The sequence below is a fragment of the Anser anser genome (assembly GCF_964211835.1).
Source record: "Anser anser genome assembly, chromosome: 38".
NCBI classification, from domain to species: Eukaryota; Metazoa; Chordata; class Aves; order Anseriformes; family Anatidae; genus Anser; species Anser anser.
In genome coordinates, this window is record NC_139759.1 from 1 (window position 1) to 205,000 (window position 205,000).

The following is a 205,000-nucleotide window of genomic DNA, read 5'->3' on the forward strand; positions in this document are numbered from 1 at the left end:
CCCCGCCAGATCGGCCCAGGCCCCCCCCCGCGGGTGAGTGCTGGGATTGGGGGGGGGGGGGAAGGTTTTTTTGGGGGGGGGTGTTTAGCCCCCCCCATTAACGCTGCCCCCCCCCCCCCAGACCCTGCCGTGCCCCCCGGGGCCGTGGCCGCCGTCTCCTTCGGTGCCTTCGTGGTGGGGGCGGCGCTGGCGGGGGGGCTCTGGGTCGTCCACGGGCGCACAGGTGAGGCCCCCCCCCCCCCAAAAATCCGCCCCCTCCCCAACCCCTCCCCCCCAAGTCCGCCCCCGCCCCGTATTGCTGAGCCCCCCCCCCCCCCCCCCATTTCTGCCCTCAGCTGCCCCCCGGCCCCCCCCGGCCCCCCCCGGCTCCAGCACGGCCCCCCAGCGTGGGGGGGGGCAGGTACGGGGGGCACTGGGAGGGAACTGGGAACACTGGGGAGGAGCTGGGGGCACACTGGGAGGGTAACTGGTAATACTGGGGACACTGGGAGCACTGGGGGGCTAACTGGTAATACTGAGAGTGTTGGGGGGGGCACTGGGAGGGAACTGGGAACATTGGGGAGGAGCTGGGGGGCACACTGGGAGGGTAACTGGTAATACTGGGGACACTGGGAGCACTGGGGGTACACTGGGAGGGAACTGGGAGCACTGGGCAGGGGCTAGGGGGTACACTGGGGTGGTAACTGGTGATACTGGGGACACTGGGAGCACTGGGGGGGCTAACTGGTAATACTGAGAGTGTTGGGGGGGGCACTGGGAAGGAACTGGGAGCACTGGGGGGGGGTTGACTGGCAATACTGGGCACTGGAAACATTGGGGGGGGCACGGCGTACTGGGAGTACTGGAAGAGACTGGGGGGGACAGAAACAGTAAATGGGGGCACTGGGAGCACACTGGGGGGCACTGTGGGGGGCACTGGGAGCATACTGGGGGGCACTGGGAGCACACTGGTGTCCCCCCCCCCCCCAGCTCAGGACCACCTACCCGAAGCTGCCTCCAGCTGGGGCCCCCCCAGGAGCCCCCTGAACCCGGGAACCCCCCCAAAATGCCCCCTCCCCTCGCAACCCCCCCCCAAATAAAGGCGCTGCCCCCCCCCCATGTGTGGTTCCTTGGGGGGGCATAAACATTTTGGGGAGAAACTCGAGGGTTTTGGGACCCAAGACCTTTTTTTTTTGGGGGGGGTGGGGGCACCTCAAGGGGTTTGGAGTCCTGGGGGGGGCATTTTGGGGGGAAATCAGAGCTTTTGGGGGGGCCCAAACCATTTTTTTTGTGGGGGGATCAGAATCCGGGGGGGGGGGGGGTGGGCATTTTGGGGGAAATCTCTGGGTTTTTGGGGTTCCACATTTTGAGGGGAGGGGGATTTAATGTCCTGGGGGGGGGGGGGGTGTCATTTTGGGGCAAATCTCAGCGCTTTTGGGATCCAAGAACACTCCAGGAGCAACCCAAAATGTGTGTTTTTTTCTTTTTTTTTTTTTGGGGGGGGGGCACAACATTTTGGGGCGACTCCGCAGGGTTTTGGGGCCCCCAGCACCTCTCATTTTTTTCCACGGAGTACAAACGGGGGGGGGGGGGGGGAGGGGACACGACAAGGGAGCAGGACTGGGGCCACACCTGGGGGTCCCCGGGTGTCCCCTGGGTGCCACAGGGCCCATGGGCGTCCCCTGGGTGCCGCCGATGTCCCCCAGTGTCCCCCCACGTCCCCTGGGTGCCGTAGGGCCCCCGGGTGTCCCCTGGGTGCCGTGGGTCCCCCGGGTGTCCCCCCACGTCCCCTGGGTGCCCCCGGGTGTCCCCCGGGTGCCGCGGGGCTGGCAGGTCCCCCCTCGCCCCCTCGTCCCCAAGGGTCGGGGTGCCCGCGGGGTCCCCGAGGTGCGGCGCCGCTGCTGTCCCCAAAGCCCCCCCCCCCCCCCCCAACCCCGCGTCCCCGCGGGCGGCGGTGCCACCGGCGTCCCCCGCGGGTCACGGCGCCGTGGGGGCCCCCTCGGTGTCGCTGTCGCTGCTGTCGCCCATGTCGCCGAGGTCCCTGAGGTCCCCGCGGGGCAGCGCGAAGGGCGGCGGCAGCTCCTCGTCCGAGGAGCCCAGCGAGTCCTCGTCCCCCAGCCGCGGCCCCAGCCCCACCGCCCCGAAGGCCAGCGGGCCCCGCAGCAGCCGGATCTGCGGGGACAGGGACGGGGACGGGGGGACAAGGGCGTGGGGACACGGGGATGGGGACGTGGGGACGCGGGGACAAGGGGACAGGCGGACAAAGGGATGAGGACATGGGGAAAAGGGGACAGGGGGACAGGGACCAGGGGATGGGGACAAGGGAACAAGGGGACATGGGGATATGGGGACAGGGACACGCAGACAGGGGGACACGGGGACAAGGAAACAAGGGGCAAGGGGATGGGGACATGGGGACAGGGGGACAGGGATGAAGGAGATGGGACAGGGTACAAGGGGATGGACAAGGGGATGGGATATGGGACGAGGGGACGGGGACAGTGGGACAAGGGGACAAGAAGACAAGGGGACAGGGACAAGGGGATGGGGACAGGGGGACAAGGGGACAAGAAGACAAGGGGACAGGGACAAGGGGACAGGGACAAGGGGACAAGGACAAGAGGACAAGGGACAAGGGAGGGGACAGCAGAGAAGGGGGGAGGGGCGACACAAGGGGGGCCATTGTCACCAGCTGTCCCTGCGGCACCGTGGGGACGTCGCCGACGGCACCACCCCAATGGCACCACCCGCACGGGCACCGGGAGCGTCCGGGGGGGGGCCCCGCTGCACCGGGGGCAGGAGGGGGTCCCCGAGGCACCCGAGGGCGACAGCCCCAGGACGTGGGGCCCACAGCACCCGTGGGTGCTCCCGGGTCCGCAGGTCTCCCAGCACCCAAGGGCGCAGCACGCACGCCCCCGGGTGCACGGCGTGGTTCTCCTAGCACCCAAGGGCGCAGCCTCCACCTCTCCCAGCACCCCCGGGCGCGGGTGACGGGTCTCCCGGCACCCCTGGGTGCAGGATGGCGGCGCCGCAGCACCCACGGGTGCCTTACCTCGGCCTTGAGCTCGTCGATGTGGTCCTTGAGCTGCCGGATGTACTGGGCGGCGTCCGAGTGGTTGAGCTGCCCCTGGAGCATCCCCTCCTCCCTCTGCGGGTGCGCGCGGGTCAGCGGGTGCCCCCCTGTCCCCCGTGCCCCCCCCAGCCCCCGTGTCCCCACGGCGTCCCCACGGTGTCCCCGCGTCCCCCGGTGCCACCCACCTGGATCTCCAGCTCGGCAACGCGCTGCCGCATCTCGGCCAGGGCGGCCATGCTGTCGGCCTCGCGCAGCCGCACCGCCATCACCTCCTCCTTGCTCTGGGGACACGCGTGGCACCGTGTCACCGCGGCGCCGTGACACTGCGGCACCATGTCACCCTGTCCACTGCGGCACCATGTCACCCTGTCACCGTGTCATCATGTCACCCTGTCACCGCGGCACCGCATCACCATGTCACTGTGTCACTGCATCATCGTGTCACCCCCGTCATCGTGTCACCGCAGCACCGTGTCACCCCATGGGTGACGGAGATGGGACCCCGGGGAGGGGACGGTGTGACAACAGGGGACATTGGGACCCTGTGGGTGATGGGGATGGGACCTCCAGGGGAGGGGACACTGGGGAAGGACAGCGGGACCTTGTGGCAGGGGCTGCGGGTGTCCCCAGGGAGGGGACAGGAGTGTCCCCGGCGAGCGTCCCCAGGACGGGGCTGGCGAGGACCCGTGGGGAGAGCGGGGAGGGTCCCATGGGTGCCCCCAAGTGTCCCCACGTGTCCCCGAGTGTCCCACCTTGCACTGGGCCTCGGCGTGCTTGCGGTGGCTCTCGCTGAGCTGCGCCTGCAGCCCCTTGCTCTGCGCCGCCGCCAGCCGCAGCTGCTCCCGCAGCCCCGCGCACGTCTGCTCGGCGCGGCCCAGCACTGTGCGCTGGATCTGGCCCTGCCGCGGGGCGGGGGGGGACAGGCCTGTCACCTCCCCTCCCGGACCACCGCCACCACGGGCACGGCACCCCGGGTGGCCCAGCGCCGTGGCCCCAGGGTGCGGGGGTCACCCACTGCCCCAGCTCCCAGTAACACCAGCTCAGCACCCATAGCCCCAGTATCTCCAGGTCAGCAGCCATGGCCCCAGCACCCACGGCCCCAGCAACCCCAGTACCCCCTGTTCAGCACCCACAGCCCCAGCACCCATGGCCCCAGCAACCCCAGTTCAGCTCCCACAGCCCCAGTATCCCCAGTTCAGCACCCACAACCCCAGCACCCATGGCCCCAACAGCCCCAGCACCTCCAGTTCAGCACCTATGGCTTCAGCACCCCCAGTATCCCCGGTTCAGCACCCGCACTTCCAACACCCATGACCCCAGTCTCCCCAGTACCCCCAGTTCAACACCCATGGCCCCCTCACGCCCAGTTCAGCACCAACGGCCCCAGTTCAGCACCCACAGCCCCAGCACCCCTGGACCCATCACACCCAGATCAGCACCCACTGCCCCAGCACCCAGGGCCCAGCACCCAGGGCCCAGCACCCAGCGCCCAGCACCCAGGGCCCAGCACCCACCTGTGTCTCCAGCTGCAGCACCCGCTGCCGCAGCGCCCGCAGCTCGGCCTGGGCCTGGGCCTCGCGCAGCCGCGCCGCCACCACGGCCTCCTGCAGCGCGTTGGCGTTGCTGCGCCGCGGGGACTCCTTCCAGCGCCCGCCCGCGCGGCCCGCCTGCGCCCGGAGGGGACACGGTGCTGGGACAGGGGGTCCGGGTGGTGGGACGAGGGGATTTGGGTGGCCGGGAGGGGACCCGGGTGGCCAGGAGGGACAAGGTGCTGGGACAAGGGACCCAGGCACTGGGACAAGGGCCCCAGGTGGCCAGGAGGGGCCCCAGGTGTCAGGACAAGGGACTCGAGTGGCCCAGAGTGAACCAGGCATCAGGATGAGGGCCCCAGGTGGCCGGGAGGAGCCCCAGGTGGCCACGAAGGGGCCACGGGTGGCCAGGAGGGCCCCCAGGCACTGCAACAAGGGACTTGGGTGGCCGGGAGGGGACTGAGGTGGCCTCACCTGCCAGCTGTCACTGAGGTCCTTCACCTGCTGCTGCAGCTCCGTCAGGGACTTGACGGCCTCGGCCTCACGCAGCGCCAGCGCCTGCAGCTCCTCCTGCAGCCTCACCACGTTGTCCTCGTCCGGCAGGAGGCTGCTCCTCTGCGGGGACACGGGGACATCGGCGGGGACGCCCCGGGGTCGGGGGCACCCCGGGGTCGGGGGCACTGGGGGGCTCATTCCCCTCCGCTGGGGGGAGGTGGGGACGGACGCTCGCGGGGCGTTGGTGGGAGCTGACGGTGGGGACAGGGGACATGGGGCACAAGGGACACCTGGGGACACTTGTGTGGCACTGGGGACCTGGGGACAGCAGGTCCAGGACCCCCCACGGCCGCTCGTGTCTTTGTCCCTGTCCCCAAGACCACTTGTGTGACAATCCCTGTCCCCAGAGCCACCGGTGTGACACTCCTCGTCCTCAAGGCCACTCAGGGGATTGTCCCCAGCCCAGGGACAGTCCCCAAGGTCCTTCACATGGCTGTCCCCAACCCCAAGCTCCTTCCTGTGTTCGTCCCCAACCCCGAGGCCACCCCCGCGACCGTCCCCATCCCCAGAGCCCGTGCTGCCACCCCTGTCACCTTCTCCATGTCGAGCACTTTGTCCTGCATCTCCTTGAGGGCGCCGAGCGTCTCGCTCTCCCGCAGCCGCGACTGCTCCAGCTCCGTCTCCAGGTGGGTGACAAACTCCTCGCTGAACCGCGGGTTCCCCTGCCGCCGGCCCCGAGGTGTCACCCACAGGGTCCCCCCGCCCGGTGACGCCGCGAGCAGGGGGCTGGGAAGGAAGGAGGGCGGCGCGGGGATGCTTGGGGATGCCTGGGGACACCGACCTGCTGGTTCTGCAGCTGGCGGATGGTGCTCTGGGCACGCTGGAGGTTCTCGGTGGCCGAGGTGCAGCGCTGCTTCACCACCGCCAGCTCCCGCTTGATGATGTAGTTCTCCTCCGCCTCCTGCGCCCGCGTCACCTGGCCCTTGGGGACAGCGGGGGGACGGGTCACCTCCCGGGGGCGGGGGGGGGGCACCGAGCCCTGTCCTTGTCCCCCGTTGGGTCAGCGCCACCGGTGGGGGTGAGATGGGGGGGTGGGGGGGACAAGAGGGGACACCGGGGAGAGAGGGGACGGCAGTCCTGAGGTTGGGGACAAGGGCATGGCGTGGGGGACAAGGTGACACCCCAATCTGGGGACGCCAGCCCCATTACGGGGACGCCAGCCCCGTTCTGGGGACGCCAGCCCCAAAACGGGTGGCACTGGGGACGAGAGGGTGACGTTAGTCCCGTGCTGGGTGATGCTGGGGACAAGGGGGTGACGCCGGCCCTGCGGGGTGACACCGAGGACAAAGGGGTGACGCCGGCCCCGGTGGGTGATGCCAGCCCTACAGCAGGGGGCACTGGGGACAAGGAGGTGACGCTGAGGTGACAACAGCCCCACGAGGACCTCCGGGGTCATCCTGACCCTTTCCACCTGCACCCAGCACCGACCTTTCACCCCAGACCCACCTATTTTCTTCAAACTCACCAAAACGGCGTCTTTTTACCCAAAACCCCCTCCCCGAGCACCACTGCGCTGCCCCCCGCTTTATGTCGAGCCCCCAAACGGGCCCAAATCCCCAAATTTGCCCACCCCAAACCCCACCGATCCTCCGTTCCCCCCCCTCCAAAGCGGGGAAGGTGCGCGGGAGCCTCCGGAAAAGCAGGCAAACCTCCCCGACCGAGCGAGCCGGAGGCTGGGAAGCAAAAAGGCGGGGAGAAAAGGGTTAAAACGCAGCGGAAAAGAGAAAAAATAGCCATTTTTGGGGACGCTACCTGGATGAGCCTGTCGGCGAGAGCCGCGCTCTCCTGCGGCCGCCGGCGGAGGAAGAGAGAAAGGAGACACGTAACGAGATAAACGGAGCAGACAGAGGCAGCGAGAGAAGCCGTGCAGCAGAGTCACCCGGCACCTTCCCGTTTTGGGGCGCTTTCCAAGGATTTTAGCTCTTTCGGGTGCGGGGTGTGGGGGGGAAAATACGGCAACCGCTGGGTTTTGCCATAAACGGAGCGTTTTCCACCTCCTGGAGGGAGAACCCGCTTGGAAAAACGAGGAGGAAGCCGCATGCTGGATGTGCTTTTCCTTTTTTTTTCTTTTTTCCCCACCAAAACAATGCTGAGAGGGGAGATTTGGGCGGGCGCAGCCTTGTAAGGGCGTGCTGGAGGTCGTGGGGTTGCACCCAAGGGTGCTGGGTACCTGGATGGCAGCATAGGTGCAGGTTTTGGGTGCTCCAGGGTGTTTTGGGGGTGTTCCAGGTTGGTATTGGGTACCCCCAGGACGTTCTGGGTGCCCCCAGGAGGTTTTGGGTGCCCCTAGGAGGTTCTGGGTGCCTCCAGGAGATTTTGGGTGCCCCCAGGAGATTTTGGGTGCCGCCAGGAGGTTTTGGGGTGCCAGCCGTGGGGCTCACCTTCTCCAGGGTTTCAATGCGCTGCTTCAGCAGGCGGTTCTCGGTGCGGAGGCGCTGGGGAAGAAATCGGGGAAGAAATCGGGGAAGAATCAGTCCTGGGGGGGTGCTGATGTCCCCAGGGGGGTGACTGAGCTGGGGGACAGCCTGGGGATGGGGGGGATGTGAGGGGACAAGTGGCCCTGGGCTGGGTCGAAGTGGCCCCAGGGATCATTAAGGCTGCCCCCGGATGGCTGCGATGGCCCTGGGGACATGCTAAGTGGCCTCGGGGACGGCTCCAACAGCCCTAGGATGGGTCAGAGCGGCCCCAGGGATGGATTAAATAGCCCCAGGGAGAGGGTAAATGGCCCCGATGGCTCAAAGTGGTTCCACAGATGAGTAAAACGGCCCTGGAATGGGCTAAGCTGTGCCAGAAGGGCTCAGGTGGCCCTGGGGATGGGTCAAGTGGCCCCGGGAATGGCCCAAAGAGCCCCAGGGACACCCCAAGTGTGGCCCGGGATGGGCCGAGTGTCCCCGGGGACAGCTCACGCAGCCCCAGGCCGCCGCTGCACGACCCCGTCTCACCTTGATCTCGATCTGCTCCTCCATCTCCTTGTTCTTGATGGCGGTGTACTCCTTCTCCAGCCTGCAGGGCACAGGGGGACGAGCTGGGACCCGGGGCCGGGGCCAGGCACCCACCCGTGCGTCCCGGGGGGATCCCGCCCGGCGGCAGGAGCCCGTCTCACCTCTTCATCTTCTTGGGGTTGTACTTGACCTGGAAGGCCCTGAGGATGAGCTTGTCGGGGCAGCTGTCGAACTGGTGCGGGATCACCTTCTGGAAGTACTGCGGGCACAGCGCCCACCGCCGGGGGTGAAGCCACGGCCCCCGCGGCAGCCCGGCCCCGAAACGCAGCCCGGTTTCATCGACCGGCCCGAAACACGGCCCCAAAAGCAGCCCGGCACATCAAGTGGTCCCAAAACACAGCCCCTAACCACGTCCCGCCAAGTAAGCCCACCAAATCTGCCCCAAAACATGTCCTGTCGGGCAGGAATTTGCTTCGAAACGCAGCCCATCGTGTAAATCAACCCTGAAATGTGGCCTCCTGCGTGAACTGACCCCAAAATATGGCCTGATGTGGAAACTGGCCCCAAAATACGACCTGTTGCGTAAATCCACTCCAAAACGCCCCCAAACATGTCGTGTTTCATAAACCTGCCCCAAAACATGTTACCCATTGACTAAATCCACCCCAAACCATGTTTCTTTGGTCAAATTTGCCCCCAGACCATCTCCCATTTCCTGTATCAGCCCCAAAACACATCCTGCTGGACAAATCTGCCCCCTAAATAAGTCTCGTTGCTTAAAACTACGCCAAAAAAATGCCCCATTGGACAAATCCTCCCCCCCCAGACATGCCCTGTTGGACAAATCTGCCCCAAAACACAGCCTGTGGGGTAAATCTGCCCCCCAAACACGTCCCACGGCCTAAATCGGCCCCAAAAGGCAGCAGCACGTACCTGGGACATGCCCTCCATGTCCAGCTGGACGAGCTCGGCCTGGTTGAACTGCAGCAGAGCCATCCCCACGCGGAAGACGATCTCCAGCCCCTGCGGGGAGTGCCGTCACCTCTCCCACCCGCCACCGCCCCCGAGGGGTTTGGGGTTTCTCCCCGAGATGCCAGGCAGGAAGAGCATTTCCCCACCCAAGCTGCGGTCCCCTTGCGCTCCAGGCGCTCGCCGCGGCCCCGTTACCTCGTACATGAAGATGTCGAAGACTCGCGTGGCCACGGGCAGGGGGAAGGTGGTGAGGAAGAGGGTGAGGAACCAGGACGAGGCGTACATGGAGGTGAGGAAGCTCTGCGACCGAAAGTGGATGTTCAGCTCCGGCAGCTGCTCCTGCATGGGAGAAACGGGGGAAACGGGAAAGAAACGGGGCATGGGGGCTGATTTTAGGGGTCATTCGTGGCTTTTTGTTGTGGACGGGCCCTCGTGGAGGTCCCCGGGGTGCCGGATGGGAGGTCCCCAGGGTCCTCATGGATGTTTCCCCCTGAGGAATCGCGGAGGGTCCGTGGGGTGTCTCACGGATGTCCCCGGGATCTCCGTGTGGCCGGCCACGAGCTCCACGGGAGGATTTAATTTCTCCAGCATCTCCCAAGTGCTGCCACCTCTCACCCACCTCTCCTGGTCCTCGCCCCCCCGATTTACCCTCAGGCTCCCACCACCCCGAGCGTTCTGGGGGCTGTGCTTACCTGCAGCATGTACTCGAACTGGTAGATGCAGAGTCCCAGCTCGGCCATGCTGGGTTTGAAGAGCTCCCGTAAGCGGTACTCCTGCATCAGCCTCACGAACACGCAGAAGGCCTCCTCCTCGGGCATCTGGAGACCCGGCGGGACACAAATCCCCCTTAAACATCTGCCAGCAGCTCCAGAACGGAGCCTCTTGCCATCAGGTGATGGGACAGGATGTGTTGGGGAGCCATCCCCAGCTGAATGGGAACGTGAACGGGGGATTTTAAACCCAGGTGGAGCAGGGGGGGTAGGGGGAACAAGCCCGTTTTGCTCCTGAAGACGAAGAAAAAGGCTCCCGTTTCTCACCCCCCTTCTGCCACCCCCCAAAGGGCGTTAAAAACCCACCAGCAGCTGCTCCTCGCCCAGGGGCCGGCACAAACCTGCATGAGCAGCAGTCCCACGATGAAGGCGCTGCCTTGGCAGTATCCAACCTCCCGGTCCACCAGCGAATAAGCCTGGAAAGATCCCAAAATCAACAGAAACAAACGTGTGAGCTGGGGGACGGGCTGGGGCACCATCCCTGCTCACTGCAGGCGGGCAGCGGTGGACAGAAGGCTTGACCACGGCGTAGAAAACAGCTTTTTTTTCAGCTTGCGTGCAAGACATCGCTGCAAAGTTCAGTTTAGACCCCAAAAGACTCAGCTATCCGTTTCTTCATTCATTAACTACAGGAGTAAGGGGGCCCGGGATGGTCAGGGGATGAAGAGCTGGTTATGCCGCGAGAAGCAGTGGTCCCAGGAGCTTTTGGTGGGAACCAAAGCCCTCGAAAATTCACACCCAACAAAACCAGCTTCAAAACCCGTGGTGGTGCCGGAGGAGGGACGTTACCTTCATGACGTTGAAGAGCACCTCCTGGCCCAGGCTGTCCTGGCCCTTGAAGAACTCGTGCTCGGGGTAGGTGCGGGCGATGTCGCGGCGGATGAGCTTCTCGCAGGGCGAGGACATCTTGAGCAGCTCCGAGTACTGGTTTTTGACAGGCATGTCGGTGGCACTGCAGAGCAGCTGCCAGACGATGGCGCGGAAGTGGTGGGGGATCCCTTTGCGGATGAGCTCCTGGGGAAAAAAGGGGTAAAACCCTGAGAAAACGGGTTTCCGCCTGCTGCAGGTAAAGTAAAACCAACGCGCCATCCCCACCTTGAGCAGCTTCTCCTTCTTTTTCCGCCATTCATCCCACTCGTTGACGATGCGGCCCCAGAGGATCCAGGTGTCCTCCTCGAGGTGGCTGAGGTTGGAGGAGGCCGAGGAACTGGAGACCAAGGAGGAGCCGCTGTTCCTTCGCGAGCCGTTCATGGAGCGCATCGACTTGGAGTCGGCCTCCAGCAGCCTGCCAGAGACTGAGTTAGCCCCAAAAAAGCCCAAAAGGAGGAGAGAGCCCCCAAAGAGGAGATATTCCTCCAAAGCCACCCTAAAGGAGGAGATATTCCCCCCCTAAATACCCTAAAAGAGGACATATTTCCCCAAAAACACCCCAAAAGAGGAAATATTCCCCCAAAAACACCTTAAAGGAGGAGATATTCCCGCCCTAAATACCCCAGAAGAGGACATATTCCCCCCCAAAACCACTCTAAAGGTGGAGCTGTTCCCCCACAATACCCCAAAAGAGGAGATATTCCCCTGAAACTGTCCCGGGGAAGAGACATTCCCCCAAACCCCTTCAAAACGGCACCCAAACGGGCAATTTTTCCCAGCCAGATGCCGACTGCTGTCCGGGGATGGCTTCTTTAATGACTTTGCTCAATAATGGGATTGCAGCGGGGTTTTTCATGGGAAATGTTGCCTAGAAATGGCTTTGCAAGGGAATTTGCCTTTCAGAGCTGGAGTTTTGGGGCATAACACTGCTTTAGTGCCAGGGACAGAGCTTTTTGCCTGGTCCTTCAGCTAAGGGAGCCTCAGGGCTTGCTTCCCATCAAGCGGGTAAAAAAATGAACAAAGTGGGTGGGTTTATTGTTTATTAGTCCCATACAGCCACCTCCTGCCCGGGGATCCTACTGACCCACCTGAGCAATCAAACCCTGCTGCTTTCAAAGAAAAACCATAACCTGGACCAAAAAAACCCCAACAATTGGAGCATTTTCACCTTGGTTTGACTGAAGCTTGGGAGAAGCGTGTCATCGTGGTCCACCCCGTTTGATTTTAGGGGAAATCCTTGCCAAAAAAAGGACATTTTAAAGACCCAGTGGGGCAGACACCCGCCGGGGCTCACCGGTTCTGCTCCTCCAGCTTGGCCAGCAGCTCCAGCTCGTCGGGGCTGAGGTTCTCCGAGTCGGAGGTGGGCGAGCACGCCGGGGCCGAGTTGACGGAGGAGAGGGCTTCGTGCGACGACGAGTCCGGGCTGACGGCCGGCGACGCCATCGCGGCGGGGCCGGCGGTGCTCCGAGCCCGCGGGGGTTTTGGGGTCTCACCTGGAAGCCGAATGACAACGTCAGCAGGACGGGACCCCCCTGCTCCGCTCCCTGCGACCTTTTCTTATTCAAACCTCCGGGTGCTGCTGCAAATCTCTTCAAAAAAGCCCGGTTTTAGCTAAGCCGTGGCGTGAGCATCGCTCGATTTGCAGCCCGATGAGATATTCGCTTAATTCCCTACAAAAGAACCGTGGTTAAGCCCAGTTTTCACGTCAAGCCAGGTCCAAGCGCATCGTCTCGTGTTTGCGGTAAATTAGCTGAATTAAAGTGGGCTAAAAACTGGAATTCAGCCCACTGTACCCTCATTTTGGGCCAATGTACCCTCATTTTGGGCCAGTGTGAGAAGAGAGGATTTACAGAGCACTGCCCCCGCTGGGGATTTGCTTTGGGTGTTGACGCTGCCTGGTTTGCCCATTCCGGCAGCGTTTCAGGGAAAAAAATCCCCTGGAGAGGAAAAAGTCCCAGCTTGGGAATTGCAGGGACTGGTGGAAATGGGGTGGGAAATGGCAGGTTGGCGGGTGCTGCAAAAAGAGGGCTTCCAGCATCGCCCCCAGCTGGGATTTATTGGAGGATTGGTAGCAACTGGGAACCCTCAAGGAAGCTCCATCTCTTTTTTGGGGCTGAAAACATGCTTTTTCATGAAAAATGCTATTGAAGATCAGCAGAGTGAACCTACGTTTGAAGGGGATCAAGAAAGCAGGGAAAAAGAGGAAGCGCCATGAATAGGAAATGCACGGTTTACCTGATTTGGGCTCAATTTGCTCTGTGCAGCTCAAGTTATAAAATCATGGGGGTTTTAACCAAAAAGCTGTGTTTCCTTCCCATTTTTTGGGGGAAAAAATTGGCTGGAGGAGCAAAAGGAGCTTGGAGGAGAACAGCGTGGAGGCGCAGCCGTACCGCGACCGAGGGAAATCCTGCGCCGTTTGGTTAATGGTTTTTGAAAAGCAGCAAAATTTAACAGAGCCGCTTCGGGGCGAGAACCGGGTCAATCGTTAACGGGATCGGGCAGATTTGCTCAATAAGCAGGAAATTTTCTCATTTTTTTAAGGGTTGGGGGGAGGAAAAAGCCTCAATCATGCCTAATTCAGCTGCACGTGGCGGGCAGGGCTCATCCAGCAGCGCGTCTGGCCCCGTTAATTCGTTTTGGGTAATTAATATTTCCGAGGTCTGGCCTGCAGAATTCCAAGTTAACGATCAAACCAGGGTCTGACGGGCTGCGAAAACGTTCTGAAATGGCTTTTTAGGAAAAAAATAACTCCACTCTGATGAGGGGATTAAAAAAATAAAGAAGGAAACACGCAAAATGCACGAATTCAGTTCAAAAGCGAGGCACGAGGATGGCAACGTTGTTTATTCGACCAAAGCAGGTGGAAAAAGAGGAGCACGCATTTTTCAACCTTATTTTTTTTGGGTGAAATCCTGGTGGTTTCGGGTGGTTTTGTGGTGAGGAGGGAAGGAGCTGGCAGCCCCCATCCTTTGCGGTGTTCCCGGGTTCCTGTTGCAGCGGGAGCAGCCTGCGGGACGATGAATGGCTTGTTCTGGGACGACGGGTACCCAAATTTGCTGAAAATGCTTGAATTTGGAGAAAAAAAGGAACACCACTTGGCGGACGGAGGTGCCGCAGAGCGGCTTTTCGAAGCATCCACCCCAAATTCCCCCCGGGCTGGGGGACGAGGCCCTCAGCAGGGATCTGGCCAAGGGGTTACTGAAGGCCCTAAGAAAATTGGGGGGGAAACAGTGAAAACAGCCCCACAAACACCAAGGGGCCAGCCAGGCACTAATTTGAGGAAATCAGCCCCAAAAGGGGCTTGGATGACCCCAATACCGGCCCGTTTGTGGCAGCGGGTTAATTTTAATAACTTTCCCGGCACCCTGAGGTGTTTGGGAGTCCCCAAAGTCCCCAGATTCCACGGGTGGTGGTGTCGCTTCTGCTCGTTTCCCCCCAAAACACCACCGCTCCATCGAAACGCTGTAAAAAATGCCCATTTTCAGCAGGACGTCGAGGCACTGACCTTGAGCCTGGGCCATTTCCGGAGGAAAACGTTAAAATTTCCACCTTTTCACTTAAAATCTGTCAGATTTGCAGCTTTTTGGGGCCATTTTCGCAGCTTTTCTCTGCAGCTTTGTACCTTTTCTGCGCCGTTTTGTGCCTTTTCCGCCCCGTTTTGGGCCTCTTCCATGCTGTTTCTGTGTCTTTTCCACCTGTTTTTATTTGTAGCATCTCTCGGTGCCGATTTGCACCTTTTTCACCCCATTTTCGCCGTGTTTCTGCAGCGTCTCCCAGTGCCGCTTTGCACATTTTTTTTTGTGCCGTTTTCGCCGCGTCTCCAACGTTCTTTTCGGCTCCAAAGTTCACCAAAGCGGCGGTTTTGTCACAGCCGAACACAAAACTATCAAAAATTCGCTCGTTTGCCAGAAAAACCAATTGTTAACGCATAAAAGGAGCCGGGTGAGGAAAAAGAATCGATTCCACCCCAAATATTTCAGCGGGACATTTGCAAGCATCACTAGCAGCCGCGGGTGGAGGGAAGAGGAGGAAAATGGGCAAAATGGGTTCAAAAACCACGTTTTTTGCCGCTGGCACGGATCAAACAGGTGCAATTTTTAAGCTGAAATCCCCCCAAAACGCACCAATGTCAAAAACGACCCAAACCCACCCAAAATCAGGTGAAAATTGAGTCGAACACCAAATGAGAGCAACCCCCCCCCGCAGTCTCCCAGGGCATTTTGGGGGAAAAACCACGCAAAACACTACTTGGGTGGTGATTTTTGTGCTTTTTGCTGTTCCAAATCGGCTGAAACGAGCCCAAAACTGCGAGGGTTCGGTGTCTTTTGGGGATTTTTCACCAAAATCGTTTTTTTCCCCCCCCCATGGTGGCAGCAGATATTAAACGTTGCCGGCGAAGCCCCCGACCGAGTGAAAAGCAGTGAAAAAAGGGGGGAAAAAAAAAAAAAAAAAAAAAGAGAGGTGGGATTTTGGGGCAAAACCCTGCGATTTGGAGCCCGAGCCGCCCCGATGTGGCTAAAATCGCTCGGTTTGAACCCAAAAGGAGAGGCGGGGACGGCACAAAGCCGCCGCTGCTCCATCTTCGTCGCCGGGAGGGGGAGGGATGGTGGTGGTGGCGGGGGGGGGGGCACAGGGACCCCCACCCATGGGTGCCACTGGGTGCTGGTAGGGGGGGGGTAGGAACCAGCTGGGGGGGGTGACAAAAGCCCCCCTCCTCTCCCCCCCCCCCCCAAACGCCATCTGGGGCTCACAACAATGCCTGGGGGGGGGGGGGGGGCACCGCTTGCTGCGCCCCCCCCCCCCCTTCTTTTTATTGTTCTATTTCTTTTATTGTTCTATTTTTAACCAATTTTTCCTGATTTTTTACCAATTTCACCTGATTTACGGGGAAGGCCAACACCCACAGCAGTGGGGGGGGGGGCAGTTTGGATGCACCCCCCCCCCCCCCCAAATCAAACAGGGGGAGCCCTGGGGGGGGGGGGGGGGCAGCCCCCAATAACCAATTAACCCCCAAATTACCAATTAACCCCCAAATTAACCCCAAATTAACCCCCAAAGGTGGGAGGCGACCCCAATCACCCCCCCACACCCGGGGGGGGGGCCTTTTATGCCCCCCCCGTAACCTTGAGGGGCCTTTAGGCCCAACCCCCCCCCAAGGGGGTGCTCACTGACCCCCCCCCCCCCCAGCCCCTGACGGGGGCGCCCCCCCCCGAGGGGGAGCCCCTCCCCCCGAGAAAGGGGCAGGGCTTCCCCGTGGCCACGCCTACCTGCGCCGCGCTGCCATGGCGACCGCCGGCTGCCTCCGAGGGGGGGGCCCGCGGCGCCCCCCCACCGCCGCCGCCGCTGCCGCCGCCGCCTGGAGCCGAGCGGGAGCCGCGGCCGCCGCGGGCCCCGCCGCTGCCATGGGGGAGCCGCCGCTGCCGCCGCCGCCCTGACACCGAGTGACAGGCGGCCCCGCCCCGCAGCCAATCACCGCGCCGCCTTCGCGCCTATGCCCGCCCACTCCTGGCCCGGCAGCCAATCGCTGAGGGCGGTCCGGGAATGAGCCTCGGAGGGGGGGGGGCTAGGCTAAGAAGCCCCGCCTGCTTGCCGCTGAGCCAATAGGAAGGCCGGAGGGGTGTTGATGGACGGGTGTTTCGCCAATGAGGTTCAAGGAGATGGTCCTCCCCCCCCGTGGGCCTTTCTGGGAGACGAATGGCAGGCACAAATGGGGGTGATGGATGGGCGGAATGACCAATGGAATGCAACGTCTCGTTTGGAGTGGCACCCCGGTTGACAGGAGAAGACAATAAGCCCCGCCCCTTTAGCTGAAGCCAATAGCGATGGCTCTGATTTGATTGATCGGAGGTGAGGCAGCCAATGGGGAGCACGGACACCGGGCGGTGTTCCCTCCCCTCAGCACAGGTGGTTGATCCACCCTCAGCGGGTGGATCGGCCACTTTGATTGGCTGAAGAGGGTTATGGACAGAAGCTCCCACCAATGAGGCGTCGAGTAGCGAGTGGCAGATCTGAGGAGAAGGGTTCCGCCCCCTTCCGTTAACTGAGGGGCCCTGGGGTGCCCGCGTAGGGGCACCGGGGGCGGGGGGGGGCTCAGAGCAATGGGGGCCCGGGGGCGTCGGTGTGACCAGAGCCCCCGTCCTGTAGGGATCCAAGGGTAGGGACGTTGGGGGTGCTGAAATCCGCAGGGATGGGGACAAAATGGCTGCCCCAAAATGGGGGTGCCGGGGTTGGGGGGGGGTCCCGCATTTCCCAGGCCTGAAGTCGTGGTGTGCGGGGTCCCAGTGTCCCCAGGGACGGGGCTGTGGGGACACCGAGGGTCCTGATACCCCCAGGGACTGGGCTGTAGGGAGACCGGGCCCCCTGGGTGATCCATGTCCCTCAGGAGACAGTTGTCCTCAGACAATGACAATTTAATTTTTGGGTAGTCGTGTGTGGAGCCAGGATCTGGACTCGGTGATCCGCGCAGGTCCCTTCCAACTCAGGATTTTTTATGATCCGATAATATGGGGATGCTGAGGGTCCTACTAAGTGGTTGAAAATCCGTTTAGGGTAAAAATCCTGAAGATATCCCTTTAAAGATAAAAACTCTAAAAAGGGTTAAAGAGTTAAGGATTGTTGAGGGCTTAGGTGTGGGAGCTGTTTTTTTTTGGTCCACTCTTCTAACACTGTTTTTGATTCTTTCTGATTCTTTCTGTTTTCGATTCTTTCTTCTTAGAAAGTGCTGTCCTGGATTTTTTTTTTCTTTTATAATTTTCTCCCACGTCACTGGAACAAATCACATGTTTGGATGGGGGGGGGGGGGGGAATATATCCACCCTGAGAACGTGTGAGCCAAATTCACAGCATTTGGGCCCGAAACCAATCCTGTCGCTTCTCATGAAGTGTTGGGGCCCTGCGGGTAATGAGTGGCCACCCTGGGGGGAAGTTCAGCCTCGACTTCCCCTAAATTCGGGATGAAAAAAGGGGAAATCGGACAAAAGGAGGAAGCTGTTTGCCCTGAGCAAGAGAGCCAGGGTGAAGGCCATTCACTTTTTGGCTGTGTTTGCTCTTCCCCAGTGCCTCAGTCCTCTGTGAAATTTGGCCAAAATCAGTCAACAGTGAAGTTACTCATAAATTCAAACTTTCATTTTCTGCAATCGCCCCGGGGACGCCTGGCTCAAAGCCCTGCAGGCAATGAAAGAATTTTCGGGAGGAGGAACGAGGGAGTCACTGTCAAAACAGAACGAGGATTTTTACAGCGCCAGGTTAAAAACATTTGAAAGTCCCACAAAAGCACCGCACAAAATCCTAAATGCGACTTCCCACCAAAAACCAAACCAAAGCAAAGATGGATTTGGGCACGCACCACATCATTTTGGCACAAAACCTTCAAAACCCACCACCTCGGAGGGGTATTGGCTTCACTTGAGCAGCGTGATGGTGAACTTGTAAAAAAACAGCGGGGAAGTGGCGTGTGGCGAGAGGCTGCACAAGCGCCGCAGCCACTCCAAAAGCTCCTGAGCGTGCACATTTAATTTTTTTCTTGGAAATCTGAATTATGAAATATGAACATTCACTTCCCCCGGAAGAGCTGACGCATCTTCACGACCGCATAAAATTGGGGTGATATCAAAGGGAAGAAGGACCAGAGATGGCACGGAACGATGGCGCTGAGAGCACCGTTGAGAAGTGGGAGCTCACCAGGGACATGCTGTTGGAGGAAGAAGAACAGAGGAAAGCACCCAAAGGAGGTAGCAGGGCCACACCAGGGTTGAGGGAATGGCTCTGGAGTTAAAACACAAGAAAACGGAGGCTTTCAGCTCTGGACATGGGTCTTTTGCCAAAATTATAGCTAAATTCTGCTTCATAATTCTTCCGTTGCGATCAGAAAGAAAAAGAGGTTTGGGTGTGGAGAAGGGAGCGGTGGAGCTTCTCAGGAGAGAGCCTGGGGGAATCTCTCCTCTTTGTGCTCTTCTCCAAAAGGTTTGCAGGGGAGGGAGGTCTTTGGGGCTGCCTCACCCTTTTTTTTGCCCCCAGCAGTGCTGTCCCTCCTGCCCTCGTCCCCGCAGAGAGCCGTTGTGCTGCTGTACGCGCTGCTGGCCCTTGGCTTCGTGATCTTCATGGCTCTCACCATCATAAACACCCACAGAGGTGAGACCAGCACGCACAACCGGATCGCCCCCGCCAAGCGCGAGGCAGGCACAATTTTGGGGGAAAAGACCAGCAAACGGAACAAAACCTCTGGCTCCTTTCTCCAGTGTCGGCGGTGTGGGAGGCGCTGGCCCAAGCCCGGCTGCAGGGCGAGAGGAGCCACACGACAGCCTGGCACAACCTCTCGGAGGTCCAGCATGCCCTCGGTACGAAACCTGCTGCTTCTGGGGGTGGCTTTTCCCTTAAACCCAACCAAAATCATCCCTTCTGGCGGGATGGAGGTGGCCATGGGCTTGTTTTGAGGTTTCTCCTCTTGTTTTCCTCTTAGATAAGCAGCTCTCAGGCGAGCTCCAGGTGATTCAGAGCCAACTTCTAAATGGTACGCCAAGGACAAGGTGGTCTGGGGGGAAATTCAGGCAGAATCCCAGCGTTTAACACCGGGTGAGGGCAGCGGGGTCAAAAAGCAAAGTTTTTCCTCCCTCCAGTGTCCCGAGAAATGGAGAACATGCAGTGGAAGATGGCACAGTGCAAAACGGAGTGCGGGAAGGAGCTGTCGGATCGCATCCGCGTCCTGGGTGAGAGCCTGATTTTGATGAAAAATCGTTAAATTCAGTCCTTCTATCCCAAAGCACTGGGCAGACGGTCTAAAGATTCCTAAGATGTGCTGGTAGCACTGGGAGCTCACGGAGCCGATCTCAAGGAGTTTGAAGTACCGCGTATACCAAGTATAATGCTAATGGAAGGAAGTCTTTCTCAGCCTGTTGATAAACACACACACAAAAAACCCCCAACGTTCAGTGAAAGGGCTTTGAGGTTTCCATGCGTGAAGCTGAGAGAACACCAGCTCAGGCCGGGAAAAATACCCAGCGAAAGCCACAGCATAAATCAGGGCGGAAAGGAAATGGGGAAGGGCCGTAAACATGGTTTCTTTGGGTTTCTTCTGGCGAAACCTGAATTACCTTTCTCTCTCGTTTTCCGCCCCGGCAGAGGGAAGGGAGGCGCCGGAGCAGGCGCTGGAGCAGCTGGCGGAGCTGCGGCAGGAGCAGAGCCGCGCGGCGACGCTCCTCAGCACGGCGCTGGAGGGGCTGCGAAACCTCTCAGGTGAGGGGGAGAGGCTGAGCTGAGCCCGCAGGCGTCCCCCTCGCGCTCACCCACCTCAGCTTTTTTTTTCTTTTCCCCGTTTTCTCTCAGAAATTCTCTGCACAAGGTGTCCCGCCGGCTGGCTGCAGTTCGCCAAAACCTGCTATTTTTTCTCCACCGATCCTAAACCCTGGATGGACGCTAAAACCTCCTGCGCCGAGCTCGGCGGTCAGCTGGCCATCGTCAACAGCGAGCTGGAAAACGTAAGCCGAGGATTTCCACAAAAAAAGCACTAAAAAAACAAAAAAAACCCCGCACATTTAATGCATTTAGAAGAAAATTAGGCTTATACAAAGCAAATGGAAAGCAGGAGGTTAAGCACGGGCTATTTGAGCCTTCACAGCTGGGAAAAAGGATCCGAGTCCCCCAGCCTTGAGGTTCCCCTGTGGTTCTGAAGTGGCTTGGCCAAATCTGTTGAGTTTGTCCCCAAAACGACTGGCGTGATTTAAGCATCCCTTGGGAAATGTCTGTGGGGAGCGGCCGCCCCCGTCGCCTGCGTGACCCCGAGGGGGATCATGGGGTGTGAGAGAGGCGCTCGCCTCCATCGGGGTGTGCTCCACGTGCGATCCCTCCTTGTGATCACGTGGGAAAGAGAAAACTATTTTGAAATCATAGAAATTACAGAATTAATTGGAGCGATCCACCCCAAATTGGGCACAGATGGGTGTTTCCACCCCAGTTTAGACAATGCCTACCTCACGTTCACAAGACCGCTTCTACGAGCCTGGCTTTTAAAGCATATTTGGTCTGAAAAGAACTTCTCCCTCCAGCTGTTAGAAACCTCAGCACTTTTATTCGCATTTTCGACGGGAAATGTCCCCTTTTGTGCCACGCTGGTGGCACCTTGCACTCGTCCCCCGCAAGGGACGGGCTCCCCAGCGTCACCGACTGCTGTCGACGACCTCGGTGCTGCCGAAAGCCAAACGGCAGCTCCACGTTGGTGCCCCCTTCCCATCCAGAAGCCTCTTTTTCCCCCCCATTTACAGAAATTTCTGGCAAATCACATCATGGAGACGCGGGTGTTCTGGCTGGGCCTGAGCGACATGCACAAGGAAGGCGACTGGCAGTGGTTGGACGGCCGCTCCCTTTCTCTTGCGTAAGTTTTCCAGCAGCATCGGAGGGCAAATAGCCCCCCTAACCCGGCTTTTTAATGCTTTTTTTGCCCCAAAAAAGCCGAGGGCTGCACCCTTACTGACCCACCCGCATGCTCTGCTCTGGTGGAGCGTGAAAATGGCACAGGAAAAGGTTTTATGGTACCTGAAAGCGTGGGGTGGAGGGAAAGGTAAGAGGAACGGCTGCAGGCTAGATTTTGGTGTTTTCCCCCCAAATCGCTTTGGTTTTGGGGCTGAGAACTGAGGTGGGAACGCACAAGGAGCCGCAGCACCCATTCAGTGCATTCCCAGCTGAGTGTCCTCACCCCGAGGCCCAGGGATTATTTCTGACAGCTCTCCTCATCCTCAGGATTTGGGGGAAAAGCACCGAAATTGAAATGGAGCTGTTTGATGCTAAACGGGGGAGAAAAGGGAAAACTACTGAAATGGAAGTAGAGCTTCTTCGAGGCGTTAAAAGGAGAGGAGTGGACGCGGTGGGGTGGGTGTGCTCTCCGCCTGGCTGCTCCCTCCGTAGAACCTTTAAAAAAAAAACATAAAAACCAACCGGTTTCCAAATGTAGCGCTTCCTACCCAAACCGGCACGTCCCCCCGCAGGTTTTGGAAGAGCGGCGAACCCAACAACGTGGGCCAGCACGGCGAGGACTGTGCCACCGTCTCCTCCAGGGGCCTCTGGAACGACGTCACCTGCAGCAGTGCCGAGGCCTGGATCTGCGAGCGTGGCTGCTAGGGGGCTTAAAAACGGGGGAAAACCACAAAAAGACGGCAAAAGCAAGTGCGGGATGAAAACTCGGCGCTGCGGGGCGAAGGACGACTTGCTGCTGCGTAATTACTGGCCGCAGAGGAAGTGCGACAGTAGGCAATGGAAAAAATGCTTAAAAGATGAGAAAAAAAACCAACAAAACCAAGGGGTTGTGGGGTCAGGAGGCATCACCGTGCGCAGGGGGTGAGCGCACCGTGTGTTTTTGCTGCAGATTCTCCTCCTTCCTCCTCCTCAGGCTCTGGGTGAATCCACACGGCGTGCAGACCTAAAAACATCAGCCCGATTTAGCAGGAGACGGGATTCGCTCTGGAAAAGGAAGGAGCTGGCGTGGAAAGAGGCGTCCGAAAAAGGGAGCATCCTCCCGGGGTCCAGCGCCGCGATGGGGTTAGACCTGGAGGAGGGTTTGGACATTTTTGGGGTGTTTGTTAACATTCTGTGAGCTGCTTCCCTGCCGCGCGCTCAACGTATCGCTTGCCGCTTAATCAGGAAAAAAAAATAAAGTCTTTTGATTGCAACTTGAAACAAAACCAACGGGAGCAGAGCAGCGCCGAGGCGGGTCGCGGCACACCTTATTCCCAGGGTTTAGGTGAAAAAAACCCAAAAAACAGAAGAGAGACCAGCAAAGCCGAGGTGTGAACATGTTTTCGGGGTGCGTATGCAAATACCCAGCTCGTGGGCTTCGAAGCGCGACGGTTGTTTTGCCGAAAAGCCTCGCTGCTGGATTCCCCTTCCCAGGGCGAGCACAGGCCCTGCTGGAAGATTTGGGATTTCACCCGCACGGCGTGCAACGCCCCCAAACACCACCGCGTTGTGTGCGGGGTGGTTTTATTCACAACCCCCTAAAAACCACAGCTTTTTAGGAGCCTCTTTCAAATCCCCACGGGTGACAGAGCTCCAGCAGTGTCACTGTTTCGGTACAGCCCCGTCGCCCCCTAAAATACCGATCCCATTACCACCCCCCCCCCCCCCCCCCCCCAAAAAAAAAAACCCTTTTACTTGTGGTGGGAAGAGCGCAGCCTTGTCCCCCATTTGCATGCCACCGTCGTCCCGGCGCGGAGAGGAACCGAAACCTTGGGGCCGAACCGCTGGCCAAAATGGGGTGCCGGAGGCGGTGAGGGGTGTGCCGGGCTGCGTGCCGGGGGGTTTAGCTCCCCGCCGGGCGCCTGCGCGGCCGCTCGCCCCGGCCAAGCATGGCCCAGCAAGAGACCTACGGCAACTGGCTGGGCCCCCCGCCGCTCCCTGCCAAGCGGCTGGTGAGACAAGCAGGTAAAAAGCGGGGTGAAAACACCTTTTCTGGGCGTTTCTGGGGGTGGCGGGGGTCCCGGTGAGGTGGGGAGGCATCGGATCGCACGGGAGGGCAGCGTCGTGGTACGGAGCGGGGCAAAAAGCGTTGGGATGCGCAGGGTCACACGGGTTCCGCTCTTAGCTGAAAAATCCCCTAAATCTCCAGGTTTTCACCTAATTTTACACACACAAACTCCGCGCCGGACGTTCAAAAAGCATCAGCGGCACCCTCGCCAGTGGTGATGGCGTTACAAGAGTTTTTGAGTATCCTGCTGTTATCCTGAACACTCTTTTCCTTCCCTTTTTTTGGCAGGAATTTACTCCGTTGCTGGGAAGATGACACCCCTGGGTGACTTCAGGCCGGGTAAGTCAGCATATTCACCTTTTCAGGTTTTTTTTTGTAGCACGGGTGGAAAGCAGAACTCCCTGAGGTGCCTCCCCAAGGCTGAACCGGGCTTTATTTTCAGCTTGCTCGGTCAAATACGCCTCTATACGCGGTGTTTCTCTCTGAATTTGGCTCCTTCCATGAGATGAGACCAAATTGCCTAAAAAAAACAAAACTTGAAAATCTTCCCTGGAGAAAGTGAGAGGGAATTTATCGTTCCACCCGCTTGAAGCAAGGGTTTGCAAGTTCGCAGCTGAAATTTGTCCCCTCCTGGCATGGAGGAGTTCAGACTTCAGCAGAATCGCTTAGATTTGCGACCAGGGGGAGGACCCAGCTCCGGAAGAGTGCAGCGACATTATAAAACTCCATAAAAATGATTAAATTATACCTAGTGAGAAAAATCTTGCTGGAGCTCCTGCGGATTTACCAAAACTGCAGCTAACTCTGCAAGGGGAATTGCATTTTTGATGCTTCCCGAAGGATCGAGCTGATTGTTAACAGCTGGGATTCCTGCCCAGAAGAAAACCCAAATTTCACCCATTTTTCTTTCCCGTAGCGTCCCCAGACAGCTTCGCCGACGAGGATGATTACGACGACGTGTCCGTGTCGGAGTCGGATCGCAAACCACCACCATCTGACGAAGATCTGCGGAGCCAGAGGAGCAAAGGAGGCACAGGTAGCACCCACCTCCTCTCTCTGCATTCCCCATGCGGTCGAGGACCTCAGCGGGGCAGGATTTGACCCTAAAATGCCTTAAAAAAGCCCTCCAGTGATGCTTTCCTTCCTCTCCACAGGGGTTTACATCTTGGCGGGGAAACCGGCGTCTCCAAATCCTTCCCGAACAGGTCAGTCGCTTCATTTTGTCTCACCTAGGCTGACACCAGAGGGCTCGAGTGGGTTTTTCTCCTGATTCCTCCCTGATTTCCCCGCACTGCTCTCCGCAGACGACCCGGAGTCCGGACGGGGCCCCAGGCAGACGTCGGTGGCCGTCCTCTACGTCTTGCTGGCGCTGAGCTTCGTCGCGTGGGTGCTGCTCCTCGCGCTGGTCTTGGTGAAACGTAAGTGGCCCCACAAGCGGCCCCGCTGGGCTGGGAGGCAGCTGGTTTGGTGAAACACCCTAAAAAAAGCTTTCTCACCGTGAAAAATAACGTGCGTCTCTTGATGCTTTAAGCACGCATCCTTGCTGATATTGTAGCTAAAGCCCATCGGTCACCACAAATACTTAAATTTCCACTCCATTACATGAGTTTTAGGGTCTCCAAATTGCCCTCGGGGTGCTACATCTGCCTCCTTCCCCCCACGCCATCGGTGCTCCATCTTTGGTCCAGGGTGTAAATTCACAATAAATCTCTCACTCAGCCCAAAAAATCTTAAACTGGGTAAATTTAGAGGTCACTGCACATTCCTTGATGTGATCCAGCCACGTTTTTTTCCATCATTTCCATTCCAGAAGTGCAAATCACGGCGGAGTTGGAGCTCTTGAAGTCGAACCAGTCAGAGACCCAAGTTAACAGTAGGTCCTTGGATGCGCAGCCCCACGGTGATGTGCTCCCAGCTTAGTGGGAGCTGGGAGGCCCTGATTTTGGGGTGTTTGTGTCCTTTCCGGCACCACGTTTCATTACTTGGTGTAAATTGAATAAAAAATGACTTTTTTGGGGGAGGGTGGCTCCTGGTTCTGCTCCATCTCTTAGTGGAACATCACCAGCTTCGGTTTGGTTCCAATTTCCACTGATCCACGGGGAACTGCTGTGGGGTAACAGCATAAATTGGGCACTGGCCAAGCTCTGGCCTCAATCCCAATGGAATTAGCCCCAAAAGGGTGCAAACAGGAGCAAATCAGCCCTCTAGGTGTCATGGGAGTTACCCTGGCTGTGGATTAGGAGCTCACCGGGGGGGAAATCCACCCTGTTACCTCTGTTACAGGACAGGAAGGGTGTAAATCCTATTGAAAATTCTGCAAAAGTCAAATATAATTGGCCAACTCCTTAACTGCTGCCAAATGAGTGATTAATTAAATGTTATTATGAGTGATATTGCAGCAAAATGTCACCCAAAAAGAAAACCGTGCAGCAAAACAGGCAGCTGGTGATGCAGGAGCTTTTACAGCCCATTTCTGCATGCGGAAATGAACTAAATCTCGGGAGAAAAAGCCGAAGATTTGGGAAACCCAAAGGGGGGAGCGGGAAAAAGGGTGGGTGGGTAGAGGGGGCTCACCCTGCTGTGCTCCCCAGTGCTGCAGGAGATGTCGGAGTCGCGGCAGGAGCAGACGAGGGTGCGGAGCGGGATGCGCAGGTACTACAAAGAGCTGCAGGACATCGCAGGTAAAGCTACGGGAGTATCGCTGTCGTGACGGTGCCCCATCACCTGGTCACGCACCAGGAGAAAAACCTGGGTTTGGCCCCAAAATGCTGGAAAACTGGGGTGACCTGTGCTGATTTTGAGACGTTTTGGGGGTTTCTTGTCCTTCCAGCGCTGATCTGCCAAACTCTCCCGGACAACAAGTGCTTGGCTGGCTGGAAGATCTTCGAGAGGAGCTGCTACTACTTCTCGACGGAGACGATGAGCTGGTCGGATGCGAAGGAGACCTGCATTGACCAAGACGCTCACCTGGTCATTGTCGAATCGGAGCTGGAGCAGGTCAGCCAGACACTTTCAAGTGAAAAACTGCCATTTTTTCAGCTTGCACAGTGCCCAAACCCCCTATTTTTAGCAGAATTCCTACTCTGGCAAACAGGGGACCTCCAAAACCTCCTTTTTTTTTTCTTGGCTTAAATTGGCCATCTGCTCAGTTATTTGAAGTAGAGACAAGTGCTTGGTGGCTAAGCCAAGTTTGGTAAAGTAAAACTTCTTTTTAGGAGTAAGTGCTAAAAATGAGTCAAAAAGGGTTAAAATATCCTTTCCAGAGCACTGTGTTTGCATTTTGCTTTAAGGCACCAAATCTATTCACTTTTTACCAAAAAATGCTGCTCAGCTGTGGTGATGATATCACCAATTACCAAAAGCTTAGAGATTCTCCATATTACTTACGGGGTCCCCAGAACTGTTGTGTTTTTTTGTTGGGGTTGCTTTACCCAATTCTGCCTTTTTAGACGTTCCTGAAGGACAACATGAACAACAGCAACATGTACTGGATGGGAGTGACGTATAAGCCGGAGGGAGGTGACTGGCTCTGGACAAATGGCAAACCTTTAAGTGTGAGGTAAAAAATCCATACAGGGATTCCCTAAAATTGGAAAATCACCCCAAGAGGAGAAAAAGGTGAATTTGAGCCACTGAAATAGGGTTGTTTAGGTAATTTTACACAAACCAAAGGGCTTACATTAGAAAAATGCTGTTATTGGAGCATTTTTTCTTGCTGGTGGCAAAACAACACAAAACAAAAACAACCTTCTGGGGTTCAGGATGGAGCTTTTTAGCAGACTCCTTCCCTTGAAATAAAAATTTCCCCTGTTCTTGGGAGAGCTCTGCCACTGTGGCGCTCTTTTTATTTTTTCTCCTTCTCCCTTTCCCTTTCCCTTTGCCTCTCTTTGTTCTTTTTTCTTCCCTTTCTTCTTTTTTCCTCTCTCCAGCTACTGGAACACGTGGAGCAAGAACAGCAACAGGGACAAGAACAGCTGTGGCACCATGGGGTCCAACGGCATCTGGTTTGACGAGCACTGCTCCCACTCCAACCATTGGATTTGTGAAAAGTCCTGGAATTGCTGACTTCAGCCATGTTTTTTTTTCCTGTTTTCAGACAATTTCCAATGCGCAAGTAGAAAAACACATTTTAAACTTCCCTCTCAGGAGCTGGACAAAGTCACAAAGCTCTGGGGAGATCTGGCTCACCCTGATGGCTCCATGCTCCTGTTTCTTGCCTGCACAAATCCCTAAATCCAGTGAAATCCTTGCAACCACGAGCCTTGCAAGCCTGGCCCACCAAACACCAAAAAGAAAAGGGTGGGTTTGGTTAAAAAAAAAAAAGCCACTGTGGAAAGGTAAAAACCCACTCACCGGCACAAAACCAGTCCCGTTTCTCCACATTGCTGAATTTCTCCTTTTTCCCCCTAGCTCCAGTACTGCACTCTGGTTTCTGCCTAACTCTCAGAAATTTCTGGAAAAATCCTTTTTTTTTTTCTTTCCACTTTTGAATCCTTTTTCTTGTATTTATCCTTCCCTTCCTGCAGCCACCAGCCCCCACCTTCTGCCCTGCTGTAGCCCCACATCCAACCCACCCCAACCCGAATTCTTCTGAAAACCCTAATTTCACTCACTTGCACATTTCTTAATTCAGCACATTATCACATTATCATCCAATAAATATTTTTTTCTTTTTTTCTTTTTTTTTTCCTTTTTCCTTTTTTTTTTTTTAAAGAAACAGCACCATTCAGTCTTTTACCCCCCTAAACAAATAAAGCGGCTGCATCAGACCACCCCGGTGGCCGAAAGTTTCAGGTTAAATCCAAGGAAACACATTCAAAGCGTGGTTTGATTTTAATGATAGTTTTTAAAAGATTGTAAGCTAAAACTTGAGGGAGAGGATGATTTATATGTTATCGATCAGTCGAAACACAACGATTCATTACAGGTAACAAAATTCCTTCTCTGGGTTGAAAATTAACCTTGGGATCTCCCTCTTCCCCTGTGAAAATTAGGAAATTTGAGCCAGGCTTGAGAAATTTGCTGGAAAAATCAATAAGAAGGGGACCTGTGGCTGAAAATGAAACTGTTTTTTAGCCATTTCAGACTGTTTTCAGAGAAAAGTCCACCAGTGGTAGCACTGGCACAAAGATATGCTTCTGCTTTCAATAAAAACTTGTTAATTTAACAAGAAAGAAAATGGTAAAAATGGGAGAGAAAATGGTAAAAATGGCTTGTTTCTTGGGAGAAAATACTAGAAAAGGGGGAAAAATGCTAAAAATGATTTGTTTCTTGGGGCAAGTGCTAAAAATGGGAGAGAAAAAGCTAAAAATGGCTTGTTTCTTGGGGAAAGTGCTGAAAATTGGTTGGATTTGTGGGGGGGGAACTCCAAAAACACTGTTCAGAGGGAAAAAAAAAAACACACTGGAAATGGGTGAGATGATCAGGAATCTGGTAAAAATGGGCCGAATGTGCTGAAAAACGGTGGTTGCGAGCCGGTCCGGTGCGTCCCCACCGTCACTTCTCCCACGCGCAGCCCTCGGCGCTGTGGCTCTGTGATCTTTCCCCTTCCTGGGGGAGAAAGGGCCCAAGTTGGGGTGAAATGAGGCAGAAACAGGTCCGAAAGGTTGCAGGGACCCCGTTAGTTTCTCGCCAGCCCCCCGAACACCCTGAGGAAGGGGGTGCGAGGGGGCCTGGGCACCCTTACCGTGACGTAGGTGATCCGCATCTCGGTGGTGGGCGCCTCCTGGGGCTTCGGCGACCGCCCCAGCACCCGAAACCAGCGCCGGTAGTGCTCCGTCACCTGCGGACAGCACGTGTGGCCGTGTCCTCAGTGTCCCCTGTCCCCCCCAGATCGCCACCTGCCCGCCCCCTCCCCCCCCCCCGCCCCGGTACCTGCCGGTTGAGGACACAGTGCACGAGGAAGATGAAGGTTCCTTGGAGGCTGTTGATGATGGTGAAGACAAAGTCCACCACATCCCTCCCCGGCGCCTGCAGCAAGCCCACACCCCACGTACAGCCCAGGATGCAGACGTGCACCAGCGCCTTGAACGTCATCAGCCTGCTGGGACACCCATTTTCCTCGTTTTTCTCCCCAAAACCATCCCAAATGCTCTTCCTCCAAATTAAAAAAAGAAAAAAACAAACAAACAACGCTTTCCATCAGCGCAAAAACCCACCGGGTGTTTTTTATGGCCGTGACGTCGGCGTTGAGGGAGGAGAGTCGTTTCTGCAGCGTCCAGAGGGTGATGAGAAAAAACGTCAGATTAATCTGTGCAGAAAGCAAAAAAATATATTTAAATTTCTCAAGATAGGCCTGGAAATTTGGGGTGGAAAAGGGTCAACTGTAAGGAAAAAATAAAAAAGCACCAATGCTACATGGTGTGACCTCCACCGAGCACACGCAGCCCGCGGGACATAATGTCACCCTTAAATACATGTGTGAGCTTGCTCTTTTTAGGCAAATCTCAAAAGTTGCTCAGTTTAGGGTCTGTGGGGGAGGAACCATGAGCACGATCATGAATTTGGATTGGAAAAGGGGCCGATGATACAAAACCCCATCATTAACACACCACAGTGCCACCTCCACCAGGTGCACCTGGTTCATTGGACATTGGCTTAACACTGTCCTTAAAGATGTCTAAATTTTTCTCTATCCCCTCAATTTTTCCCCTTTTCTGCCGCAAAACACCCACCAGGATGATGACGCAGACGGGGCCGACGAAACTCCAAATGAAGCCTCCCTCTGTGTTCAGCCAGCAGCTAAATGGGCAGAAAAAGGCAAAAAACACCCCGACCGCCCCGGGGCGGTTTCAGTGGCGTTGAAAACACCCACGCCCAGACGCCGTGGCGTCCTTTTTGGGGGAGATTCCAGCAAAATGCACGGTGTTCTCTGCCGATCCCACCCCTTTGGTTGACCCCAAGCCTAGGTGGGACTCACTGCTGCTTGGTGCCGTAGCCTTTGGGGTGGATGGCGGCGGAGGTGGCCACCACGATGGCTGGTAGGCCGTAGCCCACGGGGTAGATGTATCTGCGCTTGAAGCGGTTGGCATTGATGTAGTTGAGGACGCGCAGGTTCCTGACGGTGAGGAAGAGGTGCAAACCCTCCAGGAACATCCAGGCGAACGAGGCGAGGAAGAAGTAGTGGAGGAAGCCGGCTATTATCTTGCACGCCAGCTGAGTGGGGGGACACCGAGGCTGTGGTTGGCTCTTGGAGGACCTTTGGTGTCACCACGGGAGGTGATGGCATCTCCAGCCCTCGGAGATGTTCCAAACGCCCCATTGTGGCCTTGAACCGCGAGGGCTTTGAGTTCAGGGTGGACCAGAGACTTCCAAAGGTCTTCTCCATCCTAAGCTCGGCTGTGATTCAAGCGGCTGCACCCTCCCAGAGGAAGAAGGGACCCAACAGCCTCAAGGAACCCCAACTGGGTGGACCTGCTTTGAGTTCAGGGGTGATCTGGAGGCTTCCAAACATCCTGTTCAGCCTCAGTTATCCTAATTCAGGTGCTCTCACCCACCCACAGCAAGAATGGGACCAAGGACCGAGAAGAACCTCAACTGGTGGGACCTGCTTTGAGATGGGGTTGGACCGCAGGTCTCCAAACCTTCTTCAAACCTTTCTTACACCATAACTCAAGATGCTCAAGGAGATCCTGGGGAGACCCCAAGATGCTCAAGGAGACCTCAAGGAACCCTTGAATGCCCCGAGATGCTCAAGGAGACCCTGAGATGCTCAAGGAGACCCCGAGATGCTCAAGGAGACCCCGAGGAGACCCCAGGGAGCCCTTACCTCCTTGGTGGTGAGGTGCTCGGCCACGAGGAGGAGGAAGTCAGCGATGAAGAGGCAGATGCTGAGCTGCAGGTGGAGGGAGATACTGATGCTCCAGAGCGAGCGGCACAGGATGAAGGTGACAATGGTGAGGAAGAGGCAGAGCAGCGACACCGACAGCCCCACGTAGGTCACCACGTCCAGCGCATAGTTCTCATGCATCTACAGTAACATCACGCATGACATCACGCCTGTCCCATCCAAGCTCAACTGTTGGGCAAGGAGAGAATGTGAAATGGTGTGGGCACACGTGAAATACGCAGGGCCTCACCTCGTTTTTTCTGTTCATTAACACGGCAAAGGTGGAGAAGTGTTTGCAGGCGCAGATGGAGTTCGAGTTGTCCCCACCTAAGCGTAGGCAGCCCTCCGGAGTCCACTGCCCCTTGGAGCCGTTCAGCTTCCAGGACACGCAGAGCAGCTCCTCACCCTCCCGCGGTATCTGCGGAGCATGACGCCGCTCGAGGTTTCAGCCCCGCATAGGGTTGGTGTCGCCCCTTCCCACCTTTGGGTGCCAACGGGGATAGGGATGCACCGAGCCTTGGCTTGGGGATGCGCCAACCCTGAATTTTCACGAGATCTGAATTTGGGAGATGCGCCGAGCCCAGATTTGCTCTGGGGTGAGGATGCACAAATCTGAATTCGCACCGGGATGCGCCGAATGCAATGTTTGCACCAGGAGGATGCACCAGCCCAAATCTGCATGGAATCCTGGTTTGTACCACGATGGGATGCACCAGCCCCAGATCTGCGTGGGATCCTAATTGGCACTGGGACAGGGATGTACCGACCCCAGATTCGAACCAGGATGGGGATGCACCAGGTCCGAATTTGCACCAGGATGGGGATGCACCAAGTCTGAATGTATACCGGGACAGGGCCGAACCAAATCAGGATTTGCACCACATGCAGATTTGCACCAGGAAAGAGACACACCAAATCCAAATTAGCACCAGGGCAGGAATGCACCGGTCCGGAATTTGCGCTGGATCTGGGTTTGCACCAGGGCGGTGTTTACTGAAGTGAGTTTGCAAGAAATACAGATTTGCATCAGGGTGGGGATGCACAGACCCAAAGTGGCAGAGGATCCAGATTTGCATAGGGATGGACATGCTCTGAGTCTGAATTTGCACCAGGAGGGGCATGCACCAACCCAAAATTTGCACCAGGATGGGGATGCATTGACCCAAATTTGCACGGAGTCCAGATTTGCAGCAGAATGGGGATGCACCGAGTCTGGATTTGTGCTGGATCCAGGTTTGCATTGTGACAGGGATGCACACAGTCCAAATTCACACCGGGCTGGGGATTTACACCAACCCTGAATTTACGCTGGATCTGAATTTGCACCAGGATGGGGCTGCACCAACCCTGAATTCACACCAAACCGCACCAAAGCCACGCTCCAAACTTGCACCATTGCAACGCCCCTGCTGCAACAGGTCCTGCCGTGCAATACTTGTAAAAATCCCCACCCAGCGCCTGCCCAGCAGCACCCCAGGGCCCCCCAGCACCCACCTTTTGGTGCTTCAGGGTGATATCGAAGGTGACGGGGAAGGTGATGTTGACTTTCCCCACGGTGCCGCCGACTACGTGGGAGTTGAGCACCCACTGGGGCAGCTCTGTGATGTTATTCAGCAAGTTCTCCAACCCCTTGTAGACGATGAAGGCCACTGCTTCCGTGTCTGCCCGGAGAGATGGGTCAAAACCACCCCCAAATAGCAAATTTAGGCTTCTTGGTCTCCTCCCGCACCCCCACGTGCAATGGCCATACTTGTTGGCAACATGCTGCAGTTGATGTTCAGCTTCTCCTCGTTCACATTCAGCTCCAGTTCCCGCCCCAAAGTTCTGCACGTATCATTCACCAGCTCTGTCTTGGCCTCTGATTTGGGGCAACAAAAAAAAGGCATTTGGGGTCTTTTGCCTGCCCTGAGCACCACTGTGCTCTTGCAGACTCCAGGGAATGGGTACGAGCAAAACGCCAAGCTGGCTCTCAGGGCACTGCAATGCCCCAAAAGCTTTTGGGGTGCTGCAGGGGTTTGGGGAGCATCGGGGGCACCCATGGGTGCTGGGGACGGGGGGCATACGTATGGTGGTGGTGTTCAGCTCCAGAATGCCTCCGCGGCCTGCCTGCAGCACGATGGCCTCCATGTTCTCCATCAGCTGCGTGGTGGCGATGGCTCCGCGCTGGTTGCACTGCTCCTTCATCACCATGTTCTGCAGCTGGCTCAGCACAGCCTGGGGGACACGGGGGGGGCACGCAGGGATGAGCGCGTGGAGGGGATGGAGGTGCGGAGGAGGACGGACATGGGGATAGATGTGTGTAGGGGGCTGGAGGCGGGGCTGGAGGCATGTAGGGGATGAACACGTGTAGAGGATGGACGTGGGGATGAATGCCCGTTGGGGATGGATGTGTGTAGGAGGACAGACATGGGGATGGACATGTGTAGGGGATGGAGGCATGTAGGGGATGGACATGTGTAGGGGACAGACACCAGGACGGGAGGGACATGGGGACAGACACCGGAACAGGAGGAACACTGGGACAGGCCTGCTGTCCCCCGTGTCACCTGAAGCCCTTCTTTTGTGGTGTCACAGGTTTCCTTCAGGTCCTCGGTGGTGTTCAACAGCTGGGAGCACAACGGGGAGCTCTGGGGGGGGACACACAGGGGGGACAGTGACATTGACCTGCACCCCACGGACATCTGTCCTTCTGTCTGTCCTTCCCTGCCTCACCACCCACCCTGGAACCCCAGAATCTTCCATCTGTCTGTCCATCCATCCCTCCCTCCCTTCATCCATGCCCCCCTTCTTTTGCCCCAAACCTCTATTTTTCCACCCAAACCCCACCTTCTTCTCCTTGCAGAGTTCCCTGATAATCTCCTGGGTGGTGACGTTGCAGGCCTCTGTAGGGCAAGGGGGTCACAGTTTGGGGAAAATGGGGGAAAAAAAAGAGGTTATGGGGCGGGGAAAGGGTGAAAAAAGGGGAAACGGAATATAAAAAAGGGGGGGAATGGTGAAAGCGTTTGCCCTGTTACCTTGGCAGACGACGGCGGAGTTTTGGACGGTGTGGACCATGCCGTGGGGGCACCTGCAGACCCAGCGTCCCCCCCCCTGCTGCCTACTACTCGTCCTAGGGAGCCCCAGGCAGCAGCTGCTGGCGGAGCAGGACTGGGTGTCACACTGCACTGCAGGGGACATCGGGGGGAGGGGGAATGAGGGTGGGTCCCAAGCTCCCCCCCTCCCCAAAAGGATGGGGAGAGGACCCGGGTCTGAGCCCCCCCATCCCCCCCTGTAACTCACAGGTGGACGCTGTGCCGGCAGCGGCATGGAGGAGGCTCAGGAGGCAGCACAGTGCTGGAAGGGGGGGAAATTATGGGGGGTGTCAGTGCTCTGTGACACCCCCATAGGGCTCTCAACTCATCTGGGGGGCTCAAAATCCCCTTTGGGTAGCTCCAAATCCCCCTTTTCTAAGCATGCCCCCCCTCCCCACTTTTGGGGCTCAGCCCCCCTTCACTAGAGCTCAAAATTCCCTTTTGAGGCTCAAACCTTTCTTTTTGCCCCCCCCCCTCCTCTTTTTTTGGGGGAGCTAAATAACCCCCTTCTGGGGGCTAAATACCCCCTCAAGTCTCAACCCCCCTTTTGGGATTTCAAACCCTTCTTTTTGTGTCTCAACCCCCCCATTTAGGGAGTCCAAACACCTCATCAGGGCTCAAACCCTGCATTTTGGGACTCATCCCCCCCTCCTCAGAAATGAAAACCTCCTTTTCGGAGCTCAAAGATTTCCTATCGTGACTTAAAACCTCCTTTTTGGGGCTCAAACCCCCCTTTTTGGGGCTCAACACTTCCTATCACAAACCAAAATCTCCTTTTTGGGGCTCAGCGCCTCCTTTCGTGACTCAAAACCTCCTTTTTGGGGCTGAACACTCCCCTTTTGGGGCTCAACCCTTCCCATATGAGCTCTGCCCTACCATTTTGGGGCTAAACATCCCCTTTTCTGGGCTCACATTCTCCCCCGCCCATCTCACCCCCCTCTTTTGGGTCTCAAACTCTTCTTTTGGGGGTGTCGATCCCTACTTTTGGGACCAAACACCCCCTCTCTGGGCCCAAATGCCCCCCCATCATGGCTCAAAACCCCCTTGTGAGCCTCATTCTTCCCCATCCCAACTCAGCCCTTACCTTTGGGGTTAAGAACACCCTTCCTGCCCCCCCCCCCCCCAGTCAGGTCTCAAAATCCCCTTTTGGGTCTCAAACCTTTCTTTTGGGGGATGTAAACCTCCTTCTGGGGCTCATCTCTCCCCACCAGAGCTCCAACCCACCCACTGGGGCTAAAAACCTTACTTTTTAAGGTCATCCCACCCGCATCAGAGCTCACCGCCCCCTTTTTCAGGGCTCAAAACCCCACGTTAGGGTTCAACCATGTCCGTTCCCAGGTTCAAAGCCACCGTTTTGGGGGCAAACCCCTCCATTTGGTATCTGACACCCCTCCAGCCTCCTCACAGGATTCAAAAAAAACTATTTTGCTGCAATTTCAATTTGGACCATTCCCTGCTACAGCCCTGACCTGCTTCCCCCTTCCTCAGTTTCCCCTTTTCCTATTCCCCTCCGTTTCAACCCAAATCCACACCGGGGTTGGGGAGGGGGTGGATATGACTCACCCCAGAGGCAGGCGGCGAGGTGGGGGTACCCCATGACAAGTGACGGGGACGCGGTGGCACCACGGCACTGGTGGCAGAGCGGAAGCAGCACTGGACGGCCCCAAAACCACCGTTCGGCCCCAAAACCGCTTCCCTCCCCCTTCCATTCCCCCGCCTCGCTGCGGGCTGAGGCCCGAGGCCACTCGTGGCACCTCAGGGCAGTGACGAGGCTCCCCCCCCTGGACACTTGGGGTCCTGGTGGCCTCGTCCCTGGTGGGACACTTGGGTCCCCTCCCAGGGACAGTGACCCCATAACCTTGTCCTTGTCTGGATGCCCGAGTCTCTTCCTGATGACAGTGACTCCATAACCACATCCTCCTGACCCCATAACCACATCCTTGTCCCCTACCCGGATGCCTGGGTCCCTTCCTAGTGACAACGACCCCGTAACTTCATCCTTGCCATAATACCTGGGTCCCTCCCTAGTGACAGCGACCCCATAAGCACATCCTCGTGACCCCATAACCACATCCTTGTACCCTACCCAGATGCCTGGGTCCCTCCCTAGTGACAGCGACCCCATAAGCACATCCTTGTGACCCCACAACCACATCCTCATCGTCATCCTCGTTTATTGCCCCTCCTGGGCAGGAAGAGGCATAAATTAAATGGGGAGGGGGGGGGGCAGGGGGGGATGCAGTGACCTCCGGGGGTGGGGGGGAGGGGGGAGGGGACACGACAGGACACAGGGGACTGGGGTGGGGGACATGAGGTTGGGGACAGGACTGGGGGATCCTGTGGTCAGCAGTACTCCGAGTAATCCTCCTCCACGTAGTTTGCGGGGAACCAGCCGACCTGGGGGAGGAAGGACACAAGGAGGGGGGTGAGGACCTCGGAGGGGTCCCTGAGGGGGGGTCCCGGAGGGGGTCCCGGGAGTGGGGGGGGGGAAGGGGCCGTACCCGCCCATAGATCTCGCCTTTCCACCAGCCTGGGTGGCCTTTCTTGCTGAGGACGCGGATTACATCGCCCTCGCGCAACGTCAGCTCCGTCCGGTCCCGGGCGCAGAAGTCGTAGCGGGCCTTGGCCGAGCCGAAGCTGCGCACGGCCCCTGGGGGGGACGGGGACGATGGTGAGAACCCCCCGGCCACCCCCTGGCCAAGTCCCCGCCACCACCTGGCTCTCCTGGTCATTTGTCCCCCCTTGGCTGTCCCATGGCCGTTCTCTCAAGCCAACCCTTGGCCATCACCCTTGAGGTGTCCTCATGACACAACTGTCCCCGTGACACAACTGCCCCCTTCAGCGTGCCCCTGTGACCTCACCCATAGCCCCCCACCAAGACCCAATAACTTGTCTCTCTTTGGCCATTCCTCCCCATCGACCTGAGGACGTTGGTACGGGAAAGAAGCCACCACGTCCATCCCACCACCACCACCACCACCCCCACGTCCATCCCACCACGTCCATTCCAGCACCATGGGGGACCTGACCATGTCCATCCCACCACCACGAGCCCACCACCTCCATCCCACTGCCACCACCTCCGCCCCAACCCACACCCCAGGTCCTACCGGGTGGCCAGGGGCCAGCCCGGCTCTCAGGTTCCTTGAAGGGCACCAGCAGGGCCGTGTCGAGCGCCTTGAAGCAATCTTTGAGTGAATTGCGCTGGTAGAACTCCACCAGTTCCTGCAGACGACACAGTCAAGGGGTCACCACAAGCCCCCAGCCCCAACGGGGGTCCCCCAGGCACCGGAGTTGGGGTGCGGGGGGCTCCAACACCCACCACCAGCCCCTTGAAGGCCTTCTTCTCGGTGAGGCGGTAGAGCCCCTCCGCCGTCATCACCTTGATGTGCTTCACCTCTGTGCGGTACCTGGATGTAGAGACATGGGGGGGCTGAGCTGGCGATCCTCCTGTCTCCCCCCCAACCCCAGGGGTGGTCCCCGGGGGTGTCCCCAGCCCCTACTTGATACTGATGGCAAATTCACCGGCGTCCTTCACCCGCTGCCGCACCAGGAAGGCGCCATCCGAGCGGGGTGTCAGGATCTGCTCGGCTTCCCCCCGCTCCATGGGGCCCGCGTACCTGGGGTGGGACAGGATGGGGGTCCTGAGCCCCCAAACCAGCACCCTCCCCACCTTCCTGGGGTGATCTGGGGGCTATGGGACAACCCTGAGGAAGGATTTGGGGGCTTTCATAAAGGATGGAGGCATCAAGGGGGGGTTTGGGGGAGACAGGATGACCCAGGGGGGTGGCTGCAGGAGGGATGAAGGACCCCAAGAAGGGATCTGGCGGGGGGGTAGAGGCTATAGGGTGACCCCAGGAAGGATGGGGTGCCCCTGGGGAAGATTCATGGGGTGCCAGGGGCTGTGGGGTGTTCCTTGGTGAGGATTTGGGGTGGGGGAGTCTGGGGCCTATGGAGGTCCCAGGGGAGGATTTGGGGTGGTCTGGGGGATTTATGGGGCCTCCAGAGGAGGATTTAGGGGACCCTGACACCGACCAGAGGTAGACTGAGAGATCCGGCAGCGGCGTCTGTGGGAAAGAGGCAGAGATGGGGGTCAAAGAGGGGGACAGAGGGTGACTCCCCCGAGCCCCCCCCCCCATATCCCATATCTCCCTCCCCTTCCGAATACCAAGACACCCCCAAAATTTTGGGGGTATCCTCACAGTGCCCAACCCCTGGGGCTCCTTGGAGCCATTTTGGGGTATCTCAGGGGGCTTTGGTGTCCCTGTACTCACGCAGATGAAGGGTCTGACAGCGGCACAGGGGAACCAGCCCACGTCACCGTTGACCACGTTCCTGCCCTGGGGACAAAGGACCATGGTGCTGGGGTGGGGGCCATGGGGGTCCCCTGGCCCCATAACAGGGTCTGTCCCCGTTGTGGGGGTCTGGGATGGCTGTGGGAGCCTGGGTTATCTCCATCGCAGGGGTCCACCCTGGCCATGAAGGTCCAACCCCATGGTGGGGGGTTCAGCACAGCTGTGGGTGTCCAGAGCCATGGTGGGGGGTCATCCTAGTGGTGCGGGGTCGTGCCCAACCCCATAAGCATCCAGTCCAAACACAGCTCCCCAGCTCATCATTGGGATCTAGTCTGGCTCACGGTGGATGCAGGAGGCTCTGACTTCACCACGTGGATCCAGCATGGATTTGGGGGGCTGCCCCAGCCCCTCCTAGAGGTCCCTCCCCACTATGGCCATGGTGGGGTCTGTCCCCACCTTTGGGGTCCTTCCTGCCATGGTCATTGGGGTCCATCTTCACCATGGCCATGGGGGATCTGTCCCCATAGCAGAGGTCCATCCCCACTGTGACCATCGGGGTCTGTCCCCACCGTGGTGGCCCTGTCCCCAGAGGCTTCCCACCTGCCACCAGAGCTGCTCGGCCTCGGCCACGGTGACCTCCACGATGTCCCCAGGGCTGAGCCGCAGGGCAGGACCCATGGCCCCCGGTGGTGGGGGCACCCCGCCATAGTGCTGGTTCGCCTCCATCTTGGGCAGCCCTGGGGGAAGGACGGCACATGATGACGTGGGGGGGGGGGGGAAGGACACCCCCCTCGACCCCCAAACATGAAGACCCAGATGTCCAAGACACCCCCAAGGTTGGACTCACCCAGGTCTCCCCGTTTCTTCTCAGGACCCGGTCGCTGTGACTTGTTCTGGGGACCAGTGAGATCCTGATGAGCTCCAGAGGGTGACGGCACCACCAGGACCTCCCCACTCCCAAATCTGGGGCATTTCAGCCCATTTTCCCCCATTTTACTGTTACCTTCCTAGTGCCAGAGCTCGAATCTGGGACAGAGAAGAGGAATTGCTCGTTAGTGGGGGGTAGTTAACTCCTGCCCTGGTTAATGCTCGGTGCTAATTAGGTTCCTGGGGGTGGTGGTCCTCATTAGGGTACTCCACAATGCCTAGCTCCACCTGGGCTCCCATAAGGCCCTCCTCCACCCCAGGTCATCTGTTTATCCCGCAATGTCCTGCTCCACCTTGGCCATGTTGTATCCCACAGTGCCCCCCTCCCCATCCTGTGATGTCTGGCTCCCTCACCCCACAGCATTCTGCATCCCCCATCCCACAGCATCCTGCATCCCCCATCCCACAGCATCCCGCTCCCCTGTCCTATAACATCCCGCTCCCCCATCCCATAACGCCCCGCTCCCCCGTCCCATAACGCCCCGCTCCCCCATCCCATAACGCCCCGCTCCCCCATCCCATAACGCCCCGCTCCCCCATCCCATAACGCCCCGCTCCCCCATCCCATAACGCCCCGCTCCCCCATCCCATAACGCCCCGCTCCCCCATCCCATGAATCCCCCACTATCCCATAATGCTTCTCACCAGTGCCGCCCCTGCCGCAGGTCCCCAGCCGCCCCAGACACTCCTTGTGCGCGGGGGCCCGGCACCGGCTGCAGCGGTACCCCTGGTAGAACGTGCCCCTGGGGGGCCACCGGGACACGGGGGGACACAGGGACACAGTCAGCTCATGGGGACACCCCTTGGCCCCACCAACCTCACCCACCCGGGCTTGGCCCAGTCCTGGACCCACCTTGGCCTTGGAGGCAGCCAATCCTTGACCCACCAGGTCCTTGGCCAACATTGGCGTTGACCCAACCAGAAGCAACCCACCGTGGTCTTCACCCACCGTGGCTTCGGCTCAACCAGGCTTGAACCACCCAAGGCTTGACCTTGGCCTTGGCCCACCCAGGGCTAGACCCACCCAGGCCTTGACTCACCTTGGGCTTGACCCACCTGGGCCTTGACCCATGAAGACCTCACCCCACTTCCAACCGCCTCCCCGGGGCCTTCCCTTTCCTCAGAGCCCCCCACCCCCACCGTTTCCCACACCAGCCTGTCCATGGAGGGATCCGAGGACATGATTCTGGTCTCCCACCTCAGCAACATCTGGCAGGCCTTGCAGGATGTGGTGTCCTCGAAGGAGAACATCTGGAAGTCATGCCCATCAGCCAGCGCGTGCTCAGGGAAGATGTTGGAGCTGGCGAGAAATGGGGGGGACTTGGGTCTAGTGGGGCAAATCTGTGCCCCTCGAGGCCACCAGACCCCCTGGTGGTGCAGGTTCCCCCATCCCAAGGTGTGGGGGCACCTACAGGGCCATCTCGAACTGCTCCAGCCACTTCTTCTTCAGCTCACGTGTCTTGAAGAAGAGCTCGTAGCCCTGCAGCCCGGCCGTGTCGATGAGCAGGAAGGTGTGGGTCCACTGTGGGCATGGGTGGAGGCCATCGGTGCCCGGCTTCACTGACCCCAGGTGCCTGGGGTCACCAGACCAGGGCACTTGGGGCCACCAAGGTCTGGGCACTTGGGGCCACCAGACCGGGGTGCTTGGGTTCTCTGGGAGGACACTGAGGTTCCTTCCTTGGGGACTTGGGCCCACCAAGGACCTGAACTCTTGGTCCCCCAGACACGGACACTCGGGTCCTGTAGGGTCCCAGATTTTGGGGTTCAACAGACCCAGACACCTTGGCAAGAAGACATCTGGGGCCACCAAGGACCAGACACCTGGGGCCACTGGGCTCCAACAGATCCACTGAGGACCTGGACACTTGAGTCCAGCAGACGTGGATGCGTGGGGCCACCAAGGACCCGGACACCCGAGTTTGGGACACCTGGGTCTCATGGTACCTTCTTGCCGTCACGGGGACCAAGGCCACCATCCCGCAGTTGGTGGCTCTGCAGGTCCACAACTTCTTTGGCCTCGTAGGAGTCCCCCCGGCGCTTGCAGATGATCAGGGCCTTGTCCAGGAGGAAGCCATACCTGGGGACGGGGACAGGGGTGGCACGGGGTCCCCCAGAGCCCCTCATGCCCCAGGATGTCCCCCCCCTGCTGCGCAGTGGCTCCTGTTCTGTCCCCTGCTCTGGGCACAAGGGTGACCCCAGGGTGTCCTCGTTAGTGTCCCTGTTTTCTGATGTTCCCATTGTGTCCCTGTGCTGTCCTGATGTCCCCATGGTGTCCCCATGATGTTCCTGTGATGTCCTAGTGGTGTCCCTGCAGTGACCTCACAGAGTCCCCATATCCTCATGGGTGTCCCCAAGGTGTCCTGGTGGTGTCCCCATGTCCCTGTGGTGTTCCCATGACATCCCTGTTGGTGTCCCCATGGTGTCCCTACGATGCTCCTATAGGTGTCCCCGTGCCCCGTCCTACCTGTCCACCTTGGAGCGCCGCTCGGTGCTGGACACCTTCAGCTCCCCATCGATCTTGGGGCGCCCGAACTGCGCCAGGGACTGCGGCTGGGGGGGACACCGGAGGGGACATCACTGGGGGCAAGGGGGGGGCCCAGGGGTGCCAGAAGGGTCTGGGATCCCGGTGGGAGGCCCCACCACATCGTGGAGGCAAAACTGAACGCGCAGAGGGACCAGGAGGGTCTGGGGTACAAGGGGGGGGGGCACCAGGAGAATTTGGGGGTGCCATAGGGGGGTCAGGGGGTGCTGGGAGGGGGGTCGGGGGGGCCAGGGGGGGTCCCCACCATGTTGTGGAGGCAGAGCTGGACGCTGGTGAGCTGCTTCAGGGTCTCGTTGTCCCGTTTGACCTCGTTCACGCACTGCGCCAGGTCCTGGGGGGGCACAAGTCAGATACTCCCAGACCCCCAGGGACCTCCAAGACCCCCCTCCAAGATCCCCGATATTCCCCCAGGAGCCCCTCGCACCCCAAGACCCCCCCCAGAACCTCTCCAAGAGCCCCCAGAACCCCCTTGAGACCCCTCCCCAGGACCTCCCAGGATTGCCCAGACCCCCCAGGACCCCCCCAGACCCCCCAGGATCCCTCAATACCCCCCCTTCACCCTCCCAGGACCCCCGCAGTGGCCCCCGGCCCCCACCCTCATGGCATCCAGGGCCGCCCGCAGCCTCTCCCTCTCGGCCGGCTCCGGCGTCAGCTTCACCAGCTCCTAAAGGGACGGGGTGGGGGGGGGACAGGGCTGGGTCACAGGTGTCCCACCCACCCCAAGGGACTCGGCTGTGCCCCCAGGGGACCCAGGTGTCCCCCTGGATGGGACCCAGGTGTACCCGCCCCCCCCAAGTGATCCAGATGTACCCCAAGGGACCCAGGTGTCCCCCACCCCAAGGGACCCTTCGATCCCCAAGGGACCCAGGTGTCCCCTGAAGGACCTGGGTGTCCCTTGGGTCCCCAGGTGTCCCCCACCCCAAGAGACACTTCCATCCCCAAGAGACCCAGGTGTCCCCCGAAGGACCCAGGTGTCCCTTGGGGCCCCGGGGGTGTCCTCAACGAGCAGACCTGCAGCAGGAGGTGGTACTTGAGCACCCGCTGCATCGGCACCATCAGCAGGTCCCGCAGGGAGAAGCGCCCGTTGTTGGCTCGCTGTGAGCACTCCTGGGGGGGGGGCACGGGGGTGTCACGGGGTCGTGAGGGGTCACAGAGGGTCTGGGGGTGGCCATGGGGTGGCCAGGGAGCCATGGGGGGGGGGGTCACAGGGGTTGATGGGGGAACATAGGGAGGTCTGGGGGGTCAAGGGGGGGGGGGTTAGAGGTTGGGGGGGGCTCAAAGGGGGTCGTGGGGGTCCCAGGGAACTGCGTTATGGTGTGTCAGGGGTTCAAGGGGGGGTAGTGTGTGGGGGGGGAAGGGGTCAAGAGGGGCTGGGGGGGGTGTCACATGGGGTTATTGGGGGTCACAAGGGATGGGGGACACGGGGGTCATGGGGGGCCTGGGGGAGTCCGAGGGGTAATGGGGGGAGATGGGGGGGCTCAGAGGGATGGGAGGGGGGCTCAGAGGGGACTGGAGGGGGGGAGTCACAGGGGTCTTGAGGGATTGGGGGGGTCCCAAGAGGAGGGGATCCTGGTGCCGTGGGGGGACACAGGGCTGTATGGAGATAGACGGGGTTCTGGGGTGGGGTGGGGGGGTCAGCCAGGTCCTGGGAGGGGTCAGGAGTGAGGGGTGGGGGGGTCGGGGGCAGCATTCACACCCACCTGCAGCTTCATGCGGAGGTCGGTGCCGGCTGCCAGCTGGTCCAGGCGCCGGGCGGCCGCCTCCACCTGGCTGCAGTAGCGGCCGTAGAGCAGGAACCTGTCGGTCCCAAAAGTGGCCAAATTCACCCCAAAACCCACCCAAAATGTAGCCAGAACCCGGCTGACACCTGACCCTGAGTCGGAAACGAAATGGATGGAGTTGGACCCAAAATGGGGGAGATTGGACCCAAAGGGGAACCATGATGAAGCCGAAATCGGGCTCGAAATCAGACCCCAAATGAGCAGAACTGGGCCAAAAATGGACCTGAAATTGGACCCTAAATGGGTGGAATTAGACCCAAAATGGGCCTGATGCTGGACCTGAAATCAGACCCAAAACAGGCGGGAATGAACCCGAAGTGAGTGGGATTGGACCCAAGGTGGGCTCCCTATTCCCCAAGGACCCCCCAATGCCCCCAGGACCCCCCCAATGCCCCCCAGACCCCCCATTTTCCCCCAGAACCTCCCCCCGGACCCCCCAATGCCCTCAGAACCCCCCATTACCCCCCAGGACCCTCCCAGGACCCCCCAATGCACCCCAGGCCCCCCATTGCCCCCCAGGACCCTCCCCCAGGACCCCCCCCAATGCTCTCAGGACCCCCCATTGACCCCCAGGACCCCCCCCCCCCGGACTCCCCAATGCCCTCTGAACCCCCCATTACTCCCCCAGGACCCTCTCAGACACCCCAAAACCCCCAGGAGCCCCCTCCCCCCAGCCCCTCACCTCTCCTTGTAGGCGAGGAAGAGGGGGGGCAGCCCGCGGCCCCCTCCGGGCCCCCCCACTGCCCCCCGCAGCTCCCCCAGGAAGAGCCGGTGCAGCTGCAGCAGCTCCTGCGCAGATGGGGGGGTCAGTGCCAAAATGGCCCCCCCCCCCCCCTTTGGGACCCCCCAGCTGTGGTTACTGGGGGGAGGGGGAGTTACTGGGAGCACTGGGAGGGGTAACTGGGAGTACTAGAAGGGGTAATTGGGAGAACTGGGCTGTTAGTGGGAGCACTGGGAGGGGCTGCTGGGGGTTACTGCACCTAATGGGAGCACTGGGTGGGGTTACTGGGAGTACTGGGAGTGGGAAATGGGGGTTAATGCAGTTACTTGGAGCATGGGGAGGGGTAACTGAGAAGACTGGGAAGGGCTACTGAGGGTCACTGCAATTTCTGGGAGCACTGGAGGGTCACTGGGAGGACTGGGAAGGGTTACTGGGGTCACCTCGATGTTGATGAAGATGCTCTCGAGGTCTTGGGGCTGCAGGAAGTGCCGCAGCGGCCGCAGGAAGTGCTGTGGGCACTGGGGTTACTGGGAGCACTGGGAGGGGGGACTGGGGGCGCTGGGGAAACCTGTCCTAGCGCCCCCTTGTTCCCGTCCCCGTGTCCCATCCCCTGTGTAACCGTCTGCTTCCGTGTCCCCCATGTGTCCTGCCGTGTCCCCTTGTGTCCCCAAGTGGTCCATACCCCCCCGTTTCCCAGTGTCTCCCCCAAATGTCCCCGTGTCCCTCCCCAAATGTCCCCATGTTCCCCTAATTTCCACCCCCATCCCCACATTCCCCCATGTCCCCCCCAAATGTCCCCATGTCCCCCCCATGTCCCCATATTCCCCCATCCTTTTATGTCCCCATGTCCCCATATTCCCCCGTGCCCCCCCCATGTCCTCCATACTCCCTGCGTCCTCCTGTATGTCCCCATACCCCCATGCCCCTCCATGTCCCCCACGCCCCCCCCATGCACCCCCCCTCCCCCACACCCCCCCCATGTCCCCCTCCCACCTGGCAGATGGACTCCAGGGTCTCCGTGTACCTCTCCTCCGTCTGCCGCAGCTCCTGGAGGCAGCACAGCCTCCGGTCCACCTCCACCTTCTGCAGGGGACAGCGGGACGTGGGGGGGGGCACGATGACACCCAGACACCTGGCAGCAAGCCCGGGGGGGGCGGTCCCAGGCACCCGGGGGGGGGGACACTCACGGTGGCCGGGGGGGCCTCCACCCGCATCAGGTCCTCATAGATCTCGTCGCCGTCGTCCTTTTCGGCCTCCACGCAGTCGTAGAGGTCGTCGTCCTCCTCCGCCGTGTCACTGCGTGGGGACAGCCCGGTACCTCCCGCGCCCCAAATACCCCCAAATATCTGCCGGGACCCCCCACCCACATAACCCTGGAAACCACCCCAAATACCTCTGGGTACGCATGGGTTACCCCGAGAGTACCCCCAGACCCTATCCAAGTACCCTGGAGCCCCCAAAGTACCCCCCCAAGGTACCCCCCCAAGGTACCCCAGGAATCTCTGGGTCTCAATCAAGAACCCCCAGATATTCTGGAGGCCCCCAAACCACCCCTAAATTGCCCCAATAATTCCCGAAGGACCCCAAAGCACGCCCTGAGCCCCCAAGGACACACCAATACCCCCCCAAACGCACCTTGAATACACCCCAAAGCCCCCACGACCTCCCAGCCCCCCTTAATACCCCCCTGGAGCCCCTAAAAGCCCCTAAGACCCCTTAACATTCCCCACCCTCCCTTAATACCCCCCTAATGACCCCCGATACCCCCCTAATGACCCCCAAAGGCCCCCCAATCCCCCCCCAACCTGCCCCACTCACTCAATGAGGTCTGAGAGGCCGCTGTAGATGTCGTCGTCCCCAACGCAGTCCTCGGTGGGGAAGGGCCTGGGGAGGGGGGGGACACACAATATGAGTCCCATGGGGACTGCCCCCCCCCAGGGTTGGGGGTCCTGGGCGGAGGGTCTCCTGCACTCACGTGAAGCCTTTGCTCTGGGCAATGGGGGTCCAGGACAGTGTGGAGAGGGTGTCGATCACCTGGGGACAAGGATGAGTCACCGGGGAGGTGGTGGTGGCCGGGTCACAAGGGGGGGGAGACGGCTGGGCACCTGGGGGTCCCCAGGCGTGTCCCCAATGCCCCCACCTTGCCGAAGTCCTGGACGTCGAAGAGGTCGAAGGCGCCGAAGAGGCGATGCTTGGGGAGCCCGAACTTGTCGGCGCAGGCAGTCAGGAAGGTGCGGATGTTCCTCAGGCACAGAAACTGCGGGGTCACACATCACCGTCACCCCCATTGTCACCGCCACCCCCACGGTCACCCCCATCCTCGCCATTGCCCCCCAGAACATTTTCGGCAGCATTTTGTCACTGCTACGCCATTATCGCCATCATCGTTACGGTCACCAGCATTGTCACTGTCACCCTCATTGGTGCCATGGCCATGGCCACGGCCAGCAACCTCATTGTTGTGGCCATGGTCATTCTCACCCCGATGGTCACTGTCACCATCAACATCACCCTCGTTGTCCACATCACCTCCACCGTCATCATCACCCCCATTGTCACCATCACCCCCACTGTCACCATCACTCCCATTGTCATAGTTACCTCCAGTCACCATCATCCCCATTGTCACCACCACCCCCATTGTCATAGTCGCCTCCACTGTCCCCATCACCCCTATTGTCCCCATCACCCCTATTGTCCCCATCAACCCCATTGTCACCATCAACCCCATTGTCACCATCAACCCCACTGTCAATATCATCCTCATTGTCACCATCACCCCCACCACCACCATCACCGTCACTTCCGTTCACACCAGCCCTATCGTTGTCACTGTCCCCATCATCCCCATTGGCCCCAGCACCCCAATACCCCCACCCTGGGGCAATCACCCCCCAACCGCCCCTCCCTAGGGCAATTCTGTCCCCACTCCCTATTTCCCACCCTCCCGGTGGTTTCTTGCCCCTGGTCCCACCTGTGACATCTGAGGGCGGGGGCAGATGTCCCGGGGGGGCACGGCGCGGGGCAGGAGAGCGTTGAGGAGGTGGCAGAGCAGCACCCCATCCCGCAGGGCCTGCGCCAGGTCCCACACTTGTCCCCCGGGGCTGCTGGCCCGGTGGCCCGCGGGGAGCACCCGCGCCGCCACCAGCCAGCGGGCGCACTGCCGCCACGCTTCCATGGTGCTGGAGGGGGCCAGCGAGGGGGGGTCCTGGTGGGACCACGTCTGCGGTGGACGAGATGGAGGTGGGTCCTGGTGGGGTCACGTCTGGGGTGGAGGTGGGTCCTGATGGGGTCACGTCTGGGAGGAACCGATGGAGGTGGGTCCTGGTGGGGTCACGTCTGGGAGGAACCGATGGAGGTGGGTCCTGGTGGGGTCACGTCTGGGGTGGAGGTGGGTCCTGGGGTGGTCTGGGGTGGAGGCAATGGAGGTGGGTCCTGGTGGGACCAATTCTGGGGAGGAGCCGATGGAGGTAGATCCAGGTGGGGTCACGTCTGGGGAGGAGCTACTACAGTTGAGGTCCAGGTGTGATCACTTCTAGGGAGGAGCTGATGGAGATGGGATCCTGGTGGGACCAATTCTGGGGAGGAGGCGATGAAGATGAGGTCCTGGTGGGACCTCTTTTGGGCAGGAGCAGCAGCAAAGATGAGGTTCTGGGGTGCAACCCCTTCTGGAGAGGAGCCGATGGCGATGGGATCCGGGTGGGACCAATTCTGGAGAGGAGCCCACGGCAGTGGGGGGTCCTTGCCCCCCCAGGACGCCCACGCCTGGGGAGGAGATGATGGCGCCGGGGCCCCGCGGTGCGGCCGTGGGGAGGAGCAGGCGGCAACCTTCGTCTTCCTACCGCTGCCACCACGTCCGGGAGGGGACGCGTTCCTTCCCCCTCCGCTCCCGCGTCTCGGGGTGGTGGTGGTGGGTGGGGGTCCGGTGGCCTCGGGGACCCCCCGCCTGGGGGAAGAGAGGTGGCGGGGCCCGACCGAGGCCTTGGGATTGCGGGGGGCCGGAAGCCGTCGGAGCGGGGTGCTGCGCCTGCGCCCCGGGGGGCCGCGGGGGATGGTGGGAGCAGGCGCCCGGATGTCGGGCTGGGGAGGAACTAGCACCCTTGGGTCCCCGGGGGGCCCCACCGGCACGCCTGGAGATTGAGGGGGCCCGGGGGGCCCAGCTGGATGGGGCAGTGGCCTGGTCCTGGTCCATGGGGACCCAGGTGTTGGACATGGTGACCTGTCCTGTTCCATGAGGGCCCCAAGGGACCCAGGTGGCCAGGGACAGTGACCCAGGACCCCCAGGTGGCCGGGGACGGTGACCCAGGACCCCCAGGACCCCCAGGTGCCTGGGGACTGTGACCCAGGACCCCCAGGGCTCCAGGTGCTTGGGGATGATGACCCAGGTGTCCCAGGGACCCAGGTGCCCAGGGACAGTGACCCAAGACCCCCAGGGCCCCAGGTGTCCTGGGACGGTGACCCAGGACCCCCCACTCCCCGTTGTGCCCCGTGTCCTCCCTGTTCCCCCCCCCCCGTCCCTCCCCTTAGCAGTGTCGCAAGGGCCGTGGCCCCCCGCCAGCCGCCTTCCCCGAAATGAGGAAGGAGCCGGGCCTCCCGGCAGCCCCTCCCTTTTTGGGGGGGGGGGGCACACACATGGGTGACCGGGTGTCCTTCCCTACCCTTATGTCCCCCACGGGGGTGACTCCCACATCTCAGCCTCCCCCCCAGCTCCAGCCCCCCACCCAGGTGGACCCCCCCCCCCCCCGCTGTGCGTGGGGTGACCCCCCCACTGTCCGTGGGGTGCTGGCGTGAGTGACACCGGGGTGGTGACGTGGGTGGCCCCGGGCATGTGGGTGTGGGTTACCCATTAACCAGTGGCGCGGACATAAAGGGACCCCCCCTGCCCCGTGTCCCCGTCACTGACCCCCCTGCAGCCATGGGGCCTCGGGTGCTGCCCCTCATCCTCCTGCTGCTGCACGCGGCCCCCGCCCCCGCACAGATGTGAGTCACCCCCTCCCCACCCATGGGACCCCCCCCACAATCCCTCCCCCTCCAGGATTCCCCCTGCACCCATGGGACACCCCCTCCCATTAGGAACCCATTTTCTGGGGACCCCACCACCCATGGGACATGCCCACCCATGGGACCCCCACCCTGGGAACCTGCAAGACTGCCTCTCCCCCCCCCCCCAGGGACCCCAATATCTGTCAGCCCCCCTGACGTAGATCCCCCCCACCCCAGATGGTACCCCTATAGTGGAGACCCCCATGGCAGAGACCCCCCAACCCACAGATCGGCCCCCCAGTGACCAGAACCCCCCTATCCCAAATGACACCCCCACGTACAGGATCCCCAGACCCACGACCCCCACCTCAAGTTGTAGGACCCCCCCTCTTCAGGACCCCCACCCCACATGGACCCCCACACACCTTTTTGGGACTCCCATGGGAGTGGATGCTGGAGGGCAATGGGGGGATTTGGGGGGTGCGAGGGGGGAATTTGGGTGTGTAATGGGGGATATAGGGGTACAATGGGAGGATATAGGGGTGTGATGGGGGATTTGGGGGTGTAATGGGGGACTTGGGGGTGCCCCAGGCCCATGGGGCAGATCGGGGGGTCCCCAAGGTGCTAAGGGGGCACCGGTCAGGATCTCCCCAGGGAACTGGGTGCCATGGGGTCCCCAGGGTGGTTTCGGGGACGGAGCGGGGATGCTGTGCTGGGGCAGACTGGGAGAAGCTGGGGCTGTGCTGCAGCCCACCCCCCGTGACGGGTGATGTCCCCAAGGGTAACGATGGTGACACCGGCGGTGCTGCGGCTGGAGACAGACGAGCAGGTGGTGCTGGAGGCGCCGGGGCTGTCGGCGCCCACCGAGGCCACCATCCTGGTCCAGGACTTTCCCCAGAAGCGCCAGGTGCTCCACCAGGTCCGCAGGCAGCTAAACGCCACCCACGGCATGATGACCACTGCCACCATCAAGGTCTGTCACCGCTTGCGTGTCACTTCCCTGCCGGTCACGACCCCTCCTTGCTCAACCCTATACGAGACAGCAGAGAATCTCCGCAGGGCTGGTGGGGCCTGGGGGAGGATGGCTACCAAAGGGACCACAGGGACTATCACCCTGGGGTCCTTGGGGACGGTCACCTCAGGGTGCTTGAGGACTGCCATCTGGTGTCCCCATCCCCTGGGTGCCACCCGGTGTCCCCTGTCCCTGCAGGTGCTGGCCAAGCTGCTGCCGTCGGTGGTGGGGAAGCAGTACGTGACGGTGACGGCACGCGTGGGCCAGGTGACCGTGGAGAAGGTGCTGCTGGTGTCACTGCAGAGCGGCCACATCTTCCTGCAGACCGACAAGCCCATCTACACCCCTGGCTCCACCGGTCCGTCCCGGGGTGCTGGGTCCCATCATGGGGTCCTTAGGCAGCTGGGTACCCTACATGGCACCTTGGGGCGCTGGTGGGACCTCAGGGTGCTGGGCTTCAGCACCCATTTGGGGCCATTCTCTTTATGGCCCCTGTTGGGGTACAGGACCCATGTGGGGACCTCCCCATGATGTCCTTGCTGGGGTCCAGCATCCACGCGGGGACATTTCCAGAGGGCCCCAGCACCCATTCTGGGCCATCCCCAACACCCATTCATGGATGTCCCCACGATGTCCCCCTCACCCTGTCCCCTGTATCCTCCCCCAGTGCTCTGCCGTCTCTTTGCCCTGAACCACTTCATGGAGCCAGTGCTCAAGACGGTGATTGTGGAGATCAAGGTGGGTGGCTGCCGGTGACACGGGGACATGATGACACGGGGACATGATGACACGGGGACATGATGACACGGGGACACGGCCGCCCATCTCGCCATTCCCAACCACCGCATGTCCCCGCAGACGCCCGACAACGTCATCATCAAGCAAGTGCCGGTGTCCTCCCCCATGAAGAACGGGATCTTCTCCCTCAACCACAACCTGCCCGAGGTTGTCAGGTGTGTGCCCCTCTCCCGGAACGGCCCAGGCACATCCCTGGCCCTGTCCTTGTCCCCTCACCCTGTCCCAACCTCTTCCAGCCTGGGGACGTGGACCATCATGGCCAAATTCGAGGACTCACAGGAACAGGTCTTCAGCACCCAATTCGAAGTCAAGGAGTACGGTACGGTGGGGTAGGGGGGCTCCAGATGTGGGGCTCCATTGGGTGTCACCCCCCATCCCAATCCCCTCGGTCCCTCGTGCCCCAGTGGACACCGGGTGTCCCTTCCGCAGTGCTGCCGAGCTTTGAGGTGACCCTGGAGCCCGAGGAGAAGTTCCTCTACATCGACAGGAAGGAGAATTTCCGGGTGTCCATCACAGCCAAGTGTGTGTGTGGGGGGGACACCCCAAAACGATGTGGAGACATCGGGTGGCAGTGATGAGGACGGATGGTGACGGGGATGTGGGGTGATGGTGACAGAGGTGACTTTTCCCCAGATACCTGTATGGGAAGCGCCTGACGGGGACAGCCTTCGTCCTCTTTGGCGTTATGGTGGATGACGAGAAGAAGAGCATCCCCCAGTCCCTGCAGCGCATCCAGGTGGCCCTGTCCCCATCCCTGCCCCCTGTCACCATTCCAGTCCCCTGCTGAGCTGCGTGTCCCTCATCCTTGTCCCCTGTTGAGCTCTGCCACCCCCTGTCCCCAATCCCTGTCCCTGTCCCCATCCTTGTCCCCACAAAGGCATGCTGTCATTGTCCCCAACCCTGTCCCTGTCCCCTCTACCCACTGAGCCCCTCTCCCTGTTCCTGTCGCTGTGCTGTCTCCCTGTCCCTACCCCTGCTGTCCCCATCCCTGTGCCGCATCCCCATCCCTGTCTCTGCTGAACCCCCTGTCCCCATCCCACCCCGTCCCGATCCCCGTGGCTGTCCCCTGTCTCCAAGTCCATCCATGTCCCCATCCTGGTCCCCGTGGCTGTCCCCTGTCCCACTGACCCCATGCTGCAGGTGATTGATGGGGACGGGGAGGCTTCGCTCTCCATGGACATGCTGCGGCAGCGATTCGTCAACATCCAGGAGCTGGTGGGACACTCGCTCTACGTCACTGTCACTGTCCTCACCGAGTCGGGTATGCAGGGGGGACGTGTGGGGACAGCTGGCACATGTCGGGCTACATCCTGGATGTGTCTGTCACTGTCCTCAGTGACTTGGATAGGTCTGGGGACATGTGGGGACCTATGAGGACATGGGGGGTCATAGGTGGATGGGGCCAGTAGGGACATGGTGTTGGGGACAGAAAGGACAAGGATGCGTGGGGACAGGAGCACGTGGGGCTGGGGACAGCGAGGATGGGGACACATGGGGTTGGGGACAGCAGGGATGAGGACAGGCAGAGATGGGGACAGTGCGGATGGGAACAACCAGGGCTATCCGACGTCGGACAGGGCTGTCCCCTGTGGGACGAGGAGCCCTGGCCTGGCACCAGGTGACATTGCCATCCCCATGGCCACCGCAGGCAGTGACATGGTGGAGGCGCAGCGCACTGGTATCCACATCGTGACGTCCCCGTACACCATCCACTTCACACACACACCCAAGTACTTCAAGCCGGGGATGCCCTTCGACCTGACGGTAATGGCACCTGGGGACAGGGACAGGGACGATGGTGGTGTCAGCCCAGGACCCCAGTGGCACCAGGGTCTTCTGCATGGGGATGGGGAAAGGGGAAGCCCAGGGGTCTGTGAGTGAGGGGACCTGGGTCTGTCCCTATGTCATGTCCCTGCACCATCTGGATGGCACCTGGGGGTTGGGGGTCTGTCCCTGTGCCATACTGTGTCCCCGTGTCACTTCCCTGTGCTGCGCCCCCCCACTGAGTTGTGTCCCTGTGCCATGTCCCCTTTGTGTCCCCGTGCTGTGTCCCATGCCATACTGCATCCTCCACAGGTCTATGTCACCAATCCTGACAACTCCCCAGCTCCGCGTGTCCGTGTCAAGGCCCAAAACTTCCAGGGCCTCGTCTCCACCCAGCGTGATGGCACCGCCAAGCTGGTCCTCAACATGCCAGCCAACAAGGACTCTGTCACCATCACCGTGAGTGGGGACGGGGACAAGGACCTTGGGGCTGGGATGGCTGGGTACACGATTGGGGACTGGGTTCACTGAGACAACTGAGGTGGCCAAGATGTCCAGGGTGACAAAGGACCGTGAGCAGCATGGTCACCATTGACCAGGGTCCAGGACAGTAGTGTTGGGGGACCAGGATGGAGTAGACATCCATGGTGGGGCCACGCGTCAGAACTACTCCAGGTACCATTGACAAAGGACCAAGATTGCCATAGTTGGGGGGACATGCATGGCAGAGATGACTACGGTGGTCAAAATGTCCAGAACGACTGAAGACCAGGGAATGGTGTTCTTGGTCACCACTGACCAAGGAACAGGATGGCTGGTGTCAGGGGGACTGTGATGGCTGGGGCAATTGGGTTGACCAAGTCCTCCAGGGTGACCCAGGGCCAGAATGGTCAGAGACCAGCATGGCAAAGCCACCCAAGGGGACCAAAAAACAAGATAGCCAGCATCAAGGGAATCAGGGTGTCCGAAACATCCGGGGTGGCTGAGATGACCAGGAAAGCCAAGGACCAGAGCAGTGAGGTCAAGGGGAACAGAATGGCCAAGACCTCCATGGTGGCCGAGTCATCCATGGAGGCCAAGACCTCCGTGATGGCCAAGTCGTCTGTGGCGGCCAAGATTTCTATGGTGGTTGAGACCTCCATGGTGACCCCTGCCCAGGTTCCTGCCTCTCCCTGTTGACCAAGTGCTGCCGTGTCCTCCATGCTGCAGGTCACTACAGACCAGACAGACCTGCTGCCTGACCGCCAGGCCTCGCGGGAGATGACTGCCAAGGCATACAAGAGCCAAGGTGGCTCCGGCAACTTCCTCCACCTAGCTGTAGGGTCCAGCGAGGTGCAGCCTGGTGACAACCTCCCCGTGAATTTCCACCTCAAGAGCAACAGTGATGCCGTCCGCAAATCCGTTTCCTACTTCACCTACCTGGTGAGCACAGCTGGCTTCTGCCACCCATCCGACCCCATCCCAGGGCTCTGGGTGTCTGGGCATCCACCCACACTGCCTTTTCTTGCCCACCACAGATCCTGAACAAGGGGCACATTGTCCACGTGGGGAGGCAGCCACGTGAAGGTGACCAAAGCCTGGTCACCATGTCACTGCCGGTGACGGCCAACCTCATCCCTTCCTTCCGCATTGTGGCCTACTACTTCGTGATGCCAAACGAGATCGTTGCTGACTCCGTCTGGGTTGACGTCAAGGACACCTGCATGGGCAGTGTGAGCATGTCTCCATCACCCCAGGGGTCGGGGGGGTTATGGGGGCACTGGTTGGCCTTTGGAAGGGGTTTAGGTGGCCCTTGAGAGGACTGGGTGGCCCATGATGGTTTTGGGTGGCATTAGGTGATTTGGATAGTCCATGGGGGGATCAGGTGGCCCATGAGGGTGTTGGCTGTTCTAGGGGGGCTTGAACGTCCTTGGGAATCTTGAGTGTCCTGTAAGGGCCTTGAACATCCCGTGGATGCCTTGGGCATCCCACGAATGCTTTAGGTGGTGGATGGGTGGCCTAGGTAGACCATTGGTGGTCCAGATGTCTCATGGCATGAGACACAGCCATCAACACCTTCTGGAGGACTCCAGCATCTTGTGGGGGCACCCATGGGGCAGCTCTTGGGGGTGTTGAAGGCTTTTTGGGTGCCCCATGACCTCAAACCTGCTGTGTCCCCCATAGCTGGTAGTGAAGGGAGCGACAGAAGCTGACAGCCGGGTGCACGAGCCTGGGACACCCATGCGGCTGCGCATCGAGGGTGACCATAAGGCCCATGTGGGGCTGGTGGCTGTGGACAAGGCCGTCTTCGTCCTCAGCAAGAAGAACAAGTTCACTCAGACCAAGGTGGGCGCTCTGGTTCCCCTCCCTACTGTCCCCACCATCCCCGGGTGACACCAGTCGCTGTTACGCTCGTCCCTTGTCGGCTACAGGTTTGGGACACGGTGGAGAAGAGTGACATTGGCTGCACCGCCGGCAGCGGGAGGGATCACATTGGTGTCTTCGCGGATGCTGGCCTCAGCCTGGCCTCCAACATAAATATCAACACGCCACAGAGATCTAGTAAGGGACACGCTGGGAATGGGGACAGCCTGGGGTGACACTCTGGGGATGGGGCACCCCAAGGTTGGGGGTATAACATCCTTAGCATTGGGTTGTGTCACCCTGGGGCTGGGGGAGGTGACAACTTGGGGATGGGGATGTAGCCCCTGGGGTTTGGGGCTGTGGCACCCTGGGGCCCTGACCCAAGTCACCTCTGTCCCCAGATGTCCAGTGTGAAAAGCCTGCGAAACGGAAGCGCCGCAGCCTGCAGCTCGTCGAGTACAAAGGCCAAAAGGGTAGGTGGCCCTGGGGACACCAGCTTGTCCCGTGTCCCTGGGGACACCAGACTGTCCCCTCACTGGGGATGCTGGAGTGTCCCATGTCCTGAGGGTGCCATCTGGGTGCTGGCAGCGGCCGAGTACACCGACAAGAATCTGCGCAAGTGCTGTGAGGATGGCATGAAGGAGAACCTCATGGGCTACAGCTGCGAGAAACGGGCCACCTACATCCTGGATGGCAACGCCTGTACCCAGGCCTTCCTCAACTGCTGCACCTACATCAAGGGCATCCGTGACCAGAAGCAGCGCGAGTCCTATCTTGAGCTGGCTCGAAGCAAGTGCTGGGCAATGGTGGGGTGGTGGCAAGGCACGATGGTTGGGCAAAGCTGGAGAAATGCTGGGGTGAAGACTGGGGTCTTCAGGCATCACTGAAACTTGGGCAAGGGTTGGGCAGAGGTTGGGCAGAGTTTGGGCGATGCTTGGGCAAGGGTTGGGCGATACAAGGATGGTGCTTGAATGATGCTGGGGGTGATGCCACCCCAACCCAGGGCTGGGACCCCACAGCCATGGTTGAGAGGGCTGCTGCTATCCCCAGGCGAGATGGACGGTGGCTTCCTGGACGATGAAGACATCACCTCACGGAGCCTCTTCCCAGAGAGCTGGCTGTGGCAGGTGGAGGAGCTGACAGAGCCGCCCAATGAACTGGGGTGAGCCCCACTACCTCGCCCCAGTACTGTTGCCACCCCGGCCTGGCTTGGGGCCATCACCACCCCGTGTCTCAACCTGGTGATTCATTACCTCCGCTCCATTTACCTCTGAACCCCCATTTGCCCAGCTTTGGGACCAGATGTGACCCCCTCATTCTAGACTGGGGCCCCATATGCCCCCCTCCCACTGCTTTGGGACCAACTATGACCCCTCGATCCAGCTCATAGTCCACCTGCACCCCACCCATCCAGCTCAGTAGTCACCTACAACCCCCTGGTCCAGCTTGGTGGCTTCTTACACTCCTCTGGCCCGGCTTGGGGCTAGCTATGACCCCCCCTTGGTGGTTTACATCCCCTCCAGCATCTCCACGAAAACACTGCCTGTATACCTAAAGGACTCCATCACCACCTGGGAGGTCCTGGCTGTCAGCCTCTCTAAGAAAAAGGGTACGTGGAGGGATTTCAGAGGACCCAAGGGGTTCCCCAAACCTTGGGGGTGGTCTCTGGGACTTGAGGAGTCCCCAAAACCTGGAGGGGTTACTTGGGCTTTACGGGGGATGGGGGGGCGGGCGGGGTGTCCTCCAAAGTCATGGAGGGATGTGTAACTCTGGAGAGAGTTCCAAACTCTGGGGAGATCCATGAGACTTGAGGGGTCCCTCACACCTGAAGGGAACTCTATGAGACTTGAGAGATGTCCCAAAGCCGTGGGGATGTCCCTGGGACACAAAGGGCCAAGCGAGCTCATGAGCTTGAACCCCACATCCCCGGGGACCGCTGTGCAGGGCTGTGCGTTGCTGACCCCTATGAGATCACGGTGATGAAGGAGTTCTTCATCGACCTGCGCCTACCCTACTCGGTGGTAAGGAATGAGCAGGTGGAGATCCGTGCCATACTCTACAACTACTGGAAGAACAAGATCAAGGTTGGTGGGTGGCCCACCCCTGGGCTTTTGGGGGGGGTCTGTGGCCACCAGAACCTCATGGACAACATCCTTCTGTGCCCGCAGGTGCGCGTGGAGCTAATGTACAACCCAGCCCTGTGCAGCGCCTCCACCTCCAAAGCTCGCTACCAGCAGATCTTTGAGCTGGAAGCCCAGTCGTCGCGTGCTGTGCCCTTCGTCATTGTGCCCTTGCATCTGGGACAGCACGAAGTCGAGGTGAAGGCAGCTGTCTGGGGCAGTTTTGTGTCTGATGGTGTCAAGAAGAAGCTCAAAGTCGTGGTGAGTGGGTCATTGCTACTCATGCTACCTCTACCGTGAGGTGCCACCTTGGTCTGTGAGAGGTCCCCAGGTCTTTCTGGCCCTCTTGATATCCCCGTGGCATCCCCATCTACACTTCATCCTGGTGTTGGTACCCAGGGATGAAGGATTCCCCATTGAGGATGCCCAAGGGTGGTCTCCTGGGGTCTCTCCCAGTTTGTCCCATGACCTTTATGTGCCGGTTTACACTGGAACACCTTTCCTCACCAACCTGGGGAGGCTGGGAATGGGTAGCTCAAAATCAGCACAGCCTTGAGCATTGGCCTCTCACCTCTGCAGCCTGAAGGGATGAGGCTGGAGAAGACAGTGCAGATAGTTGAGCTGGACCCAAAGACGAGAGGACACAGTGAGTGGCCCCTGGCCGGTCTTGGGGACGTCTAATCCCCATTGGGACACTGAGTGGGGGACAAGGGAAACTGGGAAATCCCGCTGTGTGTTTGGGGCATGATGGATGTACCACCAAGAGCAGGACTTGAGCATCTTGGGGGACAAGGAACATTCTGCTATGGAGCCGGGGAATCCTGGGGGACAAGGGATGCCCCACTATTGGGCTGGGCTATCCTAGGGGACCAGGGACATCCAACTGTGGAGCAGAGGCATCTCGAGGGAGGAAGGACGCCCTGGTACGGATCTGGAGCAGGGCCGGGTCACCTCAGGGAAGGGGGAGATGAAGGGTTTGGTGCCACCCACCTCCATCCTGGCCTCCCTGCCCTGCAGATGGTGTCCAAGAAGTGAAGGTGACGGCAGCAAATCTCTCCGACATCGTCCCCAACACTGAGTCAGAGACAAAAGTCAGCATCCAAGGTGACAGCAGGGGAGAGGGAATGCATAGGGGTGGGCTGGGAGGGGACAGGACGCTCCTGGCCTGACACCTTTCCTTGCCCTGGTCCAGGCAACCCCGTGTCCATCATGGTGGAGAAAGCCATTGACGGGGAGAAGCTGAAGCACCTCATTGTGACACCGTCGGGCTGCGGGGAACAGAACATGATTGGGATGACTCCCACCGTCATTGCTGTCCACTACCTGGACATCACGAACCAGTGGGAGAGCTTTGGCGTTGACCGCCGCGCCGAGTCCATCGCCTTGATTAGAAAGGGTAGGAGCATCCCCAAGGGGATAAGAGCATTCCGTCAGTCTCCTCCTTTGGGGTGCAAAATGTCACCATCACCCAAGGCGATAAAGCAACTTGCATCTTTGGAGAGGGCATGGCTTGAGTGCTACCAGTTTGGGGATTTCTAGAGCTACTGGTTTGCACTGGGATGTGCACCAGAGGGGAGGCTGGTGGTCTGAAGCCACCCCCAGGTGTTCCTTGCATTGGCCAACTGCCATCTCCTCACCAGGTTACACCCAACAACTCGCTTTCCGGAAACAAGACAGCTCCTATGCTGCCTTCAACAACCGCCCATCCAGCACCTGGTGAGGGTCCCATTTCCAGCTCATCCCTGGGGGGTCCAGGTGACGGGGCTGGACGTGACACTGAGGTCCCCCTGTCCCCAGGTTGACAGCCTATGTGGCCAAGGTCTTTGCCATGGCCATCAAGATAGTGGACATCGAGCCAGAGGTGGTTTGTGGGGCTGTCAAATGGCTCATCCTGGAGAAGCAGAAGCCGGATGGGATCTTCCAAGAAGATGCTCCTGTCATCCATAAGGAGATGGTGGTATGGTGGGACCCAAGGCCTACTCATGGCCAAACCCTTTGGCTCGAGGATGGGCTTTTGGGATGAGCTGTGGGGGGAAAAAACTGCACCGGGCAACAGGAACGAGAGTTGTGAGGACATAGATCTGAGGAATTTTCCCACATATCATGACGCAGGGAGGCTACGAGGGTGCCGAGCCGGAGGTGTCACTGACAGCATTTGTTCTCATCGCGCTGCAGGAAGCCCGGCAGATCTGCAAGGACCACGTCAAAGTGAGTAGCCCAGTGTGGGGAGAGGGGAGACAGCAGGCACCCGTCACACAGAAGGGCAGTGCTTCGAGGCGAGGTGCCCAATCCTTATAGCAGCCACCTGAGAATCAAAACTGCCATCCTTTCTGCTCAGAGCTTGGACGGGAGCATCAACAAAGCCTCCGAATACCTTGCCCGGAGGTACCAATCGCTGGCCCGACCCTACACGGTGGCCCTGACCTCCTACGCCCTAGCCCTGACAGGGAAACTCAACAACGAGAAAGTTCTCATGAAGTGCTCCAAAGGTGATGTCCCACCGGGAGACACACCCAGGGTGGGTGGGGGGAGTTATGGGTCACCCGCTGGGTGCTGGGGTGGGATGGGGACGACAAGTTGCCACCAAGGGTGGGTTTTGAGGGCTCGGTGTCGCCCCAGGCGGCATCCGCTGGGCGGAACGCAACGCCCACACCTACAACATCGAGGGGACGTCCTATGCCCTGCTGGCCCTGCTGTACATGGAGAAGACGGAGCTGACAGGACCGGTGGTCCAGTGGCTGTCCCAGCAGAACTACTTTGGTGGTGGCTACGGATCCACGCAGGTGGGCTACGGACATCCCCGGCACTCTTGGGTGCTGCTCTGGCCCCCACAGCCATGGGGGAGTGGAGGTTGGTGGGGGGAAGAGGAGGGGTTGATGGCTTTATTGGGGAGCTGGGGAGTCACTGGGGACCCCCAGGAACATGGGGTTCCCCTGGGGACCCCTCTGGACCCTGGGGGTCTCCCGGGGACATGTCCTGTCTCTCAGGGTCCACCTCTGGTCTTTAGGACCCTCCGAGAGTCTTCAAGTGACACGAGGTGGCTCCAGAACTTGGGGTGACCTCGGGTTCGAGGCCATCCAGGTGGCTCTGGGGATGCCCCAGCCGGTGTCCCCAAGCCATGGTGACACGGGTGGTGTTCCCGCAGGCCACCATCATGGTGTTCCAGGCGCTGGCCCAGTACCAGGTGTCGATGCCACGGCAGCTTAAGCTCAACCTCGACGTGTCGGTGCTGCTGCCGCGCCGCGCCAACGCTATCACCTACCGCATTGAGAACAGCAACGCCCTGGTGGCACGCTCTGCCGAGGTACCAGCACCCTGTTCACCCGTGTCACTGGTGGCTGCCACCAGGACAGCGGGGGGGTGGCACTTTGTGGTGCCTCGGTGACACCGCGTGCCCTGCCGGTGCTGTCCCCTTTGTGTCCTGGGATGTCCCCATCCCCTTCAGGTCCCTCCGTGTCCTCTGACTTCCTTGTCCCCTCTGAGTCCTTCTGTGTCCTGGAATGTCCCCGTACCCTCCAGGGATGTCCCTATGACCTTCGTGTCTTGCAGTAGCCCTGTCCCATGCATGCCCCTCCATGTCCTGGGATGCTCTTGTCCCCTCCATGTCCCGGTGTCCGTCCATAGTCCAGGATGCCACATCCCCTCCACATCCCTCCCAGAGTATGTCGCTGTCCCTCCCCAACGTCCTCTGTCCCTCTCCAATGTCCCCTGTCCCCCCTCACTGTCCCCTGTCCCCACAGACCAAGCTGAATGAGGACTTCACGGTGAAAGCTGAGGGCACGGGCAAGGGGACGATGACGGTGGTGACTGTCTACAACGCCAAGGTCCCCGAGAAGGACAACAAGTGTGACAACTTTGACCTGCGGGTGGACGTGGAGGACGTGAAGATGGGTGAGTCCCCAAGTGTCCCCCATGTGTCCTCTTCTTGTTCCCACCATGTCCCACTGGGTGCTTCCCACGTCTCCTCCATGTCCCATGTCCCTCCACGTCCCCTTCCATGTCTCTCATGTCAACCGTATTTCCATGTCCCCCTTCTATCCCTCTCCACATACCCCTGTCCCTCCAGACCCCCATGTCCCCTCCAGGTCCCCCTGGCTCCCTTCACCCCCTCCTTCCCCCCAGTCCCTCATTGATCCCTGTGCTCCCCCTGGCTTCCTCCCATGTTCCCCAAGCGTGGCAGCAGTGTCCTCGTGTCCCCTCACAGGCAAGGAGCCGGAGGGCATCATCCGCTCTGTCAAGATCACCATCTGCACCAGGTGGGACACGATGGAGACATCAGAGACATTGGGGACATCAGAGATGTTGGGGACAGTAGGGACATCAGAGACAGGGAGGGGAATGGGGCTGCTGGGAACAGGGACACCAGGAATGAGGATGGGGACACTGGGATGGGGACACTGAGGACAAACAGGGCTAAGCCCCTCCTTGTCCCACAGGGATCCCTGGGAATGGGGACACTGGGGGGTGGGGGGTGGGGGGGAATGAGGGAACTGAGCATATTGGGGACAGGGAGGTGGTCTCATCCCGGTCCCCTGCAGGTACCTGGACAATGTGGATGCCACCATGTCCATCATTGATGTCTCCATGCTCACGGGCTTCTCCCCGGACATCCAGGACCTGAACAGAGTGAGTGCAAGGACATGGGGACACGTGTGGGGACACTCGGGGGACACGGGGCCTTGCATCTTCATGTCCTCATGTCCCAGTGTGTGCCCCTGTGTCCCCCATGTCCTTGTGTTCCCACATCCCTGTGTGTGACCGTCTCCCGAAATCCCCTTGCATCCCTGCAAGTCCCCTGCATCCTGGCATAGCCAGGTCCCACCATGTGTCACCGCATCCCCATGTCCCTCTGTGCCCATGAGTCCTTCTGTGTCATGGTGTGGCTGCGTGTTCTCACGTGTCCCTTCATGTCCTGCGTGCCTGCTGTCACCGTGTCCCCGTCCCCAGCTCTCGGAGAGTGTGGAAAGGTACATTTCCAAGTTCGAGATCAACCAAGTACTGTCGGACCGCAGCAACCTCGTCATCTACCTCGACAAGGTGGGGACATGGGGGGACATGGGGATGGGGACAAGATGAAGATGAGAATGGGGACAGGATGAGGATGGGGATGTGATAGGGCAGGGGTGGCACAGGATGGGGATGAGGATGAGGTGGGACGATATGGGGATGGGGACAGGGACGAGGATGGGATAGCATGGAGATGGGGACAGTGGAGGGACGGGGACAAGGAAGGGCACAGGTTGGAGTTGGGGACACGGGCAGGGACAGGAAGGGGACAGGAATGGGGATGAAGCTGGGGACACAGATGGGGACAGGACACAGGTAGGGGCAGGAACAGGGACGGGTCTCACAGTGACAAGACAGGGACCTGGATGGACATGGGGACGGGGACAGGGCCAGGCTGGGGTCTGGGGTGCTGCCTCCCCGCCTGGCTGACTGCTGTCCCTGTCCTCGTGCCCCCCCAGGTGTCCCACCAGGCCGAGGAGTGCATTGCCTTCAGGGCCCACCAGCAGTTCCAGGTGGGCCTGATCCAGCCCGCGTCCGTCACAGTCTACAGCTACTACAAGATCGGTGCGCCCCCGTGTCCCCTTGTGTCACCTTGTGTCCCCTTATGTCATCACTGGGTCCCCTCTGGCTCCATACTCCCCTCTGTGACCCCACTACCACCCACAAGGCCCCCTGTGTGTCCCCTCTCCTCCACATCCCCTCTGTCCCCTCCCGTCCATTTGTCCCATCACGTCCCTGCTGATTGTCCCCCATGCACGTGTCCCCAGGTCCCCCTATGTTCCCGCTGACCCTCTCCCTCCATGTCCCCATGTCTGCCCTGACCCTTTTCCCTTGTGTTCTCCTTCCGTGTCCCCTCATGTCCCCACAGATGACCGCTGCACCCGTTTCTACCACCCGGACAAGGATGGTGGGCAACTGAAGAAGATCTGCTATGGGGACGTGTGCCGCTGCGCTGAAGGTGACACAGGGACATGGGGGCAGAGACTGGGTCACACCCCCACCATGATGGGGGCACGGCATTGCTGCGATGGGATGTGCCATCGCTGCAGTGGGACACGTCATGGCCGTGATGGGACATGTCATGGCCATGAAGGGACACATCACTGCCCTGTCCCCATGTCCCTGCAGAAAACTGCTTTGTGCGGCAGCAGCAGGACAGCCCCATCACGGTCAACCAGCGCATTGAGCGTGCCTGCGAGCCGGGGGTTGACTACGGTGAGACACGAGGGACCTGGGGACGGGGGGACGTGGGGCACATGGGGTGAAACTGGGGAATTGTGGGGCACAAGCGGGGAACATAAGGGACATTGCGGGTATAGGAAGGGGGACTTGGGGTGACACGGAGAGTGCAGAGAGACAGGAGGGGATGGAGGGGACATGGAGGAACACAGGAGGAAAAAGAGGGGACACCAGAGTGAGACACAGAGGGACAGGAGGGGATGTGGAGGGACTTGGGGAGGAGAAGAGGGGACGGAGGGGCCTGCTGCCAGGGGGAGGGTGACGTGGTGGTGTCCCTGTCCCCAGTGTACAAGGTGAAGCTGGTGGAAATGGAGCAGACATCATCTCACGACAACTACATCATGACCATCCTCTCCGTCATCAAGATGGGTACGAGCACCCCAGGGCCCAGGGGACAAGGCCACCCTAAGGGACATGGCAGGGGACACCCAAGTGGCTGGGGCACAGCGGTGCTCATGTAGGGTGGTGTCACCCAAGGGTTCTTGGGGACACCTGTGAGGGTTGGTGGCACTCATGTGGGGTGGGGACACCCAAGGGTGCTGGAGACAGCTGGGGACACCCATGGCTGGTCACTGGGTTGGGGCCACCCACAGCTGATGAACTGGGTGATGCCACCTGGGGGCGGTGACAACAGTGGGGTGATGCCACCAAGGATGCCAATAGCCCCCTGTGGAAGGGAATTCCCCAATGGGGGACACATCAGAGCGGGTGTCCCTGGCGGGTCGGGGTGGGAGTGACATGTCACCTGCGTGTCACCCCTCCCTGGGACAGGCACTGATGAAGATCCGAGTGGAAGCAACCGGACCTTCGTGAGCCACCAGCAGTGCCGGGACGCTCTGAAGCTCCAGCCTGACCAGGACTATTTGGTCTGGGGGCTGGCCTCCGACCTGTGGGTCACCGGCACTCGGTAGGGACATGGGGACACGCGTGGGGACGGGGAACATGCATGGAGACAAGGGACATGGGGGTGAGCCCAGCCAGGACTGCAAGCTCTTGGTAGCCACCGAAGTGTGTGCTGCCAGTCCTGGGACACGCCTGGGGACATGGGGACACGTATGGGGACATGCAGGGGGAAACACACATGGGGACATGGGAACATAGGGCCATGGGGATGTGGGGACACAGGGACAGGGGGACAATGACACCCAGGCACCCCCTGCTGCACCCCGAGCTTCTCTGGTGTCTCATATGGGGTCGTGTACCCTATCGCACCCCTTCTACCTCATGATCCCTCTTGTCCTCCCGCTGTCCCCAGCTTTTCCTACCTCATCGGCAAGGACACGTGGCTGGAGACGTGGCCGTCGGAGGTGGCCTGCCAGGACCCCGAGCTGCAGCCTCTCTGCCAGGACTTCATTGAATTCTCCGAGGCCATGACCATATTCGGGTGCCCCTCCTGAGTGGGTGCTCCCCACCCATGGGTGCCCCCACCCTCCTGTCCCCTGTTACTCTCTTTTTTTTGAGGGGGGGAGTTAAAAATGTCCTTTCTCACAGCCCGGCTCTGGCGGTGTCATGGGGGACGTGGGAACGGCGTAAGGGACAATGGGAATGCCACAGAGGACAATGGGGTTGTGCGGATTTCATGGGTGTCATGGGGACATCACAGGGGACAGTGGGGTTGGGATGATTCCAGAGGGGATGACGGAGTCGTGGGGACACTGTGGGGTACATGGGGGTTCTCTAGAGCACAACAGGGTCACGGGGCCACCACAGGGAACATCCCAAAGGGGATGGCAGAGTCATGGGGCCATCATAGAGGACAGGGGGACTCCGTAGGGGATGGCACGCTCATGCAGACCCTGTAGGGGACGTGGGGAGCCCTTAGGGGTCATAGGAGCCACAGAGGGGTCTGGGAGAGGCCCTTGGGGATCAGCTCATGGCATTCAGTGCGCAGTGCTGCCCTGTCCTCAGCGCGCAGTGCTGCACGGTGCTCGGTGCACGGCCCTCGGTGCATGGTGCTGCACAGCACCGCACGGTGCTCAGCCCGTGCTGCACAGCCCCCAGTGCTGCACACCTCTCGGTGCACATCTTTGCATGCTGCTCAGTTCCTGGCGTTGCGTGGCGTCGCTGCACGCCTCTCACTGCCTGGCCTCAGCACCCAGCCGGGACACAGGTTGCTGCAGCCGCATGCTGGCGGTTTCCTGCTTTCCCAGCAAGGCCCCGCGCCGGCAGCACTTTCCGGTGGCTTTATCGGCGCCCGCAGCTGCTGCTGGAGCACACCCGTGCACACGCGTGGGGCGTGCATGTGGGTGCGTGCACAGGCAGGGTGCAATGCGTCGATGGCACGTATGCAAGCGTGGGTGCAACACATCCCTGTGGCTGCAAACAGGCGTGGGTGCGTGCACATAGGTAGGTGCATGCACGAGTGTGTGCAGGCGTGGTGCAAGCATGCACCAGTGTGTGCATGTTGCAGCTGGGCATTACCACAAGTTTATGCACTGGCACAAGCACGTGCGTGGGGCTCATGGTGCAAGCATGTACCGTGAGCATGTGACCACGTGTGCCATGGGGGCATGCATGGGGAAACACACATGGGGACATGGGAACATAGGGACATGGGATATGGGGACATGGGGGGACAACAGGGGATGGGGGACATGGGACTCCCCCCACCCTGGGGACACCCATGCCACTACACTACAGGGGGCACCAGCCTGGGGATGTGGGTGCCACCACCTGGGGGACGTGGGTGCCTGGGTGGCCCTATAGGTATGGGGGTGCTGGAAGGTTTGGGGGGTGTCAGCACCCAGGTGTATGGGTGCTGAAGGGGGGGGGGGGGGGGGGGGGGGGGGTGGTGGATTCTCTGGTGGCTTGTATAGGGTTGTGCATGGGGTGTTGATGACCTGGACCCTTCAGACCCGGACCCTCACCCTCTTGGCTGCCTGGATCCATTTTTGAAAGCCTGCTGGGACCCCATTTATCACTTCTGACAGCCCTGGCACTCAGGACAGGAATAAAGTGTGGATTCTCAGGTGTCTCCTATAGGGTTGTGCACGCAGTGCTGATGCTCTGGGTGCACCCCAACCTGAGGGACCCCTTCAGGACCCCCCCCCCCCCCCGACCCCTCCACCCTGATCCTAAAATAAAAGTGAGAAAAAAAATGTTGGGTGCCAGAATTCAATGGGGTGGAGAGGCAAACGTGGGGGTACAGGGGCAAACTGGGGAGGGGGGGGGTCTGGGGGGAATTCTGGAGCTATTTGCGCACTTGCACATGTGCATTTCCATTTGCACGCATGTGCACATGTGTCTGCATGGCTATTTGCACTTGCATTTGTGCACGGGGATGCATGTGCACTTGCAAACAGGCTCGCCTTGTACGTGCATGTGCATTTGCACACCTACTTGTGTGAGCACACGCGCAAAACTGCACATGCACGTAGGAGTCCAGGAATCTGCTCCCCCTCTAGGGGGGACTTCAGGGAATCTCCCTTTTTAGGGGGAAATTAAGCCACTTTGGAGCACCAGGAACCATAAATAAATTTACTTAATTAATAAATAAAGTGGCTTCGAGTACCAGACAATAACTTAAGGGGGGAGGCCCCCCCCCAGGCCAGCTGGGGGGGGGAGGGGGAGGCAGCAGGGACCCCCCATGCCTCTGGGCATTGGGGGGGGATCCACAGTCCCTGCTGTCCCCAAAATGGGAGTCTGTGAGGTCCCTCGATGTCCCCAAATGTCCAGCATGAGGGTCGGGCCTCCAAGGTTCCTTGATGTCCCCAAGGAGGGGGCTTCAGTACCCCAAATCTCCAGGCAGGGGGGCCTGCAAGGTCCCTTGGTGTCCCCCATGTCCAGGCACGAAGGTCTGCAAAGTCACTTGATGTCCCCAGATCTCCAAGCTGGGGATCTCCAGCACCAAATATTCAATGGGGGGGGGTCTGCAATGTCCCTTAATGTTCCAAATCTTCAAGGGTGGAGGTCTCCGATGTCCCCTGATGTCCCCCACCTCTGAGCAGGGGTGTCACCAGCCCCAAATCTCCAGGCATGGGGGTCAGCAATGTCCCTTGATGTCCCCAGATCTCCAGGCATGGAGGTCAGCAATGTCCCTCGACGTCCCCAAACCTTCAACCGGGGGGGTGACCGCCCCCAAACCCCTCCGGGCCCCCTTTCCGTGCCAGCAGGGGCCGCGTCCCAGCCGTCACCCCCCGGCGATGCGCAGCAGCCCCACGAAATTGCCCTCCCGCTGGTCCTGCGCCATCTGCCACTCGTCCCCGTTGATGTCCCCGACCAGCGCCACGTCGAGGACGTCGCCGGGCTGCAGCTGTCCCACGGCCTGAGCCAAACCCGAGCGGGCCGGGCCGGGTTCAGTGCCGCTGGGCAACGCCAGCGGCACGGAGAGCAGCGGGGGCGCTGAGCCGGCGCGGCGGAGCTGGAGGGTGACGTTGCCGGGGGGGCAATTTTCCGCCGTGCAGGCAAGGGCGAACTGGCCGTAGAGGAGATAGAGCCCCCCCGCCGCCACCCGCAGCCCCGCGGCCGTCGCCTCCACGTCGCTGCTGAGGAAGACTCCGCTGATGCCTTCCTCGTAGCGCCACATGGGTCTGGAGGACACCGCCAGCGAGCCTGGGGGGGACACAAAGGGGGGGGACGGGGGTTAATGGGGGGGGCCCGTGGGTGTTCATAGTAGGGAATGGGTGCCCCCGGTGGGAAATGGGGTGGCCTCAATGGGAAAACGGTGGCCCCGAGGAGAAACGGGGTTTGCCCGTTGGGACATGGGGTTGCCTGCTGGGAATGGGTTGCCCCCAGTGAGAGCTGGGCGGCCACGATGGGTGCTACAGCCCCTCCCTGGGTACCAGAAGTCGGGTGAGGGGGCTGCGGGGAGGTGGGACTGGATGGGGATTGGGGTGGCCCCTCGGGGATTGGGGTGGCCCCTCGGGGCAATGGAGCCCTGCAGGCACCCCCGGGGGATGACACCACGGAGACCACAGGGACAGAGGATGCTCCGTGACACCTTGGGGACAGGCTGTGACACCACGGGGACCACAGGGACGGAGGCTGCTCCGTGACGCCCTGGGCACCGCGGGGACAAGGGACGCTCCGTGACGCCCTGGCGCCCCACAAGGAGGGAAGATGCTCCGTGATGCCCCAGGGACCATGGAGACGGAGGGTGCTCCGTGACACCCTGGGGACACTCCATGACGCCCCAGGGACCGCGGCCGCCCCATGCCACCCCCAGATGCTCCAGGCCCGGGACACCGTTTCCTTTCTGAGGTCGGAAGGGGGAACCCGCGCGGTGCTTTCGAGATGACGGGGCGAGCTGCCTGGGGAGGGGACCGCTGCGTCCCCGTGTCCCCCTGTCCCCCCCGTGTCCCCAGAGCACCCCACAGCCCCTCACCGTGGCCTCGGGACTTACCGGTGCTCAGCAGCAGGTGGGCGGCCGTTGCAACCTGCGTGGGAGGGGAAAGGGGGTGTCAGTGGGACCCAGATGTCCCCGGCCCGCGTCCCCCCCCCCGTACACAAGCACCCCCCCACCGGTGAAGGGGAAGTTGGGATTTGGGGACTTTCCAGCACCCGAGGGTATTTGGGGTGGGGGGTGGGGGGTCCCAGGGGAGGGGACGACCCCCGGGTCGGGGGGAGATTGGTCCTTTTGGGATGGGGAAACTGAGGCGGGGGGATGGGGTTGAGGCCTGATGTCCGTCCGTCCGTCCGTCCATCCCCATCTTGCGGACGTGGACACCCCCTGGATCTCAGGGACACGCAGACAGACAGATGGACGGATGGACACCCGGAAGGAGGGGGGATGGATGGACAACCGGACAGACAGACGGATGGACAGACACCAGGAAGGAGGGGGGATGGATGGACAGACAGACATACGGATGGACACACACAAGGGACAGGCCCCAGGCAGACAGACGGATGCCCGGGATGCACGGCAGGACAGACGGACACCTGGGCCCCCAGAGGGACGGGCAGAGGGACAGCTGGGCAGGCGGGGGGACGGACAGACGGAAGACCGGGCGGGCACCTGGACAGACGGCTGGACAGACATCCAGACAGACAGACACCTGGGCGGATGGACAGGCAACCGGACATTTGGATGGATGGACACACGGACAGACGGATACCTCGGTGGATGGACAGGCAAGCAGACACCTGGACGGACAGACACACGGACAGACACACAGACAGATAGGCAACCGGACACCTGGACGAATGGACACACGGACAGACAGACACCTGGGTGGATGGACAGGCAACTGGGCACCCAGACAGACAGACACCCGGACAGATGGACACCCCATCGCCCAGCCAGATGGAAAACGGGACGGACAGACGGACGGACAAGCAGGCACTCGGATGGGCGGCCGGACAACCGGACACACCTGGCCAGGCTGACAAGAGACGGACGCCTGGACCGGGGGGGGGGAGCGGCCGGCCGGACACACGGACAGCCGGCCAAGGGGACGGACACACGGACGGGCAAGGGGACAGACGGACAGACGCCCCCCTCCCGGTGCCCACCTGCGGGGGGGGGGGGCTCTCCCCCCGGAGCATCCCCAGCAGAGCGGCGGCGGCGGCGGCGGCCCCGAGAGCGGCGGCTCCGAGGGCGGCGAGGACCGGGAGGAGGCGGCGGCAGCACCGGCGGCGGCGGCGGCCCCGGGAGCACGGAGCCGCCCGGTCCCGGCAGCGGCAGCAGCGGGGGGGGGCCGCCGGCGGCGGGGGGGGGCTCTCGGGGTCGGCGGGCGGCGGCATCACGGCGGGGAGCCGGCTCCGGAGCCTCGCTTATAGCGGGACCGGGCTGGGGGGGTGGGGGGACGGACCGGAGAGTGCCCCCCCCCCGCCCCGCCGCCCCCGGGGGTGGGGACAGACCGGCACCGGGGAGCCCCCGGGGGTGGGGAGAGACCGGGGAGGAACCGGAGGCATCGGGGGCGGGGGGAGCCCGGGAGCACCGTGGATGTAAAGGGGGGGGGGGGGGTAAGGGGGGGCGGCACTTCCTCCGAGGGTGTGTCCCGTCCGTCCCCCCCCCGGGGATTTCCTGCCCCCCCCCCCCCCCCCCGCCGTGACGGAGCACCGGAGTTTCCTACGGGGTCGGAATTTCTGCCCCCCGCCCTCCAAAAGCCTCTCCCGGCACTCCGAGGGGAACGGGAAGGGGAGGGGGGGGGGCAGATTCCCGGCTGCCCGGGAGGGGCACACGCATCCTCCCCCCCCCCCCGCATATGAGACCCTACGTGAGACCCCCCCCTATGTAAGCCCCCCTATGAGACCCCCCCCATATGAGACCCCGTGGGAGACTTCTATATGAGCCCCCCCCCCCCATGAGCCTCCCTATATGAGATCCCATAGGAGACCACCCTATGCGAGACCCCCCCCATGGGCCCCCCCCTCCATATGAGACCCTATGGGACCCCCCCCATGTAAGGCCACCCGTATGAAACCCCATGGGAGACACCCCTCTGTGAGCCCCCTCCCCCCACGTACGACCCCGTATGAGACCCCCCCCATGATAACTCCCCCTGGAATAACCCTATATGAGACCACCCCCCATAGAATAACCCCCATATAAGACCCCCCCCCATAAGAGACCCCCATGGGAGACCCCCCCCATGAGACCCCCCATGGGAGACCCCCCTCCCATATAAGACCCCATAGAAGACCCCATGAGAGGAGACCCCGCCCAGGTGATCCCCCCCCAATGACCCCCCCCCAGTGACCTCCCCCCAGTGACAACCCCCAGGTGACCCCCCCCCAATGACCACCCTCACGTGACCCCCCCAGTGACCCCCCCCCCCCATGGGAGGAGACTCCCTGGGAACCCCCACTGCCAAGCCCCGCCCCTTCCCTGGCCCCGCCCCTTCCCGCCTGGCCCCGCCCCACCCCCGCCCCTCCCCTCCCGGGCCCGCCCACACTCCTCGAGCAGCCAATCAGCAGCCCAAACCCCCACGTGACCCCCCCGGGGCGGGCGCGGGAGGAGCGAGCGGCGTCGGGAGGTCACGTGGTTCGGGCGGATCCGCGCGGGGTCCGCGGGGAAGGGTGAGGGGGCGGGGCCACGCGGGGGCGGGGGGCGGGGCCTGCAGGTGTGGGCGGGGCCTCGTCGGGGGGCGGCGCTTCCGGAGCGGGCAGGTGGCGGCGGGGCTCCGGGGGGGGCCGGGGCGGGGGGGGGGATTACGGGGCGGGGGGGGGGTATGGGGGGGGTAATGGGACGCGGGGGACGCGGGGGACGCGGGGGGGGCGACTTGGGACTGGGGGGGGCATGGGGGAGTGACATGGGACTGGGGGGGGGGACATGGGACTGGGGGGGGCATGGGGGGCATGGGGCGGGGGGGTGACTTGGGACTGGGGGGGTGACATGGGGGGGACATGGGACTGGGGGGAACATGGGGGGGTGACTTGGGACTGGGGGGGGGACATGGGACTGGGGGGGGACATGGGGGGGTGACTTGGGACTGGGGGGGGTGACATGGGGGGGACATGGGACTGGGGGGGTGACATGGGGGGGACATGGGACTGGGGGGGTGACATGGGGGGGACATGGGACTGGGGGGAACATGGGGGGGTGACTTGGGACTGGGGGGGGACATGGGACTGGGGGGGGACATGGGGGGGTGACTTGGGACTGGGGGGGTGACATGGGGGGGACATGGGACTGGGGGGGTGACATGGGGGGGACATGGGACTGGGGGGAACATGGGGGGTGACTTGGGACTGGGGGGGGTGACGGGGGGACACATGGGACTGGGGGGCCATGACATGGGGGGCTGACATGGGACAGGGGGTGACATGGGGCTGGGGGGGGTGACATGGGAGAGGGGTGACGTGGCACGGGGGGGACATAGGACCGGGGAGTGGCATGGGACTGGGGAGGGGTGGTGCCCCCAGCATGGAGGGGGGACAGCATGGGGACAGGGGGGGCTCTGGGGACACGGGGACAGGGGACAGGACAGGGTGGCTTCTGGGGGGGGGGGGACAGTAAGGACAGGGTGGCCACGGGCCCAGGGTGACCGCAGGGACAGGAGTGACCAAGAAGACAGGTGGCCGCAAGGACGGGGGTGGCCGTGGGGACAGGGGACAGCGGGGACACGGAGGCACTTGTCCCTGTCCCCATTCCGCGGCGAACTAGGGCGCAAAAACCCAGGGCTGAGCTCGTCTCCGTCCCCGCAGGGACCCGTCTGCACCTCCGGTCACCTCCTTGTCACCCAGCAGGTACGGTGCCCGGAGGCGGGGGGGGGGGGGACACCGACCCGAAAAGCTCGCCGGGTTGGCTGCACCCACATATTTCCGCACCCCAAAATTATAACGCCCGGCCCCTCGGGGGGGGACGCTCCAATTCCCTACGGGATGCGGAGCCCCCCCCCCCCCAGGGATTGTCACCGGCGTTTTGTCCCAGCCAGCGATGGTTTTGCTGCTGTTTTGCCTGATTTGAGTGTTTTTTTCCCCCCCTGTTTCGCCTTTGTGGCAATGCTTACCCGCCTTTTTATGGTGAAAATGGGGGAAATTGGGGTTTAGGGGGAAAATCTGGCATCCGACCTGCTTCCGGGTGCTAAAATGGTTTGTGTTTTCGGGGAAATTGGGCCGGGTTTGGTGCTCGCCAGCTCTGCCTCTTCCCTGGGGGTCTTTACACGGTCATGGCATAAGTAACCGGAATGTCTTCGTTAGGCTGCAATTATGCAAATGAGCAGACTTTGGGCTCAGGCTAGGGTGCCTGTGGGAATGGGATGGGTTCAATTAACCGGCTTTAATTAACCATCGCCATCCCGGAGCCAGTGCCGAATTTCCTCTCTGTCCCTGGCGCCGGGGAGTTCCCGTTTGGTGCCACCCCGCCTGGTGGTGCCGGGGCTTCTCATCGGGGACAATTTGGGGGCGTCGTTGTCACCTCGTGTCCCTTCCCCAGCGTCCCCATGGGTCTGCTCACCCTCATCGGCTGCATCTGCGCCGGGCTGCTGGCGGCGACGGCAGTGGCGCTGCTCATGGTGGCGTATCGCTTGGGGCTCCTCTACCGGCTCCTCCACAAGGTAGGGGCGAAATGGGGGTGAAACCACCCCGTTTTGGTTAAATCCACCTGGTTTTCTAAGCGGGCGTCCTCCTCGCCTCGCAGGCGGATCCCCGAAGCCCCCGGTACGGGGGCGAGCTGGTGGCAGAGGTGCTGAAGGCTCACGGCGTCCGCTTCGTCTTTGCGCTGGCCGGTGGCCACATCTCGCCCATCCTAGTGGCCAGCGAGAAGCTGGGGATCCGCGTGGTGGACACCCGGCATGAGGCCACCGCCGTCTTCGCCGCCGACGCCGTCTCCAGGCTCTCAGGTACCGGACGGGGCGATGGAGGCGGACCTCCTGGTCAACACCTTCCTCTTCCTCAAAGGGTGGAAGATTTTGGGGTGTCCCTGCTTGGTGGGGTCCCTGTTGAGTTGAGAAGGCTTCCAACGCTCTTTGGGTCTTCGGGGACGGTCCGTGGGGTGTTCTCCCCCTTTATTCCCCCCAAAATTAATTTGGGAGCTGTGGTGTTGATGGGATGAGGAGAGATTGGCCTCATGATCAACACCTTTCTCTTCCTCAAAGGGTGGAGGGTTTTGGGGTGTCCCATCTTGCTGGGGTCCTGGTTGAGTGGAGAAGGCTTCAAACTCTCTTTGGGTCTCTCCACAGTGGGTTCTCTCCCCATTTATCTCCCCCCACAACCAATTCAACCACAAACAAGGACCGCGCAGCCAGCCCCCTGTGCCCCAAACCCCAAAACTGGGGTGCCCAGGGGGCCACCTCCCACCCCCCCATCTCCCCCCGCAGGCCGCATCGGTGTCGCCGCTGTCACCGCCGGCCCCGGCGTCACCAACGCGGTGACAGCCATCAAGAACGCCCAGATGGCCGAGTCGCCGCTGCTGCTCATCGGTGGGGCGGCCGCCTCGCTGCAGAAGGTCTGGTGGGCTTGCAGAGGGGGGATTTAAGGGACCAAAACCACCTCCCCACCCCTTTTTTGGGGGAGATTTCCCCCATTTTGGGGTTTTCACCACAGGGACGAGGAGCACTGCAGGACATCGACCAGCTCTCGCTCTTCAAGACGCTCTGCAAGGCGTGCATCTCGGTGCGCACCGTCCGTGACATTGTCCCCGCGCTCCGCAAAGCCATCAGCACCGCGCAGTCAGGGACCCCCGGTAAAGGGTGGGGACACCCCAGCACCTCCCTTGGGGAAGATTTGGGGTGATTTCATCCCCCATAGGTCTCACTGGGGGCGCTGCTTTTGGCGGCGGTGTTTTGGCATGGTGCTTTTGGTGGTGCTGATGTCACCTCCCTGAAATGTGTTTTTTGGGGGTGACGTGGGGGTCCCTTCACCCCCATCCCACAGGTCCCGTGTTCGTGGAGCTCCCCATCGATGTCCTCTACCCCTTCCACGTGGTGGAGAAGGAGGTCGGCGGTGCCAAGAGTGCCCGGGGGATCCGGGGAAAGCTGGTGCAGTGGTGAGCAGCCATCCCACCAGCACCAATGGGTGCTGTCAGCACCCCAAGGGGCTGCAGCACCCCAAAACAACCCCTTCTTGACAGGTACCTCCAAAACTACGTCCATAACCTCTTTGCGGGTGCCTGGGTGCCCCGGGATGTCACCCCACTGCCTGTGAAGGTGCCGCTGGCCACCGAGGACGAGGTTGGCTTTGTCCCCCAACCCGCTTTGGGGTTTTGGGGACACCCGGGTGGTGGCACCATGGGGGTGGAGGGGTTGGGTGGTGAGATGGGTTTGGGATTGGCCAAGATGTTTTTTGGGGCTCGGCTGAGTGATTTTGGGGGTCCAACCAAGCCACATTTGGAATCCAACAGAACTGAGTTTTGGGGCCCGAGGGAGCCGTTTTGGGGCCTGAGGGAGCCGTTTTGGGGCCCGAGGGAGCTGTTTTGGGGTCTGACGGAGCCGTTTTTGGGATGGCAGGTACAGCGCTGTGCTGAACTGGTGAGCCGGGCCACGAAGCCGCTGGTGCTGGTGGGCAGTCAGGCTCTGCTGCCACCCACACCGGCTGAGGAGCTCCGGTGAGCGGGCCTGGGGACAGAGGGTATGGTTTGGGGACAGCTGAGCGTGTCCGGGGACAAGCGAGCTGGTTTGGGGATGGATCAACTGGTTTGGGGACAACTGAGCCTCTTTGGGGATGGATCATCCAGGGGTTGGATGAGTGGGCTTGGGGATGGCTGAGCCACTCTGGGGACAGCCAAGCCGCTTTGGGGACGGCTGAGCTTATTTGGAGACAACAAGATGGTTTAGGGAAAGATGAGCAGGTTTGGGGCTGGATCGGCCACTTTGGGGACTGCTGATTGAGCTTTAGGGTTCAGCTGAGCTGGTTTTGGGTCCAACCAAACCAGTTTTGGGGCCCCCAACTGAGCCCATTCTGAGGCCCGACCGAGCCATTTTTGAGGCCGATCGAGCCGCTTTTGGGGCATGCAGGGAAGCGCTGGAGGCCTTGGGCATCCCCTGCTACCTGGGGGGGGCGGCACGGGGGCTGCTGCCCCCTGAGAGCCCCCTGCTCCTGCGCCAGAACCGCCGCGACGCCCTCCGCGAGGCTGACCTGGTGCTGCTGGCAGGTGGGTCCCAGGGCTGGGGAAGGAATGGGGATACCCCGCGGTGGCCCCTGTCCCCAAATTCTCCCCCCACCTCCCCTCCAAAGGTGCCGTCTGTGATTTCCGTCTCTCCTACGGGCGCCTTTTCGGCCGCCAAACCGTCGTGGTGGCTGTCAACCGGGACCGGGCGCAGCTCCTCCGCAACGCCGACGTCTTCTGGCGGCCGCGGCTCGCCGTGCAAGGTGACAGCCCTGTCCCCTCCGCCGTCCCCCCGGCCCGAGGAGGGTGGTGGCACCGTGGAGGGGTTGGGAGATGGGGTCGGTGTCGGATGAGGTGGTTTTGGGGGACAATGGTGATTTGGGGGACAGCTAAGCTCTGTTTGGGGCCCAAAAGAGATGGGGTTTGGGGCCAATTCAGCCATGTTTGGGGCTCGGCTGAGCTAGATTTTGGGGTCCAACCAAGCCAGGTTTGGTGTCCAGCAGACCTGGGTTTTAGGGATAATTCAGCCAGGTTTGGGGTCCAACTGAATGTGTTTTGGGGCTCAGCTGAGCCAGATTTGGGGGATCTTTAAGGTCCCTCCCAGTCCAAACCATTCTTACGATAACTGAGCTGGTTTTGGGGCTCAGCTGAGCCAGTTTTGGGGTATGACCGAGCCAGCTGTGGGGTCCAACAGAGCTGGGTTTTGCGGCCAATTCGGAAAGGTTTAGGGTCTGACATAGATGGGTGGAGTTTTTTTTTGGAGTGGGTGTGATGAGCTGGGCGTTCTCTGCAGGCGACGCCGCCTCCTTTGTGGTGGGGCTGGCGCGGCGGCTGCGGGGCTACTCCTGCCCCGCGGACTGGCTGGGGGGGCTGCGCGAGGCCGAGCAGCGCAAGGAGAAGGCGAACCGGTGAGCACCCAGCGCACGGGGACGGGGACAGGGATGGCAGCTTCCATAGCCGGGGGGGTCCTGTGTCCGTTTTGGGGGGTGAGGACCCCATTTTGGGTACAGGGTGTGGGGGGGGGCTTGGTTGATTTTGGGGTGAGAAATTCCAGCCCCTTACGACCTCTTTGGGGTTCCCATCCCATTTGCAAGGGGTGGGAAACCCATGCCCGTTTTGGGGAGACCCCGGCCAACCTCTTTTTTTTTGGGGGGGGGGTCCTCTCTAACAGGGAGAAGGCAGCGACCCCCACCCCGCAGCACCTGAACCCCCTGGACCTGCTGTACCGCCTGGACGCGCTGCTGCCCCCCGAGAGCCTTTTGGTGGCCGACGGGGGGGACTTCGTGGGCACCGCCGCCTACATTGTGCGCCCCCGCCGGCCCCTCTCCTGGCTGGACCCCGGTGAGGACCCCCCAGCCCGGGGTGCGCTGCCACCGTTGGGGACACACGCGGGTGACACCGGCTGTTGTCTTCGCAGGAGCCTTTGGCACGCTGGGAGTTGGCGGCGGGTTCGCACTCGGCGCCAAGCTCTGCCGCCCCGAGGCCGAGGTATGGACGGGGGGGGACATGTGGTGGCCCACGCGGACAGCGGTGCCACCTGCTTGGCCTCGTGTCACTTGTCCCTTCCCCTGTGCCGCCTGCCAGGTTTGGGTCCTTTACGGTGACGGCTCGCTGGGCTACAGCCTCATAGAATTTGACACTTTTGTGCGGCACAAGGTGAGACAGCGCCGAAACGGGGTCGGGGGGGTGGAATTGGGCTCTTGTCCCCACTCTGGGTTGTCACCGGGGCGCGGTGGCCCCGTGCTTTGTCCCCTGCAGACGCCCATCATCGCACTGGTCGGCAACGATGCGTGCTGGAGCCAGATCTCCCGGGAGCAGGTGGCCATGCTGGGCAGCAACGTGGCATGTGGCCTCGAGTACCTGGGTGAGCGCTGTCCCCGACACACGGGAGCTGCTGGGGGGGATTGAGTCCCTTGGTCTGGGGCCACTTGGTGGCCCTGCGTCACCCTGGAGTGGATTGAGCTGTGCCCGGTGGCACCGTGTCACCCCGACTGTGCTGCGCTCGGTGGCCATGACGCACTGGGGAGGATTGGGCCGTTGCCGGTGGCCCCGCGTCACCCTGCTGTCACGCAGGTGACAGAGTCACGTCCCTGTCCCCTCCCCGCAGATTACCACGCGGTGGCTGAAGCGCTCGGGGGCAAAGGCTTCGTGGTGGGACGCCCGGAGAGCGAGCGGCTGGACGCCGTCCTCCGCGCCGCGCAGGATGCGTGCCGCCAGGGCCACCCCGTCCTCGTCAACGCCCTCATCGGCAAGACCGATTTCCGCGAGGGCTCCATCTCTGTCTAGGGACTGTCCCCTCTGCTCCCCCGATGTCCCTCTGTGCCCGGCAGCAGGGATGAAGGGGCTGGAGGATGCACTGGCTGGGTGCCACCGAGGTGCCACCACCCTGTCCCCAACCGGGGATGGGGGAAAAGAGGTGTTAGGGGTGTTAGGTGCTGGTGCTGTGCCCCCTAACTTGGGGCTGGGGGGGGGGGGACAGTGGTGTCCCCTGGCAATAAAGCAGCGCCATGTGCCCCCGCCTGCCATCCTGTGCCATCGATTCGGGTGCCATGGGGCGACAAGTGACACTTCGGGGACTGCCATCCCCCCGACGGGACACCAACACACGCACACAGCCCGGTGGCGAGTGCAGCTTGTGTCCTTTATTGCTGGTGACAGTGACAAGGCGGTGGGCAGGGCAGGGTGGGCGTCAGGCCATCGGGGGGGGGGACTGGGGACAGCTTTGTCACCAAGCCCCCCGCTAGCCTGGTGGCACCCCCTGCCCCGGGTGATTTAACACTGCTGGCTCAGCCCGGCCGGGCCGGTGCTTTCACATTCAGCTGGTTCCTGTAAGGCTAATACTGAGCAAGGCTGTTTTTGTTTTTTTGGGGGGGGGGGGGGGAGGAATTCATTTGGCTCCCTCCCTCCCCCCCGTAACACTGGTGCTGGGTTCATTTTGGGGGTGAAAAGGGCTTTTTCTGCAGGCTGCGGTGAAGGCAACCGCCGTACGCCGTCCATCCACGCGCATGCACGCACGCACACGAAGCTCGAGTAATAAATAAAAGCTCAGCGCTCCCGTACCGGCAGCACCCCCCTGGGGGGGGGCAGAAAAAAAGGGAGGGCTCGGGGGGGGCCCTTGCTGCCACCCGTGAGGGCGGGAGGGAGTGCCGTCACCCTCCTCAGGGTGCCGGCAACAGGGAGGGGATTTTGGGGAGCCCTCGTGAGCAGGGGGGGGAGTGGGGGGCAGATGGGGAGGGGGAGAGGGTGCCCCCCACGTAGCCTGAGCGATGGAGGTCATGGACCCTTGTCAATACTGATTTTTGGAGGGGGGGGGGGCGCAGCACCCTTGGGGGGGGGGTTGGAAGGGCAAAGGGGTGAACAGGCACTTGAGGGCAAAATTTGGCCATAGAAAGCCGAGCAAGAGGCACTGAGCCTCCAACATCCCCCCCCCCCCCCAAAACGGCGCGTGGATGTGTGTGGGGGGCTGTGTGCAGCCAGTTTTTTTTTTTTTGGGGGGGGGGGGCTGCTCAGGTGTCCCCCGATGGGGCCGTGGCCCCCCCCCCCCCCCAAAGACGGCATCACCTTCTCCGTCGGCGTCCCTCCTGCTCGGCGCTGTGCAAATCGAAGGCAACAAGAGGCAAGTGCTGCTTTTTGGTCGCTCTCCCGGTGGCGCCAGGACCGGCACCGGCGTCGCCGTCACAGGCAGACGTTGATCTGCTTGGCGAGCTCCCGCTCCAGGTCGAGGATGAGCGCGTCGAAGTCCTTGAGGTTGAGCCGGGGGCCAAAGGGCGCCTCGGGCTCGTCACCAAGGCCGAAATTGGCCACGAAGAGGGTCCGCCGGTGCGCGGCCCGGCTCTCGCCATCGCCGGCCGCCACCTCGTCGTAGCCACCGAACTGGTGGCCGCAGACGCTCCAGTCGCCGGCGTAGCGGTTGCTGGGGGGGCTCTCCGGTCCCCGGGGGCGATGGCGGGCCACCACCGCCGTGTCCAGCAGGTCCAAGCGCAGCGGTGGCTGCCGCGGGCGGCCGGGCGGCGCCTCCTCCCAGATTTGGGGGGCTGGGGATGAGCGGGGGGCTGCGGAGAGAGCGTGTGGGGGGGGGGTCAGGATAAGAGGGGGAAGCCATGGGGTGGTTTGGTGGCACTGGAGCGGGGAGGAGATGTTGGGGGGGAGTTTGGCTGGGGGGGCACGGGCCCCTGGAGCAGCTGCTGGGGACAGTGGCCCATGGAACAGCCCCAGGGTGTCACAGACCCCCCCCAGGGGGTGGCCCGGGTGGTGGCCAAGCACAGATTTCCCCCAGGGTGGGGGCCACGGGTGTCCGTCCCCGCCCCCCCCACCCCCCCAGAAGCCTGCTCACCCGGCCAGGCCTGCAGCAGGTAGTGCAGCACCTCGATGTGCCGCTTGAAATCGACGGCGCTGGCGATGTCCTCGCTGTGGGCGTAGCTGCGGGTGCCTGTGCCGCCGCGCCGAGGCTCCTGGCTCTGGGTGAGCAGGACGGGCCCGAAGCAGACGGCGATGTTCTGCGAGTTCATGCGGTTGAAGTCGTGGAAGGAGGCCACCAGGCTGAGGTGGTCCAGGAGCCGCGTCAGCGTGGCCTGGGGGACAGGGTGGCGTCAGCGGGGACACCCTCTCAGGTGACATTCCCCTGCCCCTGGGCCACTGAGGGGAAATGTTTCGGCCACAGGCAGTCCCCGATGTCACCGGGGCTGAATCCCACAGCTAATAACGAGGACGTGGAAAAAAATGCTTGGCTGCTGGGGATGTAGAGACCCCCAAAAATGCTCAGGGGGGTGGTGACACCAGGACACGCCACATCGCCGGTGCCACTCATCCAGAAATAAGGATACCACAGTGGTGACGTGCAATGGAGGAGAGCCCCGGACCGAGAGGCAGCGGGGTGCCCCGGCAATCCCACAGCCGAGCAGCCCCAGTTTTAGGGCTGGCCACCCACCTTCTCGACGTCAGGCAGGCAGTCGAGCAGGGTGACGGCGTCCCGCTCGCCCGGCGGGGTCCGGGGAGGCCGCTTGGCCATGGCCTCCAGCACGACGTGGTAGAGCGTGGGGGTGATGAGCGGTGTGGGCAGCTCCCGCAGGTAGTCTTTGAGGATCCCTGCGGGCGAGAAGCCGGGGTGGGGACATCAGCGTGGCCCCCCCCAAGGGTGCTGGGGGGGCCTGTGGGGTGAGCACTGACCCGTGATGACATTGATGTCAGGGTAGAGCTGCTCTGACAGCGTCACGGCCGCACTGTCCCTCTCGAAGGCGTCGCGCAGCTCCTTCTTGACGGCGGCTGAGCCGCAGAGCCGGTACAGCCCGACCACCTGGAATCGGGGACACGGTGACAGCGGTGACAGGGGGCCCGGCTGGGCCATCACCCGCTGGATGTCACCGCGAGGCCCCCTGCTCACCTTCAGCCCCCGTTTCTCTATCTCGGCCACGCACTTCTGGATGAGCAGGGGCACCTTGGTGGCCGTCTTCTCCCTCTCCACCAGCTGGCCCAGCTCCACGCCAAAGACGCGGGGCTCGCGCTCGCCGGGGCTGTCCCACTGCTCCACCAGGGTGAATTTGGAGAAGAGGACGCCGCGAGGCTGCAGCCGCACCGCCAGCTGCTGGGCCCGGCAGCCTGGGGAACAGAGGGGTGCTGTCAGCGGGGTGCTGTGCTGTGAAACACCCCCCCCCCCCCCCCCCCCCAAAAAAAACCCGTGCCCTCCCATCCCCACCGCGCACCTCTGAAGATGTGGGGCAGGACGACGGTGCCGTGGCAGCAGAGGCGGTTGCGGCAGGAGGAAGGGTCCCAGGAGAAGACGATCACCTTGAGGAGCTGGGCGCTCTCCAGCTCCAGGTTGAAGGTGTGGTTGAGGCCAAGGAAAGCCGCCTTGCAGGGCAGCAGAGCCGTGCGAGCCCGGTTGGCCGCGTCCACCTGCAGCACGCAGAAAACCTCCCGGGCTTCAGCTCGCGGCAGCTTCAGGTCCCGCACGCCGTAGAGGTGGACGCTGACCAGCCCGGAGATGTGCTGCCCGCCTCGGGGCAGCTCCCCGCAGCTGTAGGGCCGGAAAGCGGCCACGTCCAGCCCGCCCTCTCCATCCTCTGGCTCAGCGTGCGCCCCGGTTTTGGCCAGCAGCTCCGGGGAGTCGCCGTCACTCAAGTAGCCGCCCTTGTTGGCCGCTTTGGCACGGGGCAGTGAGGCCACGCTGGTGTCGAGGTGGTAGCGGCTGATGACGTTGCTGGACTCCTTGCGGGCGTCGGAGGGCGAGGTGCCACCCTCCTGGCCCCGCGGCCGGGGGCTGCGCAGGCTCAGCTTCCTCCGCAGCTCTGGCAGCTTCTTCATCTTCATGGAGAGGCGGCGCACGGTCCCCGGGGACTTCACTTTGCTGAGGGAGCGGCCTTTCTTGGTGGCACTGGGGCTGGCGGGGGGGGACGGGGGGGCGAGCCCCGTCCCCAGGCTCACGCAGGGGATGGGCATCTTTCCTGGGGGGAGAGAAAGGGTGAGCGGGTACCTGGGGGATACCGGGAGCCTGGCTGGGATTGGGGTGGCGCCCTGGAAACTGTTGTGGGGAGGGGACTGTCGGGTTCTGGGGACACTGTCCTGAGCGTGGGGACGGTGGGGTTTGGGGGACAATGTCCTGTTTTGGGGGATGGGGAAAGGGTGGGGACTATGGGATGTGTCTGGGGGAAGGTGAAGATGACGGGGATCATGGGGTCCAGATGTCCCTGAGGACAGGGTGGGGATAGGGACTGTGAGGTCTGAAGGACATCATCCCGGGGGGTGGGCAGAAAGGGACAGGGATTGTGGAGGCGGGGGGGATGTTGGCCTGGGGGGCAAGGAAGGGACAGGGACCACGGGGTCCAGGAGACACTGGGGACAAGGGACCACTGGCTCTGAGGACCTCGGTGTCCAGGAAGCCTCACAGGTGCCAGAGAAAGGACAAAGACCATAAGGTGCTGCAGATGGAGACTGTGGGGTCCAGGGGACACTCCTGCGTGGTGACAAGGGCTGTGGGGAACCAGGGGCCACCACTGTCCCCCCTCTTCCCGACCCCTAGCTCTGCGCTGCCCCTCACCACAGGCCTGCGCCCTGCCAGCTGCCGGCTCCTCTGCGCTGCGGGGTCCGGGGCTCTCTGCCGTCCCTCTGCCCCCCCAGGGGACGTCCTCCCCGCTCGCCTTCGGAGGGTCTTCGTCCTCGGGGATGGGGTTGTACCAGATCTCGCCCTCGCTGCTGGCCGCACCAGCCTCAGCCTCGGCCCCGCCGCCAGCCTCGTCCAGCCCCGGTGCCTTCGCCGAGGACAGCACCCAGTGCCGGCTGCTCCGCTCCAGGCTCTGCAGGTAAGCGCCGTGCCCTGGGCTCCTACCGGGGCCGCCGAGCTCCACGGAGCCGTTCGCTGCTTCGGCCTCCTCCGCCGGCTCCAGGGGCTCCTCGCCGGGTGGCTCCACGCCAGGCCAGGGGCTGCTGGTGGCCGGATCCAGCTCGCTGGCCTCCACCACCTCCGGGGAAGCTTTGGGAGCCGGCATCCGCCTCCCGCTGGGCTCATCGCGGCCGCCGCAGGAGAAACGGGCCCAGTTCTGCTTGCGGGGCGCTGCCGGGGCCGGTTCCGACGATGCCGGGGCTGCCTCAGGGTCCACCGGCGAGTCGGGGCTTGGTGGAGGATGCTCTGCAGGAGGGAGAATGGACGGGGCTCGGCGTGGGTCCCTGCCACGCCAGCCGCGAGCCCTCCCTCTCGCCCCCGCCAGCGTCCCGCGGGGCCACCCACCCTCCTCGCCCCGAATCCACTGCCGCCCCACGGGGCCGGCGGAGGCAGCTGCACGCAGCCCCTTGCCAAGCGGGATTTCCGGTTGTTTACGGCCGGACAGCCCCGCCGCCACGCTCCCACCATCCTGGGGGGGCTCGCTGGAGGATGGGGGGGGCTCAGCCGGGCCCTGCTGCACCCCATCGGGGACACGGCCGCATCCCGATGGGGGCAGCTCTGCGTCCGTCCCCATGGCCTGCACCCCCCGGTCGCGTGCACCCCAATTCTCTGCGCTCCTCCAGGCGCATTTGTGCACCCCGGATTGTCTGCACCCCTTGTGCACCCCTCCCACATGCACCCCAAAACAAGCCCCACTCGTGTCACACCAGCACCCGCGCCCGGTCCCGGTCCCCGTCCCGCCGGAGCACCCTCACCCCCGCGGGACCAATTCCTCCCAGATGCTGTCACAGCCGCACCCCCCGCTCCATCCGGATGAGAACAGGGGGTGCTGCGAGCCCCCCCCGCCCCCCCCGCACCCCAATTGTGGCTTTAGCGCCCACATGGGATGTTCTGCCCACCCCAGACCTCAGCTCAGGTACCCCAAATGAGCGCCAGCATCGGTGGAGGCCCCACAGCATGGTCCCCCCCATCCATCACCCCGTAGCCCCCCGGGATCTCCCCCCAGGTGATGCCGAGCCCACGGCTTGGCGTAGGGCACCCCGAGAAATGTGGGGCAGGAGGCACCCCGGGGTGGGGGGGGTACCCCAACTCCTGCAGGGCACAGAGAGAGACACGGGGTGATAGGGAACCTTCCTTGGGGCCAAAAGGGGTGGTGGGGAGCTTTGGGGGGACAGGAGGGAGCCCGGTGTGACACTGGGGTCCTTTCCTCGGGGGGCAGGAGGGAGCCGGGTCCACAACGAGGGGTCCTCTCCTTGGGGGACTGGATCCCAAGGGTCCCATTCACGGGGGACTGGACCCCAAGGGTCCCTTTTTTGGGGGGGGGGGACAGAAGGGGCCTGGGGTGATGTGGAGCCCTCTGGGGCTGCACCAGGGACCCTGGGGTGGGGACCACGAAGGACCCCAAAGGGACTGAGGTGGGGTCTCCATCCCGGGGGGGGGTGCCCCGGCCCCCCCCGCAGCTCCGTACCTCGCTCCTTGGCGTCCGATTTCTTCCTGCGCGGGCGGTCCCGGCCCCGCAGCCGGGAGAAGGTCCTCCGCAGCAGCGGCTCCGCCATCGGCCCGGCCCGGAGCCCCCCGGCGGGGTCCCCTCAGCGCCCCCGGGACCCCTCAGCCCGGCGGGGGTCTCCTCAGCCGGGTCCGGTCCCGTTCAGCCCGGGTCCGGTCCCCTCAGCCCGGTCCTCCCCCCTCGGCCCGGTCCGGCCCGTGCCGCCCCCCCCCCCCCCAGCCCGGTTCGGGGGGGGTCTCCCCTTCCTCCCGCCGGCCCGGCCCGGCCCGGGGCGCCCCCTCAGCGCGGCGGGGCCTGGAGCAGCGGCGGCGGCGCCGCCATCCCGCGGTGCGAATTCCTGGGATGCCGCCGGGAGCGCTGCCGGGAGCTGTAGTCCGGAACCCCCCCGGGCCGGACCCCCCCTTCCCCCCCCAGCTCCCGGTAGCTGCAGGCCAGGACCCCCCCGCCCCGGTTCTAACACCCCCCCCCCCCCCCCCGCGACCACCGTCTGGGGGAGCCCTGGGGGGGGGGGCGGGGGGGTATTTAGGGGAGCCCTGGGGGCTCTATGGAGGTGCTGGGGGGGGGTGGAGGGGATTTGGGGGAGCCTGAGGGGGGATTTAGGGAGGCTGAGGCAGGTATTTGGGGGGCTGGAAGGTGTTTGGGGAGCCTAGGGGGGTATTTGGGGTGGCTGGGGGGGGTATTTGGGGGGTCTGGAGGGTGTTTGGGGAGCCTAGGGGGGTATTTGGGGAGGCGGGGGGGGGTATTTAGGGGGTCTGGAGGGTGTTTGGGGAGCCTGGGGGGGTATTTGGGGGGTCTGGAGGGTGTTTGGGGAGCCTGGGGGGGTATTTGGGGGACTGGGAGTGATTTGAGGAGGCTGGGGGGGTATTTGGGGAGGCTGGGGGGGGATTTAAGGAGGCTGGGGGGTTTTGGGGGGCTGGAGGGTGTTTGGGGAGCCTGGGGGGGGATTTGAGGAGGCTAAGGGGGGTATTTGGGGGGGGGGTCTGGAGGGTATTTGGGGAGCCTGAGGGATATTTGGGTGCCTGGGGATGATTTGGGGAACCTGGGGGGCGGGGGGGGGGGGCAAGACTCCCCCATCCCATGTCTGCAGAGGGCTCCAGTGTAGCTTCACCCATGAAACCACCGCTGCTCCCCCGGCGGACACCGAAACCCAGAGCCACCCCGCACCCATCCACCCCACGCCGTTGGGGTCCCCATCCGATCGGGGGCCTCACTCTGCGCACCCGTTTATTGTCCCACAGGGCCCCCCGGTGCGCCCCCAACGCCGAATCCCGCCCGGAGCCTCCTTCTGGGACCCGGGGTGGAGGTGCTGGAGGCCGAAGCTGCGTGCTGCAGTGCTGCAGGTCAGACGTGGCAAGCGGAGACGGGCTTTGGGGAGCCCGGAGCAGGGGGAGTGACGGGGACTGGGGGACCCTCGAGGTGCCCCCCGCAGGCTCAGGGCTGCCCCTCGCACACCCAGGGGAGCTGGCTCGTGCAGGGGTAGTCGAACCACGTGCCGTCCTTGCGGACCACCGCGCAATTCTCCTGCTGCCCGCCGTTGGGCTCGTTCCTGTGCCACGAGCTGCGATGAGGGAAGTGACACAGCTTAGGGGTGGCCCCCTCCGCGTCCCCAAGCCCCCGTCACCCTGTCCCCGGCGCCCATTGGGCTGTACCTTTGTTCCCTGGGCAGGATGGTCCCGTCTGCCCGCTTCCAGGTGCCCTCGACCTCTTTATCCGTGATGCCCAGCCAGGAGGAGTCTCGCAGAATGGTCTGGATGTAAGTCTGGGGGCAGAGGCGTTGTCACCCAGGTGCAGAGCCCCCCCCTCAAGACCCCTGCACATCCTTGGGGACAGCTGGGGACAGCAGGTCTCGGTGCCAGGTAGGTCCCAATGCTGCTCCCGCACCTCCCCACGCTGCTCTGGCCACCACCAGCACAACCTCTGCCCAGGAGTGAGGAGACGTGGGGGAAATTTGGTGGGTTTTTTTGAGCTGGGGGACAGTTAGAGGATGTATGGGGTCAGGGATGGCAGGATTAGGGCCTCGGAACACCGGAGCAAATTTAGGGTTAAAAAGGACAGAATTTGGGTAAAAAGTAGAGTATCTGAGTATTTAGAGAATAAAAGTAAGAGCTAGATGCACAGCAGCATCCTCCCATGGGAAAAGGTGGTGTGGGGTGACCTCAGAGCAGGCCCTAAAGTTCAGGACAGGGGTTTGGGGGTCCACGAGAGGCTTCCAGCTGCCCCCCCTCACGGGGGCCGGGATCTGTCCCCCTTACCCGCTCCTTGGGGCTGTCCACCTCCAGGAGCCGCGTGCCCAGGGCCAAGCAGAAGCGCTGCGCCGACTCCCAGGTGCTCGTCGTCGCAGAGTGGAAATAGCACGAGTCCTCGAAATAGGTCCAGCCTCTGGAGCAAGGGGGGCAACCTGGGGAGGGGAAGCAGAAAGGGGGTCACCCCCCAGATAGGGCTGCGGTAGCTGCCAGGGTCCCCTCTGGGTTAGGGGTAGGGTTAGAACCCTGATGGGTTTGGGGTTAAATCCTATATATTTAGGGTTAGGTCTGGGTTGAGCCCCATTGGGGTTTAGGCTAGGTTAGGATTAGGTTAAATCCTATATATTTAGAGATGTAACTGGGTTCGGGTGCCATTAGGGTTTGGGTTTAGCTTGAGTCCTCTATATTTAGGTTTACAACTGGGTTGGGGTTAGCTGGGCTAGGACTTCACTAGGGTTTGGACTCCTTTAGGGTTAGCTTAAATCAAATAATTTAGGATTAGGCCTGAGCTAGGGCCTCGTTGCAGTTTGGGCTTCTCTTAAGCCACATCCCTTCCAGGCTGGGGCTGTGTTTCAGCCTGTTAAGGGTCGGGCAAGGCCCTAAATATCCACGGTCAGGAACTGACTGGAGCGTGAGCAGATGTTGTCCTTGCTCCCGTGGGCGACCCAGCGGCTCCACTCGCGGTCCCCAATGAAGAGCATCACGGTGTGCTTCTGGTTGTTGCCGTAATTGAAATAGAGATCGTGGCCGGCCAGCGCCAGCAGCGCGCCGTCGCGGCACTCCCAGCGCTGCAGCCTGCCGTCCTCCCGGCACGGCTGCAGCCACACCGTGGACAGGTTTTGCCCCCTGGCCGCCGTCACGCACGAGCGGGACCCCGCCGTGCTTCGCAGCCGGTCCCCAGGGAGCCACTGGAAGCGTTGCGCCGCCGCCTCGGGCCGGCACGTCGCCGCCGTCAGCTGCTGCCCGCGCGCTTCCACGCACTTGTTGTGCGCTTCGTTGTACAGCAGGAAGGGCGCGGAGGCTGTGGAGAGGGGGACGGTGATGGGGGGGGGAGGGTGCGTGGGGCCCTGGGACAGTGACACCGTGGAAATGGGGAGGGGGGGGACGCGGCACGGCCACGCACCCACGTTCGGCGGCTGCTTCGCCATCTCCGCTTCGTCCAGGGCCACCGTCAGGGCTGCGACTGGGGGAGGCAAAGGGTCACCGTGCTGCGGGGGTCCTATTGCAGCCCCCCAGCCCCCCAATTACCTTAACTCTGCCCCCAGCAGCCCCAGCATCATCTCCCGGGGTGGGGGAGCTGCCGTGCCCCCCCCGGTACTCACTGCGCCGTGAGCCAATGGCGAGGAGGAGCACGTTGAGCAGCACCGAGACCCCCAGGGCCGCGGCACCCACCAGCACCAGCCTCTCCTGGGAGCAGCACGGGCGCGCTGGGGAGGGTGAGTGGGTGACGATCGGTCCCGACGGGGCTGCAGGGCCCCGATTCGGGCTGCACAGCCTCGTCCCAACAGGGATGGGCTCACCTGGGGGGTCAGGAAGGTGCTTGCGGCTTGGCACGGCGATGGGGGGGTCGAGGGGCTCGTATGGGTTCTCCTCCATAGGGCACGGGTCACTGCAGGCTGGAGAAGGGGCAGCAGGGATGGTGTTCGTGGGGGATCCCCCCCCTCTTGTGCCACCACCAGCCCTGGGGACCCTTGTCAAGCACCACGATGAGGGCTTCCCCCCCATGTCACCACCCTGGGGACTCCCCCATTGGGTACCAGAGGTGGGAGATGAGCCCCAGGGCTCCCCTGTGGGCAGCGGGGATGGAAATGGGGATCCCCTTTGGTGCCACCATCTGCCCTGGGGACCCCTCCTCAGATCCCAAAAGGGACAGGCTCGGGGCATGAACTGGGGACTGCTGGGCTCACCCCCACCCCAGCCAGCACCCCAGGGTGTTCCTTACCTTCCTTGCCGCCAGGCCCCAGCACCCATTTTTGCCCTTCCCTGGGCTGGCTGGGCTCGATGTTGCCGTACATCATCCCCGCAGCACCGCTGAGCTCTCCCCACGGGTGTCCCCACTGATAAGGCATGAGGAAGGGGGGGGCCCGGATGCACCCCTGCCTTGGGATGGGCCTCAGAGGGGCCCGCGAGCACCCACAGCTTCCTCCCCACATCCCGGGGCTTGGCCGGAGGTGACACCGCCTGTGATGGTCCCCAGTGATGTCCCTGCGGGGTCTTGGCACAAGGAAGGGTCATGGAGCCTGCAGGCTGCACCCATGGGTGGCACAGCGGGGACCTGGGAGCACCCATGACAGTATCCAGCGTGTCCCCATGCCTAGGGTGCACCATGGGGTGTCCCCAAGCCTGCTGTGTGCCCATGCCCAGGGTGTCCCCATGCCCAGCACGTCTCTGGTGTCCACCCACACCCAGCTGCACCCACACCCGTCCCAGCACCCGTGGGAGATCTGGGTGACCCCAAGAGGACAGAAGGAGCACTTCGGGGGGGGGGGGGGGGGAGGACAGGAAGGGGGGGGACGGACACCCAGCCCCATGTCATCTCCGGGGGTGCAGGAAGAGCTGGGTGCTATCAGCACCCACCAGCCTCGGCCACAGCTCCCCAGCCATGACCAGCACCCAGCTTATCGCGCCCAGTGGGAGTGGGCACCCGCTGTGGTGGTGACGGGTGAGCCGTGGTGGCTCCCACGGTGGAGCCAGATGTGCCGTGGCAACATTGGGTATTCCATGGTGGTGGAGGGTGCCCCATGGTGGTTCCGAGTGTCCCATGGTGGTTCTGGGTCACTCGTAGTGGTGCCAGGTGTCCCATGGTGGTTCTGGGTGTCCTGTGGGGGTTCCAGGTGTCCCATGGCAGTGCCAGGTGTCCTGTGGTGGTTCTGGGTGTCCCATAGTGGTGCCAGGTGTCCCATGGTGGTGCTAGGTGTCCCGTGGTGGTTCTGGGCGTCCCGTGGTGGTTCTGGGTGTCTCATGGTGGTTCTGGGTGTCCCATGGTAGTGCCAGGTGTCACATGGTGGTTCTGGGCATCCCACGGTGGTGTCGGGTGTCCCATGGTGGTGTCGGGCGCCCCGTGGTGGTGCCAGGTGTCCCATGATGATGGCTGTCCTGTGGGCTACCCCATCGCAGTGACGAGTGTGCCGTGGCAGTGCCGGGCGTCCCCACGCCTGTCCGTGTCCCCCTGCCCGTCCCCGTCCTCCCCCCGCGATGCACGTCCCCACAAGGACCCCCCAGGCCCCCTCTCCCCTCCCCAGGAGGGATCCCCACGCCCACGCGTGTCCGCGGCCCCCCGGGGCTCTGCAGCGCGTCCCGCAGCCCCCAGGCGGCGCCGCAACGGCGGGAGCGGAGCCGCCGAGAGGCGGAGCCGAGCGCAGCCGGGACCGGCACCGGCACCGGCACCGGGGGGAGCCGGGGTGGGGGGACCCCAGCCCCGGGGCGCGGCGCTCGGGACCGGGGCACACGGGACCGGGAGGAGCCGGGACCGGGGAGCAAAGGGAGCGGGCAGCGGGAAGCGAGCGCTGCAGGTAAGGGGGGGGGGGGACCGGTACCGGGGAGGAAGGGGCGGTGGGGGGGGGGGGTGCTGGGCCCCGGTTACCGGGGGATGTAACGGGGAATGGGACCGGGCTGTGCCCAGTACTGGTGGCCCCGTTGGCAGCTGGGCCCGGTCCCTGTCACCCCGTCACGGTACCGGGTGGCTGGCGGCCACCCAGGGTGCCCCCGTTGAAGGCGGACGTTGGATCCACCGCAGCCCCAGGGTGACACCGTAGGGTGCTGCCTGCTCACCGCCCCCCCCCCACCTTGTGCCGCAGATGGGCCCGGGAAGCCACCGGGAGCACCGAAGCCACACCGGGGTGCCATGAGGGCATGGACAGCGGCAGCACCGGTTTGGGGTCACTGTGCCAGCACCGAGCGTTTGGCAGCAGCGCCGAACTGACACCCAGCAGGCAGGACCAGGCCGACACCAGCAGTGCCGAAACGATGCTGCGGTGTTGGGCCGGGGCTGATTTGGGGACACAAGGCCAGGACCAGGCGGACACCAGCAGCGCCAAAGTGGGGACGCGACGCCGCGACCCTGCTGACAGTGGCAGCACCGATTTGGGGACGCGAGGCAGGGAGCGGGCGGACACCGACATCACCGAACCGATGCTGGGGTGCCGGGACCGTGACGATGCTGGCAGCTCCAACCCCGTGCCGGAGCACCGGGATGTGGCAACCACCAGCAACACCAATTGGGGGCCACGGTGCCAGGACATGGCTGATGCCGGCAGCACCAAACTGGACCCATGGCCCCAACGCGAGGATGCCAGGGCAGAGCTGAGACAGGGTGATGGCAAGGACCCTGCCACCGTGGCTCGTCCCTTCTGCTGCAGGGCGTGCGGGAAGCGCTTCGGTGCGAGCACCACGCTGATGCGGCACCAGGCACTGCACGGGGCCGAGCGCCCTTTCTCCTGCACCGAGTGCGGCCACGGCTTCTGCGACCGGGCAGCGCTGGCCACGCACCAGCGTGGCCACACGGGTGAGCGACCCTTCGCTTGCACCGAGTGTGGCAAAGCCTTCGCCGGTAGCGCGGGGCTGCTGGTGCATCAGCGGGCGCACACGGGCGAGCGTCCCTTCGCCTGCGCCGAGTGCGGGCAGCGTTTCCGGCAGAGCGCCCACCTGGCCCAGCACCAGCAGGGCGCCCACAGTGCGGGACGCCCACACCGCTGCCTACAGTGCGGCAAAGCCTTCGCCCTGCGCTCCACGCTGGCCCGGCACACGCAGACCCACACGGGCGAGCGGCCCCACGCCTGTGGCGAGTGCGGGCAGCGTTTCCGGCAGCGGGCGCACCTTGCCCGGCACCGGCTGGCGCACACAGGCGAGCGGCCCTTCCCCTGTGGCCAGTGCGGCAAAGCCTTCGCCCTCCGTGCCACGCTGCTGCGGCACCAGCTGGTGCACACCGGCGAGCGCCCGCACCGGTGCCCCGACTGTCCCCGCGCCTACACCCAAAGCGCCTACCTGGCCCAGCACCGCCGCAGCGCCCACACCGGCCAGCGGCCCCACGCCTGCCCCGAGTGCCCGCGTGCCTTCGCAGACCGTGCCAACCTCCTGCGGCACCGCCGGGGCCATGCCGGTGGGCGGCCCTTCGCCTGCGGGCAGTGCGGGCAGCGCTTCACCCAGCGGGCCAGCTTGCTGGAGCACGGCCGGCGGCACACGGGGGAGCGGCCGCACCGCTGTCCCCAGTGCCACCGTGGCTTCCGGCACCGCTCAGCACTGCTGCGGCACCGGCGGGCGCATGCTGGTGAACGACCCTTTCCCTGCACCCACTGCGGTCGCCGCTACAGCCGCAGCTCCAACCTCCTGCTGCACCAGCGCGTCCACACGCCCGACTGATGCCGGAGAAGCACCCATGGGTGACACTGGTGCGGCTGTGGGGATTATTCCTCCCTGCTGGTTTCATACAGCGTCTGTCTTGCACTTTGCTGCGGCCACGGGCACCACAGGGGCATTTGATGGTGTCATCTGGTGGTTGTTGTCTGCTGGCCACCGCCAGCCCCCAGCCTTGAAGCTTTATTCCAGCAGGAGAAACAGTACCAGGTTTGTTTTAAATAATAATAATTAAAAAAAAAAAAAAAAGAAAATATACAGCAGTCACTTCTCCCCCCACCACGAGGTCGGTCCTGCGGCAAAGCAGGGCATGGCCAGGCCACGGAGGGGGGATTTGGGCCAGTGCAACAGTGCAGGATGGTGGAAAAGGAGGGGAGGGGTCCCTGGAGCCCCCGTTGTCACCCCAGCTTGGGGACAGTAGTGGGGACAAGCCTGGGGCGGGTGGGAAAGTGCCACGGGGCTGAGCCCTGGCCAGGGAAGCGGCCATGGAAGAGGAGGTCGGGGGGGCCCCGGGGTGCGGAGGTAGTGCCAGGGCAACACCCGGGGGTACTCTTGGGCTCCTTCGGTGCCATCTGGGCTCACGTGTGGGACATGGAGGAGGCTCGGGCTGGGCTTGGGCGGTGCCGCAGGCTCTTCTCGTCCTCCTGGGGAGAGAGGGGATACGTGGGGGACAGCAGGATGGGGACACGGCGCAACACCCGTCGGCTCCCAGCTGGGCAGCTCTGCCCCATGTAACCCCCTCCATGCACACCTTTGGGGGCCTCCATTTTGGGGGTTCCCCGCAACTGGGGCCAGGATCTGCCCCATGTTACCCCCTCCATGCATGGGGTTGTGGCACCCTTGGGAGCCCCCAAGCTCTGAGAGGCCTCATTTTGGAGGGTCCCTGTGGTTGGGGAGTACTCACAGCCTCCAAAGTGCCAGCTCCGGGCCACTCAGTCGGGGCAAATGCTTCCTCCTCACCCCGCATGAGCTCCGGCCCCTCATCCTCGTACTCAGTGAGATAGTCGGACTCCTCTGGGAAGGGAAAGGGGGGGGACTCAGGGTCAGGCCCCGAGCCCAGATCAGGCCCCCAGCCCTGCACCCTGGCCCCTGCTCACCGTCCGCATAGCCGTCCGATGGGTAGGGCTTGGCGGGCTCGATGCGGGAGATGATCTCTGCCAGGTCCGTGAAGCCAGCGCTGGGGCATGTGAGCACCTACGGGGCAGGGGGGAAATAGAGGGGAAGGTGTGTGAGATGTGCCCCCAACCATGAGAGGGGAGAGGATGGGGGACGTGAGATGGGTAAGGCAGTGGAAGGGTACTGGGGGGGGCAGTATGGGCAAAGAAGGACAAAAGCTGCTCAAGAGGTGTGAGGGCTTGGGTGGCCCATGCCAGGATGCCCTGGGGCAGGTCCCATGCAGCCACTGCCACCTGCAGACCCCGGTGCCACCCCTGCTCACGTCCATGCGTTTGCTCTCATAGAAGTCGGCCGAGCGCCTGTCCTTCACCATCTTCTCGATGATGTCGCCCCGGCTCCAACCGTCGAAGACCACCTTGCCGTGCTGGTACCCCACGTCCTGTGGGGAGAGCGACCGCAGCCCGTTGGTGGCCTGGGCACCCCAAAGGATGGCCCAGGATTCCAGCTGATGGCCAGGACATCCCATCCGATGGCATGGGACACCCAATTGATGGCTGGGGCACCCAACCGATGGTCAGGGCACTCCCAAATGGTAGCCAGGAAACCCTAAACAATGACCTAGGGACCCTGAATGATGACCCTGGTACCTCAAATGATGGCCAGGACACTGCAGTTGATGGCCTGGGCACCCTGAATGATAGCTTGGGCAACCCGAGATGATGATCCAGTCACCCCATTAATGGCCAGGGCACCCAAATGATGGCTTGGACATGCAACTGAAGGCAAAGACATCCCAACCAGTTGCTGGGGAACCCTAGAAATAGCCAAGATGTCTCAAATGATGGCCTGAGGTATGCTGTTAATGGCTAGGAGACCCAATCAATGACCAGGGTACCCCAACTGATGGGCCAAAGCACTCCTAAATGGTGGCTGGGTCACCCAGTTCATTGCTGGTTGACCCTACCTGATGACCAGGACACGCTGCTAATGGTCTGGATGCTCAACAGATGCTCAAGGTACCCCAATCGTTGTCAGAGGTACCCCATTAGTGGCTGGGGCATCCCAATCAACACCCAGAACACCCCAGATGATGGCTGAAAAACCCCAACCAATGACTTGAGACACCCTATTGATAGTCCAGGCCACCCCCTCAGCCTCTCCATCCCTGACTCACGTAGATCTCGTCGAACTTGCCGAAATCCATGGTCTTGAAGCGGTCAATGGGGGGGCGGATGTACTCGCAGTAGGAGCTGGACTTCACCACCTCCAGCTGCCGCACGCATGACACGTACGCCAACCGCGACTGGATCTCTGCCATGTCGGGCACCTGTGAAGACAGAGAGCTCAGCACCCTGCCTGCACTGTCCCCACTGGTGTCCCCACATCCCGCTGCTCCTCACCTTGACTTTCTCAGCCCAGGGGTTGAGGCGTTTCCAGAGCAGCCACCAGCCTGACAGGCTGTCCCCGTAGTTGCACAGGTCCGTCTCGTCCTGGCTGCCCACATCGATGGCGATCACTGTCTTGGCACCCATGTTGCGGGCGATGTCGGCTGCAGGGTGGGAAAAGAGGAAGCTGGGTCGGCAGCACTCTGGTTTTCCCCAGTCCGAGCCCACCACAAGAGGCGGTGGCACAAGTGGAGCAGGGCGAGGGATTGTTCCTGACCATGGGCTGGATGGCAAAGCCATGCTGAGGGCTCATGGGGGGACGAGGAATGTCCCGTGGGTGCTGGACTTGGGGGCAGGAGCCCAGTGGCATGATGTGCCAGTGGGGAGCAGAGCGGCATTGCAACCTGCTGCATGTGCAGAGGTGACAGGAGGGTGCAGGCAAGTTGCGGCATCCACGGTGGGATAAGAAGTGTGGAAGGACCCCCATGAGGGCACCCAGTGCCAAGGACACCAGGATATGATGCAGGGCAGATGGAGACGGCTTGAATGTGGAGGAAGATGGAGATGTCCCAGGAGGACACCTGGTACTGAGGACATCAAGAAATGATGTTCCAACAGGGAGGAAGGTGACTTGCATGTCAAGGATGGAGATGCTCCAGGAGGGCAAAAGACATCAAGAAACGATGACTCAGGGTGGCTGAAGTTGGTTTGTGCATGAAGGAGCACAAAGATGTCCCAGGAGGGCAGCCAGTACCAAAGACACCAAAAGGTGTAGGATGGAGGGAGGTGGCTTGCAGAGTATATTGATGTCCTGGGAGGGCACCTGGTGTCAAAGACACCAAGAGATGGTAACAGATAGATGGAGCTGTCTTGCATGGGAAGGAGGACAGAGATGCCCAGGGAGGGCATCTAGTGCTGAGAACACAAGGATGAGAGGATGATGCAAGATGGATGAAGGTGGTTGGCATGTGAAGGAGCATGCAGATGCTCTGGGAGGGCACCAAGTGTCAAGGATGCCAAGAGATGATGCAAGATGAATGGAGACAGCTTGCATGTGAAGAAGGATGAAGATGCCCTGGGAAGGCACATGGTACTGAGGACATCAGGAGAGGATGATGCAGGTTGGATGAAAGGGGTTGGCAGAGGAAGGAGCATGAAGATGCTCTAGGAGGGCACCCTGTGCTGAGAACACCCAGAGGTGATGCAAGACAGAGGAACATTTTTTGTACATGAAGAGCGAAGATGATCTGGGATCATCTTGGTGCTGAGAACACCAAGAGCTGACAACACTGTGCGAGTTTTGTACATGAAGGAGGATGAAGATGCCCCAAGAGGACACCCAACACCAAAGTATGATGCAAGACAAAGGGCCACGTCTTGTATATGAATAAACATGAAGATGCCCTTGGAAGCCGCCTGGTGCTGAGGACACCAAGAGACGACACAAGACAGATGGACGTATTTTGCACGGGAAGTAGGATGAAGATGCCGAGAGGGCACCCAATGCCAAAGACACCAAGAATCAATGCAAAACCATGCGAAACAGCCCAAATCCAGCCTCAATGGTGGATTGAAGACCACTGAAGACCCATCCCTTGGTGGGCACATGGCTCCCACTCAACCGCCCACCACTGGGGCCGGACCTGGAGCAGCATCGGCTGTGGCAGGCGGTGGCGGTGATGCTGGTGGGGCGCTACTTGCCTGGCAGGTTGTTGATGTAACCACCGTCCATCAGCAAGTTGCCGTCCTTGGGGTCGCAGAGTGGCGGTAGGTACCCAGAAAGGGTCATGCTGGCTCGCACGTACCGCCAGAGCGAGCCTGCGCCGGCGGGGAACAAACGCAGTGAGCACGGCCCACCCCACGCCTGCCTGAGCCCCCCAGGGGGCTGCCCCTCACCCCTGCCCTTGCCTGGGGACATCTGCACCCCATGGGAATCCGGTGGGCACTCATGGGTGGCAGAGGCACCCACCGGGGCAGCACGCACCCTGACTGGCCATTTACAAAGCCTAGATGGCTCCACCTGAGATGGGATGTGGGGTTGTTTTGTGTGTTGCTTTTTATTTTTGGGTGGGGAAAGGGGTTGTTTTTGGGGGGCCGGTAGCCCCGGAGAGGGAGATGCTGACCTGGGACATTGTTAACATAGCAGCCGTCCACGAGCCAGTGGCTGTCCTTAGGGTCGCAGAGCGGAGGCAGGTAGGGGGTATAAGATGCACTAGCTCGGACGTAGCGCCAAACACTGCCTGCCGGAGGGAGAGGACACCGTCATGGTCCTGGGGGGACGGGACATGCGCGAGCCCCCGGCAACAGGTGACCGAGGCTGCTGGCACTGGTGGGGTGTTTTTAGTCCCAAGAGCGAGCCACTCTGGGGAAAACACCTTGGCCACACTGGGATGGGGAATGACAGAGGGTTAGGGATGGTGAGTGGGAGTTAGTTGGCATTAGAGGCCAGAGGAGCAGGTGGAGCAAGAGCCAGGCTGTCTACAAGCCACCGCGTGCGCCCCATGGACGGCTCAATGTCCCAGGTGAGCTCCAGCACCAGGCAAGGATGAGGGGCAGCCACCACGTTATCCCCACCACTGCCACCGCGTGGTCCCCATCACCACCACTGCATTGTCCCTATCACAATGTCCCCATCACCACCACCACGTTGACCCCACCACCAGGTTGTCCTCACCATCACATTGTGCCCACCACCATCACATTGTCCCCGCCATCATCACATTGTCCCAACCACCACCACCACGTTGTCCCCAGCAGGACAGCCCCACACCCCCATGCTGTGAGTGAGGGTTACTGGGGTTAGTGGTGAGCAGATATGTTAGAGGGGACGTGCACACTCGGGGGGGGAGCTCCGCACCCCAGTTCTGTTGCCAACCCCATCAAGGACGTGGGGCATAGCTCAAGGGAGCTGAGCTTTGCTGGTTACCAGCATTGCGTGGCCTTGGGACACCACCAATGCCTGGGCTCCAAGCCCTTTGCTTGCCAGGATGTGTCCTCCCCCAGCCAGGTGACAGTGGCACCGTTTTTGGGGTGCCGGTAAGGAGGGTCCCCACACAGGGAGACACGGTGGTGCCAGAGAGCATCCCCAGTTCCCTGGGGAGCTCTTACCGTCCGTGTGCACCCGCATGGCCGAGGCCGTGATGTCGGTCGTGACGTTGAAGTAGGGAAGCCAAAGGTCCTGTGGGGACAAGAGGAGGTGGGTGACATCGTGGGGACGGTGGCAGTAGGGTGGGGAGCCAGTTGGAACCCCCTGTGGGTGGGTGCAGCCCTGGGAAGGGCTGTGCGGCGCACCTCGATCTGCTTGTCCTGGAAAACCTTGTTGATGCTGGCATTGAAGGCTGAGCCCGAAAACATGGAGGTGATGGGGTAGGTGAGATCCAGGACAGTCTCGAACACCGAATTCATGCACTGGAGGAGGAGGTAGGGGAGGAAGGAGGAGGAGAAGGAGAAAGAGGAGGAAAAGAAAGAAGGAGAAAAAAGGAAAGGAGAAAGAAAAAAGAGGAGACGAAGGAAGAGAGAAGGAGAAAGAAAAGAAGGGAGAAAATATAAGGAGGGAGAAAAAGAGGAAGAAGAAAAGGAAGAGGAACAGGAAGAAGAGAGGAAGGTGCTTTAGAAACACCCTGGCCATGGCTGGCCCCAGGCAGGCAGGGCACTGTGCTGGTGTCCACCCAAAACGGCGATGGTGAGGGCCTGGTGCGCGCCCCTGCCCAGCTTCGCCAGGCACCCACCTTGGCCCACTCGCGTGCTCGCTGCTTGGTGCGCACGGCGCTGCGCTCCTCGGCATACAGCGCCCCGATGAAGGAGCCGATGGAGGTGCCACCAACCATGTCAATGGGGATCCCCGCCTCCTCCATCGACTTGATCACCCCGATGTGTGAGCAGCCCCTGGCCGGGGGGAAGCAGATGGAGGAGACGAGGTGGGGAAAAATAAAGAAGAAAGTGGTCACTGGATAATAATGACAGCGGTCACGGGAGCGGGACACCCATCCCGCTGGGTCGCATCCTGCCCCAGCACAGCACCCACCTGGCTCCGCCGCCCCCCAGGACAAGGGCAATGGTGTTACCGGTGAGCACCCGCGCCAGGCGGGAGAAGTCGCTGTGCCGATCAGCACTCTTCTCAAAGACCTTCTCGTACATCTCCCGCTGGGGGACAAGGAACAACGGGTGACGATGGCAGCAGAGTGCAGGGGACACCCGGGCTGGGGACGTGCGGCAGTGGCACCTACCAGCTTGGCGGGGCTGCGACGGGAGAAGACACGTCGGGGACACTTGATGTGCAGGTGGCCCGAGCACCAGCTCCGCATGTTGAGCCACTCAACGGTGCGGGACGGGCTGGGGCCATCCTCGCGGTGCAGGAGGACCAGCTGCTTCAGCGCACGCACTGCCGTGTTCTCCAGCATCTGCTCCAGCTGCAGAGGACATCAGCGGCATGGCGCTGCGTTGTCCCCGCCACGCGCACCCCGCCACGCGCCCCTCACCTCTCCCAGCGCCGGCTCCTGGTCGCCCAAGCCTACGATGAGGATGCAGTCAGCCTGACGGATGCAGCGCACGGTCCACGGCGTCAGGGTGCAGTCGGTTTGGTAGAGCACGATGCGGTGGATGTCTTCTTGCTGTGCCAGCCAGCCCGACAGGCGATACTCCTGGATGCTGCCAGGATGGAGGGGTCAGATGCGGCATGGCGTTGGGTCACCAGCAATGTCCCTCCTGCCGGGAGTTACCTGTCAAGCGCCGAGGAGCCAAGTCGAGCGCGAATGATGTCGCTGGTGAGGAGCAGTGTGGGACCTGGGAGAGGTAGGACCGTGGTCACAGGGATGTCATGTGGCCATGGTCATCACCAAGCCATGGTCACCACCATGCCATGGGGACCCAATCACCACCAAGCCACAGTCACCACCACACCATGGGGTTCCAGCACCCTTCCATGGCCATTGGCATGCCATGGAGCTGTGGTTACCACTGTGTCATGGTCACTGTTACACCATGGGGCTGCTGTCAATGTCATATCATGGCCTGGGGGACCATCACACCACGGTCACCTCCGTGCCATGGCCACCACTGTGCCGCAGTTGCTGCTGCCATGCCAGCACTCACCAATGGCGTTAAGTGCGTGCTTGAGCTCCAACGTGAAGGCGGCTGTGGGCACATCGTCACACACCGGCAGCACCGCCACTGTTGACAGGTTGCTGGTAGGGTTGGTGGGCTCCGAGCTGGAGGCCATGCCCAAACCAGAGCCTGCATGAAGAGAAGATGCGGTGGCAGCAGGAGGACAGCATGACAGGGCAGGGGACACTTTCTGGACTCTGCTCCGATGACAGCCACCAGCTCCAGGAAGGATTCCTTGGCACCCCTTGTCACCTTGTCCCCACTGTCCTTCATCCCTTTGGGACCCACCTGCAAAGGGGCCGCGGAGCTGCTGGAGGTTTCCCAAGATCTTCTGGCTCAGGAGGTGGATGAGACGGGTGACAACCTGTGGGACAAGGACGGGGACAATCATCAGAGCTGGCGGGGCTCCCTGAGCCAGAGACATATTAACTCCCCGGAGCAAGACCAGAACCAGCATTCCATGTGCTTTTTTGGGTGCCACCACCACTAACACCCATCCCTGGGGACCTCAGCGAAGAACATCCCTTTAGGACACCAGCCTTTTTCCCCTGCCAGCTCTCATCACTGCCTTAATTATTTAATTTAAGATGATTTTAATGGGTGTCAGAACCACCAGTTGGGATACTGGGACATGCTCCTTCCCCTGGAAGGACCAGCAGACCCTGGCATAGGGATCTCCAACATTGGAGGTCTCCAGACTTCAGCAGGACCAAGCCATGGACACCAGCACCAGCATCTCTCCAGCCTCTCATATCTCACAAAATGTTGAGGTTGGTGAAGTTTCAAGACTTCCCCTGAGGCACGCCTCTGCCATGCTCGGGTTGATCCCTTCTCCATTTTGGGTTTTGACAGAGAGGATCCATCCCACGTGATCCATCTTCCCATGGCGGTACGGTTGGGACCCCCCAGCACAACCCATTTTGCTCCCACGGCAGGGCAGGATTTTGGGGATACCTGGGGGTATCGACGCTTGATGTTGTTCAAGGTGCCCTCAGGCAGCTTAGCCAGCTCTGTGTCTCGGACCGCGTGGACCGTGGTGGCACGGGGCTGCCGGGTGAGGGCTTCCACCTGGAGAAGATGACGTATAGCTGAGACATATAGCCAAGATGTATCGCACGCCCCAGCACCAGCACGGGTCTCACCACGCCGATGAGGTCCCCGCGGCCGTACTCCCCAATAAGCTCCTTCTTGCCGCTGCCCTTCTGGATGACGGAGCGGAGGCGCCCGTTGAGCGCGATGTAGGTGCAGTCTGACTTGTCGCCCTGCCTGGGGACGCCACCAAAGAGATGTCACCCCTGTGCTAAGGGGGTCCCCACCGAGCCGAGGTGGGGGGCACCCACCTGTAGAGCGCCCGGCCGGCCTCCACTGCCATCCAGTCGATGGCGAAGTCCATCTGGCGCACGAAGGGTGACATGCGGGCAGCCACGGTGTGGGCGACACTCAGCACCACGCTGGGCTGCTCCCGCATGATCCTATGGACCGACAGCAGCTGGGGGACAAGGTGGTGGCCCCAAGAGATGCCACCACCATAGATGCTGAGCTGTGTTCAGCCCAGAACCCCCCTCCAGCACCAAAACCCCTTCGTTGGTGCTTGGGACTCACTCGTAGAAGTCCGATTTGGAGATCTTGAGGAAGGTGCAGTCACGGTTGGCCTTGATGGTGAAGATGAGGGGCTCGCCAGTGAGCACAGCCAGCTGCCCCACCATCTCGCCAGGCTGCGTCAGGAAGAGGCAGACGTCCTCCGCCTTGTCGATCATCCTCTGGTACACGTGCAGGCAGCCCCACAGCACGAAGTGGAGGCTCACGTCCTGCCAAAACGGCGCCCTGTCACCAGGACCCTGCCTCGATCACCCCCCGGGGGCAAGGGGTCCCCACCAGCAACGCTTGGGGTTTCTTCTGCTCCTCTTCACTTGGGGTTTTGCACTCTCAGCAGCTCCAGGGATGGTCCCTGTCCCCCACCACCCATACGGCAGGCATAGGAGGTGCAGCACCCCATGGAAATATGGGGTAGGGAGAGCAAGATGTCACAGCAGCCCCGCAAAACCCAGACCCACCTGGTCCCCTTGACGGGCAATGACCGTGCCAGCTTTCGCATGATGGAGCAAAACGCGATTGTTGAGCAGAGAAGGGTCCTGGGTGGAAGAAGGATTTCACGTGAGGTGATAGGGACCACCAGGAAGCCAAAGGAAACTACCACAAAGTGATTGGGACCACCACGAGACCACAGGGGCCTGCCACGAGGTGATGGGGACCCACCATGTTGTGATGGGGACCTACCATGAGGTGACGAGGATACCACAAGGCCACAGGGGCCCAACATGAGGTGATGGGGACACCATAAGGAAACAGAACCCTCCAAGAGGCCATGGGGGACCACCATGAGACAATGGGACCCACCAGGAGGCAACGGGGAGCACCATGAGGCGATGGGGACCCACCATGAGGTGATGGGAGCCTACCACAAGGGGACGGGGACCCACCACAAAGCCACGCAGGCCCAGAACAAGCTGACAGGGAGCACCACGAGGCAATGGGGAACCACCACGAGGCCAAGATCTCCCCTCGCCAGCTCCGTTTGCGGTCTCACCTCCACCTTCATCAGCTTGACCAGCTCCCGCTTGGCAGCCTCAAAGATGGCACTGGTCTGGCGGCCCTGGTAGGGCCCAAAGGGCCAGTCCCCGCTCGCTGAGTCGTCCTCGCAGTAGTTGTAGCGGTAGACACCCGATGGCTGCTCCTCCACCGTCACCGACTTGCGCTCCTTGGGCTCGTGTGAGACGGACTGAGGGGACAAGGGACAGGTCCAGCACCGGTCTGCGTCGAGGCGGATGCGGATTTGGGAGGATGTAATTGGCCACGGCCTTACCCGGGAGAAGGCGGCCATGGCGCCGGTGCTGTCCTCCTGCAGCGACACCGAGATGCGGCCGCGCTCGTAGGCCATGTCAAAGTCGGAGCGGGGACCCTTCTGGATACCTGCGCCCCGCCAGGGAGGGGACAGGATGGTCACTGGTGGGGCACCGGGACCCCAAGCTGGGCGCAGGGAGGGATTGCGAGGCCGGAGTGGGGCATGCATGAGGCTGGGAAGGGGGGATGATACATGGCCAGGGGGGCTGCAACAACACTGGGGGGGCTGCATGAGCCCAGAGTGGGACATACGACCCTTAGGGGGGCTGCATGACCCTTGGGGGGCTGCATGAATCCAGAGTGAGAAGAATGACACTTGGGGGGGCTTCATGACCCTTGCGGGAGGTGCATAATCCTCGGGGGGGCTGCATGAGCCTTGGGGGGGCTGCATGACCCTTGGGGTGGTTGCACGAGCCCAAAGTGGGACGCACAACCCTCAGGAGGTGACGCACGAACCCAAGGGCCCCCCCTTCTTTCCTCCAGCCCCCGACCCACCAGAGATATCCACTGGCATGGAGATGCAGCGGCTCAGCAGCGGCGGCGCAGGGGCATCCAGGGCTCCGGCTTTCAGCGGCTCAACTGCGGGACGAGACGGGCATGAGAGGCCTCCTGCTGTAGGGTGGGGGTTCGGGAGGGTAAGGGGGGGTCTGGTCACCCCACCCCGGACCCTACCCAGCTCCATTTGCCTTTCCCTGCCCTCTTCGGCGGCGCTGAGCCCCCGCTTGCTGTGGCGGACGGGGCTGGTGCGGGTGGCGTGGCCGGGCTGCGGGAAGAGCCGCAGCGGCTGCATCTCCTACAAAGGGGACGCGTCACCAGCACAATGACAAGGGGTGTCCCCCTTTTTGGGGGGACCCAGACAAGAACCCCATTTTCAGGAGGCTCCCCCCCATGCTCACGTGGCTGAAAAGCTCGTTGGTCAATCCCAAGTAATTGTGCAGCGCCAGGAAGGTGACGCGCTGCAAGCGCACCATGATGATCTGCAGGGACCAGAAGGCATCAGCGTCCCTTGTCCACCCCTGGGGACACCCCCCCCCCGCCCCGTGTCCCCTCCCCGGTGCCAGGCTCACCTGTACCACCCGCACCAAGCTTTCGGGGTATTTCTCGAAGACGGCTGAGAAGGCTTCAACTGGCAGCCGCAGCACGGTGGAGTCCTCCGCCGCCCGCGCGCACACCGTCCGGTACGGCCGCTGGTGGCCCTAGGGGACAGCCAGCGGTGGCAGTGTCACTGCCAGGATGGCGAGACACCCCCCTCCCTGGCTTGGAGGGGGTATGAAGGGACAGCTGCAGCCACGGTTGGTGTGGTGGGGTTTGGGGATGGCCACGCTTGCTCCGGGAGAGGTTTGGGGACAGCCCTGGTTGGGCTTGGGGACAGCCACGGTCGGTTTTACTGAGTTTGGGGACAGCCATGATCAGGTTGAGGGGACCCCCAGTTGCCTGGGGGAAGGTCTGGGGACAGCTGCAGGGCCAGTACCGTGATGACATCGAGGATGCTGAGCAGGCTGTGCACGCTGTCTCCGGGGAACACCTCTTTCATCACCGTCTCCTTTCCGTCCTACACAGCACAAACCGCCCTGCTCTTACAGCCCTGTCCCCGCAGCGTCCCCCTCCTGTCCCCAGCCCTGTCCCCGCACCGGCTCGGTCAGGAGCAGCTCCAGCTTGCCATCCTGCAGCACGTAGATGCTGGTGTCGGGCTGACCGGGTCGGAAGACGTAATCCCCTTGCTGACACTGCTGGAAAACCATGTGCTTGCAGAGCTCCAGGAACAGCGGCTTCTCAAAGTGTCCCAGCACCCTGTGAGGATGGGGACAGCAGGTGACACCAAGCCTGACGGGCACCACATCAAAAAGTCACTCCAGCATCCCATCAGCTCAGCACCAGGGGATGCAGAGAGGAGAGCATCTTCCGAACGCCCGTAGGTCCATCGCCCCATAAAATGGCTTCGGGGTGGGGATGGTGGGGCCAGATCCTGAACCCAGGGCTGGATCCTGAACCTCACCGGACGTTTTTGAGCATGTAGAGCACCTCGGAGGGGAGGTGGGAATTGGCCACGTCAAATTCAGTCAGGTCGGCTTCCAGCACGGAGGGCGGGGGCTCCTTCAGCTGCAGCGTGGGCAGCTCCTTCTGGATGCGCAGGAACCTGAGGGGACAGCGAGGTGACAGTGAGGTGACACCGGGTTCTGCCACCGCCCGCCACCCGCCTGCCAGCGGTGGCACCTCACTTTTTGGCAATGTTGAGCATCTTGAGCTTCTTCTTCATGCGGGGCCGCGAGGTGCTGGAGATGGTGGTGTCCACCAGGGAGGAGGTGGACTGGGAGACCTGGCGGGGACCGAGAGGGGATGTCACCCACCAGTGACACCAGGGAGATGCCACCCCCACTGCCACCCCAGGCATCACCTTGCGCATGATCTTGCGTCCGTAGAAAAGCACCTTGTCCCTCTTTCGGAAGCGGTATTTGGGTGTCCCCTGCGCCGGGACCTCTGGATAGCAGGAAGGGGACAGGTTAACGGGGCACGGCCCTGTCACCCCGCCACTGTCACCTACCGGAGGCCACCCACCCCGTGTCACCACCCTGTGCCCCCCTGCCTTGTGCCACCTCCCCGCATGCCCATTCCTCTGTGCTTCGTGGAGGAAACTGAGGCATGGGTGGCGCCGGGGGCATCACTCTGTGCCATTCCCCAGGGCCACCATGGTGTTGTCACTCACTCTTAAGGCGCAGCCGCCGGACCAGCACCACGATGGCAGTGGCGACGAGGACCGCGAAGAGGCTGAGGCTGAGCATCACCCCCAGTACCTACGGAGGGAGACGGGATCCCCATGAGGCCCCTGGACCCCCCTGTTGCATGGGGACAAACGTGTGGGGTGACCGATGGCACTGCCACCCTGGTGACGCTCATGGAGGAGAGGTGCTTGACGGTGTTGGGGACCAGGATGGTGTGCCTTGGGGTGTGGGGACAAGAACTTGTCCTCAAAGGGGCTAAGCAGCATCGGGAACCAGGACAGTGTCCCTAAAGGCATGGGGACAAGTTTGTGTCCCCTTGGGGGTGCTCAACAGCATCAGGACCAGGACACTGTCCCTTGTGACATGGGGACAAGCTTGTGTCCCTTCAGATGGGCTCAACAGTTCTGGGTATGAGGATGTTGTTCCTGGGGCATATGGGGACAAGTTCCTCTCCCTTGGGGCACGGGGACAAGTTTGTGCCCCCCGGGGGTGCTCAGCAGCACCAGGGACCAGGACACCACCCCCAAGGGAGCAGGAACCACTCGGTGTCCCCCGGGGCACGGTGACAACCTCGCAAGCCCTTAGGGGCGCTCAACAGCAGCCGGTCCAGGACCGCGTCCCCAAGGGCACGGGGACAGGTTTGTCACCTTCATTTCCCTTAATGGCATCAGGCACCAGAACGCTGTCCCTTGGGGCACAGGGACACACTCGCGTCCCCTTGGACTGGGATGTCGGGGACTGGGACGCTGGGGGTCAGGATTTTGGGACCAGGACGTTGTCCCCGAGGGCGTGGGGACGAGTTGGTGGTACTCACCGCCCCGGTGGAGAGCTGCTCGTCAGCAAACAGCCTGGGCAGCACGGCCGTCAGGGACGCGTCCTGCGGGGACAGGTGGCTGAGCCCCAGGGCGGGGGACACCGCGGGGTGGGGACCGTCACCCCATCCAGCGGCAGTGGCGTTTCCTACCTCCGCCTCCTCCTGCGGCTCCGACTCGCCCTGCCCCATGGCTGCCGCGGGGCTCTGCCCATGCAGGAAGCTGCCGAAAAAGGGGGAAAACGGGACAAAATAATTCGGGGTTCGCCGTACGGGGACGCGCAAGCAGAGCAGTGACGGTAGGACGACGTCCCCAAATGGGGCGATTCCGCCCCGATTAAATGCACGGGGGTCACAGCAGGGAGGGTCTGGGGTGTCCCCAGGGTGTCCCCGTGGCGCTGGGTGGCACGGAGGGACTGGGTGAGGACTTCTGTGTCCCTCTGGGGACTTTTGTGTCCCCTCTCCCAGCGGGGAGAGGAAGTGGTGGCAGGAACCATCGGGCGTTGCGACAGCCGTCAACGCCATGCTGAGGCCACCGCTGGTCCCCGGTGTCACGCGTCACCCCGGGTGCCCCCCCCGCTGCTCGCCCCACTGGCACCCGAAGGGGACGGTGCCACCCCCGGCGTCCCCCGTCCTTCCCAAGGACGCCCGGGGAGGTGGCGGTGGCATCGGCAGGCACCGGCGCGGGGACGTCACCGGCACATGTCACCCCCTGCCACCGCCGCCACGGGTGGGGACAGCGTGAGCCAGGGCCCCCCCTGGGGGTGACAACTGCCCCCCCCATGGCTTCTACCCCCCCCCCCCCAGGCCAGTATTGCCCCCACGGCTGGTTCTGCCCCCTACCTAAGACAAACCGCTCCCAGCATTGACACCCCCCCCCAAGGCCAGCATTGCCCCGCATCCCCCCCCGGCCTGTTATTACCCCCCCGACCCTTTAATACCCCCCCCCAAGGTAAAAATCTCCCCCCCCAGCTAATAATACTCTCCTCCCACCCCCCATACAGACAATATTGCCCCCCCAAACCCATACTCCCCCCCCCCAAGGGCTAACGTTGCCTCACCCCCACCCCCCAGGCGTTATTGCCCCCTCCCCAGGCTAATATCGCCCCCCCCCGGGGTATTGCCCCCTCCCAACATGCCCCCCCCCCCCGACTGGCACTACCTCCTTCCCTCCCCCTCCCAGGCGGTAAATCCCCCCGGCCGGGCCGCTGGAGCGCCCTCCATCCCCCCCCCGCCTCCGTTACCGCCCCCCCGGGGGCTCCGCGCTCACCAACCGCCGGTCGCCGCCTCCCGCCCCGGCCTCGGCGGCGGCCCCCGCGGGGTCATGGCTCCTTTAAGGCCGCCCGCCCTCCCCCGCTGACGTCACGGGGGAGGAGGGCGTCCAGGCGGCGCCGCCATCTTGGGAAGGTCCGCCGGCAGACTGAGGGGAGGCCATTGGGGAGCGCGGGCGCCATCTTGGGCGTGGAACGAGGGGGGGGCGATGTTATCGCAGGGCGGCGGGGAGGGCGTTTGGGCCCCGGCGCCATCTTGGGAGTGGCAGGGGGAGGCCTAACCCCCACCCCGGGCACCCTCAGGGTCCTGGGGGAGACAGAGGGCACCCCGGGGGGGGCGGGGGGGGGGAGGCACCCCGGGACTGACCTCGTCCCCATGGGCATCCCAGGGTGGGCGCACCCCAGCACCAGCCCTGTCCCCAGGGGTGCCAGCACCGCCCCCGAGGTGACAGCCACCCCCCCACCGCCCCCACGCCCTCCCCATGGCGCAGGGCACCCATGGGTGCCGGGGCAGGGCCCCACAGAGCACAGAGGCGCTGCTCTCCCTGGGTGCTTTTATTCTCCCGCTGTGGCGCCCCGAAGCCAGCCACAACTCGGGGCACGAACGCGAGCGGCGTTAGGACCAGCATCGCCCGCTGCCATCGCCACCAGGCCGCGATTTGGGATGAATTTGGCCTTTTTCAAGCCGTGCCTGGAGCCAGCAGCCCCTGGCCCCGCTCCAGTGGGGAGCAGCTGCTCGACCGCTTACAAAACCTGCCCTTGACCCGTCCGGCGCTGCGTAAACAAGCTCCGAGTGCCAAAACCCCAGCCCGAGGGAAACAAGGCAGCCGTCAGCTGGGGCACAGGGACACCGTGCAGCTCTTGTCCCACCCGTTGGAGTGGGGCAGAGGTGCAAGGGGGGACTCCTGGGGCCCTCCGGGCCTGAACAGGGCCCCAGAATGGTTAAGGGATGGTAGGACTGGAGGTGAGGAAAGGGATAAGTCCCTAAGGGGGACAAAGTGATGCTGGGCTCCATGATGCAGCCCCAAACAAGAGGCTGATGTTGCTGAGGGTCTGCAGGCCTCAGGACTAAGAACATGGACACATCCCCAGTGTCACCAAGGGGCTGCAGGGCTCAGTGACAAATGCCTCGCTGTGGGGCTTGGGGACAAACCCCCAGAGATGTCCCTTACGCAGGCAAAGGGAAGCTGGGCTCTAGGATGAGGACCAAGTCCCCCAGCGCAGCCAAAGGGCTGTGGGGTTCTGGGACAAAGCCCAAGGCTTGTCCCAGACGTGGCCAAGGGGCAGCTGGGCTTGGTGCCGAGAGGGGGGAGAAGTCCACAACACAGCCCAGGGGCTGCAGGGCTTCAGGACGAAGCCTCAGGCAAGTTCTTGATGCAGCCCAAGAGGCTGCAGGGCTCCGGGCTGAGCCCCTGAATTACAGCTGAGGGGCTACAACCGAGCCCGAGTCGCTGCCGGGCTCTAGTTCGGGATTGGGAGCACAGAGGCACGGTGTCTGCCAAAAATAAAACGGGATGAGCATCCATCTGGTCTCCTTGTCACCTGTAGGGTGTCCGTGTCAGTGCAGGGCACACGGGTGCCGTTGATCCCTGCTCCTCTGGGGCTGGTGTCGAACCCCGAGTCGGTAAAAGCAGACGGTAAAATAAATAAAAGGGCTCGTGGCCGGTAGGAGCACAAAGTGCTGCGAGTCCCTGGGATCCTCCCTCAGTTCACCAGCATCGTGTTGTCCTGCAGAGGAGCCCTGCGGGTTAATGGGGGTAAAATCGGATTAATTTGGAGAAGAAAGCTTCAAATAGAGACAGCTGCAGCAAAAGGGATGCCCTGACACCCTATAAAGAAGTGGCAAACAGAGCCACGAGGTTAATGATGGGCACTGGGGAAGGAACACTGGCCATAAACCCATTGAGGGGTCCCCTAAGGACATTTTGGGGCACCGAGACACAGCTCGGGGCAGCCCAACGAGGCTGGAAATCACAACCCTTGTGACACCGGCCACGGAACCAGCAGAAAGCAAGCTCTAAAATCCTCCTCTCCCAGCACGTCGGAGGGCTTGGGGCAGGGCAGGAGCTGCAGAGCCCCCCGTGCTCACCGTTCACAGCAGCAGAAGACAGAGCAGGACGAGGCGCTGTCGCGGCGGTACTTGCCCGACTTGGGGCTGTCCTTGCATTCAGCGATGTAGGCGTGGAGCTGGGACACGGGCGTTTCGCCCTCGCACTGGTGCTGCAGGGATGGGACAGTGGAGATGAACCCCTCCGGCCTCAGTGTTGGCTCCCTGCCCCATCACAGCCACCCAAAAAAAAAGCCTGGAAGCTTTGCTCCAGCAGCTGGGTTCGGTCTCACCTTTATGGTCTCGTAGGAGCCGGTGATGAGGGCGATGAAGAGGCTGAGGACCATGTAGATGAAGAGGCTGATGAAGGTGTACAGGTAGATCTGGCTGAAGAGCCACACCAGGTAGCTGTTCTGCTGCATCTCGGCGAAGGTGACAAACATGTCGTCCCCGTTGATGAGGGAGAAGAGGCACTCGGACACCATGGAGAGGGAGCGGAACTGGGGCAGGAAGGGACAAAGAGCTGCCAGACACGTCAAGCCACCTCGTCACCCTGTCCCCTCCACTATCAGCCTGAAATCTCCCCAGAAAAACACAGCCACAGGTGCTCAACGCCCCACGAGCCACCCCAACGCTGCTGCTCCATCGGGTGCCTCGTTTAACCCAGCCCCGTGCTAATCTCCCCCTAAATCAGGGCAGGGACTCGCCCCAGGGTGGGAGCAGCCCCCAGAGGCAGATGAAGCCCACCCAAGCCCATCTCGGAGGAGCCCGGAGCAGCACCTTGACGTGGTACGGTCCCAGCACGATCCACCCGCAGAAGCAGTAGCCCAGGTAGATGACGGCCACGCAGCAGCAGAAGCGGATGACGTTCGGGAGGGCCACCCGCAGCGTCACGATGAGAATCTGGGGGTGGAAAACGCACAGGGACTAAACTCTGCCCTCTCTGGAGGACGTCAGAAGTCTGACAGGAGGGGAAGGGGACACCCATGAGTTGGGCTAGCGGGGACAATTCCCACAAGGGTAGCAGCGAGGACTGGGGTTCAAGCACTCTGCGATTCCGAGGCGTCCAGCAGAGCAAAAAAAGGAGCCCGGGGACACACGCAGCAGCCACAGGATGGGCCCCAGCCCCACCGAGTGCCTCTGTGCTCAGGGTCAGCCCTGAAAATTGTCCCCTCGGGTCACAGGCCATCTCCCCAGAGCCACTCACGTTGTACTTCTGGAAGAAGGTGAGGTAGCGAATGACTCCGACCCAGACCAGCAGCGTGGAGGTGCCCAGGAGGATGCTGCAGACGTCGTAGCTGGCAAAGTTCTGCAGGGACGGAGGTGGCACGGGCCTGAGCCGTGACCTGTGCCCTTCCCGCGGTCCTAACAGCCCCCAGCGCCGGCCACAAGTTGGGACAGCAGCAAGAAAGGACCCTGCCTGTCCCTTTGTTACCATCTTCACCCCCCGGTGTCCCCCTACCTTGGACTCGATGCCGATCTTCATGATGGTTCCCAGCACGGTGAGGACGTCGCTGATGACGAGCAGGATGTACCAGCCGTTGAGGAACTCCATGCGGTCCGACAGGCACACGCTCTGGTTGTAGCGGCGCCGGAAGAACCAGCTGAATTCCTGCGTGGGGAGGAGAAACTGGATCCTCAAGGCGCCGCGCCGTGGTTTGCCCACTTCTCAGCACCCAGGCGGGAGCTGTGGCTTTGTTTGAACATTCCCGCGCAAGCAGGGTGTCTTTAAGACACCCTGTTTTTGAAAAAACATCCTTTTTTTTGTTGAGAAAACATCTTGGTGGCAGCTCCAGCCACCCCTACGGCTTACACAGGGGACGGCAGCTACGGTTAGCGCTGCTTCCTGCTGTCCCATCACTCACGTGCTGCAGCATCAGGCCCCGGATGATGGAGCGAGCGCAGAGGATGAAGGAGAGCGAGCAGACGAGGATCACGATGACGTCGAAGAAGAGCCGAAAGGAGTTGTCACCTGCAGGACACGCGGCGGCTCTCGTCAGCGAGGGGGGCACCGGGATGGCGGCGTGCCGGGGACCGACGCCACCTCTGTCCCGGCCAACGCAGCTCCTACCCCTGCCGAAGATGCTGGGATCTTTGCACTCCTTGATGTCAGCCCGGTTGTCGAGGCGGATTTTCACCCGGCCGCTGTGCGCCTTGTTGTCAAACGTGATCTGGGAGAGGGGGGGGGGACCGCTCGTGGAACCGGCAGCTCCTCGCACCGTGGCCTGCACCCACCCCTCCGTGCCCGCCACCAGCCCCGGTCGCCGTGCCGAGCACTCACGGTGATGGTGAAGGTGTAGCAGTCCGGGATCTCGTTGTTGATGATGGTCTGGATGTTGATGGCCTTCAGCTTGAACTGGATGGTGACATTGATGAGCCTAAGGGAGGGGACGGGCGTTAGTGTCCCTCCTGGGGCTTGTCCTGGAGGGCACAGAGCCCCATGCCAAGCCCAAAACCCAGCACTGAGGCAAAGAGCCGTCCCACTGGGGGAATAACTTCTTCAGGAGCATAAAGAAGGCATTTCCAGCTTTGGAGGACCAAAGCACAGCCGCAGCATCGGTGAATTTTACTTCCAGGGTGAGCTGCGCCACATCTCTCAGCACCAGCCCTGGTGTCCCTCCGCCTGGCACCAACCCTGGCACAAAACGGGGAAGCGGGGCCAGGGCAAGGACTTGGTGGTGTTGAAAACCTGCCTCCGGGCCACCAAAACAGCTCCAAAGGCTGGGGGAGTTTCTGGGAGGGAAACCAACCCTCGCTGCCGGTGTTGCGGGACTGAAGAGGTGCCTCGGGGCCAGCTCCGCAGCCAACGGAGCCAGAAAGCAGCTGCCTCTTGTGCAACCACCCCAGTTTCACATCTCCCTCAGCTCAAGGGTGAATTTCTTTCTGTCTCGTGACCGTTTTTAAAACAACCGGGTGCTTTTCCATCCCGGCAGCGAGCCTGGAACCCATGAAGCACGAGGAATTCCCTGCACCGGGGATGTCCCCGGCACTCAAACACCGCGGGGAAGGTAACGGCGATTACTTGTGGAATTTGAGGGTGAAGTTCTTGTAGCTGCGGTCCAGCTCTGGGGGCAGAGGATGCGTGTCCTCAGGGTCCACTCCCAGGCAGTCTGCAGGGAGGGAGAAGCACCTTCAGGGAAGCCCGAAGACCCCAGAAGACCCCTCGGTCCCTCTCAAATCCAGCGCATGGAGCAAAAAACCACCCCAGCAGCCCCCAAGCCCCCCTGGGACCCAGCGGGGGCTGCGGGACGGCTGAGCTGGGCCTCGCCATCCCCACCACCCACCGGTGACAATCTTGGGGTCGATGTTGAAGGTGTCATTGGCGGGGTCGATGCGCCCTTTGCGGTAGTACTGCTGGCACAGCATGAGGGCCGACTGGTTCCCTCTGCTCTCCCCTCGCACGTAGGCGTAGCGGCCGATGGTCTCGTTGGGAATGGCCAGGTACTGGCGAAGGAGACGCCCTCAGGGGATGGACACGTCCCCGAGCACCTCTGTGCCCCCCCCGCGCCCCCAGCCCCATCCAGGCGCGGCTCTCACCTTCTCCACGGTGTAAAACACGTGGTCGTAGAGGTCGCGCTGGGTGTAGACGGCGTAGGAGTCGTCGGCGCCGTCCACGTAGTCCTTCAAGAAGAGGTGCTTGAAGGCGACGGTGTTCTCCTCCTTGAACGTCACCACCATCTGGTTGCTGAGCCCGAAGAGGATGAGCTGACGGACACAGGGGACCGGGATCAAACCCCTGCCCCGGCAGCTCCATAAAACGGATCTGAAACACAGCCACTCCACCCCAGCGCGCTCACAGGAAGGAAAATGCCATCACCCTACGCTTGGGGTCCGCAAGGGGACAAGGGCCAGCTCCCTGTCCCACATCTCCACCTGATTTCCCCAAAACCAGTGCTCTACAGGTACCCACACGTGCCAAAAACCCTAAAAAACACGGTGGCAGAGGGGAAAGAGATCTTCCATCGGCATTTTCCCTGCCTGCGCGCCCCAAACCTTCCCCCACCCTGGTAATTACCTTGTGTTCATCAAGAAAAGCTAATTACAACCGTGTTTATCAACACGAGAGGCCGCTCGGTGGCACGAGGAGCAGGGGAAGGCCTCGGGTGGCTCTGGGTGACGCCGCGACCCCGCAAAAGGAGCGGGTCACACGGCGGCTGCTTCCTCCAAGCCTTGTGACCGCAGCTTGGCAGCGTTGGCCTTTTTTTTTTTATCCGTCCAAAGAGTCCGCGCCACTGCACCTTCCTCTCTGTTCCTCTTTTGTGGGGAACCCTGGGTGTCCCCAAACAAGTCACCCCCCCCTTCCAACCTCCAAGCTCCTCCAGGGGTATCCAGCCCCCCAAAAGCCCCGGAACCCCCTACAATGTCCCCATGCCTCCCCGGGTGTCTCCTCCTATGTCCCCACGCCCACCGCCCACCTTTTGGGGTCCCCTCCATGCCCAGAGCCCCCCCCGTGTCCCCTCGCCCAACGCTTGGGGCTGTGCTCATCTCCGAAGCACCCCCTTCCCTGCGTCCCCACGGTGCCACCGTGTCCCCTACAGCCCCCTCCTCGGTGTCCCCGTGGCCCAGAGCCCCCCAGCCCCCTGCTGCTGGTCCCAACCCTCCCGTCCCCAGTGTCCCCTTCCTGCCATCCCCAGCCCCCCTCCCCGTCCCCACATCCCCCCCCCACTGTCCCCATACCCACCGCCCCCCAGGGTCCCTCCCCCGGTGTCCCCAAGCCCCGGTGCTGCCCCTCCCCGGTGTCCCCGCGCCCCCCCTCCCGGTGTCCACCCCCGGTGCCCCCTCACCTGGACCGTGACCAGCAGGATCTTGGCCAGCTGCAGCCCCAGCTTCACGGGCCGCCTGCCCCGGGCCCGGTACTTGTCGCACGGGCTCATGAAGAAGTACTTGAGGCGGCGCCGCAGCTCCTCCTCCTCCTCCTCCTCCCCCGCCGCCGCCACCGGGGCCTCCGTCGCGCCGTAACCGGGCCCGCGGCTCAGCAGCCGCTCGGTCTCTGCGGGGAAGGGGCCGGTAACGGGCCGGGGCCGCGGCCGGGAGCGGGGGGGCCCCGCCAGCATCACCGCTCCCAGCTCCCACCCCCCGGCCCCGCTCCCCGCTCACCAGACGGGGCCGCCATGGCGCCGCCGCACCGCGGCTTCAGCCGCCCCGCCTCACGTGACCGGAAGTCGGCGGCCCCGACCTGCCGCCGCTGTGCTCGCCGCGGCCCCGCCCACCCGTCGCTAAGGGCGCCGCGGCCCCGCCCACCCGTTGCTAAGCGCACATTGGCCCCGCCCACCCGTTGCTACGCGCCCCGTGGCCCCGCCCACCCGTCGCTAAGCGCGCCGCAGCCGGCCCGCCGTTGCTATGGGCGCCGTAGCCCCGCCCACCCGTTGCTACGCTCGCCGGTGGCGCGGGGCATTGTGGGAAGGAAGGGCTGCCTCTGCTCCGCCCCCTGACCCTTGCCCGCTGGGTGACCCCTAAGGTGACCTCTGACCTGGCCTTGACCCCTGCACCCTGCGCATATCCACGCTGGGGACACGTCGGGGACAGGCTGGGGACGGGGCACGTGGCACCAGGATGTGTCCCTGCCAGGGGGCACGGCCCTGCCAGGAGGTGACAGAAGGCTCTGGGGACGCGTCCCTGCCAGGACAGGAACTTGTGGCACTGGGGGACTTGTCGGTGCCAGGAGGTGACACGTGGCACTGGGGACATGTCCCTGCCAGGACAGGAGCATGTGGCCCAAGGGGACACGTCCGTGCCACGAAGTGACACCTGGCACAGGGGGACGTGCCCACGGAGGACGGCGTCCCGTGCCCCAGGGGACATCCCTGTGACCCACACAACACGTCCCTCACCCCAACCCCACGTCACCACCACGCCACCGTCCCCGCCGTGCCACCGTTTATTCGCTGCTCAGGCCGGACGGCCACCACCTGGGTTGTCCCCGTGTCCCCACCTCCCCGTTCCTCAGGCCTCCTCCGGCAGAGGCTCCAGCCGCAGCCAGAGGCCGTCCTCGGCGCGGAGGATGAGCTCGGTCTTGCGGCGCACCGGCCTCCCCTCGTCCGGCCTCACGGCGAAGCGCGCCAGCGTCAGCGCTGCCACCACGCGCAGCTCGGCCATGGCGAAGCTCTGCCCGATGCAGTTCCTGCCACCGTGTCCCCCGGGGTCACCGTGGGCTGGGCACCCAGGTGGCGGGTGGCACACGGGGACAGCCGCGTCCCCACCGTGGCTTACCTGGGCCCGGCGGAGAAGGGGATGAAGGCCAGCGGGGACCGTCCCTGGCTGTTCTCTGGGCTGAACCGCAGCGGGTTGTAGACCTGGGGTGACAAGGACGCTGGCATGCCGTGGGGACACTGGTGACGGGGACGTCCCGCTGTCCCACAGACGTGCCAGCGGTGGCTGTACCTGGGGCTCGGGCCAGATGTCGGGGTTGTGGTGGGTCCCGTAGATGCTCATCAGGCAGATGACCCCTGGTGGAATGGACACGGGGCCGCCTTACGGACCAGGGACCGGAGGGATGGGGATGCTGGGGACGCTGGGGACACCTCATGGCCTACCCTTGGGGATGACGCGCCCGTCACGCAGGGTGATGTCCTCGGTGCAGCGCCGGGACACGGCAGTGACCGGGGGGTGCAGGCGGAGGCTCTCCTTGATGCACATGGTGGTGAAGGGCAGGCAGGACAGGTCCTCCCTGGGGGGTGAAGGACAGTGGCACCGGGGTCCCTGAGCCGGGTGGCCAAGGGGACGATGACAGCGGGGGGGTCTCTCACCACTCGACCTCCACCACGTCCCTGCCCTTGAGGAGCTCGCAGGCCTCCTGGCGGCACCGCTCCTGGTAGTCGGGGTGGTGGGCCAGGTTGTAGAGCAGCCATGCCAGGCCGCTGGCCGTCGTGTCGTGCCCTGTTGGGGATGAGGAGGGGGTGAGGGGACATGAGAGTGTCCCCGTGTCCCCTCTCCGATGGCAACCTGCGGCCTCCCTCACCCTCGAACATGAAGGTGTCAGCCTCGGCCGAGATGTCCTCGTCCGACAGGGTGTTGCCGTCCTCGTCCTGCAAGGGTGAGCGTGGAGCCTGAGGGTCTCCCTGTGGCCACCGGGCCTGCCAGCCCTCCCCTTTGCCCCCATGGCCACCGGTGTCACCCCATGGCCACAAGAATATGGCCAGTCCTTCACATGGCCACCACTGTCCTCGTGGTCACCACAGTCCTCATGCCAACAGTCTGTGGCTGTCACTGGCCCCTTGGCCACTGCCATCCCATGGGCCACTGCCACCACCCTGTGGCCAACCTTTCGCATGGCCACCACCGTCCCCCTATAGCTGCCAACCCTTCCCAGGGCCACCACGATCCCCTTGGCCACCGCTGTCCTGCTGTGGCTACCACCACATGGCCAATCTTCCCCATGGCTACCACCATCCTACTGGTCACCACCAGCTCCTTGGCCACCGCCATTCTCTTGGCCTCCACCATCTCCCTGTGGCCACCATCCTACCACCAACCCTCCCCATGGCCTCCACCACTCTCTTGGCCACCACCTCTTGGTCGCAACCATTCCCCTGTGGACACCACGCTACGCCCAACCCTCCCCATGACCCCACCGTCCCCATTCCCATCCCAAACCTTTGTGAGCAGCAGGAGGTCGATGAAGTCCATGCTCCTTCCCTGGTGGCTCTCCAGCCAGGCCTGGTGGCCAAGGCGGTTGAGGGCTTGGCGCCGGCGCTGCACCACGTTGGCGGTGAAGTTGTGCACGGTGGCGCAGGCGCGGGCGAAGCGGCGCCCGTCGGCCGAGAGGCGGTAGAGCCACGACGGGTGATGGAGCAGCCGGTGATGGCGCCGCACCACCAAGGTGCTGAGCTCCAGGATGGCTTTGATGTACTCGCTGGGCTGCCTGTGTGACAACAGGGGACCGCTGGGGACAGCCACCACTGTTTTTGGGGGAACACCAAAGGGACAGTGCCAGGGTGGTGGCACCCAGCTGGGGACAGAGCTGGAGCAAGGGGCGGCCCTGATGGGTGTCCAGGGAGGGATGTGATGGGGACACGGGGGCCCTTGGCGTGGGGACGGGGCCACACTCACTCCTGGCAGCGGCTGTCGTGGCTGAAGATGCACTTCTGGAGGCTGTCGAGGGTAAGGAGGCTGAGATGCTCCAGCACGTTCAGCTCTACCGCGCCCCCCGCCGCCTCCGCCGCCGCCCGCCACTTGGCCTGCGGGCAGTGGGTGACGGTCAGGGGTGGGGGTGCGGGTGTGGGATGGGGTCAGGAGCCAGGGGCCGGGTGAGGTGAAGGGTCAGGAACCGGGATCTGGGTGAGGATCTGGGTGAGGAACCAGGGTCTGGGTGCAGATTTGGGTCAGGAACCAGGGTCTGGGTGAGGATCCAGGTCAGGAACGGGGGTGTGGGTGCAGGTCAGGGTGCCGGGGGTCCGTGCTCACGTGCATGATGTGGGTGCTGCTGTTGAAGATGCTCACGTAGGACTTGAGGATGTCGAAGTGGAAGGCGGGTGTCAGCAGGCGCCGGTGCCGGGCCCATTTGTCCCCGTGGCTCAGCAGCAGCCCGTCCCCTGCGCGAGGCACCCTGTTCCATCTGTGGGGCACCCATGGGTGCTGCCCCCCTGTCCCAGGGCCCCTACTCACCCAGCCAGGGCTTGAGGAAGCCGTAGAAGAGTTTGTCCTTGGGAGCAATGAAGGCTGCAAGAGAGGGGAACGTGGGACGTCCAGTGGTGAGGGGTGGCATGGGGGGGTGGCACCAGGTCCCATGGGGGCTTGCAAGGGTCTTGGAATTCCTAAGGAGCGGGGATCCCCCCCTCTTGTGCACCCCCAGGGTGGGTGTAGCCACCACAGGATGGGTATTTGGGCACAACCAGGCCAACAGGCTGGCCACGGTGACAATTTTGAATGGGGACCCTTGGGGACAAGTTGGTGGCCACCACGGGTGCCTGGGCATAGCTGGGTCACCGAATCAGCCATGGGTGACACTTTTGGGTGGCTCTGGGGACCCTCGAGGACAGGTTGGTGGCCACCAGGGGACGGCACAGCCGGGCCACCTGCAGGTAACACCTCTGGGTGGCCCTGGGGACCCTCAGGGACAGGTCGGTGACCCCCGCTCCCCCCCCCCCCCCCCCCAGTGTCCCCCATTGTGGGCTACCTGAGGCCAGGAGCACAGGGCGGAGGGTGTCGGGGTGGAAGAGGCGGAGGACGGGCAGCCATGGTGACACCCACCAGAGGCAGCCATGGCGGTAACGTGCCACCAGCTGGTCCACGTCCTGCAGTCCTTCCTCCGTGTTCTTCCCCTGCGCCACGGGGCACCGCGGGGCTCACGGACAGCTATCTCCCTGCTATCACCCCCAAAAGCCACTGTCCTGTCCCTGCTGTCCCCCTACTGGTGTCACCACCCTGTACTTGCTGTCACCCCCAGGTGCAACCTCTCTGTCCCTCCTGTCCCTGCAATCACCCCAAGTGCCACAACCCCGTCCCTGCCATCACCCCAAGTGCCACCACCCTGTCCCTGCTTCCACCCCAAAAGCCACCACCCTGTCCCCACTGTCCCTGTTAAGTCCCGCTGCACTCTCCCTGCTGTCACCACTGGGTGCCACCACCTTCTTCCTGCTACCCCCCCCAAGTGCCACCGTCCTGTCCCTGCAACCCCTCCTGGGTGCCACCACCCTGCCGTAGCTGTCCCCCCGCCGGTGCCACTGCCCCGTCCCCGTGTCCCCTCACCATGCCGGTGTGACCCAGCAGCCAGTTGCGCCAGGGTGGCCGGGGGAAGTGGTGCAGGTGGTGACAAGCAGCCCGGAAGCGGGTGACAGCAGCCACCGCGCCCTGCAGCCACCCCAGCAGCAGGGCGAGGAGCAGGGCACCCAGGGGACCCAGCACCCAGGCGGCCACCATGGTCCCCACTCGTTGGGGACGCACTTTGGCACCCGGAACGGGGACGGGGCGAAGGTTGGGCTGGGGGTGGGGACAGAGCGCGGCATTGTCACGTGTCCCTGCAGCTGGGTGTCACCGCGCGCGTCCCAGTGTCATCATCGTGGCTTGGTGTTTCCTGGTGGCATTGTCCCCTGATGTGTCCTGATGCCACTGTGCCACCGTGTGTGTGCGGGTGGCATTGTCCCCTGACACGTCCGGGTGGCATTGTCCCCGCCACGCATGTCCTGGTGGCTTCATGCCGTGACGTGCCCTGGTGGCATTGTCCCCCACATGTGTCCTGGTGGCATTGTGCCCCCCGTGCACGTCCTGGTGGCGTCATGCCCCGGCACGTCCCGGTGGCACCGTCATGCCCTGACAGGCCTGCTGGCAGCGTGTCCTGGGTGCTGGGCCACCCATAGCATGCTGCAACCCTGCCACCGCACCCATGGGTGCTCCGGCCACCCACAGCATGGCGCAACGCTCCCACCGCACCCATGGGCGCTGGGGCACCCTCAGCGTGGCACCCATGGGTACTGGGGCTGCTGGGCACGGGGAGGGGGGCACCCAAGGCTCCTACCTGGAGGGTTTTAGCCCCACCCCCTGGCGGGGACCCAGTTTAACCAGTAGTGCAGGAGGTGGGGGAACTGGGAGGGGGAATGGGGCTGTGGAGTTGGTGCACACACATGCACACATAAGTGCGCACACACATGCACACACATGCAATCACGTGTGCAAACACGTACACCTCTGCGCACGCATACATGTGTACACGTTATGCGTGCACTCTCCATGTGCACTCACACGTGAGCATGCATATGTGCGTGCACACACGTGTACACACACCCCGTGGACACACCCATGCACACACACGCACGTGTGCACACGCATCGCATGCACACATGCGCAGACCCCCTGCCGAGGCTCCACCCCATGCACGTGCACGCCGCCTTGCACACACACACGCGTTGCACACGTGAGCTGCCCACACAACACACACATGCCACACGCGGGTGCCACCCCCCGGAGCCCGTGTTCCATCCCCCCCCCCCCCCCCCCCCCCAGCGGCCACTGTGCCCTGGTGTGGGGACAAAGTCCGTGCGATGCATTGACCGGGGGCCGCATCCTGCCCTGCGCCATGCTCCCGTGGCTCGTCATGGCGCTCAGCGTCTGCGCCCGGCTGGGCACAGGTAGGGGGACACCCCGTGACAGCATGTCACGACAGGCCACAACACGTCCCAACACGCCGGGACACGCCGCAACATGCCATGGCTCCGCCGCACGCGTGTCGTGGCTGCTCACGCGACCGCAAGCCCCTTTTCTGGCCAAAACGGCTCCAGTCACGCTTCTTTTTTCCCTAATTAGTGAGATTTTAGCCCTAAATCAAGGCAGGTTGAGCGTCCGGGGGGGAGGGTGTGTGTGTGTTTGGGGGGTGCCCCCAGTTTTGAGTGCATTTTGCTTCAGTCGGGCTCTGGGTGCTCATACTGGGTGCTGTCACCTTGTTTTGGGGTGCTTTTGCCCTTTTCTGGGTGCTTTTCCCCTTTTCTGCGTGCCTTGGCCCTACTCCAGGTACTTTCACGTTGCTCTCTGGTTGCATTTGCCCTATTTTGGGTGCATTTGCCCTATTTAGGGTGCATTTGCCCTCTTTGGGGTGCATTTACCCTGCTCTGGCTGCTTTTGCCCACCTCTGGGTACATTTGCTTGGATTTGGGGGCTTTTCCCAATTTTTTGGGTGCTTTTGCTCTTTTCTGGGTGCCTTTGCCCTGTTCTGGCTGCATTCACCTTTCTCCGGGTGCATTCACCCTTTTTTGGGTGCATTTTTCTGGGTGCTTTCCGACTGTTCTGGGTGCTTTCCCTCTGGTTTGGGTGCTTTCCCTCTGGTTTGGGTGCATGCATCCTGCTCATTTCTGGGTGCGTTTGTCCCATTTTGGGTCCATTTGCTCTTCTCTGGCTCCTTTCACCCACCTCCTCGTGCCTTCACCCCACATGGGTGCCTTTTCTCTTTCCTGGGTGCTTTCACCCCATTTCACACACAGTGTGGGTGCAACTGCCTCATTTTGGGTGCATTTCCTCCGTTCCGGGGGCTTTCCCTTCCCAATTTTGGGTGCGCCTCCCCCCACCTGCCTCCATCCCCCCCTTCCAGCTCTCCCCCCGCGCCACATGGACACGGTGGTGCAGATCGTGGAAGCCCTGGAGGCCGCCGAGGACCTCAGCCTGCTGGAGCTGGCTCGGGCACTGGGGAGCTGCAGCACCCCTGGGTGCCGCGCCGTGCTGGGGGACCCCCCCGCCGCCCCCCCCGCCGTGCCGGCGCTCAGCCCCGAGCAGTGGGCGCTGCTCACCCAGCTCCTGCACCCCGACCCCACGGCGCCCGAGCGCGGCGTGGTGCTGGCACCCGACGGCTCCACCGTGGCCCTCGCGCCGCTGCTCACAGGCGTGGAAGTGGGGCTGAGGCGGGCGGCGGGGTGGTCCAGCCCCATGCCCGAGCCCCCCGCTGCCCTCGATGCCCTCTACGCTGTCACCATCACCGAGGCGTTGGGGACGGCTTTCCTCTTGGCTCGTGCCCACAACCACAGCGGGGCCACCCTGGGACCCGACGGGTGCTGGGACGACGTGGAAAACCCCCAAAGCTTCACCCTGCTGGGTCCCCCTTCGCCCGTCCCTGAGGCCATTGCCAATGGGGCACTGGATGGGGTGCTGCTGGGTGCCCGCTTGGCCGAGGCACCCGTCCCGCTCGCCCTCCTGCTCCGGAGCTATTACGGGACAGACAACGGCACCGCGAGCGGACGGCCCCTCAGCAGCTACCGGCGCCGGGATTTTGGGGCGCTGACGGGGCTGAAGAAGCTAGAGGAGGAGGTGGTGGCGATGCTGCGCCTGCTCCGGGTGCTGCCACCCACCCGAGGGCTCTTGGAGGACGTGGATGAAGAGGAGGAGGTGGCCATCGCTCGCCAGGCAGCGCGGGACTTCATGGAGACCTATGTCGGTAGGGAGGTGGCACCCCCCAGAAAGAAAAGTTGGGTGGGATGGAGGGTGCTGGGTGCCAGGATGGGTACTGGGCATGGGTGGGGCTTGGGGCACCCGGTGTCACCCCAGTGGAGGTGTCATTGTCAAGGTCTGAGGGCCAAGTGGTGACACAGGGACTGGCGTGGCTGGACACCACTGTGTTCCCAGGAGGGACGCTGGTGTGTCCCCAGATGGCGGATCCCCAGCTGGCCACCACCATGTCCCCTTGAATGGCCACCACCATGTCCCCTTGGATGGACACCACCGTGTTCCCTGGAGCGGGTCCCCTGGGACAAAGCCACGTCCCCAGCCAAGGGCAGATGCTCCACGTCCCCAGGACCACGCGCGTCCCCTGCTGCCCGTGGGACGGGGCAAGTCCCCGCTGCCACCACCTGCCTTCCCTCGCAGAGTGCCCGGCCATCGTCCCCCGGTGCATGTGGGGCGCCCGTCCCTACCGGGGCACCCCCAGACCCCTGTCCCTACCCCTGGGCTCTGTCTACATCCACCACACCTTCGTGCCCAGCACCCCGTGCCGCACCTTCGCCGCCTGCACCCACGCCATGCGCTCCATGCAGCGCTTCCACCAGGACACCCGTGGCTGGGATGACATCGGCTACAGGTGAGACCAATGGTACCATCACCCTGCTGCCATCCCCGTCACCCCACCGCGGTCCTCGTCACCCTGCCACGGTTCCCGTCACCCCACCATGGTCCCCATCACCCCACCGTGGTCCCTGTCACCCCACCGTGGTCCCCATCACCCTGCCACAGTCCCTGTCACCCCACCGTGGTCCCCATCACTCTGCTGCGGTCCCTATCACACCGTCATGGTCCCCGTCACCCCACCATGGTCCCCGTCGCCCTGCCACAGTCCCTGTCACCCCATTGCAGTCCCCACCACCCAACTCCATGCACCTTGTGCTAACCGCCCTTGGGTGCCCGCAGCTTCGTGGTGGGCTCGGATGGGTACCTGTACCAAGGTCGGGGGTGGCACTGGGTGGGTGCCCACACCAGAGGCCACAACACCAGAGGCTACGGCGTGGGCTACGTGGGCAACTTCTCGGCCACCCTGCCCGATCCCGACGCCATCGCCTTGGTGCGCGACGGCCTCCTGCCCTGCGCCGTCAGGGCCGGCCGGCTCCGCCACGACTACACCCTGCGCGGCCACCGGCAGGTGGTGAACACCAGCTGCCCCGGTGACTCCCTCTTCCAGGAGATCAGGACCTGGCGTGGCTTTGAGGTGGGCACCGGCTTCCGCGGCATCTCCTGGGGGTGGGGGTTTAGGTGGTCTGAGCCCCCCAAGGCCGGAGGTGGAAGCAGATTCGGTGTTGGGACTGCCCGTGGGTTCTGCTCTCCTTCGCAGTGAGGACTGGCCTCCGAGGGTGCTGCTCTGGGTGGGTGCTCTGGTCTGGATGGGTGCTGGTCTGGATGGGTGCTGCTAAGGTCGGATCCTGGTCTGGACGGATGGTGGTGGACACCGCTTTGGATGGATGCCGGACAACGGACACCAGCTGGACCCCGGTCCAGACAGACAGATGGACGCCAGCCCGGATGGACACCGGTCCGGGTGGGCACCCAGGGGATGCCAGCCCAGAAGGACCCTGCCCCAGAATGTCCACGGCCCCGAAGGACACCGGCCCGCACGGGTCCTGCCGTGGTCCCACTGGCCCAGCGGACCATGCCCTAGCCACAAGCACCCCCCTAATAAAGTCAGTGCCAGGACAGCAGCTCAGCCCCTGGGGAGAAAGGGGAAACTGAGGCATGGGGTGGTGGGCGGCTGTGGGGTCCCGCACCCCTGCGTGGGTGTGCACGTGCACACGCGTGACCTGTGCCCATCAGGACAGCCCAAGCTTAGCCCACCTTGGAGACCCCCAGGCCCCCACCCTGGCCCCAGCTGGGGTCGCCCACCCTCCCCACCCAGCCCCCAGAGGTGTCCACGCACCACCCCACGCTGTGGTGCTCCAGTGCTACCGGCTCTGCCACCTGTTCACTCTGAAACCTAATGATGGCCTTTAAGCTGGACGTACATGACTGGCCTCCGGCGTTTCCCGAGTGCCTGACGGAGGGCCTGGCGTGGCTCTCCCGGCTCGGTGCCCCCTGGGGCCGTGGCCGAGCGTGATCTGGCCGGGCTGGGTGCACCGATAACATCAGCGGGGCAGAGGCGGAGGTGAGGGTGTGACTGAAACTCCTGCCTGGTCACATGGGGAAGCCACGGCAGGAACCGGGGCGGCCAAGCCCGGGTGCTGAGGAGGCAGCAAGCGGCCGAGGTACGGCGGGGCTGGGGGGGTCCACAGGGAGGTGGCACCCTGGGGTGATGCTCCAGCCTCGGGAGCAGCCGGGGCTGGGGGGGGAGCCAAAGGGGGGGGGGGGTGCCAGCATGGTGTGAAGCAGCTCTCTGCTGAGCAAAGGGTGCTCCATGGGTGCTGGGGGTGCTGGAGGGTGCTGCTAGCTGGGGAGAGAGGAGTGAACCCCAAAAGCACCGGCACTACCCCAAGCTCTGGGGCACCCTCCCCAGCTCGGCACTGGGGTGCGGGCATCCCAAATTGGCGGGCGCCTGCAGCTCACTTCCACCCTGCGGGTGCCCCCCCAAGGAAGCTGTGGGGTGCAACCAGCACCACGGTAGCACCCCCCCCCGCCTTGGCCTGCACCCACCCTGGGGTGCTGGGTGGGGGTGTGGGGGGGTCACCCATCCCCGGAGCCCCTCCCCGGCAGGCGTGGGGCGCGCGCAGGGTGCAGGTGCCGGGAGGAAATGCCGCGGCGGCACGGCCGCGATGGCGACGGAAACATCTCCGGCACCCGCCTGCGCCTGGGGCCGGGGTGGCTGCAGGGCCACCCACCCGGCTGTCACCCTAACCCGGTGTCACCGCACCCCAGTGGCACCATATCCTGCTGCCACTGCGCCCCAGCACGGAGGGGTGCGGGGGGTGGCGTGGGTGCGGGGTCTGTGGCACCGCGTCAGCCACCCCGTGAGCGCGGGCACCCATGGAGATGGGGAGCCCCTTGTCACGTGGGGCCACCCCACAGCCACCAGCACCCATCCTGAGCTGTCATCCCACCCTGGAGGGTTTCACACCCAGGTGTCTCCATCCAGGCAGCCCAAGCTGGGCGCCCCACTTTGGGCACCCCCAGCCAAGCACCCCCTATTTGGGTCCCGTTATCCAGGGCACCCCAGGGTGCTGGATTGGGGTGTCCCGGTGTGGGTCCTTGGACAAATAGGGGTGCCTGGAGGAGGGTGCCAAGAAATGGCTGCCTGGATGGGCGTGATGGATGGGGGGGGGGGCCAGGCAGGGGCACCCAGGTGAGCTGTCTGGATACAGGCACCCAAATTGGGGTGTGCAAATGGGGTAGCAATATAGGGGTGCCCCAATAGGGCGACATGGTAGGGGGTGTCCAGATAGAGCCCCACTAGATGAGGGCACCCAGATAACAGTGCCCAGATGGGGGTGCCCCAGTAGGGATGCTTGGAGAAGCGGGGTACCCAAATAGGGGTGCCCACATAAGGGTGCCCCAGTAGGGTTGTGTGGACAGGGGCACCCAAACAGGGATTCCTGGATGGGTGCACCTCATTGGGGGTGCCAGCCAAGGGTGCCCTCCCCACCACCACCACCCCAGGTCCCCACCCCAGCCCGTGGGCGCTCCGGTGGCCGTGGCTCATGGGGCTCTCCCCATCCTGCAGATGGAAGTAGAGAAACCCCCAGTGGCAGCCGAGACGCCGACGCTGCTGAAGACCTACAAATGGCGAACGGCAGCACCCGTGGGTGATCGGGAACCTGAGCGGGCCACGGGTTCCCCGGGCAGCCGGCGCTGGACCCGGCTGCAGGGCTGGAAGCGTTCCTACAGCCAACCCGAATCCGATGGCCCCGATGATGCAGCTGGAAAGGGAGCACCCAAAGCCAGCACCCGCCGGTCCCTCTTCCAGCGGGCTTTCTCGGCCCCCTCCAAGGTGGCCAAGGAGCCACGGAGCCCCGAAGGTGGCAAGGCCACCCTGCAGAAGTATTTGCGCTCCATGTCCAAGAGAAAGGGCCATGGGGAGAGCGGTGCCAGGGCTGAGCGGGCGCACCGTGATGCGCTGCCAAGTACGGGGGTGCTGGGGGGTTAGGGTGCGGGTGACGGGTGCTGGGGAGGGGGTGATGGTGGTGGGCGATGGGTGGGGAAGGGGGGGTTGAGGGTGATGGGTGGCGGGCAATGGATGTGGGAGATGGTCTGGGAGGAGGTGGGTGGTGGGTTGGGGGCAAGGGGTGGCAAGTGGGTTATGGGTGATGGGGTGGGGGCGATGGGTAGTGAGGGGTGGTGGAGACCACCGCGGTCTGGGGGGCGACGGGTGATGGGTGATGGGTGGGTGATGGCGAGGGGCACGGGGGCTGTGAGCTGGGCCGTGATGTGGGGGCAGGATGTGGCCAGGCTTTGCTGGTGCTGGGTGGGGGGCACCCATGGGGGCAGGATGGCTGGGTCCCTGCGTGTGACCTGTACAGGGTTTGGTAGTGGCCACGTGTGACCCAGCATTGCCACACTGATGGTGGCATGGCCACAGCTGCGTGTCCCCTGGCATTGCCACCCTTGTGGTGGCACCTCCACAGCCACATGTCCTCCAGCATCACCGCACCCCTGGTGGCACAGCCATGGCCACATGGCTCCTGGCATCACAGCACCCACGGTGGCACAGCAGTGGCCCCGTGGCCCCTAGCAACATCACCCCAACCACACTGTGGCCCCATGTGCCCTGACTTTGTCACACCTATAGTGGCACAGTCACAGCCATGTCCCCTGGTGCCACCATGCTGACCATATGAGTGCCCTTTGGGTAGTCCTGACACCCTGCTCTGCACCCCCAGCCCCAGAGAGCACCCACGGCACACCAACAATCCCGCTGGCTCCGGCACCCGATGCGCCAGTGTGGGACGTCTCCAACTTCTCACTGGTGGATGGACAGCTGATCCACGTGGGCAGGGACGAGGAGGTGAGGACATGGGGACCCCAGGGCACCCTGGGGTGCACGGGGTGCTGGAGGTGGTGGTGCCTGAACCAGCTGTGCCGTCAGGCTTCGTGCAGGAGCAGGAACCGGACCGGGAGCTCCGAGAGCACCAGCCTGCACCCAGGGGGTGGCAGGAGGGACACCGGTGAGCTGATGACATGGGGCATTGGCAGGTGCTGGTGCAAGCTCTGGCACAGCTCCTGTGCATGGAGCCTTTGGGCCATGCGCCGTGCACCGTGCACCTTGCCTTGCACCACGCACCATGCACCACATACCACACACCACGCCATGCATCGTGGCCACGCGCTGTGCGACGCCTTGTGCCATGTTCCGTGTTATCCAGCATGCCACGCACCACCCCGTGCCCTGTGCTGTGCACCGTGCCATGCACCCCACGCTGCACCATGCCCCGCGCTGTGCTCCGTGCTGTGTACCACACCGTGCTCCACACCGTGCCCTGTGCCGCGTGTCATGCATTGTGCACCGTGCCCCACGCCCCGTGCCCCACGCCGTGCCCTGTGCCATGCCCCCTCACCTTGCACCACATGCCGTGCACAACACCGAGCGGGGGGCCTGGAGGAAGTCCTCCGTGCAAGGATGCCGGGTGCCGTCACTGCTTCCTCCACACTGCTGCGTGTGCTGATCCGGCCGATAAGCACTTTCGGCTTCCTCCCCACACCCCCATCAGCACGGGCAGGCGCCACCGCTGCCAGCCATGGGCCCCCGCCGCTGGCTGCTCTGCACCGCGCAGGGAGGTGAGTTCCCCCTCCCCGCTCCCCCCCAGCCCCTCTGCACCCTTCTGCCTCACGCCCACGAGCAGGCTGCACCCAAGGCTTGGCTGAATTTTGGGGCTACAGGTGGGCATGATTTGGCACCCAGAGCCTCCGGGGGCAGGAGGACTCCTTCCTACCTCCTGCTTCGGTTGATGTTTCCCAGGGCGGTGGGGGGGGGGGATTGGGCCATATCCTGCCCCCTGCACCCTCCCATGGTGTTGAGGGGCTGGGGGTGCACATAAGGGGGGAGCTGATGTGGGTGGCTCCAGCAGACCCGGCCGCGGAGGAGAGAAACACACGGGCAGCAGGGAAAGGTGCTGACAGCGATGCTTCGGCCACCTCCCAGTTCAGCAATGTCAAGGTGGGCGTCCCGGTCCCGGTGCCACGTTGGGTGCCCTGCTGCACACAGGAGGTCGCATGGCATCCATCCCCTTGTCCCTAAACCAGGGCCTGCTGTGGAAGCGGCTCCGGGATCGGAAAGGGCGCGCAGTGCCCAAAACCGAGATGATGGCAGTGGCTGATGGCGAGAGGTACGGCCCCATGGAGGGTGGCGGGGACAATGGTGGGGACACCAGGGAGAGCCCCTGGTGGCACCCATGTCCCCTCAGAACCCCGAGCCATAGCGGTTCGCGTGAGTCCCTGCTGCCAGCACCGAGTGCTGCCGAGCTGGACCTCACCGGGGACAACGTCATCATCCGGCCCGTGCACGGCAGCATCGTGGGCGAGAAGTTCTGCTTCCAGGTAATGGTCTGGCCACACACCTGGGGTACCCTTGGGAGGTGGCCAGGGCACCCAGGGCACCCTGGAGGGGGAGCCAGAGCATCCAGGATGTCCTGCACGGGAATCCCAGACATCCTGGAGAGACACCCAGGGCACCCAGGGCACCCAGAAATCATGGCCATGCACCCAGGACACCCTGGAGGAGCACCCAGAGCACCCCAAGCACCCCAACATAATTCCTTGTCTGGCTCCTGGGGCACCCAGGACACCAAGGGCACCCTGCCCAAGCCCCCAGGGGATCCCCACTGGGCACCCGGAGCACCCTAGCACAGCCATAAGCACCCAGACGACCCTGACACAGGTCCCAAGCCAGGACCATCCCTTGGGCACCCCAGGGTGCCTTCCTGACACCTTCCCTGCACCCAGATCATCACTGGTGAGGGCAGCCGGTCCTTCGGCTGCACGTCCTTGGCCGAGCGTGACCGCTGGATCGAGAACCTGCGCCGGACCGTGCAGCCCAACAAGGTGGGACTGCGGGGATGGGCACCCATAGGACACCCCCGCCACACCCAGGGACACCCCCCTAGAATACTGAGTGTGGGTCCTGTCCCCAACCATGCTCCCTTTTGTCCTGAGGGTTTGGCTGTCCCCCATGTCCTGCTTCTGTCCCCTGTGTTCCACCCTGTCCCTGTCCCTCCACAGAATTCCCTGTCCCCTCCTGTCCCCATATCCCCTCCAGTCCTCAGTGTCCCATCTTGTCCCCATGACCCCTCCAGTCCCTTGTCCCCTCCTGCCCCAGTGACCCCTCCCATCCCTCCATGTCCCCTCCTGTCCCCATGTCCACTCACAAAACCCCCATGCCGTGTCCCCCCAACACCCCCACTGACTTTATGTACCCTCTTACCCATGACCCCACGATTCCCCCCCTGCCCCCCTAGGACAACTGCGAGCGGCTGGAGCTGGCGCTGAGCCTGTGGGTGTACGAGGCGCGGGACCTGCCACCCCGGCGCCGCCTCCGCTGTCACCTCCACCTGGATGGCGCGCTCTTTGCCCGCACCACCGCTAAGGTGGCCGGTCCCGATGGCGAGCTCTTCTGGGGCGAGCTCTTCCAGCTGGCCGCCCTGCCGCCTGCTCGTGCCCTCACCCTCGCCCTCTGCCGCGATGACCAGGGCCACCCCTGCCAGACGGTGGCATCTGTCACCGTCCCCTTGGCAGAGCTGGCAGCCGCCCGGCAGCCCCTGGAGCGCTGGTACCCACTGAGCGGCCATGGCAGCGGTGAACGGGTGCCGTCGGTGCGGGTACGCGGGCGCTACCGGGAGGTGCGAGTGCTGCCCATCGTACGCTACAAGGAGTTGGCCGAATTCATCACCTTCCACTACCGGGAGCTGTGTGCCCACCTGGAGCCCACCATCGCCGTGCGGCACAAGGAAGAGCTGGCCGGCGCCTTGGTCCATGTCTTGCAGAGCACTGGGAAAGCCAAGGTACAGCAAGTGATGACCGAGGTGTGGTGGACGCGGTGGTTGGCGTGGGATGGGGATGAGATGGGTGTTGCCTGGGGTGTCATGGATGTAGCAAGTTGGCATAGGAAAGGGGACAAGATGGGTGTTGTTGGAGGTCCCATGGGCATGGAGGGTTGGCCATGAGACAGGCGTTGCCCATAGTGGCATGGGCATGGAAGGCCAAGACAAGAGAGGAGTTGAGGTAGGCATGGTGAGTTGGGGTGAGATGGGTGCTGCCTAGTGTGGCATGGGCATGGTGGGCTGAGGGTGCCAGGAGACCTGGGCATTGTCCAGGCAATGATGCTTTCAGATAGGTGGGATGGCATGGAAGGGGTTGGTTTGGGATGGGTTGAGTTGGACTGTGTTGGAAAGGGGTGGGATGGATGGGATAGGATGGGTGGAATGGGGTGGATGGGTTCGATTGGGTCGGGTCGGGTTGGGTTGGGTTCGGTGGGGCTGGGTTGGGTTGGACTGGGTTGGGATGGCATGGCATGGTACTGTGAGTGGGATGGAATGGGATAGGATGGGAAATACAGTTTGAGGGGATTCCAGGGGATCCAGGCACTGCCCGGGCTGGGGTTGCAAAGTCACGTTGGGCCCATGGGTTGAGCCCCTCGACATGGCCACCCCACAGGCGTTCCTCATTGACCTTGGCGTGGCCGAGCTGGACCGCTTTGATGATCGGGAGGCGCTGATCTTCCGCGAGAACACGCTGGCCACCAAGGCCATTGATGAATACATGAAACTCGTGGGGGGCAAGTACCTCCAGGACACGCTGGGTATGGCTGGGCATTAAAGGGCTTTGGGGGCATTACGGGGTGCAGAGCATGGGCAGGATGTTATGGGGCATTTTGGGCTGCAGGACACCCCCAGGACATCCCTGGGGGCTTGTCACAGCCATGCACGTGGTGGTGGCCAGCCGGTCCCTCACCGCATGTCCCCTGGTGCCCAGGTGAGGCCTTGGCCCAACTCTGCACCTCAGACGATAGCTGTGAGGTCGATCCCAGCAAATGCGCTGGCCCCGACCTCTCCGACAACCAGAACAACCTGCGGCAGGTCTGCGAGGAGACCTTCCAGCGCATCGCCACATCCTGCGAGTGAGGGACAGCCCTTGGGTGGGCACGGGGCTGGCCACGGGGTGGGCACCTGCATAGGCGTGGGCTTGGGGACAGGAAAGGTGTTGGGCAATGGCACAGGCAATGGGACGGGCATGGAAGAGGGCATGGGGACAGTCACCATCAGGAAGACCCGGGGATGGGCTTGGGGATGGGCATGGGAATGGGCCCTGGCACTGGGATGGACATCGGGAAGGACATGGGGACAATTCTGGGGACAGACATGGGGGACAGGAATGGAGAAAGGCACCATGCTTGGGATGGACACGGCAATGGGCATCGGGAGGGACGTGGGGACAAGTCTGGGACAGACACAGGAGACCAGCACAGGGACGAGCTCAGGCATGGCGGGCACCACGTCCCACAGCACATCCCAGTGGCACGTGGGGGGACTTCAGGGCCACCCACCCACCCCGTCTCTCCCTGCAGAGCCTTCCCAGCAGAGCTGGGCGAGATCTTCGCGGCATGGCAGGAGGAGTGTGCAGCGCGGGGCAAGGTGGCCATCGGGCAGCGCCTGGTCTCGGCCTCCCTTTTCCTGCGGTTCCTCTGCCCCGCCATCATGTCCCCTAGTCTCTTTGGCCTCGTCCAGGAGTACCCGAGTGAGGCCACCGCCCGCACCCTCACCCTTGTGGCCAAGGTCATCCAGAACCTGGCCAACTTCACCACGTACGTCGCGGCACACCACCGGTACTGGTGGGGAGGGAGGTCCCCATGGGGCGGCGTTGATGTTCCCTACAGCCTGTGTGGCACATGCCATAGAACAGCTGTGGAGCAGTAGGGATGTTCCCAACATACCGTGAGGCCACATGAGATGGGGCAGCTAGAACCTCTCCTCCGTGCCATGGGGCAGCAGAGACGGATCCTACATCCTACAGGGCACCAGGGATGTCCCCTGCATGCCACGGGGACATGGCAGTGCCTTCACCCGTGTCCTGCCCCATGGACAGGGTGGTGACTCGTTTTGGGGACATGGCAGTGACTCAGTCCATGATCCCAGAGGTGGCCTGGCCCATGATTCAGGTGGAGGCCCAGTCCATCAGCCGGCCCACCAGTGACACGCCATCACGCTCTCCAGGTTTGGCGAGAAGGAGGCCTACATGGGCTTCATGAACGAGTTCCTGGAGCACAACTGGAGCACCATGACGGCCTTCCTGCAGAGCGTGGCCAACCCCGAGAGCAGCGTCCACATGGCCACCTATGATGGCTATGTGGACCTGGCCCTGGAGCTCGCCACCCTCCACCTCCTGCTCTGTGACATCTTCTCCAGCCTGGACCAGGTGCCACTACCCATGCGTGTCCCCAACGGTGGCTGGTGACACCGGCCACCTTCTTCTCCCCAGGCGCAGAGCTGGGTTCTCGCTGCCACGTGTGTCACCTGCCCTAGGGCCACCCAACGTCCCCATAACATCCCCGTTTTGTCCTGGCAGGCCACTCAGGAGGAGCTGGAGCCCCTGCCCACCATCCTCAATGCCATCAGGGAGGGCACCCCTGTCCCCGTCTCCGTCCGGCTCAGCTCCACCACGGAGCGAAGGTACCAGGGGGTGGACAGGAGACACACACATGGCCAAGGTGGACGTGTGGGGCCAGAAGGGTGACACTGGGAGCCATTTGGGGTGGTTCTGTTCCTGGTTGGGTCCAGGGTGACTCTGGGTTTGAGGTGACTGATCCCAGCTGGGTCCCTGGTCAGGATGACTCTGGTCCAAGCTGGCTTCCAGGGTTGGTTCAAGGATTTAAGTTTCTGCTATCAGCTGGGTTTGGGGGAGACTTCTGGTCCAGGCTGGGTCCAGGGGATGTTTCTGGCCCCAGGTGGGTTTAGGGGCTGTTTCTGCTCTTGGGTGGGTCCCCCAAATGGTTGCAGATAGCTTTAGGACAGCTCTGGTCCTGGTGGGACTTGGGGTGGTGCTGGTCCCTCCTGGGTCCAACACCTCCCCGGTGCCCACCCGTGCCACCACCCCATCTCCTTGCCCAGCATGGCGGAGAGCCACAAGCCGGGCTTCGTGCCGCCGCGGGACCTGAGCAAGCACAGCCCCCTTATCAAGAGCCAGTCGCTCATCAGCATCCGCCGCGTCCGCAGCCGCGAGGACGGGACTGAAGCGGAGCCAGCACGGGCGCCGTCCCCGCGTCCCAGCCGGGAGCGGAGGAACGTGCAGCGCACCCAGAGCGTGCCAGCGCAGAACAAAGCTGGCCGCCGCATGCGCAAGCAGAGCAGTGCCGAGCACGTGGCGGAGCCGCAAGGCGAGGACACCCCGAGGCCCTCTGGCCCTCACGATGCCACGGTGAGCCAGCTCCTGGGGGTGCTGCAGCACCGGTGGCACCGTGGGTGGCACCCCGTGGGCTGTGGGGACGCCTTGAGGGTGGCAGCGCCATGGGGACCTTTTGGAGAGGGATCACGGGGAACCTTGGGGGATGATGGGGCCAGGGGATCTCTCAGGACAGGACCGTGGGGTCACTTTGGGGATGGCAGGGACAATGGAGCCATGGGGTTCCTTTGGGGACGGCAAGGCCATGGGGAACGTTTGCGGTAGTATCATGGGGACCCTTTGGGGACACGGGACCATGGAGACCCCTTGGGGATCACAGGGTCTTGGGGACCCCTCAAGAGAAGACCGTGGAGACCCTTTGGGGGCGACAGGCCCCCTTTGCGCAGCACCCACCCTGCTGCGCACCCAAGGGTGCCCACACTGACGGGTGCCACCGGTGCCACAGGGACGCTCGAAGCTGCGCTCGTCAGTGTCACTGCCACGTAAATCCACGGTGCCGTGGCAGCGCTATGCCGAGGAGGCGGCGGCGGCCCAGGGCGAGCTCTACGCCATCCGTCCCCTGGAAAAGGTAGCCCTGGGGAGGGTGGCACCCACCCTGGCCCGCATGGGACTTCCTCCTGACATCTGCCCTCTTGTCCCCCCTCCCCCCAGCACGGGCGGCTGATCGAGGCACTGGGGAAGGAGGTGGCGGAGAGCCGGGAGAAGCTGCGGCTGGCAGAGGTGCGGGCAGGCGAGCTGGAGGCTCAGCACCGCGGGCTGCGGCAGGAGCAGGGCCAGCACCGCGAGCAGCTCGAGCGGCTCCACCAGCAGCTGGAGGAGGCCAACGCGCGCTTGGCCAACCTGGGCGCCAGGTGGGTGTCCCCAAAGCCTGGGTGGCCTCAAAGCCTGGGTGTCCTCAAAGCCTGGGTGGCCCCAAAGTGGAGCCCAGCACCTGGCTCTCCAGACCCCAAACCTCTGTCAGCTCCTGGTGGGGGTCCGGGCTCATCCCCGGCTCTAAATTTTAGATTGACGGCGGCTGAAGGCACGCGGAAGAAGGACCTGGAGAGGCTGAAGGCCAGCGAGGAGAAGGGCAGAGCGCTGGTAAGAGCTCCAGGAGCCCCGGAGCTTGGGACGGGGACGTGTGGCGGGCACTGACGCTGTCCTCTTGCAGGAGAGCCGGCTGTTGGCGCTGGAGCGGGAGAACGCCGAGCTGCGGGGTGCCATCGCCCAGGTCCTGGGCCACCCGGGCAGGACGGGATGCCGGCCCCTGGGGACACAGAGCTGGGATGAAGGCGGTGAAGACGCCCAAGCCACCAGCGTGTAAATGGCGCCTGGGGCCACCGTTTCCAAAGGCTGTTTGATCCAGATCTCAGCGGGTTTCCTGTCCCCAGAGAATAAACAGCGTTGGCATTGCCGTGACAAGGCGCTTGTAGTGTCACCTGTCACCATTCTGGGTCCTGTCCCCAGTCCCACACTGTCCCCAGCACCGTGAGGGCCCTCATCCATCCCAGGTCCCCAACCTTTAGGGCCAGGGCCATGGGACTCTTTGGGGGGCGACAGGACCACGGGGACCTTTTAGGGCAGGACCATGGGGGCCCTTTGGGGGTTGTCAAGTCCATGGGGCCTTTTGGGGCAGGGTCATGGGGACCTCTGGGGGCAACAGGATCATTTGGGCCCTCTGGGGACAGGACCATGGTACCCTTTAGGGACAGGGCCATGGGGACCTTTTGGGACAGGGCCATGGCAGCCCTTTGGGGACAGGACCATGGTAACCTTTAGGGGCAGGGCCATGGAACCCTTTTGGGGGTGTCAAGTTCAAGTCCATGAGAACTTTTAGGGCCAGGGCCATGGGGACTTTTGGGGCCAGGGCCATGGGGACTCTTTGGGGGTAACAAGACCATGGGGACTTTTGGGGACAGGACCATGGATGGTAACCTTTTGGGGCAGGCCTATGGGACCCTTTGGGGGTGACAGGACCATGGGGACCTTTGGGAACAGGACGATGGGGACCTTTTGGGGCAGGGCCATGGGACCCTCTGGGGGCGTCAAGTCCACGGGGACCTTTTGGGAGAGGGCCACGGGGACTCTTTGGGGGTGACATTGCCATGGGGACTTTTTAGGGCAGGACCAAGGGCGCCCTTTGGGGCTGACAGGACCACGGGGGCCCTGGGGGTCTCCTGAGGCCAGGAGCGGGCAGCTCGGGGCCACCCCCTCCCATCCCAGCGACCTTCCCCCCGCGCCCTCCCCAAGATGGCGGCGCGGCGCTGCCGTCGCGCCGCGATGACGCACGAGCCGCGCCGCCGCTCCCCCTCCCCTTTGGAAGGTCGCCGCGTCGTTCGCCCCCCCCCACCCCGTCCGCCGCCACTCCCAACATGGCGTCGCCGCCGGGCCGTCGACGTCATCACGGCGCGCCGCGCGGGCCAAGGGGCGGAGGGCGGCGGCGCGCGGCGGCCGCTCCGGCGGGGCGGGCGCGGGCGGGGGCGGGGGCGGCGCGGCCCAAGATGGCGGCGGCGGCGGCGGCGGAGGCGGCGCTGGGACCCCGCTCGCCGCCTCCAAGATGTCGGCGGCGGCCTGGTCGCGCTCGGCGTGACGTAGTCAGGCCCCGCCGCCGGGAGGGGGGCGGGGGAGCGGCCGGAGCGGCGCAGGCGGCGGCGGCGGCGGGACCGGGACCGGGACCGGGACCGGGAGCGGCGGGGCCCCCGGGGGGGGATTTAAAGGGACCATGGCCCCGGCCCGGCGGCTGCTGCGGGGACCGGAGCCGGGCAGGCGGCCCCGGGGGCGGCGGCTGCAGCGGCGGCGGCGCTGAGGAGCCTGGCGGGCCCGGCCCCGGGGGGCCGCCGGCGTGAGTACCGGGGGGGGGCCCGGCCCGGGGGGGGGGGAAAGCGGGGTCGTGTCCTACCCCCCCGGTACCGGCAACCGGCCCGGGGAGGGGGTGGAAGGGGCGAGAAGCCCCCGCCGGCGGCCCCGTCCGGGGTGCTGAAACGCAGCCGGGAACCGGGGGGGGACCGGGGGGAGCTGGGCCCTGGACCGGGGGGGGCCGGGGGAGGGGGCAGGGAGGGAGGTGACACCGGGGGGGTGGATGTGGGGGGGGGGGGGAGGCGGCCGGGGGGGTGGCAAGGGGGGGGGGCAGGTGGCAAGGGGGGGGTGAAAAGGGGGAGGGGGGGGTGGCTTGGGGGGGGGCTGGGGGGGGACTGGGGCTGTGTGGGGACACAGGTGGCTTTGGGGGGGCACCCTGGTGGCGTGGGGGGTGGTGGCAGTGTGGGGGCACAGGTGGCTTTGGGGGGGGGCACGGGGGGGTTGTGTGGAGGGGGGGATGTTTTGGGGGGGGCACCTGTGATAGTGGTGGGGACCAAGGTGGGGGGACACGGGGGGGGTGTGCCTGGGGGAGGGGGGCAGGCATTATGGGGGGGCTGTGGCTGCTTGGGGGGGGACATGGGGGGGTTGGTCGTGCTGGGGGGGGGACGGGCACCTGGGCGGGGGGACAAGGGTACAACGGTGTGGCCCCAGGGCCACGTCAGGATGGCCCCCCCCCCCCCCCCCGACACCCCCCTGGGACAGGATGACCTGGGTGACACAGGACGGGGGCAGAAGGCTGCCGTGATACGCAGGGGGGGGACGCGGTGACATCTGGGGGGGAGTTTGGACCCGTGCTCCCCCCCCCACCCTGTGGCTGATTCAATGCCGCTGTGGCATCAGTGGGTGTCGGTGCCGAGCCCCCTTGGGGGGGGGCCACCCCGACCGGCCTTCGTGGAGCTCATTAACGAGCTTTGCTTCAACGAGGCTCTGGTAACGAGCGGGCAGGAGCCCCCCCATGACCCCCCCCCCGCTGACTCCAGGAGACTGAGAGCCGGCAGAGAGCAGGTGGGGACGGCGGTGATGGTGGGCACGGGGGGGGCTTCGGTGCCGCCGAAGCTCGGAGAGCGGCTCCGGAGCCCACCCGGGCGGCGAGGAGAAGGTGGGAGCGGCGCTGGCGTCGCCGCCGGTCCTTTTCGGAGCGGCTTTCATCCCAGCATGGCTTGACGTCGGCTGGGGGCTTTCCGTGGAGGTCCGTCTGTCTGCGCTTCGCTCGACACCGAAATTTTCGGCCCCCCCACATCGATTCACCTGGCGGCGACGCGGAGGGTCCTGGAGCTGAATTCACCGAGCGGCCCGGCACCCGGATGACCCAAAATATCGAGCAAAGCCCGCCGAACCGAACCCTCGGCGCTGGATTTGCCGGCGATCGTGGAAGCAGAAGAGAAGGAAGAGCACCCTGGGGGACGCGCCCCTCGCTTGTTCCAGCTCTGGGAGGGAAGCGAGCCCCTCTTCGGCTAAACGCTCTCAGAAATGTGGCTTCAGAGAGAGCTTCCTGCTGTTCGGGCGCTTGGGAGGAATGTCGCTGATCATTTGAAGTTTCTCCGAGGAAGGAAATCGGCCGGGATCCCGGCTCAAGCCCGATTTTTGGCTCCCAGAGCAGCGTCGCTGTTGCTGGGAAGGAGCTTGTGGGAGCTTCCTGGGTCCTCCCCGAATTCCTCTTGGATCGAATTCCAGAGCAATCGTTCCCCTTTGGTGGTTCTGCCTGAGAAGAAGTTTCCACCCAAGAAGAAATCCTCAAAACCGCGCGGGGCCGAGCCCAGCTTTTCCTCCCCGCCACGCTCGCTCGGGGTTGGCAAAAGGACCCTTCGGGGTGGCGGGGCTTGGGGTGGGGGGAGAGGCTCCCAACGCCACCAGGAGCCGTTTGGCCTCGTGCGGTCACCCTTGGCGTGGTGGTGGTGGCCCAGATCCCCCTGCGCTTGGCTCCCAGGGAAGGAAGCAATTGTCCCCACTTAAGCGTTTTAGCATTTAAATTGTCCCAATCCCGCTCCGCCTTTGCATGGCTCTGGGGCGATGGGCTGGGGGAAGGGATGCTGCAGTCTGGCTTTGGCCCTTGCCACGAGCGGGTGCCGGGGAGCTCGGTAAGAGCACTTTTAAACTCTGTGTCCTCTCGGGGGGCTGGGGGGGGGGGGCCTTGGGGATTTTTGCCTTTTTTTTTTTTTAAAAGTCCCCCAAAAAAGCAGCGAGTGGGTCACGCCTCGCTCTCCCGGCGGAGTCAGCCCCTGCTTTTTTTGTGGGGGGGTTCCGCGAGCTGTGGAGGTGGGTGCTGGCGTGGAGAGGAGGGGGAAGAGAGGGGAAAATCTCAAATCTTCTTCAGTGAGCTTGAAAACACCCAACCAGGTGTTTGGGGAGGAAGAAGGAACGGCGGCCAGTTTCTATGGAGAGCTGCTGGCGCGGCAGATTGGGGGGGGGGGGGGGAGATGCAGCCGTGTCTCGCGAAGGAGAAAAAGGGAAAAAAGCCCCTTCCTGGAGGCTGGGTGGCTGCAGGTCTTCCAAAAAGTAATTTAAAATTAATATATTTGGAGGGCGATGTGGTATCGGCACCCCCCCGGCAACGGTGCCGCGCTGGCCCCTGCGCTCGACGTGTTTTAACCAAAATCCTCGTTTCTTGGCCATGTTGGGATCTGTGCTGGCGGCTTCGGGATGCTGTGGGGATGCAGGGCTGGCAGAGCTGAACCGGGCCGCTGCTTTCTGTTTAAAGGAGGAAAAAAAAACCCAAACCCCCAGTTACTTAGCCCAGTTTTGATGGGTCCCTTCGCAGGAAGGGCGACGCGCCTTTCCACCGCGTGCCCACGTTGTCGTGCCGTGTTTAGTCGTGTCGGTTGTTGTTTTTTTTTTTTTTTTTTTCCAGGAGCGGGGTGATGTGTTTTGGGGTGATTTCTCTCCGTTTGGCTGATTGCCTGGCTTTTGCAGCTTGCCAGGAAGGTTGGGACGAGCCTCCCCGGTGCCAGCCCTGTGGCTGGCGGAGGGATGCGCCGATGGCGGCAGGGGCCCGTCCTGCTCGATTTTGGGGGGTCCCCTCTCCCCGTGTCCCCTCTTCCCATGTCCCCCCCTCTCCCCGCTGGCTTTCCCGGGGACGTGGCAGCAGGATCGGCTTGGTGGCTGTCCCCGCGCGCGGGCAGGCACGGAGCAGGTGGCCCGTGGGATGTGCTAGCGACAGCAGCGCCGCCGGGCTCGCTCCTCCGCCGCTTTCTGCTCGCAGGCGCCCGATGCTTGGCAAAGAGGCACCGGGCAAATCTATGGGCCATTGTTTTCCCTGGTCAGCCCTTGGCTCCCGAGACGAAATTTAAGCCCGCTCTTGAAATAGGGGTGGGTTTCTTTTTTTTTTTTATTATTATTTTTGGTTTCCTCTGACTTGGTGCTGAGGTTTGAGGAACCTCCAGGCAGCCGAGCCCCTCCGGATGCTGCCGGTGCTGCTGCCTCCCGGAACGATGCGATGGGAGATACAGGGAGGAACGGGGAGAGGATGTGCTCTGCCCTGCTGCCCTCTTTGCGTACTCGTCCTGGCTTTCAGCAGAGCTGGGGAGAAGCAGAAGCTTTCCCCGGGGTCTGGCTTTATCCTGGCTGGGCACCCTCTGCCCCAGCCCTTGGGCACCAGCAGCTTGCGGGAGCAGCTCTGGGACGACGACGTGGGAAACTCCCGAACGGCGACAGGGGAGGCGCAGAAGGGATTTGGGACGCTTCGAGTTTGCAGCTCCAAAACCCCAGGTGGAAAAGCCCTCGTCGAGCGGCATCCCCGGCTCGCTGGAAGCCGCGTGCGAGCGTTGGGCGCTGCCGGAGGAAGCGGCGCGCAAATGGAAGCCAGCTGCAGGAGCTGACCCCTGCTGATTTGGAAGAAAGGCGACTGTGCCACGGTTTTGGTTTCTTTTTATTTTTAGGTCTTAGTGCTATTTTTTAAAAAATCGCTGGGAAGAAACTAGCCCAAGCAAGAGCCAGTTGGGTGCGTGCAGCTGGGGACTCGCCCGGCCCCGTAGAGGAAGGCGGCAAAGTGGCTTTTTGGGGGACAGGAGAGGGTTTCGGGGTCACCGTGGTGCCGCACGCCGGGCTCGGCTCTGCTGCTCTCCTCCCGTGGCCCCGGGCTACGGTGGATGGTAATAGCATCTTGCGAGAGCGCGAATAATTCCCTCTCTTCATTTGCATTGTTACCTTGAAGGTATTTATAGTCTCCCTGCCTTCTCCTTCCCCGGCTGGGTAAATTTAGCTCCTTCGCTCTCCCTGTGTGCCTTTATCCTCCAGCTAGCTGATAAGCCGGGCTTTTTAGCGCCTCTTTCCTCCTTTCCCCCCCCCCCCTGCCCCCGATCAGGATTCGGCCCCTCAGTCAAAGCAGGGGCGTTGGGAGATCTCCCTCCTTCCTCCAGGTGACTTTTTTTTAAGGCGGTGGAAAGGGTTTGGGGGAGACGAGTTATTTTTTTGGGGGGGGACAAACACAACTGGCTTGCCCCCAGGAGCACCCAAACCCTTGGAGGATCCCTGGGTGCTGTTTTTGGTGAGGACGTTGCTTTGACCCAGCCAGTTGAACTCATCCGAAAGGACGTGGGGTCGCAAGGATAGAGGATTTCTTGGCTTTGGGGCAATTTTGGCGTCAGCGGCGGGGTCGGTGCAAGGCTGAGGCGTTTCTCCTGCTTCAACCCCACTTGGTGTCGGCAGCGGACCAAACGCCTGTGTCTTTGGGGAGCCAGGAGGCTTCGGGGATACAAACGCTTCCGGCAGCTGCGTCGTGATTAATTTTGGGGGGAAATAACGTGCTCGAGGGTGATGGTTTTCTCTGGCTGGCAGGGAGCGTAGCAGGGGATGGATGCCACCAAAGCAAGGAGGCATCCCCACCCCAGCCGCCATCCCTCTTCGCAAATAACGGGCTGGGGGAAGAGCTTCGTGCTGGGGAGATCTGGGATGTTTTGGGGTGCGTCACCTCCGGGACGGACCCGGCACCGTGTCAGCTACCAGCAGCGTTGGTGCTCCCAAGGGGGTGAGCGGTGGGACGCGACGTCTTGCCCCAGAGCCTGGCTGGGCTCGGGGAGCAGCAAAAACAGGACGAGCAGAGGGCACCGAGACGTTCTGGGAATGCCAGCGTTGGGAATAGCAGCGAGGCCCCGCGCTGGGAAGCTTCAGGGTTTTTAGAAGCTGCTTGCCGCTCTCGCAGCCTCCTCCGCCTGGGAGAAATCCAGGCTCCTCTCTCATCTTCCCCTCTCTTATCTCTGTTTCTCGTAGATTTTTCCGGCAGTCCCTGGCCGCCAACCCTCCCGAGTCCCAGTGCGGTGTTTTTTTGCAAGTGACACAGCACAATCGGCGAGGGATGGAGAAAGCTGTCCCTACTTTATCAGAGCAACAGCGAGAGCGCCAGGGAGAGGGAGGCAGAGCCCTGTTAATGACACTGGAGCCAAACAAAGAGAATTTTGCTGCCCTTGAGTGCCCCCAAGGTGAAGAGAGAAGAGCTGCTTTTGTTAAAGATGCGAAAGCGCCTCTGGAGAGCCCGGCTCTATCTGGGACATCGGTGGAAGCAGGGACGGAGCTCAAGGAAGCCACCTTCTACACCGCAGACAACCTGGCAATGATGAGCAGGGACGGAAAGGGACCCTCCGGCACCGAGCTCTGTCCCCTGCAAGAGGACCCCAACTTCTTCTCGCCTCTGTCCCGCCAGGAGCCCGACATCGCCCTGGAAGCCCGCGATGTGGCCGGTAAGTCCCCGTGAAGTCCCTGTTGGGTTCCTCCTGCGGGCTGGTGGCAGCTCCCGGTGCTTTGGTTGGTTTGGGTTGAGCCGGTTCGGATGTCGTGCCCGCGTCCTGCCGGCGGTGCCCCCGCTCTGGTTTGTGTTTGCTTTCTTGGTTTGGGGACGTTTTGCTGCGAGATGCCGAGAATCCGGGCAAAGGGAGCCTCGGCGTGGTGAAAACGGGTGGGTTTGGGGCTCAGGGTCGTGACAAAATGAGCAAGTTCGTGCCTGGATTCAGCACCAGAGACAGGGATGCAGTGGCTCAAGCTGGTGGCTTTTTGGAGGCCACTTGTCCCTTGCAGGGACCCCGAATGGGACGCGTGCCACCATCCCCAGCGGCAGGGCGCGAGGTGGCCGGGCTGCACCACGGGGACCAGCTTGAGGAGCCACGGGGACCTGCCGGGGGGTCGCATCCCTGTTGTTGAGGCCCAGATGTGTCCCACGGGATGGGTCAGCCCCCAAAACTGGGCTCTCGGAGAGCTTCCGGCCACCCTGCCCTGCGCCTCGGAGCAGGGCTGGCGTTGGGGGTCTGCCCCACGTTCCAAAAACGCTTACGAGCAGCAAGCCAGGGTTGGGACTGCTCATGCCGTGAGCCTCCCCGAGCTCAGGGTGCACCTGGGGAAGGCAGAGCCCCCCTCGCTGCAGCCAACTCCTCGCGTTCCCCGCGGCTGAGAGCTTTCAGGCACGCTTTGCGAGTCAAATCTTCTGGCCGTGGGTGCTTTTTTGGTGCCGCTGGGGCCACGGGAGCGAAAGCACGCCACCTGCACCTCGCCGAACTCCCCTCGGCGCTTCCTTTTCTCGAAGGGGCTCCGCCGAGCATGGTTGCGTGGGTAAAACCTCGTCCTCTGAGCTGTGTCCTCTGAGCTGCGTGCAGGCGACGGGACGGGCAGGGACCCGTTTGCCACCAGTGCCAGTGTGGAGCTGTGCTGGGATGCCGTTAGCATCGTGATAACTATCGCTCTTCCGTTACAGGATGAGCATTTTGTTACCCGTGGGAGTTACTCCCCTGGAAAAATCCCTCCTCTGAGGGCTCTGAGCGATGCTGCCGCGCTCTGGGGATGTTTCCCCAGCTCTCCTCTCGCAGGGGAACCCTACACAGCTGCTGCATGTGCTCTGCTCCTCCCCAAACCCCCGATTTCCCAGCATCTGTCCCCTGCTTGCTCGGAGGATTGGCCCTCTCCCGTGCCAGCCCCGCGTCCTCCAAAACTTTGGCACCGTTGGGGCGCCGAGGGCTGCGGGTTGGCCCGGTGCCCGCTTCCACCCTGCACATTCGCAGCCCTCCTCTCCTTCTCCGTTTCCTCGAGGCATCCCGGCGGGTGATTTGCCTTGTTAATTAGCCTCCCCCTGGGTGGAAGGTGGCTTCTTGAGCAGCTGGAAGCAGAAGCAGCTGCGGAGCTGCTGGCTGCTGATTGCGGGCGCTTCTTCAAAGCCGCTTTCCTGGGACGAGCTTGCCCGTAACTCCGCGCTCGAGTTAAAACCTCACCCGCTCGCACGGGTGATCCGCTTGCTGCGTACGAGCTGGTCCCGCTGGGATTTGGGTGGCACCGCGTCCTCGAAGCTCCGGGCTCCTCCGCTGTGGTCAACGGGTGGAAAATTAACCTGAGGAGGGAAGGAGAATTCAAAGACTGAGCTCGGCAGCCCGGCGCGGGGCAGTCAGGCGTGAGGTTTAGCGCAGGGTGTTTTTGCTGGAGGGCAAATCCTGCTTGGTGCTGAGCAGGATCAAGTTTGTTTTTTTTTTTTTTTCTTCCCCCTCTAGAAATCCCGTGTGCGAGGCGGGTTTGCCAGAGCACAACAGGCTAATGCCGTGCAGCGTGGCAAAATAGGGAGAAAGGGGGGGAGGTGGCGTCCCAAAAATGAAAAGGATGCACCTGGAGATGGAGAATATCCCCGTGCGGGTGGCCTGCAGGGTTCAGCTGGGGTCTTAGGGTAGTTCGGGTGGCCCCAGCCCTGCCGAAGGGGCTGCAGTTGTGCGAGTCTCTTTGGCTGCTTCCCAGCACACGGTGAAACAGCCCCCGAAAGCACCCCAAACGTGGGATTTAAGGCTGGTATGTGGGATTGAAGGATCTACAGAATGGTGAAAACCACCCCAAATGCTCAGCGCTGCTCCTCCCCAGCCCTGGGGGCTGTTTTGGTACCGACGAGGCTGCAGGAGGCATGGAGCAAGGTGTGATGCTGCGTCCGCGTGCTGGCAACATCCCAAATTCCCCGAAGGGCTCGTTGGAGGGGAACCGGGCTTGGAAAAGCCTTGTGCTCTGTCGCAGCCGATTTTTTTTTTTTTTTTTTCCCCCCTCGGGTCTGGGGTTTCCGGGCGAGCAGCGTGCCCAAGACACGCGGCTGCCCGCGGAAAACGTTGCCTGCGGCTGCGTGGAGCACGGCGGAGGGCACGGAGCCAGCTTTGGCAGCGGCTTTTTGGAACAAGGCAAAGTCCACACTGCCGCGGCGGGGAGGTCAGTGAGCAGCCACCGAGGGAGGATTTTTTGGGGCTTCCAAGCTGGAGCGGCGAGAATTCGGCTTCGGAGGACGGCACCGGCAGTTTTTTGGCACCCAGACGCTGCTCCTGGTTTATTTGCATCGAGCTCCCCCGCAGGGAAAGGGTTTCTGCATGCGGAAACCTTCGGGGCACACAGAGGATTGTGGCGTGGGAAGGATGGAAGAAACCCTGCTTCGGTGCCGTGTCCGATGGAAACCCTTCCCATGCCTTCTTGGCAGCCTCGTTTCCCCTCCTTCTTCCTTGGGAGGTTGTTTTGGGCTCTGCCTGTGCTGGGAAGGGGCTCTCGTAAAAGCAATTCGGGTAATTAACTGTTGCAAGCCAGCTTTTCCTGTGCTTGGCTGGAAATTCCGGGGATGGCGAGGTCCCTGTCCTCCTTTTGGGGCCGAGCAAGCAGCATGCCCTCGGGTCCGAATCCCAAAGCCTTTATCTCTGGGCTGCATTTTTAACAGGCTGCAGCTCCTCTCACCGCTGGGGCCGTTATCAGCCCAAACCCGGGGGGTTTCCTGCCCCTATCAGCTCGAATTTGGGCAGGGCAGTTGGAGCTGTGGTCGCGGAGAGTTTTTGCGGGGCTCGCTGCATCGCGGCAGCTCGTCCCCGCCGCGTCCCCTCCGGCGACCGACTGCTCTTTCCCCGCAGGTGAGCGATGTGGTCAGCGCAGGGAAAGGGTTCGGATGGGGGATTTGGGGCTAGCAGAGGGCTGGGGGCCACGTGGGGTCATGCTTTCAGCATTTCGGCAGCTGTGGGGGCTTGGCAGCATTGTGCGGTGCTGCAGCCGCCTCCTCGTGCCCGGGGCTGGTGACACGAGGTCCCCGACGTGGGGACGTCCCGCTTCGGGATTGCTGTGGCAGAGCGGGGTGCCACGAGGTCCCCCACACAGGGACGTCCCACTCTGGGGGATGCCACCAAGACCCCAACGGCAGTGTCCCCGCCACGGGCTCGTTGTGCTCTGCAGCTTGGCAACGTCCCCAAACGGGGATGGTCCCCAAAGGGGGCAGCGCGGTGGCACAGAGCCCTGCTGCACCAACCCAGCGCCGCGTCGCTCCTTCGGCTGAATTCTTCCCTGTGGCCGCGAGCCGAAAGCGGGCTGAGGGTTTATTTATCCGAGTTAATCGAAGGGAACGTGCATCGATTTAATACCAGCAAGTCAGAGAGGAAATGACACTTCCTATCCTCCGCGGCTGCGTCCTGCTTTGGCCGACTTGTCTCTTTTACACCTTTTAATGCGTTTAATCGCTGGCACAGGAGCCAGCCGAGCTCCTGAGGGGACAGCACCGGGCTCTTCTGCTCCCAGCTGCATCTCCGGTGTGATTTGATTTCATCTCGGTGTCGTAATGTCCCTGGTTTTAGCACGGGACAGGGCTTTTTATCCATCGGGGCACCTCATATCGCTCCAGAAAGTCCGAGGTTTGATTTCCAACCAGCATCTTATGCCAAACTGGTTCAACTGGGAAGGGTGAAGTATAGGCAGCCACCTGGCATAAGTAGCTCAGCGGGCTAAAAAGGGGCATTTTCATCCCAAATCCTCAGTCCTCTGAAATTGGGAGGAATAACCCAAGATTTGAGGTGACTTGAGTAAATCCGCTGTGCCTTTTTGGGAGGCGGTACAAAAAGGGTGGTGGAAAATCAGAGCCAATGGGCTCACCACGGGGGGCATCCGGATCGGACGCCTGGAACCCACTGCGTGGGGTGATCGACCCTTGGAGCTCTCCCGGGGACGCTTGGGATCCCTCGAGGCTGCTCGGGAAGCCGGAGCAAGCTGCCATCGCCCCTGGGAGAGGCCGATCCCTCCCTGTTCGGGCACCTGAGGTGATGTTTTTACTAATTATTTATTTTACGTTTTTTTTCCCCCCCCGTGCTGGAATGAAACTCAAGAGCCCACTTGAGCCCAGCGTCGCGCCCGAGAGCCTCGGGGAGGATTCTCGGGGCCGTGTTTGCCTCCGCTCTCGTGGCCACTCGACCGAGGTGGTCGGGAATTTCGAGGGGCAGGAGGTGGGCTCGGGGTCCCAGGGGGCCGCCGGACGTTGGTGCTCATTTGCCACAAAGTCCTGAAGGACCAGAAAGAAGCCGCGGGCCGTGACGGTCAGCGGCGGGTTGGGAAAATGTCCACACCCCTGGGGACAGCCTGGTTTGGGGACAGCTTAAATTGGGTTGGGGTTTAATTGCTGCTGGGGAGTAGCAGCGTGTGCCTGTCCAGCCGCATCCCTATCCACCTTCCTCGGGGGGCCCGATTTTGGGCTGATACCTGCCTTAAATCTCCTTAAAAGAGGACAAAGGGCCGTTCACACACTGCGAGGCTCCATCCGTGACTCGGTTTCCCCTTGCGATCCAGTGCTTCTGGGCCAAATCCTGCTGTGCGCTTCGCCCGCCCCCCGCAAACTGGGGAGAAACCTGATGGGATTGGGGACGGTGGCGGCCCCATGGGGTCGGTTATTGCGTGCTTGTGGAGCGTGGGGTCCGTCCTCGGTTCCCTCCAAGGCACTTTAGGGTTTTCCCTTGAAGTCTCGCTAAACGGGAGCTTTCCTCCAACTTTACCATCAGATGCCCCGGGGCTTTAGCAGGTCCAAGGAGTCATTGGGATGAAATTTCCCCAATTCGGGTCATTTGCGGGGGGGGAACGGTGGCACCAAACCTTTTGGAGGGGATTTTAGTGGGGAGATGAGAGGGCAAAGGTGTTTTTTCCGCTCAGAAGAGCAAAGCTGGTGCTTAAATAACCATGGAGCAGATGAAGATAAGGAGGAAACGGCTGGAAAAGTGTCAGTGCTGAGCGCGGCTGGTGCTGGGCTGCGATGGCAGCTCACCTGTACAGTAAAAAAAAAAAAATCAATCAATGGGATTTTTTTGGAGAAATTTGAGACTTCCAGACGTCTCTCTTGCTCGTGCTGGATTGGGTCCGTCGGGTGTCAGGTGCAAAGCAACTGGTTTTGGGTGGAAAAGCTGGTTCCTAGTTGGTTTGGGTGAAGGGGCGATAAATAAGATTATTTATTGTTGCATTAACCCTGACAGCGCTGAGTCCATCTTTTTGTATTGGAGTGAATTTTAGGGGGAAAATGTGGCCTTCTTGCAAGGTGGGTCCCCATACGAAGTGCTCCAATGTAGGAAACGTTTCGGGGTCAGCTTTGGGGTTTGCAGAGAGCTCCAGTGGCCTTCAAACCCTTTCCTGAGCGCAGCAGCTTACGCCCAAGGTGCGTCCCAAGGTGTGTTTGCCGACTGCTGGGCCAATTTCTTTTACGTTTTTATTTATTTTTTTCCTTTATGGCCCGCCTTTGAACTCCGTCCAGAAAAGATAGGCAAGTCACAAGATGGGACACCTGAACGAGGTGCAGCTCTTTCCAATCCCTTGCCGTACCTATTCAGGACAGCCGCTGCCGTGCGCCCACCGGTGACCAACCCCTTCTTTTTGGCTTTTTTTTTTGGGGGGGGATGTTTCTTGTGTGGATGAGGGATGGCGCCGGGCCCCCGACGTGGCAAATTCCCATCGCATTCCCCACGCTCATGGGCGTTGGGCTGAGTTAAGCCGTTGGCTTTCCAACCTCTCTTCACCGAGGAGGTTGAGCTCGCGGTCCCAGTAACCTTCCTCGCTAATTACCGCTCCGTCAGCCTTGGAGCCTGCGAGTGGTGCCAGGAAAGATGTCATGTTGTTGCCTAGCAAATAAATAATTGAATACTTGAGTCCAAGACAACAGACAGAGCTTGGCTGGAGCTGGGACACGGAGTACACTTGGTAACCCTAAGGTTGCATGGAAAAAAACCCTGTGCTACGTGTCCCCTAACGCAGGGGTAGCGAGCCTCGAGGAGCTGAAACTCTTCCCAAAGAGTTTTGGGGTTAGGGGCTATCGCACCATGCACCAAAATAAGGATTTTTGGGCAAGGCAATGGCTGGGTTGAGTGGTTGCTTGCAAGCCCCGTGACATCCCCAGGGGGCAGAACGGTTGGGGCTGGGTCCTCAAGCCGTGGTCCTCAAGCGTGTCACCAAGAGGATGGGATGAGCGTCGTGGGAGCCGTTTTTGTGCCATGTGTGGCCTCGGGTGACCCGAAACTGGAGCCGTGAAGGCGCGAGGAGGGGCGGGCTGTGCTCCCGTCCTGCCTCCCGCTTCTCCTCCTCCTCCTCGGGGTTGCCTGAGGCGCGGAGCAGCTGCTGTGCCACTCTTTGGGCGTCTATAAATAACGTCCCGAAGCAGCCCGCGGCACCTTCCCTGTGCCGCTGCTCGTGCTAACCGGGCCACGGTTTAAAAATAAGCCGGGGGCACGGCCGTGGGTTCTCCCGCTGCCATCCCAAGTAGGACACGGCCCCCATCCGTCCCCTCCGTGTTTTTTTAGGGCCGGGCTGGGTTTTTGCTGTGCAAAGCCAGGCTCTTGGTTAGGGCAAGCTTGCAACAGGGGTGCAAATGTGTGGGTTTTCCTGGGGAGTGCTTGCTTTTGTCCCACAGCCCAGGCTGTTCTCCAGGCTGCTGGATGTACAGAAAACCCCAGCAAGTGGCCCAAATCTCTCTTCTCTTTTTTTTTCCCCCACAATATGAGGGGATAAAGTCCATCCAGGAGAGCCTAAAGGAGAAGCGGCTGCAGCAATGAGCCCTTTTCGAAGACTTACCGCCTGCTGGGTCAAGCTGGGGATGGAGATGCTGTTACCTCGTCCCAGCCCCAGCAGAAATGAGCTCATGCTCCGGCACAGGGCCACGTTAATCCTCCTCCAGCGCTCGCTGCCGCGGAGAAAACGAAATTCCTGCTCGCGCCGTGCCTCCCACAGCACCACGTCCTCGTGTCATCGGGATCTGGTGGAGCTTATCCCGTGTGGGGATGTGGAGCTGAGCAGCTGCTTCCCTTCCTCCGCCGCTGCCCCAGCCTCTGGCTCGTCCCCCTCGTAACTGCATTAATCCGATGCGTTGTTACAGCTTTGGGCTATTCCCGCGGTCAAAATCTTCCTTTTTTTTTTTTTTTTTTGCTGGCTCCCAGAAAGCGCGGCTCTGTGCGTCTTCTGGGAGTTTGGCCTTCAAGGATTCCCAGATGTAGAGGGGAGAAGAAAAAAAAAAAAAGACTAATTTAAGACCCGAGGATCTGGGAAAGCACCTCTGCCTGGTTTGTACCTGATGGACCCTGTAGAGACCTCGCAAACAAAGCCCTGACCCTGAGCCCTGTGTAGCGGCTGCAAATATCCTCAATATATCTTAATTTTCCACCTAGTATCTCCAGTGGCCGGTCCCTTCTTGCTCTGCCTGGAGTCAGTCCCATTTTTTCCTCCCTGAGGCATTTGGGGTCCATCTCCCCATCGGATGCTCAGGTGGAAGAAGAATCTCGGCAGCTTTTGGGTCCCATCTCGGTTCATCCTCCACGTTGCCGGAGCCTGGGGCGAGGTGGTGCCAGGAGAAGCAGCGCAGGGATTTTCACCACGATTACCCCATGTTGGGCATCTCCAGAAAGCCCAGAAGCCACCTGAGGAGCGGATCCGGCCGCATTTGGCACGGCTCACCCGTTGGCTCACAGTTCTCCTCGGTGGGTTTCTGTAATCAGAGAGGACAGCTTGTTAACGGCAGCAACCAGCGAGATGATCCTGATGGAGTTTGTCCCATATAGCATCCCAAAAACCCTTCGGGGACCATCTCACCAGCTAACATTTGCAGGTAGAAGAGCGCAAGCATCACGCTGGCTTCCCAGGGCTCCTCAGATGTTTTCTAAGGTGATTCAAACCCCGTTTTAGCGACAGTGAAGCCAACCTGTGCTGGCAGACAGAGGAGCGAGCGACCGGGGTGAAAAGATGCAGGCTTGGAGGGAAAGGGGGTGGCGACGTGAATCGCCTGCATTCATCGCCGGTAAAACACTGCCACTTTTATGGGAGCAGCCCGTGTGCCGAGATCTGCTGGAAACTTTTTAAGAGGGATGGATCCAAACAAGATGAGCTTGCAACAGAGCCTGGATGGCTTTCAAGCAGCTTGGAGAGAAGCCGTTCTTTCATTAGATGCTGGATGTGTCCTCTGCTGACGAGGAAAGTTTCTGCCACCCGTCACATAAATCTTGCTTAAGGCTGGACGGAGCAGCGCAGGATCAAGAGGATGGATTTGCTCAGAGCCCTGATAACTCTTTAATGGGAGGAGGGGGAAAAAAAAAAAGGGGTTTCAACAGTCTCTGAAAAGGCTCCTTTTGGGCTCTCATGGCAGGTAAAAGACCTGAAAGGAAGGCTTGGCACCCGCGGGCAGCACTCATTCTCACTTGCCCTTTGTTTTTAAAACAAAGCTCTGTGATGGGAGAAATGCAGACTTGGAAACACCTCGGGTAGAAGAGCCCCAAGGGTTTTAAGCGGCAAAGGAATGGGGTTTTACATAGCACCCGCCTGGGCTCTGCTGAAAATTGGGAAATGCATGGGAGGTGGCTTGGAGCCGCACCAGGGGGCTCGGTGCTGCACAAGGCAGGGGTGGCAAAGGGGAGCTCACCCCAAACCCTTTTTTTGAGGGTTTTAAACTCTTTTGGGGGGTGGATATCGATGTAGGGGAAGCACCTGCCCTGCCCAAAGCAGGCAGAGCATGGTTATCTAGGCTCGATCTTTTTGGACCCGCATCAGTGTGTATTTAGGAGCTGAAATCGCGCCTCGAAGCCCTTCAGACCTCGGCACGTGAAGGTTTCCCCAGGGCCGGCGGGCTCGAAGCGGGAGGTTTGGGGGCTTGGGGTCGCCGTTGCTGGGTTAAACGGGATCAGCACGGTCCCGAAAGCTGTGTCGGGCCGAGCGTCATCGCTGCAGCTCAATGAGAGGCAGCAGCCGTGGTCCAAGCGCCGCGGAGGAAGGAGCAGCGTCTTCCTCCCCGACCTGACGCAGCTCTGCCACGTGTGGGCTCGGGGATTGGGGTGCTGGCTGTGGGAGCCCCAAAACCACCTCCAGAGCCCGAGATCATGCGAGCTTTAGACCGAAAATTTAGACCGCGGGAGCTTTAGACCGAGAGAAAACCGAAATCCTCTGCCCAGGAGCGCGGGTAGGCTGGGAAGGAGAGCAGAGCTCCTCGCTGGGAAAGTGTCGGATTCCCTCCTGGCCGTGCCAAGCTAAACAAGCCACGCTGCTCGGCTGCAAGCAGCAAAAAAAAGCTGCTTTTCTCCACCCCCCCCCCCCCTCAAGCTAGCCTTTCCTCACACCTGTTTCGGTTTCGGTTAACCTCGCTCACACGCGAGCGGCGGAACCCCCCGCAGGGTCTTGGGTGGTGACAAGGGCTCCCTGCCCTGTCGTGTGAGGTGTTTTGGGGAGAAACGGGGGGGTTTCCGCCTCTTTTTAGGCTTGCCGAAGGTTTTCCAGCAGGGAGCGGATGCCTGCGGAGCAAGCTCAGGCTGCTGACAACGGGCTGGCTTTTCATAGGCAGTTCTTGAAGTCATCCATGCGCTGCAGGTTGCAAACCACAGTTAAATGTTTTTTTTTCTTTTTTTTTTTTCTCTAACCACACCGTGAGTGACTCACAGCTCCCATGTGATTGCCAAAGGCTGCAGGTCTTCCATCGTCCAGCTAACAAGCTTCCCATCCACTGCAGCTTTTCTCCCTTAGATCATCCCCGTTTCTCTTCTGATTCCCTGGCTCTTTGGGCACAATTTCCCATCCGTTTCCGTCGGGGTGCTGCTGCCCCTCTCTCCTCTGCGCTGGGACATCGGAGGACTTTTCTCAGGCACCCTTCAGGGCCAGGAGCAGCTACGGAACATCGCTGGTAGCTTTTTTAATGCAATCCCTCAATTCATCATTCGTTTAGTCTTTGCACTTGTACCTGCTTTTTCCAGTGGATCTTCTCTAGATCTTGCCCTCTGTCCGTGGGTCCTGATGGATTTTATGCTGCCGCGACGCTTCTCCTTCTCTACCTTGAGTGAGTTGGTCCCACTCGGTCTCCAAACCCTCGCTGCAGGGTGGCCAAAACCTCACTGGAGACCCCGAGGCTTCTGTGGGCTCAGTGCCTGGATTCATTGGCCCCAACGCCGTGGCAGAGGCATGTCCTCCTCCTCCTCTGGCTCCGCTCTTTGGCTCGCAGAGCCGCAGGTTGGCCTCTTTCTTGGAACAGAAACCCCGTGTCGCTGCACAGCTGTTTCTCAGAAGACGACAGCGCCCAGATGGTCCAGGCTGGAACGTGGGAGAGCTGCGTTTCATTTCCTCCTCTGGCCACTTTTGGGTGGCCCTGGCAAGTCCTACAAAGGTCGGAGGCACCTGGGAGAGCCGAGGGAATGCCTTCGAGGCTGTGGTGTGTCTGCAGGAGCCACAGACGTCACCTTTCCTCCCTGGTGGGCCTTCTCCAGTTTTCGGTGAAATAAAGCGTCGCGTTCCTGGCTTCATCCTCTCCCCCCTTGCTGGATTTGGTCTGAGCTCAGCAGGGAGATGGGGTCCCCGACAGCCTCACCCTGCTCGTTCTCCGATTGTGATGCCCCAGTGCCAGCACCCGTGGTGGGACGGGTGCTCGGGGGAAGCCACCGTGCTGCCACCGCCCCGCGGCACTCACCGGCCTCGCTGCGTGGCATCGGGGCAGCTCCAGATGTTCGCTCGAGGGCTGTGGAGTCGTGGCGGATCTCGCTGACCATAAACATCCCGGGGAGCGGAGCCAACAGCCAGAGATGTGTCATGCTTCCTACGTCTCTGTCTTCCAGAAGCACACAGGGCTTCCTGAGCTCTGCTGACTCGGGCAGCTTGAACGCGAGCCTGTGCACCCGAGCCAGCAGGCACTGGTTTATTTTAGTTTAGCTCAGTTGGTGGTGTTTTTTTTTTTCCTTCAATCCAGCTCCAGCATGAGCAGCTTGCTGAAACTTGGGTGAGAATTGGCAGCGGTGCACGGGTGACTTTTATTTCTCCAGAGTCCCACCACGAGCTCCTTTTGGAGGACGATGAGCTCGTGCGTGGTGAGCGGCGCGTTTCTGCAGGTCGCGTTTTTGGAGGGTTGATGCTCTTCCTGCCTGTGACCAGCACTGGATGAGCGTAAATCGGTGCCGAACCTCCCAGCTTTGCGAGAAACACGTCTGGTGAGCCCGTGGTGGCACCACAGCTTGCTCCAGATCCTTTCCAGAAAGGTTCGAGCAGGGTTTTTGTCCTGATACAACACGCAGCGATCTGTCTGGACCAGCCAGAACGAACTCCAGAGCCGCTGGAAGAAGCGTGCCCAGGCACAGCCGAGCCCAAACGCAGCCAGCACGCAGGGCCCACATTTCAAGGGGAAGTTTGAAGCTTGGGCGTGACAGCGGTGGCAGAGAATCCTGCACGGCAAGAGCCAAGCATCCCAAGGGACGTGGCGAGACGCGACCGACCCCCTTGGGAAATGGGAGCTTGGAGGGGTTGGATCCACACGGATCCACAGTGCTTTGATTGGCGTCGATGGCCAAGCAGGATGGAAAGGGAACGGGGGTGAGTTGCAGTGCTGCGAGTGGCCAGGTCAACCGAGCTGAGCGTCCAAAGTGTCCCGAAGCCGGGGTGAGCTTGCACTCGCTAGGGTGCTGAGTAAGCGCGTCCAGCGCCCTCCCCTTGCTGCGGTGCCGATCCCCACCTCCTGCAGCCCTCTGCTGCAGAGACCACTTCCTGAGCAGGCGTTGCCTTTGTAACTGCTCGAGGGAGAGCCCGTTGCAGTAGCAGGGACAGGATACCCCAGGCCCACGGAGGCGAGAGGGACCTGCTCGCACCCGCGCACGTGGCAGGACGCGGTGCGGGGTTTTGGGGTGCGTGGCGTCCAGGTACGGTGAGAGCAAATCTTTGGGATCCAGTGAGCGCGAAGCCTTTATGAAGCCAGGGAGCTTTAGCCGTGATGTCTTTTTGGGTAGGGAGGTTTGGGTTGGAGCGTTGCCGAAGCAAGAGCGGGTTGCTTGCCCTGGTCCCATTGGGAAAATCTCCAAGGGTGGAGGTGCTGCAGCTTCCCTGGGGGCACAGGAATCATTTGGGTTAGAAAAGACCTCTGTGATCATCAAGTCCAGTTGTTATCTGTTCTGGTCCTTCCCCCTGCTCTGGCTCTGCTCCAGCACCATGAAGCAGCTCGAGGAGCCAGAGGGACCAAGCGTGGATGGCTCTGCTCCTACGCCAGCTCCGTGGAGCCTCAGTGAGCGAATTGGGAGTAGTTTGACAGGTGGCGGCACCGCTGCAATGAAAAATTTGGGAACCTTTGACGAGCGAGTACCAAGTTGCATCCCTTCAGGATGCCCTTACCCTTGTGTTGGGTTTTTTGCCCCGTTAGGGATGTTATTTCCTCAGCGGAGTCTGCTTCGCCCCTTGGTAGGGAGGATACGGAGTTCTCCAAGCTCCCGAGCTGAGCAAAGTCCCACCGCAGCCAGCTCCTCCCAGCCCGGAGCGTGGGGAAGGAGACGATTCCCAATGGTGGGTTATTCATCCCGAGCCGATCCCCTTCGTGTGCAAGCCTGCAGCATTCATCTCCCGAGATGAGAGCAGGCATGTTGGGATGTAAGTGTTTATATCCCCACCGAGCTTCGTGGACTGCTGTCGCTTGGGCCCTTTGCATTGTCTTTTCCTGCCCGTGCAAAGTCCAGCAGCAGAAAACAGCAGCACCTGGATGCTGGTTGCACAACCCTGGGGCTTTCCAGCCCTTAAATGCACGGATTTCCAGCACCCTGCATCTGCAGAGGGCGAGGGGACTGCGCAGCTCGCAGGAAGCACGAGGGGAACGTGACAGCACTGTCCCCAGCTCTGTCAGCAGCTGGCTAAGCCCGAGTCAGATGAGACGCGGTGTGCTGCCAGCACGCTGGGCTTCGAAGAGCTGTCCTCAAGGTCACCTGCCCGTGGGCTAAGGAGCGTCCTTTAATACTGCCCTGAACTGCCACAGAGCAAAGGAGAAAGAAAGGCATCTCGTTTCCATCTGCAAACAGCCGAGAGCTTTCGCTGGTGCCGGAGCAGGCGCTGCGTGCACAAAATTTGACCTGAAACACAACCGTTTTCAGGAGGAAACGTGAAATTCACGCTTCAGTCCAAGCCCTCCCGCAGCAGCCTCCTGTTCTCTCGCCAGCTCATCTGTATTCAGGAGAATAAGCAAAATCTCCAACTTGCCTCTGGCAACCCACAGCAAAGGGACGGAGAGCGCCATCATCTCGTCTGGCTCCTGGGAGGGTTTGGACGCTTGCATGAGGCATCGAGTGGGATGATTCCCGCTGGAGAGCGGCTGTTGTGAGCGTGGTGTGATTCCATGAGCTGGGACGGAGCAGAATTTATTCTGCTTGGGGATTTGGGGCAGGAATGCCATCAAAGAGCTTGTGGAGTGGTGCCATGCTCTTGAGATGGAGAGTAGTCCACCCTACTTGGGGATTCAGGGCAGGAATACTGCCAAACAGCTTCAGGAGCAATAGCATCCTTTTGGGGTGGAGGAGTAATCTGCCCTACCTGAAGCTTTGGGGCAGGAATACCTTCAAAAGAACTTGAATTGGGCTTGGGTGGCCACCCAGATGTCTACAGGAGACCAGGCTGCTCTTCTGGGTGCTCTTGCTGGAACTGGTGACATCGGGTGCGAGCAGTTGTCTTCTCTTGCCCAAGGAGAAAGCTCTGTGTTCATGCAGGGGCTGTAGCTCCAATTTATAGTGGGTTGGAGGGGAAAGAGCTGCCGGTCACGCCCTTTTTTTTTATTTAGTGGAATTGCTGTCTTGCTTCTCCTGCCGCACCAGTCTCTTGGCTTTCTTAGAGCCCTGCTCTTGGAGAACATTTCTAGCATGGGAATCCTCACTGTGCTGGCTTAAAAACAAAAATACAGAGCTGCGCCATCTGATGCAGCAGAAATCCCTTACGGTTGGGTTGGTAACATGGGGCTGCAGGGTTTTCTCACCGCCATCGAGCGGCAATCCTCGCTGTGCCAACTTGTCTGCTGGTTTTTCAGCCCCGTGGGTCACTGTTGTGTGTTTGGACCGCGAAAGGCCATGCATCGAGCCAAAGTTTTGTTGTTTTTTTTCCAGGTTATTTACAATACGTAGAAGCTAACGCCAATGAGCAAGTCTTCGGGTACTTTCTGCTCTCAAATTAAAACACCCAAGATTAAAGCATTAGCCTGAGCAGAAGCTAGTCTTTAATTCTGGAGCTAACTCATGCCCTTGCAACATCTTGCGTTACTCGGAAGGTGATGCAATAACTCACCCCTTGCCTAATGCTATTGCTCAAATGGCAGGGGCGCACATTCTGGCCGTAAAGGAGCTAAAATACATCTTTTTGCTCCATTTAGATAAGTGGGGGGGGAAAAAAAAAGCCTGGGAGAGCATGTGTTGTTTCAGTGCAGGGCTTTTGGAGATGATCAGCTGGTTTGGGGAGGCTCTTGGAAACCTTTGGTTTGGTCCAAAAGTCGGTATTATAAATTCCAGTCTAATTTGCCTGATTTTTTTTTTCTTGTTTCTGAAGACCCCAGTTCTAGTCTAAACTGAGTTTTCACCCTCAGGAGGAGTCTGTTTTGTCCTCCCTTGACTGGAAACCCAGTTCACCCCATCCTCAGATCAATGTCCTTTGGAAGTATCAGTCCCAGTGCAATGGGGAGCTGCTGGAGGGTGGAAGTCAGGGCTGAGTCTCCCTCCTCATCCCATATTGCTGAAATAGGAGATGCAGAAAGCTCTCGGTCTTGGAGGCCAGGTAGGCATCCTCCCTCCCATCCTGGAGGATTGCGTGAAGGGAAAGCTTCTGTTGTATTCAGGGGGTGGACCTTTTTGCAGGTGAACAACTTTGGAAGTTTAGGAAGTACGTTTTTGTTTTAGAGTTTTTTCTTTAAATCTTCACTCCTTTATGCTCTTTTAGATTGTTACACAGCTCCCAAAGGGGGGTCTAGTATGATTCTTCCAGGAGAATATATTTTTTGGTTGAACTTTTCAGAAGGAAGAATCTCTCCCTGCTTCTAGCTGGTCTAATAGAGTCCTGATGGAAACCGCCACCCAGAAGACCTTTTTGCTTTGAGCCCATGCCTGTACTCAAAGCATTGCCAACTTCAGAGTTGTTTGAGTCAGTCGAACCCCATACAGTTGAGTTTGGAGCATCTCCAGGGATGGAACTCATCCATGTCTCAGGCCTGTCCCAGGGCAATCCCAGTCTCACAGGGGAGAGTTTCCCATGTTGTGACTTTCTTCCCCTTTCATTCTGCATGTCCAAGAGGAGTTTGGCTCCGTCTTCTCTACACCCTCCAATTAGTAGCTGTAGACAGCACCTTCCTGCTCTCATCTTGAAGCTGAACAAGCCCAACTTCCCCGTCTTTGTACATCGGGTCCTCCAGTCCCTGGTGGTTGGGAGCCTTCACTGGATTCATGTCATCGGACGTTGGATCTACCAACATCTTTGTGAGCTACCGATGGGCAACGCTGTTTAAAAAAAAAAATCAGATGTCACAACACGATGGTCATTGGTCTTAAAATAAGTGTTGAGTTGCTCCTGTAGGAAATAAATTTTGGAGACCCTTTTTGTAGGAAAAACGTGGTAGAAAATAACCTTTGGAGACCCTTTGTGTAAGAAGGATCTGGTAGAAAACAACCTTTGGAGATGCCTTCTGTAGGAAGGATCTGCCATTTGGAATGACAGTGGTGTGTAAAAGCACCTTGCGGTGCCTCCCGGTGTGTTCCTGGGTGGTGGTGAAGGTTTAGGCAAAAGCGCGTCTCCTGAGCGTGCTGTTGACCTCCGCTTATCAGCCCTGACCGTGACGGCCTTGATGAGCCGGGGCTCTTTTGGCTCTTCAGGAGATGTCGGTATTTCTCAATCCACGACCTTTGAAACGTGTTATGTAAGTAACCATCGCCAACTATGTCTAGAACTGAGTCCGCCGCATCTAGGAGAGCTCCTGGTCCCTGTGTAACCACTCCCGTGCTGGGAACGGCGCGGGCTTTCCCTTATCTCCGGCCTTTGTGTGTGTTTTGGCCACCAGCATTGCTGCAAGCTCATGTGATGGGCTTGATTTTTGAAAACCGTCTTGGTGTCCTGGCCAGGCTGCTTTAACTCTTGCTGTAGAGGAAAAACAGGGAGGGGAGACCCACGGGCACGGGACGAGGGTGTTCGACCTCCCGGGGATCCCGCGAGCTCAAAGCTGAGTTCAGATTTGCCGTGCCACTCTCCTGGGAGACGCTGCAGCCACGCTCCTGTGGTTAGAGGAGCAGCTCTTGCTGGATTACCATAGAGGGTAAATTTGAGCCTGCTAAGTCCAAGACATTAAACTCCCTCATCTCTTGCTGTTTCCAAGGAACCAGGATTTGCAGGGAGTGCAGTTACGTGCTCATCAGGAGAAAGATAAATCACTGCATGTTTTCCTCTAAAGGAGACAGTTTCTAAAAATAGGAGCCATGCTGGAGCTCGGGAGAACAAAAGAGCCCCTGGAAGACTTCTGCCACCATCCTTTCGTGGCAGTCGGCCCCTCCATCCTCAGCTGCCCCTCTCCTCCTCATTGCTTTTGATTTATTGTTGTTTTTCTTTTTCTTTTTTGGAAGTGTTTTAAAATCTGCCGGTTTGGGAGGATTGGGTTTTCCCGTCCCTTCCCCCTGGCATGCCCAACCGGGCCAGTTGGTGACTCAGGCTTTCCTGAATGAACGCTGCTCATCCCCTGTGACCTCGGCAGCTTGGCCCTGGATCCTGACGGTCTTTTCCAAAATGACTACGAAGCCAAAAAAACCCTGATCTCCCAGGAGCCAGGGATGCTGTTCTGCTGCAAGCTGGCCTCTGAGGACACTACTGTTGGATAGCCCCGGTGACATGTGTGGCCCTAGCTCTGCAGCCAGATGAAAGACCTCAGAACTCATCATCTTCTCTGGACGAGGCCTCCAAATTAGAGATTCTCAGCCTCGAAAGTCTCACCTCTGATGTGCCTCACCTGGAATGTCAGGAGGATGGAAAACCAGCCCCAGCTTTTCACATTCCTCCTCCGCTTTCGGGGCAGGTCCTGCCTTGCCTCTTCCATCTCCATAACCAGCGCGGTGGCCTGAATACCACATTCCCTGGGCCATCACACTCGACTTACGGCATGCCAGCAGCAATCTGTAAAATAAACGCACTCTGCACGTGGTTGCATCAGTCAAGGAGGGGACGGAGGTCGGTTGGGGCTGGTGAGGCTCTCGCAGGCTGACCCCCTAGACCGCTGCAGCAAAACCCATCTCCTTGGCTGTGCGTTTCCAAAGCATCCCCTGTGCCGGGACTTGCAGCTCTCTTCCTTCTCCCTCTCCTCTTTTGCATTCAGATTTAAAAGCTTTTCAGGCTGTTGGTTGGTGCATGGTGGCAGCTGAGTGCCTTGGCTCTCTCTCCTCTCTGTGAGCATCATATTTGGGGCTGTGGACCCCCTGCTCCTCTTCCCCGTGGCTGTCCTGGCTTTTCCACTGTGCCGATGAGCCCCAGGGCAGCCCACGACCTGAGATCCTGATGACGGTTCCTAGTCCCAGGAGCAAGCTGGTTTGCTTGGGGCCAGACCACAGGCTCGTGGGAGGAAGCGATGGGGATTCACCCAGCTACGCCTCGGCTTCTCCAAGCTCCCCACGCAATAACGAGTGAGTCCCTGCTTTCCATACGGCCAGGATGGGCGGTGCGGCAACGACACGTGGCTGGAGCAGGACAGGGGGAAGCCAGCATCTGGGCTGTGCACAGCAGTAAAACAATGAGGAGCGGGACCCTGGCGCGCTGCCCTGAGCTCCACAGAGCCCGTGGCTGCTCCAGGAGTAATCCCGAAGTTGGGGACAGCTGCCACCCTCTCCTGGGCATCGCGTGGCAGAGTAGGTCCTGGTGACAGGGGGACAACATTGGCTCTGTAGCCGCAACGTACCGGCGAGTCTTGCTTATGCCTGCTCCTCTTGCTGCTCATGATGTCTGGGCCAGGTAGGTTCGATTCATGCGTCTTCTGTGGACGTCGCCGAAGGCTTTCCCCCTTCTGCGGGGCTGATCTAGGTGCATCTGAGCCTGACGTAGCTCAGCGGGAGGATTTTCCTGCTTGTTGTCACCGCGGAAAGCACGATCCTGCCTTGCATCTTGTGAGCGGGGTTGGAGGTGTGTGATTTAGCACAGGAACCATCCCTGAGGTTTGAGCAACGCCAGAGCAAAGCAGAGCTCCTCCAAGCCCCAGATGATGCTCAGCGCCATTCTGGGCACCCAGAGAAACCAGGCTTGCAAGCCCCACATGTAGAGCTGGTGGGTTGCGGTTTTCTTTGCAGGGAGGACAAAACCAACCCTGCCAGGTATTGCTTTCGTGAGCTGGGATGGCAGGAGCGCGGCCAGAGGCATGCACATCTTCCCTATAAACTGCTTAGCTGCAGGACCGATTATACATCAAATAGTTGCGCGTGGGATTAAACCCTCTTAAGTGTGGCTCGGAAATCCTCCCGTAATCTGGACCCGGCTGTAGGAGGGAAGGACGGGCAGCAGGAGCAGAGGGGGGTTTATCTGCTGGGAAAGCTTTTCTTTTTCTAAACGCAAAAATCACATTTATTGCAAATTCTGCTGAAGAAGCCTCGCTTGGGCACTGACCTTGGAGCTTTCCTCTCTGTTGCAGATGAGCCTGATCCTGCCCTCTCCGGTGCTGTCCCAAACCCAGCTCACAGGACCGAACTCGGGTAAGTGCCCAGGGGATGTTGCAGAGCATCCAGGAGCCCATTTCCCCTCGCTGACAGCACTCCGGTTACAAAAAGCCCTGAAACATCCACCTGGCTGTCCCCAAAGAGGCTTGTCCCACCACCAAGGGTGTCACCAGGTCCCTCTAGAGCCAGCCAGCACCATCCCATCACTACAGAGCAACGCCACCTCTCCGATTAGTCTCATTTATCCGCGTCCCACCAGCCCACCGTGTTTCTGCCCACCCTGCATCACCCCTCGGAGCATCTCGGTTCCACTTCGTGCTGCTGGGGCTGTCCCTGGTGTGAGGGGAGGAGGTGCTGGGAGGTGGGTGCTTGCATGGGCATCCCCAAGCTGCTTAAGGGGGTGTCCCAAACACCTCTGAGCGCGCTGGAGAAAGCAGATTTAGAGGTGATTTAAAGGCTCATGCAGAGCAAGGGGCTGGGTCCCTCCTCGTGAGAACCGCTCTCTCTTAGCCTGTTTAGCAATCCAGCCAATGCCCAGCATGTTTTAATGGGCTTATTTTAGTATCTGCTGTTGACTGATCCTTCCTGGGCCAGCGGTTTCCTTCGCGAGTTATTTTTAATAACGTTTGCAGGATTTACAGTGCATATGGGAATCACATTTCCCTGATATCACGCCGTGGACAATAGAGGGCCCATGCTCTTGTCCACAGCAATTTCTCTCAAGTTCAAAAAAAAAATAAAGTAGGGAAAGATTGGAGCTGGAAGGGCGAGCACAGTGTTGTGGGAGAGTCGGTTTGCCCCTAAACTTTGCTTTCTTGGAAATAAAGAGGTTTAAAAAAGATAGAGAGAGGGAAGCAGCACGGGAGTCGAGCGGAGCTGGCAACTCTGCTGTCTCCAGCAAAGGCGCTTTGTTCTCCCGGCAGCACAACTTGACCCAGAAGATAGTGTTTTAAAGCTGGCCCGGAGCAGCTCCTTGCACGAGGTCTCGAGTCATTGGGCTCCTCTGGGTGTCGGGCTCCGCGGTCCAGCAGGTTTCTTCCTGGGGGATGGTTTAGGAGGGGGCAGGCACCAGGACGTGGCCTTCTGTGGCCACGGGTGCTGCATGGAGGGGAGAAGCCAGGTGCCAGGTCGGCGGCCGAGGTCGGAAGCCGAGTGGCATCCTCGGGGAAGGGATGGGAACGCGGAGGAGCCTCAGGGGTTCTGCCGGCATTGGGCTTTTTGCTCCCGTAAAAGTTTGAAGTCATGGCTGCTCTTTGGGGAGGCTGGGGCGGCTGGATTGTTTGGACCCTGGTTCAGAAGCCGAAATGTGGTGATTTGGTGCTGTTTGAGGCTCTTGGCTTCCCCAGTGAGCCTGCCACCACCCTGGTAGAAGGGTTTGGGGCTCCTGGAGGTCCCATCTCATCGCTGCTAGTCTCATACAGATGTCTCCAGTCCCTTGGGGCATCTTGGAGAACATCAAGTGCCTTCATTGCAGCCTCTTGGCCCTGAGTGTGTCCCTTTTTTCTTCTGGAAGAAGCCTCCAAACCCCCATGGAGGACTTTCAGGACAGCCCGTGGGCATGCTTGGCCCCTCTCCAGGACCTAACACATCTTTGGTGCGGTGGTGGTGCCCACAGCACCCTGTTGGGTGGTATGGGGCCACCCAATGCCCCCGTTGAGGGTCTTGTTCTCCAGATGTTTGAGATCTTGCTAGCTATGGGGTCCTTGCTGAGGGTTTGGGGGAGGATGTGTGGGGAAGCCACACTCGATCTAGCGTGGCTTGTGGTATCTGCAATGGAAGATGGACAGATGATGGTTGGCACTTCCCACTGCTGCTGCAGGGAGGAGGACTTGCATTTAACCATGGGGACAAATCATCTTTTGGTCCCAGAGACCTTTGGTATAGTCCATGTTGGTGTTTAACTCTGTTTTTATGCAACTTCAGAGAGCTCGGTGGCCTATTCTTTGGCTTGTTAGTAACAAATGTCATCGCTAAGAGCAAATATCCTTGGTGGGTTGGGTGAAAAGGCAATAAGATGCCCAAGCGTGCAGCATCCCAAGGCATTAGCAAGGGAAAAAGGGAAGGAGAAGCAGAAAGTGGGATGGAGCAAGGGAAAGGTGACTTCTGGCCCAGGGCAGGAATCGGGCACGTGGTGATGGGGACGTTGAAGTTTCTATCAGGAGGATGCTCCTGTTTGCTGTGCCCACCACAAATGTGGAAGAGCCACCATAGGCAGCAGATGCAGCCAGGACTGAAACGAGCTTGGAGAAAGCCCAGGAGAAGATTTCAGACCCGATTATAGCTGCATGTGGTCAAAGGAGGGTGGGAAGGGCCGAGCAGTCCTTGGCTCTTTTTTGTCCTAAATCCTTAATGTTCGGGGTGATGTGGGAGTCACCGTGAAATCCCCACCCTGGGTTATGCCATAACACCCCGGTTCCACGACGGGCCTTTTGGAGGTGGAAATGTTCCTGCTGTCCTGTTAACCAGCTAATAACTGTCAAAACTTATTTTGCAGCTCCACGAACGAAGAGCATTTAGAGTTCCAGAAGGCTTTGTACAGAACGGATGCCAGGAGCTCCTTGGACCTGCGAAACATGACCGTGTCCGGCAGCATGGCCTGGGACACCTCCGCCCTGGAGACGAGAGCAGGCGACGGCAGAGAAGAAAGCACTTTAGAGAGACTCTCTGGCGTGAAGGACTCGAAGGACGCGCGGTGCGGAAAGGAGTCGGTGTTCACAGTGGATCCCCAGGTTGTAAATACTGTGCAGGTGGATCCCGAGGAATTGGAGAGCGACTCTGAGGACCTGGACGCTGGCAAGGTGGCAGCAGAGATGCCCAGCCCTTGTGTGGGGGCACCAGTTAGTGGTGGGGAAGAGAAATACCTTAAAAATGAACCAAAGCAACTTGAAGGCCTCAGCAAAGAGCACTTAGAGAAAAGCAAGAGGGGAATCCAGAGGGTCGACTGGATTTCTAGACCCAATAAAAGCCCAAGTCCTCACTACAAAGACGTAAGCAAGCCAACAGATGTAGCAACCAACATGCCCTTTCGGGGACAAGCTGTGCGTGAAGTGCCTCCTCCGCTGACTCCGACGGTGTTCCGAAAAACGCTAAACCCTGTCCTCGGCAAGTCCAAATCCCTCGAGAGCGCCTCGTCCCACAGGAAGGGGCTGGTGGTCGACTCAGATTTGGGCGAGATCAGCCCACTCGGTGCAGCTGAGTGGACGATACAGAAGCCGGGTCTTCAGCTCGGCACGGACCTTGCCATTGGCAAACAGTCCTGGACGGTAAATTCTGAAGACTCGGTGGAGAGGATCCCGCTGATGTCTCTGGAGCCTGCTCCCTGCAGCTCCTATGACATTGAGATGAGGCCCTACGTGTGCAGCGTCTTGGTAGAGGAGCAGGGGAAGGAGGAGCTGGGCCCAGAGGAGGACCCTACGGTGTACACGTGTATTGAGTGCAGCATTTACTTCAAGAAGAAGGAACATTTGATGGATCACATGCTTCAGCATAATCGTGGACCAGGGAGGGACCAAGACAGAGATGCTTTGGGAGGGCAGTGTCAGTTCTGCTGCAACGAGTGCGGATGGGCATTCGGAGACCCCACGTCCCTGGAGCAGCACAAAAGGCTCCACCAAGAATCCAGGGAAAAAATTATTGAAGAGATCCAGAAGCTGAACGAGTTTCCAGACGAAGGCCGGGAAGCCCGGCTGCAGTGCCCCAAGTGCGTCTTTGGCACAAACTCCTCCAAGATCTTTGTCCAGCACGCCAAGATGCACGTCAAGGAGAGGAAGGACCAAGGAGCAAAGAGCCTGAATCTCTTTGGAAGCACGGGCAGCGGAGAAACGCGGGATAGCCCCGTGCACGGCATTTACAAACACTTCAAACCAAATGAACACGTGCCCCTGCAAGTGCAGGTACCTCCTCACGGCAGCGGCAAAGGGCTCAGCACCTGTATGCTCTGCAGCTTCCCGGCCCCCAACGAGAACATTCTCAAAGAGCACATGAAATACGCCCATTCCCACCTCTCCTGGGACACGGAGCCATACGAGGAAGACCCCAATCAGCCAGGAACTAGCCGAGATGCCTACAGCCCGGCCAGGCCGGGCCGGTTTGCAGAGACTGATTATTTTGGCAAAGCAGACCGGCTCTTCCCTCCGCCCCACCAAGAAAGCGCATCTCATTATGAAGCTGTTCACGGTTTTTCCCTAACTCACCCGAGACTCGACAAGAGCAATGGGGCTAGTAAAAAGGACTACCAGTCATCAGGGTTTCACGCCAGGAAAGCGGCTCCGTACGCTGCCCCACATAAAAACCTGGGGCTGTCTAGCCTCTCCTCCACCAAGGTTTATTCGCAGTTTGCTCTGCAGCAGCTGAAAAAAAAAGGAGCAGCTCGGCACCTTGAAGCAGAAGGCGACAGTCTCAGGAGCCACTCGACGGGGCTGGAGGACATTAGGCACAAATGGATGCTGATCAACGACATGGGGAGCGTGGAAGAGGAGATCTCCGTAACCCCAGATACGGACTTGACCGAGAATAGAGGCATCAAAGCCGTCACCATCCCTCAAGCTGCCTTGGACCTCAAGAGGACGTTCAGAGACACCTTGAAAGCCACGGACTCTTCGATAGCCTCGGAGGAGCAGCAGCACCAGTTGCGGATGATGGTACCCCTTGTCCTCGTGGAGGAGGTGAACCCGCATCCCAAGGCGACGAAGCGGCCCCGGGGGAAGCCCTTCAAGAAGAAAGCAGCGCTCCCTTCCCGGGATTTCATGATGGAAGAGCCTCTTCCTTTGGATATGCTCCTGCTGGACTCTCCTCTGGAGGGTCCTCTGGAGCTCGATGACCTCTTGGACTCCGACTCGCCCATGCTGAAGAATGAGGAGAGGAAATGTCCCTATTGCCCAGATAGGTTTCACAACGGTATCGGGCTGGCGAACCACGTGCGGGGCCACCTCAACAGGGTGGGGGTGAGCTACAACGTCCGTCATTTCATCTCAGCAGAAGAAGTGAAAGCTATTGAGCAAAAATTTTCCTTCCAAAAGAAGAAGAAAAAAGGTAGTATGTATTCAATTCACCGTGCTTTCTATTTTCTTGTTTTAATCGGTGGGGTTGAGAAAACCCCACTGAGGATGGGTACGTATGGTGCTGTGGCCGGCCTGAATGGCAGTGGCCACGGTGCGTTTCCCTGCCCCGCCTGTCCTCATCGCCAACCGATGGGGAGCAGTTGTGTCGGGTGGAATAACGCCCCCCTTGAAGGCCTGATCCGGGGTTTTAGCCACTGACTGTCTGTCCTTCTTTCCGCAGTTGCGAACTTTGACCCGAGTACGTTCAGCCTGATGCGATGCGAGTTCTGCGGGGCCGGTTTTGACACGCGCGCGGGGCTCTCCAGCCACGCTAGGGCCCACCTGAGGGACTTTGGTATTACCAACTGGGAGCTCACCATCTCGCCCATCAACATCCTCAAGGAGCTGCTGGCCAACTCGTCGGAGCACCCGATGCTGCAGGCAGCGGTGGGAGCGGAGCCCTCGTCCCCCAGCCGAGAGGCGCACGGCTTTGTGCCCCGCAAGAGCATGACCCCCATGTCCGAGTGCAGCATTCCACGATCTCCTCTGTCCCCGTTCCCCCCATCCTGGGGAGATGAGTCCTTGCAGTCCTACAGAGACGGTGAGTGTCCGTGAACGCACATGCAAGCCAGAAACCCTTTTGATAACGCCAAGCCGGAACCTTGCGTCTTTCTGTTGAACAGAGCCAGAGCCTCGTTGGGGCTGTTCACAGGGGATGGTTTAGCTGGTGCAACCTGATGTTGATTTATGCATCCCCAAGGGTCGCGTGCTGTGCTGGATGGGTCTGATCCTGCTTTTGGGCAGTAGATGGAAATGTGGTAGATGAAAGGTCTTGAGCGGTGGATGGAGGGATTGCCTCCTGCCTGGGAGCTGTGCTTGGATGCTCAGGCTTTGTCATGTAAAAAGCGTCGTGTTTAAGAATGAGGTTTCCATCAGTGAAACCCGGAGCATTTGTTGTTGGCAAATCGTGTTGGCGTGCTGGCAAATCGCGGGGCAGAGTACAGCCAAAGATGAAGAGCAGAGCGTGGCCGCCCTCCTCCTTGGCCGTGCAGAGGGCAGGAGGAGCTGTGTTCGCCCCTCGGCTGCTCGTTTTCTGTAAGCGTATGTTACTGCGGGGGGAAGTGTAAAGTTTAGATTTGGGTCTGAGCCGGTCTCCTTCCATCAGTGGAGCTCCAAACGGTTCACACAGGAGCATTGGTTTCAGAGCAGTGGCCATCCCAAACAGCTTTCAGGTTTCCCTGTGAGGTGCCAAAAAACTGACTTAGCACAAAGTCTTTGCAATAACAGCATTCTTCCAAAGACGGAAAACTTGCTTGCACATTAGGAAAAAGTAACTCTGGGCATTCCATTACCACCTACGGATACCTGCCACTTCTGGTAGTGTCTTTAAGTCCTCGAAGCTGCTTCTTGTTCAGGTTCTGCTCAGCACAATCCTACGTTAGCTTCTCGCTGCAGGGATGTATCTGTCTTTAAATGAAATATCAAAAACCCTGTAATCCTGGCTCTCCAGACTGTTCCACATGCCTGGTCGCTCTTTGGAACAAGTCTTGACCATAATGAACACAAACAAAAACACGACCAAACCCAAGCTCTCTTTTCTTGGCATGGCAGACCCTGGAAGATGAATAGCTCCCAGCCCAGGGTAGCAGCTGATGCCAATGAGAGGCTTTTTGGAGGGCTCTGCTGGGTTTCTGCTGCCAGTGGCTGGATGCTCTTGCTGCCCTCGACCATCACTCAGCAATTGCTAGGTCTGCCAGTGCCCAAAATTCACTGGCACAAACCATTATAGATAGTGCTGCTGTTTTAAAAACTCGGGCTCAGGATTTAGTAGAAATGGAATGTGGAAATGTCTCGGTGAAGAAAGAGTGCAGCCACCTTTCCATAACAAACCACTCATAGGGAAGGAGGTTAATGCAATTCTTAACATAGTGCAACTAATATCGAATGTCCCCAGTGTTAAGTTTAAGAAGGAGGAGAAAAAAAAAAAGGAGCATGTCTTGAAATATGATCTTGCTTATCGGTTCAAGCAACGTCACTCAACTTTTCAGCATGTGATGTTGGTTGGCACAGGGCTGGGAACATCTCCCACTCCTTACTGTGCCCATCTCTAGTTGCCTCGAAATGCCAGCTGGCTGGCTGTAACCTAAAGCCAAGTCACTGGAGAGGGTGTCAAACCCCCAGGGAAACAATGAACGCTGCTCCCCACTCCGGTGTTTTGTACGTGGTGGTTGCACTGTGTCATTTGCCTACAAAATGATGGGGCAAGGGGAGAAAAGCCCACCCTGTCAGGCATGGGATGGAGGCACGGCACGGGTGTTTGGGAGAAATCAGGTTGAGAATCATCTGGCCACAAAGGTAAAAGTCGGGAGCTGGAGCTTGACTTTGGCATGCTTATTTTAAACCTGTGTAAGGTTCAGTGCGGACGCTTTGGATGAGTGTGACCTGCAAGCAGCCTCGCAGCTTTGGAAAACAGAGAGCAAGAGTTCAAACCCACTTTTAAACAGCACTCCTGGATTTGCTCGCTCTGTATTTCCTTACAAGTCATGTCTTTGGGAGCAAATGTGAAGAAAATGAGTAAATCAAGAGAGCATAAAACTTTCCGGTTAGGACTGCGCGCCGGGCTTGGCAACCTGTTGTGCAACCAGAGCATGCACGGCAGATCACTTGGAGATATTGATCAGTGCTAAGGGTGAGCTTTTGTATTTAAATCTGATCCTGAGATGGTCGAAACACTTACCTGGCCCAACCTGTGGGGAAGCTGCTGCTTTCCTGGGGCAAGAGACATTACTGGAAAACACCAGCCTGGTACAGCCCTCTGGTGCTGGTCAGTTTTTAAGCAGCACTTCCTAAGAGCATAGGAACTGGCAATCCCAAAATGTTGGGTGTCAAGCAAGCAGGGCAGAAGGCTGGCTTGGCTGAGCAGGGATCTTTTTCCAGAGCTTTGGCAGAAAAAGAAAGTGTGTGGCCAATGGAAGTGAGTCGGGTGACATGGGAGGGCTACAGGGATGCTGTTTGACTTTGTAGGGAGAAAATTTGTGCGACCAAAGCTCAATTAGAGTTGAAGTTGGCCAGTACTGTGCAGGACAATAAAAAGTGTTTTTTTTTTTTTTTTTTTAATATGCTACCGCTGGTCCTCCTTTTGCTGTTAACATTGGTCCCTTACTTAGTGAGGTTGGTCACCTCACAAATGGGAACGTAGACAAAGCAGAGACATTCAGTGTCGTCTTTGCCTCTATAACACTGATGATGGGCCCTGGGACGCCCAGTGCCCTGAGCTGCAGGACCACGACTACAGAAACGATAAACTCTCTGCCAACCCCAAACTTGTGTGGGATTTGCTGCTTCAGCTGGGTGCATAGAAGTCTATGGGACCTGATGGGACCCTAGGGTATTCGGAGAGCTGGCTGATGTCACGGCACTGAGCCTGCCGGAGTTGAAGAATTTTGGACAACGCTCTCAGACATGGGGGTTGAAGTCTCTTAGCTAGGAGCGTGGAGATAGCTCACTGCGAGTTGAACCCCTCCTTGTTTTGCTTTGAGTCTGAAGCAGCTCTTTCAGGACGAGTTGAAAGCATCTGTCGCAACCGATTTAAGAATGAAACAGCACTCGTCGCATTGCAATATTTATTTAACTCTTGCTCCGGCCACAGAAAAGCAGCTGAGCAAACAGTTATTGAATTGTGGTTGGAGATGGGGGGGTGACGGGTCTGTAGCAGGAGGATTTCGGGCTGTTTGTGAACCCACCTGTCCTTCTGTCTGTTTAAATCACTCGTGAGATGTTCGAGCGCTGAGAGCTCAAGCAAACTCCCTGTGTCCTCGTGGGTCTTAGCGGCCATGCTAAAATCTCAACTGCTGTTCTTTAAGGGCACCTGCTCAGCGTTAACATTCTCTGCATGTGTTTTATGCTAATTACATAATTTATAGATGTTTTTAAGCAATATTAATGAGATACGGGCTGGTAGCAGGCTATGGTGGCAGGTGGTGAAGCAGGGATCGATAGCATGTGTGTTCAGAGCGAGTTTTCTCACGCAGACAGGCGCGTGTTTGCGGTGTGGATGCTTCAGGACGGCACAACCAAGTCTGTGCTGGCACGCTCCTGGCACACAGTATGAAAGCCCATCTGACAACAGATCGATGCCTTTCCATCTCGCCGGCACAGCAGCAGCCCTCCAAGTCAGCGGTATCTCTGCGGCGCTGCCCGTTGCAAGCTGGTGGGGATGCAGGATGCGTGGCTCCATCTCACGGCAGCGGCGATGCCGGGACGTGCCGATCGCTCATGGCTCAGCACCTGCACGCTGCAAACTGCCACCTGCTTCCTTCCTGACCACTACCAAATGACGAGCACGAGCTGCCAAAAGGTTTCTGCCTGTGTTGCGAGATGCATCTTGGGCTGTTAATGTTCGAAAGCAGCTCTGCAGTAGACTCTTGGCTGAAACCCTCTGTTGTGCTACAGCTGAGTGCCAAAATCCCCTTTTTGGGGAGCATTGTCGTGAGCTGTTTTCTGTTTTGGCTGCGGTTTGTGGTTTCTAACAGGGGTGCGAAGGGAAACGAAGGTGGAGGACTCTGCTTTGCTTTCTGCAGCCCGGAGAGCAATTCAATGAGCACGGTTGCATTCTTGTAACCAAATCACCGCAGTGCCACGCATGAGCAGACCCTTGGATGGTTTTGGTGCTCTTGGGGCAAAGCCTCTCCTCCCAGAGCTGCTTGTGGGTGGGATGCACAGCCAGACCGAAGAGCAGTGTTGGGAAAGGCCTGTGGGTTTAACCACTCCTCTCCTGGCAAGCAGAGCATGAGAGGTGGGTGGCTACTGCCGGTCTTGCACACTTGGCTGCTTCTCTAAAAAGCCAGCCTTTAAGCAAAACCAAGAGTCAAAGGGAGGAAGTAGATGTTTGGGTCTGTGGCAAGAACCTGAACTTGGCTGGGCAGGTCAGAACTGAGTGTTGGGTGTTTAGGTAGGAGCAGAAACAGGATGTTGAGAGACGTTGGGGGACCCCAGGGGTCACCTGTGTTCCCTCCTGCTGCTGCAAAGCGAACCCACGGTACCCAAACCAACACTTGTTGCTCTCCCGTAGACTACAAACCAAATCTTTCCCTTTTCAGGCGTGATTTTATTCCCTCAATCATTAGTGATTCCAGTAGGTCTGAACACCCTCCCCGAAGCGTTTGCACTCCAAATCAGACGTGTTACTGCCTCGGTGCTGTGGAGAGCAGAAGGGTTATTTTAGCTCTTACCCACCCCAGGATGGGCTGTGATGTAGGGGTAGGTTGCAGCATTTGCTCTGGTTCAGTTTTTGAACAACTTGAAAGCCTGAAAACTGTTTTTTTCACACTTTTCTGTGGGACTGCTGGCTCTCAAGCTGTCTCCAGCCATCCTTGTGCAGTTGGTAGCTGCTGTGGAGAGGTCCCTGCACTTATCCATGGCTTTCCACGCAGGCCGTGATGGGCAGAGGTGTCCCAAACTGCTGCTGCTGCCTCCTTAAACCCCGTCTTGCCTTGCTAAAGATGCTGTTTGTGTATCTCCTGCTCCCCACCTATTGGCAGCTGCCTCGAAGAACACGTGGCGCTTCTTGGCAGGCGTTGGGAAGTATTAGGCAATTGCATCCTCCCCAAAACGTCCTGCAGCTCTCCTTCCTTGTAGCCTGCCTCACCTTGTTCCGTCCCCCACGCTGCTTTTGCAGACCTGGTGCCATTCTCTTCTGTTGTTCCCCCCTTTTTCCAGATTTAACTCCCCTTTGCTTCCCTTGCTGGCTCAGAAGGCGAGGTCTGCTAGACCTAAATTTCCCTTCCTGATCTGTTTTTTCCCTGGTTTGTTTTTGTTGGTGCGGCCGAAGCAGTGCTGGGCTCAGAGGCTCGGACAGGTTTTTATGAAGTAGCTGGAGGCACAAGCAGCAGGTTTGGGGTGGCACGTCTCCCCAGATTCTCCGCAGAACTTTGTCTGCAGGTGGTTTTCCAAGCGTCTTTGCTGAGCATAGACCATCAGTCAGTGCCCCATGATAGGTGGAAGCTAGCAAATGGCTTCCAATTTTCAAGAAGGGCAAGAGAGAAGCCCCTGGTAATTACAGGCCTGTCAGTCTCACTTCGGTGCCTGTTAGAATTATGGAGAAAATTACTCTGGGCATTAGTGAAAAAAACACTTGAAAGACAGTGCAGTCATCGGTCAAAGCCAACGTGCGCTCATAAAGAGAAAGAAGAAAGAGAAAGGAAAGAGAAAGAAGAAAGTCACGCCGTACCAATTTAATGTCCCTTTATGCCAAGGTTGCCCACCTGGTGGACAGAGGCGGTAGATGTGTTTTTTCTTGGCTTTTAGCAAAGCTTTTGAGACTCTCTCTCTCGGTACCCTTCTGGAGAAAATGTCCAGCTCAATGTGGACACGATGCGATGGGTGAAGAGCTGGCTGAAGGGTCGGGCTCAAAGGGTTGTGCTAAATGGGGCGATGCATCAGGCTGGCGGCCAGTTGCTGGCGGTGCTCGCCGGGGCTTGATTTTCGGGCCTTTTTGTTTTTTTATTTATTTATTTTCTTCAATGTTTGTATCAATGAGCTGGACGCAGGTGTTGAGTGCACACCAAGGAAGTTTTCAGGTGATGCAAGTTAGGAGGAGCTGCTGAAGGAGTTGATGAAGAGATGAGAGCGCTGGGCAATCACCAACCGTGAGAAATTTGACGAGCAAATGCTGGATTCTGCAGCTGGGATGGTGTAAGGCTGGCTGGCTGGCAAGGCTGGGGTGCAGCCCTGCCAACGGGGATCTGGGGATTTTGCTCGATGGTAACTCAGTGGTGTTGATATTTGACTCAGTACAAGCCAACAATGTGCTCAGGTGGCCAAAACGGTCAGCCACGGGCCGGTGTGCGTTGAGCATGGCATTGCTGACCAGGGGACGTAAGGGATTGTCCCACTCTGCTCAGCATCGGCTTCACCTCGAGTGCTGTGTGAGGGCTCCGCAATACGAAGAGGATGTAAAAAATAGGAGAATGTGCCCAAAGAAAGGCGACGAAGGTGGTGAAAGGACTGGAGGACGTAATGAATGAGGAGCTGAGGATACTTGGTGGTTGAGTTGGGAGATGAGAGGGAGGTGCTGATCTATCTGGTGACAGGATGCAAGGTGGTTTTGGGCTTAAAGGTGTATCAGGGGAGGTTCACATTGGATATTAGGAAAAAGTTCTTCCCTGGCAGGGTGGTTGGGCACTGGAACAGGCTCCCCAGGGATGTGGTCATGGCCCCAAGCCTGCTGGTGTGCAGGAAGCGTCCGGACAATGCTCTGAGGCAAATGGTTTAACTCTCGGGCTGCCCCGGAACTGGACATGATCCTTGTGGTCCCTTCTGACTCAGGATATTCAGGCGTTCTGTGACTCCAGTTGCCTTCAGCCCCTTCCCAGATACTTGGAGAAAATACTTAATCATTCCAAGAGAGCATTTCTCCGCTTCCTTCCAAATACAACATACAAAACATACCGAATTCCTCCGAACGATGATTACCACCACTGGCCAGGCCAGATGTCCTTTGGGGTTATTTCCCAGTAGACCTGAACAATTTCCTTCATCTCGTTGGCCCAGAGGCATTTTGCATACCACTTTGGTTCTCCTTGTTCCGTTCCCGACAGTGGCTCTGTCCTTATCTCACTACATCCTGGATTTCTGTATTTATTATGTACTTTTTGTACTCTTCTTTGTGTATACTCTTATATAGTGTTCTGCTCGATGGTTTAGTTGTCTTTTCAGCCAACAAAATCTCTGCCCTGGTGAGCCGATCATCTGGTGCAGCACTGCAGTTGTCTCTGACTCCCACCCATTTGGGAGCAGGTTGGATTTTTTTTTTTTTCCCCTCCAGATCTTCTTCCAGCTTTGGTCTGGCACTGGTCTTCCTCGTTCTCCAGGCACTGGCTCCAACCCTAATCGGGATGACATGGGGCTAGAGGATGTGTGGAGAACAGGGGGCTCCTTCCAGGGGACAACCAAGGAAAAAGGGAGAGGGGGCGAGTGTCAGGGGCTGTAAAATTCATTTTAAGGGCGTCAGTGGGGACTGTGATGGGGTTCTGCTCAGAGCCTCGAGTAGGCACGGCCCCCCACAGCTCCTTTGATTCCTCCCTCCAGCTCTTCTCATCCTGGGGGTGAGAACCAGCGTGGCCGAGGCCAGGAGATGATCCTGATTTTGTGGGATCCGGGATAGGGACAAGCACAGCCTGAGCCTCAGCAAGAGGCTCAAGAGAAGATAAAAATCAGAGCGGGGTGGGATTTTTCTTTTATTTTATCTGTGGTTTGTTCCTGGCTACTTATTCCCTACCTGCGGTGTCTGAGCAGCCACAGATCACAGGGTCACCGATCTGAATTCCCCTGCTCATCCTCCGTCCTCTTCTTGAGCACAAGCCCTGGGTTTGCCCACCATCCTGCCATCCTCTGCAACTTCACCTGCCTGGTGGGAAGGCTCCAAAACTTCTGGTCTTGTGCCCTCTCTGGTGGTGCTGATCTGCTGGTGGACACATATATTCCATGTGAACCCAACTGCGCCGGTTCAGGTTGCAAACCTAAAATGAGTCATCGGGGTTTCGTGCACAGAGAACGAGGGTGGTCATCTCCCAGAGGAGCCCCTAAGAGACGATTTCTTCCCCCAGCACAGCTAAGGCTGGAAGAAGACATTTATTGTAGACTTCTTTGAGCCTCGTTTCCTCCTTTTCACTTCGACTTGAGCCCGAAGACCTTGGCGCAGCCCTGCGGCAGCTCTGGTTTCCATTCTGAGCATTGCTTTCTCTTCTTAATTGTGGTTGCTGTGCTGCAAAGGGAAAGAAAAGGAATCAAAATGCTCGAGCTTTGCGGACAGGGTCTTGCGTCCTGCTTGTCCCACGGTGGCTATGTTAATTGCAGATGAATGGAGGCTAGAAAAACCTTCTGGAGGTCTGTGCCTGACCCCATATACAAGTGAGGCCACCTTCAAAGCCACCTCTGGCCCTTCAAGGCCGTGTCACGTTGAGTTTGGAGGGGATGGAGGTGACAATATCCCCATCCTCAGCTAATGTGCCCCGAGAACCCTCCTCGCGTCACAGTTCTCAGGGCACGCTCTCCTCCTGTGCTGGCCTTTCTGATTTGTGTCCCCACGCGCTTGTTCCGTGCTCGCCCGCTGCCTGACCTACTTTCTGCTGTCTTTTGATTCCTTTCTTGAGTTTCAGGTTACTGAAAAGCTCCTGTTGGCCTCCTGCTTCACTTCCCTCCTTCCCCTGCATGGGGTCAGAGCGGGCTGTTGCCCTTGATACCATATTTTCTCCTGGGCTCTGAAGATTTCTGGTGGTGTGCAGTGCCGCAATCGAGCAGAGGGAAGCCGTACGCTGGTTTCTAGCCTGGATTTCAGCTCCGTTTTCACACAAACTGGGCTACAGCCATGGGAGAGGGCATGAAATCTCTCAGCCAGGTCTTTCCATTGTCGCTTTTTCAGGCTGCGGGGCAAAGTTGAGTCAACAAACAGAACAGAACCGATTTTCCAGGTGTGTTGGAGTTATTGGGATATCGGCCACTATTGTGAGCGTGTCTCTCCCCTATTCTGAGAGGGGATGTGTCGCCTCAGCACCCAAAAGCTGTCCGAACGACACCCCCTGTGTCATTACAGCCCAAAGACCAGAGCCTCTGGGGGCTCTCAGCTTACTTCGGTGGGCTTTGAAACTTCCTAAAATGTCAGGAACTGCCCCGCTGTGGTTTTTATTTAATTCTTTATTTTTTACCCTGACAGAAGCTGGCTGTGTTTAATCTACAGCCGTACTTTTTAAGTGCTTGGTAAAGTCTTCTGATGCAAACGTGAGTGGGAATTTGAACCTCTAAAGGCTTCCCCATGCTGAAAAACCGAGCGTCCAGCGTGTGGCTCTGGGTTTATTTTAGCTGTGGCTCTTGCGGGTGCTCTCCTCTTGGTTTGGTTTCGTTTGGTTTTGTTTGCTCCGCTCTGGGAACGGCAAGCCATACAGCATGTGCTTTCTTGCGGTGTAATTTCAGACAAAATCTGCAGGTTTTGGGTCCAACTCGTGCAAGGTAACGGCTGCACATGCTGTCCTATGTGCTCCCGTTCCTCCAAGTGGCTCCTGAATTCGTGGTGCTCTGGGCCCCTCTGGCTGTCGTTCAGCTGCGTAGCTCCACCAGTGGCAAAAGTGGCTTTTTGAGCTCTTTAGCTTTTCCCGCAGGGGAAACCTGATTTTTTTTTAATTTTTTTTTCCCCCATCAGGCAGGCCAGGGCTCCCTTCTCCCAACACCTGCTGTGCTTTTGGGATAGTTTTTGCCTAAAACCTGAGGTTCTCAGCTGGCTGGGGTAGCACTTGTTGGTCTGGTGATGGTTTTTTTATTTATTTATTTTTTGTTTGGTTGTTTTTCAGGGAGACTTTGCTGCTGTTTCCTGTCCCTTAAGTTTTTGACCTGTGGTTGCACATTATTTGTACTACTCCCTTTGTGGAGGGGGGCGGCAGTGCCTTAGGACACGGCTGCCCTGGACCCCTTTTACCAGGGGTGCAAAATTACATTTTTTTTTTTTTTTTAGCCGGGGGGGCAAAATTACCCCTTTTACTGGGGGCAAATTACCAAGGGGGAGGCCGACGGAGGGGCTGTGGGGCCGGAACGGCAGCGGTGTGAGGGGGGCACGGGGCCGGGCCTTGGCCTGTGCGTGGGGGCAGCGAGGCCCCAGGGGGGAGAGCAGAGGTGTGGTGAGGGGGCCCAGAGGGTCCCCACTTTGTGTGTGGGGGGGTATCACTGTAGGGGTCCCCCTCCTTCATGTGGGGGTCCCCCCTTCATGTGGGGGGGACCCCTTCTGGGGGGGGGGTCCTCCCTTTGTGAGTGTGTGTGGGGGGTCCCCGCTGTGAGGGGAGGGTCCCGCTTTGTGTGTGGGGATCCCTGCTGTGGGGGGGCCCCCCCTTTGTGTGTGTGTGTGGGGGGGATCCCCCTTGGTGGGGGGGGGTCCCCCTTTTTGTGTCTGGGAGGTCCCACTTATGTGGGGGGGTGTCCCTGCTGCGTGGGGAGGGTCCCCCTTCGTGTGGGGGTCCCCCCTTCACCTGAGGGGGTCCGTGCTGTGGGGGGGTCCCCCCTTTGTGGGTGTGTTTGGGGGCGGGGTCCCCCTTTTTGTGTCTGGGGGTCCCCCCTTCGTGTGTGTGTGGGGGGGTCCCCTTTTTGTGTGTGGGTCCCCTTTGCGTGTAGGGGAGCCCCCCCCTCTTTTTGGAGGGGTCCCCCTCTGTTTTATGGGGGGGTCCCCCTCTGTTTTATGGGGGGGTCCCCCTCTGTTTTATGGGGGGGGCCCCCTCTGTTTTATGGGGGGGGCCCCCTCTGTTTTATGGGGGGGGCCCCCTCTGTTTTATGGGGGGGTCCCCCTCTGTTTTATGGGGGGGGCCCCCCTTTTTTGGGGGGGTCTCCCGTCCCCGATCGATCTCTCGGCGCTCCTCCCGCCGCCGCCGCGGGCGCCCCGCGGGCTCGGCGCTCGCCTGCCCGCCCTGGCGCCGTCGGCGGGCGCGGCCTGAGGCCGGCCCGGGCCCGCTCGGCGCTCGGCTGCGCGGCCTGGCGGCCGCCCCGCATGTGCCGGAGCCAAGATGGCGGCCTCCACCTCCTCGCCGCCCAAAGTGACAAAAGCGGCGGCGGCGCCGCGGCCCCGGGACCGGGACCGGGGCGGGGAAGGCGAACCCGGGCCCGAGGCGACGCTCGAGCCCGGTGAGCGCCCCCCTCCTCCCGTCACCGCCGCGCCCAGGCCCGCCCGCGGCCCCCACCCCACCCCCTCCCCGCCGCCGCCGCCGCTCCGGGCCCGGCTCCGCCGCCGGCCTCAGCCTCGCCGTCGGGCCCGGGCCCGCTCGGGGAGCCCCGGGGCCGGCCGCCGCCGCCCGGCCGCCGCTCTCCTTTGTCCTCAGCTGCCGCCGAGCCCTGCTTTGTGCCGCACGGGGCCCCCGCCGAGCCCCCCGGGCCCGGCCTTCCCGGGCGGCACCGGCCCCTCCCGGCTCCCGTCACCGGGCCGAGGCGGCTCCGCTCCCGTTCTCGGCTGCCCGCGCTCGCCCTCCCGCTGCGGGGCCGCGGGCAGAGCCCCGAGGTGGGGAGGCGAGCCTTGGCCGTGCCCAGGCGCCGTCCCCGGTGTAGGAAGCATCGCCCTGCAGCAGCACCGTGCCCCCCGGCAGCCCCAAATCCACCTCGGAGCCCTCACGGGGCTGCCGGCGGCTCCGTCCGTCCCCCGGGGAGCTGTCACCGTCCCCAGGTGCTCCCGAGGTCTGCTGGCGGCTCACAGCGCCTCAGCCCCCCGGTGACGCGGGCGTCGTGTGTTGAAAGCATCCATCAGCCCCGCTCGAGGCTTGGTCGCTGCAGAAGCTGCACCCGTTTCCCCCCGTGAGCTCGGCTGGGCAGAGCTCCTTGCGTCTGGTTACGGAGCAGGGTGCAGCTGGGAGACCCTTTTCTCCCCCGGCATCACCCAAACGCACGCGTCTCCTCGCCCTGCCCAGGCTCGGGGGCTTGACGGTCTCCTTCTCTTGGCAGTTCTGGCGCCGGAGGAGGAGGAGTTGGTGGCCATGGAGGTGGGCTCGCCGCCGCTGCCGAAGAAAAGCGCTCCCGCCGGGCAGCTGGATCAGCCCACGAGCAGGATAGGGACCAAACTGTCTCCTGAGCCGCCCGGGAGCAAGCCAGAGCCTCAGGACTCCAAATGTGAGTACCTCCCCCACGCCTGACCGGTCGCCATCTGTCTTCTGGGGGTGGACGGGGGAAATCAGCCTTGCTGGCGGCTTCACGGCAGGGAAATGGTGTGGAGGGTCCGGCCTCCGGCTGAGCTGGGCTGCGACCTCTTAGAGGTGGGATGGAAGCTGCTTCAGAGCTCATGCCTCCGTCGCTTCCATGAGCAGTGGCCTTCCTGAGGTTGTTTTAGCTCAGTGTGAGCTGAGTGGCCTCTTGGCGAAGCGGGCTGAGGTGCGGAGCATCTCACCTCAGAGCACGGCACATCCTGTCCCCGCAGCATCCGTGGTGCCCTGAATTTCGGGACGTTGCTCACCAAACTCGAGGCGTGGTGCCCCAAATTTGGGGACATGGTGCCCCAAACTCAGGGATGTGGTGTTGGAGGCTGAGGGCTGGGACACTGTCAAAAATCAAGTGGGAGATGCCGCACCACCTCGGTCAGTCCCTCCTGTCCCTTTCAGTGCTCCTGGTTCCCAAAACAGCGATGCACGGTGATGAGGTGCACTCCAGGTCCCCTCCCTCACCGCCAGCTTTTGGAGCCTGCCAGCGACTGGTGGGCCACGGGCAGGGCTTTCAAAATCACGTCCAAAAGCGTCCCCGCCAGCCTTGAGCAGGGAGAACGGCAGAGCTGCGCGCACGAGCGGCGCGCTTTGTCCTCTTGCAGCTCTCCTCTCCCTTCCCTGGTTAATTCCTGGCTTCCCCAGGGGTAAGCAGAGAGCCTCGAGGTGTGAGATGAGGGCTCGGGACAGTAAAATCTCCCGCGGTGGCACCTGGTGGCCGTGACGAGCCTTGACTCCCTCTCTTTTTTCCTCCAACTGCAGCCCAGAACCTCACGACATGCGAGGTGTGCGGCGCCTGCTTCGAAACCCGCAAAGGCCTCTCCAGCCACGCTCGCTCTCACCTGCGGCAGCTCGGCGTGGCCGAGTCGGAGAGCAGCGGGGCCCCCATCGACTTGCTCTACGAACTGATGAAGCAGAAGGGCAAACCCGACGGCAGCCCCATGTCTCCCACCCTCGTCAAGAAATCCGGCTCTCCCAAGGACGGCGCGGCGGGCTCCCCGCGGCCCGCGCTCCTGGCGCTCGGCAAGGGCGGCGAGCGCCCGCCCGACGGCCCCGTCAACAAAGCCATCAAATCCCCCCCGGGTTTCTCCAAAAGCCTCTCGCAGCCAGGGTCCCCTATCCTCAAGAAGGTGCCGTCGGCGCTCTCGGGGTCCCCCTCTCCGAAAAACCCCGAGGATAAGAGCTCCAAGCTCTCGCTGAGCCCCCTGCAGAGCTCCCCGAAGGCACAGTGGCCGCAGGCGGATGAGGAAGGACCTCTCAATTTGAGTGAGTCTCTTTGTTTGTTTGTTTGTTTTTACCATCGGTGTTTCCCAGTAGGTCTCAGGTGGCAGAGATGGAGAGAGGGAAACCCCTGGCTTCTCCTGGCACGCTGAGCATCCCTTTGCTTGGTGCTGGGGTGGGAGAGCTCGGTGCAGGAGGCAGCGTTTGATTGCTGCCGCGCCCGAGGATGCAGCAGGAGATCGTGCTGCTCTGTCGCGACCGTCGGAAGGGGACAGCCCTCGTTGTCTGGGCTTCTGTTCGTTCCCCGTCGTGATTTCAGTAAAACTGTTCCCTCTCGCCGGCTCTCTGCCCTCTGAGCTCTTCGTGTCTCTGCAGCCGGGCACGGAGCATGCTGTCCGCTCCTGGAGCCCGCTGGTTTTTACTCTTCTCCAACAGTGCCAGATCTTGCTGGCAACCTTCATCCTTTTTGCTGGCCGTGCCCAGCAGAGCCGGGCAGCAGGAACAGCCCACAGCCAGGGTTGTGTTGCTGCAAAAACCATCTGGCCTCCTCCAGAGCGCGTAGGAGACCCACCTCCAGCTGGAACCAGGCGCTTGGGTTGTGTCCTGCAATAAGAGCGATCGCAGAGGGCACAAACATCCGCTCTAAAGCATGTCTCGACCCTTTCCTGCTCACTCACAGACCAGCAGAGAGGTCGGCTGAGTCTGAGATGCGGTCGCGGGGCCTCGGTGGCCGGCAGCGGTACCCGGCCTTGCATCAGCACGTGGGGTTTGGTCGCGTCTCAGCTTTCCTCTGCTGTCTCCCCGCTCGCTCAACGCGCAGGCTTGCCGGGAAGGACCTGTGCTGCGACCCCGCAGGCGCATGGTTCGTGCCTCCCGGTGTTTCCCAGCCGTAAGTCCAGTCCCAGCCAGGTCTTTGGGAGACCTCATGCGTTGCCGGTCTCTTAGGACAGTTCCCCATATGAATTGCACCACATTTGGAGCCATTCCCTGCAGCAAAGCCCGTGGAGAAGAGGGCGTCTGTCCGCTGGGTTCAGTCCTTGCCTTGTACTGAGAGCGCCGAGCGCGGCTTTAACACCTCACATCCCTCGGCGCCAAGGGGCTGGGGGTTTGCAGACCCTGCAGGGTTTCTCCTAGCTCTTGCTGGGGCTGCGGAGCTGCTCCATCTTGACTGCTATCGTGCTTTTCCCAACCAAAGTGCTCTGGGACTGCAGCACATCCCCCGGCTGGGCCAGCTGATGGGGACAGCCGCAGTTGCTGGGTGTGCAGGACCAGAGGTGCTCTCCACCAGCAGTCAGAAGATGCAGCGTTCAGCCCTCATTCTTCCTTGCAGCCAGGTTTAAATGACCTCGTCAACAGCAAAGGCTTCAAAACCACCTCTTCCCTCTTCTCCCTAAACTGGGGAGGGTGGAGACCCCCCCCAAAGCTGGCCCAAAGAACCTGCGGCTCCCACAGCTCAAGTCAGCAGATCTCCCTTCTTTTGGGTGCTGCAACGCATCCGCCTCATCTCTGTGGGTCCCCTCTCGTCGCTGTCCCTTCTTGCTGCCCTGTCCCTTCCTGGCCTCGCTTCAGCAGCACCCAAAACCCAGACCAGCCTGTTGCCACCTCAATTGAGGCGGTGAAACAAACCTTCTGGCCACGTTCCCCCTCCTGTACAGCGCTCCCTGAGCATCCTGGCACTGAACACCTCTCCCTGACTCCTGCCTGCTGCTGGCAGCATCTCACCTCTCTTTGGGGCAGGGATCTGTCTCGATTCCCCATCAGGGACCGCTTAAATCACGCGCTCGTCTCCTCGAGCTGGTGTGGAGTCCCGAGGGGCTGCAGGTCACCCCCTTGGTGTGGAGGTCTTGCCACGTGTTCCCCTCCAGGACGCTGTGTGGTTCAGGTGGCGGCTTGTTTTCAGCGGCCGAACCTTCATCTCCCTCCTCTTTGTCGTCAGAAACGTGCTGAGATCTGGGGCCTCGTGGAGGCAGGAGATTTGGGGAGGGGGCTGCGGAGACACAGCGCTGGGCTTTCCACGCGTCAACGCGGAGGTTTTGGTCCTGCTCGCTTCCACGTCCAGTGAAGGACTGGCTTCGTTGGGCGCATGGCTTTGGCTTTGGGCTGCCCTGATGGGGACGTTCTTGGCACCGCCGGGCTGCGTCCTCCTGCCCGGCCGCCCGGCCCGACAGTCACGATTCTCCCTTTCCTCTCCCCGCAGCCTCTGGGTCGGAGCCGGTGCGGGACATCCGCTGCGAGTTCTGCGGCGAGTACTTCGAGAACCGCAAGGGGCTGTCGAGCCACGCTCGCTCCCACCTCCGGCAGATGGGGGTGACGGAGTGGTACGTCAACGGCTCGCCCATCGACACGCTGCGGGAGATCCTCAAGCGCCGAACCCAGCCGCGGAGCGGCGCCTCCAACCCCGCCGGCCCCGGGCAGAAAGCCATGGCCAAGACCTTCCTGGGCAGCATGGGACCCCTGGAGCCTCGGGGTCCTGGAGAGCTTCACATCCCCACCCTCGCCAAGAAGGTCCAGCAACCAGGCAGTCCCCTGGGGCAGTCTCCTACCTCGTCCCCACCTCCTACTGCCCGGAAGATGTTTCCAGGCCTCTCTCCTCCCTCCTTGCAGAAGAAGCTCAAACAAGACCAGCTGAGGGTGGAAATCAAGCGCGAGATGATGTCAGGAGGCCTCCACGGAGACCCCCACCCCTCCGACCGAGCCTGGTCCCCGCGGGAGGAGATGTCTCCCCTGAACCTCTGTAAGTGCGTGGCTCTTGCCTTCCCCCCGTCCAGGGGTCGGGTGGGACCACGCTCCCTCTGTGCTGGGGATGTGGGATCCGAAATGCAAGGCTGAAGGAGTTGGGGTTGTTCAGCACGACGAGAAGGCTCTGGGGAGACCTCGTAGTGGTCTTCCGGTACCTAAAGGGGGCTACAGGAATGCTGGGGAGGGGCTCTGACAGGGGGTGTAGTGACAGGGACAAAGGGTGACGGCTTTAAACTAAAAGAGGATGGATTTGGATTAGATAAAGGGAAGAAATTCTTCACCATGAGGATGGTGAGGCACTGGAGCAAGTTGTCCAGGGAAGATGTGGGTGCCCCATCCCTGGAAGTGCCCGGGATCAGGCTGGATGGGGTTTGGGCAGCCCGGGCTGGTGGGGAGGGGTCCCTGCCCATGGCAGGGGGCTGGAACTGGGACGGGCTTTGAAGTCTATTCCAACCCAAACCATTTTATGGTTCTGTGATACGTCTCGCTCCGAGAAGGGGCTGTGTGTTCTCCTTAGCCATCACTGGGTGCTTTGGGGTCCTGCTGCGGGATCTGCTCCTGGGTTCCCAGCTTCTTCTGTGGGTTGTGGGGGAAGGATCGGAGGGGTAGGCACAACCCTGCTCCCCCTGACGCCGCCCCTCTCTCCCCGCAGCCTCCCGAGCTGACCCGGTGCGGGACATCCGCTGTGAGTTCTGCGGCGAGTACTTCGAGAACCGCAAGGGGCTGTCGAGCCACGCTCGCTCCCACCTCCGGCAGATGGGGGTGACGGAGTGGTCGGTCAACGGCTCGCCCATCGACACGCTGCGGGAGATCCTCAAGAAGAAATCCAAACCTTGCGTCATCAAGAAGGAGCCTCACACCTCCAGCATCGAGCCCCCCAAATCTCTCGGGGAGGAGGGGACAGACCCCAAGTCCCCCAGCAAAATGCTGCAGGGCATGGCCCTGCCTCCGCTGGGAGGGCGGACGGGGAAACCCAGCCCCGGCGGTTCCAGCATCAACCGGGAGCTCTCGCTGTCGTCGCTCACCAGCAAACCCCAGGGCAGCTTCCTGACGCCGCTGTCTGCCAAACGGCCGCTGCAGGACGACCGGCTGGGTCCCCATGCCGAGGTGAAGCACAAGGCGTACATCCAGACCGAGCTGCCCTTCAAAACCAAGTCCGTGCACGACAAACCCGCGCACACGTGTAAGTGAGGATGCACGGGGAGGTGCGTGGCAGGGCCCGTGGCGGGGTTTGGGGGTCCCCAGGGGCTGCGGGGGGAGCTGGACGTTTGTCACGCAGCGGGGCACGGTCTGCCTGTCTGCGTGGCATTGTGCTGGGATGTCAGGAGCGAGCTTCTTGCTCCAGGTGTCTCCAGCGGGGGACCTAGAACACATCAGGGAGAGGCGAGCGGAGATTTGGGGACCGGTTGCTGACCCCAGTCTCGGTTAGCCTGTCTCGTTGGAGCCTCCCCTGGCTGGTGCCTCCACCAGACCCCCAGCAGGACCCTCCTGGAGCTCACCTGTGACAAAAACCAGAGGGGGGGATTTCCCTCCTGCGGCCGCAAATGGGTGGTGGCAGGGAGACAGCTGGGATGGGGGCGGGGATCCGTCCCCAAGTCCCCCGCTCACCCCCTGCCCCGCGCCCCCAGCCAGCGAAGCCTGCTGCGAGCTCTGCGGCCTCTACTTCGAGAACCGCAAGGCGCTGGCCAGCCACGCGCGAGCGCACCTCCGGCAGTTCGGCGTCACCGAGTGGTGCGTCAACGGCTCGCCCATCGAGACGCTCAGCGAGTGGATCCGGCACCGGCCCCAAAAAGCTGGCGCCTACCGCAGCTACATCCAGGGCGGCCGGCCCTTCACCAAGAAGTTCCGCAACTCCTCGCACGCCCGGGACCACGATGGCACCCGGAGGATGCCCCTGAGCCTGCAGCCCGGCGGCGTGGCCCTGCTGAGCAAGGGGTTGGCCGCAGACCTGGCGCACGGCGAGCCCGGGAAGATCCTGGACGGGGGAAGCGGCGGTGAGCGACCCATGGTCACCTCTCCCCTCTCGCTGGTGAAGATGGAGGAGCATCAGCGCCCGAATATCCACAGTGAGTTGGGAGCCAGCCAGCAGAGGGGGGGCTCCAGCACCAGAGGGAGCTGGCAGAGCGCCGAGAACCCCCTGCCCCATCCCCTCTGCCCATCCCTGGGGCGTGGGGGGAACTCTCTACCCGAGATCCCCCCCGCTCCACTCTTCAGGGACCCGGTTCCCTTTGGCAAGAGACACGTGGAGGCTGTTCCCTATCCTGGGAGCCCCGTGGCTGCAAGCAGAGAGGCCGTGCCGCACCGTTGCACTGTGCCCCCTCTGCCGTGACATGTTTTTGTTCCTCGTTCTCCCCCCGCAGAGTTTGAGCGGAGGCAAGCGAGGCCCCTGGATAACCCCCTGCACCGGGAGGAGGAAGGGGCCGACTTCCAGCAGAAGATGGAGGAGACGCGCCAGCCGCCGCCGAGGATGAGGCCGGTGCCCTCCCTGGTCCCCCGCCCGCCGCAGACCTCCCTGGTGAAGTTTGTGGGTAACATCTACACCCTCAAGTGCAGGTAGGTCGGCTCCGGGGGGGCGTTTCCTTCCAGAGAGGGCAGTGTGCCGAGTCCTTGCGGTTGCCCTTCCTCGCCCCGTGCCCCAGGTGGACCCCGCTTTCCAGAGGTCTCTGCTGGTGGCCGCCCCCACGGGGCCGATGGAGGAGCCTCGGCCAAACCCCGAGCAGAGCCTGGCTGACGTCGCTGTCCCCACAGGTTCTGCGAGGTGGAGTTCCAGGGGCCCCTCTCCATCCAGGAGGAGTGGGTGCGGCACCTCCAGCGACACATCCTGGAAATGAATTTCTCCAAAGCAGACCCGTTGCGGGGCGAAGCCCCGGCCCCCGAGCCCCCCGCCGTGGCTGAGGCTCAGTAACGGAGCCAGCCGAGGCTCGGTGACGGAGCCGCCCCGGGGCACCCTCAGCCCCTCCCGTGCCTGCACGTCCCCCCACGGAGCAAACCTCAGCCCCCCAAACCCGGCGCACGGTTTTCCGGCCAGGCTTTGGGGGCCCCGGCCACAAGCACTACATGGAACAAGACGCCCCTCCGCCGGCAGCGGAGTTCATACTCTGCCCCGGGGTCCCGCCGGGGGGGTGGCACTCGAGGCCGGTTCCCTGGCTTGGGATGGGGCTGGGGGACGCCAGCGGCGGGTGCGCACCCTCACTCCCGGCCGCGGGGCCGGTTTAGCCCAAAGACGCGGGAGCTGCGGCCGCTTCTGCCGGTTCGGGGCCGGGGGAGCGAGACGCCGCGCCAGAAGGGAGGGGAGCAGCTCGGCCTGGCAAGCGCTGTGGATTTGTATATGGCCCTCGAGTTACTGTATATTCGATTTGCGTAGACGACGAATTTAGCTCACGTAGGTGTCGGAGTCCGTTGTTCCGGGGTTGCATGTTGCCCAGCTCCCCTTCCCCCGAGGCAAAACGCTGCCCGCCTTCCGCCACGTTAAACAGCAAGTCACGGATTTCCCGCTCCCGCCTCGTCCTGCTGCCCTCTGGTCCCCCCCCCCCCGCACCCACCCACCCCCATTTCACGCGGGACCGCGGGCTCCCGGCACCGGTGACGCTGGGCGGCGGCAGTCGGAGGGGCAGCGGTGGGCACCAGCCCCCAGTGGGGGCCGGGGAGAGGTGGCGGCGGCCACGGGGACGGGGCCATTTCTCCAATCCCGCTCCCATCCCCGAGCGGCTGCAGTGGAGCCGCACACGGGCTCGGCACTGCCGTCTCCCCTCCCCAGCCCCGTTCACTGTTGCTTTTTGTTTTTTGTTTTTTTTTTTTTTCCTTGTCTAGCTGCATAGACCTTCGACTTTTTTAACTCTAGTTTTGTGTAGAGGAAAAAATAAGGAGCATTCATTTTTATTTCCAAGTCCCGAGCCCAGCACGGCTCAGAGGGAAATTGACCTTTTAACTTTTTTCATCGGGCATATTCTGGTTATTAATGTACCCGGGAATATGTACATTAGATTAAACTCTTCTGGAAACGACCCCCAGGAGGCTGGAGTGTGGTGCGTGGGTGGTGACCCCTGGCTCCAGCCATTGTGGGGTCCCCGCAGAGGCTCTTTTGGGGGAAACAAGATGTTTTAGGGCCACGGGGGTGGTCGAAACCGGCCCTGGAAGGGGGGCGGTGATGGAAACGTGGCCCTACAGGGGTTGGGTGGCCATGGGTTGTCACCCATGGGTGGGGACAACAGGGTTGGGATGTGTCCTCAAGGGGCGGGCTGTGTCCTGGGAAAAGGGGAGGCCGAGGTCCAGGTGAGGCCATGCCCTTTAAACACGGGAGCTGTGACATCGTTAAGGGCTCACGGTGTGGCCGTGTCCGAGGGCGTGGGGACACCGGGGTTGGGACACGGCCCAGTGGTGTGGGGACGGGGGGATCGGGCTGTGTCTGAGGGTGTGGGGACACCAGAGTCAGAACGTGTCCCAGTGATGCGGGGACACCGGGCTCGGGATGCGTTCCGGTGGCGTGGGGACACCGATACCGGGATGTGCCCTAGTGGCAGCGGGGCGCCGCAGTCAGGATGCACCCCTGGGGCACGGGGCCACCGGTGTTGGGACCTGTCCCGGTGGCAGGGGGCAGCGGGGTTGGGACGCGTCCCGGTGGCAGGGGGACGCTGACCCGTGGCCGAGCCCCACGGCTCCCCCCTGCCCCGTCCCCCGCGGGTGACGCCGGCTCGGGGCCACCCACGGGAGACGCGTGGGGGGGGGGGCGCTCTGGGTAACCCCGGCTTGACACCGCCACGCGGGCCGCCCCCGTGCCCCCACGCGTGTCCCCACCCACGCGGCGCTGTCACGTGCCCCCTGCCGGCACGCGGCCCCCACGCGGGTTGGGCGCGCGCGCGCGCCCATCGGGGGCGGGGCCCGCCGGCGGCCGCAGCCAATGGCGGCAGGGGAGGGGCGGGGCCAAGCGCCGCACTGGAGCCGTTCTGGCGGCGCCGGAGGCTCGAGGCGGGGCCGCCACGCCATTGGCCTAGGCAAGGCTCGGCCCTCCCCTCAGCTGGCCAATCAGAGCCCAGAACCAAAGCGGTAACGCCTTCCCGCCAGGTGACGGTGGCACCGACCAATCAGCGCTCTCCTTCCCCGGGGCCATTGCGAAACCGCCGGAGGCGCGGCGATTGACACCCGCACCCACCAATCGCCGAGGGGGCCGCCCTGTGGAACGCCAGGGAGCGGTGAGCGACGTCCCGACGCAGCCAATAGAAGCCGCGAGTCGCGGGGAGGCCAGGCCAATGACGGCGGCGCGGAGGCGGGCGGTGGAGCCCCGCAGGCCAATAGGAGGCGGGGAGGCGGGGCGCTGCCGCCGTTACCGTCTGGCGCAGGAGGCGGTGGCGGGTGGCGGTGCCGCCATCATGAGCTACTCAGGTGAGGGCGGCGGCGCAAGATGGCGGCGGGGGCGGCCCCGCGGGGACCGGGCGGCGGCTCCCGGGGGGACCCCGAGGCGGCGGCGGTGCCTTCCCGAGCCCCCGGAGCTCCGGGGCCCGACGGGCGGAGGGGAACGGTCCCCGGAACCCGCCCGGCGCCGCCCTCGGTGATGGAAAACGGGGTGGTTTTGCCCGAATCCAGGAGAGTTTCCCCGGTTTTTGCCCAAATTGAGGAGGTTTTCGCCCAAATTCCCGAGGTTTTCCCCCGATTCCGCTCAAATTCCCGAGGTTCCCCCCGATTTTGCCCAAATTCAGGAGGTTTTTGCCCAAATTCCCGAGGTTTTCCCCCGGATTTTGCCCAAGTTCACGAGTCTTTTTCCCTAATTCCCCAGGTTTCCCCTTGCTTTTGGCCAAATTCCTGAGGTTTTCCCCTTTTATTGCTCGAATTCAGGAGGTTTTTGCCCAAACTCCCCGATTTTTGCCCAAATTCCCCAGCTTTCCCCCTGTTTTTGCACGGAGGGGAGTTTGTCGTCTGGCTTCCCGCGAGTCCGCTCTGCTCCTTCCCTCGGTTCCTGCTCCTTTCATGTCTTTTACTCCTCTGTCGAAGCCTCCTCTCGGTTCTCCAGCGGCACAGGGGACGCCTGGGCACATCCCCGCTGTGGGAACGGCTTCACCTCACGCCGTAGGGACATAAAAATACCCAATTTCTTTTATCTTTTGGAATAAGGAGTTTCTGTTTGGTAGGGACCCCCCCCAAGTACCCGCAAGGCAGCGGCGCCTTCCCCAAAGCCGACGGCTCGGTTTAGGTGAACGGAAGCCGCCGGCCGCTAATGAGACTAATTGGTTTTGTAATTATCGCTGGCTAACGGTTTCCATCGGGTGCCCGGGTTGCTTGTGGCTCCTCGGGGGTCTTCCTCTCCCGAATTCTGCACCTTTCAGCTGCTTTCCCCCAAAGGCAAAGCGTGAGAGGGCGTCGAGAAGCGTTTTGCCCTGAAAGGGCACCTGAATGTCAGGCCCAGGAGGCTCCAGGTTGGTCTGTGATGGGATTAAAACTTCCTCGGCGAGTCCCAGTGCTGCTTTTTAGGCTCCTGTCAGAGCGGCGTGGTGCCATGAGGGATGCCAGACCCGGTGCTTCACCTACAAAACGCTCGGCTGTGGGGCTGATGCAGCTGGAAGCACGCACCCGGGGGTGTCCCAGCCCCTTCCGAAGCCGCCGCAGGAAGCCGCGGGGGCTAAAAGTGCTTTGGAAGCGATGGCAAACGCGCGGCCTGGGAGGTTTGGTGTGATAGCGAGGAGCACGGGGCACGTGGCAGCCTCAGGATGGGATTCGGGCATGTCCAGCCTGCAGCGGGTCCCTCCGTCTCCAGCAAAAAGGTTTTGCTCTTCCCACTGGGGTCTCGCTAGGTTCAGAAATAGTTCAAAAATCAGTGTTTACTCCCCTCAATGCCAGGAACCCAGCTTGAGCTTCAGATTTTGCAAAATCTGAGCGAAGATGTTGCTTTCTGGGGGCCGTGTCCTGCTTGTCATTGCCAGGGTGATGTTTTGGTCGGGCTCGTTTCATACTTGGCTTTTCAGGGTGCCGCTCTTTTTCGCTGCAAGGTAACAAGAATATCTTTGGCTGCAATCAAACCGCAATAAATAAGCCTCTAACAGCTTTTTTCTTCTTTTCTAGGTTATGGAGACTGGAACTCTGGGACAAACAGAGGTAAGTGCGGTAAAAACTTGGGTAGTTTTCTGACAGATTGGTTTCTTAGCTTCAGATGTGTTTGCCGATCCTGTGGGAGACACGCTGAGGTCAGTGATGAACAAGAGCCCTGCTGTAGCATAGAGCCCGTGTAGCGTTGTGTCTTCCTGTTTTTTTTGCAGCTACTTTCTTTTATTTTAAAGTTCTTGTTGAACTCAACAGAACAAACAGAACAACTTCTTTGCTGCTGTTCCTGATGCTGCATGTGCAGGAAAACCTGTTCTAGTCAAGATACTAGTTTTATTTTCGGCCCCCTAAAACAGCCTTTTGTCACTTGGAATAGTTTGAGCCAGGTTAGCGCAGGTTGTGATATAAATTCAGTGCTGGGGCGACAGCAGGAGGAGCTCTGCAGAATTCCAAGCTACGTGCACACCTTTACACGCATGCCAGCACGTAAAAGGGACGGGGAAGAAAAGGCCAAATATAAAGCTTTATCAGGCTTGTATCAGTTTTTGTTCGTTTGTTTAAATTCCCTGTGGTGATTTCAGGGGTGGTTTTGCATCTGAATTGAAATTAAAGCGTTAATAACCAGAAATAAAAGCAGCTCATTTTTTGTTCCAGGGTATGAGGGGTACGGTTATGGCTATGGGTACGGGCAGGATAACTCGGGCAACTACGGCTACGGCATGGCCACCTCGAACTCCTGGGAAATGGGCAATTCGGACGTCGACATGAACCCCGATGCCTCCGGCGGTGCCGACGCCGTCATAGCAAAGATGAACCAGCGCCTGGACATGGTGTCGCACCTGGACACGGACACGATGCAAGGAGGACACTACGGCTTGGGGGGAGACAGGTGAGTGCAGCGCTGGTGAAAGGTCTCGCGCCCGGTCGGCATCGATGTCTTGCCAAAAAATCCGTCTTTGGTACTTAAAAGTCGAGTGTTTTCCACTAGTGGGGGAAATTTCATGTTCTTCAACAAGACTAAAAAGAATTCTTCTTGTTCTCCTTCATGTTCTTGCTTAAGAACTTCTAGAGCAATATGAAGGGAAAAAGAGGCACTGTTTTGTGCCTTTTGGTCTGAGTTTAATTTACTGGCTTTGATGTACAGATTTTTTGCTACTTCAGTGATGTCTTTGTAGCCAGTATTTCAGATATTTGGCTCTGGTTAACTCCTTGCTGACTTCTGTCAGTGTTTCAGTGCTAACAAGCAGGATGCCTGCCCCAAAGACTTCCCAGGTATTAACTTGCTCTGAGCATTGAGCCGGGCTTGAGTATTTCTGTAGAGCAGCTACATAGTACAGGTTTTTTAAGGTACAGTAATACACGGAACAAAGTAAAACTCGGAAGTAAATGTTAACAAAATATAATGTGACAGTTTTCTTCTGCATTCCTACGCTTGGAGAAACAAAGTTTCTAACAAACCACATCAGTAATGCTACATCAAATCGATCTGTTTTGGTCAGTCACTCGTTTTAACTACACGAAGCAGTTTTTGAGCGGGATTGCCAAATTATTCTTGGGATCCTTGTCTCTCCAAACATCGTTTGGGGCTTGTGAGCTTTGATCCTGTAGAGCGTGTGGCCGACACGCTGCTGCCTGTGTTTCTACCCATTTGGCACCTGTGTGACGGAGGGTGGTGGACTACCAGCCTTGCTTTTATGAAAAGGTGAAAATTTCCCACTTCTGGCACGTGAAGGAATGAGAAGCACGATAAGAGCAAAGTAGATAATTTGGAGTGTTGACTCTGTTCTGTGATAGAGTAGGAAAGGAGCTGCTTGGGCTGCCTTGTCGCTGGACAGTGGTAGCTTGCCCTCGGTGACAGGATGTTTTGGAGCCCCAACGTCTTATCTCGTATTGAATGGGGCCACTTTGGAGTTCCTTCGGAGCAGGGATGATGGTCCTCCCCCCGATCTCTTCCTTATTTCCGTGCTCACGAGGGCTCGTAGCTTGGTGTCTGAAGCCTGACACGGTGCTGGGTTTGGGTTTTCTCCTCTCTGGTCGATGCAGGCACGCCCGTCTCTAATTCCAGCACGAAGGGTGCGCCACCGCCGCTTGCAGTTTGACTGCTGAACAACGTAAGGCTAAAAATCCTCTACGAGCTCCTTTCCTGGTGGGGAAAAAATCAATTAAAACTAGTTTTACGTGAGTCGTGGCACGTGTCAGCTTCCCATTCAGGAAAACAGCCCCTGTGTGGACAGGAGGCTGTTACGGGGGCAGCAGGGAAGGACAGAGTTTGTAATAAGCCTTTAACGATACCAAAGTCCTTCTTGCGCAGCTGATCCCACTGTTCCTGGGAGGATTTCTGGGCAGCACAGGGGCTGAAGGGGATCTTGCCATGCTGCTGAGTAGCTCCTGGTTTTGCTCCAGTGCTCCCAACACTCTGGAAGCGGGGCTGTGTCCGTGCAGGGCTGGCAATCCCCAGCCTCAGCTGGGGACAACCTTTGGCCAACTTGGCATTTGGGGTGCTTCTAAACCAGCTTGGACACTCCCAAAAGGGTGGCCCGAGGGGCTCCCTGGCATCAGGTGTGTTTTGGTTTTTCCATGTCTAAAGGTCTCTGGTTCCTCCGGCGTGTGTAGAGGTGTAACAGAAGTGTTACAGCCGCCAACCGCCCCTGGCTGGTCTGTGCCGTGCCCCAGCCCCTGTCCCAGACAGGGAGAGAAAAACTGCCATGTTCCGCGGCGCATCTGATGATTAAAAAAACCCAAGAAAAATCTATTCTGAAGGGTTTTGTTTGCTTAGCCTCCACCGTTGTTTCTTGGTGGGCTCTAACGTACCGCATGGGTGTTTCCTCGCCCACAGGTATGACTCGTACGAGTCCTACGACTCGCGGTCTTCCATGAACGACCGTGACCTCTACAGATCTGGCTATGACTACAACGAGGCCGAGCACGACAATGACAACGCCTACGACGGGCCCTACGATGGCCCCTACGACGGGCATTACGAAGGGCACTACGACGGCTTCTACGGGAACCGCAGGGACCAGTACCAGAACAGGGCGCGGGACAACTTTGGCCAACGGGGTCAGAACTGGGCGCGCGACGGGCGCAATAACAGACCCATGGCCTCATCCTACTCCGGGCGCATGGGTGGACAGTGGAATGAGCCGCCGCAGGGGATGGGGGCACGGGGCCTCGGCCCCCACGGTTCCTCCCGGCTCCCGTCCCTCTTCTCCCATAACATCATCCCCGAACTTGGCATGTTCCAGGGCATGCGAGGCTTCTCGGGGAACATGCGCTTTGGAGGAGGCATGATGAAACAACGCATGAGGAGGAACTGGAAAATGTGGGACTCGGACTTCAAAGTAAGTACTTGCTGCAGTATCCTCCTGCCTGCTTAGTCTTGAGCTAAACGTTTCCCAACAGGCCCTACAGATGGCTCCAGAATGTGCTCTGGGAAGTGGTAATGTGCAGTTCTGCATGTTACTGGCTTGGCTTCGTAGCTTTTTTTCTCCGAAGTAGACCAAGGCTGAGCCACAGAGCAGTATTCATGTGTGCGATGCTTTAATCTAAAAACTTTGTTTCCTAAAGGTAGGAGAACGTCGCGGTTATTTGGGGTTTAATCTCGTATATTATAGAGGTGCTGGTGGTGGATTTTGTCCTGTCTGATCAGCTCTGCCCGTTGGAAACGTACCTGTGTGTGCAGGATGCTTATAAATGAGTAAATGATTAAAACTCAGCTATAAACCAGTAAAACAAAACATTGCTGGATGAGGAGGGCACTTGTCTTTACCGCGGGGATTAACCTTTCTCTTCTTTCGCAGCAGCAAAAGAAGAAAATGAAGAAAGACCTCACCGCGAAGAAGCGAAAGCAAACCAACAGCTCCGACGAACCCGACAGCAAGGCGGCAAAGACGGATGGCTCCGATAACTCGGACTCTGACAACGGTAAGAGCAGCTTCACAGCTGTGTCAGTAGTGGCACAAAGCTGCCACTCTCGGTGTCTGACACTCGGCTCGCTTCGCTGCGCCTTTTGTGCGGTGGTAAATCTGTTACGGGGGATCTTAGCTGGGTTACTGCCTACACTGACTGCGCTGCTCCTTTCAGAGGAGGGAACCGAAGGAGAATCAGGAGAGAAAGAGGAGAAAGAGGGTTCCAGAGGTGTAAGTAACTCTTGAAAACTTGTACTTGCTCGTGATAAAAGCTGCAGTTGGAGTGGTGCTGCAGCTAATGAGGGTGGGTTGCTGGGCTCTCACGTTATTCCCAAACCGAGTAACGTGGTCAGTGGGGAAATGGATGGCAGCAAAAAACAAAATCTGCCTGCGATGTGCTCTGGGATCCCTTGGCTGTGCTGGCTGCTAAGGGTCAGGTCTGCTGGAGGTGCTGCGCCTCTGCCACGCATGGGGCGCCTGGGGAGGGTTTGAGAGGAAAATTTTGAGGGAGCATACAGACATTCACTCTCTATAGGCTAATGCATGAATTTGGATGGCCTTAACATCCCGATGTTGCATTTTAGGAGGGGGAAGACGATGAAGGAAGAGACTCTGAGAAAGGTGAGTTGGTGTGCACACGTGGCAGCTCACAGAACAGAGTGCAAAGGGCTTGTGCGTGCTCTGAGGCTGCGCGCAGAGCATAACCCACCTCCAGCTGAGGGCTCTGATGTGGCCAGAGGGGATTTACAGCTAAACCTCACAAGTTTATTCAGGCTCCTTCTGTTCTTAGAGGCTCGTTCCACTTGCCCTGTGGCCCCGCTGTCCCTTCTGGCTCGCTGTGTCTCGGTGACCCGAGCTGGACCTCCGCAGCTTCATCCCAAAGGGTGCTTTTGGCTTCTGCAAATGCCCCAAAGTCTCCTGGGGATGGTGGGCTAAGTGCTACTGGTGGGATACGACCAGGGAGAGCTGGCAGGGCTCGGCACGGGTGAGGCTTCAGTGGGAATGCATCACCAGGGCCGGTGGAGAGAGATGGGGCACGGTTCACCTGCTCTTCAGGATGAGACCTGCCTGATCCCTGCAGGGACAGGGGACTAGCTCTGCTCTAACGCCTGCATTCGGTCAGACGAATCCCCATCCTTTGTGTCTGCTCAGGGATAAGGAAATGCTGTAAAAGCCCTGCTAGGGAGGAGCTGGAGCCCTTGCTCAAGGTAGGTTGGCCCTTTGGGGAAGCTGCTAGCTTGGGGCGTAGGGAACGGGTTTCAATTTCTTGCCGTGCCGTAGATTTGGGGAAGTCATTGGGCTTGTGAAGGAGGATGGAGCTTTGCAGGCATGTCCCGCTTCATGGGGTAGTGGTGGAAGTGCTGAGCTAGCCAGAGGAGCAGGAGGGCTGGAAGGAGAGCTGCTTGCAAGATGTGTGCTGGGTCCTTGCTGCCCACTCTACTGATGGGGAGCTAAATTCGGGACTGCCCTGCTGCTGGGACGTGCCTGCGGGTACGCCGGGGCGGGCAGACAGAGAAGCTGCTTCTCCATCTCGAAAATAATGGTGCTGTAAATTGGTTCTCCTTACCCATTTTTGTTTTCCTGTTGCATTGCCAGTGTTCATTATGAGGCCGAACAACTCAGAGTGGGTGGCACTTAAAAATCAAACCCATAATCGATTAATTTAAAACCTGGTAAAACCAGAAAGAGTAAATGCGAATTAAAATAAAGGGCGAGGAAACAACTTTGGGTGTTTCTTTCACCCGTGCCACGTTCCCCAAACACACCAGATGGATGGCACCGTGGTGTAAATCGAGTGCGTTCGTAATTGGCCAGAGGGAGGCACTGCAAGGGAGCAGCTTCTTGACTCAGAGGTGTCTCTAGGCTGTGCGTGTCGGTCGGGCCAACTACTAAACTTGTCCAGGGAAATTCTCTTTAATCAGGTGGTGTCCTCAAGTAGTGCCCTGAAATACACCCTGCTTTAAACACTTAGGTGCTTTAACAATTCAAGAAGAGATCAGTCAAATCAAACGCAAATTGCAGGCGGGCAAGAAAACTCAAGAGAGGCAAAAGAAGAGGCATCGGGATCGCATGGTGGAAAGGTAATGTCTCCCTTTTATTACCTTTTTTTTTTTCTTTAAGTGATGTTGCTTCCTCCTCTGCGAGGACAGTAGTAGTCGCAGCCTGGGTCCTTCCTTTTTTTCCTCCTTTTCGCAGTGCTTTGCCTTTTCCTCATAGAAGCTGCTTTGCTCTCCTACCAGTCACCTTGACTGTGACATTTTGTGTGTTATGGTTGAGATGAACCTTGAAATTTTGGTTGCATCCTTCCACGCTGATACAGAAAAGGGAAAGTCTCTGGGGCACGTCCCACAAACGCTTAAAGGATTGAAGTCTTGTATGAGTAGGGCTTTGTCTGCTCCCCATTAACTGTAGACCAAGGCAGTAGATCCAGTGAGCAGGTTTTTATAGAGCAGAGAGCTGGAATGGATTGAACATCCCTTCCGTTCACATCCAGCTGTCTCAACAGGATCCAGTTTGTTTGTTCCTTATGCAAATACCGGACCTTCTACGACGATGAGATGAACAGTCATCTCGAGAGTAAATTCCACAAGGAACACTTCAAGTTTGTCGGAACCAAACTGCCTCAACAAACAGCTGAATTTCTCCAGGTGAGCCTCCGGTTACGTTAGTCCCCCAGACTTAAGAGGGTTTTTCTTTTTTCTTGCTGTTATTATTTTGGAGAGGCTGAAAAGCTGCTGAAATGCCACTTTGAATTGAGCAGGGTGTGAAGCTGCCAGAAGAGGTGGAGTAAAGTTGGGCTAAAATACCAGAGCTGCTATTCCAGCTGTGCCTTGACTGCCCTCTTGCTTTGAACAGGTCACTTAACTCTGGTCTTACTGGCTGCAGTGGCAGAAAATAGAGAAAATCCCTGATTACCATGGGTTTTATGGCAAGAGCGGGTGATGGAAGTGCTCAAACACAGCGCTATGTGTGGGACAACGTGCAGTTGGTTTTTGCAGGACTTAGAGGATGAACAGGCTAGAGAGATGCATCTGAGAGGGGAGGGAAAGAAAGGACTTAACGCAAGTATTCTGCCTTACAGGAATATGTTGCTAATAAAACTAGGAAAACTGAAGAGCGCCGTAAAGCAATTGAAGACATTAATGCAGTTATTCAGCAGATTTATAGGGACCAAGATCTTACGCAAGGTGAGTTCCTACCCAGGTGCATGGGAGAGAGTTCCTTTGTCACGTGTATTGGCTGCCTAGTCAAAAAAAAACACCTCTATAAATAGCTTAAAGGCAAAAAAAAAAAAAAAAAAAAAATGGAAGGTTGTGAGTATGCAGAAGCCTGCTGGTGTTGCTGAAAAGTAAAACCTTGTGTGTTCAAGTGCACCCTCAGCCCCTTCAGGTTATTACCCAGCTCTGACAAAGCTGGCTAGATGATTAGCAGGCTGAAGAGACTTTTTTTTTCATACCCGCAGTGCTGATGCAGCTGCAGCTCGCACCGCTCATTGTTGCGGTGTGCGGCCACGCTTCCGTGTGAGCCACCAGCATTCTGCTAACCTGCCTCTGTGATGTGCTTTCCACTTGGCTCCTGTCCCACTCCCTGGGAAGACTCTTTAGATGCTGGTGGGGGGTGTTGAAAATGAGTTTGAGTTTGTAATGCAGGCTGCAGGGAAATCTGGAACCCAGTGCAATCCCCTGAATGGATTCCGGCTTAATACAGTTCTTACCTTCCTTTCCAGATGTTGGAATGGAGCATTTTATTAAAAAGGTAGAGGCTGCTCACTGTGCTGCATGTGACCTCTTCATCCCGATGCAGTACGGCATCATCCAGAAACACCTGAAGTCTCTTGACCACAACCACAACCGTAGGGTGAGCGTGCAGCCTGGCGCCTCTGGCTGGCCCCCACAGTGCGCTGCCTGGCTTCTTCCTGCCATGGGAATTCCATATTGGGGGTTTTGTAGGCTTCAGCTGCAAGAACAGAGCCGAAATGTGGATGGGTTTGCTTCACCTGGTTCCTGAAACTGGGGAGAATTTTTCTTAATTATCTGTAGTGCACTCTGCTGTCGTTGTTTCCCCACGTGTCAGCAGAATCAGAACGCACAGGCTTTAAACTTCAATACTCAAGAGAGTGAAAGCTGAAATAATCCCACCTGTGGAGCTGGGTGAAGCAAGCCACGCGTCCTTAGAATCATAGAATCGCTTGGGGTGGAAGAGGACTTCAAGATAATCAAGTCCAACCTTCAGTATGACCTGCTGAGTCCCATCACTAAGCCGCGTCCCTCAGTTCCACGGCCACACGTCTGTTGAATACCTCTAGGGACGGGGACTCCCCCACTTCCCTGGGCAGCCTGTTCCTCTCCAAGGGTCCCTACTTGGCTGCCTGTGATTTATCTTTCCAAAGCTACATCCAGCACAAAATTTGGGAACATGCGTAATACTGCAGAATTCTTAAACATTGTTGTCCTCTTCCCAAATTCCTGAGCGTGCTCTGGGTGGGTGCCACTGTAGGCTGTTTTCAGCTGTGGCTGTAATTTCTGGACTTGTCAGCTAATTCAGGCTAAAATCTAATTAGCGTGCTTCCTTTGTACTCTCTTGCAGGCCATGATGGAGCAGTCCAAGAAATCCTCGCTAGTAGTCGCGAGAAGTATTCTGAACAACAAACTAATCAGTAAGAAACTGGAGCGGTACCTGAAGGTAGGTGTTTGCAGAGCAGCTCGGTGTTGGGTTAAGCAGGCAGCAACGCTGTTGTGCTGTTGGAATTGCGCAGTGGCTGCTGTTTGACTACAGAGGGTGCTTTTTAGCTGAACCTCAGGGTAGTTTGGGGCATCCTGATACCATGTCGGATCTCTGGTTGCTGTTGATCGTCGAGCCTCTGCTGTGCAGGTGACTAAACGTCATCTGCCCCACGTGCTGCTCCAAATCCTGAGGCCTCCAGCGTGATGTCTTCAGCATGCACACTTACACAGAACTTGGTAGTCACTTAGTAATAAAAAAAAAAATAAATTCTGGGAGGGTTTGCACGTAGCTGGTGTGTACCTAGTGTGAGCTCCTCAGGTGTGACGTTAGCAGCTGGAGAGAAACTGTCAGCAGGCAAATGTGTGTCTTCTCTTTCAGGGTGAGAATCCTTTCACAGATGACCTAGAAGAAAAAGAGGAGCATGAGGAAGGAGAAGGGGGAACCAGTAGAAATGCAGAGGAAGGAAGAGCAGAAGGAGCAGATGAAAACAAGGATGATGAAGAGAACCTGGAGGAAGAAAATCTAGACGACGAAAACAAGGAGGAAGAAAATCTAGACGACGAAAACAAGGAGGAAGAAAATCTAGATGACGAAAACAAGGAGGAAGAAAATCTAGACGACGAAAACAAGGATCCTGGGGAGAACCCAGAAGCAGGAGGAGTTAAAATTGAGGAGGAGCAAGAAGAAACAGGGACAGAAACAGAAACTGAGGCACAGCCCCAAGCACAAACAGAGGTGGAGCCAGGTGCAGAAAACACGGAGGAGACTTCACAACCCGCAGAGGAATCTGTCCATGAGGAAGAAGAGCAGCAGCCAGAAGGTGGGAAGGTAGAAGACGAGGACAAAGAAAGCGAGGAAGCTGCTGCTCAAGGGGATGAGGATGCTGAGTAAATAAAATGTTGGATGGGAAAGCTGATGTGTAAAAAGACCTGACATCTTTTTAAAAAAAATTAAAAAAGCATAACTGTATTTGTGAATTTCATAGCACACTTTGAGTTACCATTCTACTAAACTCACTTAGGCAGTGGAAGCCTTTACCTGTAAAGTGATTTTGGAAAATAGATTTTTTTTTTTAAACCAAATCTTCATTTTAGTAGCTAGGTTTTGTGCAGTCTCTGTTTTTTAGATGGCTTTGTACTAGGAGAATTTCCTTTGAGCATGTGTACAAACCAGTGCTACGTCACAATCTGGCAAATGAAATCTCTTCCCCTTGAAACTTTTGTATATTTAACAAAGATGTGGTTTGTCCCCTTAGGCTGTCTCTCTGGAAACATCAGAAGTCCGGTTCCAGGGTTTTAATTTCTGCAGTGTACGCTGTAAGGTTCTGCATAACTTCCATGTGACTGTAATATTCCTCCTGGTGTTTTAATGCAGAGCGAAACTAAGTGGTGTCAGCGTTGTGTTGTTTGTAAAAATGCTTTCATTTTGAGGTGAATGTTTTGGTGGGTGGAGATAAAGGACTACCCTGAGACTACCCCTGACTCTGCCTTAATTTCTGAAAGCGGAGGTGAGCGGCGAGTAGAGCACTGATTGGTGGAAGCTTAAGGCCAGCCTGCAGCTCCTGTCTTGTTATTTGGGGTCAGCTCAGCCTTCCTTCAGCACCGCAGCTCTGCTGTGCTGTGGATGGAGCTAGCTGGCTCTCCTGAGGTTGCCACGGTATCAGTGCGTGCTTAGTTGAAGCTGTCACAATCATCACCGGGATTCTGTTCCTGAAATGAGGGAGGAAGAGATTTGTTTCCGTGGCACTGTGAGCTTTCCTGCTGGATGCCAGGCTGCGTGTGTTCGCTGTGATTCAGTTGCTTAGCATCGAGCCGTGGCTGTGACACCACGGCTGCTCTTACAAACCTCCACCAGCACCTAAACGGCACCAGAGTGGGCAGAAGGGGAAGCCTAAATGCTGTGAGCATTCCTGTGCCCCTACCCTCTCCTCCAGCGAGGGTCCCTGGGGGCAGTGACACGGATTCTTCAGCACTACTAACGACATCTGATCCCTGTGAGCTGATGGCACTGGGAGGAGATGAGCTCTGGGAGATGCGACCTTGCTACTGCTCTGTGCCAGGGACGTTTATTACCCATGAAGAGACCAGGTCCTGATCTGCGTGGTGGGTAAAAGACCGTCCTGCCTCTGGGTGGTCTCACTTTCCTGAGCAGCAAACCCCTTTCCTGCAGGTAAGTATCTCGTACTACTTTTCTTTGTCCTCGAAGCTTCTTTCCAAACATAATTAATAGCCTCCCTCCACGCTGCCACGTGTCCACTTGCTGCAGCCTATGCCGGTTGGTTGGGGCACGCGTATAAAAAAAGGTATCTTTTTCCCCAGAACATCCTCGTGCCCATCCAGAGTCCTCGGCAGTGGCCCTGGTTTTGGGGTGGGAGCAGATTTGATTTTAATTGTTTTGGATGAGAAACACATGAGCAAGGCTCTTTCGTAATTGGCAACAAAATTGTGCTGTGGGTCAGGCAGGAAGGAGGAAAATGGAGAAATGTGGGGCTGGAGGAGGCCTGCGGCCCGGTTCTAGCAGGCTCGGGGTTCAGCTGGTTGCTCCTGACCCGCGCCTGGCTTCTGGTGCTGCTTTCGGTGGTTTTGGGGACAAATTGTGGAAAAGGAGCGGTGGCACCGGGCCGGGGCCTCCACCCCCCCGCCTCACTGCTATAGAGTACAGCAGGGCCTCCGCTGCGCCTCGGGGTCACGGGTGGGCTCGGGGGTCGTGGAGGGGGAGAGCAAGTCAGGCCTGGGGTCAAAGGTCTTGGCTGGGGTCAAGGGTCAGGGGCAGGGGAAGTGGTCACGGCTGGGGTTAAGGGTCAGGGCTGAGGGAAAAGGTCATGGGCAGGGCCAGAGGTCGTGGCAGGGGTCAAGGGTCATAGCTGAGGTCACGGCGAGGACCCAGAGGCACATGTGGGGACACCTGGGGGGGGAGGGTCACAGTTGAGGTCGGGGTCACGGGTCAAAGGTCAAGAAGAGGTCAGCGGGCCAGAGGCCTGGCTCGCAGAGCGGGACCGAGCCCCGTCTCCATGGCGACCGCTCGGCTCCCGCCCCCAAAACGTGCCCCGCGCTGCCGCCTAATCAGAAGCCGGCCCGGCCGTGATTGACAGCAGGGAGGCGTGACCACAGAAGAGCCGAGGGGGCGGGACGGAGGGAGGACCCTCCACGAATCGGATCGCGGAGGCCGGGCGAGGGGCAGTCCCCGCGGCCCAATGGGAGCGGCGGGCGGGCCGCGCGGCGGGGCGAGCTCAACCAATAGCGCACGAGCGGAAGGGCGACCAATAGCAGCGCTTAGTGGGCGGGCCGAAGGGACCGGAGGGGCACAATGGGCGGAAGGTGCTGCGCGGCTGCGCACTGAGCACTCGGGCGGCGGGTTAGGGTTAGGGTTTAGGGTTAGGGTTAGGGTTTGGGTTACGGTTTGGGTTAGGGTTCGCTCCACCATTAGGGGTTAGGGTTAGGGTTAATGGGTTAGGGTTAGGGCTAGGGCTAGGGGTTAGGGTTTAGGGTTAGGGTTAGGGCTAGGGTTAGGGTTACGGGTTAGGGATAAGGATAGGGATAGGGTTTTTTCTTTTTTTTTTGGGTTAGGGTTGGGTTAGGGATAGGGGATAGAGATAGTGTTAGCTTTAGGGTTAGGGTTTAGGTTTTAGGGTTAGGATTAGCATTAGGGTTAGGGTTGGGTTAGGGTTAGGGTTAGGAGTACTGTTAGAGTTAGGGTTAGGGTTTAGGGTTAGGGTTTAGGGTGAGGGTTAGGGTCAGGGTTTAGGGTTAGGGTTTAGGGTTAGGGTTAGGTTTAGAGGGTTAGGGTTTGGGTTAGATTTAGCGTTAGGGCTAGTATTAGCGTTAGGGTTAGGGTTAGGGTTTTGATTAGGGTTTAGGGTTAGGGTCAGGGTTTAGGGTTAGGGTTAAGGTTAGGTTTTAGGGTTACGGTTAGGGTTAGGGTTAGGTTTAGGGGTTAGGGTTTGGGTTCAGGGTTACGGTTAGTGTTTGGGTTAGGATTAGAGTTAGGGTTAGGGTTTAGTGTTAGGGTTACGGCTCTGGGTTAGGGTTAAAGGGTTAGGGTTAGGGTTAAGGGGTTAGGGTTAGGGTTATAGTTTAGGGTTAGGGTTAGTCTTAGGGTTAGGGTTAGGTATAGAGTTAGGGTTAGGAATAGGGATAGGCTTATGGTTAGGGTTAGGGTTAGTGTTCTGGTTTAGGGTTAGGATTAGGGTAAGCAATAGGGTTACGGGTTAGGGTTGCGTTTAGGGATTAGGGCTAGGGCTAGGGCTAGGGCTTGGGCTGGGGTTAGGCTTAGGGTTAGGGTTAGGATAAGGTTTAGGGTTAGGGTTTGGGTTAGGGTTTAAGGCTAGGGTTAGTGTTAGGGTTACGGTTAGTAGGGTTTAGGATTAAGGTTTAGGGTTAAGGTTAGGGTTAGGGTTTAGGGTTAGTGTTAGGGTGAGGGTTAGGGTTTAGGGTTTAGGTTTAGGGATAGGGTTAGGGAATAGGGTTAGGTTTAGGGTTAGAATTAGGATTAGGGTTAGGGGTTTGGGTTAGTGTTAGGGTTAGGGTTAAGGGTCAATGTTATGGTTAGGGTTTGGATAAGGGCTAAGGCTAGGGTTAGGGTTAGGGTTTAGGGTTAGTGTTAGGGTGAGGATTAGGGTTAGGGTCAGGGTTTGGTGTTTAGGGTTATGGTTACGGTTAGTGTTAGGGTTAGTATGGTTTGGGTTAGGGTTTGGGTTAAGGTTTGGGTTTGTTCTAAGGGTTAGGCTTAGGCTTGGGGTTGGGGTTGGGGTTAGGGTTTAGGGTTTAGGGTTAGGAATGTTAGGCCTAGGGTTAGACTTACAGTTAGGCGTAGACCTAGGTTTATTCCTAGGCCTAGGGTTGGGCCCAGGGTTAGGTCTAGGCCTAGGCCTAGGGCTAGGGTTAAGCAAAGGGTTAGGGTCAGGGTCAGGGTCATGGTCAGGGTCAGGGGTTAGTGCTTAGGGCTTAGGGGTAGGGTTAGTGTTTGGGTTAGGTTTAGGGTTAGGGGTAGGGGTAGGGTCTGGGTTAGGGATAGGGTCTGGGTTAGGGATAGGGTCTGGGTTAGGGTTAGGGTTTAGGTTAGGGGTAGTGTTTAGGGTTAGGGTTAGAGTGTTAGGGTTACGGTTAGGGTTAGGGCTGAGGAGTTAGGTGTTAGGGTTTAGGGTTTAGGGTTTTGGCTAGGGTTAGGGTATAGCGTTAGGATTTGTGTTAGGGCTAGGGCTAGAGTTAGGGTTAGGGTTAGGATTAGGGGTTAGGGTTTAGGGTTTAGGGTTAGGAATGTTAGGCCTAGGGTTAGACCTACGGTTAGGCCTAGACCTAGGTTTAGGCCTATGGCTAGGGTTAGGCCTAGGGTTAGGTCTAGGCCTAGGCCTGGGGCTAGGGTTAAGCAAAGGGTTAGGGTCAGGGTCATGGTCAGGGGTTAGGGGTTAGTGTTAGGGTTAGGGTTAGTGGTAGGGTTTGGGTTAGGGATAGGGATAGGGATAGGGTTTGGCTTAGGGTTAGGTTTTAGGTTAGGGTTTAGGTTAGGGTTTGGTTTAGGGGGTTAGGGTTATGGTTACGGTTAGGGTTAAGGATAGGGTTAGGTTTAGGGTTAGGGTTAGTGTTAAGTTTTAGGGTTTATGGTTAGGGTTAGGGTTTAGCGTTTAGGGTTTAGGGTTAGGATTGTTAGGCCTAAGGTTAAGCCTAGGGTTAGGCCTAGGCCTTGGGTTAGAGCTACGGTTAGGCGTAGGCCTATGTTTAGTCCTAGGGTTAGGGTTAGGTTTTGGGTTAGGGTTAGGGTTTAGGGTTTAGAGTTAGGATTTTTAGGTCTAGGGTTAGGCCTTGGCCTAGGGTTAGGCCTAGTGTTAGGTCTAGTGTTAGGGTTAGGGTTGCGGTTAGGATTAGAGTTAGGGTTAGGGTTAGGGTTAGGGTTTGGGTTAGGGTTTAGGGTTAGGATTTTTAGGCCTAGGGTTAGGGAGAGGGTTAGGGTTAGGGTTTAGGGTTAGGATTAGTGTTTAGGGTTTAGAGTTAGGATTTTTAGGTCTAGGGTGAGGCCTAGGGTTAGGATTAGGGTTACGGTTAGGGTTAGAGTTGGGGTTAGGGTTAGGGTTTGGGGTTTAGGGTTAGGATTTTTAGGCCTAGGGTTAGGCCTAGGGTTAGGGT

The 205,000-nt window shown here is 60.5% G+C and overlaps 18 protein-coding genes and 1 long non-coding RNA gene across 55 annotated transcripts; 10 read left to right on the plus strand and 9 right to left on the minus strand.

Annotated features, from left to right (window-relative positions):
* LOC310888554 lies at positions 1-1,193 on the plus strand. Its single transcript, XR_014575927.1, has 4 exons — positions 1-33; positions 122-223; positions 336-400; positions 970-1,193. It is a non-coding gene; the product is annotated as an uncharacterized lncRNA (long non-coding RNA).
* A 718-nt stretch (positions 1,194-1,911) lies between these two features.
* Positions 1,912-16,138, minus strand: EVI5L (ecotropic viral integration site 5 like). Of its 7 annotated transcripts, none has more exons than XM_083815287.1 (20): positions 15,958-16,135; positions 11,985-12,183; positions 10,916-11,105; positions 10,610-10,834; positions 10,162-10,236; positions 9,743-9,868; positions 9,246-9,389; positions 9,012-9,101; positions 8,240-8,337; positions 8,079-8,139; positions 7,518-7,571; positions 6,889-6,921; positions 5,918-6,058; positions 5,670-5,798; positions 5,056-5,196; positions 4,567-4,719; positions 3,805-3,951; positions 3,238-3,375; positions 3,032-3,127; positions 1,912-2,151 (listed from the first exon to the last, which is right to left on the minus strand). In XM_083815287.1, the coding sequence occupies exons 2-20, from the start codon at positions 12,131-12,133 to the stop codon at positions 1,957-1,959; spliced, it is 2,385 nt and encodes a 794-aa protein (XP_083671413.1). In that variant the 5' UTR covers positions 12,134-12,183; positions 15,958-16,135; the 3' UTR covers positions 1,912-1,956. The 7 variants fall into 7 exon arrangements, with proteins under 7 accessions (XP_083671413.1, XP_083671415.1, XP_083671410.1 ...); XM_083815289.1 differs by having other exon boundaries at positions 3,238-3,333; positions 15,958-16,134; XM_083815284.1 differs by having other exon boundaries at positions 10,610-11,105; positions 15,958-16,138.
* A 2,125-nt stretch (positions 16,139-18,263) lies between these two features.
* Positions 18,264-22,359, plus strand: LOC310888539 (uncharacterized protein). Of its 2 annotated transcripts, none has more exons than XM_083815295.1 (9): positions 18,264-18,420; positions 18,710-18,820; positions 18,928-19,026; positions 19,149-19,199; positions 19,306-19,395; positions 19,808-19,921; positions 20,012-20,163; positions 20,947-21,056; positions 21,667-22,359. In XM_083815295.1, exons 1-9 carry the CDS (start codon positions 18,321-18,323, stop codon positions 21,797-21,799), a joined length of 960 nt encoding a protein of 319 aa, XP_083671421.1. In that variant the 5' UTR covers positions 18,264-18,320; the 3' UTR covers positions 21,800-22,359. The 2 variants fall into 2 exon arrangements, with proteins under 2 accessions (XP_083671421.1, XP_083671420.1); XM_083815294.1 differs by having other exon boundaries at positions 18,265-18,420; positions 18,707-18,820.
* Positions 22,360-22,960: 601 nt separating this feature from the next.
* LOC310888538 (C-type lectin domain family 17, member A-like) lies at positions 22,961-28,085 on the plus strand. Its single transcript, XM_083815293.1, has 10 exons — positions 22,961-23,098; positions 23,430-23,480; positions 24,058-24,177; positions 24,296-24,346; positions 24,446-24,559; positions 24,952-25,014; positions 25,733-25,822; positions 25,972-26,138; positions 26,591-26,700; positions 27,071-28,085. Exons 1-10 carry the CDS (start codon positions 23,023-23,025, stop codon positions 27,204-27,206), a joined length of 978 nt encoding a protein of 325 aa, XP_083671419.1. The 5' UTR covers positions 22,961-23,022; the 3' UTR covers positions 27,207-28,085.
* A 135-nt stretch (positions 28,086-28,220) lies between these two features.
* On the minus strand, positions 28,221-36,207 carry LOC310888537 (adhesion G protein-coupled receptor E3-like; the record flags this gene model as incomplete). 4 transcript variants are annotated; one of them, XM_083815292.1, is made up of 16 exons in its annotated part: positions 28,221-28,691; positions 28,828-28,923; positions 29,016-29,181; positions 29,300-29,391; positions 29,816-29,882; positions 30,061-30,296; positions 30,910-31,110; positions 31,220-31,387; positions 32,464-32,630; positions 32,720-32,827; positions 33,033-33,183; positions 33,516-33,596; positions 33,796-33,851; positions 33,984-34,133; positions 34,249-34,302; positions 35,604-36,207. In XM_083815292.1, the coding sequence occupies 16 exons, from the start codon at positions 36,205-36,207 to the stop codon at positions 28,638-28,640; spliced, it is 2,451 nt and encodes an 816-aa protein (XP_083671418.1). In that variant the 3' UTR covers positions 28,221-28,637. The 4 variants fall into 4 exon arrangements, 2 of the variants coding, with proteins under 2 accessions (XP_083671418.1, XP_083671417.1); XM_083815291.1 differs by having other exon boundaries at positions 29,016-29,184; XR_014575923.1 differs by lacking the exons at positions 28,221-28,691; positions 28,828-28,923 and having other exon boundaries at positions 29,136-29,181; positions 30,061-30,339.
* VAV1 (vav guanine nucleotide exchange factor 1) lies at positions 36,198-48,829 on the minus strand. Of its 2 annotated transcripts, XM_083815282.1 has the most exons (27): positions 47,281-48,828; positions 46,447-46,563; positions 46,282-46,340; positions 46,125-46,190; positions 45,494-45,602; positions 45,300-45,389; positions 44,747-44,815; positions 44,268-44,374; positions 43,505-43,601; positions 42,816-42,911; positions 42,400-42,468; positions 42,049-42,135; positions 41,727-41,812; positions 41,207-41,339; positions 40,675-40,784; positions 40,461-40,562; positions 39,908-40,005; positions 39,339-39,361; positions 39,183-39,228; positions 38,936-39,072; positions 38,315-38,380; positions 38,076-38,107; positions 37,544-37,660; positions 37,363-37,450; positions 37,151-37,265; positions 36,542-36,690; positions 36,198-36,437 (listed from the first exon to the last, which is right to left on the minus strand). In XM_083815282.1, the coding sequence occupies exons 1-27, from the start codon at positions 47,482-47,484 to the stop codon at positions 36,384-36,386; spliced, it is 2,526 nt and encodes an 841-aa protein (XP_083671408.1). In that variant the 5' UTR covers positions 47,485-48,828; the 3' UTR covers positions 36,198-36,383. The 2 variants fall into 2 exon arrangements, with proteins under 2 accessions (XP_083671408.1, XP_083671409.1); XM_083815283.1 differs by lacking the exon at positions 42,400-42,468 and having other exon boundaries at positions 47,281-48,829.
* A 304-nt stretch (positions 48,830-49,133) lies between these two features.
* Positions 49,134-65,062, plus strand: C3 (complement C3). Its single transcript, XM_083815277.1, has 40 exons — positions 49,134-49,286; positions 50,070-50,262; positions 50,500-50,659; positions 50,969-51,039; positions 51,160-51,254; positions 51,336-51,418; positions 51,529-51,619; positions 51,733-51,835; positions 52,240-52,360; positions 52,748-52,863; positions 53,176-53,322; positions 54,073-54,285; positions 54,381-54,575; positions 55,027-55,188; positions 55,275-55,404; positions 55,608-55,679; positions 55,795-55,995; positions 56,257-56,368; positions 56,730-56,815; positions 57,151-57,290; positions 57,375-57,587; positions 57,906-57,972; positions 58,344-58,430; positions 58,519-58,722; positions 58,967-59,042; positions 59,124-59,283; positions 59,439-59,534; positions 59,665-59,815; positions 59,946-60,109; positions 60,472-60,630; positions 61,067-61,217; positions 61,531-61,582; positions 61,865-61,952; positions 62,274-62,363; positions 62,792-62,897; positions 63,202-63,291; positions 63,462-63,548; positions 63,858-63,941; positions 64,344-64,479; positions 64,828-65,062. The coding sequence occupies exons 1-40, from the start codon at positions 49,222-49,224 to the stop codon at positions 64,967-64,969; spliced, it is 4,959 nt and encodes a 1,652-aa protein (XP_083671403.1). The 5' UTR covers positions 49,134-49,221; the 3' UTR covers positions 64,970-65,062.
* Positions 65,063-66,864: 1,802 nt separating this feature from the next.
* On the minus strand, positions 66,865-70,506 carry LOC310888532 (uncharacterized protein). The gene is made up of 3 exons (XM_083815276.1): positions 70,026-70,506; positions 68,914-68,947; positions 66,865-68,123 (listed from the first exon to the last, which is right to left on the minus strand). The coding sequence occupies exons 1-3, from the start codon at positions 70,254-70,256 to the stop codon at positions 67,702-67,704; spliced, it is 687 nt and encodes a 228-aa protein (XP_083671402.1). The 5' UTR covers positions 70,257-70,506; the 3' UTR covers positions 66,865-67,701.
* A 946-nt stretch (positions 70,507-71,452) lies between these two features.
* On the plus strand, positions 71,453-78,519 carry ILVBL (ilvB acetolactate synthase like). Of its 6 annotated transcripts, none has more exons than XM_083815313.1 (17): positions 71,453-71,534; positions 72,663-72,704; positions 73,393-73,513; positions 73,597-73,798; positions 74,276-74,403; positions 74,502-74,640; positions 74,832-74,943; positions 75,028-75,127; positions 75,404-75,501; positions 75,911-76,047; positions 76,131-76,265; positions 76,796-76,910; positions 77,174-77,343; positions 77,420-77,490; positions 77,587-77,658; positions 77,761-77,866; positions 78,110-78,519. In XM_083815313.1, exons 3-17 carry the CDS (start codon positions 73,400-73,402, stop codon positions 78,286-78,288), a joined length of 1,878 nt encoding a protein of 625 aa, XP_083671439.1. In that variant the 5' UTR covers positions 71,453-71,534; positions 72,663-72,704; positions 73,393-73,399; the 3' UTR covers positions 78,289-78,519. The 6 variants fall into 6 exon arrangements, with proteins under 6 accessions (XP_083671439.1, XP_083671435.1, XP_083671437.1 ...); XM_083815309.1 differs by having other exon boundaries at positions 71,482-71,534; positions 72,622-72,704; XM_083815311.1 differs by lacking the exon at positions 71,453-71,534 and adding an exon at positions 71,551-71,624 and having other exon boundaries at positions 72,637-72,704.
* Positions 78,520-78,624: 105 nt separating this feature from the next.
* Positions 78,625-85,086, minus strand: SYDE1 (synapse defective Rho GTPase homolog 1). The gene is made up of 8 exons (XM_083815303.1): positions 84,846-85,086; positions 83,036-83,623; positions 81,702-82,442; positions 81,383-81,597; positions 81,169-81,295; positions 80,930-81,087; positions 80,336-80,573; positions 78,625-80,054 (listed from the first exon to the last, which is right to left on the minus strand). Exons 1-8 carry the CDS (start codon positions 84,931-84,933, stop codon positions 79,678-79,680), a joined length of 2,532 nt encoding a protein of 843 aa, XP_083671429.1. The 5' UTR covers positions 84,934-85,086; the 3' UTR covers positions 78,625-79,677.
* A 993-nt stretch (positions 85,087-86,079) lies between these two features.
* Positions 86,080-89,509, minus strand: LOC310888550 (macrophage mannose receptor 1-like). Its single transcript, XM_083815323.1, has 8 exons — positions 89,070-89,509; positions 88,648-88,743; positions 88,450-88,554; positions 88,251-88,310; positions 87,753-88,148; positions 87,137-87,282; positions 86,534-86,643; positions 86,080-86,442 (listed from the first exon to the last, which is right to left on the minus strand). The coding sequence occupies exons 1-8, from the start codon at positions 89,278-89,280 to the stop codon at positions 86,316-86,318; spliced, it is 1,251 nt and encodes a 416-aa protein (XP_083671449.1). The 5' UTR covers positions 89,281-89,509; the 3' UTR covers positions 86,080-86,315.
* Positions 88,423-92,754, plus strand: LOC310888546 (uncharacterized protein). 2 transcript variants are annotated; one of them, XM_083815315.1, is made up of 2 exons: positions 88,423-88,563; positions 90,925-92,754. In XM_083815315.1, exon 2 carries the CDS (start codon positions 90,980-90,982, stop codon positions 92,483-92,485), a length of 1,506 nt encoding a protein of 501 aa, XP_083671441.1. In that variant the 5' UTR covers positions 88,423-88,563; positions 90,925-90,979; the 3' UTR covers positions 92,486-92,754. The 2 variants fall into 2 exon arrangements, with proteins under 2 accessions (XP_083671441.1, XP_083671440.1); XM_083815314.1 differs by lacking the exon at positions 88,423-88,563 and adding an exon at positions 89,902-90,639.
* Positions 92,617-108,176, minus strand: PNPLA6 (patatin like domain 6, lysophospholipase). Of its 3 annotated transcripts, XM_083815296.1 has the most exons (36): positions 107,786-108,176; positions 106,669-106,738; positions 106,519-106,581; positions 105,689-105,776; positions 105,380-105,462; positions 105,204-105,301; positions 104,981-105,121; positions 104,616-104,775; positions 104,456-104,536; positions 104,052-104,180; positions 103,881-103,961; positions 103,657-103,777; positions 103,480-103,563; positions 102,947-103,053; positions 102,671-102,862; positions 102,138-102,215; positions 101,686-101,891; positions 101,424-101,555; positions 101,226-101,349; positions 101,038-101,151; positions 100,372-100,447; positions 100,072-100,212; positions 99,699-99,762; positions 99,459-99,627; positions 99,207-99,389; positions 99,005-99,123; positions 98,709-98,865; positions 98,272-98,388; positions 98,089-98,158; positions 97,104-97,220; positions 94,996-95,144; positions 94,770-94,922; positions 93,918-94,034; positions 93,577-93,673; positions 93,384-93,493; positions 92,617-93,123 (listed from the first exon to the last, which is right to left on the minus strand). In XM_083815296.1, the coding sequence occupies exons 1-36, from the start codon at positions 107,839-107,841 to the stop codon at positions 93,058-93,060; spliced, it is 4,113 nt and encodes a 1,370-aa protein (XP_083671422.1). In that variant the 5' UTR covers positions 107,842-108,176; the 3' UTR covers positions 92,617-93,057. The 3 variants fall into 3 exon arrangements, with proteins under 3 accessions (XP_083671422.1, XP_083671424.1, XP_083671423.1); XM_083815298.1 differs by lacking the exons at positions 92,617-93,123; positions 93,384-93,493; positions 93,577-93,673; positions 93,918-94,034; positions 94,770-94,922 and having other exon boundaries at positions 95,002-96,798; positions 102,671-103,053; XM_083815297.1 differs by lacking the exons at positions 92,617-93,123; positions 93,384-93,493; positions 93,577-93,673; positions 93,918-94,034; positions 94,770-94,922 and having other exon boundaries at positions 95,002-96,798; positions 103,480-103,777.
* Positions 108,177-108,326: 150 nt separating this feature from the next.
* MCOLN1 (mucolipin TRP cation channel 1) lies at positions 108,327-115,075 on the minus strand. Of its 5 annotated transcripts, none has more exons than XM_083815317.1 (14): positions 114,931-115,075; positions 114,618-114,823; positions 113,371-113,538; positions 113,118-113,277; positions 112,856-112,943; positions 112,115-112,211; positions 111,905-112,004; positions 111,699-111,805; positions 111,296-111,445; positions 111,041-111,142; positions 110,614-110,736; positions 110,127-110,333; positions 109,876-110,006; positions 108,327-109,527 (listed from the first exon to the last, which is right to left on the minus strand). In XM_083815317.1, exons 1-14 carry the CDS (start codon positions 114,944-114,946, stop codon positions 109,491-109,493), a joined length of 1,692 nt encoding a protein of 563 aa, XP_083671443.1. In that variant the 5' UTR covers positions 114,947-115,075; the 3' UTR covers positions 108,327-109,490. The 5 variants fall into 5 exon arrangements, with proteins under 5 accessions (XP_083671443.1, XP_083671446.1, XP_083671444.1 ...); XM_083815320.1 differs by having other exon boundaries at positions 113,371-113,518; positions 114,931-114,971; XM_083815318.1 differs by lacking the exon at positions 114,931-115,075 and adding an exon at positions 113,849-114,102 and having other exon boundaries at positions 113,371-113,518; positions 114,618-114,754.
* Positions 115,076-115,693: 618 nt separating this feature from the next.
* On the minus strand, positions 115,694-120,630 carry CYP4F22 (cytochrome P450 family 4 subfamily F member 22). Of its 2 annotated transcripts, XM_083815321.1 has the most exons (12): positions 119,521-120,630; positions 118,949-119,093; positions 118,438-118,491; positions 118,237-118,364; positions 117,883-118,010; positions 117,427-117,694; positions 116,792-116,858; positions 116,580-116,709; positions 116,367-116,500; positions 116,215-116,279; positions 116,044-116,126; positions 115,694-115,954 (listed from the first exon to the last, which is right to left on the minus strand). In XM_083815321.1, the coding sequence occupies exons 1-12, from the start codon at positions 119,689-119,691 to the stop codon at positions 115,777-115,779; spliced, it is 1,551 nt and encodes a 516-aa protein (XP_083671447.1). In that variant the 5' UTR covers positions 119,692-120,630; the 3' UTR covers positions 115,694-115,776. The 2 variants fall into 2 exon arrangements, with proteins under 2 accessions (XP_083671447.1, XP_083671448.1); XM_083815322.1 differs by lacking the exon at positions 118,949-119,093 and having other exon boundaries at positions 118,237-118,491.
* Positions 120,631-120,760: 130 nt separating this feature from the next.
* Positions 120,761-124,433, plus strand: PGLYRP2 (peptidoglycan recognition protein 2). Of its 4 annotated transcripts, none has more exons than XR_014575925.1 (5): positions 120,761-120,896; positions 121,850-122,686; positions 123,230-123,325; positions 123,652-123,946; positions 124,070-124,433. XR_014575925.1 is itself a non-coding variant. In XM_083815304.1 (5 exons), exons 1-5 carry the CDS (start codon positions 120,845-120,847, stop codon positions 124,070-124,072), a joined length of 1,398 nt encoding a protein of 465 aa, XP_083671430.1. In that variant the 5' UTR covers positions 120,761-120,844; the 3' UTR covers positions 124,073-124,433. The 4 variants fall into 4 exon arrangements, 3 of the variants coding, with proteins under 3 accessions (XP_083671430.1, XP_083671431.1, XP_083671432.1); XM_083815304.1 differs by having other exon boundaries at positions 123,115-123,325; XM_083815305.1 differs by having other exon boundaries at positions 123,115-123,325; positions 123,835-123,946.
* Positions 124,434-124,588: 155 nt separating this feature from the next.
* On the plus strand, positions 124,589-135,447 carry RASAL3 (RAS protein activator like 3). 4 transcript variants are annotated; one of them, XM_083815299.1, is made up of 19 exons: positions 124,589-124,973; positions 126,383-126,782; positions 127,539-127,663; positions 127,745-127,823; positions 128,721-128,812; positions 128,899-128,981; positions 129,060-129,192; positions 129,598-129,696; positions 130,110-130,652; positions 131,305-131,449; positions 131,623-131,767; positions 132,215-132,451; positions 132,861-133,062; positions 133,213-133,316; positions 133,755-134,061; positions 134,492-134,614; positions 134,698-134,897; positions 135,051-135,126; positions 135,197-135,447. In XM_083815299.1, exons 2-19 carry the CDS (start codon positions 126,383-126,385, stop codon positions 135,347-135,349), a joined length of 3,246 nt encoding a protein of 1,081 aa, XP_083671425.1. In that variant the 5' UTR covers positions 124,589-124,973; the 3' UTR covers positions 135,350-135,447. The 4 variants fall into 4 exon arrangements, with proteins under 4 accessions (XP_083671425.1, XP_083671426.1, XP_083671427.1 ...); XM_083815300.1 differs by having other exon boundaries at positions 128,724-128,812; XM_083815301.1 differs by lacking the exons at positions 124,589-124,973; positions 126,383-126,782; positions 127,539-127,663; positions 127,745-127,823 and adding an exon at positions 128,247-128,433.
* A 1,067-nt stretch (positions 135,448-136,514) lies between these two features.
* On the plus strand, positions 136,515-187,221 carry WIZ (WIZ zinc finger). 4 transcript variants are annotated; one of them, XM_083815326.1, is made up of 13 exons: positions 136,515-136,867; positions 142,087-142,553; positions 161,483-161,543; positions 164,002-166,541; positions 166,788-167,147; positions 179,012-179,176; positions 180,022-180,525; positions 182,678-182,985; positions 183,085-183,214; positions 183,872-184,402; positions 184,848-185,285; positions 185,580-185,772; positions 185,968-187,221. In XM_083815326.1, the coding sequence occupies exons 1-13, from the start codon at positions 136,527-136,529 to the stop codon at positions 186,122-186,124; spliced, it is 6,195 nt and encodes a 2,064-aa protein (XP_083671452.1). In that variant the 5' UTR covers positions 136,515-136,526; the 3' UTR covers positions 186,125-187,221. The 4 variants fall into 4 exon arrangements, with proteins under 4 accessions (XP_083671452.1, XP_083671450.1, XP_083671451.1 ...); XM_083815324.1 differs by having other exon boundaries at positions 182,678-183,214; XM_083815325.1 differs by having other exon boundaries at positions 164,002-166,538; positions 182,678-183,214.
* Positions 187,222-188,178: 957 nt separating this feature from the next.
* Positions 188,179-200,355, plus strand: AKAP8L (A-kinase anchoring protein 8 like). Of its 4 annotated transcripts, none has more exons than XM_083815329.1 (13): positions 188,179-188,598; positions 190,270-190,302; positions 190,903-191,137; positions 193,085-193,589; positions 194,052-194,172; positions 194,332-194,387; positions 194,741-194,777; positions 196,129-196,237; positions 196,651-196,804; positions 197,239-197,344; positions 197,884-198,014; positions 198,744-198,839; positions 199,260-200,355. In XM_083815329.1, the coding sequence occupies exons 1-13, from the start codon at positions 188,466-188,468 to the stop codon at positions 199,770-199,772; spliced, it is 2,229 nt and encodes a 742-aa protein (XP_083671455.1). In that variant the 5' UTR covers positions 188,179-188,465; the 3' UTR covers positions 199,773-200,355. The 4 variants fall into 4 exon arrangements, with proteins under 4 accessions (XP_083671455.1, XP_083671454.1, XP_083671457.1 ...); XM_083815328.1 differs by having other exon boundaries at positions 188,183-188,598; positions 194,049-194,172; XM_083815331.1 differs by having other exon boundaries at positions 188,183-188,598; positions 196,663-196,804.
* Positions 200,356-205,000: the final 4,645 nt, after the last annotated feature.

Bases quoted from the DNA above. Each gene is read 5' to 3' on its own strand.
- EVI5L (XM_083815284.1), bottom strand. From the start codon at position 12,133: ATGGCGTCGCCGGCCGTCAGCCCGGACTCGTCGTCGCACGAAGCCCTC. The intron at 7,572-8,078 runs GTGAGACGGGGT...TTTCTTCCCCAG, and splicing joins AGGAGCAGATCGAGATCAAG to CGCCTCCGCACCGAGAACCG. The intron at 2,152-3,031 runs GTAAGGCACCCG...CTGTCCCCGCAG, and splicing joins TCGACGAGCTCAAGGCCGAG to ATCCGGCTGCTGCGGGGCCC.
- LOC310888539 (XM_083815294.1), top strand. From the start codon at position 18,321: ATGGCACGGAACGATGGCGCTGAGAGCACCGTTGAGAAGTGGGAGCTC. The intron at 19,396-19,807 runs GTGAGAGCCTGA...CCGCCCCGGCAG, and splicing joins GGATCGCATCCGCGTCCTGG to AGGGAAGGGAGGCGCCGGAG. The intron at 20,164-20,946 runs GTAAGCCGAGGA...CCCCATTTACAG, and splicing joins TCAACAGCGAGCTGGAAAAC to AAATTTCTGGCAAATCACAT.
- LOC310888538 (XM_083815293.1), top strand. From the start codon at position 23,023: ATGGCCCAGCAAGAGACCTACGGCAACTGGCTGGGCCCCCCGCCGCTC. The intron at 24,347-24,445 runs GTCAGTCGCTTC...TGCTCTCCGCAG, and splicing joins TCCAAATCCTTCCCGAACAG to ACGACCCGGAGTCCGGACGG. The intron at 25,015-25,732 runs GTAGGTCCTTGG...TGTGCTCCCCAG, and splicing joins GTCAGAGACCCAAGTTAACA to TGCTGCAGGAGATGTCGGAG.
- VAV1 (XM_083815282.1), bottom strand. From the start codon at position 47,484: ATGGAAGCGTGGCGGCAGTGCGCCCGCTGGCTGGTGGCGGCGCGGGTG. The intron at 44,816-45,299 runs GTGGGAGGGGGA...CAGTGCCCACAG, and splicing joins CCCTGGAGTCCATCTGCCAG to CACTTCCTGCGGCCGCTGCG. The intron at 36,691-37,150 runs GTAGGACCTGGG...CGTCCCCCCCAG, and splicing joins GGCTGGCCCCTGGCCACCCG to GGGCCGTGCGCAGCTTCGGC.
- C3 (XM_083815277.1), top strand. From the start codon at position 49,222: ATGGGGCCTCGGGTGCTGCCCCTCATCCTCCTGCTGCTGCACGCGGCC. The intron at 53,323-54,072 runs GTGAGTGGGGAC...TCCATGCTGCAG, and splicing joins AGGACTCTGTCACCATCACC to GTCACTACAGACCAGACAGA. The intron at 57,973-58,343 runs GTGAGTGGCCCC...CCTGCCCTGCAG, and splicing joins CCCAAAGACGAGAGGACACA to ATGGTGTCCAAGAAGTGAAG.
- LOC310888532 (XM_083815276.1), bottom strand. From the start codon at position 70,256: ATGCCGCCGCCCGCCGACCCCGAGAGCCCCCCCCCGCCGCCGGCGGCC. The intron at 68,948-70,025 runs GTGGGCACCGGG...CCTCCCACGCAG, and splicing joins AGAGCCCCCCCCCCCCGCAG to GTTGCAACGGCCGCCCACCT. The intron at 68,124-68,913 runs GTAAGTCCCGAG...TGTCCCCCCCAG, and splicing joins CCACCTGCTGCTGAGCACCG to GCTCGCTGGCGGTGTCCTCC.
- ILVBL (XM_083815313.1), top strand. From the start codon at position 73,400: ATGGGTCTGCTCACCCTCATCGGCTGCATCTGCGCCGGGCTGCTGGCG. The intron at 77,491-77,586 runs GTATGGACGGGG...GCCGCCTGCCAG, and splicing joins TCTGCCGCCCCGAGGCCGAG to GTTTGGGTCCTTTACGGTGA. The intron at 77,867-78,109 runs GTGAGCGCTGTC...CCCTCCCCGCAG, and splicing joins ATGTGGCCTCGAGTACCTGG to ATTACCACGCGGTGGCTGAA.
- SYDE1 (XM_083815303.1), bottom strand. From the start codon at position 84,933: ATGGCGGAGCCGCTGCTGCGGAGGACCTTCTCCCGGCTGCGGGGCCGG. The intron at 81,598-81,701 runs GTGCGCGGTGGG...TCTGTTCCCCAG, and splicing joins CCTGCCCCACATCTTCAGAG to GCTGCCGGGCCCAGCAGCTG. The intron at 80,574-80,929 runs GTGGGTGGCCAG...CCTGTCCCCCAG, and splicing joins GCCTGCCTGACGTCGAGAAG to GCCACGCTGACGCGGCTCCT.
- LOC310888550 (XM_083815323.1), bottom strand. From the start codon at position 89,280: ATGTGGGGAGGAAGCTGTGGGTGCTCGCGGGCCCCTCTGAGGCCCATC. The intron at 88,555-88,647 runs GTGAGCCCATCC...CACCCTCCCCAG, and splicing joins GCACCTTCCTGACCCCCCAG to CGCGCCCGTGCTGCTCCCAG. The intron at 88,149-88,250 runs GTGCGTGGCCGT...CCCTCTCCACAG, and splicing joins GAAGCAGCCGCCGAACGTGG to CCTCCGCGCCCTTCCTGCTG.
- LOC310888546 (XM_083815314.1), top strand. From the start codon at position 90,323: ATGCACGTCCCCACAAGGACCCCCCAGGCCCCCTCTCCCCTCCCCAGG. The intron at 90,640-90,924 runs GTAAGGGGGGGG...CTTGTGCCGCAG, and splicing joins GCGGGAAGCGAGCGCTGCAG to ATGGGCCCGGGAAGCCACCG.
- PNPLA6 (XM_083815296.1), bottom strand. From the start codon at position 107,841: ATGACCCCGCGGGGGCCGCCGCCGAGGCCGGGGCGGGAGGCGGCGACC. The intron at 103,778-103,880 runs GTGAGCATGGGG...TCCCCTTTGTAG, and splicing joins CCAACGAGCTTTTCAGCCAC to GAGATGCAGCCGCTGCGGCT. The intron at 100,448-101,037 runs GTATCCCCAAAA...CTTGTCCCACAG, and splicing joins TCAAGCGTCGATACCCCCAG to GTTGTCACCCGTCTCATCCA.
- MCOLN1 (XM_083815316.1), bottom strand. From the start codon at position 114,887: ATGCTGGCGGGGCCCCCCCGCTCCCGGCCGCGGCCCCGGCCCGTTACC. The intron at 110,737-111,040 runs GTGAGTGGCTCT...TTCCACCCCCAG, and splicing joins CCTTCTTCCAGAAGTACAAC to ATTCTCATCGTGACGCTGCG. The intron at 110,334-110,613 runs GTGCTGCTCCGG...TTCCTGCCCCAG, and splicing joins TGGGACCGTACCACGTCAAG to TTCCGCTCCCTCTCCATGGT.
- CYP4F22 (XM_083815321.1), bottom strand. From the start codon at position 119,691: ATGGTGGCCGCCTGGGTGCTGGGTCCCCTGGGTGCCCTGCTCCTCGCC. The intron at 118,011-118,236 runs GTGAGCACGGAC...CACTGCCCGCAG, and splicing joins GCAGCACCCACATCATGCAC to GCCAAGTGGCGGGCGGCGGC. The intron at 116,280-116,366 runs GTAGGCCATGAG...CCATTCCACCAG, and splicing joins CGGGCGCGTCATCCCCAAGG to GGGTCATCTGCCTGATGAGC.
- PGLYRP2 (XM_083815304.1), top strand. From the start codon at position 120,845: ATGCTCCCGTGGCTCGTCATGGCGCTCAGCGTCTGCGCCCGGCTGGGC. The intron at 120,897-121,849 runs GTAGGGGGACAC...CCCCCCTTCCAG, and splicing joins CTGCGCCCGGCTGGGCACAG to CTCTCCCCCCGCGCCACATG. The intron at 123,326-123,651 runs GTGAGACCAATG...GGGTGCCCGCAG, and splicing joins TGGGATGACATCGGCTACAG to CTTCGTGGTGGGCTCGGATG.
- RASAL3 (XM_083815299.1), top strand. From the start codon at position 126,383: ATGGAAGTAGAGAAACCCCCAGTGGCAGCCGAGACGCCGACGCTGCTG. The intron at 128,813-128,898 runs GTGGGCGTCCCG...TCCCTAAACCAG, and splicing joins CCCAGTTCAGCAATGTCAAG to GGCCTGCTGTGGAAGCGGCT. The intron at 133,063-133,212 runs GTGCCACTACCC...TTGTCCTGGCAG, and splicing joins TCTTCTCCAGCCTGGACCAG to GCCACTCAGGAGGAGCTGGA.
- WIZ (XM_083815324.1), top strand. From the start codon at position 136,527: ATGGCGGCGGCGGCGGCGGCGGAGGCGGCGCTGGGACCCCGCTCGCCG. The intron at 167,148-179,011 runs GTGAGTGTCCGT...TTCTCTTGGCAG, and splicing joins CTTGCAGTCCTACAGAGACG to TTCTGGCGCCGGAGGAGGAG. The intron at 183,215-183,871 runs GTAAGTGCGTGG...CTCTCCCCGCAG, and splicing joins GATGTCTCCCCTGAACCTCT to CCTCCCGAGCTGACCCGGTG.
- AKAP8L (XM_083815328.1), top strand. From the start codon at position 188,466: ATGACGGCGGCGCGGAGGCGGGCGGTGGAGCCCCGCAGGCCAATAGGA. The intron at 191,138-193,084 runs GTGAGTGCAGCG...CCTCGCCCACAG, and splicing joins TACGGCTTGGGGGGAGACAG to GTATGACTCGTACGAGTCCT. The intron at 193,590-194,048 runs GTAAGTACTTGC...CTTCTTTCGCAG, and splicing joins TGTGGGACTCGGACTTCAAA to CAGCAAAAGAAGAAAATGAA.